The following is a 252,857-nucleotide window of genomic DNA, read 5'->3' as shown; positions in this document are numbered from 1 at the left end:
GACATGGCAGTTGGCTGGTGTCCCGCAGAGTAAGTGCTCCTGCAAGATGGGGAGGATAGGGGAACACGATCTGTGATGTCTTTTATAATCCATCTTGGAAGGGGCATCATCACTTCCCACATTCTGTTGGTCACTTAGACCACCTCTGGTACCATGTGGGCAAGGACTACACCAGGGCATGACTACCAGGAGTTAGGGATTTGGGGGAGCCATCTCAGAGGCTGGCTATCATATTGAGACTTATTTTATTGCCCAGCATATGGTCTATCTTGACTTGAAAAGAAATTTTCATTTTGAATATATTTGTTTACTTAAGACAGAGTCTTACTCCATTGCCCAGGCTGGAGTGCAATGAAGCAATCTCAGCTCACTGCAACCTCTGCCTCCTGGGTTCAAGCAATTCTCATGCCTCAGCCTCCTAAGTAGCTGGGATTATTACAGGCATGCACCACCACGCCCAGCTATTTTTTTTTTTTTTTTTTTGTATTTTTAGTAAAGACAGGATTTTACCATGTTGGCCAAGCTGGTCTTGAACTCCTGACCTCAAGTGATCCACCCACCTCGGACTCCCCAAGTGCTGGGATTACAGGCATGAGCCACTGCACCTGGCCTATATTTTTAAAGATTTATTTATTTATTTTTATTTTATTTTTGAGACAGGGTCTCACTCTGTCACCCAGGCTGGAGTGGAGTGCAGTGGTGCAATCATGGCTCACTGCAGCCTCGACCTCCTGGACTCGAGAGATCCCTGGGCCTCAGCCTCTTGAGTAGCTGGGACTACAGGCGTGCACTACCATGCCCGGCTAAGTTTTTAAATTTTATTTTAGAGATAGAGTCTCATTATGCTGGTCACGCTGGTCTTGAACTCCCAGTCTCAAGCAATCCTTCCACCTCTGCCTTCCAAAGTGCTGGGATTACAGGTGTGAGCCACTGCGCCACCCTCTTGCTTTTCTTTTCTTTTTTTTTTAATTGGGCAACACTTCATTCCATAAAATAGAATAAGTGTTTCCAGAATATGTATTCTTTTGTTGTTGGGTATAATGTTTTGTAAGTGTAAAGGAGATCAAGGTAGTTGATAGTGTTATTCGAATCTCAATGGAGAGTGGCGATTTTGCCATCCAGGGGACATTTGGCAATATCTGGAGACACTTTTGGTTTTCACAACTAGGAGGGATGCCACTGACACCTATTAGGTGGTGTTATGGGTTGTGTCCTCCAAAAGGAAATGCTGAAGCCGGCCAGGCATGGTGGCTCATGCTTGTAATCTCAGCACTTTGGGAAGCCGAGGCAGGAGAATTGCTTGAGGCTAGGATTTCAAGACCAGCCTGGGCAACAAGCAAGACCCCGATCTCTACAAAAGAATTTAAAAAGTTAGCCAGCCACAGTGATTTGTGCCTGTAGTCCCAGCTACTCAGGAGGCTGAGGCAGGAGGATGGCTTGAACCCAGGAGTTGGAGGCTGCAGTGAGCCATGATCGTGCCACTGCACTCAAGCCTGGGTGACAGAGTGAAACTGTGTGTCAAAAAAAAAAAAAAAAAAAGTTTGTAACCCTAACCCCCATCACCTGTGAAAGTGACCTTATTTGGAAACAGGGTCTTTATAGATATAATCAAGGTGAGTTCATAGGATGGGCCCTAATCCAATTTGATTGGTGTTCTTATAAGAAGCGGGAAATTTGGACACAGAGACACCTGAGGAGAAAACAGTCATTTGAGGACAGAGGTAGAGATTGGAGTTAGTCTGCACAAGCCAAGGATACCTGGGGCTCCCAGAAGCTGGAAGACGCATAGAAGGACCCTTCTCTAGAGGATTCGGAGACAGCGTGGCCCTGCCAACACTTTTATCTCAGACTTCTAGCCCAAAAACTGTGAAAGAATAAATTTCTGTTGTTTTGATCCACCCAGTTTGCAGTACTTTGATATGGCAGCCCTAGGTAACTCATACAGATAAAGACCAGGGATACTGCTAAACATTCATATATGCGTTTGTTTGTTTGTTTGTTTGTTTATTTCTTTATTTTTGTAGAGACGAGGTTTCACCATGTTGCCTAGGCTGGTCTCAAACTCCTGGACGCAAGCAATTCCCTCTCCTTGGCCTCGCAAAGTGCTAGGATTACAGGCGTGAGGCACCACACCTGGCCTGCTGCTAAACATTCCACAACGCACAAGACAGCCCCCACAACAAAGACTGAGCTGGGACAAGTACAAATAAAATTAAAAACTTGTCAGGCACGGTGGCCCATGCCTGTAATCCCAGCACTTTGGGAGGCTGAGGTAGGCGGATCCCCTGAGGTCAGGAGTTCAAGAACAGCCTGGTCAACATGGTGAAACCCCGTCTCTACTAAAAATACAAAAATTAGCCGGGCATGGTGGCGCACCTATAGTCTCAGCTACTCAGGAAGCTGAGGCAGAAAAATCACTTGAACCCAGGAGGCAGAGGTTGCAGTGAGCCGAGATCACGCCACTGCACACCAGCCTGGGTGACAGAGTGAGACTCCATCTCAAATAAATAAATAAATAAATAAATAAATAAAACTTAAATTATTTGGCCAAAAATGTCAGTAACACAGAGGCTGAACATCTTGTCTTATAATTTAGTGTTTGCCTACTTATCCTATCAGTAAATGAGTGTTGAAATCTAATCTAATTGTGGGTTTATTTTTTTCACCCATCAGTTGCTTCAATTTTTGCTTCATGTATTTTCAAACTGTTTTTAGGTGTTTACACATTTAGGATCGCTATATTTTGTTCATGAATAGACTCTTTTATCATTGTGAAATGCCGCTTTTTATCTCTGGTAACATTCCTTGTATTAAAGTCAGTTTGGCCAACGTCAGTATAACCTTCCCAACTTTCTTATTATTTTCACAAGGTCTATCTTATTTTTCTCCATCTTTTCACTTTTAGCCTACCTATGCCTTTGTATCTGAAGCTTAATTTTTGTAGTCATCATATCATGGTCTTGATTTTTTTCAGCTTGGTCATTTTTAGCCTTTTACTTGGCCTGTATAGACCATTTACATTTTTATAATCGCTCTATTGAAGAAAATTTACGTACCATACAATGAACTCATTTAGGTTAAAAATTCAGACTGGGCACCGTGGCTCATGGCTGTAATCCCAGCACTTTGAGAGGCCAAGGTGGGAGGATCGCTTGAGCCCAGGAGTTGGAAACCAACAGGGGCAATATAGCGAGACCTCATCTCTACAAATAATAATACAAAAAAATTAGCCAGGCACAGTGGCGGGGCACCTGTAGTCCCAGCTACTCGGAAGGCTGAAGCAGGAGAATTGCTTGAGCCCAGGAGGGTGAGGCTGTAATGAGCCATGATCATTGTATTCATAGAGAGCACCACTGCACTCTAGCCTGGGCAACAAAGTGAAACTTCGTCTCAAAGAAAATAAATAAAGTACGAATTCAATGGCTTTGGTGTATTAATGGAGTTATGCAGCCATCACTGCAATCGACTTCAAAATATTTTCATTAACCCAAAAAGAAATCCACACTTCTTTATCATCACTCTCCAGTCCTCCCCATCTGCTTCCCCTACCCTAAGCAACCACTCGTCTACTTTCTGTCTTTCTAGACTTGGACATTTATATACACAGAATGGTACAACATGTGGTCTTTTGTGACTGGCTTCTTTCGCTAAGCATAATGTCCTCAAGGTTCATCCCTATTAGAGCATGTATCAACACTCCATTGCTTTTCAGTTGTCAAATATTCCACTAAATAGATAATGCCATATTTTGTTGTTCCATTTCGGTTGATGGACACTTGGGTTGGTTCCACTTTTTGACTATTATGAACCATGCTGCCATGAACATTTGTGCACAGGTTTTTGTATGGGTGTGTATTTTCATTTCTCTTGGGGAAGTATTTGCTTTTTAATTGGGAAGGTTCCCTCATTTTTTTTTTTTTTTTGTAATTTACTATGCTGACTATGTTTTGTTTCATTTTGTTTCATCTTCTGTAGTAATTTGTAATCAAGCCACCTTTTAGAATTTTCTAAGTTCTCTCTAGTGCTGTTAGTAAATAATATGTAAAATTACGTAATTTTACATATATATATAAGTTATATATCTAATTTCAGAATGCTTTTTATTTTAATAGAAAACATAAAGTAACTAACCAGCTCACACAACTTGAAAACCCAGAGGAACCACAGCCGGGTGCAGTGACTCACACCTGTAATCCCAGCATTTTGGGAGACTGAAGTGGGCAGATCACTTGAGGTCAGGAGTTTGAGACCAGCCTGACCAACATGGTGGAATCCCATCTCTACTAAACACACAAATTAGCTGGGCATGGTAGCATACACCTGTAGTCTCAGCTACTTGGGAGGTTAAGGCACGAGAATCACTTGAACCCAGGAGGCAGAGGTTGCAGCGAGATGAGATTGTGCCATTCCACTCCAGCCATGGTGACAGAGCAAGACTCCATCTAAGAAAACAAACAAACAAAAAAACCAAGGAGCCAGACTCCAGGCAACACTTGCACCGTGGCCCCACTCAGCCACCGTGCTAACAGCATCATCCTAAGGGAAGACCCAGCAGCTCCTGGGCTCCCTGCTCCCTCACATGCATTCCCCCTGAAGGTTTTTCATGTCATGGGCTCACCCTGAACCGATTACTGTGGAAAGGGCCTTCATGAAGTTACTCAGTGCTTTCCTTTCCCCAGGCCTTTGTTCAGATCCTCCTTGTCCCCCTAGAATGTCCTCTCCAGTCGGATCTGACAGATGGCACATTCCAGACATCACTTCTTCCATGAAGCCCTCCCTGCTCTATCCATTCACCACCTTCCTTCCTGATCTCTCTCAATGACCGAAGTTCTGTTTCTCTAAGTTTATTCCCTCCCTCTTGTGCTTTTCACAGTTCATCTTTATTATTATTATTATTTTTTAGATGAAGTTTTGCTCTTGTCGCCCAGGCTAGAGTGCAATGGCGCGATCTTGGCTCACTGCAACCTCCGCCTCCTGGGGTTCAAGTGATTCTCCTGCCTCAGTCTCCCAAGTAGCTGGGACTAAAGGCGTCTGCCACCATGCCTGGATAATTTTTGTATTTTTAACAGAGACAGGGTTTCACCATGTTGGCCAGGCTGATCTCAGACTCCTGACCTCAGGTGATCTGCCTGCGTTGGTCTACCAAATTGCTGGGATCACAAGCGTGTGCCACTATGCCCGGCCTTCATGGTCAGTCTTGTACCTTGGTTATTTCTGTGCATGTCCTGTATCAACCTGCAAATTCTCTAATATTCCTTTACGGCACTAATCCTTAGTACTTGGAAGCCTTCAGTGATTTTTGTTGAATGAATGAACGGTAGTTATCCATGCAGAGGTCAAAGATGAAGTCATCTGCAAAATGAAGCTGACTACATTATGGCTAAAGTCCCTTTCTGCTCTAAAATTTGATATATAAAATATGTTAAATGAGTCCTCCTAGTGAGAAAGGAAAGAGAGAATAGATAAGGTCTGCATATTAAGCCTCAGGCAACGTACTAGCTGGCCACAGGGCTTCATGTCTATAATCCCAGCACTTTTTTTCCTTTTTGAGACACAGTCTCACTCTGTCACCCAGGCTGGAGTGCAGTGACAGGATCTTGGCTCACTGCAATCTCTGCCTCCGGGGTTCAAGTGATTCTCCTGCCTCAGCCTCCCAAGTAGCTGGGACTACAGGCACATGCCACCACGACTAGCTAATTTTTGTATTTTTAGTAGAGACAAAGTTTCACCATATTGTCCAGGCTGGTCTCAAACTCCTGACCTCGTGATCCACCCACGTTGGCCTCCCAAAGTGCTGGAATTACAGGCGTGAGCCACCGCGCCGGGCCAAATCCCAGCACCCTGGGAGGCTGAGGCAGGCTGATTGCTTGAGCTCATGAGTTTGAGACCAGCCTGGGCAACAAAGTGAGACCCACTCCCCCGGCCTGTGCAAAAAATACAAAAATTAGCTGAGTGTGGTGGTGCGTGTCTGTGGTCCCAGCTACTTCGGAGGCTGAGATGAGAGGATGGTATGCCCCTGGGGGTTTTAGCCTGGGAGGTAGAGGTGGCAGTGAGCCTAGATCACGCCACTGCACTCTAGCCTGGGCAATAGACCCAGACCCTGACTCAAACCCCGTCCCCACCCCCGGCCCTCCCCCCGCCAAAAAAAACAAAACACGGAATCTGGAAGGAGGGAAAAAAAAGCAGAGACACAGGAGGAAAGCCAGAAAATGGTAATATCCAAGGAGGAAAAGTGCCAGAGGAAAGAACCCTCAATATACCTGAATTGAAAAGAAGCCCAGTGAGGGGGGGTGGGGGGGGAACAAACCCAGGAATTAGGTCCAATGGGATTTTAAAAGGGGAAGAATGTTTATGAGGTGCTTGAGAGAAGTTTCCAGAGAGTTCTGTGGAATTAAGCCAGACCTCAGGGGATTAGGACGGCCTGGCCAGTGAGGAAGTGGAGGTACTGTGAGAAATGGCCATTTCCATCTTGGTGCTGCCTTGGCCCTTTGAGAATATTAATGTACTGTAAACTGGGGACACTGGAAACTTTCTGTGGCCGCGTATAGACTTGGCACAAGTGGGTGTGAAATATAACACCCAGAGACAAGTGAACAAATAACCAGTCAGGATTAGCCTAAGCTACCCCACACGATAGAACCTGGGAGTGCGGTGGTAAGTGACGGGTGCCAGGTAGCAGGGGAGGAGCCTTGTCTCTTAAAATTAAATAACGTCCACTACATCAGGCAAAGGTCATGGTCTTAGAGTAAAGATAAGACAAGATAATACCATAAAGCATGTGGTTGCATATTTCCAAACAGCAAACAGCCAATACACAAAAAATAAGAAATAATCACTTTTTACTCCTTATGGTATAATGTGAAAAAAAAAATAATCAGTTTTGCAACCTACGAAAGTGTGTAGTGAGTGAGATTCTGTGGTAAAGGGAAGTTCTTAGAATGAGTGTCACAATCTTTTCAAATCCAGTCATCCTAGAACAGGAAGAGCCAAAGTCCTATTTACCTAAAAACCAAAGTGCTCACGGTGAGAACAACTTTTAAAATGTCCCTTAAACTTCAGGGGAGGACTGAGATAAGAACTTAGCTTGCTATCAGAGACTCTTGATTCATTGTTGTTTGTTTGTTTTTGTTTGTTTGTTCATTTTGTTTTGAGACAGGATCTCGCTCTGCTGCCCAGGCTGGAGTGCAGTGGTGCGATCACAGCTCACTGCAGCCTCCACCTCTCAGACTCAAGTGATCCTCTCACCTCAGCTTCCAGAGTAGCTGGGACTACAGGTGTGCACCACTGCACCTGACTAATTATTTTATTTTTTTGTAGGGACAAGGTGTCACTATGTTGCCCAGACTGGTTTCAAACTCTTAGGCTCAAGATATCTGCCACCTCAGCCTTCCAAAGTGCTGGGATTATAGGTGTAAGTCACAGCGCCTGGCCCCTTTATTGTTGTATTAATATTTATCCCATAACTACTCCACACACGCTGTAAGTTCAGTTCTAGAAGCAGCAGCAGCGATATCACTAAAAAAAAAAAAAAAAAAAAAAAAAAAAAAAAAAAAAAAAATCTGACTTGATTTATTCTGATAAACATACCGTTCCTTTGAAATGTTACTGGAGTTTTCAACCATGACCTTTCTTTCTGGTTTTACTAGATTTTTCTTTCAAGTCTCCTCCTTCAAAGGTATCTATCCTCTCACTAGCTATCTGCAAATCAACCTCACAAGCATTTTTAAATGAGATTTTAAAGGGTTTTAAACACAAATGAGACAGGCACAAACTCCTTTTTGGGTCATAATTTATTCCACTAGAGGGCGACATTTGCTAAACTAAAAGGGATTCATGGCTGCAGGGATCAAGGCTGGACATCAAGATTGAACTGGAGCCCTGGATCTTGACTGTCTTCAGTGCACAGTGGAAACTGTAAAACGCACAGGTATCTGGGCTCTGCCCCTGGACATTGTGAATCAGTCAGGGAAAGGGGTACAAGAAATTATTGGAAATAGGTTTTTTATTTCTTTTTTTTTTTTTTGAGATGCAGTCTCACTCTGTCGCCCAGGCTGCAGTGCAGTGGTGCAGTCTTGGCTCACTGCAACCTCTGCCTCCCGGGTTCAAGCGATTTTTCTGCCTCAGCCTCCCGAGCAGCTGGGACTACAGGCGCACACTGCCACGCCTGGCTAATTTTTGTATTTTTAGTTGAGACGGGGTTTCACCATGTTGCTCAGGCTGGTCTTGATCTCCTGACCTCGTGATCCACCCGCCTTGTCCTCCCAAAGTGCTGAGATTACAGGTGTGAGCCACCACGCCCAGCTTTTTATTTCTATTTTTTGGAGACAGGGTCTTGCTCTGTCGCCCAGGCTGGAGTGCCATGGCACGATCAAAGCTCACTGCAGCCTTGACCTCCCGGGCTCAAGCCATCCTCCCGCCTCAGCTTCCCAAGTCACTGGAACTACAGGTGTGAACCGCCATGCCTGAGTAATTTTTTGTTTTTTTTTTTCTTTACAGAAACAGTGTCTCACTATGTTCCCCAGGCTGGTCTTGCTCTCAAGCAATCCTCCTGCCTCGGCCTTCCAAAGTGCTGGGATTACAGGCATGAGCCACCATGCCTGGCCTGGAAATCTATTATTTTTGTTTGTTTGTGTGTGTGTGTGTGGGGGGGTTTTGTTTGTTTTGTTTTTGTTTTTGTTTTTGTTTGCTCTCCAAGTTTGGGAACCAGTGGTTTAAAGAGAAGTGAGGCCGGGCGCGGTGGCTCAAGCCTGTAATCCCAGCACTTTGGGAGGCCGAGACGGGCGGATCACGAGGTCAGGAGATCGAGACCATCCTGGCTAACACGGTGAAACCCCGTCTCTACTAAAAAATACAAAAAAAACCTAGCCGGGCGAGGTGGCGGGCGCCTGTAGTCCCGGCTACTCGGGAGGCTGAGGCAGGAGAATGGCGGGAACCCGGGAGGCGGAGCTTGCAGTGAGCTGAGATCCGGCCACAGCACTCCAGCCTGGGTGACAGAGCGAGACTCCGTCTCAAAAAAAAAAAAAAAAAAAAAAAAGAGAAGTGAAGTGAAAATAAGATTTTCTCCCACCTCCCCATAGTCAGGTCTTGCTGCAGTTCTTTGTTGAATCTGATGTATATATATTTTTTACACTGATGGAAAAGGGGGCTTATCTTTACACTAAGACCATGACCTTTGCTTTATTCAGTGGATGTTATTTAATGTGACTTGCAAAAAGGTCATTTACTGCCCATTTTCAGGTCTTTTATATGGGCAGGTCCACTTCAAAGGCACCCTACAAAATATTCCATTTCTGTTTGTGTTTATCAGTGCTGCCAGCTTTTACTTTATCATAAGCAAAAAGCTGCCTAAAGAAGTACTTGACTGTGGAGCAAGATTATGGGCAATGCCACCATAAATAAAACCAGTGCTTATCAGTCTGGATTGCCAATCAAGTGGAGAAGTGCATGAAGTATGTGGACGATGCATAAGAAATTCAGAGAACGGGGCTGCGTGCGGTGGCTCACGCCTGTAATCCCAGCACTTTAGGAGGCAGGGGCAGGCAGATCATGAGGTCAGGAGTTCGAGACCAGGCTGGCCAACATGGTGAAACCCTGTCTCTACTAAAAATACAAAAATTAGCCGGGCGTGGTGGTGGGCGCCTGTAATCCAGCTACTTGGGAGTCTCAGGCAGGAGAATCGCTTGAAACCGAAAGGGCAGAGGTTGCAGTGAGCCAAGATCATGCCACTGCACTCCAGCCTGGGCAAAAGAGTGAAATTCCATCTCAAAAAAAAAAGAAAAAAAAGAAAAAAAAAGAAAAAAGAAATTCAGAGAACATGTAACAGTGCAATTAAGCCCTGGGGATTTAGTCCAACTGAGTGTAAGATAAATAATACCTACCTGGCCAGGCTTCTTGGAACAGATTTTTTTTTTCTTTCTAAGATCTTTAAAACTGATTTATGAGTGAAATTGAGGTCAGCATTCCTCTTTGTGTTTCATCTGCTGATGTTACAGGGTCACAGTGACATTTTGAATTGTAAAAGGCCTGCCAGAGTTCCAGTACAGCGAATTTTTCCCTCGTAGACTTACTCTGAGAAAAAGCACCGGCGGGGGGATGTGAAAGTGACATTTTTCAGTCACGCTTCTCTTTTAAGTTAAGTATACAGGGTCTAACAGATGCTGTTGTCAGCTGGTAAACTGGACAGGTAATCATTAAAGAGGTCCTCCCAAGCCAGGTGTCATGGGGCACACCTGTAGTCCCAGCTACTGGGGAGGATCTCCTGGGGAGGAGTTCGAGAGCAGCCTGGGCAACATAGTGAGACCTCATCTCTAAAAATAAAAGATAAAAGGTCAAGAAATAAAGAGCTCCTCCCAGTTTCAGGGCTGTAGGCCTCTCTGGACACCCAGCTACACTGCTCAGGAGTGCTGGGTCTCTCAGTACATCTCTCTGCCAATCCCAAACCTCTGTTTGAACTTAGACATGCAGGTAACACTTTTCAAAATGTTTCTACTGTCTTCACAGTTGCCAAGATTCTTCCCACTCTTACAGAGATGCGTTGGAGTCTCCAGCATGCGGTAGGGATTAGTCCCTTCATTGTAATCCAGGCCTAGGGGGTTAGGAATGGGGAGCTCTATTTGCAGGATTTGGACTTATTATCATTTTGGTCTGTTTTAGTTGGATAAGACTGACCACAATGCACACAGACTGGACATTTGGCCAGTCCCCCACTACTACTGTGTTGTTTTGTCTAGAATTGCTTATTCTTTTCCTTCAAATTAGGAAAATCTTAGGCTCTCATATGAGCAAGTCAGGAAAAATTAGAGAATGTCATAGCCCTGTTTTCTTTTTCCCCTAGGATAAGTTAGATAACTTTCCTTGGGTTTCAAATCTCAGTTTACTCTCTTTCCTTGCAAAAGACGTGTCCTCCCTCCCCATGTCCCTCTCAGTGGAGGCCAGTGCCAGTGACCAAAAAGCTGCCGAGCTCTTTAACTCTAATTAGTAGTCCACACCCTCACACAGACCTTGCAGGAGGCCTCAACCCACCCACTCCCTCCAACGAGTTGTGACGCAGGCCATCTCAAACTTCACATCCACACGTGTCACATCAACGCACGTGACACAAGTGGCCGAATTGGTTTCCTCCTTATAATTTTTGGTGAGTGACTTGGCCGTGGTTCATTCCAAACGGAACTGATGGCTGTTGGATGTGACTTGAGGGGAATTCCTGAGGGCAAGGAAAAGGAAGAAAGAGGCCCTGGAGGAGACGAGGCACAGCTGGAGAACCCTAGGGCTGTGAACACTGCGACTGCCTGCCCCGCGGGGCAGCTGCGCCGTGTTTGCTGGAAGCCTCCGGTAGCTGCTGAAACCTTCGCTCCAGAGGTCGCCTCAGTAAACCTCGCCGATGAGTCCACCACGGCGGAAAGACGAAAAGGGGGCTTCTAGGCACCCTGGACCGCCCGTGTCCCGCCCTTTTCCCCGATGAAGTCTGACGCGGCAGGTCCCTTGGCAGGGTTAATGGGACCACCTGGTGGGGCAATGCCGGTCTTTCCCAGCCACAGACAAGCTTCGCGCCTCGATCACCCAGCGCCCCCAGACGCTGGATGCCGAGGCCTGGTCCTTCATAGCCGCCGCCGCCTCCTCAGGAGCAAAGCCAGCCATATGCCAGCACCGCCTTCGGCCCCGCCCCGAGCCAGCCCCTCCCACACCCCCTGCCGGGACACGCCCTCGGCCCGCCCTCATCCCCGCCCCCATCTCCGCCCCAATCACGCCCCTGGGTTGGCCCCGCCCCGTCCCCGCCCCCAACCCCGCCCCGACCGGAAGAAGCCGAGGCACCCGGCGCTTATAGGGCCGGGAATGGGGGTGCCGCCGTCGCCTAGTCAGCTCTGCGTCCGCTGAGGCTAGGTCGCCGCCTCGCTGTCGTCGCGGCGCCCCCGCCCCGTCCTCTGTCCGTACCGCCCCCGGAGTCAGGGCCGAGTCCTCGCCATGCCGGCCCGGCGGCTGCTGCTGCTGCTGCTGACGCTGCTGCTGCCCGGCCTCGGGGTGAGTGACCCGGGAGCGTGGGGTGGAGGACAGCTCGCGACGGCCGGGTCGGGGCCGGGGCAGCGTCGCGCCGGCCGTCGGGGCTGGAGTCCGAGCTGGGAGCGTGGCGGCGGCCAGAGGCCCCGTGCGCCCCGCGGAGGGAGGCTCGGGCCGGGAGTAGGAGGCGGCGCCGGGCCGGGAGAGCTTCCCTGACTGGAGTCGCGGCCCCACCGAGGTGTCGGCCGCCCGAAGAGCCTCCCAAGCCAGCGCGGCTGTCACGGGCAGCGGCTCCCCGGACCCCGCAGGCTCGGGCGCAACTTCGTGGCGCCCTGGACGGCACCTGGGGGTCCCAGAGGGCCCCGGCCTGGGGAGGCAGCCCACCTGCGGGACCCTCCTTCTCGCGGGTGGGCGCCGGCGCTGCCTGGCGGGGGCCGCGGGAGGAGCCGAAAGGGCGCTGGGATCCAGGGGAAGGGTCTGTCCTGCGCTTCGAATCTGTGTTTGAACTTTTTAAAAATTCGAAAACTTTGGGAAACGAATGCAACAGGGAGTAAGGACTCTCACCCCAGAGCTGGCTTCTGCCACTTGCCCTGCCGGTTTCTTGGTACTGGGAGGCTCCAGGCTTCCTTCTGTGCACCGAGACTTCCTTGAGCAAGTGGAGCTGTGGGAAGTGCACTCTTGGAAGATCCCGCATGGGTTCGAGGTGAGGCTGCTTCAGAAGCTCAAATGAAAGACTGTCTCCTCGTGGGAGAGCACCTGGGGTCATCAGAAATGTCTTTTCATCTTTTTTCTGGAGGAGACGAATGATAGGGCCTGGTTTACATTCATTTAACTATTTATGACCTTCACTCAGCTGTGGATTTGGAGACATTTTGTGGGAGACTTGGCTTTTTTTTTTTTTTCTGGTTGGAAGAACCTAAATTAGCGAGTGTTTTTCACAAAATGTATTGTTCAGGATGTGAGCGTGGCAAATGTGTCCGTGTTCTGTTTAATGACCTCTTTAAACGTACTGTGTACTCTTTAATAGGGATATCATGTACCAAGTGTTCCAGTAGAACACTGACATGTGTGTGCCTGCGTGCCAGCCACCGCGTGAACTCTGGAGGTTTTGCATTTTAGGTAAATAACTGTCTGTACTCTTGGAGTAACAAGAATTTGGAAACAGACGAAGTAAATAAATAAGGTCACCTTTTTCAAATTGGGGTTTTTGTTTTTGTTTTTTTTTAATAAAGGAAAATTTGTAGACACTTTCTTTATAATAGAACTTGTGGAAGTTAAGTTTTTCTTTAAAATAAAAACCCCACTTCTACAACTAAGGTCAGGTTTTGAACCTGAGCATCTCACTTTGGATTGGTAACTACTGCCTGGCATCTGTTCACAAATGAGGGTGTAAGTAGAATGACCAAATGTTAGACATGGAATTCGATCATTTCATATCGTCAAGGGATAAGTGTATATGGTTTCCTTTGCCACATCTTTCCTTTTGCTACCTTTTCACTGGATTCTAGTGTTTGGTTATTGAATAACTTAGGCTAAAGAGCCAAAAATAACGATTTAGCTTTAGTTGGAACTATAGTTTCAGTTCGTGTAAATATTTCCAATTTGTATTTAGAAATCCAAACTTCTCAGAGTTCATGATAAAATATTCTAGACCCTTATGAAAAGGTTATAGTTTAGTGTAACTACTATTTAGGTGAAAGTTCAGGCCAGGCGCGTTGGCTCACGCCTGTAATCCCAGCACTTTGGAAGGCTGAGGTGGGTGATTCACTTGAGGTCAGGAGTTCGAGACCAGCCTGGCCAGCATGGTGAAACCTTGTCTCTACTAAAAATACAAAATAAATAAATAAGTAAAATGAAAATTAGGCTAATGCGTGGGTAGCACAGGCCAGTAATCCCAACTACTGGGGAGGCTAAGGTAGGAGAAGCACCCGCACCCGGGAGATGGAGGTTGCAGAGATCGAGCCACCGTGCTCCAGCCTGGGAGACAGAGCAAGACTGTCTCAAAAAAAAAAAAAAAAAAAGGTCAGAATTTCACTCCTAGAATTTTCTCCCGAGAGTTTTCATCCCCAAACATAGTAAGAATTCTTATTTTAAAATTGTGAATGAAACTCGTAGCAAAGTTTACAGTTAAACCAGGCAACAGTGATGTGCAGAATGCAGTGGGTATAAAATCAGACAAACCTGAGTTCTAACTGGTCACTTGCTAGCTGTGCCCTAGGCATATTCTTTTACTACTACGTCTTCTTTTTCTTTCTTTTTTGATATGGAGTTTCTTCGCTCTTGTTGCCCAGGCTGGAGTGCAATGGTATGGTCTCGGCTCACTGCAACCTCCGCCTCCTGGGTTCAAGTGATTCTCCTGCCTCAGCCTCCCAAGTAGCTGAGATTACAGGTGCCTGCCACCGCACCCAGCTAATTTTTGTATTTTTAGTAGAGACGCGGTTTCACCCTGTTGGCCAGGCTGGTCTCGAACTCCTGACCTCAAGTGATCCACCCACCTTGGCCTTCCAAAGTGCCGGGATTACAGGCGTGAGCCACCGCGCCCGGCCGTGATTTTACTTCTTAGAGACTCCTTCCTGATAGGTGAAATTGGGACAGCTAACATGTAAAGAAGGCACCACCTTCACACGTGCTTAATAGATAATAAATGTAAATTCTCTTTACCCTCCAAAGATGCTTTTTACTGTACGTCATCATTTTTCGAATGTTATACTATGCCTCTGCAAGAAATAGTTTTTGATGTTTCTTTTTGATTGATGGAGTAACTGTTGCATTGGAGGCAATACTGTGATTTTCTTTCAGTGTGTGTCTATTTGAGCCAGACATTGACTCATTATGAGTTGAGACTTTAGGCTACCAGATCCAAAACGCAATAACATTGGCATTATTAAGCACTTGAGGCTGTCTTTTGTTAATCCAGAATGTGCTTATTTAGTCAGTGAGTTTCTCCTTTCTTCCTAGACCTATATCTGCTCCTAGAGTTGGTTAGTGTTACATCATCACTGTCAGCAGTCCTCATTTTATGGTGTTTAGGTGCCACATCTCTCAGTTATCAAAGAGATCAGTACAATGTGAGGCAAAGTACCTTTTTATAAAAAGCTATAATATATCAAATTTCTTTCATTTAGCCAATATTTTGGTTTTAGAGGGAGGTTTTTAAAAAGTCACCGAGAACTGAGGATCATATGTGTACAGAAACACTGTAATCTGATAGATGAGTCTTAACTAGCAATGTCTTTGCTTATCATTTATTCTGACAGTGATCACCTGCATTCATTATCCTAATAGGCGATATCAAGTGTTTATACTGAGGCCACAAGTAGAATGTTTCATTGAGTTTGTTATCAGGGCTGCTGATCATGAAATTAAGCTGTAGTTGTGCACATGTGTATTGTTTCATTAACTTGCCTGCCTACTCAGCCTTCTGCAGTATTGTAGCTTCTCAGAGCATGGGAGAAAAATGTATCTGAGAGAGAGTTCAACAATAGACCATGTTTCCGAGCATAAATCCAGTGAACCACATAAAAATTTCTTCGTGTCTGGATGGAATAGTGTCACTTGCATGGGTCTGAGGGTTTCATTTTTTGCCTGCCCCAGATTTGGACTCCATTTTTCAGGTGAAAGAATCCTTGGATAACTGTTTCATTTTCATAGGAAACCTCTTTGGTTTCGGGATCCAAAGTAATATGTAGGTTTTATAATCAAATGTTCTCCCTAAAGAGATGACATAGGGGAGAAAAGCCTAATGTACCATCTTAATGGATTCAGTTTTTATTATGCACAAACTCTGGGCTTGTAACCTAGGAATATGATTAGAGTGTGATGCTGGCTTAAAAAATAGGACTGGTGAATCACAGTTTGTGAATAATAAACATACTGGTTGGAAATATTTCCCAGAAGCAGGTTTTTTTTTTTTCCGTCTATCTTTACCTATATCCCATGTTTGGTTTCAAACTTCCCTGCCTTAGAGCAACACAGCTGGTTTTAGACAGTCTCTATATCACTATCTTATGATCTTTGCTCATGTACAAACATACAGCAAATACAACAGTATACAAATATGATGTGATCTATTTTTGTTCACTTTTTCCCCACAGAACGTCTTCTCTAACCCGATAGGAAATGTTCTGAGTACACCATCACATTTATCATTTTAGTAGCACCTCAGTAAACCATCATCCATGTGAAAAACATTGAGCTTCTCAGCCGGGCGTGGTGGCTTGCACCTGTAATCCCGGCACTTTAGGAGGCCAAGGCTGGCGAATCATTTGAGGTCAGGCGTTGGAGACCAGCCTGGCCAACATGGCAAAACTCCATCTCTACTAAAAATACAAAAATTAGCTGGGCACGGTGGCATGCACCTGTAATCCCAGCTACTCAGGAGGCCGAGGCAGGAGAATTGCTTGAACCTGGGAGGTAGAGGTTGTAGTGAGCTGAGATCGCACCACTGCACTGCAGCCTGGGCAACAGAGCAAGACTCTGTCTCAAAAAGAAAAAAAAACCTTGAGCTTCTGTGCTCAGCCATGGGTTGGGGACTGGGGTTGTAACTGATCAGGGTTGATGCGGTAATAAGCCGAGCTTTGCCTGCCAGTCATCTTGCTGTGGCCATAGGGATCATAAGGAAAGGGGTATTTTCATTTTTTCATTTTTTCAATTATTTTGAGTTTGGTGCTTTCTGTATGATAACAGGGTTGAGTTGTTTTTTTTTTTTTTTTTTTTTGAGGCATTGTCTCAAAGTAATCATATTCATTGTAGAAAACTTAGAAAGGATAGATAAGCCTAAATTAAAAAATAAAAAACAAGCCTTCTATTATCTTATTTTCCAAATATTATGTCTATGTAGATTTTTAACAATTTTATTGAGATATAATTCACCTATCATCACAATTCACTCATTTAAAGTGTACAATTCAGTGGGTTTTAGTATATTCCCAGAATTCTGCAGTCATCACCACAGTCCATTTTAGAACATTTTCATCATCCCAGAAATAAATTTCATACCTATTAGCTGTTACACACCATTTCCCCCCAAACCTCCTAGTCCTTGGCAACCACAAATCTACTTTCTGTCTATAAATTTGCCTATTCTGGACATCTTTATATAATATATAAATGGAATCATACATTATGTGGTCTTTTGTAACTGGCCTCTTTAACTTACCATCATGTTCTCAAGGTTCATCCATGTTGTATAGTAGCATGTGTCAGTACTTTGTTCCTTTTTATTGCTGAATAATATTCCATTATATGAATATACCACATTTTATTTATCCATTGTATTAGTCCATTTTCATGCTGCTGATAAAGACATACCCAAGACTGGGCAATTGACAAAAGAAATAGGTTTAATGGACTTACAGTCCCACGTGGCTGGGGAGGCCTCACAATCATGAAAGAAGGTAAGGAGGAGCAAGTCACATCTTAACTGACATTGATGGCAGCAGGCAAAGAGAGAGCTTGTGCAGGGAGCCTCCCATTTTTATTTTTTTGAGACGGAGTCTCGCTCTGTCGCCCGGGCTGGAGTACAGTGGCCGGATCTCAGCTCACTGCAAGCTCCGCCTACCGGGTTTACGCCATTCTCCTGCCTCAGCCTCCCAAGTAGCTGGGACTACAGGCGCCCGTCACCTCGCCCAGCTAGTTTTTTGTATTTTTTTAGTAGAGATGGGGTTTCACTGTGTTAGCCAGGATGGTCTCGATCTCCTGACCTCGTGATCCGCCCGTCTCGGCCTCCCAAAGTGCTGGGATTACAGGCTTGAGCCACCGCGCCCGGCCGAGCCTCCCATTTTTAATACCATCAAATCTCGCGAGACTTATTCACTATCACAAGAACAGCACGGGAAAGACCCACCCCCATGATTCAGTTATCTCACACTGGCTGCCTCCAACAGCACATGGGAATAATGGGAGTTACAAAATGAGATTTGGGTGGGGACACAGAGCCAAACCATATCATCCATCCATTGAGGGACATTTAGATTGTTTCTGCTTTGGGACCATTAATAATTCTGCCATGAACATTCATGTACAAATTTTTGAGTGGGCATTTATTTTAACTCTTCTTGGGCATGTATCTAGGAATGAGATTGCTGGGTCATATGGTAACTTTGTGTTTAACCTTTCAAGGAACTGCCTGTTTTCCAAGGCAGCTGCACTGTTTCATATTCCCACCTGCAATGTGGGAGGGTTACAATGTGTCTTATTCCCTAACCGATGCTCGTTATTACCTATCTTTTTAATTTTAGCCATCCTGGTGGATGTGAAGTGGTAACTCATTATAACTTTGATTTGCATTTCTCTAATGACTAATCTACTAATATCTTGACATATGTTCTTTCAGATGCTTTTTCTGTGCACATATTTACAGGTAATACTTTTCTTCCCCACACTGGACATGTAGATCTATGTCAATACACTTAATTCTGCAACATTATTCTTAATTGACTGCATAGTGTTTCTCTGAATGGAATGGATGTACCATAATTTGACCACTCAATCATTTAGATATTGTGGCTGTTTTAATTTTATTTAAAAAAATTTTTTCACTACACAGATGTTTTCATTTTCATTATAAAAACTGTAACAATGTAATGAACTTTCTCGTTGCTAAACGCTTGAATGAGTTTTAACTACTTAGTTATTTCCTTGAATTCAAGGAAATTCCTAGAATTGAAATTTGCTGATTGTATGTAGTATTTTACAGTCCTCTCCCCCAGCCCCTAAGCAATATTGAATGTTTTAAAAACCACATAACTAACCTTAAATTGTTTTATGACAGGCAGTTTAAAATATGCCATTTTCTTTTATCAGTGGCCACTTTGTTTTAGGAGTGTGGACTTTAAGTTGGATAAAAACAGAATGTTTACATTTTGTTTATATTTTAAAGATGTAAATAAACCAGGGCAGTTCTCTGGATGACACCTTTGTACCTAAAAGCTGTTGAGAAAATGTTTTATTTGGATTTGTTAAATAACTCACTTGTGGGGTCCTTTGGTTTGCAGTGGTTTCAGATCAGCTTTCTAGCAGATGTGGCTCCCGTGAGCACGCTGAACTACCTGGGGATAATTCTCTGGTTTTGCCCGCCTCCTGCAGATAAGATTCTTTGTATGGTCAGTTGTGAGGCCATTTAAAATTTTTCCTCAAGACTGTTCGTAAATCAGTTATTGATTTCCTCAAGACTGTTCGTAAAACAGTTATTGATACATTGATTGTCCCTTTTGGAGGCAGCAGTTCTTAAAACATGTGGCTGTTCTTCTAGGAATATTAAAGTGCCACTTGATAATAAAGTAATAACTTTTGCTGAGATTATCTACCTGGAAAAAAAAATAAAAAAATAAAATGTAATATCTGTGGTGGTTTATTTTTTGTTTTGTTTTGCTTTTCCTACAAATGTACCTGAATTTATTCTTCCAAAACAATATGTCCCTTTCAAAATAATCACCCTTTGGCATGAGTTTGCATGTTATGGAAATCAGTCTTTAAAAAAGAATTTCCAGTTAAATTTAATAACTTGTCTAACCCATTTAATAATTCAACTTTAAAACAAAAAGGAACCTTTAAAAACAAATATTTACTCTTAAGCCAGTTATCCTTATACAAGTTAAAACATTCTCCAGTTCCTTCCAGTCTTTGCTTAATAGGACTTTTACATGATTCACACTGCACTTTTGATCAAAATAGTTATTAACCAGTTTGATCACACGATTTATTGAGGACATTTGGATTTGATTTTCAACTATTTATTAAAATGAAATCCATTCTAAAGTGAGCAGGATTTTTACCATTTAGGGGATTCAAAAGTATATTCTTTGAAGGGAATTTCCAAAGAATTCCAGAAATATTTTGAGCCCTAGAAGCATGTATAAATAGATGTGTAGCCTCCCAAGAAAACTGGAATCAGAGTGCATTAGACTGCTTGATGGGCTCTCGGCAATGTAGTCCAATGAGTCTCAATTTTTTCCCCCTCCAGCTGCACATAAGAAATATGATGCACATCCCTCAGTAACAGTATGAGCACATATACTAGGAGGGTGGTGTTTGGGGCACCCTCTCTCAGGCATTACCCTCCTCTCCCAAGCTGAAAAAAATTACTACCCTCCTCTGTGTCTTCCAGAACAGACAGATGGGAAAAGCCAACCAGCAAGGACTGGTGACCTGTCCAAGGTCATGTGGGAGTGGCAGAACCAAACCTTAAACTAGATCCTCCTACCTCCCTTTGAAGAGCGGCCCCTGCAGTGCTTATGTTCTGGTGTGTATGTTGGGACAAACCAGTCTGGCTGCCCTCAGTCATACCCTGAGGAGCTGACCAAGCTACGTGGCCATGAGAGAAGGATCTAGAGAAGGTCTAGGCCAGTAGGCTTTCTTGTAAGCTTCAGGAAAATACCCAGATAATGCTCTTTTTCCTCCGTCAAGAATCATGGCCTTCTGTTGCAGTTGTGCGAAGATGCCGTTTTGAGATGGGCTGCCTTCACCTGAGAGTCTCCGTAAGGAAAATTGACCATTTTCAACTGTAGAGTCAAATCCAGCAATCATGGAAAGAGTAGGGATTAACAGCCTGCTAGATCGGGCATGGTGGCTCACGCCTGTAATCCCAGCACTTTCGGAAGCTGAGGCAGGCAGATCACAAGGTCAGGAGTTCAAGACCAGCCTGGCCAACATGGTGAAACCCCATCTCTACAAAAATACAAAAATTAGCCGGGCATTGTGGCGGGCACCTGTAATCCCAGCTACTTGTGAGGCTGAGGCAGAAGAATTGCTTGAACCTGGGAGGCGGAGGTTGCAGTGAGCCAAGATCCTGCCATTGCACTCCAGCCTGGGCGACAGAGCGAGACTCCATCTCAAAAAAAAAAAAAAAAAAAAAAAAATGCCTGCTAAGCCTAATTCACAGTTTAAGCTCATTTCTTTGCTTGGAGTCTAATAATATCCAAGCAGGTGCATGTTTTCAGTAACATCTCGCCTAGTCATATGTCTGAAAGAACAAAACTGAAAGTTCTTTCCTTAGAGGCTTTTAACCAAAGCCTCTCTTGTCTGGCTCAGTCACAGCCTTCACTAAGAAATCCTGAAACTTTTGCATTACCATGCTGGTTCTGGGTGTTTGCCTTTGCAGAGGCCCCACCTGCCAAGCAGTTCTGGCACCAGGGAGCAGGTCTGTGATGACAGGAGAGAGACAGTGGCCGTGACTGTGGCTCTTAAACCACAATGGAGGGATTCAAGTTAGCTTAGGTAGCTCTCAGAAGAGACTCATGAGGGAAGGAAGGAGCAAGGGGGCCAGGAAGGTGACCCTGTGAGTGTGTCTCACTTCCCTTGCTGGTTCATCCTAGAAGGCAGGGACCCTGGCTTGCTGATGGTTGTATCCTCTGTGGCATTTAACATGGCATGCTGGTTATAACCACTGTAGTGGGCACTCAGCAGATATTTATTGAATTCCTTTTTGAGACTGATTAAGACCAATAAAACAAGGGACTGTATTATCATCAATCAATTGGGTATGGATGGGGGTGGGAGGTGTTGCTTCAGCTGTGTTTTATATTCTTGAATGGGATTGCACCAGTTGTGTGTCTTTCTACAGAATTAGAGGAGCTTTCAGGATATTTGCTTGGGTGGACATGACCCATGGTGTGTAGTGTTCTTTTGGTGGGCTCTTCTTATCAGTAGTGAGATTAATTTTTCCATTGCCAAACCCCATGAGGTAAATGGTTTGTGATTATTCCATGTCAGTTTCATTTTTCACTCAGCATGATGTTTCACTGTTAAAAAAATGAACCTTGGCCCAGAGTTGTCCTCTCATGTATTAAACATGACTTCCTTTGTTAGTAGACTAATTTATAATTATAATTCAAAACCATCCCATTCTCCAGTGGATCATTTCCCCCCTCTATGTCAGATGAGGGAATAATTGTTTGTCTGGACTGCAGGAGTGTCTGTCATGGAAACCGAATTTTTCTGTACATTCTCTGAACAAACAGTGCTGTCACCCCTAGAACCTGACATCATCATTGATCTCCAGTTGAGTCAGAGGAGTTTGTTGACCAAGGTAAATCAGATCTCTCTTCTCTTAAAGCAAATGGCCCATGACTCCTGAGAGGCCACTAGGAGTGAGAATCATCTGTACCGGGAGCCACAGTTGTGGCTAGGAATGTGTTATTTGAGGCAGTGCTTCCCAGCCATGACTCCGTCACCTGGGGAGCTTTTTAAAAACCCTGTGCTGAGGCCCCGTCCTAGGTAAATGAAATTGGAATCTCTGGGAGTTGGGGCCAGCATCTTTTCTTTTTTAAAAAAAAAAAAAACTTTAAGGCCAGGTGCAGTGGCTCACACCTGTAATCCCAGCACTTTGGGAGGCCAAGACAGGAGGATCACTTGAAGTCAGGAGTTTGAGACCAGACTGGGCAACAATGAGAGACCCCATCTCTACCAAACAAACCAACAAAAAATGTTTTAAGGCCCAAGTGATTCAGATGTGCAGCCAGGATGAGGACTTCAAGTAATTTTTGTAGCTTAATCCTGGAAGGAACAAATGCATTCCGAAATTCCCAGTCATGTCACAGAGCACAGGACCAGACTAGAGACAGCATTCGGCTCATTTTACAGCGAGGTTAGGATTGATAGAGTCTGCTAGTTAGTGTTAGAACTAGAAGAAAAGTGCCGGCACGGTGGCTCATGCGTGTAATCCATGCACTTTGGGAGGCTGAGGCAGGCGATCATCTGAGGTCAGGAGTTAGAGATCAGCCTGTCCAACATGGTGAAACCCCGTCTCTACTAAAAAAAAATACAAAAATTAGCCAGGCATGGTGGTGTGTGCCCATAGTCCCAACTACTTGGGAAGCTGAGGCAGGAGAATCACTTGAACCCAGGAGGCAGAGGTTGCAGTGAGCCAAGATCCCATCACTGCACTCTAGCCTGGGCAACAAGAGTGAAACTCTGTTTCAAAAAAAAAAAAAAGCTTAGAAAAAAAGGAACCTAATATTACATTTTCTTTACTGTACTATATCATTCAACTTTTAAAGAGCAGGTAATTTAAGACTAATTGATTTTTTTTCTTTGAGTACAAACGGTTGAAATTGCTTTTATCAGCTTTAACTAATGGGCCTTATATTAAAACATATTTAGTTACTGAATTGTAAGATGTTTAAATGTTTATTTAAAGTTACCCGACTTATGCTTGTTTATTTATATATTTGTTTATTGCCTTTTCCATATATTACAAGGCTTAAGAAATCAAAACAATACTGTTTTCCAGGTTCCTTCACAGTACCCTGATGGGTAAAATCATCTTCATGGTTTTAAAAGAACCTTCTGTAACAAAAGTGAAGTAGCCAGTGGGAGTGAGGAGAAGGGATTTGTAGAAGGAGTGAGTTAGTTAAAGCACAAAAAGAAGCTTATGAACAAACAGGAAGTTTCCTATCAGGGTGGGAACGTATGTTTTGGAAGCAAATGGTGGGAGGGTGCAGGCTGTGACACTCCCTTCCCCTTTTCGTGTGAGAACTGGCTATTAGCCTCATTGCCTGAGTCAGGCAGAGTTCCCTGGAAGGGTTTTTATAGCAGGTGCCGAGTTGACAAGCTCAACTGTAGAACACAGGAGAGGACCAGTCAGTTGTCTCAGCCCATGGACCCATCTCAGTTGTTTCTCAGAGGATCCTTATTAGCTGGTTTAGAAACAGGACGACACTTGCTTCCAAGCATCACATTGAGTGGGCTGGACCAAATCCAAAGCTCTGCTGGAACCAGGTTGACAAATGTCAGTAGAATTGGGAGCCCGCTCTTTGAATACAACCTCGGAATGGGGCTTGGCACCTGGCCTGAAAGCACTATGTGGACTCCAGCACCAGGGCTGTTTCCTAATTTAACTTAATGCTTAAAGGAAATCCCAAGTGGCAGACCAGTTCTGCACTCCTTGAGCAGATAGGCAGAGTTTATCATTTTACTGTTTTTAAATGTAATCACAGGGTCAGTATCTTGTTTCTATATGTGTTTCTGCTCCATGTGATGACATTGTATGTATTCTTTCAATAAGGGAAAGTCCGGAGGTTCTGTACTAGCTAGCTGTGCAACTTTGGGCAAATGAGTTATTTCCCCCTCTGCTTCCTCATCTGTAAAACAAAGCAATGGAACCAGAAAATCTCTTTGGTGGGCCTGTTTCCAAATGTCTTCCCAAATTAGGATCACCATTTAGGTGAAAGCGACTAGTCCCCCAGCTGCCTCTTTTTCTGGTGCAGCCTCATACTCTCACCTGGGGAGGTAGAAGATTGGAGGGCTGCTTTGTTCTGAGCCTCCCAGCTTCCTAGCTCTTGAATGTAGTGAATTTCACCTGTTCATCTGTTCGTTTATTTATCAACTTTTTGAGTACATATTTTATGCCAAGCACTGTTCGAGATGCTTGGGACACATGAACAAAACAAAGACCCTCGCCCTAAAGGAACTTCTACCTAGTTGGTTGGGATAGACAATAGCATGGTAAATGCATTATATAGAATGTGGCAAGGTGATAAAGTTCTGCAGGCGTTGTAGGGGAAAAACAGAGCAGAGCACGGGAAATGGAGGCCTCGTAAGTTGCCACACGCTGTGGTGTGGTTTCATTGGCTATTGCTCACCTGTCTTGTATAGGGCCTAGGGCCTTCCCTGACCACTGTACTCTCCTAGACTAGATCCCTTCCTGCACTCCAAATAGCACCACCTCACTTAGTGTTGGGGTAATGTACAGGTTGGTACTCTCGTTTGTTTCTTGTCTAATCTTCTGGAGGACTGGTGTTGATAGTCCTCAGGTATGTCTGAAAATCCTGAGCAAATATGAGGGACTGAGTGTGAACATTGTTGACTTTACTTTCTTTTTCTTTTTCTTTTTTCTTTTGTTTTCTTTTTTTTTTTTTTTTGAGATAGAGTCTCGCTATGTCGCCCACACTGGAGTGCAGTGGCATGATTTTGGCTCACTGCAACCTCCGCCTCCCGGGTTCAAGCGATTTTCGTGCTTCAGCCTCCCGAGTAGCTGGGATTACAGCCATGTGCCAACACGCCCAGCTAATTTTTGTATTTTTAGTAGAGACAGGGTTCGCCATGTTGCCCAGGCGGGTCTCAAACTCCTGGCGTCGAGTGATCTGTCTGCTTTGGCCTCCCAAAGTGCTGGGATTACAGGCGTGAGCCACTGCGCCTGGCCACATTGTTGTTGTTGTTAATTTTTATTTTTTATTTATTTTTTTTGAGATGGAGTCTCGCTCTGTTGCCCAGGCTGGAGTGTAGTGGTGCGATCTTGGCTCACTGCAAGCTCCGCCTCCCGGGTTCACACCATTCTCCTGCCTCAGCCTCGTGAGTAGCTGGGACTACAGGCACCCGCCACCTCGCCTGGCTAATTTTTTTTTTGTATTTTTAGTAGAGACGGGATTTCACCGTGTTAGCCAGGATGGTCTTGAATTCCTGACCTTGTGATCTACCCTCCTCAGCCTCCCAAAGTGCTGGGATTACAGGTGTGAGCCACCGTGCCTGGCCACATTGTTGATTTTTAAGGATGACATGATAAGACATTAAGTCCTTTCAGAGAAATCTCAGAAAGCCCCGACAACTCAGAGGGGTCAGAACCAGCCATTCTTTGATTTTTGTGATGGCTGTGCTCCCAGATACACAAATGGGTATGTGTGTGTATATTATTTTTTTTTACATTAAATAAGATTACATTGTTTTTGCCATTGTAGAAGTATTTGTAACATCTCCAGGTAAATTCAAATGCTGTAAGAAAGTTGTAAGAACAAATTTGGGGAATCTGTGACCTTTAAAGGTACTGCCTATTATGAGCAATCCAGTGACCTTATTCTAGAATTCTGTTAGGGTTCGTTTTCCACTTGCCATGAGCTGGTTTTGCAAAGAAGAAAACGGTTTCCTTTATATGTGGAGATTAAGAACAAGTTTATCTGTAGTTTTGGTGCTCAGCTAACTGGGAACCAAGCCACAGTTGCTTGTAAAACTGACCCTAAGTTATCTTGATCTTGATGGTTCAGTGCTTGGAAATCTCTGGGGCTTTCGGTGCCTGGTAAAAGTTCAATCACTTATCTGATTTGTGGTTGGGAGAAGAAAAGGCATTGCCCTTTCACTTTAGGAGATGGTTGGTTTTAGAGTCTACAGTAGGTATATGTGCCTAGGAGTCAGCCACCTGGTCCCACGTAATATTAGTTGATTTTCGTGGTATTTCTTCTCCCTATCCTGAACCTTAAAATGACTCAGATTATTACTAATTTCTAATGTTGCAATATTTTGAGATAAGTGGAGACACTTAGATGTTGCAAGACCAGGATTGGAAATGACTATGTTCAAAGGCATCAGGACTTCTAAACTCTCAAATTCTTATGTGGATTTTGGGCATGTTTTGATTGGTTGGGGCTAGAAGAAGCTGCAGCAAAGCCTGAGGAGAGATGAGGGTCTGGTAAGTCATGGATCGTCATGCTTCAGAGCTGCAGCCACCATCCACACCTCAGGCTTCTTACTTTCTAAAATTGGAAACTCACGCCTAGAGAAATCTAATGACTTGCCCAGAGCTCAAACCAGAACATGCATCTGTGTGCCCACCTCATCTTCTGTCAGCTTCATTCACCCCAAAAGCATCTGTATGTTCCAGACTCATGAGGATACCTGAGGAACTTTTTTTTTTTTTTAAACCAAAGAGTTTTGAGAGGATAAAATAACAGGTTTTGGAGCTATATGGACACAGGCTAGGGCAAGGAGTAAGAAGACAGCCGAGCAGGGTAGAGTGGGCCCAGACTCTTGGAACTGCTCTGTGCAGGACCTGGGGATGATACCAAGTGAGCTTTTGGGAAGCTCGGCCATGGAACTTGCCATCTTTTTTTCTGCATTACACGGCTCTCCTGCTAGACGGCAAACCCCTTGAAGGCAGGAGTTTTATAGACCTTGTGGTGGCATTGCCTTGTGTGTAACAGGACCCTTCTTTCTGTATATATGCAGGATAAGAGTCCAGCCTAGGGGCGGGGTTGGAATAAGTGAACTAGCACATAGGAGTTGAAATAGAAGAGTCAGCCAACAGGAAGAAGTATGAGGCAGGGAGTGCCTGGAAGAGATTGGCAAATCCTGAAGTCCTTGCCAGCCTACTTGAGTAATGTGAGACCATGAGCCAATTATTTACCTTGTCCTGTAAGTTTAGCACCCCCGAGATTTCTGCCTCTTATAATGAAAATAGTCCTGGCACTGACTGCAGGTACTGTGGAGATGGGGAGCCTGGAAGATTAAAAAGACAGGAAGGTACATGTTTAACTCAGCCCTTCAGAGGGAGCTTTCTGATTCCATGCGTGATGGCTAGCCAGAGAAATGGCTCTGCCTCAAATAAGGAGTCTCAGGAAGCAAGAAAACCTGCATCGGGGTTTATCCCGATGGCCACATTTCATCACAGAAACAGCCATATTTACTACACTCTCCTACGAAGTTCTGATGTGTTCTGCTAATATTCAGCTGTAAACCAGCTAGGCAACATCAGTCTAATGTTAGTATAAATGAAAACACTGGAGGAGACTCCCTGAGAGTGTGAACAGATTGTGGTTGGTGTATTACACACCTCACCTTAGGGGGAATGGGTTTTTTCCTTCCAGGTTGGCTTTACAACGATGTGAACAGCAACCTTCCTGTTCTTTCCTTCAGCTGCACAGATAACAAGTAAGACATGTGAAAAAAGATTCTGACCCTTGAGGCCCACTCCGTATGAGTGCATGCTGGGACTTCTCCCCTAACCCCACTGTGTCCCATATCCCCTCTGCTTTCTCTGTCCAGCTACACTGGTCCACTGGGTCCTCAAACACAACAAATTCTCTGCAGTCTCAGAATTTTGCATAGGCTATTCCCTTTGCCCAGGAAATTCTTCTTTCCTTCTTCCGTTCCTATAGATCTTAACTCAAACATCACTTCTTCAGGAAAATCTCCTTTAACACTGTGCTTCCCCCACCATCACAAGACCAGATCCTCTTCTTCTGTTATGCTCTTGCAGTTTCCAGTATGTCCCTTTCATGGCACTTACTACAATTCGTCATTTAATGTTTGTGTCATTATCGATTCCTGGGGTCTCCTATTGGACTGTAAGCTCCATGAAGGCAGGAATCAGATCTCTTTTGTTGTGATTAGATCCTAGTGTCTCATACAGTTCTTAATGAATAATAATAACTGACACTTACATGATGCTGACTGTATATTAGGCCCGTTCTAAGAGCTTTACTTACGTTGACTCAACTCTCCTTGCAATCGTTTTTCTTTTTTCTTCTTAAGCATTTACCTTCTTATTAAAAGCTCATGGAATTATTCTAGGGACACAGAGGACTTTGTGGCATAGAGTTAGGTAAAGGTCGCCGGGCGCGGTGGTTCATGGCTGTAATCCCAGCACTTTGGGAGGCCGAGACAGGCGGATCATGAGGTCAGGAGTTCAAGACCAGCTTGGCCAAGATGGTGAAACCCCATCTGTACTAAAAATACAAAAATTAGCCGGGTGGGGTGGTGGGCACCTGTAATCCCAGCTACTCAGGAGGCTGAGGCAGAGAATTGCTTGAACCCAGGAGGCAGAGGTTGCAGTGGGCCAAGATCGCACCACTGCACTCCAGCCTGGGTGACAGAATGAGACTCTGTCTCAAAAAAAAAAACAAAAAACAGTTAGCTCAGCATGGTGGCTCGTGCCTATAATCCCAGCTACTCCAGAGGCTAAGGCAGGAGAATTGCTGGAACCTGGGAGGCAGAGGTTGCAGTGAGCCGGGATCACGCCACTGCACTCCAGCCTGGGCAACAGAGCGAGACTCTGTCGCAATTAAAAAAAAAAAAAAAAAAGCAAAAGATTTACATAAAGGTCAAAATGCTCTGGAAAAATAAAGTGTTAGATACCAGGGAGATTTGGCTGTAGCTGGAAATGTTTAACTCTGCAACTACTTGGAGCCACTAATTATGTATACTTGTTTTATTTCATAATTTGTAATGTTCCAGGATAGCAAAAGTAATTCGAATGACGGTTGAACTTAATAAAATGTTTTTAACCTCATCCTAAAATATCCACTGATCCATCTCATTCAGTGGCAATATGCAGTGGTTAAGGGAACATGAAAACAAACATCCACACAACTGCACAGTTTTCGTGAAAGTCTATCTCATTATTGGCGGGGGTAGCACATTTAACAGCTTAAACATATAGGTCACTGCATGATGCTGCACTGGTAGCTAGATAGCCAGGGAACCAACTAACCAATAACTGTTTAAATATTTAAAATACAGCTTTAGTTTAGATCATCTTTTGGATCACCTTCTTGGGAGAAAAGCCTGCTAGTCACAGTGGAAATATATTAAGGCCAGATCTTCTGATATCCATTCCCAGAGGTTTCTTTCAGCTAGATTAAGCCTCCACCTCCAGAGCACACCCAAGTTTGTGCTCTCCAGCACTCATGATCTCTTGTCTACCAGAGCAGACAGTGTGAGCCTCACACCAGGCCTCAGAGTCTGCGTGTAGCCCAATCCAATTAGACTAGAGTTGGTGACTTTTGCATTTACCGGTTTATTATCAAGGATACAGATGAAGAGACTCATAGGGCAAGGCGTGCAGGAAGGGGCATGGACAACTCATGCCCTTGGGGTATGCCCCACCCATCAGGAACCTCCATGTGTTCAGCTATCCAGAAGCTTTTCCCAACAACTTTTTAAAGTTAGTTAGCATTATCCCTATTTTATGGGTGAGAAACTCAAGGCCCAGAGAGGTAAGTGATTGCCTTAGGTGGTCTGGCTCCAGAATCTACCCTTTTAACAACCACATTATGCTGCTCAGGAACTACACTGAGCTTAACAAGTATCTATTGAATCGTTTAGTAGCAGCATCATAGGTGAGTTTCCAAATGATTGAAATACAATCCCATAACTTAAAATGTAGTAATGTTTACTGACAGTCTTCTCAGCAGTTACACTCTACTTCCTTCTTCTTCTTCTTTTTTTTTTTTTTTTTTGAGACAGTCTCGCTCTGTCACCCAAACTGGAGTCCAGTAGTGCGATCTCAGCCCACGACCCCGTCCATCTCCCGCTTCAAGTAATTCTCCTGCCTCACCCTCTCAAGGAGCTGGGATTACAAGGATATGCCACCGTGCCCAGCTAATTTTTGAGTATTTAGTAGAGATAGGGTTTCACCATGTTGGCCAGGCTGGTCTTGAACTCCTGACCTCAAGTGATCTGCCCACTTTGGCCTCCCAAAGTGCTGGGATTATATATAGGCATGAGCTACTGCCCCTGGGCACTGCTTCCTTCTTGAACACCACAAACCAAACATATTTTAACTCTTCATTAATTATTCCTGATTGTCTCCTACATTAATTATTCCTGATTGTCTCCTAGCACCAGTTGTTACATTATTGCTGTCTGCCCATGAGGGTAAGAGATGAGAAGCAATGGAGGTTTGAGACAGAGTGGATAGTCAGGTGTTTGAGTTTTGTTTACTTCCTGATGATTTCTGTGGCTGCCACAAATTTTTTCTGTATTAAATAATCTCCCTTAATATTTGTATAACTCTTTTGAAATTCTCAATATTTATTTTGCTTTCTTAGTGTTTAGAGGGATGTTGTTATTCCTCAGTTTTTAAAAGAAAAAACAAATGTGGAAACTTCGCCACCTTGTCCCACAGTCCAGATGCCCATGTCCACTTCTGGGACCTAGAGAAGTTGTCAATAAGATTGGATGATGTGGCCCGGCACGGTGGCTCATGCCTGTAATCCCAGCACTTTGGGAGGCTAAGGTGGACAGATCACCTGAGGTCAGCAGTTTGAGACCAGCCTGGCTAACATGGTGAAACCCTGTTTCTACTAAAAATACAAAAAAATTAGCTGGACATGGTGGCGCGTGCCTATAATCCCGGCTGCTTGGGAGGCTGAGGCAGGAGAATTGCTTGAACCCGGAAAGTGGAAGTTGCTGTGAGCCGAGATCGCGCCATTGCACTCCAGCCTGGGCAACAAGAATGTCTCAAAAAAAAAAAAAAAAAAAGATTGGATGACTTCCAGGCTAGGCAGAACGCTGACCAGGGTGATGACTTCAGAAAGAGAGATTCCTGGGAAAACTGAGAATGACAGCAGAGAATGTCCTTTCTAGGACCATTGTACATTCCACAATGTATACATGTATAGGACATTGATAGGACCATTAGCCATTCCACAATGTATACATATATCAGAACATCATGTTGTATACCATAAATATATATAAATTTTATATGTCAATGTAAAAAATAAAAAACTTTTAAAAAATATTTTGTAGTATGATCCCTTGCCCATTCCTGCCTGGGACAGCCATTTTTCCCTTTTCACGAGGGAGTTCTTCCTTTGATGTCTGGAAAGTCCTCCTCTTTGAGCTCATAGGTTTGCTGTCTCCTCGTTGGTAATTTTTTCCTGCTTCTGTTTCCTGCCGACCACTTGATAAGCAGCAGAAAGCAGCGTTGTTCGCTCTTAGCCGGTTCCTCATGCTTTGCGCCTGTTTCTGCGTCCTGTTTTCAAACCTCAACTTGGAAGGTTTGGTTGTGCCAACACAGTCTTCCCAGCAGTTTCTTGTGCTTTCCAATCTCTATTTAAACGTGTGAGGATGCATAAAGATCGTCTGTCAGAGAAGCCTAGAAAATAGAAAACCTATGCTGAAATTACAGAAATCTGATATAATATTGACAAGAAAAAGTCAATTATCAGAATATGCTTTCTTTTGTGTGAGCATCTTATTTCTACCAAGTGAAGCAGTCATAGCTTACTGTGTGAGGCCCATCAGTTTATGGTTGGTCATTAAAATGGGCCTTACAGTTCAAAGGAGTTGTGCTGTGCTGATCAGTAATGCGCGTTTCTTTGGCACTGACATTAAAAGAATGTTGGCTTCATCACAGGAGTTGGCAGTGGCCACATTATCATCGTCTTCATCAAAGGACATTTTTTAAACCCATTAGAACTAGGCTGTTCAGGAGATCTATTATATAACATAGTGACTATAGTTAATAACAACATATTATATACTTGAAAATTGCTAAGAGAGTAGATTTTAAATGTTCTCACCACAAAAACATGATAAGTATGTGAGGTAATGGATATGTTAATTAGCTTGATGTAGCCATTCCACAACGTATACATATATCAGAACATCATGTTGTACACCATAAGTATATATAATTTTTATATGTCAATGTGAAAAATAAAAATTAACAAACTTTTTTTAAAAGACTGGTTTGGGTAAATGTGTATTGTAAGAATTTTTTTTATGGTGATTAAGGCTGTGACCTTTGACTTTTTTGTGTGTTATTCCCACCCACTTAGATGTACAGTGGGATCTCGGGAATTTTCGTGCTGAACATTTTTTAAGGACCCCTCCCTGTATAATTTGCAGTGCCAGCTGGTATATTGGGTTTCTATAGAGACTCTAAAAATTACATTTTGGTCTCATCCAAAAGATCCAACCCTCATATCAAAGTGGAGTGCCGATCTTCATCTACCCTAGCAGGATTCAAAGGGGGAGCTTCAGGCCTGAAGTAATTTAGGCGTTGGCTCTCAGTGAACCATGATTTAAAGTAGTGAAATTACAGTGTGGCATAGTGGGCAAAAGGACTAGACGGGGAGGCGGAGGCCTTGGTTCCAGTCCAGTGTCTATGGTTAACTGTCTGTGGTGCCCTGGGCAAGTCACTTCACCTCTCTGAGCCTTGATTTCCTTTCCTGTGAAATGAGAGGGTTGGGTAAGGTAATCTCTTCGGTCCTTTTCATCTCAAAAATTGCACATCCCAGAAGCAGTAAACAGTCCCTACTGGTTGATCTGCGTTGTATGGAGCTGCATGGACTTAAAGGATTATCCAGCTAATTGGACAGAGGAAGGTGGTATGGTGGCCTGGGCCAGTAGAGAAGTGTGTGATCCTCAAATCAACTTCAAACAGTGGGAATCCTGGCTGGCAGAAGTCAGTCAAGCCAGATATCTCAACTCGGGGCGTATTTCATAGTACTTCTAGCCTAAAGTTTGGCAACATCTGGTCAGTGTGGGTAGCAATTATGTCATAAATACAGTTGTTTGTAGGTAATTTTAATTTAACTATTTTTCCACTTTCTACTTGACTATGCTATCTACTCCTCTACTGTCCCCTGCAAGAAATTCCTAAATGTGAAGAGCAAAATTGATAGTTTCAGATTAGTTGCTATTACCAGGACTGAAAAACTTGGTATGTAATTAAATTCTTTTTTTTTCCCCCTTGGAGTTTCTCCATGAGGACTTCTTTTTTTTTTTATTTTTTTTGTTTTTGAGATGGAGTTTCCCTCTTGTCACCCAGGCTGGAGTGCAATGACGCAATCTCGATTCACTGCAACCTCTGCCTCCCGGGTTCAAGCAATTATTCTGCCTCAGCCTCCCAAGTAATTGAGATTACAGGTGCCTGCTACAACGCCCAGCTAATTTTTTGTATTTTTAGTAGACACGGGGTTTCACCATGTTGACCAGGCTGGTCGCGAACTCCTGATCTCAGGTGATCCACCCGTGTCTGCCTCCCAAAGTGCCGGGATTACAGGCGTGAGCCACTGTGCCCGGCCGGGACTTCTTAATAATAGGTTTAACTACACATGAGTAGACATACTCAAATGGATAAAATTTGACGTTTTGTAAGGCTGATGGTGCACATACAAATTTATAATCTGTTGGGCCTGTATTAGTTTAGTTTGTTTAGGATGTTTCTCCACTAAAGTAAATTAGCCCAATATGTTTCTTGGTTGTTGCTGTTTCCCTTTAGCAAAGACAACGAAATAGAGTAGCGACACCTGCATTCTAAAGCTCAGCCACTAAATGATCATGTAACCTGGGGTTTCAGTTTTCATGTCTGTAAAATGTGGGATTTGGCTTAGCTCCCCAGGGATCCTCAGGGACCTTAGGGATTTGATACCACCCTGAGAAAAAGGGCTTGTTTTCCTGACCATGGCAGGGAAAATGATTTCATGTAGCACCTTTCATGCCCAGATATATTTCTTCTTCCAATGATGGCAATATAAGTGGATGGCAGAGCGACCATGAACATAAACAGAACTGCAAATGGTTGAACTCAGACACTCAGCCCAGGGCCCCAAAACCAGTGTGGGGGGAACTATATTCATCTATTGTGAAATTAGCATACCTTTGCATTCAGGAATACCGTGGATTTATGACGTAATTTTTTTTTTTTTATCAGATCTATTAAAGGAGGATAGTAGCCTAAACTGAAGAAGAGTCCTAACTGTCTTGGGTGGTGGTTAATTACACCATATGCCAGACTTGCCACAAACACTGAAAGTTTAACTCTCTCAGCTGCTTAGTTTGGAAACCACACAGTGCCGTTCAGTTAGGCCTTGGCCTTTAATGCATCCCAGCTAGACACTTGACTCCCATCCAAAGCAAATGTCATGGTTGCCTTTATTGACTTAATATCAGGAAACATAACAGCCGATAGACTGGTTAGAAGGAACTGTATGGTTGATGGATTATTGCTGACCTACACGCAGGTAAACGAAGTATAACAGAATTTGGAATGACTTAGTAGTGGACTGAAATCTTTAAAACAGTAAGACTTTTGTTTGTGTCTATGGCTGATGTTTTAATTCTGTTCTGAATGTCCTTCCATAGACAGGAGACTAAAAGTAGTGAAATTTCTGTTACTCACTGTTCAGGTGGCTGTATAGAAATCTTCATATTTGGGTATAAGTACTTTGCTGCTGTATGTGTAAATGAGATGAGGGTCAGGGAACAGGGTTTGATTTGAATAAAAATCTTTTGTGTAGGCTGGCCGCTCAAGTCTATAATCCCAGCACTTTGGGAGGTGAGGCGGGAAGATTGCTTGAGCCCAGGAGTTCAACACCAGCCTGGGCAACATACAAAAAAATGAAATAAAAAGCCAGGTATGGTGGTGCATGCCTGTAGTCCCAGCTACTTGGGAGGCTGAGGAGGGAGAATCGCTTGAGCCCAGGAGGTCGAGGCTGCAGTGAGCTGTGATTTGTGCTGCTGCACTCCAGTCTGGGTGACAGAGCAAGACCCTGTCTCAAACAAACAAAACAAAACAATTTTTTTTTAATCTGTCGTAATTAGGTCTTTACTTAACATAACTTCAAAGATAGTCAGTCCTTTGTGAGCTGAGAGTTGAGCCCCTCCTGATCATTGTGAGACTTTTACTCTGAGGGCTTGCTTTAATCACTGAGAGAGCTTTATGTTATGGGCCTTTGCACCTACTGGGCACTGATTTCAGCGTTCTACTGCTTTGGTGACTTTTCTTTTTGTCTTTTTGGCCATGATGGGACAGTCTCCTACCATGTGATAAAATAGTATTAGAAAGCGGTACTCTGCTGACTGCCTTTATAAAGCAGAGAATCACAAATGGCCAGGCTTTGAGTTTATAGTCTGAGATAGATAATATTGCTGCAAGTAGAAGAATTGTAGACACAGATGTCCTTGTTTTGAATATCCTTTAGTTCCTTTTCAAGGGTCTGTGTTGTAGAATACCATTTTGAGGTACTTCTTCCTGCTATATTGGTGTTACTGCACAGGTTGAGTGAGAGAGAGAGAGAGCTTGTGTGTGTGTGTAAGAAACCCTGTAGGACTGCTGTCCTGTTATGGCATGCCAGAAAGTGTCTCATTGGTATTTCTTAAAATCAGCTGATCCATCTTGTGGCTTTCAGCCGGTTATAGCCAGCAGAATAATCCAGTCTATTTGTCATTACTCATTATTAGCCCCTACTTTCTTATCCATCTAGACAGCACCCCTCACCACATCCACATGTGTGTACAGGCAACCTTATCTTGCCTTTTTTGATAGGTACTTTGGCATAGGCACATTGCCCTGTGTAGCATGCCCTTCCCACCTCCAAGCATGATTGCCAAGGTTAATAATTATAAGCTCTAATTCCTTAGCACATTCTAATCCACTTGAAATCATTATTCTACATTTAGCGACATGTACTTTTAATTGTTCTCAAGATTTCATATGTCCTAACTGGGCAGTAAAACAAAATTTCTTGGAAATCTTTGTTATATAATCCTTCTCTCACTTGCATACCTGTTTCAAGTCTTACCTTTAATACTGTAGTGTGTATTCATTAGCCAACTAAAAGGAACACTTACGCCAATTTATTGTTTTACCTCTGTGCCAACCATCCAGTAGATTTGAGTCCTGGCAAGGAACCCTGCACTGCAAAAGGCAGCCTGGCTGTTGTTGGCAGGTTGCAGGTTCCAAGAACTGAGGAACACATGGTATTGTATGATATTCTATTGTCCTTGCTCAAATTATGTAAGTATTTTTAGTTTGGAGGAATGGTTTTCTTTCTTTCTTCTTTTTTTTTTTGAGATGGAGTTTTGCTCTTGCCACCCAGGCTGGACTAGAGTGCAGTGGCGCAATCTCAGCTCACTGCAACCTTCACCTCCCGGGTTCAAGCGATTCTCCTGCCTCAGCTTCCCAAGTAGCTGGGATTACAGGCACCTGCCACCATGCCCAACTAATTTTTGTATTTTTAGTAGAGACAGGGTTTCATCACATTGGCCAGACTGGTCTTGAACTCCTGACCTCAGGTGATACGCCCACCTCAGCCTCCCAAAGTACTGGGATTACAAGTGTGAGCCACTGTGCCCGGCAGCTTTCTTAACCTTAAATAAATACAACTAATGTTGGGATTATGCAATATCACAGTAATCCAATGAACAGAGAGGACTATTAGCAAAACAAACAAAAACACCACACAGAAAAAAACCAGCCTCTGAACAAATTCTAGAGATTGGTGTGATATTCCTAAAAAAGTTTTTTTTTGTTATTAGCCAGATTATTGTATAAACTCTGTGGTCTGTTGGAGTGGAGGTGGGATGGGGAGAAGATTTGTAGAAAAGATTTTTATTTTAAGTCTTTTTTTTTTTTTTAAATTATCAGGTAAGTCAGCCAGATAACTATTTATTTTATTTTATTTTATTTTATTTTATTTTATTTTAAGCTTATGCCTATAATCTCAGCAACTCAGAAGGCTGAGGTGGGAAGATTACATGAGGTCAGGAGTTCAGGACTAGCCTGGTCAACGTAGTGAGACTCTCATCTCTACAAAACATTTAAAAATTGGCCAGGCTGGTGTCACACACCTGTAATTTCAGCTACTTGGAAGACTGAGGGGAAAGGATTGCTTGAGTCTAGGAGGTCAAGGCTGCAGTGAGCTCTGATCGCTCAACTGTGCTCCTACCTGGGTGACAAAGCAAGATCTTGTCTCAGAAAAAAGAAGAAAAAAGAGACAGGGATGTACAGTTGGGTTGGACTTGATCCATTTACATGCCATCTGAGAAGTGTGTGATTCTCTAGTTCACAATCGTAAGTTTTCTGTGTCTATGTGTGTGTGTTTGTGCGTACACGCCTTTTTTCTTTTTTTTTTTGCAGGGGTAAGATGCTCCAGTTTTGTAAATGACACAGAGATTTTAAACCTCGTTAAGTGTAGATCACTGGAAAACTGTGGGTATGGAACATGTGTGCATGACACTGTATCCTCCCACTGACTTAGAGGTGAAAAGTCTATGCCATTTTAATGATCTTATTTCTGACTCCTTTTTTTTTTTGAGACAGAGTCTCTCTCTGTCACCCAGGCTGGAGTGCAGTGGCGTTATCTTGGCTCACTGCAACCTCTGCCTCCTGGATTCAAGCGATTCTCCTGACTCGGTCTCCTGAGTGGCTGGGATTACAGATGTGCACCACCACGCCTAGCTAATTTTTGTATTTTTAGTAGAGATAGGGTTTCACTATGTTGGCCAGGCTGGTCTTGAACTCCTGACCTCAGGTGATCCACCTGCCTGGGCCTCCCAAAGTGCTGGGATTACAGGCATGAGCCACCACGCCTAGCCCTGACCCTTGTTATCAGGTTGTCAGTTAACCTGGGAATCAGTTCTTGAAATGTATGTCTGAAATTGACAAGCTGCCTTTCTTTGGCAAAAGCAGCATTTCTGAAACCCCTGATAAGGAACATTCGGCTTTCATATGTTCTGAACCTCAGAGGAGCTTGCAGGGTCTTCCGTGCTGTACTTATCATTGCAGGGGGCGACAGTGCAGTGGTAAGTGGAAACAAGCCAAAACTTCGGTGATAAGGCTGCTGAAATCAAGCCCTGGTGTTTTTTGTTTGTTTGTTTGTTTGTTTTGAGACAGGGTCTGGCTCTGTTGCTCAGGTTAGAGTGCAGTAGCACTGTCTTGGCTCACTGCAACCTTTGCCTCCTAGGCTCAAGCAGTCTTCCCTCCTTGGCCTCCTGAGTAGCTGGAACTGCATACACAAACCACCACACCTAGCAAATTATTTTTTTTTTTTTGGTCAAGATGGGGTCTCCCTATATTGCACAGACTGGCCTGAAACTCCTGGGCTCAAGCAATCCTCCTGCCTGGGCCTCCCAAAGTATTGGAATTACAGATATGAGCCACCATGTCCAGGAAGCTGTGGGTTTTTTGCTGGTTGTTCTCCAGCCACTGATGAGCTTGCCTCCCTGCCTGACCAGTCAGTCCCAAATGCTGGTTTAGAAACTGGCGGGTTTTTTGTTAGAGGCCATTTCATTTGTTTTTGTGCTGTTTGAATACCTATGTGCCCCGTGTCCATAATTCTCTTTACTGAAGACTTTTTCTAAATGAAGTTATTTCAGAAGGCATTTAAGAAAATATTTTTTTCTTACCTGAAATATATGTAAGTAGTTAATTAATGCAAGAGCATTAACAGCTGAATTCACAATATTAGGGAATGATTAAATTGTTGGTGATGTGCCTTTCAATCATCTCTGCATAAGCAGTTGATAGCCACTTCTACATCTTGTAGTAAATGCAGAGTGAGTGGTGGATTTTATGAATGGGGAAGCTGCTGGATTTTGTGTAACATTGCTCTTTTTTTTGGAGATGAGTCTAACTCTGTCACCCAGCCTGGAGTGCAGTGGCGTGATCTTGTCTCACTGCAGCCTCCTGGGTTCAAGCGATTCTCCTGCCTCAGCCTCCCGAGTAGCTGGGATTACAGGCATCCGCCACCACGCCCAGCTAATTTTTGTATTTTTAGTAGAGACAGGGTTTCACCATGTTGGCCAGGCTGGTCTCAAACTCCTGACCTCAAGTGATCCGCCCAGTTCGGCCTCTCCAAGTGCTGGGATTACAGGCGTGAGTCACCACGTCCAGCCATAACATTGCTTTATAATCAGAACATTGAACATCAGGATCTAGTGCTGGTCTTGTGTTGGCTTTCATGAGAGGGAGACTCTTGTTACACTCTTAGCTGAGTACGGCTGCAGTGAGGACCCTTATACCACTGAAGCCTGCTAAGTGACACATGCTTGACAGAGTCTGATGTCTGTGAGGACCAATTAGCTAATGGATGTTTAGTTTTAGGATAGACTAGATGCCTGCATTACCCTTCCCACCCTCCACAGTTACTATTGGTTACTTTCTACAAGTCACCATCAAAGCCAGGAGTATTTTTCCACTTTTTTTTTTAACCTCCCAACTACTAGTTTTAAAACTGAATCAAATTCCAAATCGTTGTTAACTTGACACAGATCTGCAGACTCGACATTTTCTTTCCATTTTCAGGCTCTCTGGAAACCAGTGCGTGTGCCATAGGGTATGTTGCTTGTAGAGAAAAGTGAGCACTGAGGACTGAAATGGCTGGGCAAAAACAAGGCGCAAGTTCATCTTTGTGAAGCAGCGTTTTTCATTGTTCAGGTACAAATAGTTCTCAGCTGTGCTCAGTATCACACAAGGCATCTGGAAACATGTTTAATTCATGTTAGCTATAGCAACTACATTTGAACTCAGGCATGTTTATGCTTTTAAAAATGCCAGAGGGCAAAAAGCCAGAAAATTTGTAATTTTTAGTTGCCTTATGAGAGAATAACACTGTTCCAAGTGGCTCCCAGGAGTTTTGATTTGGTACCATTGAGAGCCTTAAGAAGAGAGCAACCTGCCAGTTGTAATAGTTTGTGACATTTCTGTAGACATTGTGATTGACGGAATTCTCAGTTACCAAATTCAGCTTCTTTCTAAACCTTGTATTTTTGAGATTTTTCCAAGACTAAATTAGTCATGTGATTAGTGTTGTTGTTGTTTTTGTTTTTGAGACAGAGTCTTGCTCTGTCACCCAGACTGGAGTGCAATGGCGTGATCTTAGCTCACTGCAACCTCCGCCTCCCGGGTTCAGGCAATTCTCCTGCCTCAGCCTCCCAAGTAGCTGGGATTACAGGCATCTGCCACCAGGCCTGGCTAATGTTTTAGTATTTTTTTTTAGTACAGACAGGGTTTCACCATGTTGACCAGGCTGGTCTCAAACTCCTGACCTCAGGTGATCTGCCCACCTTGGCCTCCCAAAGTGCTGAGATTACAGGCATGAACTACCACTCCCGGCCGTGATTAGTGTTTTATTTTGATCCGTGAACCAACCGCAGACAGTTGCTCTTCCAGTGGCTTCCAAGATGCTCAGACAAGGCAGGTGGCTTTTGTTTCCACTAGTGCTCCCACTAGTAGCAAAGGAGCACTGATATCTTTTAGTAAATATTAACCCTTTTAAATATTAATACTGTGATAAGTATTAATATACTTGGGGCATTTAGTTCATTATGGTTGTACTGTTGACCTTAATAACAGCAAACTCTTCTTATTCTTGGATGCATACAATCTTATTGGGAGACCCCTGTGTTTCTAAACTCTGATCCCTTGTTTGGTGGAGATTAATGATCAAAGGTGGTTGAGTTGCCTACTGTCCTGAGGTGGAAAGTGCTTCACATGGAACTAAGGCGCTTGCCGAAGCTGCTTTAAATTCAAGCTTCTCTGCTACCTGCTAGCTTGTCCATCTTCTTTCTACTTTGTGAAAAATTCACTACAGATTAGCAAATCATATTATTGGAAGTTTAAAAAATGAGAGAAGAAATATTGCTATAATTTTGCAGTGTTGTTTTCCCTTTCTCTCTCTCTCTCTTTTTTTTTTTTTTTGGAGACAGAGCCTCACTGTATCCCCCAGGCTGGAGTACAGTGGCGTGATCTAGGCTCACTGCAACCTCCACCTCCTGGGTTCAAGTGATTCTTCTGCCTCAGCCTCTCGGGTAACTAGGATTATAGGCGCCTGCCACCACGCCTGGCTAATTTTTGTATTTTTAGTAGAGACGAAGTTTCACCATGTTGGCCAGGCTAGTCTCGAACCTCTGACCTCAAGTGATCTGCCTGCCTTGGCCTCCCACAGTGCTGGGATTACGGGCCTGGCCCTTTTTTTCCCTTTTTCTATCTGCATATTTCGTCATTGGGTGTGTGGTGGGGACTCTTTGGGTTGCAAGTGACAGAAACCTAATTCCAACAGGCTTAAGCAAAGAGGGGAATTTATTGTAATGACTGAAGTGTCTCTGAGCACAAGGGCAAGAACTTAGCAAGGCCTGAGGAGCTGTGGAAACCAGGGTGGACTCTCCCAGTCTTTTCAGCCATGTTTCTTCTCAGGCTGCTTTCTGTTTATGTGTCTTTCTCATTCAGCTTTTTCCATGTGGCAGAAAACACATTCACAGAGCTCTCTCAAGTCTTATTCCCACTTTATTCTTATTTATTTCTTTATTTATTTATTCTTTGAGACAGAGTCTCACTCTGTCACCCAGGTTAGAGTGCAGTGGCGCAGCCTTGGCTCAGTGTAATCTCCCTGCAAACTCCACCTCCCAGGTTCAAGCAATTCTCCTACCTCAGCCTTCTGAATAGCTGGGACTACAGGCACATGCCGCCACGCCTGGCTAATTTTTATGTGTTTAGTAGAGATGGGTTTTCACCATGCTGGCCAGGCTAGTCTCGAACTCCTGGTCTCAGGTGATCTGCCTGCCTTGACTTCCCAAAATGTTGGGATTACAGGGGTGAGACACCATGCCCAGCCTTATTTCCATTTTAGCCACCCAGAGTTTAACTCATTTTTTGTGTGGCCCCAACAAGACCTGTTGTACAGAGTGGTTATTCCTGTGGGAACTTTGAGGGGTGGACGAGGGCTCAGCAGGGATTTCCACTTCTTGGCCCCAGGTATGCATAATTTGCCCTCTCACTTATTCATCCTCCAGACTAGCACACCTAACATAATCCAGCCATCCCACACCAAGCTGCACACCCATTCCCCCTCCTCAGTGGCAGACAGCCCCAATTCACTTAGCCAGTTTACTCATGAACTCCCGGTGACCTTGTCATAGGGCCACAGTTCTCCAGGCCCAGGTACCTTTGGTTCAGGTGGCTTGTCACCATCTGGACCCTCTGGGCTGAAATAATTCTAACCACTCCCAAACAGTGACCTTTGCATCCCCGGCTAGGGCAGATACCACCCTTGAGGCTTCCGTTTTCCTAGCCGATTCATACTCTGAGATTAATTTCCTATTTCCAAAGGTAGAATTAAAAGCACTCTTCTTCCTCAGACTTGAGACTTTGCACAAAGTAGACTCGGTAGTTGGCAACACAGCTTGCTGGCTGTCCTGTCTCCCATTCCAGGGAGTGGGCCCTGGCCCTGGGCAAAGCGAAGAGGTAGCTTGTGCAAAGTTCTGGCAGCCGTTTCACTCCCTCCGCTGGTGGGTCTCCACCATGGAAAAGGAATACGGGAGCCCGGAGTATTTGTCCTGCCACCTCAGGCTGCCCCGGAGAGAGCCTGTGGGGCCGTCCCTTTGAAGGATTAATTAGGCATCCTGGCTCTTACTGAGAGTAGCCGGGCCTTCTGGGAACAGGCTCCCATGCACAAATAACCCCAATCCTTTTACATTTAATGCTCCATACTTCTGTGTTTCAAAAATAGCATTTGTGCCAGAATTCAAACTGTTGCAGTATAGGCAAGTTGCATTGGCCTGTGTTTTTTTCAATTGAAGACCCCGGGGGAAAAGCTAATTTGCAGGATAGTATAGTGACAAAGGGAGAGAAAAGCTCATTACAAGGGTGGGGTTGCTGAAGGGACCCCTACCTCAAAAGGGAAATCTTATCCAGGAAACTTTACCAGCTGTCACCTGCAAATGTGTCCATGTGTGTACATGTGTGCACACACCTGCTCCCATGGAAACCCTGTGGAATGAGGGTATAATTCCTAGCAAAGCCAGAGGACACGCAGGCCAAAAAAAAACTGTCCAGTATAATTGTAACCACAGTGGATATCAAATCTTGGATTCTATATTTACTTGATAATGTATATCAGCATTTTTCTATATTGTAGATTTTTCCAAGTGTTATTTTAGTGATAATTATTTCACTGAGCATATGTCTTCATTTATCTTAGCCGTTTAGATATTATTGGAAATTTGGTTCTTTCCAGTTTTTGTGTTTATAAATGGGATGTCATAAGTATCATTGTGCGCAGAACTTTTTCAGTCTCTGGAGTTATTTCTTTAGAGTATAGAAGTGGAATTACAGAATCAAAAACTATGAGCGCTTTTATATTTTCCAGAAAGATGATCCTAGTAATTTTCAGTGTTACTAGCGATGGATGAGAAATTTCACAGCCTTTGGCTATTTCCTTTCAAATGTTTTTTGTTTTGTTTTAAGTTTGCTGAGAAAAAAGTTACATTTTAATTTAAATTTTATTTTTATTCTAAGTGAGGACCACTTTGGGGTTATGCTTTTTATTCGTTTACTTTTATAACATGTCTTTATTGGAATCTTGGTGTTTTATTTTATAAATTCTTTGTATAATGAAAGCTGTTTTTCCTATTTTGCTTTAAGCATTTTCCCCTAATTCTTTGCTTTTTAAAATTTCATAGTGTGTGTATGCATGGGTGTTGGCATTCTTTTTTATCATAACGTCTTATGAGATGATCAGGTTTTAGAGAATAGAATAGACCCAAGAGAAGGAAGTCAGAAAGCTGAGCATACTTTGCCCCTTTATTTCAGCGGAGGCTGCCCATGGATTATTTCAGAATTCTTGTCCTTGTCATGTGAGGTCATGAGCCTGCCTGTCTGCAGGCAGGATCACTGCTTAGAATGAGGTGACCTGGGTTCTAGTCCTGAGTGAGTGGGAATTTAGGCTCTCCACCTTCCATTTCTTCATCTGTAAAATGGAGGGTTTTAGCAGGATAACCTTGGGGGTGGGGGTTCTGTGATTGTACATGCCCAAGGTGAAGAATCATATCAACATGAAGATTCTTCTACATCTCCTTGCAGATTTTTGGAAGTACCAGCACAGTGACGCTTCCTGAAACCTTGTTGTTTGTGTCAACGCTGGATGGAAGTTTACATGCTGTCAGCAAGAGGACAGGCTCAATCAAATGGACTTTAAAAGAAGGTAATTTGGATTTGGTCCTTGGGCGCCATGGACATTTGCTTAGCTGGTTCCACAGAAACATATTCGGAGAAAGAGAAAACATTACTCATTATCTAATAAAATAAATAAGAAATAAAGAAGAATGGGATCAAGAGAGGAAAAGGTGTTCTGCTCAAAGGATGTTCATAGCTTTGCTGTGGTTATCCACTAAGTGCATCAGTTAAAGAAGCACGTTTTATCTTCTTTTCTTTTTTGCTTCTGTTTAGACTTCATGTTAAAATGGCTCTAGGCTTTTCTATTAATAGCTCTGGCTGGTTGGTCTTTATGAAGACATGCTGCACTAAATTTGTTCTCATGATTAGAATCTTGTAATCATAATTACAAGAAGGTATCTTCTCAACACCTCAAATTACTCATTTGTTTTTATAGAGGCTGAAATAATAGAGGGCTGTAAGATTTGACATTCATCCAAGTTAACCATTTTATTGGGTTTTTATGGTGAAGGGAATAAAGACTGAGCTTGTTTCTTACTTAACATACCATGCGTCCATGTTATGATCTGATCTTACTGATGGTAACTAGCAGAGTCAAGCCCTATAGCTGGGAAATTGTATTTGATTTCCAAAGTAATTTTTCCAGATAAAGCCATGCAAATCCCAGGATTTGGGACTTTCAGAGTCACCTATATTATTTAATCTGTCTAGTAATAAATCTCATTTGGCCTGAGGTTCGGGTTTGAACAGCATCATTCTCTTTCGTCACTACTCTGTGACTCATTACTTTCATGAGCACAGCCAATGTTTTTCCTTCCTTAATAAAGTGTTCCAAAACAGTATGCTAGATGGAAAAATATTGGCATATGTCAGAAGGTCACACATTGTCTTGTGAATTCAGCAACAAACCTCGTTACCGTCCATAGATGATGGCAGCTGGGTTACCACAGGCCATCCTGCCCCACCTACATGGGTCCTGCTTGGATCAGCAGGGACTTAAAGCAGCCCAAAGACGAGCTCTCTCAGGAGCGTGTGACCACGGGAAGACTGTAGAGTGTTTTATGACAGCTTCCAAGAACGTCATCTGTACTGTATCTCCATCACATTTAAGCCTTTTAATGTTTTTTAAATGAAACAGAGTCCTTGAAACTTCAGGATTTCCTATTTTGTCCAAAGATGAAAATCAGCAAATCACACAAGAATTGAGAGAAACACTTTGGCTATGGAATGTTAGGGCATGTTTTTCAGTTTCATTGTTCCCAGGCAGAGCATCTTCACCCTGAGCCACTTCATTCTGCTTTGTTTTGCCCTGCACATAATGCTTGAAGTTGTTTTTTTCCAAGTCTTCGTTTCTGCAAGTAACGTCATCTATATCCAACAAAACTGTGTCCTGTTGCTTAGTCAAACATAAGTTAACCTGTTTTCTCCTCTAACTTAGAGCTGAAAGAATTTGACTCTTTTTTTTTCTCCTCTAACTTAGAGCTGAAAGAATTTGACTCTTTTTTTTTTTTTTTTTTTTTGAGTTGGAGTCTTGTGCTGTTGCCCAGCCTGGAGTGCAGTGGCACGATCTCGGCTCACTGCAAGTTCCGCCTCCCGGGTTCACGCCGTTCTCCTGCCTCAGCCTCTGGAGTAGCGGGGACTACAGGCGCCCGCCACCAGGCCCAGCTAATTTTTTTGTATTTTTAGTAGAGAAGGGGTTTCACCGCGTTAGCCAGGATGGTCTCGATCTCCTGACCTTGTGATCCGCCCGCCTCAGCCTCCCAAAGTGCTGGGATTACAGGCCTGAGCCACCGGGCCCGCCTGAATTTGACTTTTTTTAACTCAATTGAATGTGTATTTAGAGAACCTGGAATGTGAGAGATACTGTATTGCAGCAGTCCCCAACCTTTTTCACACCAAGGACCAGTTTCGTGGAAGAGAGTTTTTCCATGGACTGGGGGAGCGGGGGCAGGGAATGTTTGGGGATGACTCAAGTGCATTACATTTATTGCGCACTTTATTTCTGTTGTTATTACTGCATTGTAATGTAGAACGAAATAATTATACAACTCACCATAATGTAGAATCAGTAGGAGCCCTGAGCTTGTTTTCCTGCAACTAGACGGTCCCATCTGGGCATGATGGGAAACAGTGACAGATCATCAGGCATGAGATTCTCATAAGAAACATGCCACACGGATTGCTTGCATGCGTAGTACACAATAGGGTTCACACTCCTATGAAAATCTAACGCCACCAGTGATCTGACAGGGAGGTGGAGCTTAGGCAGTAATGCCAGTGACGAGGAGCAGCTGTAAATACAGATGAAGCTTTGCTTGCTCACCCACTGCTCACCTCTTGCTGTGTGGCCCGGTTCCTAACAGGTCACGGACCCGTCCACAGACCAGTATGGATCCACGGCCCGGGGGTTGGGGACCCCTGTTTTATAGGACACCAAAATGAAAAAGACAGACCTTGTCCTCAAGAACCCCATGGTCCAAACCCTTGGTGAAAATACAAGAACACAGGACTACAACACAGCCGAGTCCTGTAACCACTCATGAGAGGGACCAGTAATGTGCTGTGAGCCCACATCCATTTGGAGGACAGGAGGCTCTATGAAGTGGGGTGTCGGAGGTAAGCCCTGGTGGATGAATTGAGTTCAGTCGGGAGTGAGGCCTGGAGAAGAGCAAAGGAGGCAGCAGGTCTAGGGTGCAGAAGCTGGCCCCGTTTAGCAGGAGCTTAGCAACGTCTCCAGGTAGAGGGAGGGAGGGTTACAAGGGGACCTTGAGCCTTACGGGAGCACTTAGGCATTTGTATCTGACTGAACAGGAAATCAGGAGCTGTTAATGTGATTGAACAGGTGAGTGACTCAACAGGTGCTCGCTTTGCGATGAATCCAGCAGCTGTGTGTGGGATGACTAGAGACAGGAAGCAGACCTGGAAAGCGGGGAGGGATGGGAAGGGTGAGAGGCAAGCCAGAAATAGAATCAGTAGAATCCAGTGACTGATTAGGGAGGAGGAGTTACAAGACACTTAAAGGAAGAATTAGAGAAATCCAATTAAAGTCTAATAATTTATTTTCTTTTTTTTTTTGAGACAGAGTTTCCCTCTGTTGCCCAGGCTGGAGTGCAGTGGTGTGATCTTGGCTCACTGTAAGCTTTGCCTCTCAGGTTGAGTGATTCTTGTGCCTCCACCTCCTGACTAGCTGGGATTACAGGCATGCGCCACTATGCTTGGCTAATTTTTGTATTTTCAGTAGAGACAGTGTTTCACCATGTTGGTCAGGGTGGACTCAAACTCCTGGCCTCAAGTGATCTGCCTCCCAAAGTGCTGGGATTACAGATGTGAGCCACCGTGCCCAGCCTAATAATTTCCAGTAGTATTCATGATGATCTAAGTCTGTTTTTCTGAGAATAAACTGGCTTGTTTTAGTTCAGCCCTGGATACCAGTGGCCTTAACTTATATTTCTATACAAAGATTAAAGATAGTAATGTATAGATACCCTGAGTTTTCAGTTTAATTTTAATCTTGTGGTTATAACTAAAGATTTCAACATCTTTCTAAATTGTTAAATATAGATAAATGATAAAGGTATCCAGATGCTACTCTAAGTCCTGAGGATACAGCAAGTGAGCAAAACACGCAAAAACCTTTTATCATAGAGCTTTCATTCTAGTGGGAAAACAGGAAATCAGTTACTTAGTAGTGACGAGAGGTTTGGAGAAAAAATGAAGTGGGGACATGGAATGGGCAGTGCCAGGTTGGGGTGGGAGTCTGCAGTTTTAAACAGGGAGGGCACCACTGAGGAGGTATCATTTGAACAAGAGCTCAAGGAGGCAAGGAAGTCTTGTAGACAGCAGGCATAGTGGGTCAAAGGCAGAGTGTCCTTAAAAAAAAGGGTAGGAGTATCCCTGGCATGGTAGAGGAGGAGCACAGAGTCGACGTAGTGGAAGGAGATCAACTCAGAGAGAGATGGGCCAGCCATACAGGGCAGGAGGGACCCAGCACTTCCTTTACTTAATATTTACTATAAAGATGCTTATTGAAACAAAATGTATAGTCAGTAAACTACATATACACAGTTTCAAAAAGAAATAAACATATTACCGAACAGGTCTAAAACAAATAATAGGAAAGTAATTTTTAATCACATAGATGTAACATGTAATTGCTCAGGCACACACTGACACTCCCCCCATGAGCAAATGCTGTGCCTGTTGATGCAGATGGAGACAAGGGCAGGACAGTTTACCACCATAGCCATGGCAACTGGATTTCCAAGATGGTGAACTGTTCTTGGTAGTGTTTCAAACAAAGGAAGTATAGCCTTACCTGCCTTACACAGTAGTTACATTCGGAGAAAATTCAGTATATTATGAAAAAGTACATTTGTGCTTATGTGTAAAACAGACTGTAGGCTCAGATAATTAGTAAAGGGTTTTGACCCGTGAGAATGTCTGGCAGGACATTAGAGTGGCATGCAGATGCAGGGCAATCCTTGGTTGTGCAGGACCACTAGCATCCCTGGTCCCCCACACTTAGTGCCTGTAAAGTCCCCTAGTCTCTGTGACCACCAGAAAATACCTTCGTCGATTTCCCAAGTGTTCCCTAGGGAGCTGTGCCCTCCCTATGGATACCACTGGTGTAGGGCCTAGCGGCTGGTGTGAGGACATTGGCTTTTTCTCAGCCATTGGAGGAACCTGAGGCAAGGAGTGACATGCCCTGTTGTTCTGGACTGAATATTTGTGTCATCCTTCCACTGCCATTCATAAGCTGAAGCCCTAGCCCTCGGTGTGATGGTACTTGGAGATGGGGCCTTTGGGAGATAATCATGAAGGTGGGGCCCTTAGGATGGATGAGTGTCCTTATGAGAAGGGAGAGACCAGAGCTTGTTCATTCTCTCTCCACCATGTGAGGACATGGTGAGAATGTGGCTGTCTGCAAGCCAAGAAGAGAGCCCTCGCCAGAAACCAATCTCAGGCTTCCAGCTTCCAGAACCATAAGAAATAAATGTCTGTTGTTCAAGCCCCCTAGTCTATGATATTTTGTTACAGTAGTCTGAGCCGAGTAAGGCACATGGCCTCCACTTTACAAGATCAACAAGTACTGTGTTGAAACTGAACAGATGGGGCCAGGAAGAAGCTGGGAGACGAGGCAGGGGTGTATTGCACTAGTCCACACAAGAGAGGATACTAGCCTGGGTCTGAGTCTCAAGGAGGGATTCAGAGTTGAATGGAATAAACTTACTGATGCAAACACGTACCTTTAACTTACTACGCTGGGGTTCTTCAGAATAGAGGCCTGCGACTTCATTCGGCTGTTTACTTTTTTCAGGAGCCAACAAACTGGACATTTTTTTTTTTTTCTTTCTGTGTTGGTTTGGCAGGTGCTTTTGTTCCTCAGTCAAATGTGTTGTGGTTCCCAGAAATGGAGATTTCTTACACCATAGTGGCAAATTATACCTAACAGAGAAAATGCGTTTTATTTTCTGGAACTCATTTGGGTTGTGACGTTTTGCTTTAGGGGCCATCCTTCTAAGCAGTGATTTTGTAACTGTAGTCTGTCTTTCTCTAAAACCTCACCAGTGAATATAGTTGAATACATTTCATCTGTGTACTTTTAGACCAAATGCAAACTGAGAATGTTGCCATCACGTTTTGTTTTAGATTAGCTTGCTTTGGCCTGATGGAGTTGAGAGGACTTTCTTTAGTATTTCCAGGGCTGGTGTAGGGCTTCTTGAGCTCACCTTGAAATACTAGTTAATACTGATTTTTAACACTCAAATCCCCATCAAATTACAGGTTATTCTTTAGTAACCATGCTCCCTTATCTTCTGTCTCCTTTCCAATAATAGTAGGCATGAAGGGCTGGGTCAAATTAGAACCATTCTTTAATAATCATAAAAATCTGCTAAATATGCAGTATGACTCCTCTCCTAGCCAGCTGGGCCCAGACTCCTGAGATGTCCCTTGAGTGGACATTTAGATAAATGATAAAGCTATCCAGATACTACTCTAGGTTCTGAGTATACAGCAGGTAACAGAACAGGACATAATACTGGAGATTTCTTTGGAGGGAAGAGTCAGAACAAAGTTATTTGAAATTTGAAGACAATTTGATTCTCACATGAGTGTCTCTTTCTAAACCTGTGCCTCTTGCCACAGTTCCTCCCTGTGCCGACAGAATCACGACCAAGCAGTCTAGAAACTAGAGAAAATAGAATGATGCTGTGCTACTTCCCCCTTGATGCCCAGTGGTCACCAAGCCCTGTCATGTAGACTGGGAAGGACCCTGCAAACCTGACTCCTCCTATCTGGCCCCATTGCTGGTGCCTTAGCCAGGCTCTTGGCATTCATTTCCTAGGTGAATGCAACAGCTTCCTGACCACCATCCATGCCCCTTCCCCACCTTAGCCCTCTCGTTCACTCATCATACTGCCCTCAGATGTACCCTCCAAAAAGACCAATTGGACCTAGCTGTACCCTGCCTGCTGAAATGCTCTTGGTGTTGTCTATAGTGGTGGCATTGCGCCTGTGCCAGTGTGTGTGGTGTGTTACTTGTGAATGATGAGGAAAGGACAAATAGGGAGCGTGAGCATCATCCATGATAGGTTGACCATTTCAACAGCTGGCCCTTCACCCCTGCTAGTTTGAGAAGTGCTGCTCCACAGGGTCAAGTCTAAGCTCCTTAGTGCATGTGCGAGGCCGTTCATGGTCTCTCACCGCCCCCTGCCCCAACTCCCTGGGCTCCCTCCCTTGCCCAGCAAGTGCCCTTCTTGCAGCCATGTAACTCCTTACCAGGCCTTGGAGAGCTCTGGCCTTTGCTCATGCTCCCTTTCCCCCAGCAGCCTGCAATGTTAGACAAGCTCCTGTTCATCTGTGAAGACCCCTTCCCAGATTGCCTCCCTGGCTTCTCAAGCAGGGTGAGCCACTTTTTTGTCTGGGTTCTGGAGGTGCTTTTCTGCACCCTCTGTTGTGGCACTTCTGGCTTGTGTTGTAAATTTTTGTTCTCATTTGCTTCCTAGTGGATTTCTACCTCCTTGCTGGGGCTTTGGGCAGCCAGGATGCTCAGTAAATGTCCGAGGCACTTGATGCTGTCTTGGGTCCCAGAACTCTTCTGCCTGGACGTCTTTTGGGAGTCCTGAGAAACAGATGGGACTTGACTGCCTTCTCAGGATGAATCATTTGTTGCTTGTATCATAGTCATGACAGTTTCCGGTTGTGGTTTCTAATCTTGAGTTTTGCATGGCTTTTGGTGGTTGGTTTTTCTGTCCTGCGCTTTAGGCAGTGTGTGTGTGACTCTGGAAGAGTTGGAGATCCGTCCTCAGAAGTGCAATGGAAACATAAGAAGGGGAAATTGTGGAAAGTGATGATGTTTTGTTAACAGATCTAATCTGTTTTCTCTCAAGGACTTTTCTAGGCTTACAATATGCATCATCTACCTTTCTACCTCACTGCTTAAATATAAGAAAAGTGTTTGTTTCTTCTCCATTCTTGTGAAGGATTGAAAATTAAGTTTTATGAGAGGGACTGTGAGAGAAACCTGTTTTTGCTTTTGAGCATCTTGATAATGTGTTGGTTCTTTCTTTTTTTGTATTTTACTTTTAAACATAGAAAGTTTAAAACATACCCAAATGTAGAAGTATTATATAAAGAACCCCCATGTACTCATCACTCAGCTTCAACAGGGACTGGCTTGTAACTAGCCTTGTTCTCCTGCAGCCCCACTCACTTTCCTCCCTTATTTTTGGGACTTGCTTCAAAGTAATGCATTTCTCATTTCAGATGGCTCCTCTTAGCGGCTGCTACACACGTAGTAGTGTGGATCTCAGCTCTGATGAGTCATCTTTGCAGCATTGGTTGGTGTGTGTTGGAATATAGTTGTGATTGTTGAAGTACATGGATAAAGTGCCTTATTTTGTCTGTAACTTAGTTACCTGTCCCTTTGTTCACTTTTGAGCATCTTGTTCGATGGCACCCCATCACTCAGGAATGAATTCTGTGAAGTTATGGCATCCTGAGAGGCACTTGGACACAGGCTGTACTGTTGAATTGTCTTCAGTGCCTTCATGATTGATTATAACGTTCAGTGTGTTTTTTGGCCTGAGTTACTTCTGCCAAGGTGAAGATGAATGAGAACGCAGTAGAATTCAGCTGCCTTTAGTATGGGCAGTTTTCTGAATTACTTGGTCATTTCTACGTGATCATCTTTGTCAAATGTGACATTTTGTGACATTTAATGACTTATGGAGGTTACCTCCAAAGAAAACTTGTTACATCCTTTTCCGGTTCTGCTGAGATGAGAATTTGGGTAGCTTTTGATTAGATGTCTTAAAAAAAATACTTTCCTCATGACAGCTGGACTGTAAAGAATGTCTGAGACTTTCTATCTTACAATTTGGACCTAACAGCTTTAATGGGAGTTTATGGCTTAGGTTAATGAAGTGCTTTTTCTCTGGAGGGAAGGAATGAGCTGCCATTGGGGAGAAATACTCCCTAATTGGGCCACTTGAATGTATGAAACATATTTGGGAGACTGAAGGTTTGAGTTAAGGAAGGGTGAATGACTTTGTTTCTGCCAGTAATTTTTTTTTTTTTAAATAAGAAAACAGTGTTAGAACCTGAAACACATTCTTGAGAAAATAGCTGTTGTTTACCTCATTCAGACTACGCCTTTCTAGTTTCACTGTTACCTGTCAGCCACGGTTAAAATCTCCATGTCACCTTTAACTCATTCCTTTCTCCCACTGCATTTATCTAGACAGGGCTCCGTTTTGCTGACACTCTTATCCCTCCCGTCTGTTTCTGACTCCGCTCTTCACTCGTCCCTCCTCCCCGACTCGTGTCTGTCTGTTGTAGCACCTTTGTGATTCCTTCTCCCCTTTTTCCTTCATTTTGTGCCTTGATGCCCGCCTATCTAACTAGCCTTCAGAGGCTTGTATAGGTTGAGTATCCCTTACCTGAAATGCTTGGGACCTGAAGTGTTTCTGATTTTGGATTTTTTCAGGTTTGGAATATTTGCATTATAATTACCAGTTGAACATCTCAAATCTGAAAATCTGAAATCCAAAATGTTCCAATGAGCATTTCCTTTGTGCATCACGTTGGCGCTCAGGCTTCAGATTTTGGAACATTTCAGATTTTGGATTTTCGGATTTGGGATGCTCACCCTGTGTCCCTTTTCTCTTTTTTCTTTTTCTTTTTTTTTTTTTTTTGAGACTGAGTCTCACTCTGTCACCCAGGCAGGAGTGCAGTGGTGCAATCTCGGCTCACTGAAAGCTCTGCCTCCCGGGTTCACGCCATTCTCCTGCCTCAGCCTCCTGAGTAGCTGGGATTACAGGCGCCTGCCACCACGCCCAGCTAATTTTTTGTATTTTTAGTAGAGATGAGGTTTCATCGTGTTAGCCAGGATGGTTTCGATCTCCTGACCTCATGATCCGCCTGCCTCAGCCTCCCAAAGTTCTGGGATTACGGGCGTGAGCCACCGCGCCCGGCCCACATTCTTCTTTTTCTTAGAGGCTTCCAGTTGGACTATTCCACATCACAAAGTTTTCAAGGCTTTCTTCCCCATGGTGTCACTACCTACAGTCCAGCCTCATTTGTGTTGTTCCTCAGGAGGAACATGTCACATTTGCTGAGCCTGCATCCTCTGTCCCGTGAACACAGTGACAGTTTTTCACTCATGTTTTCTTGTCATCCCTGTGCTCGGGGCCAGCTGCCTTTATGAGAGTTTTCTGCTCCAAGTATTCTGGTCCCCACCTAGGAAAGCCTGTGGTGCGTGCCCCATGTTCTAGCAGTTCGTTATGTATGGTTCTTGTATATTAGCTTTGTAACTCAAACCATAAGCTCCCTTCTTTATCCTGCATGGCACTTAACAGAGAACCCAGCTGAAGCAGATGTCTGACAATTGTTTCTGAGATGTGTTTGGCCCATCTCAACAGAAAGTTACTAGTAGCAGGATTGTCAGTCCTCTTCCTCCTGGGGTGGGGGGTAATGGGGGTGTGTGCGTGTAGAGGATTACACAGACTACAAAGCAGTTGAGACTTCATCTCTGCTCTTTGGGTCCTTAAATACCTTTCAAAGGGCCAACCCAGAACACTTAAAATCACTGCTAGGGGTACACTTAGAAGGGACTGGTTTGGGGACTTCCTAACTGTGTGGTGATATCTTAGCTGTATAGGAGAGAGAGCGGATTTCCAATGCTGTGTTATGGGGGTCAGAAAGGTGGTCAGATGGGGTCAGAAAGAACAAGGTGGAAGAGGGCGATAAAGCCAGAGGTCATCTAGATTCTACCGGAAAAGCAAAAGCAGTATGTTCCAGAAATATCCGTGCTCATCTGGGAGAGAGAAGAGAAGGATCTTACAAGGCTCCTTGAGCTCCAGTCAAGTGAGCAACCTGTTCTTGTGGCTTCTGTAATCAAAGGGATCTTATTTCTTCCTACATGGAAGGAAGTGTGCCCAGAGCTACCTCCAGAGAGAGGCCATCAATCTTGAAGTCTGGTTTGAAACAATTATTTAAATTTTGGTTGATTTCATCAAAGATATTTTTCTGTTCAGCTGACTTACCACCCCATGTTTTCCCCATTCCCTCATGAATTCTGCCAACCCTGCGTTTAGGGAAGCCTGGGATGGTCCTGATGGGGTCCTTCATGCTCTTAACATGGGTTTCCCTTCAGTCTCTGTGGCCCGTGCAACTGGAAGAGCAGGCTTTCCAGAATTATGCCACAGGTGAGAGCAGGAGGAACAGGCCATTCTCTCCAACCTATTGCAGATGTTTGCCTTAAATAGCTTCTGTTTTTAACTTCTTTTTTTCTTTTAACTTTTCATTTTATAAAAACTTTATACATACCCCAAATTAAGGAGAGTAGTATCATGAAACCATGTACCCAGCGCCCAGCTTCAGTAATGATCAGCACGTGGTAATCCCCGTCCCTCTCCCTTAAATACTTTTCAAAAGGGCCAACCCAGGACATTTGCAATCACTGCTAGAGGTGCACTTAAAAGGGACTGGTTTGGGGACTTTCTAACTGAGTTTCTAAATTGTGCGACTGGGTGGAAGTGGAACCCACCAGCCAATCTGGGGAATGTGAACCGAGGAGCAGGTCCTGGGGATATGGCCTTGGGTTGAGACAGCCATAGCAGTTGCAAGTGGGACTGGGTCAGGAGTCCAAGGGAGAACATCGTCAGATGCCATGTGGAGGATTTGCAAGTGTTGGTTTTGGTCACGGGAACTTGACAGTAGTAGTTCTGATCTTATTCTGAGAGTAGGGGCCAGAGGGCAGTGAGTGGAGGAAGGTAAGAAGGCAGGAAAGTGGAACAGAGGATTCGGAGCAGTGTAGTTTCCCTGCATGGCTCAGTCACCCAGCTTGGGTTATAGAGGCAAATTCCCTGTCTCTATCTACAAAGTCAGCTTCCTGGGGGAGGAGCCTAGGAATCAACATTCTGAAAATTCCATAGGAAACTCTAATACATTGCTGGTGGAAATATAAAACAGTACTACCACTTTTGCAAACTGTTTGTCAGTTTCTTGCCAAATGTAAACAATATGATACAGCCAGTCCTCCTCCTTAAGTGTTTTAAGAAATGAAAATTGGGCGGGGCACAGTGGCTCACACCTGTAATCCCAGCACTCTGGGAGGCCAGGGCGGGTGAATCATGAGGTCACGAATTCAAGACGAGCCTGACCGATAGGTGAAACCCCGTCTCTATTAAAAATACAAAAATTAGCTGGGTGTGGTGGTGCACGCTGTAGTCCCAGCTACTCGGGAGGCTGAAGCAGGAGAATCACTTGAACCCAGGAGGTGGAGGTTGCGGTGAGCTGAGATTGTGCCACTGCACTCCAGCCTAGGTGACAGAGCTAGACTCCATCTCAAAAGAAAAAAAAAAGAAAGAAAGAAAAAGAAAAGAAATGAAAATAGGTCCAAATAAAGACTCATACACAAATGTTCACAGCAGCTTTATTCACACCAGCCAAAAAAATAGAAGCAACTCAAATGTCCCTCAGCAGGTAAATAGGTAAACAGATTGTGGTAAATTCTTACAGTAGAATACTATTCAGCAATAAAAAGAGCGAACTATGATACACACAACAATATGGATGTATATCTAAGATATTATGTGAAATAAAGAGGCCAGGCACAAATGAGTATCTATGACGTGGTCATTTGTGAAATTTTAGAACAAACAAAATGAACTGGTGCTTATCTGGAGGCAGGATTCGGGAGTGTTGAATCCAAAGGGATATGAAAAAATGTTTTAGGGTGATGGAAATGTTCTGTATCTTGATGGTAAAGATAGTTACATTGGTGTGTGTGTTTTTCAAGATTCATTGAACTGTAAACTTAAAATGGATGCATTTTGGAGGAAAAGGAGAGTGTACAGAAGAGTGGGCAGAGCCAAGGGGTTTTTGTATTTACAGGCAAAGGAGGAGTTGAAGATCCTTGGAGACAGGATCTAGTGTGAGTGTGAAATACCTATGAGTGAGAAGACAAAAGCATTGTCCCTTTATAGAGATGTGAAAGGAAGGGTGGAGCTGAGCAAATGTAGAATGCAAAGGGTAGGAAGTTTCAGCGAGCTCACTCAGTTTCCCTTAATTTCCCCTATAACACAGAAGGCAGAGTCATTTGTGGAGAGACAGGGACCTTGAGGCAAGGAGTAGTTTGAAATACCAGCTACAGGGTGAGGGATCTCCTAGTGGCAGGGGCCTAGCTGGCCACACCATGGAGATAACGGTGTATGATGGTATCTCCACAAATGATCGCAGTATTTTCTACAGCCGTGCTCAGAAGCCTGGGTGGAGGAACAGGGACTGCTATGCAGATCCTGGGTTCAGGGTGAGTAGAGCTTATCTGCTGGATTATTAAAAGTGATCACCAATGGATTTCCAGGCTGGGCAAGAGTAGAAGTAGGAAAGAAACTGCTCTAGTTTGAATATTTGACCCTCCAAACCTCATGTTGAAATTTGATTCCCAGTGATGGAGGTGGAGCCTAATGGGAAGTGTTTGGGTCTTGGGGGTGGATCCCTCATGAATGCCTTGGCGCTGTCCTCACTGTAGTGAGTGAGTCCTCACCCTGTTAGTTCCTGTGAGAGCTGCTTGTTAAAAAGAGCCTGGCACCTTCTCCCCTCTCTCTTGCTGCTTCTCTTGCCCTGCGATCTCTGTGCATGCCAGCTCCCCTTTGCCTTCTGCCACTAGTGGAAGCAGCCAGAAGCCTTCATCAGAGGCAGATGCTAGTGCCATGCTTCTTGCACAGCCTGCAGAACCGTGAGCCAAATAAACCTCTTTTCTTTATAAATTACCCAGCCTCAGGTATTCCTTTATAGGAACACAAACAGACTAAGACAGGAAATGACACTTAATTGCTCCATTCAACAAATACATTGGTTACCACCTGTGTGTCAGGTATTGTTTTAGATCCCTGGGAAGATGCAGATAACAAAAAAATAAATCCCAACCCTCAGTGGCCAGAGTCAGGCATTAAGTAAGCAATAAAATATACAGAACTACAGAGGTGGTAAGTGACATGGAGAAAAATTAAGCAGGGAAGAAGGGTAGGAAATCCTGGGCAGTAGGAGGTGATCATGGGAGACCTCTCTGAGATGCCAACAGTTGATCAAAGACCTAAGCAAAGGAACAGCCAGTGCAAAGGTCCCGAGGCAGGGTCAGGCCTGGCAGTGCTTGTTGAATACTTGGAGGCCGGCATGGCTGGAATGGAGTGTGTGGGAAATAGTGGGAGATTATTAGAGGGTGACAGGTTGAAAGGGAGGGACTGCTTGGGATTTACGAGCTGCTGTGTAAACACTGACCTTCACTGAGTGCGATGGGGAACCACTAAAGGATTTTGAGTGACAGAGAAGCTTAATCTGATTTATGCCTTTCAAAGGATCACTCTTCTCAGTGTCAAGGCATTGACTTACAGTCTTGACAAATATTTAATCCACATAGAGATGCCCCATGAGGTTGATGTTATCTCTATTTTTTTTTTCCTTATGATGAGGAAATTGAGGCTCCGCGAGCTTAAGTAACTTTGCCAAGGTCATTCAGCTGGTGATTGGCAGAGCCAGGATTTATACCTTCGTTTGTCTGATTCCAAAGACCACACAGATAAGGAGAGGAGGGAAGACAAAGGGTTCCAATGGTGTTGAAGGGAATGGAAACAGGACACAGAACTATGATTGGCATCGAAATAGACCACAGAGTTTGGCAACCGATAGCATGTGTTAGGGAGAAATAGATGTCAACAGTGTCGTCTGAGTCATGGCTATCTTCTAGGAGAATGGTGGTACTGTCAATAAAATACGGTAGTCAGGAGTAGAAGCCAGCCTGGGGCAAAAGACAGAGGGTGTGACTTGGGCAAGCAGAGGCTGAGGTGTTGGTGGGAAGTAGTGGATGTGTCCAGTTGATCCAGAGAGAGGACCCGGGAGGGAGGACCCAGGAGAGGGGAGCCTAGAACCCCACTGTGGTTAGGGTGGAAGTTTAAAGAGAGGCATGTGCTCTCTGAGTGAGAAGAAAGGCTGAAGGGAGAAGCTGGCAGTGTTCCTTCCTGTGTGGAGGAGGGAGTGGGGACAAAAATTCACTGCTTTTGGGGACAGAAATGTTTAAAACTTTACCCTTATGAACTTGGACAAAGGAAAGATGTGGACGTCTGTTTTGTCATTTGAGCTTAAAGAGGTGATTTAGATTAGCACAATAGCCTAGCAATGAGCATCTCCTGACCTCACCCAGGATGTCAGTTCCTGCAGGTATAAAGCTTGTGCCATTCCAGGCCTCAGCTGGACACACGATGGGGGCCGGGGAATGGAGTTGAGGCCAGTGACTGCTCCCAGGGCATCAGTGAGCAGGTCTGTTTCTTTCCCGTGTTAATCCTGGGAGACCAAACCTTTATTTCAGCTACATTTTCCCATATCTGTACCTTTACCAGATAACCTTACCTTTACCTTTACCTTACATAACAGCCACTTTTTATACTTGTGAAGTGACTCCCCCCAACTTTTTTTTTTCTGAAAGTAAAACAACTTGGTGACATTGGCTTTTATTCTTATCAGGCCCCATATAGATAGTGGCTTATTTTACAGCAGTATTTGTTTACATCCCTACAGGCAGGACAGTGTTTCTTTTCACATGGCTGAAAACTTTTTTTTTTAAAGCAAGAATCTTGCCTGATACCAGTTCTCATTATTAAATCAAAACCACTTTTTCATGTTGTTCTTTCATTGCACATTTTCAGATAATGCTCTTTGTTTTTATTTTTGCTGACTTTCCAAAGATTTTTCTCTTTAACCTTTTTTAATATGAAAAACTTTAAGCATATGTACAGAGAGTAGTAAAATAACACTCCAGGGTTCCCATTTATCATCTTTAACTGTTATCAACAGCCTGCCACTTTTTGTTTTATCTGTCCTCCCCACCCCCATGTAATTATTTTCTGTAGTATTTTAAAGCAAATCTTGAATTCAGATGATTCTTAAAGAAAAACATTTACAGAATTAGGTCATTGTTACATTTCAGAAGCCAAGCAGCAGTGTGTCTGTCTCTGTCAGAACTGTCGTAATAATTGCGTCTTTACCTGGCCTGCAGCTTTGAAGAGGCTTATTCCAGGTACTTATTTTACTGAGTGGATGGGAAATGCTAAGACAACCATGAGGTCCTCCTACTGGAGTTTATCTTCTCCTAAGCCTAGAAAAAAAAGATCACAGTTCTTAAACACCAATGTAGTTGTCCCAGGAATCTTCCCCTGTCTCCTGCCAACGTCCTGAATCTTAACTGGAACCTTCCTGGTACAGAGCACATCTTGGGACCTGAGGCCTCAGTGTCAGGTGACCAGTGGCTAAGCTATAGAAAACCTGGAAAATCTGCATCTGAAGACAAGTCTGTGAGACTGAGCAAACACTGTACAGCAAAGATCAGGTTATGAACAGGAATTTAAATCATAGTGGTCTCCATGTCTTGTTTCTGGTGAATTGCTGGAATTTGGCTGCGTCCTCTTAATCTGCGTTTATCTGTGATACCTTTAAGTGGCTGAAACAAACAAAAAAGATGCCATTTACTGCCATGTTTTCTTCGGAATATGATATTCTTGCTCTTCTTGACTTGCGTGGCTTCAGGCCCGTGTTAAGGTAACTGGGTTATTGCACCTTGACTAGCTCGTTTGAGTAGGATGAGTGTGGTGTGCCTTTATTTCCTGTCTCTTGCATCAGTCTGTTTGTGAGAGTGTACCGAGAGGTGATTAATGGGGAAGATAAACATATGCTTACTGACTGAAAGTTCTTCCTGTTTCCTAAAGTGTTTTTGGTTTAGTGAATTGTTTGTTTGCTGCCCACAGACCACATATGGTGTGTGTACCTGTTATTGTGAACACCATATGCCTTTGTATAGGAGCTGGGCTTTTAAGCAAAGTCAACATGTGATAAGGCTTAAAAGATTTTCCTTCATCCAATAATTGGATGGCTTGGACAGCTGTCTGTCACCATTAGCAGAGCCTCCAGAGTCTGGAATTCTGCATACAAAATCATATAAGAATACTTGCTGTTCTTGCCCCCAGAGCTTAAGTTGTGTATAGCAAGGCTGTGGGGTTTTGGTTGCTGGAAATACCTCATCGCTGTGAATCTCCTGCCTGCAGACGTATAGATCTCTCACTACACAGTGCTGCTGTGCCAGTGTTCATGCTCTCTCACTGCCACCACCATCTGCCCCTGGAATCAGGAGCTTCCTCATGCTTTGTGCCAAGGAAAATCTAGGGAGGGGAGAATTCTGCCATTAATTGCTGCAAATGTAAAATTGACTTAGAGAAAAAAACACATTCTCAATTTAAAAAGTAATGCCTGCTCTTGCAGAAATTTTAAGATATAGAAAAGGTTGGGGGGAGTTGCATTCCCAACAAGGATAATTTACAATTAGCATTTTTGATCTTTCCATCTAGTTAGGTACATTGAAGCCTTTCCCCATAGTTGCATTAATACTGTATGTACAATGTTATCTCTTCTCCTGAACATACTAGCGTAGGTTTGTTTATGTCTTAAAACTTTATTAGCCCTCTTAGAAGCCTTAATTTTTTGCCCAGGGGACATTCTGTAATTTAACCATATTATTGGGTAGGTCATTTGTAATGCTGCTACATACACATCTTTGAACAAAAAACCATTTTCTATACTTTATATTATCTTTAAATTAGATTTTATAGAAATGCAATGGGTGGGCCAAAGGGAATGAACACTTGGAGGCTCTAGGATTGCCGCTCCAAAGAGGTGTATCCATTTGCTATCCAATTGATGTCAGTTCTTAAACCAGTTTTACTTTTCCTAATGGGAATATATAGAGCTACTCCAGGCATCGGACAAGGTAATGATTTAGGTTTTAGAAGTCCTTGAGGTGTCAGATAGTGATGCTCTGACCCCTTGTCCACTGTGGGTGGTGGCTGGTTCTTCCTTCTGCATCCATCCCCCAAGTTATATGCAGGTTTCTTGAAAGCAGTTATGTTCTGGTCTCAGTTCTCTATCCAGCCTCGGTGACTATCCAGAGCTTACATTTGCATCACTGTGGATATGTTTTCTAAAAGATATGCATGATGATGCAAATGTGCATATAACCTTCATGTACACTAGACCATGTAGGTTAACATGGGGGAGAAAGTTATTACCGGTACAACTTGACCTGGTCCTGGGAAGCCTCTGGGAATCTTGACATTTTGGGATGTTTCTGATGATGCCTTTGTTGTTCTTTTGCACAGATCCAGTCCTGCAGGTCCCAACGCATGTGGAAGAGTAAGTTTTCTGATTTGCTCAGTACTTCCCTTAAATTCAGTCTTCATTCAATCAGTGTTTATGAGGCCAATTGCTGGGAGTGCATATATGTGTAAGTTTGAGGAATAACAGTGAGTGACATATAAAGTCTTACAGGTGCTATGATGAAAGCCTGTATTGAGGAGGAGGTCGTCAGTTTCCTGGGGGAGAAGGGTAGTGGTTTTAAAAAGGCTTATTTGAGATGAAACTCAAGTTGAGCTTTGAGCTTAAACTTCCAAAGTCCTCAGGGGGACTGGACCTCTTCCTCTTTGCTGTGTCATATCATGGAGAAAAAAGGTGAATGTGACCTGCTACTGCAGAGCGTGTGTTGGAGTAAAAGATGGATAGCGCCTGTAAGAGCCTTAAATGATGGCGCAACCTAAGTAAAGGAACAATTCAGCCAAGAGTTTCTGAGGGACTGTAGTTATAGTTCAGTCTTTAGCAGATTAACTTGACAAAAGACCACTTCACATCTGCTTCGAGGGAAGCTACTGACGGAGAGACCTTGATCTGTCCCCTTGGCGGGTTCTCTCTGATGTCAAGCCATTAGAGTCTGCTTTTATTGCCTCCAGTTAAACAAAAAATATCTCTTGAAAACTAAAAGCAGATTTGTTCTACCTGTTTATGTACCATGCTATGCTATTAAATATTAATGGCTGAAGTTCTATATACAATTGATGTAGAAATTGAAAAGTGGACTTGCTGGGTCCTTTTCACATATTTTACCTTCATCCAGAGCGCTTTGACCAAATGATGATTTGTCTTCTGTGGTTTTGTATGATTTCTCCTTTCAGGCCGCTTTTCTCCAGTCGAGGATAGTGTTTACCACCATAGGGGTATTTTATTTATCTGTGGTTGAATTGAGAGAGAATAGTGGATGGAATTGTCTTATATACTCACTTATACACCCACACACAACTACCCCCCACTCTCTATTCCTCCATCATGGGTTCGCGTGGCTTTGATATGTTGTTCTGTGCCCTGGACTGTAATTTATCTTTGATATTTATTATTTAATCTCCAGGCCTGCCTTTCTCCCAGATCCTAATGATGGCAGCCTGTATACGCTTGGAAGCAAGAATAATGAAGGCCTGACGGTGAGTATATTTAGCTTCTTTTTGTACTCCAGGGGTTCTAGACCAGCAGTCCTTAAGTGTGTCTGCACAGTGTCTTACTGTGTCTCCCGCCCGGAGCTTTTAAAAACAACCCCTGGGGATTCTGATTCAAGTGATCTAGAGGGGAGCTTGGGCATCAGTCTTTTCAGAGAGCTTCCTAAATGAGCTTTTAAATGTGGTGCCAGAGTTCAGAAACACGGATGCAGACCAGCAGGTTTTCATGGCCCAGCCCATACACTGGAGGATATAGTGTTAGGAACAGGGTTTGCTCTAACTGGTGACCCTCACCTTAGGAGGGAGGGATATAGGGAAATGCTGTCTCCACCTGCCCCACCTTCCAATGACTCCTTAGGGGAGTCATGTATTATTCCATCCTCATCTCCATTTGAGAATCTAAACCAGTGGTTTTCAGCCTTAGTTATACATTGTAATAACCTGGAATTCGAAAAAACAGCATTGGGACCTAGAACATAGAGCCCAATCCTAGAAGGTCCTGATTTAATTGATCTAAGTCATCAGGACTTTTTTTTTTTTTTTTTTTTTTTTTTGAGACGTTTCTCACTCTGTCGCCCAGGGTGGAGTGCAGTGGCACGATCTCAGCTCACTGGAAGCTCCGCCTCCCGGGTTCACACCATTCTCCTGCCTCAGCCTCCCGAGTAGCTGGGACTACAGGCACCCGCCACCTCGCCCGGCTAATTTTTGTATTTTTAGTAGAGACAGGGTTTCACTGTGTTAGCCAGGATGGTCTCGACCTCCTGACCTCGTGATCCGCCCGCCTCGGCCTCCCAAAGTGCTGGGATTACAGGCGTGAGCCACCACCACCCAGCTTACAGTGTTTTTGCAATAAATGGTGTAGGTCAATTGGGATATCCATATAGGAATGAAAGTCTTGACTCCTACCCCCCACAACGCATATAAAATCAGTTCCAGATAGATCACACATCTAAATGTGAAATGCAAAATAATAAAGCTTTAAGAAAAAAAGTAATGGAACCATCTTCATGATCTCAGAGTGAGTAGAGATTTCTTAAATAGGATATTAAAGAACACTATAAATTTAGCAAAAAATCAATATATTGACTGTATTAAAATTAAGAACTTTTCCTTCTTAAGAGGTCACAAAGTATTTGTAGTATACACATCCAACAAAAGTTCATATTCAGAATACATGAAGAAATCCTATGGTACATTAAAAAAGACAGCCCAGTGGAAGAATGACAGAAGAGAATATCCAAATGGTCATAAACATATGAAAAGATGTTCCATTTTATTAGTCATTAGTAAATGCAAATTAAAGTCGCAGTGCCATACTGATACTCACCAGAATGGCCAAAACAAGGGAAGTAGAAAAAGAAAATGTGGTGGTGATATGGAGCAACCAGGATTCTCACCTACTGCTGGTGGAAGTGCAGTGTGGCACAAGTGGTTTGGCAAACTGTTTGGCAGTAAGTCCTAAAGTCCTTAGGACCCAGAAATGCCTTCCTAGGTTACAGACCCAATAGAAATGCACGTTTGTGGTTGGGCGAGGTGGCTCACACCTGTAATCCCAGCACTTTGGGAGGCCAAGGCGGGCGGATCACGTGGCCAGGGATTGAGACCACGGTGAAACCCCATCTCTACTAAAAATACAAAAAATTAGCCGGGCGAGGTGGCAGATGCCTGTAGTCCCAGCTACTTGGAAGGCTGAGGCAGGAGAATGGCGTGAACCCAGGAGGTGGAGCTTGCAGTGAGTTGAGATCGTGCCACTGCCCTCCAGCCTGGGCAACAGAGCGAGACTCCGTCTCAAAAAACAAAAGAGAAATGCACGTTTGTTCACCAATGGACACGTGCCCAAATGTACAGCAGCACCATTTATAATAAGCAGAGTGGCCAAATAACATCCACAGTGGAGTGGAAAAATCAACTCTAGAAGAGGCATGCCCAGTGATGAGGACCAACAACAGTCTGACGACACACACCACAGATGACTCGCAAGCGCCATGTTGAACAAAACAAGACAGACCAAAAAGGCCACACACTGCCGTTCACTTATATAAAGCCAAAAACAGGCAAAACGAGTCTCTGCTGTTTTGAAGTTAGGATAATAGTTACCCTGGAGAGTTATGGCTAGAAAGGGGGGCAAGAGAGAGTGGGGGGCTTCTGTTTCTTCACCTGGATACTGGTTCCGTGGGTATGTTCACTTTGTGAACATTGACTGAGCTGTGTGATGATGAGTGCTTTTCTGTTTGCATATTATGCATCAGTAGGAAGTTTTGAAAGCTTCCAAGTAATTCTCATGTGCAACCGAGGATGAGAACCACTTGTCTAGGCTGTAAGTGGATTGTGGGCTTTAACTTGGTTATTTTAAAATTATTTTGTGAATGCCTGTAACCAAAACAGAGGGGAGGAGGGCAAGCTTGTGCAGAGCTGTGTGTATTTCACCTTCAACACTGCTCTCCGTCGGTTTCTCTCCACAGCTCTGTAGTCCTCATTTCTTAAGCAATTTGTTTGCCAGAAACTGGGCTGAGTGAGTTGTATAAGTTATCTCATTTGAATCTCTCAGCAGCCCTGTGGGTGATATCCCCATTTTAGAGGTGTGGAAACTGAGCCTGGAGAAGTGAAGGAATATGTCCAGGGCCGAGTCTTCTCGTGTTGGAGTTGGTTCTTAAAGAGGATGCCCTTCATCGCTCCCTTGTGCTCCTTCCTGGGTTGTGGTTTAGCAGCTCCACAAACAGTGTTTCCCAAGCTTGGGCCTTGAAGCAGAGACCACAGGACTCCAGGAGACTGGACAATCTGCAGTGCCTTTCTGATTCTCAGAAACATGTGGCAAAACCCAGTCATTGCAGCCTCTCTGAAGCATTTTTCCTCCTCTGAGGCTTGGTTTGAATGTTGGGATGATGGGAAAATCCAAGTTATTTAGTATGCAAAGCTCTGCTTATTAAAGCTAGAGAGAAATCTTTTCTTTCTTGGAGAAAAAGGTGACCATGCAGTAGAGGCATTTCTATAAAAGCAGGTATCTATAGAACAATTTCAGGAACACAGAATGTTCTAAAAATAAAGTATACTGAAACGAGCACTAACCAAAAGAGCTCGTCAGATGACAGCTGTAGACTCAGAAGAATCAGTTTTATGATGAAATGCAGTTGAAACATTTGGATTCCTTTGAGTTTCTTTTCCTGGCACCTATCTTAACTTCCTCTTTAAAACCAAAAGCCTCCGTTTTTCTTGTTTTTCAATAGTGAATTTTTTACTGAAGAAAACATCAGAACTCTTTTCCACCTCAGACTCTTGTGTTGCCCCTGTAATGGCGACTTCTCCTTTCCCTCGAAGCTTGAGCTTGGCACCAAGGTTGTATCCCTTCAGTATCAATGTCGTGGCTCCCTCCCATGGGGCTCTACAAAGGACTGTCATTCTACTCAGTCTAGCCAGCTGTAGCTCTGTATTCCAAGCCAGGACAATTCTTTCTCCCACTCTTAGAATTTCAAAGAATATATAACTTTCCATATTTGTGTAAATATTTTCAGAAAAGGTTTGTGTCACCCCTGGGAAGCACCCTGGACAGGAGACCTTGAGGGGCATCGGCACATGGTGTCAAGTAAAGGAGTGGATGTTTATGGAGCTCAGGGACCTAGGAGCTTGTCAAAATAGACGTGGAAAATTAGCTGGGTGTAGTGGCAACATGCCTGTAATCCCAGCTACTTGGGAGGCTGAGGTGGGAGAATCACTTGAACTCAGGAGGCAGAGGTTGCTGTGAGCCAAGATGGCGCCACTGCACTCCAGCCTGGTCAACAGAGTGAGACCCTGTCTCAAAAAAATAAAAATGAAAACAAAGTAGATGTGGAAGCATAGGGTGCCCCCTTCTCCTTGGTATTCAGTTAGGAAAACTCCCATCTGCAAAGTGCTTCTCTCTTTTTAGCAGAATTAGGTAATAGAAACAGACTGCCTGGTAAAATTATAATAATTGCACAAGACTTGGTTAACTTTTTTCCCTTTTTTTTTTTTTTTTTTTTTGAAGAAACTTCCTTTTACCATCCCAGAATTGGTGCAGGCATCCCCGTGCCGAAGTTCAGATGGAATCCTCTACATGGGTAAGAGTTCCTGTCTCCAACCCTGAAACTTGTGTCTCTTTGATGTAAGTCCCGGAATCTGGGAAAGTGGCATGTGGAGAGAGAGGGCGCAGGCACCGCCTTGCCAACCCTTTCTTTCCTGGGTTGTGCTTCAGGTGCTGTTCTCCCCAGGATCAGCTGACCAATTAAGAAAAGGTTCCCCCAACTTGGGAGAAGAATTGACATCATTAATGTGGTTACTCATTTAACAAGCTTTTAGTTGCTGTGTTGACTTAGTCCTGAGATTCCAAGATTGCAACATACCCAGTGGCAAATGGATGAAATTTAAAGTGAATACAATCATCTAAGCCAAGAAAGGAAAGCCAGGCTCTGCCTGTTAATTATAGGGCTTTCTTAGTATTTCCTGCTATCGGAATATTTGATAAAACAGCACTTAATAGCTTGCCTAGATAAACTGCCTTCATACCTATGGGGTCACAGCTTTCAAAGCATCAGATCACCTGCTTTTCTTTTACCGTGTTGCTGCCAAAATGTCAATAAAAAAGCATTTGCAACACAAAGGAGAGCTGTATTTATCTTGAAATCATAGTAGTAATAATAGCCCGTATTTATACAGCAGCTTTCTTTTTGAGGAACTGAAAGTGCTTATTGCCTATTCATGCCTCCAGAAGCTTTATGTGTATTTCTGGGTCTCAAGTGCAGGCCGGACTTTTAAGGTTTTGCTCAGGACACTGGGACGCTTGCTTCCTTCCACACCTTCAGAATGAGGAACTCCCAGCCTAGGAATTTGGAGGAAACAATCAGCACGGATTTTTCTCTCTGTGGGCCATGGCCTGGGAACATCTGACAATCTTCTGACCATCCATGTCACTGTGTCCTATCTGGTCTTTCAGCTTTTGCCAGCGATTCACTTATAGTCTGCTTAGGGTATTGTCTTCTCATCATCTTTGTGCTGTGCCCTCTTAAGCGAGTTCATTAAACATATTTAAGAGCATGGTAGTTGCCCAGTCTATCCATTAAAGTAATAGCTGAGTTATGTAAACTCTAGTGGTCCTTGAAGTAACCAGTTATGTCATGCCAGATGGAAAAGGTTCGTGGTCTTAGCTCTGTTCCCCTCTACTTTTAGATCACATTCATATTATGATTTTATCATTGAGAACAGAGTTGTGATCCACGGGTAAGTTGCACACATGTAGAGCAGGCATGTATGCAACATCTGTTAGAACTTTAGAAGTATAGCTTTAGCAAATTCTAGGCCAGGCACAGTGGCTTACAACTGTAATCCCAGTACTTTGAGAGGCTGAGGCAGGAGGTTTGCTTGAGGCCAGGAGTTTGAAACCAGCCTGGTCAACATAGTGAGACCCTGTCTTTACAGAAGAAACATTTTTTTAAAATTAGCCAGGTATAGCCCAGGAGCCTGGTGGCTCACACCTGTCATCCCAGCACTTTGGGAGGCTGAAGTGGGCAGATCACAAGGTCAGGAGATCAAGACCATCCTGGCCAACATGGTGAGACCCAGTCTCTACTAAAAATACAAAAACTAAGCTTCATGTGGTGGCGGGCGCATGTAGTCCCAGCTACTTGGGAGACTGAGGCAGAAGAATCGCTTGAACCCTGGAGGCAGAGTTACAGTGAGCCAAGATCGTGCCACTGCACTCCAACCTGGGTGACAGAGCAAGACTCCATCTCAAAAAATAAATAAATAAATAAAAATTAGCCAGGTGGCCGGGCGTGGTGGCTCACACCTGTAATCCCAGCCTGAGTCAGGCGAATCATGAAGTCAGGAGATCGAAACCATCCTGGCTAACACGTTGAAACCCTGTCTCTACTAAAAATACAGAAAATTAGCTGGGTGTGGTAGCACGTGCCTGTAGTCCCAGCTACTTGAGAGGTTGAGGCAGGAGAATCATTTGAACCTGGGAGACAGAGGTTGCAGTGAGCTGAGATCGCGCCACTGCACTCCAGCCTGGGCGACAGAGTGAGACTCCATCTCAGAAAAAAAAAAAAAAAAAAAGAGCCAGGCATAGTGGCACATGCCTGTAGTCTCAACTATGAGGAGGCTGAGGCAAAAGGATCACTTGAGTCCAGGAGTTCGAGGCTGCAGTGAGCCATGACCACACCTCTGTACTCTGTACTTGGGTGACAGAGCAAGATCCTGGTCTCAAAAAAAAAAAAAAAAATTTCAAAGGCTCTGTGACCTTCCTCAGCATCTCAATATTCTGCTTCTAAGAGTCTCCAAAATAGGAGACTTTTCCAATAAGTTAGGAAGATATGAATGACCACCAGAGATCATGCTTTACAAAACAGAAATATACACATCACAGTGACTGTGTTGACCTTCACACTGGAGGCCGGTGCTACTGACTCTCCATTGCTAGGATGCTGTTGGGTGTATACCATTGATACATATGCTTTGGATTTTCTTAATAGTGTTGTTTACCATGCTGTCTGCCTGTCATAATCAGCTGACCAAGATTAGGGGTATGGTCTGAGGCCAGGGAATAACTTACTGGCTGGGACCTGGGGCCGAGACAACTTTGACCTCCTTAGCATCAGATTGCAACCAACTCCACTGACCAGTCCCAGGTACTAGTTAATTATAGTTATAAACAGTAACTGTAGATCCTTCTCAGTGGGGGCTAGTTAGTAGGGATGTTGAGAAATGTGAATGATGGTTATTAGGGAGATAAACCCCTGGGCACATTTCTGTATTTCTATAGATCCCAGTCCATGGGAAAAGGGTTACCCTTCACAGGCAAGACTTTTCATATTTAAAGCCACTCATCAAAGCAATAAAATCTAACTTGAAAGTTTGGGGAACTTTTTGAAACTATAATTATGTTATTAGGTTTGGAGGAATTTGTATACCATGATTAGGTTATTAAATTATTATAAGACCTATGGGCCTAAGAAGTTTTATTGTCTCTGCATTACCATTTACATCATCACCTTAGAAATGACATCCTAAGAATTTCAGGTCTATCTCTCTCAATACAGAGCATCTTGGCTGCTAGTTTGGCAGTGATACTTTTTTCCATATGGTGTAAACGATGTGTTTTTGTGTCCTTTCAGGTAAAAAGCAGGACATCTGGTATGTTATTGACCTCCTGACTGGGGAGAAGCAGCAGACCTTGTCATCAGCCTTTGCAGATAGTCTCTGCCCATCAACCTCTCTTCTGTATCTTGGGCGAACAGGTAAGAAATGAACCTTTGTCGTCTACAACCTGCCTGTTTCCAGAAGGGATCGGAAGAAGCTCCCCAGCCTCTTTTCCTAGAAGGTGGCCAGAGCTTCCTTTTTCCAAACACAGGTCTGATCATGTCATTTTCCTTTATAAGACCCTTCAGTGTCCCCCACTGCTCAAGGGATACAGTCCAAACTGCACCACTGCCCAGAAAAACCCCTGTGATGCGACTGCCACCTCTCTCGCCTCATTTCGCTCATTTCAAAGTTTCCTAGCCGGGCGCGGTGGCTCACGCCTGTGATCCCAGTATTTTGGGAGGCTGAGGCAGGTGGATCAGCTGAGGTCAGGAGTTCGAGACCAGCCTGGCCAACATGGCAAAATGCTGTCTCTACTAAAAAAAATACAAAATTAGCCGGGTGTGGTGGCGGGTGCCTGTAATCCCAGCTACTCAGGAGGCTGAGGCAGGAGAATCACCTGAACCTGGGAGGCAGAGGTTGCAGTGAGCCAAGATCAAGCCACTGCACTCCAGTCTGGGCAACAAGAGTAAGACTCCGTCCCCCCACCCCCCCCAAAAAAGTTTCCCAATTAGGATGAACTGCCTGCAGCTCCCAGAATGGCAGTGCCATTTTTAAAGGCTTGTAGTGGTGTGGCCCTCTCCACCAGGTATGCCTGTTTTTGCCTATCTGGCAAATATCCTCTTTTCTTGCACAACTCTGCTCAAAAGTCACCTTCTCTGTGAAGCCTCTTCTCCAGCCTCTCGGCCTCCACCCTGCTCAGGAACACCTGGCTGTCCCGTTCTAGGGGCACACGTAGCAGTTAACAAGCCTGTTGTGACAGCCATCTCACCCCTTGTCATTGTCCCTTTACAGGCATGGCTTGCACCCTCTTTACCGCACCATTTTCTGTTTCCTCCTTTTTCAGCCTCTTTCTTCTTAACTCTTGGCACTGCATATTTATAAATTCTATGTGCCTACTTCCTGCCTCCCTCACTAGAATATCAGTTCCCTGAGGGTACGACTTTGTTTTGCTCACCTGCTGTCTCTCTACACCAGGCATATTGCCTGATGTGTAACAGGGGCTCAATGTTTGAGTGTATGAATGGGAGAGCCCCATTACTGCAGAGACCTGCCTTACTCATTATCATATGTGCAGCACCTCACACATGTCGGGGATGCCATGAAACTTGTTGAACGATATTAAAGCTAAAAGAAGAAACAAAAAACATTTAGAAGGAAAAAATTATACCAAAAACCTAGGATGAATTCATTACAATTGAGCACTACATTTAGGTCTAAACTTTCAGACAGCCAAGGATTTGAAAAAAAGAGAACCTTCCTGAAAGTGTTGGGGAAAGCACTGCATTTCTAAAACTCAGTGAGACTAATCTTGGACCCTGCAGAAGCTGGCTGGGCTCTCCTGGGAATGGGTGGAAGGTCTTAGACTGTAAAAATCAGGTATTCCAGCTTCTAACTGTAGTGACTGCTTAGGATTTATGTGTTTACCTTTTCCATCAAGTAAATTCTTACAGTGGCCCCAGCTTCATCCAGATATAAAACTTGTGTCATTCTCAGGTGAAACTGTGGTGTTCAAAGGAGCTGGGATATGCATGAGGTGGAATGTGTGTGCATAGGTGTGTAAATCCATTGCCTCCATTGTCTATTGCTGCATGGCAAACCACCCCAACTTAGTGCCTTAAAACAAGCATTTTATTGTTAATGATTCTGTAGGGAATTCAGGAAGGACTCAGCAAGGACCCATCATCTTTACTCCACATGCTTGGTTGGCCTCACTCATGTATCTGAGATTTCGGTTCACTTCCATGTGACCTTTCTCCATATAGATAGCCTGGACTCTTGACATGGCAGCCGGGCTCCCTCTTGAGTAAAAATGGGTATTACAGTGCCTCCTAAGGTCTGGGCTCAAAAGTTCTAGAACCTTCCTTCCACTGCAGTCTGTTCGTTAAAGCAAGTCTCAAGGCCAACTGAGAATCAAGGGTAGAGATACAGACTCGGCCTCTTGATGGGAGGAGTAACGTGCATATTACAGGAATGGGAAGAATTGGTGGTAGTGACCTTTAGAGATGTTCTACCGCAGTCCTCCCTCAGGCTGTAGTAGTTTACAACCCTCCCATTCCCTCCAAAGACCCCCAAAATCCAATCCCAGCATCAGTCCCAAAATCTCATGTCCTGTGATCTGCATCAGGTCTGGAGGAGGATGATGTTCTTCAGGTGTAGCTCCTCTTGATTGGAGACCTGTGAATTAAAGAGACAGGGTCTTTCTCCCCTTCCCATCCCCCACCCAACATACAGTGGTGAGATGGAGACAGGATAGCTGCAATAAACATGTTCACTCAAAAAAGGGCAGGAAAGAGAAACACATATCACACATTGGACCTTAGTAATTCTGAAATCTAGCCAGGCACATGTTTTCAGGTTCCCCTCCTCCAGGGGTAGGGAATATTCCTTCATTAGGGCCCAGTTTTGCCCTCTGGGATTAGTTCCCTAATATAGTGCTCTCAGTGGCTCTTGGTTCTGCCCTCTGAGAAGTCCTTTCTTTTCCATAACAAATGGCCAGTTTTGTATCTTTCTCAGTCTGTTCCTTGTCCATTGAAATTTAGGGATCTAGAAACCCTTTTTTTCAATTTGACTGTCTCTGATCCTTTTAGTTTATGCTAATACCACTCCTTTAAAAACTATGTGAGCTTCCCATGTGTCAAATTATAGTCTATTCCATTAGATAAAAACCATACCCACAAGTCTCTAGACTTTGGAATGTGAGTTTAGAACTCCTTTGATGCAGAGGGTGTATGAGGAGCCGCCTTAAACTCTTTTGGAGGTCTCAAAGAAGGATCTTACAGCTTAACCTTTGATTTTATTGATCTTTACCCTGAACCCATTTTTTGTTGCTGGCAGTACCCTGGATTTGATCTTTTCCCTAAAGTTATTTTTTATAATGAGAATCTTTTCCAGCAGTATTCAGTCCTGGACCCTTTATATTTCCTCTGTATTCTGATGAATAATTTCTTCCTCAGCTCATTTGTCTCACAGTATATCATAGACAGCTAAGAGAAACCAACATTCTCTGCTTTCTGTCTGGAAATCTCCTTAGTTGGATCCCTGAGTTGATTAGATATTTTTTCTGTCTTCCAAGTTACTGCAAGTAATAGTCATACTCATCATGGCACCCTCCACAAGCTGGGTCACCCCTTTTCCACTTTGAATAGCAGTGCCCCCTCTGCACTAGCAAGTCTCCACCAACCTTTTTGTCAGCCTCCCAGCCTCCACCTACCAGCTGGTCCCAAAGTCAATGCCACATGCTTTAGGTGTTTGTTATGGCGCCATCCTGCTTCAAGGTGCCAGTTTTTAACTATCAGCAATCCATTGCTATGTAATAAGGCACCCCAAACCTTAATGGCTAACAATAACAACCATTCTATTGCTCACGATTCTGTGAGCCATGAGTCCAAGGGCATAGCAGGGGTGGCTCGTCTCTGCTTCCACATGCTGTCAGCCAGGCTCACTCATGTGTCCGGGACTTCAGTTCTCCTCACATTGCCTTTCTGTATCAAAATGGATAGTCTGGACTTTTTGGCCTACAGTTTAGGGAGGAATTGTTTGTAATTAGATAAGGACCATACCTCAGTATGTACTGTGGCCCCTCTGTGGTAATGGGCTGGCTGGTCTGTGTTCTTTAGAATACACCATCACCATGTACGACACCAAAACGCGAGAGCTCCGGTGGAATGCCACCTACTTTGACTACGCAGCCTCGCTGCCTGAGGACGACATGGACTACAGTAAGTGCTCTCTGCTGGATTTCACAAGCTTGAGCCAGTACTTTTGACCTATGTGGAAACAGTTGCTCCAGAAAGTAGGATTTTCTTTTAAGATACTGTTTGTCACCAGATTCTTTCTTTCCATGGACTTTTCATGGGCTTATCGTAAATACTTCCCACAGTCAATGTGCAGGGACCTTGGTGAAGTCTGAAGGGAAACCGAAGTAAAATGGTGACAAGCTTAGCCAGAGAGGAAGGAGGACACCCCTTGTTGCGTCTTTCTATGTCACAGAAGGAATTTACTGCAAGCCCATGGAAAGTAGAAGTAAAATCAGCATAGGACATTAGCAACCCTGTCAAGAAGGCCTCTCTGCAAATGTGACTCATCCCTAGTTATTTCTGCAGTTAACATTCACCTCGCTCAAATGAAAACTAAAAACCAATTCTGTCACCTTAACATTGGTGTCAAAGTTGGACTCTGCCTTTTCTGGTCAAGGACCTAGAATATTTTCGTTTTTCTCTGAGGACTCCTTTGTGAATCTCATGGGACAGTGTCAGTGGTTCAGGTCTGACTTTCAGGGTGTTTTTTTGTTTTTAGCGGGGGGTTTTTGAGGCAAGGTCTCCCTCTGTTGCCCAGGATGTGTGCAGGGGTGCAGTCATGGCTCACTGTAGCCTCAAACTCCTAGGCTCAAGCGATCTTCCCACCTCAGCCTCCTAAGTAGCTGGGACCACAGGCACGCACCACCACTCCCCTACCTCCCCTGGCTAATTTTTTTTTTTTTTGTAGAGATGAGGGTCTAACTATGTTGCCCAGGCTTGTCTTGAACTCCTGGGCTCAAGTGATCTTCCCACCTCAGCCTCCCAAAGTCTTGGGCTTACAGACATGAGCCACCACAGCTGTCCCTGACTTTCAGTTTGATCGATGGGTTTCAAGTGACTGCTATGAAATGCCAGATTAATAGGCATCTCCATTGGCTCCTTTCTTCTCAATATTTACTCTCACTTATTGAATAGAATGGTAAAGCACATCACCAAATAAATTGCCTTTGGGAGAGTGATCCTATCCTGTGTTTGTAAGCCAGCCAGCTCCCAGTGTCTTGATATTATAGAGACTAAGTGAGTTCATTGGAAACAAGTGAAATTGCTCAGGGGAGATCTGAGAATATTCCAGAAGTCTTGTTTCCTCTGAGTGACTACAGCCTGCCACAAGAGTAGAGGATGTGGTTTCAAGATGGGGTGAGACTCAGCATGCTTTGTTTATTTGATCTGTACAGAGATGTCCCACTTTGTGTCCAATGGTGATGGGCTGGTGGTGACCGTGGACAGTGAATCTGGGGATGTCCTGTGGATCCAAAACTACGCCTCCCCTGTGGTGGCCTTTTATGTCTGGCAGCGGGAGGGTCTGAGGAAGGTGATGCACATCAATGTCGCCGTGGAGACCCTGCGCTATCTGACCTTCATGTCTGGGGAGGTGGGGCGCATCACCAAGTGGAAGTACCCGTTCCCCAAGGAGACAGAGGCCAAGAGCAAGCTGACGTGAGTTGGGAGCTCGGGGAAGGAGAGGGCGGCCATGGCCTTTGTGTTCTGGTGCTGTTGCAATGTAGCAGGCCCTGCATGGGAGGCCAAAGACAGGACGGTCTCTGAAGCCATGAGGAATATCCAGAGCCACGTCTGCTTCGTTCGGAAACCTCAGAATAGAAGAACTGAGGGGCACCCATTAAAGCTTCAGAATTCTTAAATATTACATAAAAATCATGAGTGGGAGGTGCCGGGCACCATGGCATACACCTGTAATTCCAGCTACTTGGGAGGCTGAGGTGGGAGGATTGTTTGAGCACAGGAGTTTGAGGCCTACCTGGGCAACGTGGCAAGACCCTCCCCCTGCCGCCACACACACACAAATACAGGTGGGGATAGGAAAGAGACTGCCAGTGGAAGTATAGTTTGCATCTATCTTACGTGGTAGGGATGCAAGAGATTTATTTTTTTAACTTTCTATATTTTCTAAATTTTTAGGTTATATTCATTTTAAAAATCAGAAAAAAATAGTTAACAGTGTGTGTCCAAGACTCAGCAGGCTTCTGTTCTCCATCCCTCTGTTATTAGCCTATCACTGAGTCACTTAAACTCACCAAGCCTCAGTTTCTTCATAGAGTTGTGTGGAAGATCAAATACGATAATGTGCCAGAGAGTATTTAGATTGTAAAACACCATTCAAATGTAAGATATTCGTTGAGAGAGGTTTAGATAATGTAATGGATGACCGATCAGATGGGCTCTTGACAGTAAGCAGAAGGGCCAGGGGGTGTAGCTCTCCTCATTTTCCATCTCCCTGATGTCCCACATGGGGACAGACTATACAGCTGAGGAACCAGAAGTCTCACCGAGTCTGGAATTTCTTATGCATCCCTTTTGCTCTCAGCATCCAGAGTAGAGCACCATTTCTCAGGAGTTCTGTAGGACCTCCAGGATCCTTAGAAAGCAGGGGGCAGAATGGGGGTAGTTTTGGTGGTCACTGGAGTGAAAGTGTGTTGTACAGGGTCGTCTGAGGGGCCTCAGCAGTGGTGGTAAGCACTCAGTCTCCTGGATGGCCATTGGACGTAGTCCTTTCTGCAGGCATCATGGGCATCGTCTAGTCCAGCCCTGCAATTTTGCTGAGGCTTGCCATTAAGTGGCTTGTCCATGTTTCTGCAGTGAGTGACAGCTGGGACTAAAGTCCTGTGGCCCTGTTCCCAGGGCAGTGCCCCACCTTCACACCCCTACTGCTTTCCTCCACGTCTGGGGGGTTAATGTGGTCATCCCTGTGGGTGGTATTTGGGGTTATGATTCCTCCTTTCTGTGGGATCTGGAAATTAAATGACTCTGGAATGCATGTATCTGTTTTTCTCCTAGGCCCACTCTGTATGTTGGGAAATACTCTACCAGCCTCTATGCCTCTCCCTCAATGGTACACGAGGGAGTTGCTGTCGTGGTAAGTCCACTATGGAGGGCTCACAGCTGCCTAACTGCTTCTGTTCCATTTTAGCAAAGAATGACTTTGCTATGCACAAGCATACTGCGGGTTAAGAATGCAAAATACAAATCTTAAATTCTCAAAAACAGTTTCCGCACATGCCACATTCTACTTGGAAAGAAAGATACATGACAGAAACAGCTTCTTAAAGCTGAGGAATCCCTGATTATTTCCTTTTGCTTTTGTGGTCAAATCTAAACTCCCCAGGCTGGTGTTCATGGCTCTCCTTAATCCAGTCCCACGATGCCGTTCCACCAACCTGTTAGTTTCTCTGTGTGAGTTACATGACCCAAGCAAGTGCACTTTCTCCCTGACTTCTACAAGCTTCCTGTTCATCTTTCCCCAGGGCATTTGTTCAGGCTGCTCCTCACCTCACGCTTCAAGTGCCCTTTCTTCATCCTTTTCCATACTCAAACCCTTTGCCTGCTTTTGCAATCTCTCCAAGCCTCCTTGGGCCTCACCAGCCTGCCTCGAACATTCTGTCTCTGAAAGTCCAAGGCATCATAATCCTAGCTGTTTGTCTTGATCCCTACAATGCTTGGACTGTGTGGTTGGCTCTCTTGTCTTCCCAGTGAGTTGGGCGACTGCTCCTGTGAGCAGACAGTGCCTGCCTCTGTTGTAGTTCCAGCAGCACCTGAGCCAGCACCGGGTGTGTGGGTGGACTTTATTCCACCCCGTTGGTTGCATCAGTTGTGACTAACAGATATCCATTCGTTCTCCTTCACTTATGTCTGCTTCTTGTAACAGCGTCTTGGAGTTCTACACACACACTTCTTGTTCCCTAGTACCCAGACATAAGAATCTGAAAAGTCGTCCATAAAGACATCAGTGCAGCTTGTCACGTCCTGAGAGAGGAGCTTCTTTGCCCAGAGTTGGGCCTTTGTGTCCTTGTCCTTTGGGCTCTGTCCTGGACTGGCCCTGCACTAGAAATCGCTCACCTTTCAGGACAGTGGCTGGGATGGTGTGCCACGGGACGTGCTCTCCCTTCAGGGCTCCTGACCCTCACTGCACCCTCTCCACAGCCCCGCGGCAGCACACTTCCTTTGCTGGAAGGGCCCCAGACTGATGGCGTCACCATTGGGGACAAGGGGGAGTGTGTGATCACGCCCAGCACAGAGCTCAAGTTTGACTCCGGACTCAAAAGCAAGAACAAGCTCAACTACTTGAGGAATTACTGGCTTCTGATAGGTAAGAGCGGGTCTCCCACAGTAGCCAGAGGTGACAGCATGCTGCCCCCTGGTGGTCAACCACCGGCCCTGGTAGTTACACTGTACTCAGCTCGGAAGGCCTTGTGCTCAGAGCCTTTCCCGGCTGGCCCCTGAGACCTTGGGACATTTTTACCCCCAAGGAAAATCAACAAGTTAACTGTGTTTCTGAGTCAGTTTTTGAAAACTGTTTAATGTTCCAAAACTCAGGTACTAAATCATGTAAACCTTGTGTGATTATCCGACATTAAGCCCTTCAGAATGCATTTCCTCATTCCTCACAGCCACCCTGTGTGAGGTAGGTACCCTTGTCATTTCCATTTTATAGTTAAGAAAACTGAGACTGTTTCTATGGAAGAATTAACTTGGGGTCCATGTGGGCATGAGGGTGAGGGGTTTGAGAGGCAAGGGCTGAAGACCCAGGAGGGATGAATTCCCAGGATGGGTTGAGAGCAGCAGAGTCGGGCTGGTCATGGTTCTAGGGCAGTATCGTCCCAGGTGTGTGGGAAGGTCCCTTTTTTCCTCTCTCTCTTGTTTTTGCTGCCATCAGTAATGGCCAGGGGTTGAACTAGAGGCCCTGTCCCAAGAGAGATAAGAAGTTGACATGACACCCAAAGACAGCAAGTGTGACAAACGAAGGCAGAGATGAGAAGAGCTGTGTTCCTGGCGAGTGTGCCAAGTCATTAGAGCAGGAGGGAGTTTTCTTGAAATGCACCTGCCCTTCCTGTGCCCCACCCCCCACTGTTCTGCCACCTTCTAGCGCCAGTAGGGGCAGAGCAGGGCAGGAGGTCAGTCGGGTGCTGGAGCACCGAGAGGCCGATGCAGTTTCTTCTCTCTGTTCTCTTCCTCTCATGCTTGCTGCTGACAGGTACTAGGGGAGAAAGAGGTCAGGGCTGGGGCTCTGGAAAAGAGATGTGGGGCAGCCGGGAGCATGTGGGGACCAGGAAACAGTAGAATCTGCCAGGCAGTGAGGTGTAGGTGGGGATGTGTGTAACCAGGTGTTACGGGGGGAACCAGATATCCTTGAGCCTTGATCCCTTTCTTTATAGATTGTCAAGGTCCATTTCTTTTTTTATCCTGATTCCTTGTAGCCATTTTTATTTTATTTTTACCAAATAACAGGTAAAGGAGATGACAAAATAATAATATGTTTTTACTAACAGAAGTAATTGGAGGAGCATGTATGAATAGGCCCATGGTGAGAAAAAAATAGCTAATGAGCAGAGGCCATTGCAATTACAAGGCTGCTCAGCATTACGGGCCAGTTAAGGGGCTCACAGACTGCCCACCAGTGATTAAGAAGATGTGTATATATGAGAATAAGGAAATGTGTATATATGAGAATACAGAAAATATGGGGGCAGAGAGTCTTCATGGTTAACTTGTAAAATGAGATCCCTTTAAAATGGAAAGGTTGTCCAAGTAAGAAAACTGCGAAAACAGCAAAGTATAAGGAATCTATTAAGTATAAGGATCCCACAATTCAAAAGCCTCTTTGGAGGAGCTCCAAAGCTCATCATCTTAAAATATGGCACTGAGACTATGGCAGTGTCTCCTGTTGACGAGGACCCTTCTGTGTCCAAATGTGTCCTTTCATTTTCTCTTTGTGGAAAACGTTAAAGATATTCCAGGTTGTCATTAATCTTGAAAATACAAGGATCCAATTAGCCTGAGAGGCATGGTCTGTGGGTTGCCCCAGAGCCATGGCCCTGACCTTGGGTGCTTTCGGCATCAGAGCTTAGTTAACTAGGCATATATAAGCCCGAGAGAGCCTGATTCAGTAGGTCTGGGGCAGGGCCTAGCCATCTGCTTTTTGCTCTAGAGTCTGGACCTAAGAGATAATGATAGATGAATACATCAAGAAGACGAGGTAGTATTTGTACAAAATGTTTAGCGGTCTCATGAGTAAAGTTGTACAGTGGTTGATCCAGCATGTGCAGTGTGATATTAGTGAAGGTCCAGCTCCGGGAGAAGCCTGTTTACAAGAAGGTTGACAGGAGGACTAGGGGGATTCAGGCTAATGCCTTCCATAGCAGTCTCTTGGCAGGTGTCCTACCAGACAGGTAGGACTCTGAGCACTGAGTGGGTATTGTGGGAAGGGCAGAACACTGCTGCACAGCGTGGCATGTGGAAGAACACCTCACTTTTCTTAGACCATAGGTCTCTTGTTAGTGAGCCTCAGAGTTACCCGCACACACTCACATTCAGATTCCTGGGCCCTACCAGCAAGTCTGATTCAGAGGTCTGAGGTGGGCAGACCACACATGGAGAAATCCTGCTCCCAAGCAAAGCATGTCTCAGAGCTCCTTGGTACACAAGAGAAAGTAGTGGTGGCTCAAAACAAAAGTAGGTTTCCCTTAAAGAACGATATTATGTTGTAGATAGAGAACTGACCTAAAGATGGGGAATCAAAGAGGAATTTTCCAGATCAAGAAATGTACATTGCTTAGACTAGTTCCTGTTTGTTGTCATCCTGGCATATATGTCATGAAATCTTTGATAGGTTTAGGGGAACAATGGAAAGATCATAAGGTGAAAGAGATGTGAGAGTGAGATCTGCTCACAGCGAGAGAACAGAGAGGAAAGTCAGCCAGGCTGCCGGCAGCCTAATCTGAAAAAGTGACCTGGCTCTTTGGGGCAGTATGTAGACTCATTTTTAGAGATGAATGGATTATCAAGCCCTATCAAATCCCAGTTCCTTATTCTAGTCAGCTTTGTATCTCTTACAGTAATTGCACACAATAGATGCTCAATAAATGCGTAATGAATGCTCACTCAGTAGCCATGCAATAGTTGTGTAGTGAACAACGAATGAATGTGGAGCGAGCTATGGCCCCATCCATCTAGCAGGTGTGTCCTACTGCTCTCTTGCAAGTAATGTACCACTTTCCCGGATGGAAGCTCACATTTACATAATAGTAGGACTAGAACTCCACCTGAGCAATTTAAATACCAAGATGGGAATTCGGCAGCCATAGAAGAGTGACGTTATCGGGGAAAGCATTGAAAGGAGAACTCCTTGAACTTTTAATGAAGCCTCATAATACTTCACCTGTGGATTGGACCCATGCAGCCCCATGAGCCTTGTGTCTGGTGCATCCCAAATGTCCTGATCCCTGTCATGACAAGGACACTTCTTTGCTCCTCACTAGGAGACACGGAATACTGTATTCTGCCATCAAGTAGTAAAGGTCCTGCTTTGATGGAATTTTCTGGTAACTGCCATTCATTTTCTCTAACTCGCAGTCTTGCTGAGAGTTTGCACTGTGGGCCCCTCAGTGGGTAGCACCTGTTGCCTAAGTTTAGCGTTGAGTGCCACCGCAGCTCGGGAAACTGTTCTCACTCAAGGTTTTGTTTCCTCTCATAGGCCACCATGAAACCCCACTGTCTGCATCTACCAAGATGCTGGAGAGATTTCCCAACAATCTGCCCAAACATCGGGAAAATGTGATTCCTGCTGATTCAGAGAAAAAGAGCTTTGAGGAAGTGAGTCGGGGTTGTTGGTGTTAGGTGTTGGGAGGGTGAGGCATTAGACTTTGACTTTGCCTTCTGATCATGCAGCCTTTTCTGGAAGGGAAGAGGAATGCACCAGAATCCAAAGCAAACAACATAAATAGTTAAGGGCTAGTGGAGAGGAATAGGAAGCAACTCGTGAAGGAAGGTGCAGGAAAGGTAGCAGGACCAAGCTGGGCCTGGACCTGGATGAATGGGTAGGATTTGGCCAAGTGGAGGGAACAAGGGGGCACAGGAGGGATGGTACAGCAAGGGCAAAGGCCTGGAGTGGGAAGAATGCTGGTGTGTCCAGCTCCCAGGCCAGACCCGAGGCTACTAAGCTGGGAGTAGTAGGAAATGGGCTCACACGGGTAAAAAGGAACCATGTTACAGGTCCTGGAACAAGCCCTGTGGAGGAGGAGCAAGCCCTATTGAAGGCTGGGTTGGGTGGCTCACATCTGTAATCCCAGTGCTTTGGGAGGCCAAGGCAGGAGGATTGCTTGAGCACAGGAGTTTGAGAGCAGCCTGGGCAACATAGCAAGACCCTACTGCTTAAAAAAAAAAAAATGTTGAAGAAGTGATGAGACCTGAAGTTTTATGAAGCAGACAGAGAGTGGCCTGAGACTATTTGCGCAGTGTTCCAGGGGCTCTCTTAGCACACCTTGGCCTAAAGCCAGAGGAGAGGGAGTAGAAAGGACTGCAGACCCGGAGCTGAAAGCATCAGTTGAGGAATTCAGCAGCCGCATAGAAGTCAACCTCATTCTCCTTCCTCTCTCTCATCTGCTGGCGCCCCCTGTTAGCTTTACCCAGTCAGAAACGACAGGGGGTTGGGGAGGCCATTGCTTTGGTCCATACAGGTCAGTGTTCTGGGGCACAGAGCCGGTGGAGGAGGTGGAAGGGTGGCTGTGCAGGAGAGAACTCAACATGGCCAGGGAAGGGGAAGAGGGGACGTCTGAGGCTTAGCGAGCTATTCAGGCTTGGCGGCTTCGGCAGCCCTGCCATGGAGGGCCCAGGAACAGAGACACACCTGGGCTACATGAGCAGGGTCAGAAGAAAAGAGAATGGCTGACTAATGCAGAGACCAAAAGCACAACAAATTCGGTTGAGATATCCAGAGACAAAGGAAATTGTGGACTTTCAAGATTCCAGGGCCCAGTATCTGTTTACCATCATCTATGGAGGTAGCCCAGTTGGAGAAATATGTTGATTCCTAAAACAGCAATCTCAAACAGCATTGTCCTATAATCTTATTAAAGTCCTGCATATTCATTATTGAACACTTAGAAAATAAACACATACAGAAGAAAATAAGACAGTGTCCTTAATTTTACACCCAGAGGTAGCCACAGGTCAGATCTTTACATTTAACCATCTAGTCTTGGATAACAGTCTTTGAAAAAGTAAGTATTAAAATACTCTGAGGTGCATCTGTATGGTGATGAGACATACAGATGTCCCTGGCCACATGCCCAGATGCCTCCTATACACTCTGCAGGCCACAAACCCCCCAAAATGTGGGAGGCACTGTGGGAGAGACGCGAACAAGAGGGGTACACCTGGAAGGGGAGAGAAGAACATTCTAGGCAGCCATCTGGGGGGAGGGGTGAAATGGTGTGAGTGTGCGGGAAATTTAGCATGTGGGAAATTCAGCACGTGCCATGGAGGCTGTGTTAGTTTTGTTGGGCAGATGATAACTGCATACCTGGAATACTAGATATTTGAGAATGAATCAATGCATTTTTCTAAATGCATGTTCCATGAAGTCTTGGAGATTCTGAGGAACTCTAGGGAAGCTCCATTTTTATCTGATTTAATTTTGGGCTTCTAAATTTTCTTTAACAAACACTTCTGATGCTTCTTAAAAACTTTGAAGAAATAGTGGACTACTGGAATAAATTATATTTTTGGGATTACACTGACGGTTTACAGGCAACACAAAACTGCTTTATTACTTTCTAGCCATGCGTCTCCATATACGTGTGAATTTCCTTTTAATGAGAAATGGTATTATTAAATCAAATACCAATTTTTCACCAGACTTCGCTACAGATGACTTCAGAATTTTCCCGGATACTGAACCTACCATCAAAGGAGGAAGTGTTTGCCTTTTTGAGGATTTTCAAAAAAAAAATATGTAGGGTCTGAAGACACCTGCCAAAAGTATTGCTCCAAAAACTATTTTTGAATAATGATAACCTCACTGCAAAGATGCATGGTCTCTCAAAGCAATTGCTTTGAAGGAGGCAACAATTATCTGCCTACATGATCTTTGGTGAGCTTAAAACAAATACAACACCCTGCAGTACAGTCATATCCTTGTAAACAGTGATTGCCTCTCTTGATTGCTGGCCTCATCTGTATCTGGCTACAAATTTTGCAGTGATGTCGCAACTCTCTCCCATGCAAGGTTATCAACCTGGTTGACCAGACTTCAGAAAACGCACCTACCACCGTGTCTCGGGATGTGGAGGAGAAGCCCGCCCATGCCCCCGCCCGGCCCGAGGCCCCCGTGGACTCCATGCTCAAGGACGTGGCCACCATCATCCTGAGCACCTTCCTGCTGATTGGCTGGGTGGCCTTCATCATCACCTACCCCCTGGTAAAGCTCAGCACTTCTCCTTTGCCCTCCACCTGTTTCTGGGGCTTCTCTGCCTGTCACCTCACGTCAGTGAGATCGAGACAAAAACAACCAGCACATTTCGTTCCCCATTTAAAAGTCAGTGTTTATCTTCAAAAACATAATTAAAGAGACTAGCCTCCCAGAAAAGGACAATTTGGTACCTAAATCTTAGTGTTTTTCAAGAGCGAGCTGATGTATAAGCCTTGCTCAAAGATGATTTTGAGTAGTTATCTGTATTTTTAAAGAATAAGGATAATAGATGAAGACCTTTCCTCTCTTAAAAACTGCCATTAGAACGTCTGCTGGGGAGAAGAACCAATCAAAGAAAAAAGAAGCTGCCCGTGAGATCAGCTTGTGTGAAAAAGGCAGCATGGCCATTCCGTTACTTCCTAGTTGGAAACGAGCAGGCTCCGTAGCGGAGCAGGCTGTGGCTGGGATGAAATATGTGAGGGGAGTGGTCCTTCAGCAGGTTGCTCAGAGCATGGAGATGCTGTTACCTGAGAGCTCAGGAAGCTAATGACCCGCCCAGGAATGGGAATGACAGACCCTTTACGGCACTCCCCATTGGCACGTCTGCACCTGATGGTTTCACTTTTCACCTCACTCAGTCCTATGAGGTCATTATTATTGACCTCATAGGTCAATAATGATTTTCTTTTGTCCACAAAGGAAGCAAGTAGATCCTGAGGAGCTAAGTAACTTTCCTTACGGGTACCCAGCTAGTAGGCAGCATTTCCAGGACTCCATCCCGTGGCGGAGGGAAGGAGAGATGACTCCCTGGTGGGTTGGTGGCTCACAGAAGTCCCTTCAGTCCACCTCCTGGACATGGGTAGGGATAATCACAGATGGCTACTACTTCAGGTAATTACAGAATGAATCCTCAGGTATTTGAGAGGCATGTGGCCACGGGGAAGGCAATGGGATGAAAGGGGGAAGCAGGACCTTAGCCAGGCTCACCATGTGTCAGCCCCACTGCCACCTCCTGGCAGTGTGTGTGCAGGGGAGCACAGCTTCCTCACCTGCCCCTCTGGACTACTGAGCATCTGTGCGCTAGCCTCTAGCCAACACACAGACATGGTAGATGGCAAACCTGGGGCTTGCCCCCACCCACCACTGGCTCAGCCATGCTACCTGTGCTTCCTGTTTGGTTTCACCTTTGCAACAACTCTCAGACTTTCATAAAAATCACAGAATTTTAGAACCGAATGAAACTGGCACAGCCCTCAGCCTAGGACACAGTCCTTCCCCTGGTGGCCATCCAGCCCCTCCTAGGGTTGGGGAGTGGGCTGTACGAGCAAGGATCTAACTAGTCGGCAGAAAGACCTCCAGTCGTCAAAGCGATTCTGCCTCCAGGTGCCTTCTCACTGGTCTCTTTGTGCCCTGTGGGGTCACATAAAGTACACATGCTCCCTCCACCACTGGGACCTGTCCCTTCCCAGCTGTTTGTTTCCCTGTGGGAACAGCTGCCCTTGTCTGGATATGGGTTTCTCTTCCCAGAGCATGCATCAGCAGCAGCAGCTCCAGCACCAGCAGTTCCAGAAGGAACTGGAGAAGATTCAGCTCCTGCAGCAGCAGCAGCAGCAGCTGCCCTTCCACCCACCTGGAGACACGGCTCAGGACGGCGAGCTTCTGGACACATCTGGCCCATACTCAGAGAGCTCGGGCACCAGCAGCCCCAACACGTCCCCCAGGGCCTCCAACCACTCGCTCTGCTCCGGCAGCTCTGCCTCCAAGGCTGGCAGCAGCCCCTCCCTGGAGCAAGACGACGGAGGTAAAGCCAATTGCCATCTTGATGCTATTTCGTGTTTTGTTCGAGCACCTCCTGAGAAGTCCAAGGAGTCTCCATAAGATTGTAAAGTGCCATTCTCAGGGATGCATTGTGTTCTCCTCTAACTGGTACTCTGAGGGTCTCTGCAGGAAGGCTTCTGCCCCATCCCTTGGCATCTCCCCCTCAGAGGGCCTTCTGGGGACCACCCTGGCCATCCCCCTGTCTCTCCACAAGGGCTGGGTGTCGCGGCTGACCAGAGGTGAGCTGCCCATTGGGCTGGAGAGAGTTCCCAGGGCCAGCTGGTGGCCAAGTGTGAAAGTGTCACAGTTTATCTGCTTTCCTCTGTGGAAGTTGGCTCAAGCCAGTTGTCAGAGCCCCAATTCTGAGGGAATTGGCACAGAGCTGGTGCAGGGACCTCAGAGCCCTCTGTCCCGGGCAGTCTCCTCATTTTTACGTGTCCACCACCGCCTCCTGAGTGTTTCAGTGCGGATCTTTACAGTGGACTTTCGTGGTTGTTGTTAACCATTAAACCATTCTAACTATATCACAATAAATATGTATAAGTATATGAAACGCTATGGAGAATGCCTGCCTTCCAGAAGGTTTTAAGATATGCAATCACACAGTAAGGTAAAGGCAGAAACAGAATGCAGGGGCAGGGGGAAGAGGCAGCCCTGGGTGTACATGGGGAGTGGGCCCGGCAGGCTCTTCCTGAGCAGCAGTCTGGGGTGCAGTGCCTCTTAAATCCCATCTCTTAATCTGAGGTCAGGAAGCTTGCCACCACGTTAACCTCAAGGTTCTTTAGGTGATAATCAGTTTGAAACAATCTCTCTTTTTCCTGTTTTGTCCCAGATGAGGAAACCAGCATGGTGATAGTTGGGAAAATTTCCTTCTGTCCCAAGGACGTCCTGGGCCATGGAGCTGAGGGCACAATTGTGTACCGGTGAGTGGATTAGCCAGCCCCCTGCCCTCACCGCCTGGTGTCTAAGTTGTTGCCTGTCAGGTTGCGAGCCTGGTGCCAGGCTCAGAGCACAACAGGGTCAAAGCAGTGACCTAGGCACTTGGAGTCCCGCCTCCAGGGAGCTTGCACACTGAGGGAAGCAATGATTCCGGGGCCACCAGGCAGTCAGTCGGGGCCCTCTAGGCTGGGAAGCAGTAGTTGAATGCTGTGGACCCAGGTTCTCACCTCGTTTACACAGCCTGACTCGTGCTTACCAGACACGACTCCTGCTCCTCATCCCGCAGGGGCATGTTTGACAACCGTGATGTGGCCGTGAAGAGGATCCTCCCCGAGTGTTTTAGCTTCGCAGACCGTGAGGTCCAGCTGTTGCGAGAATCAGATGAGCACCCGAACGTGATCCGCTACTTCTGCACGGAGAAGGACCGGCAATTCCAGTACATTGCCATCGAGCTGTGTGCAGCCACCCTGCAAGAGGTGGATTGATTTTTTTTTATTATTTTGTTAACTTTATTAAAGTCATAGCACTTTGGGAGGCCAAGGTGAGCAGATCACTTGAGTTCAGGAGTTTGAGACCAGCCTGGACAACATGGTGAAACCCCATCTCTACAAAGAAACCAAAAATTAGCCAGGCCTAGTGCTGTGCTCCTATAGCCCCAGCTACTTGGGAGGCTGAGGTGGGAAGATTGCTTGAGCCTAGGAGATCGAGGCTGCAGTAAGCAGTGATTGTGCCACTGTACTCCAGCCTGGACAACAGAGTGAGAACCCATCAGAAAAAAAAAAAAAAAAAGTTACAGTGAATTGTATTCATTTTAAATGTACAGCTTGATGAATTTTGACAAATGTCTATACCCATTTAACCACATACACAGTCAAAATGTGGAGCATTTTCATCCCTCTAGTTGTAACAGGGTGGTCCCCCTGCATGCCTGGGCAGTCTGCTTGCAGTTGGCATGTCTCTCCCTCTTTGCCTCCAGGAAACCTGGACAGTTGTTCTTCCCATCTTCAGTCATGGCTGGTGTGGGCTTGAAGGATGCCGGCTGGTAACTCTAGGCTTTAAGATCATCCAGCAAACTCCTTTTGTTCAGTTTCCAGGCTCACCTTGAAACTCTATCAGTATCATTTGGATTCCTTTGTAGGTTTACCTATATGAGGCAATGAACTTGAGTTTCTTGCCTTCTTATCTTTCTTATTGTAAATTAGTAGATTGGAGCTTTGCTCCTTGTTGGAAAATATAGATTTAGACAGAATGTTGTCAGTAAAACTTCCCGTTTCTTTCTTAAAATGGTATCAAAGAAAACAAGCTGAGGGGCCAAGTCCTGAGGACTGTGTGCCGTGACCTTGTTGTCATGTCTTTTGCAGTATGTGGAGCAGAAGGACTTTGCGCATCTCGGCCTGGAGCCCATCACCTTGCTGCAGCAGACCACCTCGGGCCTGGCCCACCTTCACTCCCTCAACATCGGTGAGAGGCCGCGCTTTACCAGGCCAACAGCCTGGGTAGGGGTAATCAGTGACCCAGGTGGGGCTAACCAGTAGCTTGGGTGGGCCTTGCTTCTGTTCAATCTCTTGGCTACATCGCCAGTAGCAAAGATGAGTGGTGTAAGAATTTGAGGAGGAATCTACATAGTTGAATACCAGAGCCAGGTGGTGGCAGGCATCCTGGGAGTCTGACGAGGACATACTCCCCATTGGAGGAGGAGGCCTGGGGTTGCTCCTGGTAAGCATTGGACTAATCTGGAGTTCTCTATTAGTTCACAGAGACCTAAAGCCCCACAACATTCTCATATCCATGCCCAATGCACATGGCAAGATCAAGGCCATGATCTCTGACTTTGGCCTGTGCAAGAAGCTGGCAGCGGGCAGGCACAGCTTCAGCCGCCGATCTGGGGTGCCTGGCACAGAAGGCTGGATCGCTCCAGAGATGCTGAGCGAAGACTGTAAGGAGAACCCTGTGAGTAATAGGCTATGGCCCTTTGAAAACTACAGAACCAGCCCATTGTATCTTCAGGAGTAGAACCTTTAAATTCCAGGTTCGGGGGCTGATGCCCGTGTAGCTGGAGAATGGCATTCCTTTCACCAAGAGCTTCTGTATGAACTTTCTATGTCATCTCATGTTCAGATGATTAAAGGGGCAAATGTGGGCAATTATCTATTTTTTTCCCCTATTCTTCCAATTACTTGTTTTTTTGTTTGTTTGTTTTGTTGGTTGGTTGGTTTTTTGTTTGTTTTTTTGTTTGTTTTTGTTTTGAGACAGAGTCTTACTCTGTCACCCAGGCTGGAGTGTAGTGGCGTGATCTCAGCTCACTGCAACCTCCACCTCCCAGGTTTGAGCGATTCTCCTGCCTCAGCCTCCTGAGTAGCTGGGATTACTGGTACCTGCCACCACACCCAGCTAAATCAATCACTTTTTAACCCCTTTTTAATTTTGGTAAACTGGGAAGTCAGGACTTGCACAGCGTGAGCAAACTTCAAGTTTTCATTATTTTTAAATTTTTTTGTTTTCTCAACTTATTAGGATAATTTTTAGACATAGAGAAAATTGAAAGAAAAAAAATTTTTAGAGGTGGAATCTCGCTATTTTGCCCAGGCTGGTCTTTTTTTTTTTTTTTTTTTTTTTTTTTTTGAGAGGGAGTCTCGCTCTGTCGCCCAGGCTGGGATGCAGTGGCCGGATCTCAGCTCACTGCAAGCTCCGCCTCCCGGGTTTACGCCATTCTCCTGCCTCAGCCTCCCGAGTAGCTGGGACTACAGGCGCCCGCCACCTCGCCCGGCTAGTTATTTTTTGTATTTTTTAGTTGAGATGGGGTTTCACCTTGTTAGCCAGGATGGTCTCGATCTCCTGACCTCGTGATCCGCCCGTCTCGGCCTCCCAAAGTGCTGGGATTACAGGCTTGAGCCACCGTGCCCGGCCCAGGCTGGTCTTAAACTCCTGGGCTCAGGTTTAGCCTCCCAAAGTGCTGGGATTACAGACATGAGCCACAGCGTCTGGCTGAAAGAATGTTAACATGAATACCTGTGTACCTCCACCTAGATTCAACGTTTGTTAAAACTTTTGCCACGTTTGCTTTATCTTTGCCTATTACTGAACCATTTGAATATAAGTAGCAGGCATCCTGACCCTTCACCCCTGAAGACCTCAGCACGTGTCTCCTAAGGAATACATTGTGTTTCCAACCACAATACCATTATCCCACCTCAACAATTAATACTGTTTCTATCCATCATCTCATATTCAATCCATATTCAAATTTCCCCAATTAGTCCCCAAATGTCTTTTATAGAGCTGCGTATTTAGCTACCTACTGGGTTCGACACCTACTGGGTTTTGTATACCAGGATGGAATCAAGTGTCTTGCATTACATTTGATTCTGTCTCTTGGAATTTACACATCTTTCCACCTATATTTTGTTCCATGTTGAAGTTCCATTTTGAAGAGTCCAGGCAGTGGGTTATAAAATGCCCCATTCTGATTTATTTACTTGTTTCCTCATGACAACGTTGAACATTTCTCTGTATTCCTCGTATTTCCTGGAAACCAGAAGTCAGGTGTAGAGGCTTGATTAGGTTCAAGTTAAATGTTTTTGGCATGAGTAGATCACAGGTCTCTGCATCAGGAAGCATGTGATGGCAGATTGTATCTGTAAGATCGTATCTGTAAGATTGTTATCGCCTCCTCTTAGTGATGCTACAGCTGATCTCTCTATCATAAGGGTTCATTTCCTCCTCTGTTGTTAGTATTTGGGGTGATCCTTCAGCACAATGTGATATCCTGTTTACTGACAGTCACTCACGCAGTGGTTTAGCATGTGTTGATCACCCTTGCCTGAAGTACTCAGTTCAGTAGAAATTCTTCTGCGTTATTAGCTGACATTTTTCTGTAAAGCAGAGCTTTCTTTTCACTTTCTTCTCTCTCTCTCTCGTTTTTTTTTTTTTTTTCTTGATCACTATGGGCTCAAGGATTTTGAAACTAATGTTATAATCCATTTTCATCCTTTTTTTGTTATTTACTTCTTTTGATACACAAATTGTTCCAAATTTGGTCAACCTGGAACCCCTTCAAGCTGGCTTCTGCATCCATTTGCTAGGAGTGCACTCACATTTGAGCACCTTATTCTAGCACAGGTCGCTGAGGCTCACCTTGGACACTGCCCGATGGAGACCTGGATGGGTCAGCCATCTTGAGTGGATTAGATATGGTCCTCTCTTACCCAGCTCACTGGGGACCAGCAGCTGGTCAGTTCATCAAAGAAGTCAGTTACAGCGAAGAATCATAAAAACACGTACACACGCCGTAACACTTAATTTTAACTTAAAGCAAGTAATATAAGCCCTTAAGTCACAGAAATCTTGTACTGTAGGCTAAGGTCTTTTCAGATTTGGGTCTGACTGACTGGAGTCCTCATTTTCCAGCTTGCATTAAGCACACTCCTGTGCCACTTCTGCATGGAGGCTTGGACACTTCAAACACTTCCTAAGCGATTTGAGAGCAGAAGCCTGGTTTTTAACGCTTCGTGACCCAGTCCCTTACGGTTGAGTCCACCACACCGAATGCCGCAACAGCTCTTGTAACCATTCCCTTTCCTTTGTGGAGTCTTTCTAAAGATTCAGCTTACCTCAAAATTCGTGGCACTCATGTTTGACAGCTTATGGAATATTCAAATTACAAGGACAAGTGGCAATAATAAGTTTGGGAAAGAACATAACTGGGGCCACGGAGGTTGGAAAGATGCCTCTTCACCTCAGTGTTGACTATGCTGGGACAGCAGGTGGCACAGAGTGTAGGGGGCGTGGGAGACCCGGAGAGCTCTGGGAATCAGGGGCGAGCTCCAGCCGTGGTGGCCATGTTCCTCCTGTCCTGAATCCAGCGCCTTCCTAAGGGAAAATCTGGTGAGGTGGAATAAAGCATGGTAGGTTTGGAGATTGGAAGACCTGAATGCCATCCTGGTTTGTCACATCCAGCAGTGACCCTGAGCTTGTCATGCAACCTTTCTATCCACATTCTTATCTGGGGATGAAAGTATTTGCTCTGCTCACCTCACAATGTTGTTGTGAGGCTGAGAGTGCTGTGTTGTTCAAGGTGTGTCTCCTCCAGCATGGAAGGCGATGAACCCCTGGTTCCTCTCACTAGACCCTCACTTCACCTGGTGGAGAATCTCAGAGGCGGGGCCTAGTAACAGGGACCTGAGCTGTGCTCAGGAACCACCCTGGTGTTACACCCCAGGTAGCATGAGCTAAAAAACACAAACGTACATTTCCCTCAAAGGAAGCTCGTCTGTAGACACAGAATGGTTTCATGGCGTAAGTGAGAGGCTTTCTCGGATTAACATCAAAAATGACCTCCTTGGTAACTTGTCAGATAGTTTGTTTCTGGGGCTGTTTTTGAATCATAAGCTGTTTTATTCACTTATTAGCAATTTTGCTACCTACTGTGTGCAGGCACCATTCTGGGCCCTGGGGGTACAGCAGGAAAGCAATGACGCAGAGACCCTGCCTGTGAGCACTTTCATGTTGGGGGTAAGGAATATATAACAGCCAGGAGAGCTTTTGATGGGCCAAGCACTGTCACAAGCAACCATTTTTGCATACTAACGCATCTCTCTTGACAACAACCCCATGAGGAGCATGCTGTCAGTGTCCGCATCTCACATGAGAGGGAACCAGGGGCTTCTAGGTGGCTCCAAGCCCAGCTTCTCCACTGTGACCTCTGACACCCGTGCAGTGCTGCAGGTTACCCCTCACTGCTCTGCGCAGTTCACGTATGTCAGCTGATTCTCCCAGAACACCTTCCAGGTGGCGGAAGCAGCAGCAGTGCTCCTCCCTCCCTGGCTGTGAGTGAGGATGGAAACTCTGCTCCCACACCTCTCATGCCTCATGTCTCTTTTCAGACCTACACGGTGGACATCTTTTCTGCAGGCTGCGTCTTTTACTACGTGATCTCTGAGGGCAGCCACCCTTTTGGCAAGTCCCTGCAGCGGCAGGCCAACATCCTCCTGGGTGCCTGCAGCCTCGAATGCTTGCACCCAGAGAAGCACGGTGAGCAGTCCAGGGGTCGGGGTTGGGAGCAGCTCCTCAGCTGCCTCAGGTGGCCCTGCGGAGCTGGGCTGTGCCACCTCTGTACTCACAGAGGCCCTGGCGCCCCAGCTGCTCACCCCACAGGCCTCAGGAACCTACAGACTTGTGCCGAATCTGGTAGAGGGTTGGTAGGGTTATCCCTGGGGCACCACCTTCTAAAGCTGAGACGCTCCAAGATTCCTCCAGGTCACCAACTACTTGTGTGACCTAGACAAAGCCCCCTTTGGAGACCTTCTTTTTCTACCTGGTGACATGAGGGTTAAATAATCTGTGGTCCCTTCCTGCACTGGCATTTGGGAAGACAAATTGTCTTCTCTCTTGTGAGGGCCAGTGGTCAGCAGGTGCGGTCCATGCTGGGCTGGGGACAGACAAGCTTTATCCTCACCCTGCTGGTCTCCTGGTGTGGGTGCAATAAGTCTTTCTTTCAGACTTCAGGTTTTCCTGGCTGGTAATTGGCCCATGACACTCCAATGCTGCCTTTTGAAAAAATTCAAACTAAATTATTGTTTTGTTTATGGTTGATTTTCGTTATTGTAGAAAACACAGATTAGCATAAAGGCCCATGTAGTCCCATTATACAGGGATAAATGATGGCTGTTAATATCTTTGCATATATGTTATTCTAGTCATTTATCTAGACGTGTATGCATATTTTATAAAGATAAGGTTAAATCCTGCATCCTGTTTTGCAACATGGACGTTTTTCAACGTCACCTTGAATGTCTGTCCACAACAATCTGTATTTAGCCACAGCTGCATTTTAACAGCTCATGGCCCAGCGTAGAGAGGCACAGTAATATATCCACTCGGGCCTCTGATGTTGGATGTTCACAGTCACTTCCTTCACAAACCATGCAGTGAGGACTCACCTCATTGGCTAAGGTTTTGTGTCTGTTCCTAATTATTTGATTGGAATAAATTCCTCTAAATAGAATCATAAATGAGAGGGTATGCACCTTTTTTAAGTTTTGGTATTTCCCTGTGACTTTGGACTGGTAATCGTGAGTTGCTTATTTTCCTCCTTTATAGAAGACGTCATTGCACGTGAATTGATAGAGAAGATGATTGCGATGGATCCTCAGAAACGCCCCTCAGCGAAGCACGTGCTGAAACACCCGTTCTTCTGGAGCCTAGAGAAGCAGCTCCAGTTCTTCCAGGTAGAGACGTTTGTTCTCTTTATCCAGAGTCTTCATTTAATGTTTTTCAGATTTTGAAAATATAGAAAAGGACAAAGAATAAAACAAATTGCCTATTACCCTAAAACTGAGAGATAATCATGGCTGATGTTTTAATGTTTTCTTCATATATAAAAGTATACTTGGGATCTAACCATATATACAGTTTCAGAACCTGCTTTTTTTTTTCAATTGTATCTTTCATGTTAAAGTTCTAAAATTCCAATGACCATAGTATTCTTTCATATGGATGTGCCATAATTGTTAAGTTTTAGATTATGGAATTTCCAAACATATAATACATAAATGTTTAAACGCTATAACGAGCACTCCTTTATTCATCCCTCAGGTTCAACAAGTATTAACCTTCACCCTCTCCCCTCCCCAGGTTATTTCAAAGCAAATCTCAGGCATCATGTAATTTCATTCAAGTGTCTTAAGTTTATTTATTTATTTATTTATTTTTTGAGACAGCGTCTCACTCCGTTACCCAGGCTGGAGTACAGTGGTGCAATCTTGGCTCACTGCAACCTCTGCCTCCCAGGTTCAAGTGATTTTCCTGCCTCAGCTACCTGAGTAGCTGGGATTACAGATATGCACCACCAGGCCTGGCTAACTTTTTTTGTATTTTTAGTAGATATGGGATTTCACCATCTTGGCCAGTCTGGTCTCGAACTCCGGACCTCAGGTGATCTGCCCGCTTCAGCCTCCCAAAGTGCTGGGATTACAGGCATGAACCACCACACCCAGCCCAAGTGTCATAAATTTAAATGCTTTCTTATATTGTATTTGGTTCTATCATCTTTTACACAGTCTTTGCCCAGATCTCATTTTGCTTAAAATAGGTTCTGCAAAGTTAGAACTCCTTTGGCAGTTTGACTATTTAAAAGCTTTGTGACAATGTCAGGTGACTTTTGAAGAGGTAATGTGTTTTTCAAAGTCTTCCATGTATGAATTGAACATAACTCACCTGATCGCCTCCTGCCCAGTGCGTGGCTCCGAAGAACAGGCTTGTGGGGCAGTACTTTTCCCCTTGGGTCCAGGCAGAGTACATTTTAGTGAGCACCATACTCAGAAGTGACCGTCATGCTCTCCGGGGGTTGGACTGGGGCCTTGGCCAGAGGGAAGCCCCCAGAATGTAAGCTCCTCGAGGGCAGGAGTGCTTGACTACTGCCTTCACTACTGTGTCCCTGCCTCCTGGCCCAAGGTGGGGGCTCAGAAACCATTCAGATGGATCGGGCTGGGGAGAGTTCAATGCTGTCTTCCATGTTATAGCCTAAGGATTGGTCACTGTGTCCATGGACATGATGTGAAAATTCTCAAGTCCATATGTCTTCCAGGGACTTGTGAAAACCAGCCAGGTCATTTCGATCACAAAATACAGAACACGAATAAAACCCATGCAAAGGGACCTTCACCCACCATGGGACAGGATTTAAATGCTTAGTATCTCCAGGTATATGTCTGTCAAACACACCTGGCTTCCACCCAGGTCATTTAGCTGTAACAGCTTTGCAGCTCAGACACGTGTGTTCCCAGTGCACCCAAGCTGACAATCTGACCTCTCCACAGCTTTTCTCTGACAATTGTAAAGTAGGAATTCAGCCAGTCTGGCTTCGTCTTCATCATAGAAAAGGCTGCTCTGAGAAAACGGTCTCCTAAGGCTACTTAACATTGATGTAGGCAGGGCTCACCACTCCCTGTGTCCTCAGCTGTCGACCTGTCTTACTGATGGGACTTCAAGAGGCCTGTACTTGGGTGCTTCCTGACCCTCTCCTTATTTCCAAAGTCAAATGCAGAGCAAGGTTTGAATCCCAACAGAAGACCCTGGAGCCCATACTCTTGCCACCAAGTTTCCTCTTTGAGAAGAAGGCCCGGCTTCACTGGTCTTTTCTACTGTTGGAGGGAGGAGTGGCGACCCTCCACCAGTTATGGGCTTGAGCATACCATGTTTCAGTGAGTAGACAAAGCACAGGATGCACATCAAATCTGAGCTTTCCTTTTCTTTTTGGTTTTGGTTCGTTGGATATAGATTGCACTTGTGGCTTCATACACATGGCACGTGTGTGCACATGTGAAATTCAGGGTATGCGTTCATGGTCTATGTGCAGGTGTACTCTGTGAAGCTTCTCTGTCATGGAGAAGCTCTCTGTGGACCTGTCCTTCATGAGGAGCAGACAGGGCACCTCACAGGGAAAGACACGGATGAGGGAGGCAGAGGGCAGGGTGCCTGCTGCCCAGCTCGGGGGCAGGCTGCAGTCTGGGCCTAGGGGCCGTCATCCCTTCATGGCTCATGTGCCAGTGACCGTCTGTTACTCAGAATCCCAATCGCACAGCTCTCAGTATCTCCGGCACTGTCCATCATCTGCTGCCCTTGTTTCTCTCACAGGACGTGAGTGACAGAATAGAAAAGGAATCCCTGGATGGCCCGATTGTGAAGCAGTTAGAGAGAGGCGGGAGAGCCGTGGTGAAGATGGACTGGCGGGAGAACATCACCGTCCCCCTCCAGACAGGTGAGCACACTGCGGCGTGTGAGAGGGCATGTTGCAAAAGCCGCTGCCGCCTTTCCAAGAAGTAAACGTGGAAATGGACGCTCCAGGCTGTTCAGGCCCCAGATCCCACTTGTCGGGTTTGAGACTTTCTTGGGTGTGTCCCCTGTGGTTTGGTTACACTGATGTGTGTTTCGTTTTTGTTCCCTAGAGTGACAGGTGAGTGATGGTGTCATGCTCTAGGTGGTCATTTCCGATCTGGGTGCGATCACCAGGTGGGGTTCAGGGGGACACCGCCCTTGGCTTGGATGGGAGGATCTGCTCCTGTGACTGGGTGTGGAGTGACCTCACCTTTCAGTCCAACTCCGTAATCCCCAGAACCCGGGAATTGTTTTCTTTTAGAATGTATTAGTTTTAAATTTGATTACCCATTGCGTCCCTCAATGTTTTTCTAGACCTGCGTAAATTCAGGACCTATAAAGGTGGTTCTGTCAGAGATCTCCTCCGAGCCATGAGAAATAAGGTAAGCGGTGTGTAAATACTGGGGAGGAAGTTTATCCAGTAGACGGTTGGGGATGCTGCTCACGCTGACACGGACACCTTCCTCCTTTCATCCATTCTTGATAAATCTTCTATCCGTGCTGGCATTCTCATCTCTCAGGAGCTAGGCAGCTTCAGCTGGACTTGACAAACTGCAGGCTATTGCTTCTTTTATGCTGGTTTTCCCTTCAGGGACGCAGGTGCAGATGAAGCTCTGGGAAGCAGTGCTCTGCGGCCCGTGTCCCTCTTGGTCTCTGGTTACTGACTTTTGTGGGGCCTTCTCCCTGTCTGATGCAGCCACTGTGTGGGAACATGTATAAACATGCCTCGAATGCGGGGACCCCGCTGGGACAGACACTCCAGTCTCAGGCGACTTTACTCCTCCTGAGGTGACCAGGAGTGTCTCCAGGTCCTGACTGTCACAGAAGGCTTGAGCCCCCGCTGGACCGGCTGGGCCTTGCTCGCTTCGAGGCCTCCTCCTGAGTGAGGGAAGCAAGGGAGATGATGGGGCTGGATTATTGGATACATAAGCCTTTTTTCCTTTTCTTTACCAAAAACCAACCAACACTCATATTCTTTCTCTTCCTTGCATGATGAAAGGGTGTTTTGCCAACACTTCCCAAGCTTTCTAACCCCTTTCTAACCTCCCAAGCTTTCCAACTCTCTTTGCAGAAGCACCACTACCGGGAACTGCCTGCGGAGGTGCGGGAGACGCTGGGGTCCCTCCCTGACGACTTCGTGTGCTACTTCACGTCTCGCTTCCCCCACCTCCTCGCACACACCTACCGGGCCATGGAGCTGTGCAGCCACGAGAGACTCTTCCAGCCCTACTACTTCCACAGGCCCCCAGAGCCCCAGCCCCCAGTGACTCCAGACGCCCTCTGAGCAAGGGCGGCCCCTGTGTTCTGGTGGCCCCAGCTGTGACTGAGGGCCTGGTCACCACAATTAGAGCCTGACACCTCCCGGCTTTGCAGGGAGACCAGGCTTCCCAAACCAAGTGCCTTGAGCCGCCTGCTCTGCAGCCCACAGAGGACAGTGCTGACCCCAGGAAGTGGGAGAAGTGGCCCCTCGTGACCTACAGGGAGCTGGGAAGATGCTGGCCCTAAAAGCCTTACAGTCAGGATGTCTGCAAAGGAGAGCCTCAAAGACCGCGCGAGTAGCACCCCCAACCGTCTACTGGATAAACTTGCTTCAGACTTTTTTTTTTTTAATTCCTGCTTAATGTCAAGTCTGTGGGCCTTTCAGGAAGGGGGAGGAGGGAATCCTGCATTTTGCTTTCGTGCTGGGGCAGCTAGGCTGAGACGCACCAAGTGCAGCCTTCGCTGGAGACCGGACTTGAGTGGTGGGGGATGCTGACAAGGAGGATGGAGTTCAGAGGGTGTCGTCCTGCGGTATGAGATGCCTCATTGATCACAGATGTGCCCAGAGTAGCCCAGGTCACTGTTAACTAGTGTTTCTACAGAGGCAGGAGCCGTGAGCATGAGGCATGGCATTAGGGACCGGTCAGCTATGCATGCCAGCAGGTGGGGTCGTGTCTGCAGGTCTCAGAAATGAAGAGGCTGCTGTGTTCTGGAGGCAGTCGTGGCTCAGTGCCAGTGGCCAGAACGGTGGCCTTTGGTGGATGTGCCCTGGGCCATCTGGAGGTGGTGCTCAGGAGTGCTTGGGGCAAGAGGTAAAGATTCCCTGGCCTTCAAGGAGAGCAGCTAAGACCCAGACAGGGGCTAGCCTTCAGGACCGGAGGGAGGCTGCCGAATGGGACCCTCCTGGTCATCAGGAGAAAGCCCTGGGCCAGCGAGTAGTCAGTCAGCCTCCTTCGTCCCCAAGGCTGGTGGAACAAGAGGCTCATGGTGAGTCAGGGCCAGGGTGGGGCCAAGGCCAGGGTCACTGTGTGCTTCATGGGCCAGCTGTTTTGTTTTTCTTGGCAAATTTTAATAACTATATTTTAATTATACTGTAGAATGCTATGTCAGCATGAGTAAGCTAAACTTGAAGCTTACTTGTGAAGAATAAATAGATAGAATACATCTTCTATTTTTTTGTGGTACCAAAAATCACCATCCCCTCAAGAAAGAGTGTTCATGTATAGAACATTCTCTAATGCTGAAGAGTAAAACATTATAGCAACACTATGTAAATGTATTGAACAGTCTCTAGATTATGTTTGTGCCATACTGTTTTTTTCTAAACTTAACATAATTTTTAGCTTTAGTTTCCATCAAAACTTTTGTCTTTTCTCTCCCAAGAGCCTTAGAGGCTAAAATGCAATCAGCCTACCGTGTAAGGAGATGTTGTCCGTGTACTTTCTCCAGCCATTTGGGGGATCATTGCGGCTCAGGCCTGGTGAACTCAGAGACTCCATTCAGTATTAAGAATGGGATTGTTGAATTTTACTCACTCACAGAGAAATCACTGTTTCTTCATGTTGTAAGATGTTTTCTGTTTGTGTATTTGTATCATGATTACTCATCTAAAGCTCTTACTCTGCCTTTATAGAATTCAGTTCTCCTCCTTTCATCATAGCTAAAGGGACTTTTGTGCCTACTATTAACATGATCCTACATCCTTAAATCTCATTGATTACCTCACTTAGGCCTTGGAACCTTGGCCCTTGGTCGGTGTCCTTGGCGTCTTCTAAGCAAGGCTGTGCACTTTTCAGAAACGTGGCCAGACTGCGTTTCCTGCTGCTCGTTGCCGTGTGCCAAGTGGTCTGAGACTGCTCCCCACACGGCGGCAAGGCGCTTTACCTGTGGGCTTTGGCAGTAACCCAAGAGAGGATCAGAAGGTGGAGAAGCTGCCACGAGTGGTTTAGCAGGACTGCCACAGGGACTGCCCCCCACCTTGTTCTCAGCACAGATTTTCTCTTTGGGAGTACCCAGGTGATTTCTAGTGGCACAATTTTGTGTCATCTCCCTGCTTTAGCCCTACTTGCCTAGAGACAACTGTTTCAAATGCCTTTTCTGCTTATACTAGTTTCTAACCACCCAGATTTCTCAAAATCATTTATTCAGTGTATTTTATTTGAGCACTTACTGTATTGAGCTAGGCAGGATATAGGGTGCTGGAGATACAGCAATGAACAAGACAGGCAAAACTGCTTTCCTGAAACTTGTGATGAGAGACAACAATAAAAAAGTGTTGCTGCCACAAAGAAACCGAAGTGTGTGGGGAAGGGCACGTGTTTGCAGTTTCATCTCTTCTGTCCCAGAATCACAGGGATCTGGTCCAATCACCTCTGGTCTCTCCTCTTAGTCACCTTTAGGAGCCCAGGTTCCCGTCCATCCTCTGGGGGATTTGTTTGAAGAGATCCCGTGTGGGTACTTGTCATGAAAACACCTTGGGCATCATCTGGTGTATCCAGTTCTAGTCTTGAGAATTCTGGTTTCCCACTGTGCTCAGCGAGTGGAAAGTTCTTTTCAGGCCAGAACGGCTCTGCACCATCACGTGTCGTGTTGCATCCTAGCTGTTTGATCTGTAGTTCAGGTTATGGGACTTCTCCAATCCCGGAAGGCTGTTGAACTTTTTAGAAATACTGTACGCTATCTTCATCTTTAAGATGGAACTTGGTCACATCTGTTAGGAATCCAAAGGACACTATGACTTATTTAAATCTTGTCTTGAACCTTGTATTGAACCTCTGTTGGGCACATGTGCCAGAATTTCTCTTGTTGTTTCTCGAGTCTTTTTAATTTCAGTTTTTTTGTTTGTTTGAGACAGATTCTTGCTCTGTCGCCCAGGCTGGAGTTCAGTGGCACGATCTCTGCTCACTGCAACCTCCGCCTCCTGGGTTCAAGTGATTCTCCTGCCTCAGCCTCCCGAGTAGCTGTGATTACCAGTGCGTGCCACCATGCCCAGCTAATTTTTTGTATTTGTTTTAGTAGAGACAGGGTTTCACCGTGTTACCCAGGATAGTCTCGATCTCCTAACCTTGTGATCCGCCTGCCTCGGCCTCCCAAAGTGCTGGGATTACAGGCACGAGCCACCGTGCCCGGCCTAATTTCAGTTTTTGAAGTGTCCACAAGTCATGAGGCACCAAAGCATTTTCACTTGGGGAGCATTGGTATTCCCTGATTAGCCGCGAAGCAATCTAGCAGCTGAAGTGTGAACTCCTGGGTGCGCAGGTGTTCTGCCTCCCGCTGTGTTCTCGGTGCAGTGGTGGTCAGAGGCCCTTCCAAGGAGACATCACTCTGATCAGTTACAGATAGATGTTCTGGAAGATCTGCAGGTGAGAGATCCAGCAGTTTCTTCCCACCAACTCTAGAAGAAAGGGCCTTATCAGAGTTGGCCCTGAGCCTTTGGTAAGGTTTTGTGTGCATGTGATTCAGTTATCTTTGGCAATTCTTTCTCGCTGCAGTGAGAGAGATTAATTGGTTGCTGATCAAACCGCTCATGCAGATGGGGGGACCTTTGGATTGTACAACTTTCTCATCTTGGCTGCTTTCTTTTCAGGCAGTTGGACTATGGCCAGGTTTAGCTTTCCCAGAGCCGTTTCTTTCTCTATCCTTTCCTTGGATCCTTGTAGTGTGCCCATTGGATCCTCGGCCTTGTGATCCTCTGGGAAGGGGGGTCAGTTCCACTTTTGCAGTCTTCTGTGCTGGAAGAGAAGTCCAGCGTCCTGGAAGGAGCCTCTTTAAGTTCCCCGTTTCGCTTTCTCTCTCTGCTCTTTTAGTGTCTGAGATTGCCTTTCTTTGAATTTCCCAGCGTTTCTTTTCCTTGTTCCTTCCCTCACCATCCTGAAGTCATTTTGGTTGACTGTGTCCTGGCTTTGGCTTCTCCTGGCAGGAAGTCATCAGGCATCCTCTCCAGGTGAGCCGAAATTCCACCCTCCCAGGTTGGACACCATCTTTTAAACCCAATGGTCTACTCCCCTCCTCTACTTTGTTATCTTTATGAAACAGTGATTTCCCATGAGTAACCCTGGTTCTTTTTGTACCAGCGCTTAAATCCTTTCTGTAGACATTGGAAAACCACAAAGAACGTGACTGCAATGAGCCTCCCACTGGAGCAGCCTTAACCAACACTTTGGCCAAAGCCCCCACCTCCCCTGTGTGCTGTGTATGTGTTTGGTGGATACAGTATTCCTTTTCAGTGTCCCTAAAGCTGTGACGGGGAGTCCCCACTTACCTAGAAAGCATTACCAGTCACCTACTCTGCATTCTCAGATGCAAACCTTGTGTAGTGTTCTTTTTGCAATGACCTATTTATTTAACCTATTTATATTTATTTAATTTTTACTCTGAAATGTATCCAGTTACAATTGTACTTGCTTAAAGCACATCAGATTTGTTTACCCCTGACCATTTTAAAACTGGAAAAGTGATACTGTATCCTTCCATGGGACAGATGCTTTACAGTAGTGTCATTAAAGGGTGATTAATTTGGTCGGGGTAAAATGTTAATTTTTAGGTGATTTTTAAGAATTCTGTGCCATTGTGTCTTCTGTGTGGATGGTTAATTGTTTAATTGGTATGTGTTAATTGTGTGATACAGTCTTCTTTGTGGAACCCAAAATCCTCTTTTTAGCTTTATATTTTATAAACTGCCAGATTGTACAAGTTTTATGTGTATTTTTAAAGCTTGAAGACACATGAGGGTCATTATCTAAGTTAAACAGCCTATTTTTGTACCTCCTGTACAGTTTTATAATTCTGCTGATTGATGGCGGCATCTTATGTCGAGCCAACCACAATAAAGATAGTTTTAGATTTTGGAGTCAGTCTCATTTTCTTAAAGATTCAAATACCATTCTCAGACAGGCTGTGCTCACTGTCCTCTTGGGTGGCCGGGGCTGGACTATGAGTCCTTTGCAGCTGGCTCGGCTGGTGGGGCATGGGTGTCCTCATATCCACAGCAGGGTCCAGGGACTGGGACACCCTCCATGGTGGCTGTGTATCAGAAAAGCTTCTTTGAAACCTTGCAGGAAGTTCCCCAAAGTATTAATTTGGGCTGAATTCCAGGAAGGTGGCCAGCTGGGACAGACACGCCACGTGGTAAGAATTGGGCTTCAGAGCAGAGTTTGGGGTATGGGTACAGTAGGTAGGATACTGGACCAGGAAACCTAGGAGGGGAGAAATGCCATTGAGGCCAACAAGGGTGGGGAGTGCCCCAAAGAGCAGGTTAGCAGCATGTGGAATGAGCTCAGCTGACGTCTGCTTGGACTTTGCGATCCTCCCAACACACCTGCTCCTTCCCCTGCGCCCTCTCTATGGACAGGTGAGGCTCTACTTGCTCTTGCAGTGCCAGGCCGGGGGCAGCTTACAAGGGAGGACCCCAAGGGCCCACCCACCCCAGGACAGCTTAGCGGGGGCTGCACCCAGCTTGGCTCCTGCCCTCCACAAGCTCCACCTGCCACGACCCCATCCTGCTCCCCTCATGCCTCACAGGGCACCAGGAGCAACCCTGAGACCTCTGGACACACACCTCCTCTGAGATGCAGTCTCGGACACAGCCAACTCCAAGGGCGAATGAAGGGCGGCGAGGTGTCATTGTGTCACCGGTAGAGGGTTGTGACTGCAAGTTGCCCAGGTTCTTGGCGTTTTGAACAAATAATTGGACAAAATGCCCAGAAAAGCACAGAAAGAATGAAGCAACAAAAAAACGAAAGGGATTTATTGAAAGCAAAAGTACACTCCACAGTGTGGGCGCGGACCTGAGCAGCGGCTCCAGGGCCCGGATACAGAATCTTCTTGGGTCCAAATACCCCCTTAGAAGTTTCCCATTGGCCACTTCATGCTCACCTCAGGTAAATGAAGTGGTAACCTGCAATCAGTGGGTTGCAGACAGCAGCCAACCAGAGGCTTAAGTGAAGTTACTAAGGTCACACCCCTGTGCAAATATCTGATTGGTTGCCAAAATCAACCAATTAGGGATGAATTTACAAAGTTATACTTCTGTGCAAATGAAGACTCAGTGTGCAATCAGTTGATTGGTTGTGGACAGAAAAGATCAAAGGGAGTAGCCTCTGGTCCTTTTGTTACTTAGGTGTGGAAAGTTAGGGTTTTCCTTTAGATTTAGTTCTAGGAAGTCAGTATGAAATACCCTTAGGTTCCCTGCCTCCAGACCCTATTCTGCCTCAGTTGGCTGCCTTGTCTCACTTCATGCGGCAGCAGAGACAGCTCTTGGATTCTCACCAGGGCTGGGACTGAGTCTTGAAATGGTCCAGGCCTAGGAGGAGGGCAGGCCCGACCTGGGTGTACTTCTGGGGCCTGGGGACAATTGTCAAAGGTGGGGCATGGAGGTGGGGTCTGCAGCTTTGCATGCCAAGTCTGTACTGGACTGCAAAAATGTTCTTTTCCAGATGTTTGATCCATTTCATAAAATGTAGCTGGATAGGTGTGTACACATCTGTATTCCGTCAGTGTCCGTATTCATACTACCTGGGTATCTGTTCCAGTAGTCACTTCCATGCGTCACTCCCAGATCCTCGTGACAGCTACCTCACCTGTCTGCCTTTCCACAGCGGGCCAGGAATCCGTGCTGGAGCGTCCTGTGCTTTGGGGAAATCCCCGATGACCTTATTCCTCTCTCCGCAGACCAGTGTTTCCTTCGCGATTGAAAACATTTAAGACCTTTCACTTTAGCAAGAGACTGACCAGACCCTGTGCCAAGGTCAAAAATCAAATCATGAGCCCACCGATCTCCAGGCCAGTTGCTGTGGGCCGAGGGTCAGGGCTGATGAGAACATGGCAGCCCTGGAAGACCTACCCTTGAAGGCTGAGGGAGCTGAAAGGCTGAAGAAAGAGGTAGACAAATCCAGTTTTCTCAGAAACATTTAATAGGGACATAGAGATAGAAGCCATGTCTCAGGCAGCCATCAGATGAGAGGGTGGATCCCTGCACTGCTACCCTCCAGACTCAGGGCTTACATACCACTGGGGATTTGCCTAAGGACCAGGATTTAGGGTAAGTGTGCGTTTGCAATAACATCAACCTTTTTTGACCTAAGGGTAAGTACGTGAAAGTAGAAATCTTAGAAGTACTCCCAGAACTAGGGTTAATCGAGGTCAACATGTGGGATCAGCATCCAAGCTAGAGTAGCTTTAGCCCCCACAGTGGGGGTTGAGGGGCAGGACTGGCCAGACAGTAATTGAGTAGACTTGGCCTCTGAGAGGTTTGGCTGGTCAGTCCCGTAAGTGGCGACTGTTGTGTTCTTCCCTTTCCTCTCATCCCTATGCCTCTTGAAACTGCTCTTTCTCTTCCCAGCCCAGCTCCCCTACTGGTTAAAGTCACAGAGGTGGTCTTGGAGTTGCTTCCAGGTGACACAGAGCTGGAAAGAGTAATCACCACCAGGACTATGGCCCAGTGAAGTTTCTAGAGGATAAGCAGAAGCTGGAATGCTGAGCCAAGACGCGGAGGATGACAGGGAGGCCTGCTTCCATGTTAAAGAGAAAGTGATTGGGTGAGGGCGGGCTGGGGGAGCCTGTCACTGACCAACAGTGGCCAGGAGAGGCCTGGTGCTCCAGTCCCATGTCCCTACTGGACCTGATGTTTCCTAACGATGGGGCTGGAGACCGAGACGGGGCCATGAGAGGTGATGTGACAGTGGAGGAGAAGATGGTGACAGGGTCAGGGGTTGGAGGGATGTATGTTGATGGAAGAAAAGGCCATGGAACTGGAAAGGGCCAGGAAGCGGACTCTTTCCAAGACTCTGGGCTAAAGCAATCCTCCTGCTTCAGCCTCCTGAGCAGCTGGGACTATAGGTGAATGCCACCATGCCCGGCTAATTAAAAAAATTTTTTTGTAGAGACGGGGGTCTCACTTACGTTGCCCAGGCTGGTCCTAAGCTCTGGAGCACAAGCGATCCTCCCATCTTGGCCTCCCAAAGTGCTGGAATTAGAGGCCTAAGCCACCTTGCCTGGCCAACATTTTCAAATACAGTATAAAAGAATTTAAAAAGATTACCACCCACAAACCCACAACAAAGGAATTACTGGCAGATAAATAGTAACAAAAAGGAATTCAGGAGAAGGTAGTGAGATACTAAGACCCATGATGGAAGTATAGAAGTTTGTTTATTTTAGAGATGATCTCACTGTGTCATCCAGGCTGGAGTACAGTGACCCAATCATAGCTCACTGCAGCCTCGAACTCCTGGGCTCAAGTGATCCTCCTGCCTCAGCCTCCCAAGTAGTTGGGATTACAGACGTATGCAACCCACCTGGCTAATTTTTTCACTTTTATTGTTTGTAGAGATAGGGTCTAAAACTCCTGGGCTCAAGTGATCCTCCCACCTTGTCTCCTGAAGGTCTGAGATTGGAGGCATGAGCCCCCGCGCCTAGTAAAATTATTTAAAATTAAGTATTTTCATTAATTTCTCTTTGAAACCTTCCCTCTCCCAAATTTGAGTCTAAAATTCCCAAATATGTAGGGGGAGGGGTGCTGAGGTTTGGCAGATGTCTGCAAAGGCTCTTGACCTGCTTGGTGGGAGGTTATAGATAATGGTCAACTCTAGACATGGTGAAACAATGAGCTTAAGTAGGCGGGTTCAGTGGGGGGTGACTGACTGCAGGACAGACAGAACCTTTCAAATTACTGGGGCCAGGTGAGGAATGGAACAACAAAATTCAACCCACTATGTGAAAGAGGAAAAACCTGGTAAACAAGAAAAGTACAAATGTAGGCTAAAGGAGAACTTCAAATGACAGAAGTCAATGGCATAAACTCACCTGTCGAAGTGCAGCAATTCTCAGGCTGGACTCCTTTTAAATTTAAACTTCTAAAAGCGTTTGAATGAGTAATTTATGCTTAGGATTCAAAAGTCCAAAACGGGGCCGGGCGCGGTGGCTCACGCCTGTAATCCCAGCACTTTGGGAGACTGAGGCTGGGGGATCATGAGGTCAGGAGATCGAGACCATCCTGGCCAACACGGTGAAACCACGTCTCTACTAAAAATACAAAAAATTAGCTGGGCGTGATGACGGGCGCCTGCAGTCCCAGCTACTCGGGAGGCTGAGGTAGGAGAATGGTGTGAACCCATGAGGCGGAGCTTGCAGCGAGGTGAGATCGCGACACTGCACTCCAGCCTGAGCGACAGAGCAAGACTCCATCTCAAAAAAAAAAAAAAGGTCCAAAACGATAAAAAGGTGAAATGCCTCCCTCTCCCCTCCCTGGCCGCTTCTGGTAAATCCACCACTGAAGTAGACTGTCTCCTTTGGATTCTAGAGTATCCTTACAGTCGTTGTTTAAGCAAATATGACTTCATATTCTTTCCTCTCATTTTTTATGCACATACTATGCACACCAGTCTGAATCTTGCTTTTTTTTTTCTCTCTTTAGCAATATGCCATTTTAAAAGTTAAGGTATAAAGCTGGGTACGGTGGCACACACCTGTAGTCCCAGGTACTTGAGAGGATGAGGCAGGAGTGTCACTTGAGCCCAGAAGTTCAAGGCCAGCATGGGCAACATAGTGAAACCCTGTCTCTTAAAAATAAATGAAAGGTTAGGAGGCTGAGCTGGGAGGATTACTTGAGCCCAGGAGTTCAAGACCAGTCTGGACAACATGAAAAAACCCCGCCTCTACCGATAATAATAATAATAATAATACAGAAATTAGCCAGGCATGGTACGCACACCTGCAGTCCCAGCTCCTCAGGAAGCTGCAGTGGGAGGGTCACTTGAGCCTAGGTGAGCTGAGATTGCACCACTGCACTCCAGCCTGGGCAACAAAGACAGACCCTGTCTCCAAAAAAAAGGAAAGAAAAATTAAGATATAATTTACATATAGTAATCTTAAATGTGCAACTTGGTGATTTTTACATACATTATAAGAACCAGTATAACCACCTCCCAGATCTAGACATTGAGCATTTCCACCTCCCCAGAAGGTCCTCTTTTGCCCCGTTCAGTCCAAACACACTCTCCATTCCCCAGGGGGTAACCACCCCTCTGGCTTCCATCACCATAGATTAGATCCATCTCTTACTCTTCATAGAAATGGAAGCAGGCAATATGCTCTCTTTGTGTCTGACTTCTTTGACTCAATATTGTTTGAGATCATCCATGTCGTTGGGTATATTAGTTATTTGTTCTTTGTTGTGTAGCATTTCATTGTATGAATACGTCATACTTTACCTGTTGGTGGACATTTGAATTATCAGTTTTAGCTATTATGAATAAGGTTTTAGCTATTATGAATAAGGTAACTATGAACATTCTTGTACATACTTCTTTTTTTTTTGAGACAGAGTCTTGCTCTGTCACCCAGACTGGAGTACGGTGGCTCCATCTCAGCTCACTGCAACCTCCGCCTCCTAGGATTCAAGCGATTCTCCTGCCTAAACCTCCTAAGTACCTTGGATTACAGGTGCATGCCACCACACCTGGCTAATTTTTTCTATTTTTAGTAGAGACGGGATTTCACCATGTTGGTCAGTCTGGTCTCAAACGCCCGGCCTGGTGATCTTCCTGCCTTGCCTCCCAAAGTGCTGGTATTACAGGTGTGAGCCACCATGCCCGGCCGTATATATCTTTTTATTGTATACCTTAACAATATTCTTGAAGATCCTTCCATATCAGCACATAGGTGCTAAAGTTTTTTCATTGTCTAGTATTCCTTTGTATGAATATATAATTATTTACTCATCCATCCTTTAGTGATAGAGGTTTAGGTTGTTTTCAGTCTTTGGATATTACAAATGATGGGCCAATAGGCTGGGTCCAGTGGATCATGCCTGTAATCCTAGCACTTTGGGAGGCTGAGGCAGGTGGATCGTTTGAGCCCAGGAGTTTGAGACCAGCCAGGGCAACATGGCAAAACCTTGTCTCTACAAAAAATAAAAAAATTAGCCAGGTTTGGTGGCAGGTGCCTATAGTCCCAACTACTCTGGAGGCTGAGGTGGGAGGATCACCTGAGTTCGGGAGGTCAAGGCTGTGGTGAGCCATGATCATGCCACTGCACTCCAGCCTGGGTGACAGAGTGAGACCCTGTCTCAAAAAAAAAAAAGAAAGAAAGAAAGAAACAACGAAAACACACACACACAAAACACAGAAAGAGAGATGGGAAAACTCAACGCTGTAAAGATGTCATACATGACTTCAATAAAAATCTAAATAGGTTTCTTGTAGAACTGCATAAAGAACAATAACCAATGACTAGGAGAGCTCTGGAAAAGAATAATATTAGGGCATTATCCTTCCAAATGCTATAATATTATAATTAAGGCAGCGTGGACCGGACACAATGGTTCACACCTGTAATCCCAGCACTTTGGGAGGCCAAGGCGGATGGATTGCTTGAGCCCAGGAGTTCAAGACCAGCCTGGGCAACATAGGGAGACCTCGTCTCTACAAAAAAAATACAAAAATTAACCGGTGTGGTGGTTAAGGTGAAAGGATTACATGAGGTTGGGGAGGCCCAGGCTGCTGTGAACCATGATGGTACTACTGCATTCCAGCCTGGGCAACAGAGTGAGACCCTGTCTCAAAAAATATTTTAAAAAATAAATACATAGAAAAAGATATGTCAAGCAAATGTTAACAAAATGCTGGTTTAGCAATACCAATCAGATTCGATAGAACTCAGACAAGATCAGGCATGTTCAGAGTGCTATGGCTGTAGACAGAATTCAAAAAGAAAAGGATTGAATGGGACAGAAAAAGATATTTCAGTTTTATTTAAAAAAAAACTGAATAGAACATACCAGGCATGAACCCTTACACATCTAACAACATAGCTTCAAAATATATAAGGCGGAAACTGAACTACAAGGAAAAATTTTCAACGATGGATATTTTAACCATCTTTGTCCCTTATCAAATAGACCCCCAAAAATGTAAGATGTGGAAGATTTGTACAGCACAATTAGCAAGACTGATGAAATAAATGGTAAAATCTTTTCATAATCAGTAAGTGGGGTCCAGAAAAACAACTGTATGACTTGCGGAGCTGCCTTATTTTGAGGTTAACGAGAGGCCTTGGAGAGCCTGCACAGCTGGGGTTCCCCATCAGCCCAGGCCCGCTAGGTTTGGTGCCACCTGGTGGCAGTTGTCTCCTCCAGACTAAATCACTTACCTTTACAAGGTGGAACACGTTTTTATTTATATTTATTTGTATTTATATATTTTTTGAGACAAGGTCTTGCTCTGTTGCCCCCCTAGGCTGGAGTGCAGTGATGGGATCACAGCTTCCTACAGCCTCAACCTCCTGGGTTCAAGGTGATCCTCCCACCTCCGCCTCCTGAGCAGCTGGGACTACAGGCATGTGCCACCATGCCCAGCTAATTTTTAAATTCTTTTTCAGAGATGAGGTCTCATTCTGTTGACCAGGCTGGTCTCAAACTTCTGCGCTCAAGCAGTCTACCTGTGTCGGCCTCCCAAAGTGCTGGAATTAGAGGCAGGAACCATTGCACCTGACCAGAATCTGGTGGTTTTTTTTTTTTTTTTTTTTTTTAAATCTTCTTTGTGCCTAGTTCAGATTGTCTTTCATGAATATGAATTGCTTTAAGAATAAAAAACTACATTTTTCTAAGCCCCTACCCTTCTTGTCTACAACATGAAGAAAGCAGTTTGAATGATCCCTAAGATTCCTCTAGCTACACAGGCCTACGGGTTGGCACCAAAAGAGCCTCCCAGCTCTTGACATTGGCTGCACCGACTCTCCTGGTTTAGAGCTGCATCTGCTCCAGGGCCCTCAAGCTTGTGGCCTGGGCTGAATCACCCTCTGCTCTGGGCCTGTCATCGCTTCCCAGGCCTTTCTCATCTCAGGAAAATTTCCTCCTGTGTTATCCTCTCCCTCTCTCAGCCCCAGGTCTCTAATTCATTCCTTACTTTTTTTTTTTTTTTTTTTTTTTTTTGAGACAGAGTCTCGCTCTGTCGCCCAGACTGGAGTGCAGTGGCATGATCTCTGCTCACTTCAACCTCCACCTCCTGGGTTCAAGTGATTCCCCTGCCTCAGCCTCCCTCGTAGCTGGGATTCCAGGCACCCGCCACAACCCCTGGCTAATTATTGTATTTTTAGTAGAGACAGGGTTTCACTACGTTGGCCAGGCTGGTCTTGAACTCCTAACAGGTGATCTGCCTACCTCGGCCTCCCAAAGTGCTGGGATTACAGGCCTGAGCCACTGCACCTGAGCATCCCCTACTATTGTAGAACAAATTACTCATCTCTTTGCTCATCATTTTCCTCCAGAAGATTTGGACTCACCAGTTGACTCATTTAGGGCAATTTCCCAAAGTTTATGCCTCCAAATATTAGTTCCAAGAGCTATTCAATTATTTAAAAGGGCTCAATCACCAAATCTAGGAGATGCTGGATTTTTAAAAGTTTCATATTTACTGCAAGACTTTTCAGAGGCCTTTAACATGACAACAACATATTCTCCAAGAGGAGATACAACACTTCTATCTCCAATTATTGCCTTTGATTTTAAAAAAATCGACAAAGGAAAGATGTTTGTTATGTCAAAGATAATGCTATATTCTCACCAAATCTTTTTGCATTTTCCTTTTTCTGGGTACTCAGGAAGACAACACTCCCAGCCACCACTGCAGTTAGGTTGGGGCCATGTGACTAATTCTGGCCAATGGGAGTGGAAGCGACGTGCGTTGCTTCTGAGCCACAGTCTTGAGGAGCAGAACACGCTCCCCGAGCACCTTCTCCCTTGGACGCAGTGATGGGCGATTGTGGAGGCCTCCCAGCTACTCGGGAGGATGAGGCGCGAGAATCGCTTAAACCCGGGCAGCAGAGGTTACAGTGAGCCAAGATCGCGCCACTGCGCACCAGTCTGGGCTACCGAACCAGACTCCGTCTCAAAAAAAAAAAAAAAAAAAAAAAAAAAAAAAAAGAAAAGAAAAAGAAAAAAAAAGTGTGTGGCACCTCCTGCTCCTCTTGCACCTGCTTTCGCGGTGTGATGCATCTGCTCCCCCTTTGCCTTCTGCCATGATCGGGAGCTTCCTGAGGCCTTCCCAGAAGCAGATGCTGCTACGCTTCCTGTACAGCCTGCAGAACTGTGAGCCAAAGAAACGTCTTTCTTTATAAATTACCCAGTCTGAGGTATTCCTTTACAGCAATGCAAGAATGGCCCACCTCCTTCCTCCGGGGCTGCAGAGGGAAGAAACTGAGGGATAAAGAAGGATGATGGTGAAAAGAAAAACATTTTAAAACCACAGTTACTGCTTAGAACACTTGCTCCTCCCCTCCCACGGGTGAACCATGCCGGACTCTCGACGTGGCAGAGTAGGAAAATATTTATTTATTTATTAGATGGAGTTCTGCTCTGTGGCCCAGGCTGGAGTGCAACGGGGCGATCTCGGCTCACTGCATCCTCTGCCTCCTGAGTTCAAGTGAGTCTTCTGCCTCAGCCTCCCGAGTAACTGGGACTACAGGCCTGTGCCACCATGCCCGGCTAATTTTTGCATTTTTAGTAGAGACGGGGTTTCACCATATTGGCCAGGCTGATCTCGAACTCCGGACCTTGTGATCTGCCTGCCTCGGCCTCTCAAAGTGCTGGGATTACAGGCGTGAGCCACCGCGCCCGGCCCAAATTGATTAAAAACAACAACAACAACAAAAAACAAAAACAAAAAAAACCTCATCTCTCTCTTGGATTTTGCCTCTGCTCGCTGCTCTGGCATCTTTCCTAAGGAAACCGTTTATTTTCCCACCTGAGTTCCTAGTAAAGCATCTCAGTTTTATTCTCGCGTTTGGAGAAAAGCTTAGAGCAAGAAAAATGGCAGCTGGCAGGTGCCTTCACGTCCAGGGTTTCCAGAGAGAAGACATCTCTCCTCCCCAGAGACCCTCCCACGCTCTCCCTCCCTCAAATTAGTGCATCTACATAGACCGCCCTCCTTATAAACAGTCTCTCGGGGGATCCTAGCCCATTGCAAATCTACATGTGATTGATTGCAGAATCCCAAGGAAAGCGCAGATTGCGGGGCGTCGTGTCTTTTAGGGGAGCTGCTCACTTTGGCCACTAGGTGGCGCGCGGTGCAGCCCCCTGCTCCTCCAGAGCCTGAGCGTTCAGCGTGTCTGCCGCCTCGTCCCCACTCCGCAGGGGGCGCTGATGAGATGAGGCTGAGGTCCAGGAAGACCGCAAGGGCTTGGTTTTGTAAACAACTCCATTCCTCACTCGCTGATGAGTTTTCTAAGTGATGCATATTCACAACTTTCTCCCATCCAAGGACCCAAGAATTAACACATTACATAATATGGACAGCCCCTCCTGTCCAACGGGCATGATTTTGGGGTCTGATATTCTGTGGATCTGTGCAATAGTCAACACACGTGCTGGGGTGTCCTTGGACACAGCCTACAAGGACACAGATAGGTGCACATCCAGGCACCAACTCACAATAACCACAAACTTTGTTGAGTGCTTCCGTGTACCAGGCCATCAGCCAGTGTTTTACAAATCATCACACTTTCCTCCCAGAAGCCCTCGGAGAGGGGATCTGAAGGGGGCGAGAGGGTCTCTCCAGTATGAAAGCTCAGATGTTGAGTCCCAGCTGCCCGGATTTGAATCTCGGCTCAGCCTCTAGCTGAGTGTGTGCCAGCTACTGCCCGCCAGCTACTCTACCATGTCTCAGTTTCTTCATCTGCAAGAGGGATAAAAACAGTATCGACTCATAGGCTTGTTATGAGGATGAAACGTGATGAACAGCGTGTGGCATATGTAGTAAGCACGTCACAAACGTTGGCTATTATTATTACCCCATTTTGCAGATAAGCAAACTGAAGATCAGAGAGGTTACACAACTTGCTCAAGGTCACACAGCCTTATCATTCCACTCTGCCAGACTGAGCTCATAGTCTCTGTTAGTCAGTCTATAGTCTGGTGATACCTCTAGTTTGTACTTGTGGTTTTGATGAGCTGGTTGCTATGTCAATTGAAAACACTTTCTTATTCTGCTAAAACAGTGTGGTCCTCATTTCTAAGAAGTTCCCAGGTGATGCTGGTGCCAGCAGCAGCAGCATCACCTGGGAACTTCTTAGAAATGCAAAAAAAAATCTCAGGCCTCCCTCCAGACCTACTACTCAGGTACTCTAGGGATGGGGCCCAGTGGGCTGTTGCAGCAAGCCCCCCAGTGATCCTGACACACGTTCAAGTTTGAAAACCCTTGCTATAAAATATGTGTCTCATAAAACTAAGCTGCTAGCTTACATTCAATAAACATTTACCTAGCATGATCTTGGCAGTTCAAAGAGGAATGTGCCAGAAACCAAGCAAAGAAGAAAAAGAAATAAATGGAAATGGAAAGCGATCTACTCAGAAGCCACAAAGTTGAGGGAGGAGGTTTACAGAGTGGAGTTTGGCCCAAATGATGCCTGAGTAAGTATGTAAAGGGGTCTCAACTCTGGCTACACAGCAGAACAGCAGGACTGTGTGTGCAGCTCTCAAAGTGGGTACACAGGGTAATCTGCAAGTTCTGGATGGATCTAGCACCTGGATTGTTAAAAGTTGCATAGACCACCAGCGTTCATACTTTCTGCTTGTTTGTACAAAGTCACTCTTCTAGAGTAATTGTTGTAATATGGCTAGGCAAGGTGGCAGGTCTGATAAGATTTGAGGAAGTGATGGCTCTTAGTCGCTAATAAGAGGCTTTTGTGGAGTGGCATGTCACAGCCAGGGAAGGCTCAGCTCTGTGGTCTTCGCCTGCCTCACTTGGGGGACCAGAAGGCAGCTTGTCCTGGAACTGCCTCATTCACAGAAGGCCCCAGTGAGTACGGAAACTGCACATTAAAGGGAGGAGTAAGGAAGATAAGATGGCGAATCCTCAAAAATTAAACAAGATTACCTTTTTATTTATTTCTTTATTTTTGTAGAAATGGGGTCTCACTTTGTCACCCAGGCTGGTCTTGAAGTCCTAGGCTCAAGCAGTTCTCCCATCTCAGCCTCCCAAAGTGCTAGATTTACAGGTGTGAGCCACCCACCCCAGCCAGAATTACCACTAAAAAAAAGAAAAAAGGTTAAGATGGTCAATTTTGTTGTGTATATTTTACCATTGTGATCCAGCATTTCCACTTCTGGGTACACACCCTAGAGAATTGAAAGCAGAGTGTTGAGCAGGTATTTGTACAACCCTGTTGATAGCAGCACTATTCACAATAGCCAAAGGTGGAAGCAACACAGGTGTCCATCAGTATACGAATTGGATGAACAGAATGCAGCACACATGCCCAATAGGATATTACTCAGCCTTCAAAAGGAAGGCAGTTCCGGCCAAGCATGGTGGTTCATGCCTGTAATCCTAGCACTTTGGGAGGCCTAGGCGGGTGGATCCTTTGAGGTCAGGAGTTCGAGACCAGCCTGGCCAACATAATAAAATATGATAAAACCTCGTCTCCACTAAAAATACAAAAAGTAGCCAGGCAGCGTGTGCCTGTAATCCCAGCTACTCAAGAGGCTGAGGCAAGGCCGGGCACAGTGACTCATGACTGTAATTCCAGCACTCTGGGAGGCCGAGGTGGGCGAATTGCCTGAGCTCAAGAGTTTGAGACCAGCCTAGGCAACATGGTGAAACCCCGTCCCTGCTAAAATACAAAAGAAATTAGCTGGGCGTGGTGGTGTGCACCTGTAGTCCCAGCTACTCGGGAGGCTGAGGCAGGAGAATTGCTTGAACTCAGGAGGCAGAGGTTGCAGTGAGCCGAGATCATAACACTGCACTCCAGCACTCCAACACTCCAGCCTGGGTGACAGAGCGAGGCTCCGTCTCTACAGAAACAAACAAACAAACAAAAAATGCTCAGGCAGGAGAATAGCTTGAACCTGGGAGGCAGAGGTTACAGTGAGCCAAGATCACACCACTGCACTCCAGCCTGGGCAACAGAGCGAAACTCTATCTCGAAAACAAAAGAAAGAAAAGAAAAAGAGAGCGCTCCAGAGATGGATGGTGGTGATGGTTGCAGAACAATGTGAATGTACTTAGCACCCCTAACTGTACACTTAAAAATAATTAAAATGGGCCTAGCATGCTGGCTCATTCCCATCATTTGGGAGGCTGAGGTGGGAGGATCGCTTGAGCTCAAGAGTTTGAGACCAGGCTGGGCAACATAAGAAAGACTCTGTCTCTACAAAAACTACAGAAATTAGCCAAGCCTGGTGGCTGCACACGTAGTCCCAGTCACTTGGGAGGTTGAGGAGGGAGGGTCACTTGAGCTCAGGGGTCGGAGGCTGCCATGAACTGTGATTGTGCCACTGCACTCCAGCCTGGGGAACAAAAGCAAGACACTGTCTTAAAAACAACAACAACAAAATATTGGCTGGGCGTGGTGGCTCTTGCCTGTAATCCCAGAACTTTGGGAGGCCGAGGCAGGCAGATCACTTGAGGTCAGGAGTTCAACACCAGCCTGGCCAACATGGTGAAACCCCGTTTCTACTAAAAATACAAAAATTAGCCGGTCGTGGTGGCGGGTGCCTGTGGTCCCAGCTACTCCGCGGGCTGAGGCACAAGAACCACGTGAACTCAGGAGGCGGAGGTTGCAGTGAGTCGAGATCACACCACTGTACTCCAGCCTGGGTGACTGAGACTCAGTCAAAAAAAAAAAATTAAAACGGTAAATTCTGTTGTGTACGTTTTACCACAATTAAAAACAAAAAGGCAGTGTGGAAGTGGAGCTAAATGAGGCTAGTTTAGGGTGGGAACCTGGGCACAGGAAGCACGTCACTTCTGGTCAGGGGGAGGGAGAAAACTGAATAACAAGTTGTGAACTGGGCAGCTGTGACACGTACATCTTGTCACCTTGTCACCAATTTCCTGCCCGGGATCCCAGAGCCACCCTTGTTGGAGCCCACAGGGGTAAGGTCGAGCTTCTCACTTTCCCTCCAGTGAAGCTTGGCGGCATGGGAAGAATTTTGGCAGTGTCGAGGTCTGAGTTTTAGTGCGTTCCCCTCTCTGGGCATCAGTTTCTCCCTGGTAAGTACAGGGGCTGGAGAATCCCCAGCGCCCCTGTGGCTCGACATGCCGTCCTCCGTGAAGCTCCTGCCCTGCCGGGTCTCCGAGCTCACGCACTTGCCCTGGCGCTCCTTTCCTGATTTGTCTCCGCTCTCTCCTTCCTGTGCTCTGCCATATTGTTGGCCGATGTAGAAATGTGGGGCTGCCTCCTTATTTAGGGGCCCTCGTGGGCTATGATCTGAACCATCTGAGCTGAAGCAGAGGGGAAGGGACAGTCCCTGTTCTCCACGGCAGGCGCAGTGGGTTCATAATGAATCTCAGTCGCTCACATCCTACCTGCCTCGGTTTGAGGGGGTCTTTCCTAACCCATGGCTCACATTCCCATGAAGTCTCTTCTTTCTAGGCATGTAGAAAGGTCCTTTTTCCCTTTTATTATTTTTTGTAAAATTTACTAGGTAACACATAAAAAGCATATGTAACATACATATCATCATACTGCTCAGTAATATACCAAACACCCCCGAAGCTGCCACTCACTCAGCACAAGGATAGAATATCACCAGACTGCAAACACCACTTATCTGCCTTTTTTTTTTTTAATATTTTATTTTTTGAGACAGAGTTTTCATTCTTGTTGCCCAGGCTGCAGTGCAATGGCGCAATCTTAGCTCACCGCAACCTTCACCTGCTGGGTTCAAGCGATTCTCCTGTCTCGGCCTCCCAAGTAGCTGGGACTATAGGGGCGCGTGCCACCATGCCCAGCTAATTTTTGTATTTTTAGTATCGACAAGGTATCACCATGTTGGCCAGGATAGTCTCAATCTCTTGACCTTGTGATCCACCCGCCTCGGCCTCCCAAAATGCTGGGATTACAGGTGTCGGACACTGCGCCAGGCCACCACTTGTCCACTTTTATGCTACTTGCCTCCCACCCACAGCTATCCACCCTCTGGAATTTTGTGTTTATTGTTCTCTTGATTATTTTTAGGTGCTTTATTACATATGCATATCTATGTATTTCTTTACTGAGATGGGGTCACACTATATTGTCCAGGCTGGAGTGCAGTGGCTATTCACAGGCATGATCATAGCACACTACCGCATTGAACTCCTGGGATCCAGTGATCTTCCCACCTCGGCCTCCTGATTAATTGGGACTATAGTCTTGAACTGCTGTGCCCGGCTACCCTATTTATTTTAATTTGATGAAATAGTTATATAGCATTACTGTGTGCTAGGCACTGTTCTAAATGCTTTAAAATATTTACTTATTTTATTTGTTTAATCTGCACAAAAACCCTATGAGGAAGGTACTATTATTGATTCCATTTTGCAGATGAGGAAATTGAGGCACAGAAAGATTAAGTGATCTGCTCAAGGTCACACAGATAGTAAGAAGTAAGGCCAGGCACATGTGGCTCACGCCTGTAATCCCAGCACTTTGGGAGGCCAAGGCGGGAGGATCACGAAATCAAGAGATAGAGATAGAGACCATCCTAGCCAACACGGTGAAACCCCATCTCTACTAAAAATACAAAAATTAGCTGGATGTGGTGGCATGCGCCTCTAGTTTCAGCCATTCGGGAGGCTGAGGCAGGAGAATAACTTGAATCCGGGAGGTGGAAGTTGCAGTAAGCCAAGATCACGCCACTGCACTTTAGCCTGGGCGATAGGATGAAACCCCGTCTCAAAAAAATAAAAATAAAAATAAAGAAGTAAACACAAGGACATGTCTGGTTCTTAGTGTGACAGTGTTTCTAGGGCATACATCTAAGAATGGAATTGTGAGTTACAGGGTATAAAGAATGTTGAGTTTATAAGATAATGCCTAATTATCTCCGAGAGCACCAGTATATGCTCTCGTCAGCAATTAGAAGGGTGCCTATTAACCTGTGGCCTCTCCAACAATTGGTCTTGTCAGATTTTTTAACTTTTGCCAATCTAATGCATATAAAATAATATCTGTCCCATTGTAATTTTAATTTTAATTTCCCTGGCTACTCTTGAGCTGAAGAATCTTTTCACTTCTTTAGACATGCCTCCTTTTCTTTGAAATGTTTCTTTGTGTCTTTTTTTTTTTTTTTTTTTGAGACAGAGTCTTGCTCTGTCACCCAGGCTGGAGTCCAGTGGCGCCATCTCAGCTCACTGCAAGCTCCATCTCCTGGGTTCACACCATTCTCCTGCCTCAGACTCCCGAGTAGCAGGGACTACAGGCGCCCGTCACCACGCCAGGCTAATTTTTTTGTATTTTTAGTAGTGACGGGGTTTCACAGTGTTAGCCAGGATAGTCTCAATCTCCTGACCTCATGCTTCACCCACCTCGGCCTCCCAAAGTGCTGGGGTCACAGGCGTGAGCTACCATGCCCGGCCTATTTATTTGTGTCCTAGTCAAAGTTACCAATTGTTGATTTTATTATTGACAATTTTGAGGTCTTGCCCCAAGGATATGGATATACTCTCCTATATTTTCGTATGAAGATTTTCTTTCACATATAAATCCTTAATCTAAATGGAATTGATTTCTATATTTGGTGTGAGATAGGGTTACATTTCGCCCCTTTTTTCTCCATATGGTTAATCAATTGATCCAGCATCATTTAATAGACCCTTCTTTTACCCAGTGATATTCTATGTTATCTTTGCATCAAAGTTTCAAACAAGCATAGGTGTATTTCTGGGCTCTTTATTCTGTTTCATCAGTTAATTTGCCTATACCTACACTAACACAATATTTTACAGAAAGTCCTAATATCTAGCAGAGCAAATCCCTCTCCTTATTCATTTCTTTTAGGAGTGTCTTGGTTCTTTTGTTCTTCCATATAAACCTTAAAATCAGCATTCAGTTTCCATGAGCAACCTTGTTGGGGTTAATTGGAATTGCACTGACCCTGTAGATCAGTTACAGAATAATTCACATCTTTATAATATTGAATTCCTATCCATGAACATGTGTTATCTCTCTGTCTATTTAGATTGTCTTTCATATTTTTCAATAAAGTATTGTAATTTTCTTACTATAGGTCTTGTAGTTCTAGGTTTTGTTAGTTTTGTTGCTCTACTTTTTTGACTGTTGTAAATGATGTATTTTTTAAATTATGTTTTTGTATGTTACTGATATACACAAGAACAACCAATTTTTGAATATTGATCTTTTAGCTAGTTGCCTTGCTAAAATCTCTAATTACTTTGAATCATTTGCCTGATGATTCTTTTGGATTTTCTACCTAGGTAGTCATACCGTATACAAATATTGATGGTTTTGGTTGCCTTTCCTTCCTTCCTTTCTTCCTTTTCTCCTTCCTTTCCTTTTACTGCAATGTATAAGACCTTTGGTACAATATTAAATAGAGGCAGAAATCATAGGCATCTTTGTCTCTTCCTGATTTTAAAGGAAATTCTCCTAAGATTTACTCATTAAAAACAATATGTAAGTTTGTGTAAGTTTTCTTTATCAGGTTAAGAACATTTCCTTCTAATTTGCTAAGAGCTTGTATCATAAAAGGGTGTTGAATGTTGTCAATTTTTTAAATCTGTTGATATTATCATATTTTTTCTTTTTAAATCTGTTAATGTAAGTTTTAGTTTGGGCTCCTTTTGCTCTAAAGCAAAATCCTTTGTTCCAAAGCACAGACTGGAGCAAGGACTTAGATTCAGATAGGTTATTTGAGAGGTGATTCCAGGAAGCAGGAAGTGAAGGAGCAGGGAAAACAGATAGGAAGGAAGGAAAAGCCCATTTAAAGGAGGGTGACTGATGTTGCAGCTGTAGGCGACGGAAGCTTGTTCTGCTGAGACCTCTGATAAAACTACAGGATGTCTCCAAGAGTTGCCCACTGGCAAGAAGGAGGCTGGAAAGTATATCCACTGGCTCCTGTTCCCCCATGGGGTGAGGATCACATTCTAGGGACCTTAACTCTCCCACACTCCTGGGAATCACTAGCTGGCAAGTAAATTGTTCCTAAAGCATCGAAGAAGACCCTGAGGCAAAAAGCAAAAAGAAGCTTGGTATAAATTTGGGAGTAGGTGGAGGGGCACTGGCAACTTAAAGGGAATCTAGGCTTGCACAAAATTATCCACTGTAGGGACAGCTGAAATCAGCAGAGGGCAGAAGTGGTATGACACAGAGCACCAAAGTCTACTATTACCAACATAATAAATAATGTTTATAGACATTTCGTCTGTTGTTAAACCATCCTTGCATACCTGAGACAAACCCAACTAGAACATGATGTCTTTTTTTTTTTTTTTTTACACTGCCAGATTTGATTTACCAGTATTTTTCTTGTAACTGTTGCATTTATAGTCATGAGTGAAACGGGCCTCTAATGTTGCTTTCTCTTCTTGCACTTGTCTTGTTTAGATATTAAGGTTACACTGGCCTCATGGAAAGGGTTAATGTTTTCATTTTTTCCATTCTCAGAAAGAGTTTTTATAAAATTAGAATTACTAATCAGGCACAGTGCTGTGTGCCTATAGTCACAGTTACTGGAGAGACTAAGGCAGGAAGATCTCTTGAGCCCAAGAGTTTGAGACTAGCCTGGGCAATATAGCAAAACTCCATTTCTAAAAAACTAAATAAATAATAATAAATTTTTTAAAAGAGTTACCCTTACTTGAACTTCTGCAAAAACCATCTAGACCTGGTATTTTCTTCATGGGAAGATCTTTAAATTGCTGATTCAAGTTTTTTTGTTTTATTTTATTTTTTTCTTGGAGACACGATCTCACTTTGTTACCTAGGCTAGAATACAGTGGCATAATCTCAGTTTACTGCAGCCTCAACCTCCCAGGCTCAAGCTATCGTCCTAACTCCACCTCCCAAGTAGTTGTGACTACAGATGTGTGCCACCACGCCAGGCTAATTTTTGTATTTTTTGTAGAGATGGGTTTTGTCATGTTGCCCAGGATGGTCTCAAACTCTTGGGCTCAAGGCATCTTCCCACCTCAGCCTTCCAAAATGCTGGGATTACCCGTGAGCCACCACACCCTGCCCTGATTCAATTTCTTTAATAGTTGTTAGAAGCATTTAGGCTTTTTATTTCTTCTTAAATAAGTTTGGTAAGTTATATTTTTCTGAGACTTGATCTACTTTGATTCCTATGTTGTAGCCTAACGTCTTTATAGTCTTCTTTATTTTTCATTGTGGTAAAATACACATAACATAAAATGTACCAAATAACCATTTTTAAGTGTACACATCAGCAATTAATGTTAAGTATGTTCTCATTGTTTTGCAGTCCATCTTCAGAACTTTTTCCATCTGGCAAAACCAAAACTAAACCCATTTAAAGGATTCTCATTTCCTCTCTTTCATAGCCCCTGGCGACTACTGTTTCACTTTCTGTTTCCATAAATCTGTATAGTTTTTTTTCTTCTCATGTTTATGTTTCCATTTACATTCCTAATTATGTTTACATGTGCCTTCTTTTTCTTTATATATCGATTTCACTGGAGACTTGCCTATCCTATTGAGTTTTGTAGGGAAAGGTTTTTTAAAAAAATTTTTTTATTTTAATAGAGAGATAATATCTCACTATGTTGCCCAGGCTGGTCTCAAGCCCCTGAGCTCAGGTGATCCACCCGCCTTGGCCTCCCAGAGTGCTGGGATTATAGGCATGAGTCACCACGCCTGGCCATCAGACTTTTCTTTCTTTCCTACCTTTCTTCCTCTCTCTCTCTCTCTCTCTCTCTCTCTCGCTTTCTCTCTTGCTCTCTTTCTTTCTTTCTTGATGTGATCTTACCATGTTGCCCAGGCCTGTCTCAAATTCCTGGGCGGGGGCAATCCTCCTGCCTTGGCCTCCCAAAGTGCTGGGATTACAGGCATGAGTCACTGCATCTGGCCCAGAGTTATTTTGTAATACAAGCATTCAAGGCTATAGATTTCCCTCCAAGCACAACTTTTGCAGCCTCGCAGAAATTTTAACATGGTATTTTCATTATCATTCAATTTTAGGAATTTATAAATGTGTCATTATGATTTCTTCTTTGACTAATGCATTATTTAGAGTATGTTTTTAAACTGTCAAATATATAAGGGTTTTAAAACTCATCTTCTTGAAGAATTTGTATTCTCTACTTTATAGATGCAGTTCAAGCATTTACAACACTGATTTTTTTTTTTTCTGTCTGCATCTTGTAATTAAGAGACATATGTTAAAATTTCCTGTTGTGATTGTGGTTTTACCTCTTTATAGTTCTTTCAAGCTAGGTGCTTAGAAATTTAGAACTATTGTAGCTTCCTGGTGAATTGACCCTTTATTCTAGGTACTCACTCTATCCCTAATATATGTTTTTGTCTTTAAATTCATCTTTGTCTGATATAAACATAGCTTCCCAAGCTTCCTTTTGATGTTTGCCTAGTATATCCTTTTCATCCTTTGACTTTCAACCAATTCCATATCCTTATGCATGAGGTATGTCTCTTGTAAACAACAAACAACATAGAGCTGAGCTTTGTGTTTTAGCGTTATTTTTTTCTTTTTTGAGATAGGAACTCACCTTATCACCCAGGCTGGAGTGCAGTGGCACGATCTTGGCTCACTGCAACCTCCACCTCCTGGGTTCAAGCAATCCTCCCACCTCAGCCTCCCAAGTAGCAGAGACTACAGACACACATCACCACACCTGGCTAATTTTTGTATTTGTATTTGTATTTTTTTATTTCTTGAGACAGAGTGAGACTCTGTTGCCCAGGCTGGAGTATAGTGGTGCGATCTCAACTCACTGCAATCTCCGCCTCCCATGTTCAGGCAATTCTTATGCCTCAGCCTCCTGAGTAGCTGAGACCACAGGCACATACCACCATGTCCAACTAATTTTTGTATTTTTAGTAGAGAGTGGTTTCACCATGTTGGCCACACTGGCCTCGAACACTTGACCTCAGGTAATCCACTCGCCCCAGCCTCCCAAAGTACTGGGATTATCAGCACAAGCCGCCACACTCAGCTTTCTTCTTAATTTTTTTTAAGGGTTGTTTGGATTGTTTTTATACATTTTTAAGCCTCTCCAGTGGTTTAGAATTTATATACTTTATCTGTACTGGTTTTCCTTGAAATTTTACATGCTCTTTTAATATTTGACAAAAATTATAGAGTCACTATTCAGTATACATGAGGGGATCGATTTCAGAACCCTCCCAACAGATGCCAAAATTTGAGGATGCTCAAGTCCCTAATATAAAACTGCATAGAGTTTGCATATAACCTACACACATCCTCCTGTATACTTTAAACTATCTCTAGATTATTTAGAACACCTAAGACAGTGTTACACATCACTTCATTCACGTGGATTCAACAGTACTTGGTGTGCAGCAAACCCAAGTTTTGCTTTTTGTAAAATGTTGTGTAAACTTTTTAATACTTTTTTTTTTGGCAGAGCCTTGCTCTGTCACCCGGGCTGGAGTGCAATGGTGTGATCTCGGCTCACCGCAACCTCTGCCTCCCTGGTTCAAGTGATTCACCTGCCTCAAGTAGCTGGAACTACAGGCATGTGCCACCACACCTGGCTAATTTTTATATTTTTAGTAGAGATGGGGTTTCACCATGCTGGCCAGGCTGGTCTTGAACTCCTGACCTCAGGTGATCTGCCCGCCTCAGCCTCCCAAAGTGCTGGAATTACAGCCGTGAGCCACTGCGCCCGGCCAATATTTTTTATTCTGGGCTGGTTAAATTCATAGATGTGAAACCCATGGATACGGAGGGTGATGGTATATATCTATATATACATGGTGTTGTGACATATGCATACATTGTGAAATGGCTAAGTCGAGCTAATCAACATATGAATTCTTTCACATAGTTACCACTGTGTGGTGAGAACACTTAAAAATCTACTCTCTTAACAATTTTTGGCCAGGCGCGGTGGCTCACGCCCGTAATCCCAGCACTTTGGGAGGCCGAGGTGGGTGGATCACCTGAGGTCAGGAGTTCGAGACCAGCCTGGCCAAAATGGTGAAGCCCCATCTCTACTAAAAATACAAAAAATATATATATATATATATATATTAGCCGTATGCAGTGGTGCACGCCTGTAATCCCAGCTACTTGGGAGGCAGAGGCTGGAGAATCGCTTGAACCTGGGAGGCAGAGGTTGCAGTGAGCCGAGATTATGCCATTGCACTCCAGCCTGGGCAATAGAGCAAGAGTCCGTCTCAAAAAAAATAAATAAGCAAAGAGTAAAAGAAAAAAAGAAAAGGAAAGGAAACAATTTTCAACTTCACAATACAATGTTATTATAGTCACCATGTTGTATAATGGATCTCTTAAACTTTTTCCTCCAGTCTAACTGAAATTTTTAACTATTTGACCAATATCTCTCACAATCCCTCCCCTTCTCTCACTCCCTAGTAGCTGTCATTCTACTTTCTGATTCTATGAGTTTGATTTTTTAATTCAACCTGTAAGTAAGATCATAAAGTATTTGTCTTTCTTTTTTTTCTTTTTTAATTTTTATACTTCTTTTTCTTTTGAGACAGAATTTTGCTCTGTCGCTCAAGCTGGAGTGCAGTGGCACAATCTCAGCTCACAGCAACCTCCGCCTCTTGGGTTCAAGCGATTCTCCTGCCTCTGCTTCCTGATCAGCTGGGATTACAGACATGCACCACTAGGCCCTGCTAATTTTTACATATTTAGTAGAGATGGGGTTTCACCATGTTGTCCAGCCTGATTTCGAACTCCTAACCTCAAGTGATCCACCCACCTTGGCCTCCCAAAGTGCTAGGATTACAGGCATGAGCCACCTTGCCCAGTCAAAAATTTTTAAAATAATAGACACAGGGTCTCACTATGTTGCCCAGGCTGGTTTTGAACTCCTGGGCTCAATCAATCCTCCTGCCTCAACCTCCCAAAGTGCTGGGATTACAAGTGTGAGCCACTATACCCGGCCAGTATTTGTCTTTCTATGCCTGTCTTATTTCACTTACCATACTGTCCTCCAGGTTTGTTCATGTTGTCAAAAATGACAGGATTTCCTTCTTTTTAAGGCTGAATAGTATTCCACTGTGTATATGTATCAGATTTTCTTTATCCCTTCATCCACTGTTGGGCACTTAGTTTGATTCTGTATCTTGTCTATTGTGAATAATGCTGCAGTGAACATGGGAGTGCAGATACCTCTTTGACATGCTGGTTTCATTTCATTTGGATATATGGCCAGTAGCGGGATTGCTAGATCCTCTGTAGTTGTACTTTTAATTTTTTGAGGAGCCTCCATTCTATTTTCCATAATAGCTACACTAATTCACACTCTTCCTAACTGCATGTAAGCATTCCTTTTTCTCTACATTCTCATGAACACGTTTCTCTTTTTAAAAAGTATATATTTTTTCAAGACAGGGTCTCCCTATGTTGCCCAGGCTGGTCTCAAACTCCTGAGTTCAAGGGATCCTCCTGCCTCAGCCTCCCAAAGTATTAGGATTACAAACAGGAGCCATCATGCCCAGCTGTCATCAACACTTATCTCTTGTCTTTTTGAAAATAGCCATTCTAACAGGTGTGAAGTGGTATCTCATTGTGGGTTTAATTTGCATTTCCTTGATAATTAGTGATGGTGGGCACTTCTTAATATACCTCTTGGCCATTTGTATGTCTTCTTTTTTTGAGACGGAGTCTCGCTCTGTCACCCAGGCTGAAGTGCAGTGGCGCGATCGGTTCACCGCAACCTCCGCCTCCCAGGTTCAAGCAATTCTCCTGCCTCCATCTCCCGAGTAGCTGGGACTACAGGTGCCCGAAACTACGCCCGTCTAACTTTTTGTATTTTTAGTAGAGACGAGGTTTCACCGTGTTAGCCAGGATGATCTCCATCTCCTGACTTCGTGATCCGCCTGCCTTGGACTCTCAAAGTGCTGGGATTATGGGTGCAAGCCACTGTGCCCGGCCCATTTGTATGTCTTCTTTTGAGAAATGTCTACTCAGGTCCTTTGCCCATTTTTGTTTATTTTTTTCACTTTTCTCTTTATTCTGACAACATTATATGGCATTATATAAAGTCCAAGCGACATTGGGCTGGTCTGTGCCCATTTTAAAATTGTGGGGTTTTTTTTCTTGCTATTGAGTTGAGTTTCTTATATATTTTGGATATTAGCCCCTTATTGCATGTATGATTTGCATATATTTTCTCCCATTCCTTATATAACTTAAAATGTGTCCTCCTCCTAAACATTCCAAGTTAGAATCTTAGAATGCTTTAACTCCAATCCTTCCTTATATATTCTTACCCAGTAGTTTTGAACTTCTAAAAACTTCTCAAAATAAACATTATAATTATTAATATTACCATTATTGTAAACAATATTTGTTTGGAGTTGTGTACTCATTTGCCATTTTATTTTCTTGCCCTTCTTTGCCTAGCAAACTGTTCTGTAATCATTTTTTCTTCTTGTTGAAGCACATTTTTAAATGTTCATTTAGGTATTTGGGGGGATAAATAAACCTTTTGTTTATCTGTTTTTGTTAACTTTGGTTCTTGAAAGATGGTTTTGCTGGGTACACAATTCTACATTAATAGTTTTTTTTTTTTTTTTTTTTCAAACAAGAGAGGCAAGTCATTGGATTAGGACCCAGTCACAGTTTAATCCTTCCAAAGCTCTGTGGGAGAGCTTTGTGGCTCTCCGGGCATCATGGCGGGCACCTGTAGTCCCAGCTACTCGGGAGACTGAGTCAGGAGAATCGCTTGAACCTGGGAGGTGGAGGTTGTGGTGAGCCAAGATCGTGCCACTGCACTTTCTAAACTGAGACTGTAATCTCCCCTCCCCTCAAAAATTCTCTCATGTTTTCCAGAACTATCTTAACTCCTCCCGTTTTATAGCCCCCTTCCTTGAGAAACTTAGGGATCCAGAGAGCAAAACAGGAGACATTTCATGGTGAAAACAATTTTCCAGGAAGGACCCCCAGTTTCTTCTCTCTTCTACATCATGGTTAGTTTCCTCTTATTCCTGTGTTACAGGACCAACAGGTGTGTATGGCCACTGCTGTGCAGCAACAGGCCAATTACACTGACACAGCAGGGTTTGCTGCAGAGAAAAAGGTTAATGATCCCAGGGTACCAGGTGAGGAGATTGGGAAGACCATCAAATCCATCTCTCCAAAGAGTTCTGGGCTGGGATTTTAGAGGAGATCGTGGAGGGCAAGAGGCCGGTAAACTGGGGTCAATGACTGGTCAAGGTAAGGGGATAAAATCATCGGAATATGGAAACTGCATTCTTTTGTGAGTCAGCTCCTCGTGGGGTCCTTCAGGCCAGCTGGCATCAATTGGGTCCCTCAGACTGGCTGGCACCAGTGGGGTCCTTCGGACCAGCTGGCATGAGTGCTTTCACTGGTATGCAGGCACTGAAAGAATATCTCAAAGAGAAAAGTTAACATTTTATAATGTTCAAGCTGTTACCTTTAGAGCAGTTAAGGGAACTCTAATCCTGTGACAGAGTCTGCATAATTCTGGGGCAATAGGCACTGAGCAACTATGAGGAAGCAGGTCAGAGAGCATGCTGACCTAATGATTAATGTTGAGTGTGCTGCAAGCTCTTTTCCTGTTCTGTCCCGGACATTTTGTAGGGCAAGCCTCACAGTAACTCTCTGTACACAAGGACCCATGTCCAGTCCTGACTCCCATGGTCAGATTTGAAGGGTCAGAACTTTCCACTGTGTTCAGCCTGGAAAGCTCTTTCACTTCTGCAACACGAGTCCTGAGTGAACACAGAGTCATCGCCTGGCACCTAACCCAGCCCACCACCCATCAGAGTCCACCCCTTACCCCCACAACCAGCACTTTCCCTGTTAACAACTCTAGATCACCTTCCATCTTGGGTTAAGGGCCCCTCCTACACTGAGTTGACTTTCCTTCCTTTCAACTTCTTCAGTTGTGGGGCATGAGCACGCACAGTTGCTGGCTCATGTGCGTCTAGTGTTAGGACTAGAAAGGGAAGGGTGTGTTCCTACCGGCTCTGGTTCAGAAAGTCCCAGGAAAATCTCTGCTCAGAGGCGGGCAGATCACGAGGTCAGGAGTTCAAGACCAGCCTGGCCAGCACAGTGAGACCCTGTCTCTACTAAAAATACAAAAATTAGCTGGGCGTGGTGGTGGGCACCTGTAATACCAGTTATTCAGGAGGCTGAGGCAGGAGAATCCCTTGAACTCAGGAGGCGGAGCTTGCAGTGAGCCAAGATCACGCCACTGCACTCCAGCCTGGGCGACAGAGCGAGACTCCGTCTCATAAAAAGAAAACCTCTGCTCAGGCCTAACTCAAAGTGCCCATCCTTGAGGAGTAAGGTACCATGATTGGCCTTATTTACATTATAAGGTCAGCCTTGTGGCCTTGGGGAGCAGAGACTTTAGCAGTAGCAGGAGGAAGAAGCTGGGCAAACAAAAACAATAAATGCTTAGGACCTAAAAATAGAAACAGCCGTTGCCCAAGCTTGTTTAGGACAAACTCTCTCATTCATTCACTAATCCATGCATGCAAGCATCCATCTACCAATTCAACAGTGATGAAGCACCTACTGTGTGCCAGGCAGTGTCCTACACTGGGTGGATATAGCAGTACATGAGATTCAGCTTCTGCCCTCATGGCTGATGGGCCAGTGAGGAGGCAGGGAGGTTGATGTGTTAATGGTTAGAAAGCAGTAAATATTTCTAACAAATAGATGGTCACATGCCCCGTGTGTCCCAGCCAAGCAAGGCCTGCCCAGGAAGGATGGGAGACATCACAGGAGGAGATGGGGGCTGGAAACTGGGACCTGTGCTTTCGGGGAGGATGTTGGACTGCAGAGGCCTTGCTTGAAGAGGGAATCAGGCTTGCCCTGCTGTGTGTGCCAGCGGGATTCCCAAGCACTGTCCCTTCCAGAAGCTGTTTGGAGCACTCCAGGTGTGGATCACCCCACCTTCCCCCAGTCCCTCACAGCGAGGAAGGCCCCAGAACCTTCCTCTGGCCTTCTGCTGTGTTGCTTTTCCCTCTTGAGGGTCTCCTGGGAACCTGGCTCCTAACAATCCTCTTCTTGCGCCTGCTAGGGCGGGTTTCAACAGTCACCATGGCAGGCTATCATTCATAGTGACTTCATTTTTTCTAGGTATGTGACCTTGAACAAGTCACTTAACCTTGCCGTGCCTCAGTTTTCCCATCTGTAAGATGGGGACAGTAACAGTACCTGCCTCACAGAGTTAGGGGATTAATTGGTTCATATTTATAGAATACTTGTGACAGTGCACGACTGAATGTTTACTATTATTATTATTATTGCTGGTAAGTAGTAAGTAAATGTTTACTAGTATTATTATTGCTGTTGTTATTGTTATTATTATTATTTTGACTCAGTGGAGGACACAGAGTCTCCACTACAGCAATGTCCCCATCCCCACCCTTTTGTCCCAGTCCCTGGAACCACCTCCTCAGCCCTTGGCTTGGGTTTCAGGAGTGTTTCCTGCTCTCAGGACTTTGCTGGCCTCACATGAAATCAGATTCCTCCAGGCTGGGGGTGAAGCTCCACCCTGTTCTCCTTTTCTTTGCTGGCCCCAGGCCCCGCCCCTTCCTCCCTGCATCATTCCCAAGTCCAGCGACCACGTCTGCGTCCAGGGACGTCCCTGGGTCCAGGCTAACAATGGCAGTGCTTGATGGTTGTGCACAGTAGTAACCGCCTTTGACCTCAGCGGTGAGGGAAGGCCAGGACTTCACCCTGCCCTCCCATCCCGGAATGGAGCTTGGCTGAAGCCCTGATGATTCTGGGGCACCCCTTTGGAAAGGCCCCATCGGGGGTTCCCCTGAGAAAGCAAGGAGACTTGTTCTTTCCCTGCCTGGTTGCAAAAGAGATCTTAGGCAGAACTGGGGGATGAGACTGTGTGGCGATCCCCCAGGAAGGTCCTCTCTTCCATTGAAATCCCTCCCTTATACCTGCTCACTGCTTCTGGGGATTCCTCCCTAGGAATAAACTGAAACACCTCAGGCCCCAATCCTCCCAGCCCAAGGCTCCCTCCTGGAGAGAGGGAAAGGGGAGGACATCAGGTAGGCCAGGAAATGGAGGCCATGGTTTGGGGGTGTGGCTGCCCCCAGACTGGACCTCATTCTCCGTCTGTGCCTGGGTTGCTGCAGACTACTATGGGATGCATTTCCTGAGGCTCTGGGCCTCAGGTTGGCCCTGAATCACCTGAGTCAAGATCAAGTCTAGGTTGAAAACTGAGTGGGGGCCAGGCATGGTGGCTCATGCCTGGAATCCTAGCACTTTGGGAGGTCGAGGCAGGCGGATCACCTGAGGTCAGGAGTTCAAGACCAACCTGGCCAACATGGTGAAACCCGATCTCTACTAAAAATACAAAATTAGCTGGGCGTGGTGATGCGCTCCTGTAATGTCAGCTACTCTAGAGGCTGAGGCAGGAGAATTGCTTGAATCTGGGAGGCGCAGTTTGCAGTAAACCAAAAATCGTGCCACGGCACTACAGCCTGGGGGACAAGAGTGAGACTCCATCTCAAAAAAAAAAAAAGAAAGAAAGAAAAAGAAGAGAGAAAACTGAGTGGGATATTAAGGTTTATGCAGACTTGCGCCAGGCATTTAGCAGGAGAAGCTCAAATTCCCGTCCAGGCTTCCTTAGAAAAGCCCAAGTCACTGTCCCCTTTTGCTATGGTGACTGCATTTCCTGGACAGGTCCTGCCTTTGGATGGTTGCCTCACAGGCGTGACTCCAACAATGCATCCCATGGGATTTGGGGTTCCCCAGATCTGGGGCTTGTAGGCCTGACTCCACTGTGCACACATCTCACACACACACACATGCGTGCACCCATTGCCTGCCCTGCCCCTTGCACAAGGAGCCAGCAGGGAGGACTGGGTTATGCCCTGCTTATCAGCGGCTTCCCAGCTTCCTCTGCCTGGATTCTTGGAGGCCTGGGGTCCTAGAACCAGCTGGTGCACGTGGCTTCCCAAAGATCTCTCAGATAATGAGAGGAAATGCAGTCATCAGTTTGCAGGAGGCTGGGGATTCTGGGCCGTGGTCAGACCTGCGCTCTGACCTGCGCCCTCCGTCTCCCTCCAGGCAGCCCTTCGCTGGTCCCTGCAAGCCCGTGGACACTGCCGGAGATGTCCTCTTTTGGTTTCGGGACCCTGACCGTGGCCCTCTTTGCCCTGGTCTGCTGTTCAGGTAAGCCGGGTTTCTAGGGTTCCTGATTTGGCACATGCCAGCCGAGAGGGTGGGGGTGCCCCGTTCCCTGTGGCTTCAGGTGGAAGAGAAGGCCCAAAAGTTACTAAGGTTGTTCGGTTTTTTTGTTTTGTTTTAAGACAGGGTCTCACTCTATCACCCAGGCTGGAGTACAGTGGCATGATCATGGCCCACTGCACCTCCCTGGGCTCATGTGATCCTTCCACCTCAGCCTCCTGAGTAGCAGGGATCACAGGTGATAGCCACCATGCCCAGCTAATTTTTGTATTTTTTGTAGAGACGGTGGGGGCTGGTCTCGAACTCCTGGACTCAAGTGATCCACCCGCCTTGGTCTCCCAAAGTGCTGGGATTACAGGCATGAGCCACCATGCCCAGCCTGCTGAGACTTTTTAAATTTTTTAATTTTTATTATAGACAGGTTCCTGCTCTGTTGCCCAGGCTGGAGTGCAGGGAGTGATCATAGCTCACTGCAGCCTCCAACTCCTGGGCTCAACAATCCTCCTGCCCTAGCCTTTGTACGTCTGGCCCCCTTCCCCTTGATCACTGCCCCTGAGTATCTGCAGGGCGTGGCATGCCCCTGCATGCCTTTGCCCAGGAGTCACCGTCTGGGTGAGGCCTTCATGGAGCACAATATTTAAAGTGGCCTCACCCTTAAAATGGCCTCACCCCCACTTTCTCGCGTTTTCCTTTCTCGGCGCTTTCCTGCCATGTGACCGGCTGGGTGCTCTGCCTGTCACTGTTTAGTGGAGCTCTGCCAGGGCAGTGTTTGGTCTACTTTCATCACTGCTGTATCCCCAGAGCCTGCTGCTTTGGACATAGCAGGTGTTCAAAAAGTGTTCGTGGAAGAAAGGAAAGGAGGGAGGGCCACAGAGGGCCCTTTGTGGGAGGGCTTCGTGGGGGAGGGGACATTCGAGCTGACCTTAAAGAGTGAGTGGGATCCCGCTGCATGGAGATGGAGCACAGCCTGAGGAAGACTCCTCTGGAACTGATGGGCAGATGGGCTGGAGGAAGGAGAGCCAGAGGCGGGGAGTCAGCTGGGGGGCTGGAGGAAGGAGAGCCAGAGGCGGGGTGTCAGCTGGGGGGCTGGAGGAAGGAGAGCCAGAGGCGGGGAGTCAGCTGGGGGGCTGGAGGAAGGAGAGCCAGAGGCAGGGTGTCAGCTGGGGGGCTGGAGGAAGGACAGCCAGAGGCGGGGAGTCAGCTGGGGGGCTGGAGGAAGGACAGCCAGAGGTGGGGAGTCAGCTGGGGGGTGGCCTGCTGGTCTAGCCGGGACCATGACACCTGACAAGGGGAAAGTAGCAGCAGGGCCCCAGTGACCTTTCCTCTTCAGCCCCTGACCCAGGAGCCAGACTGCCTCAATGGACAGCTCCACTGGAGGGCGGGAGGCGGGGGGTGACACCACTGCCCAGTGTTTCTGGTCTTGCAGGATCTGATGAGAAGGCATTCGAGGTACATATGAGGCTAGAGAAGCTGATAGTAAAGCCCAAGGAGTCCTTCGAGGTCAACTGCAGCACCACCTGTAACCAGCCTGAAGTGGGTGGTCTGGAGACTTCTCTAAATAAGATTCTGCTGCTCGAACAGACTCAGTGGAAGCATTACTTGATCTCAAACATCTCCCATGACACGGTCCTCTGGTGCCACTTCACCTGCTCTGGGAAGCAGAAGTCAATGAGTTCCAACGTCAGCGTGTACCGTGAGTGGCTGTGCGGCGGGGCCCTGCTCTCCCCTGGGGCAGAGCCTGTGTCTACTGAATGCACACAGAGCCCCTCTGTGCCTGCTCCTGGACACTGTCATCGTGGGCCCTGCCTCCCTAAGCTCCTGGGGTAACAAGGGGTAGGACCAGGCCTGCTGGCATCTCAGACACAGACAACCCACGTTTTGAGTCTTGCTTAGGGGAGGACAATCTAACCAAGGGTTAGGCATGTCCAGAAGTCATTCCCAACATAGCCGAGTCACCAGCGCACCCCAAGTCCTATACCAAGTAGTGGGGTCACCACCCGGGGAGCTGGGCCCGTCCACCTCATGACAAGAAGGTTGAGGTGTTGCCCAGGGCTTTTATCTTCCCCTCAGGGCCCATGGCAAATGTGTGGCCATCACACTCCACCTGCACATGAGAAACCTTCCAGATGGGCCAGGATAGGACATCTTGGTGCTAAGGGTATCACCTGGGTCCATTCCATCACCAGCTTCAGTGGATCAATGAACAGAAAAACGTCTTAAATCCAACATATTTTCCCGGGGTGGGAGGTGGGGTGAGTGGAGGTGAAGTATTCTAGTTCAAAAGAGAATCCAGGGCACCCCCTCAGGTGGTTGCACACGTGAGGAATCGTGCTGGCCATGGCCCTGACCCTGGAGAACCTGGGCAGGTCTGGCTCTGGCCCCCACCTCCTAAGTGAGGAACTTCACAGCTCAGTTCCCCGAGTGACCAGTTCCAGTGAGCACGCCCACCTAAGTCTCTCTCAATGTGATCACCCGACTGTTTAATTTTTGAAATTTGTATTTCATTTCTGAAGGAGAGGAGACAGACCCAAACTTTTATATCTTTCCAGTTGGCCGTACAATTTCTGAACCTTGTCCTTGTAGATGCCTGGTCACCGGAAATCAACATGTCTGTAAAACTACCATGCAGTCCAGCCTCCATCCTCAACCGCCGCCCTCTTCCTCTCTGCACTGGAGCTGGCCAGGCCACCTCCTCCCCGACCATGGTGACAGGAGATGGCCCTGGCCAGGGGGAGGCTGCTGGGGCTGCACTCCCATCCTGACCAGATCTCCCTCCTTTGTCCCCTGCAGAGCCTCCAAGGCAGGTCTTCCTCACACTGCAGCCCACTTGGGTGGCCGTGGGCAAGTCCTTCACCATCGAGTGCAGGGTGCCCGCCGTGGAGCCCCTGGACAGCCTCACCCTCAGCCTGCTCCGTGGCAGTGAGACTCTGCACAGTCAGACCTTCGGGAAGGCAGCCCCTGCCCTGCAGGAGGCCACAGCCACATTCAGCAGCATGGCTCACAGAGAGGACGGCCACCACAACTTCTCCTGCCTGGCTGTGCTGGACTTGATGTCTCGCGGTGGCGAAGTCTTCTGCACACACTCAGCCCCGAAGATGCTGGAGATCTATGGTGAGGGGGGCTCCATGGATGGAGTTGGGAGTGAGAAGCCACTTTCAGCCCCTTGGGGGAAGAAAAATCTCAAGCCCCACTTGGGAAGCAAACACCCAGGAGCCCACCCTTCACGCTGAGGCTTCCCTCTTACTCTCCCTCTTCCCTGAAGTTCTTTCCGCGTCCCCAGCTTGAACCTCAACTGGTCCAGAGGTTGGGAGAGGTCAACTAGTTCCTCAGCCACCATCAAGTCCCATGACCTTGACTGCTCTCCCTGGCCTTGGCTCCCCTCCACAATGAGAAGCTTGGCCTGATTGCCTCCCCTGAGGTACCCGGAGCTCTGCTGCTCAGTGACTCTGGACGGCCGGCACATTCCTTGTCCTCAGGGAGCTTGGCATGAAGTTCATTCAGCTCTGCCCAAGAAGGGGTTTGGCTGGGACCATGCCACCCTCCAGGCCATGGTGTCCAGCAGCTACACACTGGTCCCAGGGCTGCTGACAAGGGACATCTGCCCTCACAGCCTCACAGAAATTCAGCTGGTAGCCTGAGCCTGGGCCACCTTTTTTCCAGATAATTTTAATTTAGACACCATTCACCACACATGTCTACAGCCTGGGGTGACTGCAGGATGGATGAGTGGGCGGCGGGGGCTGGGGGGGCTGGGTCGGGGGTAGACTTCCACTTCCTTTTGGTCCCTGGTAACTGGGATCACAGGATGTCTAAGACCCTTGCCCCCTCCCTGCCCAGAGCCCGTGCCGGACAGCCAGATGGTCATCATCGTCACAGTGGTGTCAGTGTTGCTGTTCCTGTTCGTGACATCTGTCCTGCTCTGCTTCATCTTCAGCCAGCACTGGCGCCAGCGGCGGATGGGCACCTACGGGGTGCGAGCGGCTTGGAGGAGGCTACCCCAGGCCTTCCGGCCATAGCACGCATAAGTGGCATGGCTGCCGCCATGGTGGTCACTGGAACTCAGTGTGACTCCTCAGGGTTGAGGTCCAGCGCTGGCCGAAGGACTGTGACAGGCAGCAGGGACTCGGGACATTGCCTTTTCTAGCCCGAATACAAACACCTGGACTTAGCGCTGTGCCCACAGTGTCTCCTCCTGGGATAAGAACGGCCACGGAGGGGAGCCACCATGGGGGACCCCTCTCCCCAGATGCCTCCCTTCCCACCCTCTCCTTCACAGGGGCCTCCCAGCCCAGGCGCCAGGCCCCCATCTGGCCTGAGTAGCTCACTCCTACTGAGGGAGGGTGGGGGAACACACCCTGGCCCAGGGGGCAGAGGACACAGTGTTCCCACCTGGCCCCAGGAGACCTCAGGCCACTCCTGATCACAGCAGGACAAAGCTCTGACCTCTCCTTTCTGCCAACAGAGCTGCTTCCTGGGACGACGAGTGGGGGTCCCAGGGAACTGACTCTGCTCGGGGGCGCTGCCCAGCAAGGCCTCTCCCCCACCACTCTGGGCCCCTGCAGCCACCTCAAAGCGGCCTTCAAAGCTGTGGAAAGCAGAAGGAAGCCCCCACTCCCCTCTTGCTCCATTATTAGGCTGGAAGGAAACCTCATCATCCCAGAGAGAGGGGTGAGGGAGAGAGGGTGGGGGCTCTGTTCCCAGGCCTCCCCCTGCTCCAGGCAGGAAGCAGTGGGGCAGAGGCAGGCTGACGTGGCTTCAAGGGCCTGGGTGGTGCTCTAAGGAGCACTTACACCACAGCACAGATCCGACCCGTCCAGGGACTCATTGGGGTGGGGCAGGGACTGATTTCCCCAGGAGAAGAGGGCCTGGCTGAGGTTGAGGGAGTGAGAAGGACCGCCAGCCATGGGCACAGAGGAGCCGACAAGAGAGGTGCGGGAGGGGGCTCCGGGGCTGTATCCAGAGCACAAAGCTGGTGCAGGTCCCAGGGCCAGCGTCTGTCCTCATAGGAGGCTCTCGGCATCACAGTAGTCTGGGGAAGCAAGAACCTCATCTTGACTCCCTCCTGCCTCAGTGGACTCCAAAGAGGAAAAGGGAGGGGGCAGGCCAGTTGCCTGCAGCAGTGATGATAGGAAACCCCAAATCCCACCAGAGTGCACAGGGCGCTCCTGGCCTCCTGATTCACTCCCAGGCCTGGGCCCCACTGCCCACCACTCCAGCCCTACCTGAAGCCGGGGATACATTGGCGCCCACAGTCCCTGTGGCACTGGGGGGTGGGGGTGGAGGCACAGCTCTCCTGAGATGGGGGAGAGAAAAAGACCCCTATCAGAGGCCCAGAGGTGGCCTCTGGGGTTTCACCCACAAGTTATCTCCACCAACCACCCATCCCTGCACAGCTCTTCCAGCCCAGCCCCAGAGCAGAACCCTGGCAGCACCCAGCCTCACTTACGCCTCCCTTTCCCTAGAGGCAGGAGGACAGTGCTGAATCCTGGGTACATCCCGCAAGTGGGGCTGACAGGCGGGAGCGGGGAAGAAGGGGGCCGGCCAGGGCAGCAGGGTACCCGGGGAGGGCATCAAATAGGGCAAGTAGTGATGGTGAAGCACCAAAGGCCCTATCTCCTGCACGTCCATCTCCTCCTCTTCCTCCTCAGGCTCTTCCTGTGGAACCTCCAGGGAGACCTGGGGATTGTGCAAAACAGGGAGGGGAAATGAGAATCCACGATCAGGCTCTCCCCATCCTTACTCCTCCATTCCCCTACGTTATTTCCTCCAGATAGGCTTTGTAAGAATGGCTTGTGTAGGCCAGGCGCGGTGGCTTGCACCTGTAATCCCAGCACTTTGGGAGGCCAAGGTGGGCAGATAACAAGGTCAGGAGATTAAGACCATACTGGCTAACACGATGAAACCCCGTCTCTACTAAAAACACGAAAAAGTAGCCAGGTGTGGTGGCGGGCGCCTGTGGTCCCAGCTACTCGGGAGGCTGAAGAAGGAGAATCACTTGAACCCAGGAGGTGGAAGTTGCAGTGAGCCAAGTTCGTGCCACTGCACTCCAGCCTAGGTGACAGAGTGAGACTCCATCTCAAAAAAATAAAAAAAGAAAAGGATGGCTTGTGTTTATTGAGCATTTACTACATGCGGACAAGGCATTGTGGAAACATTTACTCCTGTAGCTCAAGGAGGTTGAGCAACTTGGCCACCCAGCTGATTCCAGGTGTGAACCCAGAGCTGGGTCCAAGAGTCCACTGAGCTGTCCCCAGCCTCACCCCCAGCCCCTGGACCCACCTATGTGCCATCACTGGGGACCCAGGGGTGAAGGGTAGCAGTAGCTCCTTAGGGTCTCACTCTATCTGGATTCCTTGAACCCCTCTCTGACTCCTCCAGGTTGACCAGCATTCTCTCTCCACCCAGTCCCTGCTTCTCCTGACCTCAGGATGCCCACTATTGGCTAAGGCTCAGCCTTAGAGCTATACGCACATGCATGCACATACACGCTTGCACACACACCCACTTGCACATGCACACACGATTGCACACACACGGACACACTCGCACACACATATGCATGCACACAGACACCCACTTGCACACACATGCGCCCATACACACATTTGCACACACACACTGCCGCACACGGTTTCCCCCATTCTGTCTCCTGACTCTGCCCCTGCCAGCCTGGATGAGGGACACAACCTTTGCCTCCTCCAAGGGTCAAAATCCTACCTGGCTTTCAAGGGCTGGTTCTAAGGTCCCCTGCACCTCCAAGGAGCCTGTCCCCATCCCCCAACCCTGTGTGCACTTGTGCTTTGTACCTCTCCACGTGCCATCACAGCCAACCTGGCCTTGTATCCCTAACCATTCATTTATTCATTCACTTGTTCAACAAATATCAGCTGAGCCCCTACACAGTGTCAGGCACCAGGCCAGACGCTCATGATGCATGGGGCAGGGTTACCAGGGTGCCTGCCTTCCTGGAGCCTGAAGTCCAGTGAGGAAGGCACTGCAGGGAAACATCCTTGAAAACAAGACCTGGGTGGTCTGGACTTTGGGGGCATCTCTTCCCCCCACCACCCACCTTTCATGGAGGCTGAAACAGGGCCTGATACATAACAGATGCCAAATAGCCCCAGCCAGAGAGACAGGCTGGCTTCCTGCTCCTCTGTCTCCCAGTTATTCCCGCACCACCCCCCCTCCCGCCAACAGGAACCCCAGGTGGATCCACATCCCTGGACCCACAGGTGAGCGACCCCACCCACACGCACCTGAGGGCACAGCGAGGCCGGCTTGGGCTGCAGCGCTCCAGCCACCAGGCGACTTAGCAGCAGCTGGTGCATCTGCGCGTTCTGCAGCATCATTAGTTCCAGCAGGTCTAGGAAGCAGGGTTCAGCAAGCCCACGCCGGGACTCCGGGTCCCCCTCCCCCTGACACCCCTGTGCTCAGGGGAGGGGGAAGAATGGGTGGGCGGATTGTGCTGGGGGGACTCCCAGAGGATGTGTGAGGCAGAAGGGGGTGAGTGGTGGTGATGGTGGTAATGGGGTGGGGGGACCCGGGAGTCTCACCTTCCTTCACGCGGCCTGGCTGCGGGGGCGCAGGTGGTACGGCCCACAAGAGGGGCTGCAGGACAGTGACCCAGGGCTGGGGGGTGTGCGCGGAGTCAGTCACGTGGGGTGGGGGGAATGAATGGGGACACGTCGCGAGCCCCAACCCCTCCTGGCCAGTGGACTCCCTAACGCCGCAGGGGCCGGGTTCTCCCCTCCCTGCCCCGCGGCCTCCCTGCTCCCTGCCACGCCTCTTCCTCTCGGTTTGGGGTTGTCTCTCCTCACCTCCCCACACCCGCTCCCCCGCTCCAGGGTCTAGCCCCTCCAAGGACCCCACCCACTCTGCCGTCCCCCAAGTTAAGGCAGGATCTGCTCCCGGGCTCAGCCCTCACCGTCGGAACTGCGCTCTGCGGTGGGGAGCGACCCCAGCTCCCGCCCGCCCCAGAGGCCATGGCTGGCGCGGGTTGCCTTGGCGACGCCGAGGACGCCAAGGTCTCCTCCCACGCATGCGCGGAGCCCGCCCGTGCTCCTGGGTCCTCCCCCTCCCTGCTCCCTCCTCTCTCCTCCTCCGCGGACTTGGGGTCCCCAGGAGCCCTCCCCTGCCACCAGGAGGCCGGTCTCCTCCCCGGCGTGTCCACCTCCCGCCGCGCTGCTCCGGGCTCCCCTCCCCGCCCCTTGCTCGTCCCTAGAACTGCGCCTGGGTTAGTGCGGGCAAGGGGGCTGTGTTTGTTGAGTGAATAAGCGAGTGGTTAGGGAGGCTTGGTTTCGGGGTCCCAGAGCCCGATTGACTCATCTGAAAAGTTCAGGAGAAACAGAGACTTTTGTAGGAGCAGGCTGGGGGCCAGGGCAGGCGAGTGAGGAAGGCAGAGGGTCTGTTCCCTGTCACTCTGACAGAGAGAGGGGCTTCGTGATGACTCAGCACCGGCGTCCCAGTACTGCCTCCCATACTGGAAAAGTTACCAAAGCACGCATTCTTCTGACAGGAAGTTAGCAAGGTCTTCCTTGCTTAAGAACAGGTGAAAGGGGAGATCTATTTCTGCAGCTGTGACCATCCTAAGATAGGCCCCCGGCAGCAGTCAAGGAAAATCCAGACAGGAAGCTGGGCTTAGCACCCTGAGTAGCCCTTCCCCCACTCTCCATGTCAGCTCCCCTTCCTGCCAGTCCTGGAGTAAGAACCAGAAAGACCATTCCCACCTCTTCCTTTGCTCCATAGTCACTGTCTCTAGGGGAGCGGGCCTGTGAGCATTGCTTTACTGTCCCCATGGGTCTTATGGCTTCAGTAGCCATCAACAAGCTGAAATCCAGGCACTGGGGTCACAGCCCCCCAGTGAGTAGAACACAGAGGTGCCTCTCTCCATCTCCACTCTCATTCCAGGTAGAAAGAGAACCAACCATTTTGCTCATCGTCAGCAAACCTTGACCAAGGAAGTGTCTGCATGTGCAATGTGCCATCTGAACCCTGGAGGCATAAGCAGTATGGTCATTGGTCCCAGCACTGTTGGGAAGTGAAAATGTATCCATGAAAAGAGAGCAGAAAGGCAAGACTACGCCCCAGGGATAATGAAAAAGAGAGGACCTGACCAGTGAGGGATGGAGTTCCAAGGAAGGCAGTCCTTGATGGGGCCAAGCAGAATGGAAAGACGGGTGCTATCAGGCTGGGGACAGAACCCAAGCCAAGACCCAGGTGTGTGAATGGACAGGACCTGAGATGACGCCGTGGGTCAAACTGTCTGACTGTGGAAGAGGAGCTGGGCAGAGAGCAGAGGTCCAGGGACAGGTCAGACTTGAATGCCAAGGTTTGGAATTTAGGCTTGGCCCTGTGGGTAATGGAGAGATATTGGTGGGTTTCAAGCAAGAGGGAGATACTGAGTGATGTGGCCAGTCCTGTTTCAGGAAGATTCTTCTTGTCTACCTTTGTTTATGTCAACCACATTTAGAAATAACAAATGTCTGATAGGGGGTCAGGTGCAGTGGCTTGTGCCTATAGTCCCAGCTACTCAGGAGGCTGAGGCAGGAGGATCGCTCGAGCCCAGGGATTCAAGGATGCTGTGAGCTATGATCACGTCTCTGCACTCCAGCCTGGGCAACAGGGTGAGACCCAGTTTCTAAAACAAAAAAACAAACAAATGTGTCATGGGGATGCATCCTCCCAATAGAATATTGTTCAACCATGGATAATGTGGGAATAGAATATTTCTGTTGATGTGGAAAGTTGTCCAAGAGAGTTGAGTCAAAAATATCAGTAAGCATAGTAAGATCTTATTTTTGTTTTAAAAATCATATGCATAAGGCCGTGCACGGTGGCTCACGCCTGTAATCCCAGCAGTTTGGGAGGCCAAGGCAGGCAGATCACTTGAGGTCAGGAGTTTGAGACCAGCCTGGCCAACATGTTGAAACCCTGTCTCTACTAAAAGTACAAATATTAGCCAGGCGTGGTGGCAGGTGCCTGCAATCCCAGATACCCAGGAGGCTGAGGTGAACCTGATCGCTTGAACCTGGGAGGTGGAGGTTGCGGTGAGCTGAGATCATGCCACTGCACTTTGGCCTGGGCTACAGAGACTCCATCTAAAAAAAAAAAAAAATTCATATGCATATACGTGTGTATGTATATATAGATCCAACTATGGAGCAGCTGTCAGAGCTGGCCTGTACCCCCAGCCGCCCCCAGAGTCTTCTGCAGAGGGTTCCTGCACTCACCTACAGCCCCTCCACCTGAGGACATGTGGCCACAGGTGAGACAGGCCAGACAGTGGCCCAGGAGCAGCCCACAAGCAATAATGGATGCGAGTTGATAGCTAAACTCGCAGCCTCCTGGCCTCAGTGCGGCAACTCTGAGGTGGTGTCTCCCACACAGCCTCTCAGTGATGCCCGTGGGCTTGTGCCCGGATGGCCCACAGTGACCCGCTCAGAAACGCACACTTTACTGCCTTTTCTCCTCTCCCTGTCCCTTCTCCACTCTCTCGTAGTGCTCACTGGGATCTCCTTCCAAGGAAACTACTGCTCCCCAAGCCTTGTGTCAGGGTCTGCTTTTGGGGGATCCCAGCAAAGACATCAGCCTCCTACTCACTCCACATCTGCCCCCAGGCTACTGAAAACTCTTGGAAAAGGGACTTAAGTAGCTCTATGATACATTTGCTTTCAGAGATGTGAAATACTAAAATAGACATTGAAGAAAATTAGTTTGGGTGTACAATGGTCAATAGGTTCAACTGAGGCAAGGCTGGAGGCAGGGGGCCTAGCAAAGAAGCTGCCACCCTTGTCCCTCTAAGGAAGCCTGCAGCAGGCTAGAGGTGGCCGTAGAAAACAGTCAGGAGGAGGTGATCATTCCAGTGCCTCAGAAGTAAAAGTGCATGTTGACCACTTGTATTTTGAAAAACAAGGCTGAGATCAAAACTCTCTGGCTTGTGGTATTGAGTTCGATTTCTTTGTCAAAAGAAACGGAAGCATTTGCCATGAAGAAAGGAAAGCCACACACTTATCTGCCTGAGCTATTTTGCTCATAGAAGGTCTCCCATCAGCGCAGCAGAATAGGAGGTGACTTACTTTCCTGCTATTTGCCTTGCCTACTATTATTTTCTTTGAGACGCTGAACACTCCACCTATTTCCTTTTTATTTTCTTCTCAATAGGAACTCTTGTTGGCCTCTTTGGATTTTTTTTTTCAGTGGCCCAAGACAATATGTACTATAAGTCCTCCCCATTGCCTTGGTAAATCTATTTCTGGGAATAAGCTAAACATAGGAAAAGATTTATACTCAAACACGTTCATCATAGTGTTATTTTTAAAGGTTAAAAATTGAACATTTGGCAGGACATGGTGGCTCACGCCTGTAATTCCAGCACTTTGGGAGGCCAAGGCAGGTGGGTCATTTGAGGTCAGGAGTTCAAGACCAGCCTAGCCAACATTATGAAACCCCGTCTCTACTAGAAATACAAAAATTAGCCAGGCATGGTGGCAGGCACTTATAATCACAGCTACTAGGGAGGTTAAGGCAGGAGAATTGCTTGAACCCGGGAGGTGGAGGTTGCACTGAGCTGAGATGACACCATTGCACCAGGTGACATAGTGAGACTCTGTCTCAAAAAAAAAAGAAAAAGAAAAAGAAAAAGAAAAAATTGAACATTACCCAATGTCTAATAATAGGGGGATGGTTGAGTGAATTAAGACAGTTCACTCAAAATAAAATTGTGCCATTATTAGAAACCACGGAATTGTGAAAATAAGCTACCTCCACTTTCCCTCAGATGGAAATGGAGAGAAAAGAACCCTTTCTAAGAATTCAAGTGGAAATTTCAAAGCTATTTTTGGTACAGTTGAGGAAGCATTGTTCAGAGAGTGACCCCAGCAAATCATCCCTTTCCTCGGGTGCAGTTCCTAAAGAGACACAAATTGGAAGGAACTGCAATATGAAAATTGAAGGAAAGGAGCTAAGTATTGCTCTGCAGAATTATATTATTGAGTAGATATGCGGGAGAGAGGGAATCTCGAAAATTCAACAGTGGAGAAACCTCAATTTTCTGCCTAGCAGCTCTGGCTGCACTGTTTCTGCAAATTATGCTTATTCTGGTGAGATATGCAAGTGTGCTTTTGTCCAGCAGACACCTGCAGGTACTCTGAGGACTTATAAGCGAGCACATTGCACAGGTGGGATGCCCTGTGTTGGGGACCTGGCTTCGAGGTCCCACTCCATTGGAAATGCACTGAGGGGTGGAGTTCCAGAGCCTCCCCTCCCGGCCCCCTGGAGTCAGGGTGCCACCACCCATGGGGGAGCAACCTGATGCAGCTCCCGGGAAATCACCCCAACCCAACCACTCAGGGAGGAAGCTGAGTGAGCAGGCCGGGGGTGGGGGTAGGGGTGGAGTGGGGTGTGACCAGGCCAATTCCTGTGGGTCAGGTTCTGAGATGTGGTTCTGTTTCGCATAATTATTTTGTTTGTGGGTAACTGAAAATTTAAACTAGGTTAAGGGAAAAGGGTGGGCTTTTTTGGCTCATGTGACAGGACAGTAATGGAGTTGGTCTATAGTTTAACTGTTTCAGAGACTCAGTGTCTTCAGGGCCCTGTCTCCTCCTTCCTTCCCTCCTTCCCTCCCTCCCTCATTCCTTCTTTCCTTTCTTCCCTCCCTCCCTCCTTCCCTCCTCCCACCTTCCTTCCCTCCTCCCTTCTTTCCTTCCCTCCCTTCCTCTCCCTCCCTCCCCTTTTCTTTCCCTCCCTCCTTCCTTCCCTCTTTCCCTTCCCTCCTTCCTTCCTTCCCTCCTTCCCTCCCTCCCTCCTTCCCTCCTTCCTTCCTCCCTCATTCTCTCTCTCTTTCCTTCCTTTCCTCCCTCCTTCCTTCCTTCCTTCTTTCCCTCCTTCCTTCTTTCCTTCCTTCCCTACCTCCCTTCCCCTTCCTTCCTTCCTTCTTTCCTCCTTCCTTCCCCTCCTACATCTCTGCTTCTCTGTTTGATGTTCCTGTTCCCTCCTCCTACAGACAAGCTTCCTTCACAGGTGGGAGACACACTACGGCTCCTTCAGACACATTTAGAAACTCCCAAGACCAGAGAGATTGTCTTTCCTTTAATCTCAGTACACATAACTCCCAGGGAAGGACTGTGATTGGTTCAGCTTGAGTCGTGTCCTCAGGTTTTGGATGAGCCACTATGGCCCAAAGGATTGGCCAGAGGTGGGTAACATGCCCCTCCCTGTGTTAGGGGAGGGGGTCATCCTTTAAGCAGCAACTCCGCAGAATCACATATTTGGATGGAGTAGGGGAGGAAGCCGCTCCCCAAAGGAAGGAGCCAAGAGAGGGAAACATTCGTTCCCCTTAGGTTGTGAAGAAAAAGCCATATTTAACATACAGCTTTTCTTGTTCAATCATTCCCATCCCTAGTCCAAAGACACTTTGTGCAAATTAGAAAAATTAGCCCCTTCCCCTAGGCGTTTTGCTGCCATCTTTCAGAACCTTATCATCTTAAGTTATGCTAATCTACAATGCCTTCAAATGCGCTTGGTGTCCAGAATTGTGTAGTACGCAACCCATGCAACGGAATGTAGCAGCCCTGCCTGCTCATATGTGGTAATCCCCTTCAATTACTCTAATTGCTCTTTAAAAAAGGTCTTGCCCTGTAGTTTTGGGCAGTGGCGAGGCAGAAACCAAGGAGTAGAGCCATAAATGGGAATGACAGCAGCTCCCACCCCCTCTTCTCCCACGCCCACAGACAGGGAGCAGTGGCCCAGTGATCATCGGGGTGGTGACCAGCAGTCCCAGATGGTGACCAGCAGCAAAGTGACCCAAAGCCACAGCAGGGCTGGGGGTAATGAGAGGACCCCCGAGGAGCAGCTTCAGGGAGACAGCATGGGAAAGAAATGGGAAAAAATGTTTGCTTTTCCTCCGAACGCTAGAAGAAGCAGACCCTGGCGAAGAAGGGGGGGGCTGGGCAGGCACTTGGCTTACATCAGCAATGAAACTCCAGTGAGTGGGGGTGAGTGTGGGTGTGGCTGCAGTTGTGAGTATATGGGCTCGTGCTGTGGTGTGTGTACACACAGATGGGCACTCAGGAAGAGTCTTGTGTCTGTGCGATGCGGCGTTTGTGTTGCTGGTGGCACAAGTGTGCCTCTGGGCGCATATAGAAGCTACGTGTGTGCACAAGCCCGCTGTGCAGGTGCAAATGTGTTTGTGAATGTCTCTCCAGTGAGCAGAGCTGGAGAAAGAACCGAGTGCAGGTGCCCCTCCACTTACCATGGGCTCTGTCCCAATAAACCCATCGTGAAGCCGAAAAAATCCTAAATGGGCCGGGCGCAGAGGCTCATGCCTGTAATCCCAGCACTTTGGGAGGCCAAGGTGGGCAGATCACCTGAGGTCAGAAGTTTGAGACCACCCTGGCCAACATGGAGGAACTCCATCTCTACTAAAAATACAAAATTAGACGGGTGTGGTGGTGGGCACCTGTAACCCCAGCTACTTGGGAGGCTGAGGCAGGAGAATCACTTGAACCTGGGAGGCGGTAGTTGCAGTGAGCCAAGATCACACCATGGCACTCCAGCCTGGGCAAAAAGAGTGAAACTCCATTAAAAAAAAAAAAAAAAGGAAGAAAGAAAGAAGGAAAGAAGGAAAGAAAGAAAGAGAGAGAGAAAGAAATAAAAAATCCTAAATGGAACCATCACAAGTCAGAATTCTCTGCATAGAGAACACCAGTGCCACACCTAGGTTTAGAAAACAGCCCTGGGGGTGTGAGGCGACTCCGTGGGGACCACAGGCCACAGCCAGAGCAGGGCTGGGCAGAGATGCGCATCGGGCCTGGAAGGAACTTCCTGAACCACGGGCAGGCCTGGCCCCCAGGAGGGGCTCAGCAAGGACTGAGGCTGTGTCCACAGGGTCTGGGCAGAGCTGCTGTGGGGACAGGGGAGAGCAGCCCCTCCCCAGGCCTCCCTATGCTTCCATCAAAGGCTGCTCTGACCTGGGCTCAGCTCACTCGGGGCCCAGGGAAGCCGCTGGACCTCTGAGCTGCTGGGAAAGATGGTGGCACAGGATTGCCAAGGCTGACGGATTTGGTAGAATGAGGGTTGGGCGACAGGATTCCCCAGGGGTTTCTCCAGCTGGCAGCCAGGGGGCACTTCACAGCGGCTCCACCAGGGGTCACCAGAGCCCCAGAGTGGAGGGATGAGGTGGGGTCCATCAACCTGGCCCCCAGCACAGCCCTCCCTCAGCCAGGGACAGATGTCCAGCCAGGAGGGTGGGCGTGGGGGTGGAGAAAGGACCTGGAGACGTCTGTGTGGTCCAGCTAAACAGCTAGGGGCGGGGGTGTTCATGCACTTGTGTGTGTCCAGTGTGTGATGTGAGGGTACGGCTGTGGGTGTACAGATGGGCATATGCTTGTCGCACATCTGGTGACCATGCTAGTGGTACTTCTCCACGTGAATGGGAGCATGTCACATGCGTGAAATACATAAACACGGGCATGACTGTGGGTGTGTGTGGAGGGGAGTGGGTGTGGGTGTGTGTGGCTGTAGGAGTGGGTGTGGGAGTGGGTGTGGCTGTGGCTGTAGTTGTGGGTGCGTGTATGTGTGCTTGTGCTGTGGTGTGTGTACACCCAGGCAGGCACTCAGTAAGAGTCTTGTGTCTGTGCGATGTGGCATTTGAGTTGCTCGGGACACAAGTGTGCCAGTGGGCGCAACTAGAAGCCATGTGTATATGCACAAGACTGCTGCGTGGGTGCAAGTGTGTTTGTGCATGTGAGCTGGAAGCGTGTGTGTGAACGGGTATAACAGCAGAGGAAGCATCTGCGTGAACGTATGAAGGGTGATTTGCACATGACTGAGCCTGTGGGAGCACAGCTTTTGTGTGGGTGTGTCTGTGAGTGTGCACTCGAGTGACTGAGTGTGAGCCAGTGTGTACCTCAGGAGTGCTTCTGGGAATAAGTGTGGAGATTCGAGTGTGAGGTAAGCCTGTGTAAACTGTCCAGGTTGGGAGAGGAACCACTTATGTAGGCTCATACATGTGTCCCAGTGAGTGAGTGTGTGTGTGTCCGTGTGAATAGGTGCGTGTGCCCGGGAGTCTGTCACTCCTAGAGCAGTGAGGCTGGAGCCCAAGCGGTGAGGCCGGAGCCAAGCAGGCTGAGTCCAGAGCACACCCGGCGAGGGAAGTGTGACCGAGGCTCCCACCTGAAGATTGGCCCAGTCCTCAGGTTTCACTCATGACCCTGTGACATCAGCGGCAGCAGCTGTCCTCGCCGGCCCGGCCCCCCAGCCAAGTCCCCCAGAGTTCCAGCCCCAGCCTGAGGTGGGCACGGCGCTCTGGGCTTGTCAGCAACCGCTCTGCTCCCGTCCAATAGTGAGTACTGCGCCCCCACACCCGCTCCGGGCTGGGTACCCCAAGGGGCAGGCCACCCCCAGGGGGAGACCTCTCTGGCCCGAACCCCAGCGTGGCTCTGAGGAAGTCACCACTTTGTTCTGGGTACTGCTGACCGCCTGCCCACACGGGGCTCTGCGGCCTGAGCCCCGCTCTGTCCCACAGCCCCTGCCGAAACTTCTGGTTCCTGGGCCCTCTCTCTGGCCCCAGACTTGCCTCTCTCTGTCCCGTCATCTGTTCCTTCTGCCCCTGCCTGGCAAACTGTCACTGCCCTCAGCAAGGTTCCTTGTTCTGGTCACAAACAGCCCACGGGCTAAGGCTTGGCTCTGGAGGGGCATGGGTGACCCAAGGGACACAGAACGGGGCTGCAGTTTCTTCAGGAGAGGAGAGCAAGGAGCTGAAACGGTGACTTTGCTTGGCCTGTTTGCATGGCTCAGAGGCAGGGCTGTGGGGGGAGGAGTGCGGCAGGAGGCCGGGGTGGGGGGTGCCGGCGGCTCCTTTGCTCTGCTGAGAACAGGAATCTGCGAGATGCCAGCAGAGGACACATCCCAGGCTCTGCCCACGTCCCTGCCCCTCCCCCAGCCCACCCGGTGCGGCTGGGCTCTTTTCCTAGAGAAGTCGAGAGCACTGAGACCTGCCGGGAAGGCGAGGGGGACATGGGGACCGGATCCATAAAGCCCAGCTTGAGGGGAAGAATATGTGACCACAGCAAAAAGGGGACTCTGGGGGGCCAGAAGGGGTCTGGGGGGCTCTTAGGAGGAGACACAGGGCTGGAGAGTGGGGTCCGGGGATCGGGGCTGGCACGGAACACAGCCCCGTCCCTTCCTCCCTGCTGGGGTGGGCTGTGGCTGGTGGAGAAGGCAGAGTGGCCTGAGTGGAGTTGGGGGGACGTAGTTTGGAGGCAGGGAGGGCTTATTCTACCAGGACCCTCCAGATTCTTCTGGGCCATCCCCAAGTCCCCTCCCTGTGGCCAGTGGCCTCACTCTGTGTGGTGGTGGTATGGACAGCTATGGTCACTGTGCTAGCATTTGGAGCCACATCACCTGTGCGGGACCATGTAAATAGACCCAAGGACCTTGGAACTTGTGTCAGGCAGGGTGACCAAGAAAAGGTGAGCAGGGTAAGGGCCTGCCCAGCCCCCTGGCCACACGTGCCCTGCCCGCAGGCTCCTCAGCAGCCCTCCCCCTCTCCATTCCTGGTATCTCTCAAGGAATTGTGCTGGGATTTTAGGGGGCTTGGGGAAGGCAACGGAGGGTCCTTCGTAGGTGGCTCCCATCCCCGCCTGGCCCTGCTCGTCATTTCTGGTTGGAAACCTGCATGGGGTGCGAGCTCAGCCTCAGGGAGCTTCTCCTCAGCTCAAGACTGGCCTGAGTGTTGGTCAAGACCTGCTCTGCTGGCTTTTGTCACCAGGGTCTCTGCTATGACCCCAGGCCAGGTCCAGGGAAGCCCCGAGTTTGGTGCTGAAGGCACGGGACTCTTTGTCAGGTGTTGGGGTGGGTGTGACAAGGCGTCTGCCTTTTGGGGACAACTCTGGCCATCAGAAAGGAGGACAGATCTGATGATGGTGGGGGTGGGGACAGTGCATCTTCAGGGCGGGGCGGGGTTCTGAGAAGGCTCCTGGAGGAGGCATAACCAGAGAGGCAGGAAGGATTGGAACCTGCAGGGAAGGGTAGAAAGGCTCTCGCCAAACGGAAAATCTGGCCCTGAGGCCCCAGAGAGCAGCTTGGGAGAAGGGAGGGGACGCTGGAAGAGGGTGTCAAGGACCATGGAACAGGTTATACAAACGGTCAGGCCCTTGACTCCTGTCACTTCCCTGGGGCGCACAGCTCGCGAGTGGCCAGGGCTGTGCCCACAGAGGCCAAGGCCCCCACTCCCTGGGGAGGAAGCTGACTGGTGCAAGGCAGGGTGGGGGCAGAGGGCAGTGGGTCTCATGGGCAGCCCTACGGCTGGGGCAGGTGTGGGACTTCCAGCAGTTCTGGTGACTTCGGCAGGGGTCCCTAGCCCTGCTGTGGCAGGAACAGGCTAGGTCCCCCGTGGCTCCATTGGAAGGTGCTCGTTGGGGCTGGGGGATCCCAGGTTCCCTGCAGCACCCCTGCCCCCGTCTTTCATGCGTGCTGGCCCCCATTCTGCCTCATCAGCAACAGCTATTTTTATTCCCTGCAGTTTTCAGTCAACAGCCCTTGTTGGGGGGATGGGCTGCTGGAGAAGAGAGGGGGGCTCAAGGAGCCTAGGGACAGTAGGAGTGGTGGGGAAGACACAGTGCCCTGGCAGGGCCCTCTGCCAAGAGCCCTTGCATAAAAGGAAAGAGTGAAACTCTAATAGTTGCTGGCCCCCATCCTGTTTTTGAACTGGACTGTGAAACCAGGCACCCCCACCTAGCCCATAGGTGCTTGAAGGTCACAGTCCACCTCCTGATTAAGAGCCCGAGTTCCTTTCAATCCCAGTTTACTGTATAAATACCATCTGGTGAGTTACTTATCTCCCCTGTCCCTCAGTGTCCTCATCTGTCAAATGGGGGTGATAACAGGGTCAGGGTGAGAATTTAATATGCTCGTGGACATGTGAGGTGCCTGGAACAGTGCTTGGCATGTAACCGGCTCTACATATGTGTTCACCAGTATTATTGTGGCTATTGCCAGTCTATGACCCTGACATAAAATGTCTCGTCCCAGGGAAAAGAGAAGGAGGGAAGGAGTTACAAGAAGGATGGCTTTGTTCAGTTCTGGGCACCCTTCAGAGCTGGGGGTCAGGGGTGGACATTTTTTTCCCTATCTGGTCTCCCTTGGGTGACGGGCCTTTTTTTTTTTTTTTTTAATGGAGTCTCACTCTGTCGCCCAGGCTGGAGTGCAGTGGTGCAACCTCGGTTCACTGGAACCTCCACCTCCCAGACTCAAGTGACTGTCCTGTCTCAGCCTCCCAAGTAGCTGGGATTACAGGCGTCTGCCACCACGCCCAGCTACTTTTTTTTTTTTTTTTTTGGTATTTTTAGTAGAGATGAGGTTTCACCATGTTGACCAGGCTGGTCTCTAACTCCTGACCTCCAGTGATCCACCTGCCTTGGCCTCCCAAAGTGCTGGGATTACAGGCTTGAGCCACTGTGCCCAGCTGGGTGAGGGTCCTTCTATAAAGTGGACTGCAGAGCCCCTTCCATGAGGGCCTGTGGTTTGCAGATGTGGCCATGATGGCCATGATGCCAGAGCAACAGAGCAGGGTCCTTCCAGCCCACCTTTCAGTAAGCTCTGCCGTCAATGCTTAGCTTTTTTTGAGGTTGGCAAGTTCGCAATCAGTCTAGCTTTGGAGAAGGCTCTCCAAAGAGTAGCTGGGGAGGAAACATCCTGGGAGTACTTTCTGGGGTGGAGGACTTTCCCAGAGTGAGCGGCAGGGCGTAGCTCCTGAAGGGGTCGTGCTTGCAGTCGTGGGAGCAGGGGAGCCGGGTGTCAGCCTTTCCTTCCTCCAGGTTTCAGGGTGTTGCTGAAAAGCCTCTTCTCTAGTGCTGGTGACTGTGCCCCCAGCTCCCCTGTCTCAAGTCGGGAGGACTCAAAGGCCACCCTCCCCGGATGGCTGGGGACGGATGGAGGGAATGGGGAGCCAGGTTGCCTGGAGTTCTCCAGGCCCAGGATTCGGTGTGAGCAGGCCTCTTGGTGGCCTCTCCGTGGACCCACTGCTTTGAGGTAGCTCTATGCTCAGGGACGATGTGTCCAAGGGCAGGGGAAGTGGGCTTAGATGTGTGTGTACAGGATGTGCACATACCAGTTTGGGAGGCCATCATGCTCAGGGGCTCCTTAAAAAGATCTGATGCCAGGCATGGTGGTACACACCTGTAGTCCCAGCTACCTGAGAGGCTGAGGCAGGAGGATCAACTGACCTCAGGAGTTTGAGCCCATCCTGGGCAATATAGTGAGACCCTATCTCTAGAAAATATTTTAAAAGAAAGATCCAAGCCAACAGAGGGCAGGAAGCCCTGAGCCTGAGTGGAACAAATTAGCCTCCCCACCCTTTTGAGCAGCTGGGAAATGACTCACAGAGGCAATGAGTGTGAGAGTGTGTGTGTGTGTGTGTGTGTGTGTGTGTGTGTGTGTGTACACTGGCAAGGGCATGTGCCTGCATCCAAGTAGGCCATATGGGGGTCAGGGGATGTATGAGGGTCAATTGGTGCAAATTGACCTGTGTTTCTCTTCCCCCACTGACCCCTCCCACACACAGCTCCCAGCACAAAGCCTCAGGAATCCTGAGCATGACCCTACCAGGACCTACCAGATGCCAACCCCAGCCCACGCCTCTCAGGGGCTTGGCCCAAGGATCTGGCCTGCCCTTTGAAGGGGATAGATGGTTGAGGGTCAGGCTGGCCCAGGGAGCAAACTGAGTGGGACCTCAACCTGGGTGGGCCCCGTGCTGAGGGAGGGCAGCTATGCCTAGCCCAGTTCCCCAAAGGGCTGGAAGGAGGCCGAGTCTGTAGTAGCAGGCGCAGGGGCTTGGCATGAGAGAGAGCTGCATTTGAGTCCTGACTCCACTGCTGGTTAGCTAGGATGATGAAAGCGAAGTCCCTAGGACAGTGCCTGGCACGTGATAAGCTCCAAATGAACATGTCCGTGATAACTTTTCATCTAGAAATATTTCTTAAGCCTCCACCTCGTGGACTTGTGCACGTCAGCACAACAGGTGACTGCATGGAGATTTGGGGGCCAGAGAAACCAGCCCCTCCCACACTAAGGAAAATCTTTCCCAAGCTGACTGAAACTCAGAATTCCACATCTTACAAATTCTTTTAACTTAAGGCTCAGACTTGGGAGGAGAAACCCACTCTGGAACCTTGTGTTTAGGGAGAAAAGCTTCTGGGGCCGACAGATGAGCCGGGAGAAGTTAGTGGGAAGCGGTCACAGTGCCTGAAACCCAAACAGCATGTTTGTGGGCTTTTATTTCATCAGACCTGAACCTGTTAGAAGCACTCTGGGTAGAGGAAAAGGGTCAGGTTTGGGAGAGGAGGAAGAAAGTTGGGGAAAAACAAACCAGTTGGCCGGGTGCGGTAGCGCATGCCTGTAATCTCAGCACTTTGAGAGGCTGAGGTAGGTGAATCACTTGAGTCTAGGAGTTCAAGACCAGCCTGGCCAACAAAAATTAGCCAGGCATGGTGGTGGGCACCTGTAATCCCAGCTACTTGGGAGGCTGAGACAGACAGAATTGCTTGAACCCGGGGGGCAGAGGTTGCAATGAGCTGAGATCGTGCCACTGCACTCCAGCCTGGGTGACAAAGTGAGACTTTGTCTCAAAAAAAAAAAAAAAAAAAAAAGCAGAAACAAAACTAACCAGTGTTCTTGGAGAGCCTTTGGAAATTGTCAGGGAATGGGGCTGATCATGAAAGGAGGGCCTGCCCATACATCCTGAACAGGAAACCAACTGTGGCATACAGTAGGTGCGAAATAAACATGGCCACCACTGTTACTCTTACCCTTTGGGTAGAACAAGTTATCAGGCTGGTTGAATCAGGAGCTTAAAACAGAAAGGCTTGTTCTGACCTAGTGAGCCCCCATGGAAAATGCAATCAGCTTTGCCCATCTCTCACCCAGGAGCCCACCCCAACATCACCCCAGTTGGTTTCCGGAACTCTCTGGGTCCCTGAGTGTCTGGAGGTTTCTGCCCGAGGCTACTGGCTCCAGGCCTCCCTCCAAAGTCTCTCAGAGCAGATTTCCTCTGCAGAGTGTCAGGCCAGGAGGGGAGGGCCACCTGGGGTGACTTCCTCTAGGCCCCTGCCTGCCAAGGCACAGGCCACTCTTCCTCCTCTCCAGGACCTAAGTGCTGGCAGAGAAACAATACAGCTACCCCCTTCCCATCCCCACCCCCAACCTGCCCCAGCTGAGAAAAAGTTGTGACTTGAGACTTACAACCCGGGGGACACAGGGATGGATTTTTCACTCCTGGAGCTGGGCCATAGCAGGAACATAGGAATTTGGGAAGTGGGCCACCCGGATGCCCGGTGCTGTCTTTGGCCAGGACAAAGAAGTCTGGTCTGTTTTAGACTCCCAGGAAGTTCTAAGTCTGAGCCCCCACTGCAGGTGAAGCTTGGGGGTGAGGGGTCTCCACTGGCCGCAGATGGTACTTGATCATTTTGCTCCCAATCCATAGAGAAACAAAACAGTAGATCCTTGTGGGTAGCTAGCAGCTTTGCCAGAGATGAAGAGCATGCTTGGTTGGCAAGAGGGGAGATGGCTGGTGCCTGAGCAAGGCCAGCAAGCAACCTGCCACCTCTGCATCTGGAAGGATGTACTCTGGAGTTAACAGGGAAGGCAGTGAGGGGCAGATCACATTCATTCTCAATCTTCCAAGAGAGTACCTGTATTAGTCTGTTTTCACGCTGCTGATAAAGACAGTGCCCAGACTGGGCACTTTACAAAAGAAAGAGGTTTATTGGGCTTACAGCTCCTCATGCCTGGGGAAGCCTCATAATCATGGCAGAAGGCAGGGAGGAGCAAGTCGCATCTTACATGGATGGCAGCAGGTGAAGGGAGAGAGAGAGACCTTGTGCAGGGAAACTTTCCATTTTTAAAACCATCAAATTTTCATGAGACTTAATTCAGTATCATGAGAACAGCACAGGAAAGATCCACCCCCGTGATTCAATTATCTCTCACTGCGTCCCTCCTAACATGTGGGAATTATGGGAGCTACAACATGAGATTTGGGTAGGGATACAGAGTCCAACCATATTAGTACCTTACAGTGGCTTTTATATTCCAGGCTGGCAGGGGCATGGCTGAGACCACTTTGGGGATTTCAGGCTGATGCACTTCAGCTGGGTGGATTTCTGGATGTTTGAAGAACCCTCACCAAAAGCGTAGTTGTCCCATGAGGGAAGGTTCTAGAAGGATATAATGGGGATAGGGAGGGAGATCTGTCCTGAGCTTTGCCTGGCCAATAATTTGGGACAGGATCAGAGACACTCAGCTGTGAGGGATGGCCTTGAACTGAAGAAAAATCAAGATCCAGCTGACCTTCAGAGGACTGGAGGTGAAGAGGTACAATGAGCAAAGGGAACTTAAGTAGAGGAAGATGTAAAATCCTGCATCTGGATTTATATTAACCTTGTATCCTGCAACCCTGCTGTTATCATGATTAGTTCTACAAATTTTCGTGTTGATTCTGATTTTGTACTTAGACAATCACATCATTTGTGAACAAAGATAGTTTTATTTCTTCCTTCCCAGTCAGAATACCTTTTATTTCATTTTCTTGTCCTATTGCATTAGCTGGGACTTCCAGTCCGATGCTGGAAAGTTGTGGTGAGAGGGGACAGCCTTACCTTGATCGTGATCTAAGTGGGAAAGCTGTGAGTTTCTCACCATTGAGAGCAATGTTAGGCCAGGCATGGTGGCTCATGCCTGTAATCCCAGCGCTTTGGGAGGTGGGTGGATCACCTGAGGTCAGGAGGTCGAGACCAGCCTGACCAACATGGTGAAACGCAGTCTCTACTAAAAAAAATACAAAATTACCCAGGCATGGTGGTGCACACCTGTAATCCCAGATACTTAAGAGGCTGAGGCAGGAGAATTGCTTGAACCCAGGAGGCGGAGGTTGCAGCCGAGATTACTCCATTGCACTCCACCCTGGGCAACAAGAATGAAGCTCTGTCAAAAAACAAACAAACAAACAAAAAACAAAGCAATTTTAGTTGTAGGTTTCCTGGTAAACACTCTGTTAACTTCAGGAAGTTTCCCTCTACTTCTAGTTTGCTGAGACTTCATCATGAATGGGAGCTGCATTTTGTCAAATGCTTTTGCTGCATCTATTGATATGATTATGTGATCTTTCTTCTTTAGCCTGTTGATGTGATGGATTACATTAATTGATTTTTTTTTTTTTTTTTTTTTTGCAACAAGGTCTCACTCTGTCACTCAGGCTGGAGTGCAGTGGTGTGATCACGGCTCACTGTAGCCTTGACCTCCAGAGCTCAGGTGATCCTCCCACCTCAGCTTCCTGGTTAGCTGCAACTGTAGGTGGCCACCACTGCACACACCCAGCTAACTTTTTGTACTTTTTGTAGAGATGAGGTTTCACCATGTTGTCCAGGTTGTTCTCGAACTGTGCTCAAGCAATCTGCCCACCTTGGTCTCCCAAAGTGCTGGATTACAGGCATAAACCACCGCGTCCCGTCTGATTTTCAAATGTTGAACCTGCCTCGCATACCTGAGATAAATTCCACTTGATCGTGGTGTATAATTCTTTTCATACGTTGTTGGATTCAAGATACTACTATTTTGTGAGGTGCACATGGGTTTAAAAGAGAAAAATCCGTTGCACAGTGCATAAGAAGGGGAAGACCTAATTAGACCCCAGCTCATGAGGAAAAGACCTAGGAGTGACTGCAAACCCCAGCTTTGTTTGGGCTGTGGAAGAAGTGATGCCATCGCAGAATGAATAAAGGGTCTCCAGGCCAGGGAGAAAAGGCCTCTGTGATCAGACTATATCTGGAATTGGGTGTTCCGATCTGGCTGCACCACAGAGAGAGACAATGCAGGGCTGGACCCACTCCAGAGAAGAGCTGCCTCGCCCTCCAGCGTCCTCAGCCTCGGCTCCCTGCCCGAAGACAGCTGGCCCCAGCCTGGCTCTCAGACTCCCAACCCCTCCCCCCGCATCCCTGTCAGCTCACCACTTCCAGGCCCCCAGGATGGCCTGAATTTGCCCACCACTTCCGCCCAAACTTCCATTTCAACGGAGGTTCCATGGGACTTTTCACTTGTGAAACAGACTCCAGCCCTGGCTCCTGAGGAGCTGGGTTTGAGTCTTGGCTCAGCTTCTCATTTATCACTCGCTAAAATTATCTTATTTGCTTCCCTATTTACCGCCTGCCCCCTCCCTCTGGAATGCAAGCTCAGTGAGGACAGGGACTTTGCCACTGCCGCGGTCTGCCCTGGCACCCAGACCACAGCCCAGCACGCTGTAGCAGGTGTTCAGAAAATGTTTGTTGAATGAATAAATATGTGAGCTCTGGGTGGGTTCTGGTCCTCTCTGGGCCTTAGTTTCTCCATCTGCAAAATGAGGGAGTCGGACTTGTTGCTCTCAAGTCCTTGTGACTCCAACATTCTTTTTTTTCTTTTTTTGAAACAGGGTCTCACTCTGTTATCCAGGCTGGCATGCAGTGACACAGTCATAGCTCACTGCGGCTCAAGTGATCCTCCCGCTCCATCTCCCAAGTAGCTGAGACCACAGGCGCACACTACCAACCCCGGCTGATTTGTTTCATTTTTTAGTAGAGACAGGGTCTCACTTTGTTGCCGAGGCTGGTCTTGAACTCCTGAACTCAAGCAGTCCTCCTCCCTCGCCTTCCCAAAGAGCTGGGATTACAGACGTGAGCCACCATGGCCCACAGACTCCAACATTCTTAAATTCACTGGGAGGAGGTTGCCTGGAGCTCCCCCAGACCCTCAGCTGCCACATCTCAGGGGATAACTCGGGGGTGGAGGTGAGTGGAAGGACAGCAGGAGCTGTCATCTTGGCCCCATTACTTCTGCCTGTGGCCTAGGGAGACACATGGAGATGGCCAGCCCATCGCCTGACTTATCTCCTGGGGCTTTGTTGGTGCTTTGTCCCTGCCAGGAAGTCACCGTTCGTACATCCCAGACATCCTTCCATTCCTCCACTGCTGCCCGTTGAAACAACACAACTCATGCTCTCTATTCTAGACACACGGAAAGTGTGGACCAGAGGACCACACATGCTGCCAATGATGGCACCACCCCAGCCCACCTGCCCTGTGAGGGGCTCCCCGAGGCTACAGGTTGAAGTCCAGACCCTCAGGCCTGCAGCAAGCCCTGGCCCAGCTGCCATCTTCCCTGCCCCCAAGCCCCTAAACAGCTTCTGTGCTACACATGAGGGAGTTCCCTGCGTCCTGCCTGTCTTTGCTCTGGTTATTCTCGCCCCTTGGGATGTCCTTCCCCTCCACTTCCCTGTGTTCCTGACTCACTCATCCTTCGAGGCCCAACTGAAAAGCCGCATCTTTCCTCCCCCTACTTGGAAGTAATCCACTCAAACTCGCAAAACACAGTCAACTCCCCTCTTGAGGGCAGGCCTCACCATCTCCTTGTGTCTCAGCCGCCATGTGCCACGTCTACCTCCCCCAGGACTGTCAGCTGTGGCAGCTTTCTGTCCTACTCATGCCCAGCTCAGCTTCCAGCCCACAAACAGAATGAATAAATGGGTAGATGAATGACTGAATCAAAGAAACATATCAGAATCCATTGTATCCCTGGAAAGGTCTGTATCCAAGGCCCCATTCGCTCATTCATTCAACAGACACTTATTAAGTGCCTACTGTGTGCACAGTGTTGGGACTGGGCAGACACAGTCGCTGTTCTCTTGGTGTTTCAGCCTAGTGAGGGTGACAGACAAATACATAAGGCAAATAAGCAAGTGATTACAAATTATGATATATGATGTCAAGAAAAATACAGGGGTCTGTCACGGGGAGCGAAGGAGAAGGAAGGCCCCTTGGAAGAGGGGACGTTTGAGCTTAGCACAGAGGGATGAGAAGGAAAATCCACGTGAAAGGGGAGAGGGAAGAGGGATCTAGGGGGAGCAGGAGCTGGGTGGAGGCCAAGAGCAGGAGCCAGCGCAGTGGTCAAGGAGCTGGAAGGAGGCCAGTGAGACTGGAGGGGCAGATCAGGAGACAAAGGTGAGAGGTTCGATCACCAGGCCAAGGAGGCCACTATGGTAAGGTTAGGTTTACTCTAAGTGTAACAAGAAATTACTGGAGAATTTTATTTTATTATGTATATTTTATTTTATTTTAGTTTTTTGAGACAGAGTCTCACTCTGTCGCCCAGGCTGAAATGCAGTGGCATGATCTCAGCTCATTGCAACCTCCCTCTCCCAGGCTCAAACGATTCTCCTGCCTTAGCCTCCTGAGTACCTGGGATTACAGTTGCCCACCACCACGTCTGGCTAATTTTTGCATTTTAAGTAGACATGCGGTTTCACCATGTTGGTCAGGCTCGTCTTGAACTCCTGACCTCAGGTGATCCACCTGCCTCGGCCTCCCAAAGTGCTGGGATTACAGGCGTGAACCACTGCGCCCAGCCTGGAGAATTTTTTTTTTTTTTTTTTTTTTTTTTGAGACGGAGTCTCGCTCTGCCGCCCAGGCTGGAGTGCAGTGGCCGGATCTCAGCTCACTGCAAGCTCCGCCTCCCGGGTTCACGCCGTTCTCCTGCCTCAGCCTCCCGAGTAGTTGGGACTACAGGCGCCTGCCACCGCGCCCGGCTAGTTTTTTGTATTTTTTAGTAGAGACGGGGTTTCACCGTGTTAGCCAGGATGGTCTCGATCTCCTGACCTCGTGATCCGCCCGTCTCGGCCTCCCAAAGTGCTGGGATTACAGGCTTGAGCCACCGCGCCCGGCCAGCCTGGAGAATTTTAAAAGGAGAAACAGCATGACTAGTTTTTGTTTTTAAAAGATTCATGGCTATTTTAGGGGCCTGATTCGGAGGGCGTGTGTGCAAAAGCAGATAGCAGGAAACAGGCTATTGTAAGAGACTATTGTGGTATGGACCCAGGGAGATGGAAAAATGTCAAGTATAGGTGTATGTTGGAGATGATATTAATAGAACTTTGGACAGGCTGGGTGTGGAAGGTGAAGGAAAAGGAGAATTCAGGGAGACACCCTAATTTTTGATTTGAGCAGCCAATAGCAGTGATGCCATTTCCTGGGTGGAACAGTGGAAAATGCAAACGTCTGATTGCAGTTGGGAGGGTGTGAGCCATCCCAGTGGAGCCGTCCAGGGGCAGTTGAATATACCAGCCTGGACTTCAAGAGAGACGTCTATCACATTCCCATAACATGACTATTATTTTATTCATGAACTTATTATTTTATAATTGATTTATTATTTTATTGTATTTATTGATTTTTAGAGACAGGGTCTTGCTCTGTCGCCCAGGCTGGAGTGCAGTAGCGCAATCACAGCTCACTGCAGACTCCACTTCCTTGGGTTCAAGTGATCCTCCTGCCTCAGCCTCCTGAATAGCTGGGACTGTAGGCACACACCATCACACCCAGTTAATTATTTTATTTTTCGTGGAGACAGGGTCTCACTTTGTGGCCCAGACTGGTCTCCAATTCCTAGGCTCAAACGATCCTCCCACCTTGGCCTCCCAAAGCACTGGGATCATAGGCGTGAGACACTGTGCCTGGCCCCACGACATTATTTATAGTCATAGGAATGATGCCACCCCGAACCAGCTTGAACCCTGAAAAACCTTAGAGACTGGGGAGAGAAATCAGGACAAGCAGAGGAAAGTGATACAGAGCAGCCAGGGATGTGGAAGGTAAACAGTGAGCAGCTTCCATGGAGGCTGCGAGAATCAAGTGCTTCCAGAAAGGGGCTGTGGCCAACTGGGCTGTATGGAGCTGAGGACAGAAGCCTGTTCACTGGACTTGGCAGCAGGGAGGGTGCTAGTGACTTGACAAAAGTAGTTTCAGTTGAGGGAAAGGGAAGCCAGGTTGGAATGGATTGGAGAGAGAATGAAAGGTAAGGAAGTCAAGACAGCTGGTGTAGACACTTTCTAAGAAGTTTTACTCTGAAGAGGAACAGGAAAATAGGGCAATAGATGCAGGGAGGTGTGGGGCCAGAAGGGGAGTTTTGTCACTACTGCCATTGTTTTTAAAGTGGGGAAACTAGAGTCTGTTCACAGATGGGGAGAAGTGGATGGGCCGTAGAGAGAGGACACCTGGAAAGATCTCTGAGAAGCAAGAGGGGCTGGGGTCCTGAGCCCCAGGAAAGCCTGATTCTTGCTTATTATTATTATTCTAACAAGATGGAGGAAGACGGGGTGGGATGGGGAGACGGTTCTGTGGATTTGACAGTGTGTGGTGGTTCTTCCTTCCCCAGGGAAGACCATCAGCTGGGAGGCACATGGGGAGGAATGTGGAGGTCTGAGGAAAGAGGAGAAGGCATGAAATAGTTCTTTTCAAAAAGTGGAAAAGTGAGCCTACCAGAAAAATCCACACTACAGGGCTGGCAGGATTGAGGACAAACCCAGAGTATGTGACCATGAATTTAAGATGAGCTCAACCTGGTCATACCATTTCCCCAGCCACATGTCTCCAGCTCAGGGATGACTTTGGAAAAACAGAGCTGGGGACATGCAGTTTAGGGGTTCCCCAGGACAGTGTGATAGAAGGAGAGAGATCACACCCTGGGAGTTGTGGAGGAGGGACCAGAATGGTGATCTTCTAAGTGAGGCTACATGAGGAGGGACGTGAAGTCAGAAGCAGTCTGATGGAGAGGGAGAAAGTGCAGGGTCAAAGAATTGAAGATGCCCAAAGATTATAGCAACCGGGCCCCTGAGCCAGGAGCTGAGGTGGCAGGGACAAGGGGAGAGCTTGAAGTGGTGATTTCAGAGGAGATATGGTTTCTGGTTATGATTTAGGTTCAGGGTATGTTTAAAGGAGAAAAGAGCTAAGGTGGAGTGCCTCTGTAATTCATTCACTTATTCATTTGATAAACTTTTATTGAGCTGGTGACACAAACAAGGGGAGAGTTCCCCCCGGCCAGGGTACCCAGGGAGGCCTTCCTGGAGGAGATGGTTTTTGTGTGGGTTGAGTCTAGAAAGATGAATGGAAGCTCTCCAGGGAGACAAAGAAGATGGGTGCTCTGGGAGGAGAGCAAACCACAAGCAAAGACATGGGGGTTAGGGCAGGAGGGTGGGAAATAGCTTGGCCCATTTGTGAAAATGGAGGTAGCATGGCCAGAGGATGGGGGAAGGGTAGGCGATGAGGTAGGGATCTGATCATGGAGGGCCTTGGGAGCCCTGGGTAGGGCTTAGGACTTACTCTTAAGCAGTGGAAAGCCATTAAATATTTAAGCAGGGGTGAAATTTGTGATTTTACAAATATTTATGGTAGCCTAGGGGAGAACCCAGTGGGAGGGGTTTTTTCAGTTGGTTTTTGAGACAGGGTCTCACTCTGTCACCCAGGCTAGAGGACCAGTGGCACCATCGTGGCTCACTGCAGCCTTGAACTCCTGAGCTTAAGGGATCCTCCTGCCTCTGTAGCTGGGACTACAGGAGCATGTCACTACTCAGGGAGGTTATTTGAACAGAGCAGGTGAGGGGTGGAGGGTGGAAAGGGCAGTGACACTGGAGAGGGAGCCTCAGTAGGGTGTGGAACTGGCCAGATCTACCACCAAGATGCTTTGGGCAACCACCAACCAAAGCCAGCTTTAACAAGTGGAACCAGTGAGGACATTCTTTCCCTCACATTACAAAACAGCCAGACCTCAGGGGTAATGGAGGCATAGGAGAAGAGGAAATTAGGAGGAAGTGAACATTTTGAAGGGCGCTGTGCAAAAAAAAAAAAAAAAACACAGGCTGCAGAACAGGCCCCAGAGAAGAAGCATCTTCCAGGGGCAGGGAAGGGGCAGGTCCCAGAGCAGAGCTGGGGAGAGTGGCCAGATGCGCAGGTGATGTCCTGCTCCCAAGAAGAAAGGTGGTGAGCAGTGTGGGAAGCTCAGGAGGGCCGGTGGGGAAGAAAACACTGGATCTGTCCCCTGGGGAGCTCTGGTGACTCAGGTGAGAGTCATTTCCTCGAGTGCTGGGGTTGGGAGCCAGACTATGTGTCTGTGGGCTTTTGTGGCCCTACTTGGGCTCCTGTAATGAAGAGAGTGAGCAGTATCAGGACAGGAGGATCGTCGCAGCAGGGACTGTGGACTGGGTGGGTGCACAGCAGCCCAGGGGTCTCTTCAAAGCCATCTGGCTGGTTGGCACCTTCTGCGTAGTGACAAGCAGCATGTAGGGGTGTATGTGGGGTGGGTGATGGGGAGGAAGGTGGCAAGGTATATGACAGAGCTGTGAGATGCAACTGGGAAGGTCTGCATGAGGGGTGGCTCCAGGCCGGGTGTGCGTGCGTGTGCCTGTGTGTGCAAGTGTGTATGCACGTACACGCCCATGCTCACAATGGGGGCCAATGAGCAGCTGAGGGCAGGGTTGGCAGGAATAAGCAGAGTCATCCCCGTGGAAACACGACTCCCTGGGTGCTGTAGGGAGCAGCTGGGAAGCCAGGCATGGGGGCGTGGCCAGCTCTGCCCAATGACTCTGGCCTCTCCCTGGCCGCCCTCCCCACCTGTTGATCAAGCCTGAGAAGTGCCTGTGCTGACCAGGACGGGAGCGCTGCTGCAGGGGTCAAGGTCCACTGGGAGAGGGCCACCCTCAGGTGTGGCTTTGGGAGTCTCTAGGGGTCTGTCCAGGTCTCTGTGGTGCAGGGGTGGCTCCAGGTCTGTCCATGTGGGTCTCGCGGTGGCTGTGTGCAGCTGGGCTGCAGGGGTCTCTCTGCAACTGCCTGCTGATGTGATCATTCCCCCAGGGCCATTTGCAATAAGTGATCCTCCTTCCCTTCTACAGGGAATAGGCTCTGGAGGGCTGGGCAGAAGGGGAGAGGGGCCAGGTGGGGCCCAGTCCACACAATGCTCACAGGCATCAAAGGCTCCTGGTGGGTGCCCCTTCCCCCCATCCAGTATGTGCATCCACCAGCCAAAAGCAGTCCCCAGGAGCTCTAGCCCTGCCCCCACCGTTGGAGTTGTCTATCTCCTTGTCCCTGTGACCTTCCCTGTATGTCCTTCTCTTCCATGTTAGCATCCGCAGCTCTCCAGACTCAGTGTTCCTCTCCCAGTTCCCCCTGCCTGCCCAGTGGGCTAGGTCCCCCAGGGCGGTGGGAGGGAACTGCTGGGAGACCTCTACCGGGCCCAAGGCCCTTCCTTCTTCCCTCTCCCAGCCCAACACCAAGTACTCCAAAGGTCAGAAAAGAGGAATCCACACCCACCCCCATCTTCCTTTACCCTTCCCTCCAGGCCAGGGATGGCAAATACAGGCAGAGGCACCACATTCTTCCTCCTTGCGCCCCGGCAGACATCACTAATCAATCACAGCAACCTTTTTGCACAGAGCCTGGCTGCCACCTTCATGGTCTCCACCTACATCTCCAGGTGGCCAATATCAGGATCCACATTGGCCCTCAGGATGAAGTTCCTGTGCCAGTCCCACTCTGGGCTAATCCCCCAACCAGGCCCCTCATCTTGGCCCATCCAGAGGTCAACTGAGCACAGTCAACTGTGATTCTCTCTCTGTCCCATTAGGCTGAAGCCACACAGTTCCTGGAGCTTGAGCCCAGGAGGCAGTCGAAGGCACGAGGGTGTTGGTCCCAAGTCCCAAGGCCACAAAGAATCTGGTTGGTTTGCCGTCGGTCCTGGGGGCGGCCCCTGCCACTGCTGGGGAAAGCGTGGTGTGGGGCCAGGGGTGATGCTCTGTGCCCAGCACCCGTGTAGCAGCAGCACCTGGGCCTTGCAGGTACATCTCCCAGTCCCGACAGAGCCTGCACGCCCACCTCCCCGGCTCAGCCACTGGGCAAGCAGGAGGTGAGGAGTGGACGGCCGGCCCAGGGAGGGGCGGCCGCCCAGCACTCCAGGGCTGCGCACTGCAGCTCCCCTGGCCACTCACCACCCTCCTGGTCTCTGAGCCCAGGATGCGAGGATGGCCAGACCATCTCTGTGCACCCTGGTGCCTCTGGGCCCTGATTGCTTGCGCCCCTTCACCCGGGAGTCCCTGGCAGCCATAGAACAGCGGGCGGTGGAGGAGGAAGCCCGGCTGCAGCGGAACAAGCAGATGGAGATCGAGGAGCCCGAACGGAAGCCACGAAGTGACTTGGAGGCTGGCAAGAACCTACCTATGATCTATGGGGACCCCCCACCGGAGGTCATCGGCATCCCCCTGGAGGACCTGGATCCCTACTACAGTGACAAGAAGGTCTGGGCTGGGAGGGCCCCCCCTCTGTCTGTCTGCTGTCCATCTGTCTGTCCCCGGGCCTCACAGCCTCTCTCCCCACCTTAGACCTTCATCGTACTCAACAAGGGCAAGGCCATCTTCCGCTTCTCCGCCACACCCGCTCTCTACCTGCTGAGCCCCTTCAGCCTGGTCAGGCGTGGGGCCATCAAGGTGCTCATCCACGCATATCCTGCCTGAGACGGGAGAGGCGGAAGGGGTTTGGGATGGGCAAGATGGGGTGCTCTGGCCCAGGAGACCCTCTGTCACCTCCCATCCTAGCTGCTTCCTCACTTTCCTTGACCCTGCCCCACGCTGTTCAGCATGTTCATCATGATCACCATCTTGACCAACTGCGTCTTCATGACCATGAGTGACCCGCCTCCCTGGTCCAAGAATGTGGAGTAAGTCTCCCTGCTCCCTGAGCTCCCCAGCCCTGGGACATAGCCCGTTTCAGGTGTCTACACCTCTGTGTGACGCTGCTCTTGTCTTTCAGGGAGACACACTGTCACTGTGACCCTCATCCACACCTTGAGCCCCCGGGGTGGCCACACTATCACTCGCTAGTGTCCTTAGCCACCTGAGTGGCATATTTTATTTCTGTGTCTCTCCCTTCTAGGGGTCTGTCGTTGCCACACTCACCCCTGCCCGGGTGACATGTCTGCCCTGGCCGGCCCTCTCCCCCGCAGGTACACCTTCACGGGGATCTACACCTTTGAGTCTCTCATCAAGATACTGGCCCGAGGCTTCTGTGTCGACGACTTCACATTCCTCCGGGACCCCTGGAACTGGCTGGACTTCAGCGTCATCATGATGGCGTGAGCAGGGGCCCCAGGACATCCTGAGGCTGGAGTGGGTGAGGGGACAGGGCCAGGCCTCAAAGAGGGCAGCTGCCTTGGGCTGAGGGCTGCAGGGGACATTGATCAGTTGTGCAGATAGGGAGCTGCACAATTCTAGAAACTGCCATTCTCAGGGTCTGGCTCAGAGCTTTCCTGATGGACTCCTGATAATCACATGAGGCAGCCCTGACCCACAGGCCCATGGGCCCTCAACCTGCTGGGCGAGCCAGGCTGTCTTTGCCATCCCCACTCCCCCAGAGCTCCTGCACTGTCTTTCCCAACTCTTGGGCTCCCAGAGGAGATTTGGGGTGTCTTCCCTGCCCCCCAGACCCTGTGGTACACCCAATTTCTTGGGAATCCTCATTCCAGGCCTGGAGAAGCCCTGATTTTTGTCCTACCACCCACCCCAGCCTCTGACAGTCCCCACACCCTTCCACCCCCTACCCAGGTACCTGACAGAGTTTGTGGACTTGGGCAACATCTCAGCCTTGAGGACCTTCCGGGTGCTGCGGGCCCTCAAAACCATCACGGTCATCCCAGGTACTGGGAAGGTGCAGGGACCCTCTGCCTGAGCCGAGAGACCCCCGTACCATGCGCAGGCCTGGAACCTGACTCAGTGTCACAACACTCCCAGGCTGGTGTTTTTGTAGAACTCACAGCAAAGCCAGGATACAGAGGGGCCCATGTGACCAGAGGGCAGAAGGAGTTCTACTTGGAAGGATAGGCATTTGAGAGGCAGCATGGCAAGGTTGTTAAGAGCACAGACTCAGCTGGGTACGGTGGCTCATGCCTGTAATCCCAGCACTTTGGGAGGCTGAGGCGGGTGGATCAACTAAGGTCAGGAGTTTGAGACCAGCCTGGCCAACAAAGCAAAACCCTGTCTCTACTAAAAATACAAAAATTAGCCTGGCATGGTGGTGTGCACCTGTAGTCCCATCTACTCAGGAGGCTGAGGCAGGAGGATCACTTGAACCTAGGGGACAGAGGTGGCAGTGAGCCAAAATCATGCCACTGCACTACAGCCTGGGCAACAGAGTGAGATTCCATCTCAAAAAAAAAAAAAAAAAGAAAGAAATTAGCTGGGCCTGGTTATGCTGTCCTATAGTCCCAGCTACTTGGGAGGCTGAGGCGGGAGGATAGTTTGAGCCCAGGAGATTGAGGCTGCCATGAGCTGTAGTCTTGCCACTGCACTCCAGCCTGGGAAAAAGAATAAGACTCTGTCTCAAAAAAAAAAAAAAAGCACAGATTCTGGAGCCTGACTGCCTGGTTTCAATTCTCACCTCTACTACTTCCTAACTTTAACTTTGGGCAAGTGCCTCACCCTGTCCATGTCTCAGTTTCCTTATCTGTAGAATATGGAGACTAATAGTACCACTCTTTAGATTGTTGTAAGGATTAAATGCCTTAATATCCGTAAGGCCCTCACAGCCCCTGACCCGTGGTTTGTGATATATATGCGTGTGCTCAATAAAATAAGCAGACCAAGCAGAGCAGAGAGAGACACAAAAGGACTCCATGAGGAAAGGTCAGAGCCCTGAGGGCTCAATTAGGAACACAGCAGGCACCTGCTGAGCAATAAGGCCAGGGCAATTCCAAAGTAATGCATCAAGAAGCATGTAATCAATAGAATCCGATCATTCAGACCCGCACAAAAGCATGTGGAGAAACTGGAGATTCTCTCCCAGTAAAGGAGAAAAAGAAAAAGGATAGAGATCAGGCTCTCAGAAGAGGGGAAACTGTTAAATCCTAATGTGAGAACGTACCTGAGGCCAGGTGTGGTGGCCCACGCCTGTAATCCCAGCACTTTGGGAGGCCAAGACGGGTGAATCACTTGAGGTCAGGACTTTGAGACCAGCCTGGCCAACATGGTGAAACCCCGTCTCTACTAAAAATACAAAAATAAGCTGGGCATCGTGGCACGTGCCTGTAATCCCAGTTACCTGGGAGGTTGAGGCAGGAGAATTGCTTGAATCAAAGAGGCGGAGGTTGCAGTGACCCGAGATCACACCACTGCACTCCAGCCTGGGCAACAGAGCAAGACTCTATGTCAAAAAAAGAAAGAAAGAAAGAGAGAAAGAGAGAAAGAGAGAAAGAGAGAAAGGGAAGGAAGGGAAGGAAGGGAAGGAAGGGAAGGAAGGGAAGGAAGGGAAAAAGAAAAAGAAAAGAAAGAAAGCATCTGAGCTCTCTTCTAGTCTAAGGCCCTCTGACTGCAGCCGAGGAAGGTGTCAGACCCACGAGAGGAAGCATTTCCAAAATTCCACACTGTACATTGGCCACTGAGCAAGACGGCGTTGCCTTTCCTCTGTGCCAGCTGCTGGCATCCTCGGGGCGCAGGAGAGCTTTTATAAGGAGGCTGCCAAGCATTTGTTTTCCATATCAGGATAAGAAAAGGAAATGAAGTCATATTAACGCAAGAGGCACTATGATTAGGCCCAAGGAAGAAGTTATGGCTCTTCCATAGGTGATGGGAATCTGCGCTGGGATTCTTTCAGCATCGTTTATGCCTTTGTCTGTCTAAAGAATATAATGATGTTTCAAGGTCAGTCTAGAGGTTCTGCTGTTCCTCGGATGTTACTAGGCATTTTAAGGAAAAGGGTTCTATGGTCAAATATGTTAAGGATACGTGAGATTAAAGTTTTTGTTTAATAGGCCGGGCGAGGTGGCTCATGCCTGTAATCCCAGCACTTTGGGAGGCTGAGGCAGGCTGATTACTGGAGGCCAGGACTTCGAGACCAGCCTGTCCAACATAGTGAAACCTCATCCCTACTAAAAATACAAAAAATCCAAAAAACGAACTGGGTGTGGTGGCACACACCTGTAATCCCAGCTACTTGGGAGGCTGAGGCAGGAGAATCACTTGAACCCAGGAGGCAGAGATTGCAGTGAGCCAAGATCGTGCCACTGCATTCCAGCCTGGGTAACAGAACGAGACTCTGTCTCTAACTAAATAAATAAACACAAATAAAGGTTTTGTTTATTTCTGCAGGACTTTTCAGAACCTTTGATAGGATCATCTACATAATGACTCTCCAAGAGCAGAATCTAGAGCGCAGCTTTTCCCAAACATTATCAACCCCCTGCTTTTTAAGGGTGCAGCATGGGAGATTAGTGTTCTGTTGAACACACTTTGAGAGCGTTAACCTAGTGACATGTATTAAGCTCCACTCTATGCCTTTGTTTGCTCTATAGGTCAGGCAACAGCCCATTAGGTCTTTATAGTTCCTTCTCCTAGTGGCTGAGCATCTGTGGCCATTTGAAGGCTCCAGATTGAGGATGTGATCAGAGAAGGGTGGGGTTAATTTCAGAAGGCTTCAGGGAAGTAGTGGTGCTCAGTAAGTCAAGCCTTGAAGATGGAGTAGGAAAAAGCTTGGTGGTGGAGGCTGGGGGGCTCTGTTATCACCCTGCACTGCCCCCTGCCATTATCCTTGCCCTCTCTGCGGTCAGGGCTAAAGACGATTGTGGGGGCCCTGATCCAGTCGGTGAAAAAGCTGTCAGATGTGATGATCCTCACTGTCTTCTGCCTGAGCGTCTTTGCGCTGGTGGGACTGCAGCTCTTCATGGGAAACCTGAGGCAGAAGTGTGTGCGCTGGCCCCCGCCGTTCAACGACACCAACACCACGTGGTACAGTAATGACACGTGGTACGGCAATGACACATGGTATGGCAATGAGATGTGGTATGGCAATGACTCATGGTATGCCAACGACACGTGGAACAGCCATGCAAGCTGGGCCACCAACGATACCTTTGACTGGGACGCCTACATCAATGATGAAGGTAAGAATGGAAGGTGGACAGGCAAAGGGGATCCTGTCCCAGTCCCTAGGGTACCCTCTGTTCCCACATTTTCTTTCTTTTTTTTTTTTTTGAGACAGAGTCTCACTCCGTCACCCAGGCTGGAGTGCAATGGCGCCATCTCAGCTCGCTGCAACCTCCACCTCCTGGCTTCAAGCGATTCTCCTGCCTCGGCCTCCCAAGTAGCTAGGATTACAGGCATGTGCCACCAGGCCCAGCTAATTTTTTAATTTTTAGTAAAGATAGGGTTATATCATGTTGGCTAGGCTGGTCTCGAACTCCTGACCTCGTGTGATCCTCCCACCTCAGCCTCCCAAAGTGCTGGGATTACAGACGTGAGCCACCGCACCCCACCCTGCCTTCACTTCTTAACGAGACAAATAGGCTGGCGAGGACCTGAGCTTAAATCCAGCACTTCGCAGCCTGTGTCACCTCTGACTAGTCACTTGATCTCCCTAGCCCTCTGAATCCTCACCTATAAAATCAAGATAACAATCCCTTCCTCAAAGGGTTAGTGCAACAACAAATGGCAAACTGTTTTAAAAACCCTAAAGTGCCAGGCATGGTGGTTCATGCCTGTAATCCCAGCACTTTGGGAGGGCGAGGCAGGCAGATCACCTGAGGTCAGGAGTTCCAGATCAGCCTGACCAACGTGGTGAAACTCCGTCTCTACCAAAAATACAAAAATTAGCTGGGCATAGTGCCTGTAATCCCAGCTACTCGGGAGGCTGAGGCAGGAGAATAGCTTGGAACCTGGCAGACGGAGGTTGCAGTGAACCGAGATCACGCCATTGCACTCCAGCCTGGGCAACAAGAGTGAAACTCGGTCTCAAAAAAAAAAAAGAAGAAAGAAAAGAAAAAGAAAAATCCTGAAACTCTCACTATACAAAGCAAGTCTATAGTTCCTACTCCCTAACCTGTGCACCCCCTGTCCTCCTTCATCACACCACATGCTCACACCCTGGCAGGGTCACCGTCACATACCCACACACCCACATCCTATTCACATATGCATCTTCACAGGCACACATGCCAGAAACACACACTTTCTCACACAGCCACTGTTAGTCTACATAGTGCCTTCTTGCAGATTAGGAAAAGATACCCCTTCTCACCCTGGCACCTGGATTCCAGCCCCCACACACCCTTCACTCAGGTGCCCTGCAAAGGTACACAGTAGCCCCATGCACACATGTACACGTTCCCTGTCTGTGCTGCTGCTGCGTTCTGACTTTTCGCCCACACTGGGCACTGGGCTGACAGTGCTTGCAGCTGAGCTCCCTGCCAAGTCCCTACCCAGAGACCTTGGAACTTGGAGCTGTCCTTAAAGGATGGGGAAGAGGCAGCCAGGGAACATCCATTTGGTTTATGTGGTACACGCAGACCTGTCCACAGGTGTGCAATGGGCTCAGGTGCTCACACTGTGTCCATGTGGGTGACTTGCCTCCTCTGTGGCCTCTGACTCCCAAAGGGAACTTCTACTTCCTGGAGGGCTCCAGCGATGCCCTACTCTGTGGGAACAGCAGTGATGCTGGGTGAGTGATGCTAAGGGATGCAGAAAATGCGCCCCAGGGGTCTTGGAAGGTGGGAGCTGATTGAGACAAGGACCTGGGGTGGATGGGAGTGCAGGGAAACCTATGGGTATGGATGGAATACTTTTCTGTTTGGGGGACACAGGCAGAACTGACAGATTTTCTTTCCCTTGGGGCCCCCATCTGTCCCCAGCTGGAGTGCTCCTCCCACCCTAAACCTAGCCCCCTGTCCTATCCCTAGGCACTGCCCCGAGGGTTATGAGTGCATCAAGACCGGGCGGAACCCCAACTATGGCTACACCAGCTACGACACCTTCAGCTGGGCCTTCCTGGCTCTCTTCCGCCTCATGACACAGGACTATTGGGAGAACCTCTTCCAGCTGGTACAACTGCCCCAACCCTGCCTCCCAACCCTACAGCCACTCCCCCCCCATCCCTGCAGCCTCTTCAGTGCCTGATGGGGCCTACCGCAGGATGGCCAACCCCTCAACTGGGCCATCTCCTCATGGACTCCCACAGTGCCTTTATAGGAGCTTGCGCTCTCTGAAACTGGACACCTGCTCCGAGCCAAGCCATGGCTTTAATTTTTTCCACACCTTGGTTTTCAGAGACGAGGTCTGGGCCTAGCACAGGCACAAGCCCAGGAACCCTTAGGCCTCACAAGAATCAGTAGGGCAGCTTAGAAATTCAGTGCTGCCTGCCAGGCGCGGGGGCTCACGCCTGAATCCCAGCATTTGGGGAGGCGGAGGTGGATCACGAGGTCAGGAGTTCGAGACCAGCCTGGCCAACATAGTGAAACCCCCGTCTCTACTAAAAATACAAAAATGAGCTGAGTATGGTGGCACGCACCTATGGTCCCAGCTCCTCAGGAGGCTGAGCAGGGAGAATTGCTTGAACCCGGGAGGTGGAGGTGGCAGTGAGCTGAGACCATGCCACTGCACTCCAGCCTGGGTGACAGAGTGAGACTCCATCTCAAAAAAAAGAAAGAAAGAAATTCAGTGCTCCCCATATTTTATTTGGCTTCTGCTGTTTGCGGGGAAGGTAGGCTAAGTCTGGAAGGACAGTGCCTTCTGATGCCTGATAATGTTTCTAACATTGATGGTGTTGATAACAATAACAAAAATAATAACAGCTACTGGCCAGGTGCAGTGGCTCATGCCTGTAATCCTAGCACACTGGGAGGCTGAGGCAGGCAGATCACTTGAGGTCAGAAGTTTGAGACCAGCCTGGCCAACATGGCAAAACTCATCTCTACAAAAAATGCAAAATTAGCCGGGTTTGGTGGCAAACACTTGTAATTCCAGCTATGCAGGAGACTGAGGAAGGAGAATCACTTCAACCTGGGAGGTGGAGGTTGCAGTGAGCCGAGATCGCACCACTGCACTCCAGCCTGGGCAACAGAGCGAGACTATGTCTAAAAAAAAAAAATTGATTAAACAATAATAATAATAGCTATTATTTGTTGAGTTCTTACTAGGTGCCAGGCACTGTGGCAAAGCTAGAATTTAAGCTGACCCCAAACCCATGTTCACCAATTTTCTGTCCTGGCTGTCTGATATCAGGATGCCTGGCTTTTGTCCTCCTCCAAGCCAGAAGACCAAAAACCCCTGAGTCCCAAGTAGATATTTCGAAGTTCCCCAGAACATGGCTCAGCATGCCAGTGACAGCCATCAATTCTCCAGGCTCTGTGAGGGAGGGGCTCTGCTTACCCATCTGGGCAATGGATGTATGGAAAGGGGCAGTGGGTCAAAGGAGGTGGATGTCATAGGACCCCTCCACTCCCTCTCCCTCTGCTCCCAGACCCTTCGAGCAGCTGGCAAGACCTACATGATCTTCTTCGTGGTCATCATCTTCCTGGGCTCCTTCTACCTCATCAATCTGATCCTGGCCGTGGTAGCCATGGCGTATGCCGAGCAGAACGAGGCCACCCTGGCCGAGGATAAGGAGAAAGAGGAGGAGTTTCAGCAGATGCTCGAGAAGTTCAAAAAGCACCAGGAGGAGCTGGAGAAGGTCTGGACTCAGGGAAGGGAGATCGAGGACCCAGGGCTCTACCTTCCCTCAGCCGGGGCTGCCACTGGCTTCTCCCTGGGGGGCTGAGGGTGAGGGAGGGCACCGGGGTAGGGGTTTTGAGGCAGAAGAAGCAGAAGGCCCTGGGCTGGGAGTTTTGCTGGTGGCAGGGAGGTGGGGGGATCCAAGCAGTAGAAAAAGCATTTCTCTGCTCTGTGCCTCAGTTTCCCTGTCTATAACAAGGAATCTGGAGTAGCTAAACTTGAAATATTCTTCCAGCTCAAATATTTCTGGTTTTGTGTTGCTTTCTGGGTATTGGAAGAGTCCATACTGAGGGAGGGGTAGGTCCCGAGGAAGCCCCAGGGAGTGGCTGACCATTTTCTCATTCTGTCAACAAGTGGAGGGTTAGTAGGAGCATCAGAGTCAAGGGTCTTCAGGGCAGAGGGTCCTCAGTCACTTTGGTTCCTACCCTGTCACCCCCACCACCACGGAGGTTGGTCCCTCCCCCACCTGCACTAAGTTTGACATAGGCCAGGAAGAGGGGCTGCCACCCTGAAGGACTCTGGAAGAAGCTCTGAGGGTCGATTAGTCCCTCCCTCTGGCTCAGAGCTGGACTTCCTGCCCGTCACTCTTGCTGGTCTACAGGCCAAGGCCGCCCAAGCTCTGGAAGGTGGGGAGGCAGATGGGGACCCAGCCCATGGCAAAGACTGCAATGGCAGCCTGGACGCATCGCCAGGGCAGAAGGGAGCCCCAAGGCAGAGCGGCAGCGGAGACAGCAGCATCTCTGATGCCATGGAAGGTGAGTGCCTTGTGCCCCCTGCCCACTTAGGTAGGGTGGAGCCTGGCTGGACTGGATTCAGGAGGACAGGGATGCCATGGAAAGTGAGTGCCCTGTGCCCCCTCTACCCATTCAGGCCCCTGAGGTCAGGGTGGGGCCTGCCTGGACCAGCTTCAGGACAGTAACTTAATATTGGCGTAGAAGAAACGGCTGTGATAAATATAGTCCTGTCTTAACCTGGCCCAGTTCTAGCTGCAAGGCCAGGCTGCTGTGGGAACTGGGGACTTCCGGGAGGGCCTTGGGGGCTGCCCAATGGGAAGCACAGGCTAATAATACTAACCAGAAGGCCCAATGTTCCGGAAATTGGACATCCTGCTCCTCAAGTGTTCTCTGGGTAAAAGTTAAAGGCCGAAAGTCAAATTCTGCCCAAGAAGAGTGATAGACTCCCCAGTCCCTGTGTCACTTGCCGAATCTCGGAAGAATAAGGATGTTGTGATGAGAGAGGGTGAATAGACACAACACAACAGATAGATGGATAGATGGACGGACAGACAGACGGATGGATGGATGGATGGATGGATGGATGGATGGATGGATGGATGGATAGATGGATGGATGGTTGGATGGATGGATGGATGGATGGATGGATGGATGGATGGATGGATGGATGGACGGATGGATGGGTGGGCGGATGGATGGATGGATGGATGAGAGGGAGGGAAGTGAGGAGGCAGGAGGGAAGGAGGAAGCACAGGAAAGAGGGACAATAGAATAAAGGAATTCTGACGCAGAGAGATCTGGTTCCCTCCTCAGGTCAGCTTGCCTTGCGCCAGGGAGTTGGGGGCCTGCAAGATTTTGCAGATCTCTAGAGGTCACCATGTCACCTGACCTTGTATGACAGGTATCCAGGTGCCCATATGCCCTGCCAGAGGGTGCCCAGGGAATGCTGGGGGAGGAGGCCTCTCCACCCTGCCGTTCGCGGGACCACTGTGAGAAGTTTTGGGCCTTAGACACTGTTTGGGCACCTGCAGAAGCACAGGGTAGGGGTGGAGGTGCAGACTGAGGAGGCTTTGAGTGAGACTCAGTGTGCTAATTGCTGGGTGTGGGGGGAGATTCAGCCACCCTCCCCGGTATGAACCCAGGGTCTCCATGGGGCTGCCACCCACTCCAGTCCCTTTTCTTCTGTCTTTGAAATGGGAGGCACGGATTATATTTACCTGGAGGCACTGATTATATTTACCTGCCGTGATGAGTAAGTGAGATCATGCCTGGGCCAAGGACACTCCGCATGTGTCCCCACCGTGCCCCAGATTTCCACACAGCCAGACAGCCTGCCAACGCCAGGAGGAGGAGGAGCAGCTTCGTCCCACGGTCCTTACAAAGCACTCATGGCTTTGGGGTGGCAAGAACAGGGGATGTTTCTTGAAGGACACTCTGGTGGGAAAGGATGGACCAGCTGGGGACACTTTGGAGGGGCCGGTATTACTGACAGTGCATCCCCAAGGGATCTGTCTGCACAGAGTGGCACCAGCCAGCAGCTCGTGGGGCTGGAACCCAAGCCCCTGCAGTGGCCTCCCACCTGCCCCTGGGAACTCAGATCCAGACAGATTAGGGCATCTCACAGGCCAGGCTCAGAGCCCTGGGCCTCTGGCAGCGGGTGGGCGTCCTGTCCCCCTCCCTGAGGGGTGGGGCTTTGTGGGGTGAGCCAAGAGGGCGGGGCTTGAGGCAGGGCATTGAAAGGCGGGGCTTGGGGAAAGGTTTGCTGAGCAGGTGGGCTTGTGAGTTACTGCACTATGGGGCGGGGCTTCGGGAGGAGGTGGGGCTTCCTCAGGAGTGGCGAATGTGGGCGGGGTTTAGAGGGGCCAGACAAGAGGATGCGCTGTGTGAGGCGGAGAAACTTGGAGTCGGGGGTGGGGCTTTGAGGAGGCGGGGCTTTGTGGGCGGAGCCGTGGGCGGAGTTTAGAGAGGTGTGTCCGGAGGGTGATGCAGTGAGTGATGGTGGAGCTTGAAGTAGGGGGCTGGGCTCTGAGGACGCGGGGGTTCCAGGGGTGGGGCTGTAGGCGGGGGTTAGAGGGCGGGGTCTGGAGGGTGCTCACTGAGGAGCTTGGAGCTCAGAGGGCGGGGCTTTGGGGTGAAGCCATGTGGGGCGGAGGTTACAGGGAGGTGACAGTAGGGGTGACACAAGAGGCGGTGGAACTTGGAATAGGCCTTGCTAGAGGGTTGAGATGTGGAGCGCTAAGGGGCGGGGCTTGGTAGGTGGAACCGGGGCACGCGAGGGGAGAATCCTCACTAGGTACCTGCTACCACCCCTCTCCCAGAACTGGAAGAGGCCCACCAGAAGTGCCCACCATGGTGGTACAAGTGCGCCCACAAAGTGCTCATATGGGACTGCTGCGCCCCGTGGATGAAGTTCAAGAACATCATCCACCTGATCGTCATGGACCCGTTCGTGGACCTGGGCATCACCATCTGCATCGTGCTCAACACCTTCTTCATGGCCATGGAACATTACCCCATGACGGAGCACTTTGACCACGTGCTCACTGTGGGCAACCTGGTAGGGAGGGGCGGGGGAGAGGAATCATTCATAGGCAGGATGGGAGGGGGTGGGGCCCAGTGGAGCTTTCTGGCTGTGTGGAAATATGGGGCATGGTGGAGGACACATACGAACAGCTGGGATGATTTTCCCAGCATATGGGGGGCATTAGTTAATGTGGGGGGGTACTTGGGGTGATCTGTGGCACACAGAACTGGGGTTTCAGGACATTTGGGGGCAGGGAGATGGGGGCGAGGCGCTGGGCTTCTTAAGGTTGGATTATGGGGGATCTGGGATCCAGACCATGCCCTGGAAGCAGGGGTAAGGAAATGGGAGTGTGGAGATAGGGTTGAAGGGGCTAGCTGACAAGTCTGTCCACTTCCAGAAGTTGTCATGGGCCTGAAAGGAGGCAAGGGATCTGGCAATGGGACCAGTGGGCTCCAGGGCCTACTCCCCCAGCCCTCACCTATTTCTCCAGCGTGGGGCCAGGCTTCTCCTCTCTCCAGCCCTTTCCTGCTCCACTATTGTTGACACCGCTGATCCACCCGCTTATCCAGGCCCATTAGGAGCATTATCACCTCATTGCCAGCCCCAGAGGAGCCTGACAAAGGGAAAAGCCGCCTCCTCCTCTAGCCCTGCCCCACCCTTCCCAATTCTCTTTGCAATTTTTCCGGGACGGCAAATGGGCGAGATGCTCCCCAACCCTGAAGGTTAAGGGAAGCCAGGGAGAGTTAAGATTTGGGGTCTGGGACAGAACTGGGGCTGGGTGGGTGGCACAAGCATCAAACCCTGGGCTCCCCAGCCTTCAAGGCAGGCACCTCTGTCCCATAGAGGTGCCGAGGCAGCCGTGGCCAGGCCAGGCTGGAGGGGCAAGGGCATGCTCTGGACTCATGGCACAGCTGCTGGGATGTGCGTGATGGATCGGGTCCGCCTGCGTGCCCAGCCCCTGCCCACACTATGCTGCTGTCTTGGCACCTGCTGTGGCCAGGAACAGCCTCTGGGAGGGGCTCAGCATGTGCCTGGGCAGGCTGTGGACCCAGGGCAGCTGGTGCCCGGCAGGAGGGGAGCCGTGCCCAGGGAGCTTTCAGGGACTGTGCAATCCTCAGACCCCATGTCCAGGGTTGGCAGGGGCAGCTCTGGTCGTCTTCTCATTGATTTTGCTCCTTTTAGTCCCTGCCCTAGACCTTTGAGTCTGCCAAGATTTTCAGGATCCTGGGACTGGTCCCTGTGGACAGGCTGTAGGCATAGAGGCAGGATGCTGAACTGAGCACCTGAGGCTTGAGATGTGGCTCGTTCCCATGTGGGTGCTGTGATGCCAGCTAGCTGCCCAGCTAGCTGAGCCTCAACTGCTCATGCATGGAATGTGTGTGAGAATCCCTCCCAATGTTGTAGAGATCAGGATGCCAATGAGGTCACAAAGTGAACCACAGAGCGCCCTGCAAATGTTGAATATTATGACAAGGTTGGGACTCCAAATAGTGAATTGCCTTGCCCACTGTCACGAGGCCAGAAATGGATGGGAACGGGTTTCAGAGTTGTACCCACCTCAGCCCTATGGCTTGACCTTTGCCTCCATCACTCACTTATACACACATGGGCCATGCGTGCCACTCCTGCTCCTCTCAGGGCTCTGGACCCCTTCCCCTCAGCCCCCGCAGCCTCTGCCAGAAGGTGGGAGTTGGGTGGGAGACTCCCAGGGCCCTGGGCTCCCCGAGGCTCTGTGACAGGGCCTCATCCCACTCCCTAGGTCTTCACAGGCATCTTCACAGCAGAGATGGTTCTGAAGCTGATCGCAATGGACCCCTATGAGTATTTCCAGCAGGGCTGGAATATCTTCGACAGCATCATCGTCACCCTCAGCCTGGTAGAGCTAGGCCTGGCCAACGTACAGGGACTGTCTGTGCTCCGCTCCTTCCGTCTGGTACTCGAAAGCCCTGGGGCCAGGGGCTGGGATGGGGCTGGGCTGAGGAGACTAAGGAGGGTGGGCACAGGGATGGGAGGAGAAACCCCAGGAAGCCAGAGGGCTGAAAACGAGGTCCCCTCTGCCTTGTGCACACCTGTTACCTATCAGAAGCTTTCTTACCTGTAAAACAGGGAAAAGAAGAGCCCTGTCTTCTTTCGTAGGGCTGCTGGGGGGACCAAAGTGACCTCTGTCACATTGCCAGCCCCAGAGGAGCCTGACAAAGGGAAAAGCCACCTCCTCCTCCAGCCCTGCCCCACCCTTCCCAATTCCCTTTGCAATTTTTCCGGGACGACAAATGGGCAAGATGCTCCCCAACACTGTGTTTGATTCCTTAATGACCTTAAGCAGCAGTGGAGCAGGAACTCCAGCCCTATACTACAGACCTGAAAGTGGAGGTTCTGGAAGTTCATTAGGTGTAGGATTGGAACCTCTGAATTTGTCTTTCCACCACCCCATAAGGAGCACTATTATTCTTTTTAAAACTGTATCGGTTGGACATGGTGGCTCACGCCTAATCCCAACACTTTGGGAAGCCAAGGCGGGTGGATCACCTGAGGTCAGGAGTTCAAGACCAGCCTGGCCAACATGGTGAAACTCCATCTCTACTAAAAACACAAAAATTAGCTGGGCATGGTGGCGAGTGCCTGTAATTCCAGCCACTTAGGAGGCTGAGGCAGGAGAATTGCTTGAACCCGGGAGGCAGAGGTTGCAGCAAGCCGAGATCATGCCACAGCACTCCAGCCTAGGTGACAGATTGAGACTCTGTCTCAAAAAAAAAAAAAAAAAACCTTTATCAAGTGACCTTTTCATGCATGCACAAAAGTGTAGAGAAAGTATAATGAACCTCCATGTACCTATGTACCCAGCTTCAACAACTGTCAGCATTCTATAATTCCTGTTGCATCTGTTCCCCAATTTTTATTGTGAAAGCAAATCCCAACATATAATTTCACTTGTAAATACTTTGGTCTGTGTTTTTTTTTAGACAGGGCCTCTCTGTCACCCAGGCTGGAGTGCAGTGGCACAATCACTGCTCACTGCAGCCTTGACCTCCCCAGGCTCAGGTGATTCTCCCACCTCAGCCTCCTGCATAGCTGGGACCACCACATGGTGGCTCAGACCACCACGCCTAGCTAATTTTTTGTATTTTTTGTAGGACAGAGTTTCGCCATGTTGCCCAGGCTGGTCTCCAACTCCTAGGCTCAAGTGATGCACCTTCTTCGGCCTCCCAAAGTGCTGGGATTACAGGTGTGAGCCACTGCTCCCGGCCATAGTCTGTATCTTTAACAGATAAGGACTTGTTTTTTTCTTTTCTTTTCTTTTCTTTTCTTTTTTTGAAATGGATTCTCGCTCTGTAGCCCAGGCTGGAGTGCAGTGGCACAATCTTCGCTCACTGCAACCTCTGCCTCCCAGGTTGAAGCGATTCTCCTGCCTCAGCCTCCTGAGTAACTGGGATTACAGGCACCCGCCACCACACCCAGCTAATTTTTTGTATTTTTAGTAGAAACAGGATTTCACCCTATTGGTCAAGCTGGTTTCCAACTCCTGAGCTCAAGTGATCCGCCCGCCTCGGCTTCCCAAAGTGCTGGGATTACAGGCGTGAGCCACTGAGCCCTGCCCGAACTTGTTTTCTTTTTAACGCATGAAGGGCCTGAGGTGGTAAAATGAGTGTTCCCATTTAACAGAAGGGCAAACTGAGAACTCAGATCGTGCAGGGGGCTGGAGATTCAAGCTACTCGACACTGTTCTTTCTCCTAAGGCTGGGGCTGCCTTGGGTGGTGGTCCCTGGGCTTCATTCACCCTTGCCCTCCCCTGCCCGGCAGCTGCGGGTCTTCAAGCTGGCCAAGTCATGGCCGACGCTGAACATGCTCATCAAGATCATTGGCAACTCTGTGGGGGCGCTAGGCAACCTGACGCTGGTGCTGGCCATCATCGTGTTCATCTTCGCCGTGGTGGGCATGCAGCTGTTTGGCAAGAGCTACAAGGATTGCGTGTGCAAGATCGCCTTGGACTGCAGCCTGCCTCGCTGGCACATGTATGATTTCTTCCACTCCTTCCTCATCGTCTTCCGCATCCTGTGCGGGGAGTGGATCGAGACCATGTGGGACTGCATGGAGGTGGCTGGCCAAGCCATGTGCCTCACCGTCTTCCTCATGGTCATGGTCATCGGCAACCTCGTGGTGAGTGAGGCTGGCTGGGTGGCCCCTGCCCTCGCCCGGGAAGCATACAAGACGTGCCTGATGTTTCACTGTTTTCTATCTCCCCAACACATCCTCTCCAAAATGGCAATTTTATGTGGTTTAACCCAGTAGTTCTCAAATTTTAACCTGTGTAAGAATCACCTAGGAGTTACTTAAAACATAGATCCCTGGCCCCACCCCCAGAGTGTCTGATTCAGCGGCTCTGGGCCTAGGCCTGGGGATCTGTATTTCTGACAAGCTCTGAGGTGATGCTGATCAGTGGATGCTGATGCTGGTTCTGGGACCATGCTGTGAGTAGCACTGTTGGAACCTAGTGTTTTAAGTAAAGCAACATGATAATGAGTCAGACAGATCCACATTCCAGTCCCAGCTCCTTTGCCATCATCTGTGTGACCTTGAGCTAATTGCTGCTTTCTAGTCGGGCTGGGTTCTCTAACTGTCAGATAGAAGAAAAACAACAGGGACTTCATAGGGTCACTGAAAAGATGATGCCATAGTGTGTACAAAGGCACAGTGTTGTGGGGGAACCTGGGCCTCCTGGCCTCCTCCCACCCTCTTGACCTCCTCTGCTCCAGGGCCTACGGTCCAGGCTCCAAAAAAGAGAATCAGGCTGGATGTGGTGGCTCATGCCCATAGCCCCAGCACTTTAGAAGGCCGAGGCCAGGAGTTCAAGACCAGCCTGGGCAACATAGCAAGACACCTCATCTCTGCAAAAAATGGAAAAATGAAAAAAATTAGCTAGGCATGGTGGCACACACCAAACTCAGCTACTTGGGAGGCTGAGGCAGGAAGATGGTTTGAGCCCTGGACTTCAAAACTGTAGTGAGCTATGATCCCACCACTGTACTCCAGCCTGGGAGGCAGAGCAAGACCCCATCTCTAGAAAACATAAAAGAAACAGGTGAAGATATTGGGAAAATGCAGATGGCATAAACTGCATCTCTTCTGCCGCTTGCTGTGGCTCAGGACTTGGCATGCGGGGCTGGTGCAGAGGAAGGGGCCAGGAGGTGACAGCCAGGGTGTAGGGCCATGGTCCAGCTGGCCAGCATTTCTGTGGCTAGGGACCCTGCAGGTGACCCTGACTCCTCCCATTCTTGGGGTGGCAGTGGAGGTCACTCCTGCCAGAGCCCTACAATACTGTGCCCAGCTGCCCCCTGCAGTGGCTGGTGCTTCCCTGGGCAACAGGGACTGGGAAGACGCCTGTCCCCATGTTCCCCAAAGACCTATGGAATCCCTGAGCTGCAGGGACAGCGCTTCTCGGATATCGCTGATCTCCGGCTAGGGGCAGCACTCAGAGGGGGAAGGGGGTGTCACCTTGGCTGCAGAATAAGACCATGCTGCAGCTACAGAAGAGAACCCAGGCCTCCTGTCCCTGAAAGGAGGGTCTTAGGGAGTGGGGAGAGAGAGGGAAGGTGCCTGGGCCCAACTTCGGGGCAAGATTGGGGATGGGGACAGCAGATCCTGAGTAGGAGTTTGTGGATGTAAGTCTAAGGACTTGGGGGTGACTGAGTCTTCAGGGGGTTGCTGTTTCTATGTGCGGAAACTCAAAAACGTTTTAAGCCCCCACTTTGCCACTCACTGACTGGGAAACCTTGAGCCCGTTATTTAACCCTTTGGGCCTTAGTTTTCCTATCTGGAAAATGGGGATGATAATGGGGATGACTCTTTCACTGGGTGGTTGCAAGGATTACGTGATGCATGCGCTTACAAGTGCTTACCAAAGTGCCTGGCCACGTGGTTGGGGGTGCAGGTGTTACATGCATGGAGCAGGGCAGTGCTGGTTTATGTTCCTGCCACCAGGATGATGCTCCCGTATTGGCAGTGGGGGCCTACTGTGTGTCAGTCCCTGCCAAAGGGATTTACCGGCATTGTGCCTAATTCTCTCAGCCGCCCCATGAGACAGGAAATGTTATTTCCACGCCCTCGAGGAGGCACTGCCCAGAACCTCACAACTAGTGAGAAACAGAGCTGGTACTGGAACTGGGTCCGTATAACTCCAGTAACAATAACGTCAACAATAACAGTATCGTAATAATGATAACGTCAGCACCAGCTGAAGCATGGTGACAGCTGACATTTATTTAGCATTTACCTAGCATTCTGGGTGCTTCACGTGTATTCATTTCACCTCATCCTCACACCCACCTGTGAGGGCTGCGCTGGTTCATCTGTTTTATAGATGAGGAAACAGGCTCAGGGAGGTGAATCTGTTCCGTGTGTGGGACAGGAGCCCGCAGTCTGGCTGCAGAGTCTGGAACCAGTGCAGACCCTGCCTCTGTGTACCTGTCACCCCCATCACACAGACATGCGCACACACACACACACACACACACACACACACACACACCACTGACATCCTTTCCCAACCCAGCTTTGTAGCCCTCTCAGTTTGCTCAGAGGGAGTGGAGCGGCCCAGGGAGGTGGCACTGTCAGCTCCTTGGGCACTGTCCCCTCCCACCACCTCCCTAGGCTTCAGAGAAGCAGGTGTCTGCCAGAGGCCACCAGGGCACCCTGCCAGAGAGTGTGAGGACCCGCACCCCCTGTGCCCATGGCACTTGGTCACTTCCTGTGGGTAACTGTGAAGAAGAAGAAGAAGTGACTAGGTCACCAGTAACTCAAAGCACAGAACCCCCAGGGAAATTGATGTCGGCCCCCTCCCCTCCTCCCTTCCCCCCTGCCTGAGGCGGCTATTTCTGTCTTGGGCAGGAGCCGTGTGCAAACCCTGCTGATCCAGAGAGCAGCTAATTCCCATCTCAGATGTGTTTCTGGCAACTGGATCCCTCCCCCCGAGAGAGGGAGAAGAAAGACTGCATTTTGGTGGGGGGAAAAGGCAGAAAAGCCTCTAGGGGACATGGCAGGGAGGAACGGAGCCGTGGAAGTTCCCCCAGCACGTTCTTTCAAAGAGGGTTTTCAGATATTTTTTAAAGAGAGTATATTAATATGATTAACAGACTATAATCAACGGAATGTAGTGAAGACAATGACGAGAAGACCTTGGAGGAAGCTGGTGAGAGCCTGGAGTGAGACCCGCCGAGGAGTCGGCCAAGGGTGGCGGATCCGCAAGTGCAGGCTCCCCAACTCCCCGCGCCCTCTCACTCCCCCAGGCCTCCCAAGGAAGAACCTGGCTATGCTTCTGGCTGACAGGAGCCAGGACCCTCACCCCAGACAGGATTCCCCTTCCTCCCACTGCCCAGGGCCAGGCAGACTGGTAGAAGGAAGGGTGACCACATTAAAGACCTTCATGGCTGCCATTCACCTTGTAGTCTAAGTGAATAATGCCTTCTAAAGTTATACAATGACTAGAAGCTTGGTTCTAGTCCTGGCTATGCTCTGTGTCCTAGGGCAAGCCATGCCACCTCTCTGGGACTCAGTTTACTCATCTATAAAATGCTGAGCTGGCCTCAGAGTTCACCACACTCTTCCCTACACCTTGTATAGCTTGCTTGCTTGTTTTTCTTTTCTTTTTTTTTTTTTCCCCCCGAGGCAGGGTCTCGCTTTGTCACCCAGGCTGGAGTGCAGTGGTGCAATCTGGGCTTACTGCAACCTCTGCCTCCCAGGTTCAAGTGATTCTCCTGTCTCAGCCTCCCAAGTAGCTGGGATTATAGGTGTGTGCCACCACACCCAGCTAATTTTTGTATTTTTAGTACATGGTTTCACCATGTTGGCCAGGCTGGGGCACCTTGTATAGCTTTCTATTATTTCAAACATAATAACAGCCAACATGTGTTGAGTGCCTACTGTGTGCTCTACCTGTATTTATGGGTTTTCTTGCTTGTTTTTTGTTTGTTTGTTTTTTGTTTTGTTTTGTTTTGAGACGGAGTCTCACTCTGTCCCCGAGGCTGGAGTGCAATGGCGTGATCTCGGCTCACTGCAACCTCCGCCTCCTGGGTTCAAGCGATTCTCCTACCTCACTCAGCCTCCCAAGTAGCTAGGACTACAGGCGCATGCCACCACACCCAGCTAATTGTTTATATTTTTAGTAGAGACGGGGTTTCACCATGTTAGCCAGGATGGTCTCGATCCCCTGACCTCATGATCTGCCCGCCCCAGCCTCCCAAAGTGCTGGGATTATAGGCGTGAGCTGCCGTGCCGGGGCTTGTATTGATCTTTTAATCCTCACAACAATGGAAGGAACACTGGCATAATCTCCTTTTTACAGATGAGGAAACTGAGGCACAGCACAGTGAAGCAATTTGCCTCAGAGCACACACCTAATAAACTGGGGTTCAGAGCCCTGCAATATGGTTCCAAAAGCTGTGCACTCCAGTCTCTGCTGCCACCCAAACCCACAGTATTGCATGTGTCTGATCCGCTCTCTGTCTCTGCTGGGCTGTGAGCTCCCTGAGGCCATTCATGCAGTGACAGGGGCTCAGGAAATGTCCATCCACTGGAAAATAAAGTGGGTGGGGGTGCTGGGGGGGAAGAGCAGTAGTCTCCTAAGTCTCTTTCCTTAGGGATATGGGACAAGAACCACAATAGATGGAGTCGGAAACCCCTAGAGGAGAAAAGAGGGTAAATGGTAGGTCACATGTCCCTTCCAGAGTAGCAGGGGCCAGGTTTCTGCACACCAGGAGCGCGGGGTCTATAGTCCCACTTAACAGAGGAGGAGAAGAAGGCACAAAAGATAAAGGTTCCCAGTAAGTCCTGGAAGCTCGGTGACTTGAGCCCAGTTCTTTGTTCTGCATCCTCCAGAAGTGGAGGTAAAGGACAGTCATGGGCCAGGCATGGTGGTGACGCCTCTAATCCCAGCACATTGGGAGGCTGAGGCAGGCGGATCCCCTGAGGTCAGGAATTTGAGACCAGCCTGGGTAACATGTTGAAACCCCATCTCTACAAAAAATACAAAGATTAGCCAGGCATGGTGGCACTTGAACTTGGGAGGCGGAGGTTGCAGTGAGCCGAGGTAACGCCACAGCACTCCAGCCTGGAGTCTGGAGGCAACAGAGGGAGACTCCTCCATCTCAAAAAAAAAAAAAAAAAAAAGAACAGTCATGGAGAGAGTCCCTGTGCCCCTGCAGGCCTCCCTAAACCCTGCCTCTGCCCTGGGCAGCAGACTCCTCTCAGAAGCCCAAGACTCAGTTTCCCCAACTGCAGAAGGGATGATAATAAGCATCACCTCCACGGGCAGTTGTGAGCACCTCTTAGGTGGCATTTTAAATGCCCAACATGTGGTCGTTTGGATCTGTAGACCGAGGACCCCTGTGCTGGCTGAAGGTGGCACCCTCTGGGTCCCGGGGACTGATGTGAGGCTCCCCTTGACTCCATGCCCCAGGTCCTGAACCTGTTCCTGGCTCTGCTGCTGAGCTCCTTCAGCGCCGACAGTCTGGCAGCCTCGGATGAGGACGGTGAGATGAACAACCTGCAGATTGCCATCGGGCGCATCAAGTTGGGCATCAGCTTTGCCAAGGCCTTCCTCCTGGGGCTGCTGCATGGCAAGATCCTGAGCCCCAAGGACATCATGCTCAGCCTCGGGGAGCCTGTCGGGGCCGGGGAGGCTGGAGAGGCCGGGGAGACTGCCCCCGTGGATGAGAAGAAGGAGCCGCCCGAGGAGGACCTGAAGAAGGACAGTCACATCCTGAACCACATGAGCCTGGCTGATGACCCACCATCCAGCATCGAGCTGGACCACCTTAACTTCATCAACAACCCCTACCTGACCATACAGGTGCCCATCGCCTCTGAGGAGTCCGACCTGGAGATGCCCACCGAGGAGGAAACAGACACTTTCTCGGAGCCTGAGGATAGCAAGGTGAGCCAGGGCCGGGGCTCAGACAGACCCAGCTTCAAATTCTCCTGTGACCTGGAGCAAGTCCTAAGTCCTCTCTGAGCCTCCGTTTCTCCAGCTGTAAAATGGGGGTGGTGCCCTATGGCATTGTTGTGAACATTACGTGAGACGCTGTATGTAAAGCATGCAGTCAGTGCCCTGTGAGTGGCGGCTGTCACTATGGTTATTGGTGTGGTTTGATGATCAGCCCTGTCTGTCCGGAAACCCTGATTCTCTCGGTTCATGCCTGGACCAGAACAACACCTGGGTCCCTCTCACCAGCAGGTGGTGCCCTTGGACATGCTGCTCTTACCTGGGCACTGCAGCTCCAGGACCAGGACCAGGACCTGAGAGGCCTGTCTTACATGTTATCCTCTGGGCTTGAGGCCCCTTGCCCAGTCCTCACACTTACCCTCTATTTCTGTTTAGACCCCACCTGGGTCTGCTCCCAACTTCCCAGTGTGGGCCAAAGTGCCAGATCCAGGCAGGGGACTCAGGAGAGGAGCCGGGGCCAACGAGAGTTGGGGACAAGGAGGGCAGAAGCCTCGGGCAGGAACCCTGACCCCTCAACCATGCCGGGGGCATGCTGCTGTTCTCAGATGCCCCTCCCCACCCCCCACACTGCGAGGGCGAGGAAGGGAAAGGAACGTAGTGGTGGTCACCCCCAGCAGCTGGGGCTGAGGATGGGACCCTACCTGGGTCTTGAGCCCCCTCCCCCACTGTCCAGCTCTGGCAGGGAAAGGACTTGTATAGGCGCTAGGACGGGCACCCCTGCCCACCCCTACACCATCAGCCTGAGCCTAATGAACTTTGCCCGGAAAGTTTTTGACTCCTTATTCCCCCCAAATATGTGGCACGCTGGCTTACCAGGGGCCGAGTGCCTATGAGCTATAAATACCCAGGCAACTGTGGCACAGACCTCGGTATGAGGCACTCAGGTGGCAGGGGAGCTGGAAAGCACCAAAGTCCCAGGCTCCCCAGGGCCAGGGCCTGGGGACTTGTTCAAGGAGGGCGAGCACAGCTCCAAGGGGGATTTAGGGAGTTGGGTGCACATTCGGGGCAAGCAACTCAGTGGATGCCCTGGCTGACCTAACACTCTGTGCCTCAGTCTCCCTTTTTGTCAACTGAAAACAAGGACCCCCCCGCCACCACCATGGCGGTTTTCTGGTCACCACTCTGGATACAGAGCTGCCCCCCAAGTTGCCCTCTTCTTCCTTCTCTTCAGAAGCCCCACCCTCAGCCTTGAAGGGGTCCCCTGCAGGGTGGAGGCTGGGGCAGGGAAGCGGGCCTGGCCCAGCAGGAGGAGGTGGGAGGAGGCCTGGCCCGGCTGAAGCACCCGCCTCCCCCACTCCCGCTCCCAACACTGATCAGGTTCCCTTGGCATGGGATGGAGGCTTTGGCTGGGGAACATTTTCCACCCTTTCTGGATTCCTCAGCCAAACAGACCCTGGGGGTGGGAAAGCTCAGACGCTAGGGGCACCACACGCCCATGCTCTGAGGGCTGTGGCAGCCTGGCTCCATCCTGACCCCTTTTCATACCCCTGCCCCCTCAGAGCTACCTTCAGGCCCCCCACGCCTCCCAGACCCCCCACTCGGGCCAGGGTCCCCGCCTCCTCCCTCATCTGAGTCCTTCACATGCGTCCTCATGCCCTCACCATTCCTTTCCAGGCATCAGCCCCGCCCCACTCCTTATGTAAGTGCCATGCGGGCATGACCAGGGCCACCTATGTCCCCATGGGTCCTCGACCATCCAGGGCTGGATGAATGAATGAATGAATAAGTTTGCTCCTCCCTCTCTTCTTCCCTTCCCTTCTTGTCTTCCATCCTGCCCCATCTGGTGGGAGAATGAGGGGGTCTCTCAGGGACCCAGATGTCACGTGACCCTGTGACCTCTGCAGAAGCCGCCGCAGCCCCTCTATGATGGGAACTCCTCCGTCTGCAGCACAGCTGACTACAAGCCCCCCGAGGAGGACCCTGAGGAGCAGGCAGAGGAGAACCCCGAGGGGGAGCAGCCTGAGGAGTGCTTCACTGAGGGTGAGGGCACCCCCCACCTCGTCTGGGTGTCTCCCCCAGGCCTGTAGCCCTTGCAAGGGGCAGGCTACACCAGGGCCAAAAGCACACGAACCTGGGGCTGCCTGGTCATCCCCGTGCCTCACGCGTCTAGGGGTGGTGGCAGTACATGCCCAGAGCTGTGGCGCAAGATCCATGCAGAGCCCTTGGTGCAGACCTAGCTTGGAGCGAACGTGCAAGAGTGCGGGTGTCAGCTCCTGAGATCCTCCCCTCCATCTTCAGGGAGCAAGGCCTTCAGGACATGGCACTGGAGAAATGTCGTTGTCCATAGAGCTTGCTGGGCTGTGCAGGGTGGAGACTGCCTGGGCGAGGTGGGGAGTGGGGCAGCTGAGAGCACCAGCACCAGGGCTGGGGGCCAGGAGGCCTTTCCTCTGCAAGCCGTTGTCACATGCTGGATCCGGCTGTGGAGGGAGGCCCTGAGCCCCCCATGTCAGCCAGATGGAGCTGGGTGAGGGAGGAGGTGGGGGCCCCGCGTCTGGGAGCTGGAGAGAGGCATCCTGGGACGCCGTGGGAGGGTGCTGACTGTGCACCCCAAAGCAACCTCAGGCCCATGATGTGGTGCCTGTCCCCGTCCCCCATCAGCCTGTGTGCAGCGCTGGCCCTGCCTCTACGTGGACATCTCTCAGGGCCGCGGGAAGAAGTGGTGGACTCTGCGCAGGGCCTGCTTCAAGATCGTGGAGCACAATTGGTTCGAGACCTTCATTGTCTTCATGATCCTGCTCAGCAGCGGGGCTCTGGTAGGCACCACCTGGGAGCACGGGGCAGGGGCAGGGGCCAGGCCCACAGCAGGTCCTCCAGGAGCTCCCCATCTCCACACACAGAAAGGACCATACCCTGGTCAGTCCCAAACCCTGAGAATCCTAAAGGAACTCGCTGTGCTTCCAGGATAGGTTACAGGATGTGCTGACTTTCTTAACACGGCAGAGGTCCTCCGTTGTTACTTGGGCGCTGACTTTTGTGCAATCTCTGCTGACGAGGAGGCGGGAGAACCCTGGGAATGAGGGGCGCAGGACCGAAGATGTGTCACTGTGGACCTGCCCAGCAGATGATTGCAATTTGCTGTTGTTGGGCTTGGGGAAGGAGGGCTGAGGGATTCTCCCCACTAGGAAATGCGCTTATCCCCACGATGGGTGGTGGGAGTCCAGGAGATGCGGACAGTCTGTCCCCTGGGCTGGGCCCCCACGGCAGACCCCTGGGAACCAGCAGCATCGAGCAGGGCAGGGGACCTGGCTGCCGCCCCAGCCTGCTGGACCCCAGCCACCCTCGTGGTGCTGGTGCCCCCAGGCCTTCGAGGACATCTACATCGAGCAGCGGCGAGTCATCCGCACCATCCTCGAATATGCTGACAAGGTCTTCACCTACATCTTCATCATGGAGATGCTGCTCAAATGGGTGGCCTACGGCTTTAAGGTGTACTTCACCAACGCCTGGTGCTGGCTCGACTTCCTCATCGTGGATGTGAGTCCCCCCACGCCGGCCCCGTAGCTACATCCAGAGGCTGTCAATGTGGCGGGGACCTCAGGAAACCCAGGCCCTGAAGGGCAGGACCTGCCTGAGGCCACCCCCAGAGTCAGACCCTCCATCAGCACTGCCCTTCTCAGACACAGCTGCCCAGGGAGGGGTTAGGGACTGGGAGGCCTTCCCTTCTCCTAGGGGAAGGAGGCCTTGTGGGAGGACAGCAGGCATGAGGGCTACTTACTATCCCTGCCAATAGGAGTGGAGGAGTTTCTTACTTCATACATTTTATGTATTTATTTTTAAGATGAGTTCTTGCTATGTTGCCCAGGCCAGTCTGAACTCCTGGGCTCAAGCAGTCCTCCCACCTTGGCCTCCCAAAGTGCTGGGATTACAGGCGTGAGCTGCCACACCCGACCAGGAATGGAGGATTTTCTTAGCCTCTTAGATGCGCTCACAGGCCTCTCGAAGGAGTCAGGTACCATCCCTCCTATTCAGTCATCCCCAGTTAGTTGATGACATCACTGAGGTGTCGCCAGGCTCCTACAGGTAGTGGGACAGGTGCCAGAGCTGCTCTTCCCACCAGACAGAACCACCCACTAGGGAGGGGATCTGAGGGAGACAGCCAGGAGCTGAGTCCAGGAAGACCCCTGTGGCCTGGGCTTGAGGGGAGGCTGGGGCCTTGCACAGAGTGACCCCCCACCCCTCCCCTGCAGGTCTCCATCATCAGCTTGGTGGCCAACTGGCTGGGCTACTCGGAGCTGGGACCCATCAAATCCCTGCGGACACTGCGGGCCCTGCGTCCCCTGAGGGCACTGTCCCGATTCGAGGGCATGAGGGTGGGTGCTGAAGGGGCCTCTGGGGTGGGCTGGGGATGGGGGACCGGCTACCTTCAGTGCAGGGTGGAGAGTGCGTGTCTATACTCCAACCACCGCCAGAGGGAGGTAGAGAGCTTGGACCAACGGTCCTGCCTGAGGCCAGGTCTGGCCCCCACTTCGCCTAGCTGTCCTCCCCGCAGCCCATCTTCTGCCTGCCCCATTCCCACCCTCAGCCCCTGATCCAACCCGCCCTTAGCTTACCTCTGCCACTAGCTGGGGGGAGCAGAGACTGCAGAAGCACCCAGGACGGCCCCACGGCCAGGGAAGAGGAGGAAGGAAGGCAGGTTTATGTGGTGTTTATGGGTGGTTTATGAATGGGTTTATGGGTGGCCCTCCCCAGCCTCAGACTGAGCCATCCAGGGCTTTGAAACAAGGTGCCTGAACCCTGGCTCTGAGCCTCCCCCTCACCCCCCACTGATGAGCTTGGCGTCACGGTTGGGGCCATGCCCTTGAGCTTGGGGTCAGTTTGGGGAAGATCCACTCAGGCCCTGGAGAGCGGAAGTGACAGGTAAACACAGGGCTGGGGCAAGAAAAATGGGACTTCCCCAGGAAGAGAGGTCTGCCGGGAGCAAGACCTGCTCCAGCGGGACAAATTTCTGCAAATCCGGAAGCCATGGCGAGCCCACCCAAGCGTCCCCTTCCTGTCCCTGCAAGAGGCCAGCCGAATGCTGGGCCCTCTGACCTCCAGAGCCAGAGAGCCCTCCCGTTGAGGGGAAACAAGCTGCCTGTGGCCACGCAGCTTGTCGGTGCCCCAACCAGGAATAGAGCTCCCCTGGGCACACCGGGCTTGTGCCACCCACTCTGGAGGTCATGAAATAGCTCCTCCGTAAAAAGAGAGGGGTCTCAGATCCAGCCCAGTCTGCAGTGGTCGGGTGGGCTGCGTGACTAGGCTGGTGGGGACGGGGCTTCTGTCCCAGAGTTCCTGCTGCTTCAAAGGCCCTGGTGCCCTCTTTTCTGTGCCTGTGTCTGGGGCTCTGGAGCTGAAAACCCATGAGCAGGGGCTGGGTCACGTGAGCTGAGTTTCCTATGGGGGCTGAGCAAAGAGTGTTTGTCTCCTGCCTGGTGACCCGTGACCAGGCTGCTTCCAGAGAAACCCGGCACCCCTACTCCGGGCTGATGGCTCCAGCCAAGCAGAGAACCCTCTTGACCACCAGGCCTGCAGCTCCCTCCCCCTCCCCCTCACCACCCCCAACCTGCACACACACACAGCCCAGCAGGTCAGCCCTCCTCTAGGAAGCCCTCCCTAATTGACAATGCCCAGCTCTGCCTGGTCCCCTGGGTGGCATGGAGATTGGGAGCCCTCTCTCAGAGGCTGGGAGAGGCACTGGCAATGGCCCCCCTGGCCCCCAGGTGGTGGTGAACGCCCTCCTGGGCGCCATCCCCTCCATCATGAACGTGCTGCTCGTCTGCCTCATCTTCTGGCTGATCTTCAGCATCATGGGTGTCAACCTGTTTGCTGGCAAGTTCTACTACTGCATCAACACCACCACCTCTGAGAGGTTCGACATCTCCGAAGTCAACAACAAGTCTGAGTGCGAGAGCCTCATGCACACGGGCCAGGTCCGCTGGCTCAACGTCAAGGTCAACTACGACAACGTGGGCCTGGGCTACCTCTCCCTCCTGCAGGTGGTGAGTGTGACCCACCACCCCTGCCGGGAACCTGGATGGAGGTGCCCCCCACCCTGGTCCCTCTCATTGTACCCAACTCCAATGTCATTCCTTGTTAGGGGACTGCCCACCCTGCTTCCAATGCTGGGGGGCCCCCAGGCAGTGTCTAGACCCCTCTGGTCTTTATTTGATGCTTGCCCAGCGGGGCTCTGGCAGGTGGCCTCTGGCAGGGGAGGACCAGGTTGGGCGGGGGAGGGAAACTCATGGATGATGAAAGCAGGGCGCAGCCCCCCGGCTCACTCCCCAACCACACTCTCTCAGGCCACCTTCAAGGGTTGGATGGACATCATGTATGCAGCCGTGGACTCCCGGGAGGTGAGTCGGGGTCGCTGAGATGTGGCTGGTGAGTGAGCCAGGGAAGAGGACTCAGACAGGAGGGAGACACGGCAGCACATTCTGTCCCCGAGACCCGGCAGTCTGGGGGTGGATGGGTCCTGCCCTCAGGGCTGTAGGGGGCAGGGAGAAGCCAGCGTGCACACCCACGCCGTCCCACCCTGTGGCTTCCACAGAAGGAGGAGCAGCCGCAGTACGAGGTGAACCTCTACATGTACCTCTACTTTGTCATCTTCATCATCTTCGGCTCCTTCTTCACCCTCAACCTCTTCATTGGTGTCATCATTGACAACTTCAACCAGCAGAAGAAGAAGATGAGTATCAGCCCAGCCCCCCGGGCCCTCCCCATGCAGGACCTTCCTCCTCCCTCCCTTGTCCACTTTCTACTGTGCAAACCCACAAATGCTGCCTGAGCACCTACCAGGTTGCTGGTTCAGGAAGGTAGCTTGAGTCCCAGTCCCACCAGGCCGTCTTGAACAAGTGACTTGGCCTCCGTGAACCTTGGCTTCCTTATCTGTAAAATAAGGCTGCTGGGCCTTAATAAAATAAGACTGCTGGGCCAGGTGCAGTGGCTCACGCTTGTAATCCCAGCCCTTTGGGAGGCCGAGGTGGGCAGATCACAAGGTTAGGAGTTCAAGACCAGCCTGGCTAACGTGGTGAAACCGCATCTCTACTAAAAATACAAAAAAAAAAAAAAAAGAAGAAGAAATTAGCTGGGCATGGTGGCAGGCACCTGTAATCCTATCTACTCAGGAGGTTGAGGCAGGAGAATCGCTTAAACCCAGGAGGTGGAGTTGCAGTGAGCCGAGATTGCACCACTGGCACTCCAGTCTGGACGATAGAGCTAGACTCCATCTCAAAAAAAAAAAGAAAGAAAAAAAGAGGCTGCTACAACCTGCCCTGTAGGTTACTGTAGGGCTCAGCAAGATACTGATGAAAAGTAGCCAGAAACAGACTGCAAGACAGCATTGATCCCCACTCCCCTTCCCTCCCTTCTCCTCGGTCCCCCATTCTCCCCTTGTCCCTCCATCTCTGACCCTCTGCCTTCCTCCAGGCCGATCTACAGGGGCGGGGGCTGCCTTATAGGTGGTGCCTGAGGTGGGGGGTCCTGGAGGCAGGAAGGGGGACCCCACCCCAATCTGACAAGCCATATCCCACTATACTTTGGAGGGAAAGACATCTTTATGACGGAGGAACAGAAGAAATACTATAACGCCATGAAGAAGCTTGGCTCCAAGAAGCCTCAGAAACCAATTCCCCGGCCCCAGGTACCTCCCCTCTGGGCCCCCTGTCCTGTGTGTGGTGCCAGGCTCCTGCCTAGGGGACTGATGGGGATAAAAGATTTCCTGCCCTCCACCCACCAGGCTGTGTCCCTGGGCGAGGTTAGGCCCACCCCGGGGGCAGGGCACGTGGTCTCCCTGCAGGGAGAGATGCCTCTTTGCAGTGCCACAGACACACCATTTGCACAGAGGCTGTCCATGGAACTCCAGTGGCTGCTTTACCCTCACCTGACCCTGTGAAGCTCCTCAGTGCCCATCTACCTCCCACCTGGGACCCCAGTGGCCCCTGGGGCAAGGGCTCCCACAAGGGGAAGGAGGAGGATGTCCAGACACCCTCCCCAGGAGCAATGACTTTGGGAGAAAGGGGAGGAGCATCTGGAGGACCTTCAAGGGGGTCCCCAGGGGAGGAGGAGGGACCATTAACCCCGTAAAATGACCTGGTCCCAGACCTATCATGATCGGATAGGTCACCCTTCCTCCCCTGGCTGACTCTACCACAACTCCCAATACCTCCTCTCTCTCTCTCTCTCTGTCTCTGTCTCTGTCATCTCTGTCATGCTGTGGTGCCATCCTGTGTCTCTTGCCTGTCCATGTCCTGTCTGGGCCTGGCCACCCCGACTCCCCCACGTCCACTCCCACCCATGCTGCAGAACAAGATCCAGGGCATGGTGTATGACCTCGTGACGAAGCAGGCCTTCGACATCACCATCATGATCCTCATCTGCCTCAACATGGTCACCATGATGGTGGAGACAGACGACCAGAGCCAGCTCAAGGTGGACATCCTGTACAACATCAACATGATCTTCATCATCATCTTCACAGGGGAGTGCGTGCTCAAGATGCTCGCCCTGCGCCAGTACTACTTCACCGTCGGCTGGAACATCTTCGACTTCGTGGTCGTCATCCTGTCCATTGTGGGTGAGTGGGGCAGGCTGGGCCGGCAGGGCAGCACTGAGCTGAGGCACTCGGGAAGATCCATCCTCATGCGCACACACCTGCCCCTGCACCCTCACACGCTCACCCAGACACACGCCTGTGCGTGCCTGCCATTCACTCTCAGTGCTCAAAGGTACACGGGTGTGTGCACAGGCAGATCATCACCCATGCATACATGGATGCACCTCCGGACACAGGACTGACCAGAAGACGTACATTCCGGTGCCTACGTACTGAGCGAAAGTGTAAAAGATGGTTCCATGTCTGTGTGCACTGAGAAGTGCACGGTCATGCGAGTATTTATGATAGAAACTAGCTGCCATTTATTATCAACTGTGCTGTGCGCTTGATAGGCATTATCTCACCTGTGGTTCATAACAATGTCTTGATCAGGAACTGTTGTTCCCATTTTACAGGTAAGGAAATTGAGGCACAAACAAGTGAAGTGGCATACCCAGAGTCACACAGCTGTTCTCTCTCCCTCTCTCTCTCTGTCTCTCTGTCTCTGTCTCTTTCACACACACACACAGACACACACACACACACACCAGTGGCATTTGCAAACAGACTTGGGAATGGACCTTACCCTCCCCCACTTCAGGGTATCCCACCTCCAGTTCCATCAAGACAAAGCTGCAGCTCCTGGCCCCAAGACCCGTGGGAGAGCCCAGCCTCACCTGTCAGTCATCTGGGCTGTGTTCTGAGACTTGAGCAGAGTACACCAGGACGAGCCCCCTGAGCCCCGCATGCTCCCCACACTCTGTGCTGGTTCCCCTCCCCATTGGCAGCATCCTCACTAGCTCCTCCCCGCAGGCCTTGCACTCTCCGACCTGATCCAGAAGTACTTCGTGTCACCCACACTGTTCCGTGTGATCCGCCTGGCGCGGATCGGGCGTGTCCTGCGACTGATCCGTGGGGCCAAGGGCATCCGGACGCTGCTGTTCGCCCTCATGATGTCACTGCCTGCCCTCTTCAACATCGGCCTCCTCCTCTTCCTGGTCATGTTCATCTACTCCATCTTTGGCATGTCCAACTTTGCCTATGTCAAGAAGGAGTCGGGCATCGATGATATGTTCAACTTCGAGACCTTCGGCAACAGCATCATCTGCCTGTTTGAGATCACCACGTCGGCTGGCTGGGATGGGCTCCTCAACCCCATCCTCAACAGCGGGCCCCCAGACTGTGACCCCAACCTGGAGAACCCGGGCACCAGTGTCAAGGGTGACTGCGGCAACCCCTCCATTGGCATCTGCTTCTTCTGCAGCTACATCATCATCTCCTTCCTCATCGTGGTCAACATGTACATCGCCATCATCCTGGAGAACTTCAACGTGGCCACAGAGGAGAGCAGCGAGCCCCTTGGTGAGGATGACTTTGAGATGTTCTACGAGACATGGGAGAAGTTCGACCCGGATGCCACCCAGTTCATTGCCTACAGCCGCCTCTCGGACTTTGTGGACACCCTGCAGGAACCGCTGAGGATCGCCAAGCCCAACAAGATCAAGCTCATCACGCTGGACCTGCCCATGGTGCCGGGGGACAAGATCCACTGCCTGGACATCCTCTTTGCCCTGACCAAAGAGGTCCTGGGTGACTCTGGGGAAATGGACGCCCTCAAGCAGACCATGGAGGAGAAGTTCATGGCAGCCAACCCCTCCAAGGTGTCCTACGAGCCCATCACCACCACCCTCAAGAGGAAGCACGAGGAGGTGTGCGCCATCAAGATCCAGAGGGCCTACCGCCGGCACCTGCTACAGCGCTCCGTGAAGCAGGCATCCTACATGTACCGCCACAGCCACGACGGCAGCGGGGACAACGCCCCTGAGAAGGAGGGGCTGCTTGCCAACACCATGAGCAAGATGTATGGCCACGAGAACGGGAACAGCAGCTCACAGAGCCCAGAGGAGAAGGGCGAGGCAGGGGATGCCATACCAACTATGGGGCTGATGCCCATCAGCCCCTCAGACACTGCCCAGCCTCCCACCTCTCCCCCGGGGCATATAGTGCGCCCAGGCGTCAAGGAGTCTCTTGTCTAGCAGGCAGCATCGAGGTGGCCCTCTGAGTCTCAGCACAGTCCCCAGAGCTCCCCCGTGGTGCCTGCATACAGAGTGAGGGAGGAGGGCTTTGGTTCTGGGACTGTGTCTGGCTCCCTGATGGGGGACAGGATTTGGCCACAATGGGGCTGACATCCAGGCCCAAGCGCCTGCATCTCCAGACCCGAGCGTCTGTGTCTCTAGACCATGGGAAATGGGCATTGCACTCAGGGGCTCCATGCTGGGCCTGAGGCCCCTGCCTCCATGATTTAACCTTCAAGTTGCTCTGACCTCCTCCTGGGCCCTGTCGCCCCTCCTTTTGGCCTGGGGGAGATCAGAACGTTGGAATTGCTCGCTGCCCCTCACTTGGGGAGGAGCTGGCCTGCGGTGGAGCCCTCAGTTGCTGCCCCATCACCAGAGTCTTAAGGGTCACTGGCCTCTCCCCAGGAAGTGGCTCAGACCCCTCAGCCCCAGCCCAGACAAAGATGTCTTAACCTCAGGGAGTGCAGACACCTAACCCCAGGGCACTGCCAGCCCGCCCGCTCTGACTCTGGGGTGCAACTTCGCCCACCAGGCCAGCTCAGGAATTCCCTGGACAAGGGAAATGTGACTGGTTCAGAAATAGCTCCTCAAGCCTCAAAACCTGATTGGCCACTGGATCCTGCTGCTTTGGGCTGGGATGGTGACTCCTGAAACCTTTTCCCAGGCCATATCCAGGTCCATAGCTCCCCTGGCTGGCCCCTAGGGGAAGAACAGAAGGAAGGATGCCACTTGGGAATTGTCCTTTTCTAGGAAGCACGGGTGAGACAGGCTGGGTCCTGCCAGCTGGATCGCTGCACATGGCCTGAGCATCCAGACCTGAGCGGGGGTCGGGGACCTGCTGCTCAGTAAGAAGATTCTTGCCCCTTCCCTCTCTCCCTGCCTCACTCCTCCGTGAGCACCACCAGGGCTCCAGGAGCCTCATCCAGCCTCAGAGATCCCCCTTCTCATCTCGCCAGGCCTGTCTCATTCTCTCTCCTCATTTTTCCCACCTCTCTCCTCAAAGTGATCCTAAGAATGTACAGTTTAGCTCAGGTTAGATATTTTGACCCTGGGGCGTGCAGCAGGAAAGGCCCGACTGGCTCAGGCTCAACCTTCCAACCTCCCGTGGCCTGAAAAAGCACTTCTTCTGCACTGCGGTTCTGGGCATGGCAGGGCCAGGCCTCTGCTGGCTCCTGGAGAACAGAGGCTGTGTCCAGAGGAGGAGGGGTGAGAGACCTGCTCAGGCGTCACTGGATTTATTCACTGTGTATGTACCTGTGGCTGTGTGTCTGCTTGTATGCTTGTAGGCCTGTGTGTATAGCCGTGTGTATGTTCGAGTGCGTGACTGTACATGTGTGTGTGAACCACTGTGTACTGGTGCCTGCATTATGCACGTGTGTCTGGGTATCTTTGTATATATGTGTGTCAGTGTGCCCTGGAGTGTTTCAAGGTCCATGGAGTATGGCTGGTGTGTCGTACTGTGCAGGCCTGTCCCTGGGAGTGTTCCCGTGTCTGGGAGAGTGGACCTGTGGATGAGTGTGAATGCGTATGGTAAGGTGTGTACTCAGGGCATTCTGTTGGCCTAAGTGCCTCTTCTTTTTCTTCTTGTTTCTCATGAAAAGTTTGATTAAAATTCAGGAAGCAGCAAAACCTTCAAAACAAGACATGTATGTGTGCTTGTGTGTGTGCACACGTGTGTGTGTGTGCACACGTGTGTGTGTGTGCGCACGCACAGGTGTGTGTGTGTGTGTGCTCACAGGTGTGTGTGTGTGTGTGTGCGCGCTCACAAGTGTGTGTGTGTGTGTGTGTGCACAGGTGTGTGTGTGTGTGCGCACTCACAGGTGTGTGTGTGTGCGCACTCACAGGTGTGTGTGTGTGTGTGTGCACAGGTGTGTGTGTGTGTGTGTGCACAGGTGTGTGTGTGTGCGCACTCACAGGTGTGTGTGTGTGTGTGCACAGGTGTGTGTGTGTGTGTGTGCGCACTCACAGGTGTGTGTGTGTGCGCGCACAGGTGTGTGTGTGTGTGTGCGCACTCACAGGTGTGTGTGTGTGTGTGCACAGGTGTGTGTGTGTGTGCGTGCGCGCACAGGTGTGTGTGTGTGTGTGTGTGTGTGCACATCTACATGCCATGCCTACGGGCCAGAGTTGTCTTTATTGTCCACCATGCTCTCTCACCTGCTCCCGGTCCTGCCTGAACAGCCCTCTCTCTCACTCCCGGTGAGCTCCTCTCCTTCCCTTCCTGTTTCTCATCGTCACACCCATGGCCTCAGCCCTGCTCCATGCCTCCTGCCTATGTCTCTCCTATGGAAGGAGGCCTCCACTCCTTCCATCTCTTCCTTCAGAAGTTTCGTCTAATGGGGACGGCCTCCCCTGCCCAGCACCCTGCCCCTCTGCCTTGCCCTCCTGGACCCTGGGCTGGCACAGCCCCTGGAGCCTCAGAAGTCTCTTTGATTGGATATTCTCCTCGGACTGTGTGCAGGTTGCAGAGGGAGAGTAGATGAGCCGGGTCTGGCCTCTCCCTGCCTGTGGCCCCTCCCCTACACACAGACGCCCATTCCTGCCCGGTCCAGTGGGGAACAGGTCCCACACCAGGCCAGCAGGTGGGCTCCTTTGTACAGTTCTTACAATAAACCCTCCCTGGTGCCTCTGGTGTGTGGTTTCTCCCTTCTGCGTGTCAGTGTGTGGATGTGGGTGGGGGCTGAGAGTAGTGAGAAGCAGAAAGGGTCCGCGGGGATTGGAGCCAAACGTGGAAGACAAGAGCTTCTCAGGGGGCCAGGCAGGATAAGGAGGCCCCAGCTCCCTGCTCTGGCCCAGTCCAGCTCTCTCCTGCCTCCTTACAAAAGCCACTTAGCTGGAATCCAAAAGACCAGATAGGATCAGGGGTCAAGACCCAGCTCCCACAACAGGCAGCACCACACTCCCTCTCTCCCACATTGGGACTCTGTGTCCCCAGCTCCTCCTCTCTGGAGGCCCCGTCACTTCTTTGTCCCTCTGAGAGGCCTCAAGGTGCCTGTGGGGCACACAGCACAGCCTCTCCCTCTCCCCAGAGGCACTGACCCCAGGACTGACTTCTGACCCCAGATAGCCCAGGGTCACATGGACCTGTGACTAAGAATATTCTTATGCAGCACGTTTAGCCCACAGCCCCCAGAGAGTGAAATATAATCTGGTATGTAATTTTCTTTTTCTTTCTTTCTTTTTTTTTGAGATAGGGTCTCACTCTGTCACCCAAACTGGAGTGCAGTGGTGCAATCATGGCTCACTGCAGCTTTGAACTCCAGGGCTCAAGCAATCCTCCCACCTCAGCCTCCTGACTGAGCCTGGGACTACAGGCACATGCCACCACATCTGGATGTTTTTTTACAGACATGGGGTCTTGCTATGTTGCCCAGGCTTGTCTCAACCTCCTAGCCTCAAGTGATCCTCCTGCCTCGGTCTCCCAAGGTGCTGGGATTACAGGCATGAGCCACTGCACCTAGCCTGTAATTTTATTTTCTGTAACAACTTCTGACTCCCAGGGCTGTATTCTTCCAGATAAGTAAGCACTTAATTCTTTTCAGGATTTCTGTACCCTCTCTTCCTGGGTCCTGAGGTAATATAGCACTGGTGTCGGGGATGAGGAGGGGCCCTCAGGCTGCCCGACTGTGTCCTTCCATTGTCTCTACGGCACTTTCCACCTTGCAGCTCTCTGTGCATGCAGTGGGGAGAGTCTCTACGGGGTTGTCTAAGTGCCCTCAGGGTGCTGCCTTCCCTCCCTGGAGTGGGAGCTTCTTCTCACTTGTTTTTTTAAATTTTTTTATGTCAATAGTTTTGGGGGAACAGGTAGTTTTTTTGGTTATCTGGATAATTAGTGGTGATTTCTGAGATTTTAGTGCACCTGTCACCTGAGCAGTGTACACTATACCCAATATGTAGTCTTTTATCTCACACCCCTCCCTCAGTGTTCCCCACTGAGTTCCCAAAGTCCATTATATCATTCTTGTGCCTTTGCATCCTCATAGCTTAGCTCCCACTTACAAGTGAGAACATACAATATCTGGTTTTCCATTCCTGAGTTACTTTACTTAGAATAATGGCCTACGGCTCCATCCAGGTTGTTGCAAAAAGATGTTATTTCGCTCCTTTTTATGGCTAAGTCATATTCCATAAAGAGGTGTATATATACCACATTTTCTTTACCCACTCACAAGCTGATGGGCACTCAGGTTGGTTCCGCATCTTCGCAACTGTGAATTGTGCACTAAAAGCATGCGTGTGCGTGTATCTTTTAGAAAATCAAAATCGTGTCAAGTATCTTCTCCAACCACAGTGGAATAAAACTAGAAATCCACTCAAAATTATACAAATATATGGAAATTCATCTGTTCTTGAATGATTTGGGGGTTACAATGAAATCAAGACGGAAATTTAAAAATTCTTCGAAATGACTGATAATAATGACACAACTTCTCAAAACCTCTGTGATACGGCAAAAGCGGTGGTAAGAGGAAAGTTCATAGCATTAAATGCCTACATCAAAAACTCTGAAAGGGCACAAATAGACAACATAAGGTCATGCCTCAAGGTACCAGAGAAACAAGAACAAATTAAACCCAAACCCAGCAGAAGAGAAGAAATGACAAAAATCAGAGCAGAACCAAATGAAATTGAAACAAACAACACAAAAGATCAATTAAAACAAAAAGTTGGGTCGGGCGCAGTGGCTCATGCCTGTAATCCCAGCACTTTTGAGAGGCCAAGGCGGGCAGATCATGAGGTCAGGAGTTCAAGACCATCCTGGCCAACATGGTGAAATCCTGTCTCTACTAAAAATACAAAAATTAGCTGGGTGCAGTGGCGCACGCCTGTAGTCCCAGCTACTTGGGAGGCTGAGGCAGAAGAATTACTTGAACCCGGGAAGCGGAGGTTGCAGTGAGCTGAGATCATGCCACTGCACTCCAGTCTGGGCAACAGAGCAAGACTCCGTCTCAGAAAAAAAAAAAGCTGGTTCTTTGGAAAGATAAAATTGATAGACCATTAGCAAGATTAACCAAGAAAAGAGAGAAGATCCAAATAAGCTCTATTAGAAATGAAACTGGAGATATTCTTTTCACTTTAAGTTCTTCCAGACCTCACCTGGAGCCCTCTCTGGCATCAGAGACAGGAAGATTTGCAGAGCGCAGGGTGCTCAAGCCCACACATCCCTTGAGCCTTGAATGGTGGAAGAAAAAAGGCCTCATGTTGGGTGAGAAACAGAGACAACATGGGACAACAGTGCACAGCTACCCGCCTTGCCAGGCATCCATGCCACTCCTCGCCCTCCTCAGGGCATGCTGTCAGCCACATTCACCGAGTACCTCAGATGCAGGATGGCCTTCAATGTGCACAGTTGCCCTTCGAAGAATGCACTGTTGGGGCCGGGTGCAGTGGCTCACGCTTATAATCCCAGCACTTTGAGAGGCTGAGGCAGGTGGATTGCTTGAGCTCAGGAGTTCGAGACCAGCCTGGGCAACATGATAAAACCTGTCTGTACAAAAAATACAAAGATTAGCCAGGTGTGGTGGCATGATCTGTAGTCCCAGCTACTCGGGAGGCTGAGGTGGGTGGATCACTTGAGCCCAGGAGGCGGAGGATGCCATGAATGGAGATTGCACCACTGCACTCCGGCCTGGGCGACAGAGCAAGATCTTGTCTCAGAAAAACCCCAGAAAACAACAGCAAAAAAAAAGCACTATTGGGCTTATTTCTATTTTACGAAAATGAGGAACCTTGGCTACTGAGAGGTTAAGAATGGGTGTTGCCTCATGGGTGCTGTTGGCATGTGGGGCAGGGACCTCTGCTTTGCCAGCCAATGCCCCTCCCACCCCTGGGCACCCACCGGTCATTGAGACCAGCACGATTGTCCTGAGGCATGTGCAGATGCTCCCTCCGTGGGGGCAGGCAGAGCCACTCCTAGTTGAGAACCACTGGTAACCTGAGGAGGTTTCCTGACTGCCACACTGCTGGATCAGGACTCAAACCCACGTCCTTCTTAGCAGGTGTCTTCCCAGTCACAGCAGCCCAGCAGACCCAGGACACCTGGGTTGGAGAAGGAGGCAGGGGTCTGAGCTCTTCTTTCTCTGAGGTTCTTCCCCCTCCCAGCATCCTAGGGTGGCTGGGGATCGCTGCCTTCTTGCTTCCCCACCCCCTGAGCCCCTTGTCCCTTCCCCTGACCCCAGCCCCCATTCCTTATTTTGATGTTGCCTTCCTGGAAAGGGAGGTGTCGTCAGATGTCAGAATGTGAAGCCCGGGGCAGCTGAGGGCAGAGGCGGGGGTAGGCTTGCGAGGCCTCCTGTTCTGGGAAGAAAAGGGTATCATGAGCCCAAGATGGGGCTCAGGACTGTTGTCACCAGTGAGGGAACAGCACGGCTCAAAATGTGACAAATAACCCTGCAGGCGGTGGGGCCCCCGCTGCCTCCGCCCCTCCTGAAAACAGATCCCTGCCCGGCATGAATGGGAATGAAGCCCAAAGGCCACATCTGCATCCCTGTCCATGGGATGCGTGTGCGTCTTCCCTCCCTGGAGCCGGAGCTGCTTCTCACTTGTTTTTTAAAATTTTTTATTTCAATCGTTTTTGGGGTACAGGTAGTTTTTTTGGTTACCTGGATAAGTTATTTAGTGGTGATTTCTGAGATTTTAGTGCACCTGTCACCTGAGGATGGATGCCAACTGCCCCCCACCAACCTCTGTGCCCCCTACAGTCCCCTGGGCCCTAGGACCAGTTCCTGAGTAGGCCCCACACCACAGGACCCAGGCAACACACTTGTGTGAGCATACACATACACACCCCACAAACACATGTGCCCCAAGCCTTTCCCAGTTATACCCCTGACTTTGGGGAGACACTAGCTCCAAAGTTAACGAAGGACTCTGTCATCTGTCATCAGGGGCTCGGAAGTGTATTTCCTAAACCAAGAGACTCCCAGATTTTGCCTCACTCCCCCCGGTCAGTCTCTCTCCAACCACCCTCACTGGCATGGGGACCCATGGTCCCCAAGCTGACCTCAGGTGATGTTTATATTTCTGAGCTGTTTGTTCCATGAAGTGAACATCTGACACCTTTTCAGAGAAATGTTTTTTCATTTGGAACATCTGGAAACAAGCAAGAACATCTGGGACTGCCCGGAACGGGCTGTTCCTCGGATGAAACCTTAACCCTCCTGCCCCTGATTTCCGTGGCTCAGGTCCTGGCCTGCACCCCTCGAGAGTGGCCCCCACCTTGTCAGGTCCGAGGCCTAGGCCAAGATCTAAAGAGGGACCACCCAGACCCTCTGCCTTCCAACCACGGCATGGGAGGTGGGTCTGCTTCTCCCTAAATCCAGACTTGCCCCAGCACAAACTGCAAAATGGAGGGTCATGAGGAGAGTGAGATGTGGACAGAGGGCACCAACAATTTAGCATCTCTTCCTCTCCTGGGGGTCGAGGATGAGAGACAAAAAAGAAGCTGCCAGGAAACATGAAAATCAAAGAGGGCTCAGCTGCAGGGCTGAGGTCTGCAAGCATGCTGTGTCCAGTTGTGCAGGTTGTGCCCTGCACAAGGGCATCTCTGAAGGGGCTGCATTGGACCCAGGGGCAGGGACCCAAAGGTGAGCTTCTATCAGTTCCTGAGCACTGTGGCTCCATCCACACCCTGCAGACAGGCAGGATACAGCTGGAGGACCTGAGGGCTCCCCAACACCAGTTCCCGTTCCCTGCCCAAGACCCCCTGGACCTGTGACAATAATTCAATGAACTCAGAGTCCCACAGTTAAGAACTCCCTGAAGAAGCCCCCAATGGCTGCTTGGTGGATTTTCGCAAAGCTGTCTCCACCTACATCCATCCTCTTTGGCAGCCCCTACAGACTCTTTTGCAGCATGAGGAAGGGAGGCCTCTTGCCAAGGCCTGGACTGAATCTTCTCCCAGTGGCTGCCACAGTTGGCCTGCTCTTGCTCCAGAACCTCTGTGGCTCCCATCCTCCACAGGGTCAACTTCCAACATGGCTGCCTGCACTCCAGCCAAGAGGCTCTGCTCTGGGCCCCTCCAGGTGCCTGACCTGGGTCTGTGGCTGCCCTGTCCTTCCTCAGTGCTCCTCTTTCCGCTGGGTGAGGGATAGATCAGGGCAGAGGAGCTAAGCTCAGGTTCATTCATAGGACAGGTGCCTATTTCGCTCAGGGCCCGGGAATAAAGACTTGCCGGGCTCAGCCCTTCGGGGAGCTGGCAGACAGCAGAGGGGAGGCTGGCTGGCCCAGAGAATGACCACCGGTGGGGCAAGCACAGACAGAGGGGAGCACAGGCTGCCCCCAGAAGACTGAGAGGCCCCCAGAGGCATCCGCAGAGAACCCCAGCTGTGCTGTCCAAGCTGGGCGACCGCCAAACCTTAGCGGCCCAGCTGACAAGAGCCCGCCCTCCCCCAGGGTCCCCGGAGAGTTGGTGCCTCCCCCGGGTCCCAATTTGCATGGCAGGAAGGGGCCTGGTGAGGAAGAGGTGGGGAGGGGACAGGCTACAGCCGGTGCAGTTACACGTTTTCCTCCAAGGAGCCTCGGACGTTGTCACGGGTTCGAGGTCGGGGACGGAGCGGTGACCATGGCCAGGCTGGCGTTGTCTCCTGTGTCCAGCCACTGGCTGGTGGCGTTGCTGCTGCTGCTCTCAGGTACAACACCCAGGATGAGGCCTGTGGGGTTTGGTCTCGTCCCCAGCTGTCTGGGCCCTGCGGTTCAGCCTCCTGCTTGCTCCACCCTCCTCCTCTGTCTCTCTCCTTTCACCGCCTATCTCCCTCTCATGGCCCTGGAGCCTGGGTCTGTGGGTGTCAGCCGCACGTGGTGATGGGCTCAGGAGTCTGTGGCCCCAGTCCCTCTCCTGCCTGGAGGGCATCAGGCTGAGCTGGGCATGAGGAGCAAACCAGAGTTAGCAGCCAGGACGGTGGAAGCACTAGGCTCAGGAGGAAGAGAGGGTGAGGGCACTGCCTGGGGATCTGGAGGGGAGAGGCTGTCCCAACCCAACCCTGGAAGATGCGAGATCCAAATGTGGTCCCCTTCTCTGGGAGATGAAAGTGCCTCCGGGCTGTGACTTTCTTCCTGTCTCTCTTTAAAAAAAAAAAAAAATAGAGACAGGGTGTCCCTATGTTGCCCAGGCTGGTCTCAAACTCCTAGCCTCAAGTGATCCTCCTGTCTTGGCCTCTCAAAATGCTGAGATTTCCCTGTCCTTCCTGTCTCATTCAGATGCCTGCTCAAAGCCACCCTGAGGGTCAAAGGCAGAAAGGGGGCTGGGGGTGGGGCTTCCAGTACCCCCACCCCATGCCTGTCTCCCAAGTCCACGGGGCAGGAAGGACCGAGGGGTCTTGAACCTGCTGTCATGGAAGGAGGAAGTAGCTCCGGGAACATAGAGGGCGCGCAGGGGTGGGGCAGCCCAGGCCAGAGGAGGCCCTGACCTGGCCCCGCCCACTTCCTCCCACCCAGCAGCTGAGCCAGTGCCAGCAGCCAAATCAGAGGACCTGTACCCGAATCCCAAAGGTCAGTAGCCTCACCTGCCGCTTCTGAGGGCAAGTTGTGTCTGACTATGTCCTGTGTCCAACTATGGTCCCTGTCCTGGAGGCGGCCCCGCTTCCCACCCTTGCTTGATCTCCCCATCCAGGATTCCCATCCCCAGGCCTCCTTAGGATCTCCTCTGAGCCCCACCCCCAGCCCACTGTCATCTTCATCAGACACATGCTCTCCAGCCTTGGCCACTGAAGGGCTGGGCTAAACTCTGGGTCACAACAGAGGAGCCTGCAGATTCCTCTAGGACTCAGGCCCGGGGCCTGTCTAGCTGGGGATCTGGCTGAGCCTCGGGTGAGCCCTCCAGGGCAGGGTCACTATGTGAGGGGCTCAGGGATTCCCAGGGAGTGCTCGCTAAGAGCAAGGCAGTCGAAGCTGGAAAGAGGGTTCTGGAACAAGAAGTGGTCCCAGTCCCTGCAGGAGGGAAGAGGAGGAGGATGGAGGGAAGTCAGCCAGGGAGGGGGTTGACTGAGGAAGGTCTCAGTTGACAGGCTAGGAATTTGGCCTTTATCCCCAGAGGAACGGGGGAGACTGAGGATTTCAGGCCAGTGCAGGGCAGCACAGTGAAGGGAGGGGCCAGGCCTGTGGGCCTCCAGGTCCTGGGGGTGTGGCCTGGGTCAGGCTGTTGTAATGGGCATGGGAAGGAATGGCAAGGTCCCAGAGCTCTTCTAAAGGAAAATCGAAGGGAAGGTGGGGCAGTCGGGAAGGGCCGGAGTCTGAGAGCTTGGCCGCGGCTTCTCACGTGGCCCTGCTTCCTAACTCCAACCTCGGCCTCCTGCCTGTCCCACACCCTGAGAAGCAAAGACTAAGCCCAGGGAGTCTGTGCCAGCCAGGGCGGGGGCCTGCTGCTGGAGCTGGCAGTCAGGAAGATGCCAAGCGGAATGCTGAGCCTGGCCTTGGCACCCACAGGTAGTGCTTGTTCTCGGATCTGGCAGAGCCCACGTTTCATAGCCAGGAAACGGGGCTTCACGGTGAAAATGCACTGCTACGTGACCAACAGCACCTTCAGCATCGTGAGCTGGCTCCGGAAGCGGGAGACGGACAAGGAGCCCCAACAGGTGAACCTGGAGCAGGGCCACATGCATCAGACCCAAAACAGCTCTGTCACCACCCTCATCATCCAAGACATCCGGTTTGAGGACAACGGCATCTACTTCTGTCAGCAGGAGTGCAGCAAGACCTCGGAGGTCTACCGGGGCTGCGGCACGGAGCTGCGAGTCATGGGTGTGTGCCAGGTGGCTGGGACGCTCCTGTAGCTGTCCACCCCCACCCCAGCCTGGCCTGCCTCTTGTGGAGATGGCCATAGCCCTAGAGCACTCAGGAGAGCCGCTGGGACCTGAAGGAGCTGCCCTTGCAGGCCTAAAAGGTGGACTGTGGTCCAGGCTCACAACCCCACCCCTGGTCCCCGCAGGGTTCAGCACCTTGGCACAGCTGAAGCAGAGGAACACGCTGAAGGATGGCATCATCATGATCCAGACGCTGCTGATCATCCTCTTCATCATCGTGCCCATCTTCCTGCTGCTGGACAAGGTGATCGGGGGCGGGGGAAGCCTTGGGGGACCGCAGAGGAGGCCACTGCATAGGCCAGGCATAGGCAGGGTCTCCATCTCCCCAGCTCTCGTTGTGGCCATCTTGGCCCAGTCTGTCCCCAGAGCCGGCCCACTGGCTCACCTATTCAATCATTCCTTCCTTCCTTCATTCATTCAGCTGTTCTTGCAGAATGCACCTCACTCCTGACCCCTTACCCTTCTCCCTGGCCCTCCCCAGCCTGGCCCAGCAGGGGATAGGGCTGGGGGAAGCTAACACTCTGATCACCATCCCTCTCTGCCCCCAGGATGACAGCAAGGCCGGCATGGAGGAAGATCACACCTACGAGGTAAGGAGCAGGGCAGGCCTAGCAGCTCTGAGTCCTCGGGGTCAGTGGCCACTATCTGCTGGTGTGGTTGGGGTGTGGCCCTGGCCTGAGCTCCACTTAATGTCTCCAGGGCCTGGACATTGACCAGACGGCCACCTACGAGGACATAGTGACGCTGCGGACAGGGGAAGTGAAGTGGTCTGTGGGTGAGCACCCAGGTCAGGAGTGAGAGCCAGGACCTCCCCACGGCCTGGGTGCAGGCTCCCCAGCCTCAGTGACTGCTTCGGAGCTGCCTGGCTCATGGCCCAACCCCTTTCCTGGACCCCCAGCCGGCCTCTGAAGCTGGCCCACCAGAGCTGCCGCTCATCTCCAGCCCCTGGTCCCCAGCTCTTGCCAAAGGGCCTGGAGTAGAAGGACAACAGGGCAGCAACTTGGAGGGAGTTCTTTGGGGATGGATGGGACCCAGCCTTCTGGGGGTGCTGTGAGGGGATCCATCCCCACGCACGGGATTGGGGAGGCAGAGACTGGTCCAGAACCCGCAAATGGACTCGGAGGCAAGGGCCTCCCAGCAGAGCCTGGGAAGGGCCGTGGACCCAGCGGGGCCCCAGAAGAGCCACGGGAACATCATTCCTCTCCCGCAACCGCTCCCACCCCAGGGAGGCCCTGGCCTCCAGTGCCTTCCCCCGTGGAATAAACAGTGTGTCCTGAGAAACCACACACAGGCTCGCGGCGTCTTATGGGTCTGGGGTGGATAGGAACATTTATGTGGGTACTTCTGTTGTTTGAATGTGGCACCTGTGAGCCCTTGAGGGTGTGGGAAAGGTGACTGCCACCCCTTCTCTCTGAAGACCCAGTTGGAGCCTGTGGTCACATCCCCCCTTTCTTCCCCCTGGAACAGGGCTGCATGCCAGGCCCTAGCTGGACCCAGAGCAGCTGGCCAGTGACTGGGCCTGTCCTTCCCCTCAGCAGGGACGCCCTCATCCCACACTCCATTCAGCCAAAAAGCAACAATTGAGTCCCGCTCTGCCTCCACCTACAGGAAGCCCTCCCAAAGCACCCGGGTCTCCATCCAAGCCCTGTTCAGACCAGCCTAGCAGCAGCGACTTAGCTACTGCCTTGTACTACTCACACTGGCCTTGGTTCTCCAGTCAAACTGGAAGCTCCCTGAGGGTAGAGGTTTCCCTGCCTCTACAATAACCCCACCCCCACCTCCCAGGAAGCCTAGGAAAGCTTGATGCAAAGCCATCAAGAGTGAGATCCTGAAGAGTAGAGCTTTGTATAGTGGAGCTTTGGGGTTCTTTGCCAGGAGACCCCTTCAGACTTTCACAGCATCGGAGGTCTGCTATGGCCCCAGGGTCCTCAACAATGGTCCCTAGGGCCCTCCAGCCCACCAGCTGTGGGAGGTACTGGGAACAGCTCCCAGCTGGGAGGCCAAGTGCAATCAAAGTGTGAGTGTGCAAAGCCTCCCTCCCAAGTCAGGCTGTGCTCCACTTCCTGTTGACCCTGGAGGGAATCCTTCGAGGCCTCTCTGCTATTCCTGCTCTGAATTCCGGCAAGGGAGCCCCTATGCTGTGGCAGCTGCCAGTTTAACTGGGGAATCAAGACCAGCACATGGGAACTAGTGAGAAAAGTGCCTATTTTCACCAAATTCCCTCTGGAATTCCAGGTGGGGCAGGTGGGTAAGGCCCCCACACCTGCGGTTTCAGGTAAATCTCTCCACCACCCTGCACCAGGCTGGGCCAAGCCAGGCGGCCCCTGCGTTTTCCTAGTCTCTGGGCTGCTGGAGGGAACCGGGTTGTTTTGGCATCAGCCTCTACTGAGCCGGAGCCCTTCCTTTCCTGCTGCTTTGCATAGTGGCACTAATTCCGTCCTCCTACCTCCACCAGGGACCTAGGCAGCCGGGTAGATGGTGGGAGGAGGCTTCACTTCTCCCCCAAGCAGGGTCTCCACCTGCTTGAGGCTGCCCTGGGTGGAGGAGGCTTTGGCTTTACCTAAAGACTTTTTAACACCTTTGAACAACTCAGTTTCCCTTAGACTTTGAAGTTCTTGTTTTATGTATGTATGTATTTATTTATTTATTGCTGACTTACTTATTTATTTATTTGTAGACGGAGTCTCACTCTGTTGCCTAGGCTGGAGTGCAGTGGTGCCATCTCGGCTCACTGCAACCTCCGTCTCCTGAGTTCAAGCAATTCTCTTGTCTCAGCCTCCCAAGTAGCTGGGATTACAGGTGTACACCACCATGCTCGGCTAATTTTTATATTTTTAGTAGAGACGGGATTTCACCATGTTGGCCAGGCTGGTCTAAAACTCCTGACCTCAAGTGATCCATCCGCCTCGGCCGCCCAAAGTGCTGGGATTACAGGCGTGAGCCACCGCACCCGGTCCGAAGTTCTTGTTAACAGAGAATCATTTGAGCATAGATTGGCCCCTCTACCAGACACCCCCAAAGGGCTTGACTTCATGGGTTATAATGTAGGAGCCCTCCCTGGTCTGTTTTTCTGTTTTAAGGGCTTACACTCTGGGGGATATCATGTCTGTCTTGTGGACCCCCAGAACTGACATAGGCAATGGAAACATAGCTGGGTACTGATGGTGGAGACAAGAAACATTTCAGGTTGCTTTATCTGCTAAATGGGAATCCTAAAGCCCATCCGAGGGCAAGAATTTGGACCAGACGTTTTGTAAAAAATTATCACAATAAAATTGAGGGCTTACAGGCACAGTGGCTCATGCTTGTAATCCCAGCACTTGGGGGGCCGAGGCGGGTGGATCACCTGAAGTCAGGAGTTCGAGACCAGCCTGGCCAACATGGTGAAACCCCGTCTCTACTAAAAGTACAAAAATTAGGCGGGCGTGGTGGTGGGCTTCTGTAATCCCAGCTATTTGGGAGGCTGAGGCAGGAGAATCACTCGAACTTGGGAGGCAGAGGTTGCAGTGAGCCGAGATTGTGCCATTGCACTCCAGCCTGGGTGACAAAAGCAAAACTCCATCTCAAGAAAAAAAAAAAAAAAATTGAGTTTGTTTCCTTTGGGTGTACAGAATTTTAGCAAATGTACAGATTTGTATCACAACCACCACAATCAGAACACAGAATATGAACCAAAAGCTTTTATTGGGCCCAACACATACGTATGGAGCCCCTCTTAAATGCAAGAAAACTGGATTGAACACCTCCATCTTTGTTTACACTCTGCCTGATGTACCTGCAAGAGGATCGCACTATCTGATTTTTACAAACAAGGAAATCAAGGCCCAGGGAAATTACCATAACTGGCCAAAATCACACATAGACCTTCTGGCTCCAAGTCCAGCCGTCTCCCCGCTACATCACGGCCGCCTCTCTTGAAGGGCGTTGCAGCAATAAGACCCTGAACCAAAGGAGGAGGAAAAGGAGGGAATCCGGGGACAACTTTGGCTATCTTCAAATGTTTGTGTATTGAAGGGAGATTTGATTTTCCTGCGATTCACAAGGTTCGAGGCCCCAAAGGCCCCACTCCTTCTTGCCAGAGCCTAGTAGGAGACCTCTGAGCACCCTCAAGAAGAAGCCACTGTGCCATCCCTCCAGGACCCCAGCTCTGCAGCTGCCCCCTCTGCCTGCCCCCTCCCCAGAACACAGCTCCGAGGCCCCTGGTGGGCACATGCCCCACTGCCTACTGGGGGAATCCAGCCAGCTCCCCGGGGACCCTGGTTGAAGCACAGGCTGGTTCCTCCTCCATTCTAGCTTGACTTCCTGCCCTCTTGCTGCAGGTGCTGCTAGGGTTGGCGTGATCTGACCCGAGGTTTTGGGTGTTTTTCCAGCAGAATCAGAGGCAAGAGAAAAACAAAACAAAACGCAAAAAACTGTGGCTATTTGGGTGCTGTTTGGGTGACAAGAACAGTGAGTGTTCATCCCTTAGTAGGTGTCTGGCCTGGCTGAGGCTTCTCTGAGGGGCCTCTAAAGCCATCTCAGGGCGGGGTGCAGTGGCTCACGCCTGTAATCCTAGCACCGTGGGAGGCCGAGGCAGGTGGATCACATGGTGTCAGGAGTTCAAGACCAGCCTAGCCAACATGTTGAAACCCTGTCTCTACTAAAAACACAAAAATTAGGCCCAGTGTGGTGGCTCACGCCTGTAATCCCAGCATTTTGGGAGGCCGAGGCAGGCAGATCACCAGAAGTTGGGAGTTCAAGACCAGCCTGACCAACATAAAGAAACCCCATCTGTACTAAAAACACAAAATTAGCCAGGCATGGTGGCGAATGCCTGTAATCCTAGCTACTTGGGAGGCTGAGGCAGGAGAATCTCTTGAACCTGCCAGATATTGTGGTGAGCCGAGATCACGCCATTGCACTCCAGCCTGGGCAACAAGAGAGAAACGCCATCTCAAAAAAAAAAAAGCAAACAAACAAAAAACAAAAATCAACCAGGCGTGGTAGTGCATGCCTGTAATCCCAGCTACTGGGGAGGCTGAAGCAGGAGAATCACTTGAACCTAGGAAGGGGAGGTTACAGTGAGCCGAGATCCGAGATCATGCCACTGCATTCCAGACTAGGCAACAGAGTGAGACTCTGTCTTAACAACAACAACAACAACAAAAAGCCATCTCAGAACATGGTATTTGGGATCCCTGTCTGCTCTCTTTGGTTCACCTCAAGAAGTGGGTTCAGAGCCCACATCTGCAACATTCCTGGGTGTGTCTCAGGTCTACAAGCTGCTCCTGGTATGTCATCTTCCGGTCCTGCCATTGACTCAGCTGCAAACAACCACAAACCCTCCACTTGGGATACCCGCCTCTCCCACCCAAAAACCTTTACTTGGAAACAGGTGACTACGGAAGACAAAAATAATGAGCATTATCTCCTGACTTAAATCAGGGTGTAGTTTGTTAAAACACACTTAGACTGATCCTAATATAATTTTCAATTTTTTAAAAAAGGCATTCCACCTCCAGACCTAATACCACTTTCCCCACGTGGCAGGAGGGGAAGACAGAAGTTCATGTAAGTTGTGAGTCCGTATAGAACATTCCTGGGAACTTGGATGCTCTGCTTTTCACCTTTTGCATTTGATTTTGTTCATGTATGTATTGTCATACAATAAAGTTCCTGTCCGTGTTATTTTCTTTATTATTATTATTATTATTATGTTCTTTTTTTTTTTTTTTTGAGACAGAGTTTCATTCTTGTTGCACAGGCTGGAGTGCAATGGCACGATCCTGGCTCACTGCAACCTCCACCTCCTGGGTTCAAGCAATTTTCCTGCCTCAGCCTCTCAAGTAGCTGGGATTACAGGCATGCTCCACCATGCCTGACTAGTTTTGTATTTTTAGTAGAGACGGGGTTTTGCCATGTTGGTCAGGCTGGCCTCGAACTCCTGACCTCAGGTGATCCACACGCCTTGGCCTCCGAAAGTGCTGGGATTACAGGCATGAACCACTGCGCCTGGCCAGGTATATATGTATGTTGGTAATATAATGGTAAAATAGAAATTTCAAATTGGAAACATTCCCATGAGGTAAATAGAAATGGCGAAACCCCGTCTCTACTAAAAACACAAAACTAGTCAGGCATGGTGGAGCATACCTGTAATCCCAGCTACTTGGGAGGCTGAGGCAGGAGAATCACTTGAACCCAGGAAGTGGAGGTTGCAATGAACCAAGATGGTGCCATTGCACTCCAGCCTGGGCAATAAGAGTAAAATTCCTTAAAAAAAAATATATATATATATATAACAATTTTATATATACATTACATAATGTATATTTTTACCTTTATATATATACATTACATAATGGTAAAATATTATCTCTGCCCCAAGTAGATTGTTAGCACCGGAAGAGAAAGAATCATGTCTTTTATTTATCTAGATATGCCCATCTGCCTGGTACAATCTCTGGCACATGTTATAGGCAACAGCTACTTGTGGAATCGGTAAATGCACGAATAGAATGAGTGAATGAATGAATGGACGAAAGGCAGAAATCCAGCCTCAGGCCGGGCGCGGTGACTCACACCTATAATCCCAGCACTTTGGGAGGCCGAGGCGGGTGGATCACGAGATCAAGAGATCGAGACCATCCTGGCTAACACAGTGAAACCCCATCTCTACTAAAAATACAAAAAATTAGCTGGACATGGTGGCAGGCACCTGTACTACTACTTGGGAGGCTGAGGCAGGAGAATGACATGAACCCATGGGGGCAGAGCTTGCAGTGAGCCGAGATCGTGCCATTGCACTCCAGCCTGGGTGACAGAGCAAGACTCGTCTCAAAAAAAAAAAAAAAAAAAAAAAAAAAAAACAAAGAAAGAAAGAAATCAAAATCCAGCCTCAAAGAGCTTACAGTCTGGTAAGAGGAATAAAATGTCTGCAAATAGCCACAGGGCAGGTCAAAGGAAGGAGAGAGGCTATTTCCAGCTGAGGACACCCCATCAGGAAAGCACCCCAGACTTCCTACAACTACTAGACACATCTTGATGCTTTTCACTTCTCTATCAATGGATTGTCTCCCTGGAGAATCATCCCCAAAGTGAAATTACTTAGCACGTCCGGTTAGGTAGATCGTTATATACTTCTTGGTTGTTCAGAGATCATCAACCAGTGCAAACAGTACCCCATCAACACACAACAGTGCCTGCCCCTCTCCTCCCCGAGCCTTCTGAGGCCCTTTCTCTGTGCCTGAACCCCCCCCCCCCGAGTGCCTGAACCCCCCGGCCATATCATGTGGCAAGCTTAAGGGTCCAACGAGATACAGGAAGTGAAACACGATGTACACTGAAACGTGCAATACAAATAGGCAGCATGATGTGCCTCGGTTCACTAAACCGAGCTACACTGGGTGGTTGTTTTCTACCACTTTCCTTAATGCCTATGGACACCTTATTCCGCAGCTGAAGTTCCTCGTGTTCAATTCCCCCCATCTTCATGGAACATCCTCTGTGCAGGGACTTGACCCCTGTCCTGCTAGCTTTGCACTGAGGCAAGCTCTGTCCATGCCTAGTAGTGCCACCATCTTTACTAGATGAGGTTTCTAAAGATCTTGGCATGGAAGGAAAGCCTGGGGGCCTTGGATAGGCATCACTTAGGAACTGGGAGAGCTCCAGGTAAACCATCTGATCTCTTTGAGCCTCAGTATCCTCACTCACATCCCTATGGCTCAGTAGAGTCCCAAGCACATGGTGGACACGCAGAAGTATTGATCATCTTCCTCACCTCCCCTAGGAGAGCCCTTGGGAATCCCCACATAATATTCCCTGAAGACCTTAATCCAATGAGCTGAGTAATTGACTCGGTACCGAACTCAGAGAAAGGACATTAGAAGCCAAAAGGAGGTAGAGTATGTCCCAGTACGATAAACAGCCTCTGATCTCAAAGAAGAAAGAACAGAGCTGCAGGTGGGAAGTGTGCGCCACAAATCACCAAAGTGGGAGTGGAAGGAGCACCCACTAGTCCCTCGGAGGCGATCCCTAAGACCCGGTGAGTATGGCTTCGAAAAATGTGATTGTCATCAACCCCACAGTCTTGAACCTAACAGGAGATCTCAAAGCCTGAAAGACACCACTTTAGGATCAACAGCAGATCTGCAACTTTCCACAGCAGGTACACAGAACCCTAGAGTTAGTCAAGGTTGGACACAGGAAGGGCTTCCAAACACACAGAGAAATTCATTAATCCTAAATTATAAAGGGACTTTCTTTAAAAGAACCAAGATGATTCTGAGATCTATCCTGAGATTCTTTTTTTTCGATATGGAGTCTCACTCTGTCGCCCAGGCTGGAGTGCAGTGGCGCAATCTCGGCTCACGGCAACCTCTGCCTCCTGGGTTCAAGCAATTCTTGTGCCTAAGCCTCCCCAGAAGCTAGAATTACAGGGGCATGCCACCAGGCGTGGCTAATTTTTCTATTTTCAGTACAGACAGGGTTTCACCATGTTGACCACGCTGGTCTCAAACTCCTGACCTCAGGTGATCCACCTGTCTCGGCCTCCCAAACTGTTGGGATTACAGGCGTGAGCCACCAGGCCCAGCCTATCCTGAGCCTTTAGAGGCTGAAACCAGAGATGCGAAGCCCAGTGTCTCCCCACTGGCCATGCGGAGGCTGTTGTTGGGTAGTCTCTCAGCCTGCAGGAGCCAGGGATCTGGCCCCAAGTGATGCCCCAACAGTGGGCCATTTCCCAGTACTGTCAGGAAAATCCCAAGTCTAATTCAAAGTTGATTTTTTACTAGCAATGAATGATGGACAAGGTTTCCATTGCTCAAGGCCCTCGGAAGATCTAGACTAGAAATAAGGATCACTGACTTCTACCCACACCTGTGGGCCTCAGTTCTTCCCTCTGGTCCATGGTTACCATGGTAACCCTTTGTAAAGGTGTTTCCCCAGGGGTCCCTAGAGTCCTCTGAGTCACCGTAACTCTGAGGTCAACAGAAGTGGAGAGGTGAGAGGAGACACTCCCGTGCCCTGGCTGGTCCTACGTGTTCCTGGCTGTAACCTGTCTGGGGAGCCTCGCCACCCCCGTGTCCATCTACAGAGTTCTGGATTAGTCCCCAGTTCAGGCTCCTGCTATCCTCATTCCTAAGGGAGGCTGGAGACTTCTTCCATGGCTTAAAGTCCACATCTAAGTCCCCAGCACTAGCAAAAGGGCCCTGTCATGGGGTGCTCCCTGCCTCAATTGACATTGGAGGAACATGGGAGAAGCTAAAATAACTAAATAACTGAGTAGCATCATACTACCTGCTCTAGAGAAAAAAAATTTTTTTCTTTTTTTCTGAGATGGAGTTCTGCTCTGTTGCCCAGGCTGGAGTGCAGTGGCCGATCTCAGCTCACTGCAAGCTCCACCTACTGGGTTCAGGCCATTCTCCTGCCTCAGCCTCCTGAGTAACTGGGACTACAGGTGCCCGCCACCACACCCAGCTAATTTTTTTGTATTTTTAGTAGAGACGGGGTTTCACCATATTAGTCAGGATGGTCTTGAACTCCTGACTTCGTGATACACCGGCCTCGGCCTCCCAAAGTGCTGGGATTACAGGCCTGAGCCACCGCCTCCAGCCTGATAGGGCATCTTTTGGTGTGATGTGTTCGGCGTTCCAAAGCTAGGGAAGACACTCAAACCTTCAAGAGCTCTTCTAACTTTGAGATTCTCTGATGGTTTCAGGGCTAGGGGAGGAAGCGCTTGTGGTCCGTGTCTGTCCCCGAAATTTCTGCTTCTTGGCTTGTATCTCTGCTGCAGGTCCAAGGAGCTGGGGCAATACCCTGAGTCTGGGTTCTTTGTCCCCAGAGACCTGGGGGAGCGCCCCCCACCCCCACCCCATCCCCCAAGGCTCAGGGAAAGGGGAGAGCAAAGTGGGGAGTTGGTTCCCTCTAGTGGTCAGTGTTAGCACTGCATCCAGCTGCCTCAGGCGGGCCCAGGAGGAGTCAACAAAAGTGGAATTCAGGACTGAATCGTTCCCAGAACCCCCACAATCTATTGCCTGTGCTTGGCCCCTTTTCACAGCACACACATTCTCTCTGCTGGGTGGAGGGGAAACATGTGGGGAGGAGGAAAGGGATAGGATAGAGAGTGGGATGGGGTCGGTAGGGGTCTCAAGGACTGGCTATCCTGACATCCTTCCCCGCGTTCAGGTTGGCCACCATGGCGTGCTGCCAGAGGACACCCACCTGCTCCTTAAGGAGAGGACAAGTTGGGTGGTATCTCTGGCCGACACTCTGTGCACAGCCCTCACAATGCTGGTGACGGTGAGAAGGGAAAGATGACAAGCCAGGGGGCATGATCCCAGCATGTGTGGGAGGAGCTTCTCAATTATCCATTAGCACAGGCACGTCAGTAGCCCCATGCATAAATGTACAGAGAAACAGGTGGGGTCACGCAGCGAGAGATAAGGGGCCAGGGTATAAAAAGGGCCCACAAGAGACCAGCTCCAGGATTCCAAGGCCCAACTCCCCGAACCACTCAGGGTCCTGTGGACAGCCCACCTAGCTGCAATGGCTGCAGGTAAGTGCCCCTAAAATCCCTTTCCGCATGATGTGTCCCGAGGGGAGAGGTGGCACCCTGTAGATGGGACGGCAGCACTAACCCTCAGGTTTGGGGCTTCTGAATGAGTATCGCCATCTAAGCCCAGATATTTGGTCAATCTCACAATGTTCCTGGTCCCTGGAGGGATAGAGAGAGAAAAACAAACAGCTCCTGGGGCAGGGAGAGCACTGGCCTCTTGCTCTCCAGCTCTGTCTGTTGCCCTTCGGTTTCTCCCCAGGCTCCCGGACATCCCTGCTCCTGGCTTTTGCCCTGCTCTGCCTGCCCTGGCTTCAAGAGGGCAGTGCCTTCCCAACCATTCCCTTATCCAGGCTTTTTGACAACGCTATGCTCCGCGCCCATCGCCTGCACCAGCTGGCCTTTGACACCTACCAGGAGTTTGTAAGCTCTTGGGGAATGGGAGCACATCACAGGTGGCAGGAAGGGGTGACTTCCCTCGCTGGAAAGTAAGGGGAGGAGACTAAGGAGCTCAGGTTGTTTTCTGAAGCGAAAAGGCAGGCAGATGAGCGTACGCTGAGTGAGGTTCCCAGAAAAGTAACAATGGGAGCTGGTCTCCAGCGTAGATCTTGGTGGGTGGTCCTTCTCCTAGGAAGAAGCCTATATCCCAAAGGAACAGAAGTATTCATTCCTGCAGAACCCCCAGACCTCCCTCTGCTTCTCAGAGTCTATTCCGACACCCTCCAACAGGGAGGAAACACAGCAGAAATCCGTGAGTGGATGCCTTCTCCCCCAGGCGGGGATGGGGGAGGCCTGTGGTCAGAGCCCCCGGGCAGCACAGCCACTGCGTGTCCTTCCCCTGCAGAACCTAGAGCTGCTCCGCATCTCCCTGCTTCTCATCCAGTCGTGGCTGGAGCCCGTGCAGTTCCTCAGGAGTGTGTTTGCCAACAGCCTGGTGTATGGCACCTCGTACAGTGACGTCTATGACCTCTTAAAGGACCTAGAGGAAGGCATCCAAACACTGATGGGGGTGAGGGTGCTGCCAGGGGTCCCCAATCCTGGAACCCCACTGGCTTTGAGGGCTGGGGGAGAGAAACACTGCTGCCCTCTTTTTAGCAGTCAGGCCCTGACCCAAGAGAACTCACCTTAGTCTTCATTTCCCTGGTGAATCCTCCAGGTCTTTCTCTACACCCTGAAGGGGAGGGAGGAAAATGAATGAATGAGAGAGGGAGGGAACAGTGACCAAGCGCTCTCGGCCTCTCCTTCTCTTTCTTCACTTTGCAGAGGCTGGAAGATGGCAGCTCCCGGACTGGACAGATCTTCAAGCAGACCTACAGCAAGTTTGACACAAACTCACACAACAATGATGCACTGCTCAAGAACTACGGGCTGCTCTATTGCTTCAGGAAGGACATGGACAAGATCGAGACATTCCTGCGCATTGTGCAGTGCCGCTCTGTGGAGGGCAGCTGTGGCTTCTAGATGCCTGGGTGGCATCCTGTGACCCCTCCCAATTGCCAATCCTGGCCATGGAAGGTGCCACTCCAGTGCCCACCAGATGTGTCCTAATAAAATTAAGTTGCATCATTTTGTCTGACTAGGTGTCCTTCTATAATGTCATGGGGATGAGGGTGGTGATATGGAGCAAGCAGTAGGTTGGGAAGATGACCTGTAGGGCCTGCAGGGTCTATTGGGAACCAGGCTGGAGTGCAGTGACACCTCTTGGCTCACTGCAACCTCCGCCTGCTGGGTTCAGGCAATTCTCCTGCCTCAGTCTCCCGAGTTGTTGGAATTCCAGACATGCATGACCAGGCTCAGCTAATTTTTGTATTTTTGGAAGAGACAGAGTTTCACCATGTTGGCCAGGCTGGTCTCCAACTCCTGACCTCTGGTGATCCACCCACCTCGGCCTCCCAAATTGCTGGGATCACAGGCATGAGCCACGGCACCCTTCCTTGTCCTGTTATTTTAAAATAATTATACCAGCAGGAGGACGTCCAACACAACATGGGCGACCTGGCCATGCCCAGCCTAGTAGACATTTGACTTCTTTGCTTGGCACTGTCCTCTCATGTGCTGGGTCCACCTACTAGATGCTTGTTGAATTCCTGGGCCTGGGGTTGTGCCAGCTGCCTCGTCCCATCACCTTCTGGCTTATTCTCTCCCTCCATATCTTACCTATTTTCCTCATGGGACTGTTCTCTATTCGAAATTTCTATTTTTACTATTTTATATTTACTTTTTTGCTATTATCTCTGCGGCCAGTAGATTGTTAGCTCCAGAAGAGAAAGGATCATGTGTTTTGTTTATCTAGATATGCCCATCTGCCTGGTACAATCTCTGGTACATGTTATAGGCAACAACAACTTGTGGAATCAGTGAATGCATGAATAGAAGAATGAGTGAATGAATGAATGGACGAAAGGCAGAAATCCAGCCTCAAAGAGCTTACAGTCTGGTAAGAGGAACAAAATATCTGCAAATAGCCACAGGACAGGTCAAAGGAAGGAGAGGCTATTTCCAGCTGACGGCACCCCATCAGGAAAGCACCCCAGACTTCCTACAACTACTAGACACATCTTGATGCTTTTCACTTCTCTATCAATGGATTGTCTCCCTGGAGAATCATCCCCAAAGTGAAATTACTTAGCACGTCCGGTTAGGTAGATCGTTATGTACTTCTTGGTTGTTCAGAGATCATCAACCAGTGCAAACAATACCCCATCAACACACAACAGTACCTGCCCCTCTCCTCCCCAAGCCTTCTGAGGCCCTTTCTCCGTGCCTGAACCCCCCTCTGTGCCTGAACCCCCCGGCCATATCATGTGGCAAGCTTAAGGGTCCAACGAGATACAGGAAGTGAAACACGATGTACACTGAAACGTGCAATACAAATAGGCAGCATGATGTGCCTCGGTTCACTAAACCGAGCTACACTGGGTGGTTGTTTTCTACCACTTTCCTTAATGCCTATGGACACCATTCTGCTGCTGAATTCCTCGTGTTCAATTCCCCCCATCTTCATGGAACATCCTCTGTGCAGGGACTTGACCCCTGTCCTGCTAGCTTTGCACTGAGGCAAGCTCTGTCCATGCCTAGTAGTGCCACCATCATTACTAGATGAGGTTTCTAAAGATCTTGGCATGGAAAGAAAGCCTGGGGGCCTTGGATAGGCCTTGGATAGTGGGAGAACTCCAGGCAAGTCACCTGATCTCTTTGAGCCTCAGTATCCTCACTCACATCCCTATGGCTCAGTAGAGTCCCAAGCACATGGTGGACACGCAGAAGTATTGATCATCTTCCTCACCTCCCCTAGGAGAGCCCTTGGGAATCCCCACGTAATATTCCCTGAAGACCTTAATCCAATGAGCTGAGTAATTGACTCGGTACCAAACTCAGAGAAAGGATATTAGAAGCCAAAAGGAGGTAGAGTATGTCCCAGTACGATAAACAGCCTCTGATCTCAAAGAAGAAAGAACAGAGCTGCAGGTGGGAAGTGTGCGCCACAAATCACCAAAGTGGGAGTGGAAGGAGCACCCACCAGTCCCTTGGAGGCGATTCCTAAGACCCGGTGAGTATGGCTTCGAAAAATGTGATTGTCCTCAACCCCACAGTCTTGAACCTAACAGGAGGTCTCAAAGCCTGAAAGACACCACTTTAGGATCAACAGCAGATCTGCGACTTTCCACAGCAGGCACACAGAACCCTAAAGTTAGTCAAGGTTGGACATAGGAAGGGCTTCCAAACACACAGAGAAATTCATTAATCCTAAATTATAAAGGGAGGTTCTTTAAAAGAACCAAGATGCCTGTGAGATTATCCTGAGCTTTTGTTTTTGTTTTTGTTTTTGATACAGAGTCTCACTCTGTCTCCAAGGCTGGAGTGCAGTAGCGTGATCTCGGCTCCCTGCAACCTCCACCTCGCGGGTTCAAGCAATTCCCTGCCTCAGCCTCCTGAGTAGCTGGGATTGCAGGCACCTGCCACCATGCCCGGCTAATTTTTGTATTTTTAATACAGACGTGATTTCGCCATCTTGGCCCGGTTGGTCTTGAACTCCTGACCTCATGATCCACCCACCTTGGCCTCCCAAAGTGGAGGGATTACAGGTGTAAGCCACCATGCCCGGCCTATCCTGAGCCTTTTGAAGCTGAAACCAGTGGTGGGAAACCCAGCCTCTCCTGACTGACCATGAGGAGGCCCTTGTTCGGTAGTCTCTCAGCCTGCAGGAGCCAGGGATCTGGCCCCAAGTGATGCCCCAACAGTGGGCCACTTCCCGGGACTGTCAGGAAAATCCAAGTCTAATTCAATGTTGATTTTTTACTAGCAATGAATGATGGACAAGGTCTCCATTGCTCAAGGCCCTGGGAAAATGTAGACTAGAGAAAAGGATCACCGACTTCTACCCACACCTGGGGGGCTCAGCTCTTCCCTCTGGTCCATGGTTGCTGTGGTAATCCTTTGTAAAGTTGTTTCCCCAGGAGTCCCTGGAGTCCTCTGAGTCACCATAACTCTGTGGTAAAACAAACGGATAGATGAGAGGAGACACTCACCTGCCCTGGCTGCTCCCACGTGTTCCTGGCAGTAACCCGTCTAGGGAGCCTCACCAGCCCTGTGCCTATCTGCGGAGTTGTGCAGTGATCCCCAGTTAGGGCCCCTGCTAGGGCTCATTCCTAAGGGAGGCTGGAGACTTCTTCCATGGCCGAAAATCCACATCTAAGTCCCCAACACTGGCTAAAAGACCCTGTCATGGGGTGCTGTCTGTCCCAATTCACATTGGAGGAAGGATGGTGGGGGAGGCAGAAGCTACATGGAGATCAGGGACCCTCCTCCATTCCCACCTGGCTCCTCCTCTTTGCTGGTGCTGGAAGGAGAATGGGGAAAGTGGTGTCTCCACCCTCCCTGGGCCCCAGCTTTCTCAGAACTGGTATCATTGATGACACCCCTCTTGGACCCTCTTGCAGCCCTGCCTGGAGAACAGCCCACAGCCCAGGGCCCTCCCAGCAGATGATGAGTCTGGGCTGCTGGTCGGGTAATGCTTCGGGAATGACGGCAGAAAAAGGAGGTCTGTCTTCTGCTCTGAAAGAGGGGAGACGGCAGGGCCCCAGTATTCACATCCTGGGCCACAGGGCTGTGGGTTTTCAATGTTGGTTGCCAACACCACAGCCAACCACTTCTAGAAGCGTTTCCTTGCTTCCTTCCTTGTGTTTCTACAGCGTCAAGTGCTAGATGCTCTTAAACTCAGCGGGGGATGATTTCAGTGCCCGTGAGGATGTTCTTTCCTGCTCTCACCTCTGGGGGCATCTGATGCTTGTGACCTCCAGATGGTATTGAAATAGCCCCAACTCTGGGCACCAGGAGACAGGAGGCTCAGTCCTGGCCTTCTCTTCCTTCGCCTTGTCCTGCTGTGAGGTTTCTACAAGGCACCCCATGCCACTGGGCCATTCTCACCTGAGAATAGAGAAAGAACAATCTGCCCCTCATGGAAAGACAAAATGAGGCAAAAGGCCCCTTGTGTTGCGGGCAGAATCCCTGCACTCAGAGGGATTTAGAAGCTGAAATTACTGGGTTGGGAGCTGTGGCTTGCGCCAGTGATCTCAGTATTTTGGGAGGCCAGGGAGGGTGGATCACCTAAACTCAAGAGTTTGAGACCAGCCTGGCCAACATACTGAAACCCCGTCTTTACTAAAAGTACAAAGTGCCCGGCATAGTGGTGGGCGCCTGTAATCCCAGCTACTAGGGAGGCTGAGGAGGGAGAATCACTTGAACCCAGGAGGTGAAGGTTGCAATGAGGCAAGATCATGCCACTGCACTCCAGCCTGGGCAACAGAATGAGACTCCATCTCAAAGAAAATAAAATAAATAAAACTGAAATAAAAAAACTAAAATAACTAAATAACTGAGTAGCACCACACTACCTGCTCTGGAGAGAGGACTTTTTTTTTTTTTTTTTATCCAGGGCATCTTTCCGCGTGACCTGTTCTGAGTTCCAAAGCTGGGGAAGAGTATCAAACCTTCAAGAGCTCTTAAAACTTTCAGATACTCTGATGATTTCTGGGCATAGACGAAGCGCTTGTGGTCCGTGTCTGTCCCCGGGATTTCTGTTTCTTGGTTTGTATCTCTGCTGCAGGTCCAAGGAGCTGGGGCAATACCTCGAGTCTGGGTTCTTCCTCCCCAGGGACCTGGGGGAGCCCCCAAGACTCAGGGAAAGGGGAGAGCAAAGTGTGGGGTTGGTTCCCTCTAGTGGTCAGTGTTAGCACTGCATCCAGCTGCCTCAGGCGGGCCCGGAAGGAATCAGCAAAAGTGCCATTGAAGACTGAATGGTGCCCAGAACCCCCACAATCTATTGCCTGCGCTTGGGCCCTTTTCCCAACACACACATTCTCTCTGCTGTGTGGAGGGGAAACATGGGGGACGGAGGAAAGGGATAGGATAGAGAGTGGGATGGGGTCTGTAGGGGTCTCAAGGACTGGCTATCCTGACATCCTTCCCCACGTTCAGGTTGGCCACCATGGCGTGCTGCCAGAGGACACCCACATGACCCTTAAAGAGAGGACAAGTTGGGTGGTATCGCTGGCTGACCCTCTGCACAACTCTCACAATATTGGTGACCGTGGGAAGGGAAAGATGACAACCCAGGGGGCATGATCCCAGCATGTGTGGGAGGAGTTTCTAAATTAGCCACTAGCACAGGCACGTCAGTGGCCCCATGCGTAAACGTACAGAGAAATAGGCGGGGTCAAGCAGCAAGAGATAAGGGGCCAGGGTATAAAAAGGGCCCACAAGAGACCAGCTCCAGGATCCCAAGGCCCAACTCCCCGAACCACTCAGGGTCCTGTGGACAGCCCACCTAGCTGCAATGGCTGCAGGTAAGCGCCCCTAAAATCCATTTCTGCACGATGTGTCCTGAAGGAAGAGGCTGAGCCCTGTAGATGGGACGGGGAAACTAACCCTCAGGTTTGGGGCTTCTGAATGTGAGTATCGCCATCTAAGCCCAGATATTTGGCCGATCTCACAATGTTCCTGGTCCCTGGAGGGATAGAGAGAGAAAAACAAACAGCTCCTGGGGCAGGGAGAGCACTGGCCTCTTGCTCTCTGGCTCCCTCCGTTGCCCTCCGGTTTCTCCCCAGGCTCCCGGACATCCCTGCTCCTGGTTTTTGCCCTCCTCTGCCTGCCTTGGCTTCAAGAGGCTGGTAGGGTCCCAAGCGTACCCTTATCCAGACTTTTTGACCATGCTATGATCCAAGCCCATCGCCTGCACCAACTGGCCTTTGACACCTACCAGGAGTTTGTAAGCTCTTGGGGAATGGGTGCATGTCAGGGGTGGCAAGAAGGGGTGACTTTCCCCCCCTGGGAAGTCATGGGAGGAGACTAAGGAGCTCAGGGTTGTTTTCTGAAGCGAAAATGCCGGCAGATGAGCATACACTGAGCGAGGTTCTCAGAGAAGTAACAATGGGAGCTGGTCTCCAGCATAGAGACCAGCAGTCCCTCTTGGTGGGGGGGGTCCTTCTAGGAAGAAGCCTATATCCCAAAGGAAAAGAAGCATTCGCTCATGGAGAACCCCCAGGCCTCCTTCTGCTTCGCAGACTCTATTCCCACACCCTCCAACTTGGAGGAAACGCAGCAGAAATCCGTGAGTGGATACCTTCTCCCCAAGGCAGGGATGGGGGAGGCCTGTGGTCAGAGCCCCCGGGCAGCACAGCCACTGCGTGTCCTTCCCCTGCAGAACCTAGAGCTGCTCCGCATCTCCCTGCTGCTCATCCAGTCGTGGCTGGAGCCCGTGCAGTTCCTCAGTAGTGTGTTTGCCAACAACCTGTTGCATCACACCTCGGACAGCGACGTCCATGACCTCCTAAAGGACCTAGAGGAAGGCATCGAAACGTTGATGTGGGTGAGGATGGCACCAGGGGTCCCAAATCCTGGAACCCCACTGGCTTCAAGGGCTGGGGGAGAGAAACACTGCTGCCCTCTTTTTAGCAGTCAGGCCCTGACCCAAGAGAACTCACCTTAGTCTTCATTTCCTCTCGTGAATCCTCCAGGTCTTTCTCTACACCCTGAAGGGGAGGGAGGAAAATGAATGAATGAGAGAGGGAGGGAGGGAACAGTGACCAAGCGCTCAGCCTCTCCTTCTCTTTCTTCACTTTGCAGAGGCTGGAAGATGGCATCCCCCGGACTGGGCACATCTTCAAGCAGACCTACAGCAAGTTTGACGCACACTCACAGAACGATGACTCACTGCTCAAGAACTACGGGCTGCTCCACTGCTTCAGGAAGGACATGGATATGGTCGAGACATTCCTGCGCATGGTGCAGTGCCGCACTGTGGAGGGCAGCTGTGGCTTCTAGGTGCCCATGTGGCATCCTGTGACCCCTCCCCAGTGCCTCTCCTGGCCCCGGAAGGTGCCACTCCAGTGCCCACCAGCCTTGTCCTAATAAAATTAAGTTGTATTATTTTGTCTGACTAGGTGTCCTTCTATAATATTATGGGGTGGAAGGTAGTGGTGTGAAGCAAGGGGCAGCTGGGGAAGACGACCTGTAGGGCCTACAGGGTCTATTGGGAACCAGGCCACTGAAATATAAGAGATTTGGTTGTTCCTGTGCCATAAGAAAGCTGACACATCACTGCAGTCTGTTACTCACTAAGGCCATTCCACCAGGTCAGTTGTCCCAGCTCACTGGTCATAGCTCAATGGTCATCCCAGAGATGACTTGAAGGCATTTCTTCCTCCCCCACCATCACGAGCAAAACCAAACCTGGCCCCCCAGGAGTGGGAAGAAATGAAAACAACATGGGTTATTAAGTGCAGAGGCAAAAACTTCCCAACAGGTGAGGAAACAATATAATAGAATTACTTGTGTGCAGAACAACTTTAAGATCAATATTCCTTAAGCCCAACTACTTTTATGAGAACAATGCAAAAATGAGTTGGAGACATACAGAACCAGAGCATTTGGGATCTCAATTAGGACAAGGAAAGTGGAAGAGAGATTTTATTTGGGGTTGCAAATGCAGTGACAACAGGTACCAGGAAGATAACAACGTAAGCAATGAGGGTTGGATGGAATAGGATAAATCCCAGATGACACTCGCTTTCCTTTGGTGGATGCAACACAGAGGGGTGAGAACTAGCACAATCTGCAGCACTTAAGCCCCTGCTGAGGTAGGACCCAGCCAGCCTGTCACCATCAGGACTGCAGGGACAGGGCTTCCAGACCTTCTGATTCTTTAAGACAGCTAGGACATCCAGACTTATACAAAAAATCTAACATTTAAACATTGGAAACACATATCGAAAATATAATAAGGGCAAAAATTAACCCAAACACACATGGTCTCCAAGCTGTCTGTGAGCAAGTTTGTTCTGAGAGATGCTGATTGGGGAATTTGGTGTAAGGGAAAGAATCAGAAAAATTTGGTTTTTATGTAATTTAGTGCTCTTGAGTAAATTACTTGACCAAGCTGAGATAATAATATATTGCTTTACTAGGATTATGAGAGGATTAAACACCATGACATTTTGACATATTATAGTACTCAAGAAATTGTAGTTATTTCTGCATTGAATTTTTGGATGTTTTGTGTTTTCTAATGGAGGGTCTAAATACCTGCTGTGAAATTATATTGTTTTCCTTGGCAATTAGGAAATAATAAACTTCTCAGATGTTTGTTATTTCCAAATAAGCACTAAAGAGCGTGGTTAGTTCTTTAAAGTTAAGAGTTTACTCTCCCAAGCACTTTGGCTAAGTGACTGGTGACCTATAAATCCATACTAAGAGGCTCACAGGAACTCTAATATCCAAAAATGATTTCACGAAGTCAGGAATTATTCTGCAATGCAAAAAATCAACCCCCTAATTAATCTTCTTTAGAAGTTCTGATTCTTATTGCTATAATAAATTTTCTTGATAACAAGATCCACTTGTGTTCATTTTTGGCTATTTTACAGTTAATAATTCAGTCTTTGGGAAGTGGTTGAAAGCTGAAATAATCAGAACTCTGGAGCTGCTGCATTTCTCAGTTCAGAAGTCATTCTTGCATCTTACGTCGTTCTTCTACTATCTGGCTTTAAACTCATGGCATTTTGGAGTTAGAAGGGCCTCATAAGTCAGTCTAGTTTCTTCTACTTTGGGAATCTTATCCTCCGGCATCCATTAAAGTCAATATTCCAAATACAAGTGTGTAGCACTAGAACCAAAGGAATCACTTTCACAAGGCTCCTCATTCTATTAAACCACTCTCACTGTAGAAAACTATTTCTTGTACGGAGCTGGAATCAATATTCTTGCAATGTCCTTCATTCGGCCTTAAAATTATTTAGAAATCTCACGGTCTTTAGAAGTCAATGGAATGAACACAATTATCATTATCTCTTGGCTTGCGTGTTTTTAAAGGAAAGGTGACCCATCTTTGTAAGTATTTGTTGACTGCACGTGACAGGGGAATGACAATGTCCAGCGCCTACCTGGGTGACTAAGAGGGTTCTAAAGTGGGGTGGTCGTAACATATAACTGAACTGCAGGGGGAGCAACACTCCAGAGAGTGTCCACCCAGATCCCCTCGGGTGTAGGTGAATCCACTCAACCACTGCTGGTTGAGAATTAGAAAGATACTACATGACTTTGCACATTTTCGAATATAAAAAGACCTTAAAGACCATCTACTTTAAACTCTTTTGATTTACCCACTGTTATTCTACTTTTCAGCTCATCAACTTGGTATGGACAGCAATTTCCGGTGCAAATTTGAGATGTCTAGGGTGTTTTCTAAACGATGCACACGTAAGACCTCACTCACTGAGATTCTGATGTAATTAGCCTGGAATCTGGTTCAGGCAAGAGTCGTTTGAAAACTTTCCCAGGTGATTCTAATGTGTAAACAAGGTTGATAACCACTGCGTTAGGGACCGCAGAGATGAGATCCTTGTGTCCACAGCTGTTGTATTGGTGGAACAGGGAAAAAGGAGAAAAAGGAGATGAGAGGCCTGGGCCAGTTGTGGTGCCACCTGCTCCGAATTCCAACCAGTCATCTCAAAAGTGTTTCTCAGGAGCCAGTCACAAAAAGACAAATACTGTCTGATACCAGTCATATGAGGTACTCAGAGCAGTCAAATTCATAGAGACAAAAAGTAGGATGGTGGCTGCCAGAGGCTGTGGGGAGGGAGGGAATAGGGAGGTATTTAATGAGCAAAGGGTTTAGACTGTGCAAGATGAAAAGGGTTCTGAAGATGGATGGTGGTGATGGTTGCATGACAATGTGAATGTACTTCGACGTGACTGAACTATATACGTAAAATGGTTAAGATGGAAATTTTTATATCTTCTCACAACTAAAGAATGTTAATAGTCTATTTTTGTTTTGGTTTTGGTTTTTATTTTTGAGACACAGGCTGGAGTGTGGTGATGTGAACTCGGTTCACTGCAACCTCCACCTCCTGGATTCAAATGATTCTCCTGCCTCAGCCTCCTGAGTAGCTGGTATTGTAAGTGTGCACCACCACACAGGAGTAAGTTTTATAGTTTTAGTAAAGACAGGGTTTCACCATGTTGGCCAGGCTGGTCTCAAACTCCTGGCCTCAGGGGATTCACCTGCCTTGGCCTCCCAAAGAGCTAGGACTACATGTGTGAGCCACCACGTTTTACCCTTAATGGTATTTTCTAACGAAAACTCTCCCTGAAGATAGCATTAGCAAGACTGGCACAAGGAGGAGTTCAGTAGGCAGAGCTCGAGTCATCCTTGACCCCTGGGATAATGTTTTCCTGACTCTGTCATTTTTTTGAATTTACCCTAACCTAAAATGACCACTTCTGAATTTCTTCCAAGAGCATTGTTGAAATACACATGGTGAGTTTTGTCCCTTTATACACAGTTGAGAGCAGAACTGACCCCTTCCCTTTTCTTCTGAATTATCAGGTCTGGGCTTCTAGGCCAAGACAAGCTGACACTTTGCCTGGCTGCTTCTTTAATTCAGAAGGCCCTGGAGTGCTGAGGCATGTGATGAGCACCGCTGGGATTAGGGTTACCAACTTGTCCTCATTTTCAGGAGACTTTCTCAATGTCAACACTGAAAGTCCCACGTTCCTTCCAAGAATCCCTCAGCTCAATGCAAACTCAGCTAATAGGACTGGTCACCCTACTAGTAGTCCTAAATCATAGAGGACCAAACTCGGGGGAAAGTAGGGGAAGGAGCAAGAAAAAGACTAGAAAAATCGGAAAGCTGTGCACGGTGTCTATGACTTTTGATGGCCCTCAAGGTCACCATGGATTTCTGATTCTTGCTTTGAGTTTATGTGATTATAATGATGTGCTTAATTCCCACCAGAATTATCAGTGTAATAATTAAAACCAACAAATGTGAACACCATGCTAATTTATTACAAGTATTATGTCATTTCTTTCTAATTATAATCTTCTAAGGTAAATACTATTATTAATCCTATGGTAAGAAGTCCCACTAAAGATATAACTTATGCTTTCTCAGGACTAGAGAGAAAGACACCAAAATGCCACCCTGACCATCCTTGAGAGGATAAACGGCCAGGCACGGTGGTTCATGCCTGTAATCTCAGCACTTTGGGAAGCCAAGGTGGGAGGAGGTCAGAAGTTCAAGACCAGCCTGGCCAACATGGTGTCACTCCATCTTTACTAAAAATGCAAAAATTAGCCAGGTGTGGTGGTGCACACCTGTATTCCCAGCTACTGAGGCATGAGAATCGCTCCAGCCCGGGAGGCAGAGTTGCACTCAGCCGATCATGCCACTGCACTGCAGCTGGGTGGCTGAGCAAGATTCTGTCTCAAAAATAATAATAAAGACGACAAACGTTTGGAGTATTAAAGGCCACTCTTCCTCTGGAGATAATCAAGGTAGCTGCAATTTAAGCGTGAGCCAATTGCTTTAATGTTCAGAAAGAATATGATCAAAACCATTTAGGGGGTGGGGCCTCCTCCTATAGACAATGAAGGCAGCTACCCTCAGAAGCTCTATTATACTGGAAGAGAGATGTGAGACCCTTCCTGCTTTAAGAATCAATGAAGCCGGGCATGGTGGCTCAGCCTGAAATCCCAGCACTTTGAGAGGTGGGCAGATCACCTGAGGTCAGGAGTTTGAGATCAGCCTGGCCAACATAATGACACCCTGTCTCTACTAATAACACAAAAATTAGCGGGACATGGTGGCACACACCTGTAATCCCAGCTACTCCAGAGGTGAGACAAGAAAATTGCTTGAAGCCAGGAGGCAGAAGTTGCAGTGAGCCGAGATCACGCCACTGAACTCCAGCCTGGGAGGCAGAGCGAGACTCCATCTCCAAAAAAAAAAAAGAAAGAAAGAAAGAATCAGTGAGAAGGGGCTGCCTGACCCCTGGTGGTGTGGATCCTTCGGGAAGGAAAGCAAACAGAGTTTCCAAGTCTACAAGGGTTCCAAGTAACCCAGCCTACTCTGAAGACCGTTGCGGGACAGCTCTTCCAAACTACTGAGCTCTAAGAACTGGAACCCTGGAAACCCAAGCAAGAGGACAAGCGCAGCTGGACTAGGCCCCGAAGAAGGAGATCATCCTCCCTCAGAGATCCACAGCAGCTGGGAACCCGGATTTGCAGACCCACTTGGTTTGATGGTATTGTGTGGGACCATCTGTCAACACTGACACCCTGTGGCAGTGACAAGCAAAGGCAACAGCCGGCTAAGTCTCCAGGCTCTCCCTGCTGGAACTAGAAAGTCCAAGTGGCCCCCTTCTTCCCTCCCTTTTTGGTTTTGTTTGTTTTGTTTTGTGTTTGTTTGTTTGTTTTTGTTTTCATTTTCTTCAAGACGGGAGTGTTGCTCGGTTGGCCAGGCTGAAGTGCAATGGCGCGATCTCGGCTCACTGCAACCTCCACGCCCCAGATTCAAGCGATTCTCCTGCCTCAGCCTCCCCAGTAGCTGGGATTACAGGTGCACACCACCACACCTGGCTCATTTTTCCCTTCCTTTTTAGATTTGCTGTGCTTCAAGACACTGAGGCCATGAGGCAGGGTTTGCAGATAAAGGATAACTACAGCCCTGATGCGGCTGATCCTGACACCGAAATGGCTGTGGATCCCCGGATGGGGCGGCTCTATACTCCTGTCTCTGAAACCTGCTTCTTAACTTATTTCCCCAAATGCTCGATTCAGGGAAGGTGGATGATTTATATCAGACTCACAGGATGAGAGAGCAGTAGCTCCACCTAGTGGAAACATCCAGGTTGAAAAGGTCATGTTGGGGGATGATGCTATTTTGCAAAGTCAAGATAATTCATGTCCCTCCAGGAAGCCTTCTTTGATCTGAGTTATGCTTTCTCTTAACAATCTGCTTTCCCAGTCATAGGAATTCATGCACAAATGTAATCTCCTACTTGTTTGTCTAAATAGCTTTCCTAATAAATTTGTGGAAGCCAGGGACAATGTTTTGTTCACCGCTGCATCCCCACTGCTTTGTATGTGGTGAAACCAAAGGGTTATTTTTATACTTAATCTATAACACCAGACTCAGAGGAGGTCTGAGAAGAATGGGAAAATGTTTTCTTTCTGGTGTCTGATGCCACGATTTTTTCTAGCTAGTATCTGCAATTTGGAAGGCTACGCACCTCTCTCTATCTGGAAGTCTGAACTTCAGTTTTTGTTTTTGTTTCATTTGTTTTGTTTTTGAGACAGGGTCTGGCTCTGTCACCCAGGCTGGAGTGCAGTGCATGATCTCAACTAGCTGCAACCCTGCACCTCCCGCGCTCAAGTGATCCTCCCACCTCAGACTCTCTGAGTCCGCAGATTCAAGTAGCTGGGACTACAGGCACGTGCCAGTATAGTACACTAAGTTTTGTATTTTTTGTAGAAATGGGGTTTCACCATGTTGTCCAGGATATTTGCCAACTCTGGGGCTCAAGTGATTCGCCTGCCTCAGCCTCTCAAAGACCTGGGATTACAGGTGTGAGCCACCTCCCCGGCCTGAATTTTAGTTTTGAAAGCAGGTCAAATAGGCTGCTGCCCTGAGCTAATGCACCCCCTGCCCTGGGCTGGTTGTTTATGCTATCAACACGGTGTTTTTTCCTTAGAAATTGTCCTTAAAGTTATAAAATGCAGCTGGGAGCGGTGGCTCACACCTGTAATCCCAGCACTTTAGAAGGCCGAGGTGCGTGGATCACGAGGTCAGGACTTCAAGACCAGCCTGGCCAAGATAGTGAAACGCTGTTTCTACTAAAAACACAAAAAATTAGCTGGGCATGATGGTGGGCACCTGTAATCCCAGCTACTCTGGAGGCTGAGGCAGAGAATTCCTTGAACCTGGGAGGTGGAGTTTTAAGTGAGCCGAAATTGCGCGACTGCACTCCAGCCTGGGCAACAGGGCGAGACTCCATCTAAAAAAAAAAGTTATAAAATGCAACTGTTTGACATAATAAGAGCTTTCAGCAATGACACAGAAGGGTAGAGAAATGCATTTGGATATCATAAAATCACTTTTATTTTTACCATAGCAACTTTCCAGTGAACATTTCTTGACTGATTTGGAAGAAAAGATCTGGTTTTATGATTCCTCATGCCTTCTCCGAGGGTGAATATACTCTTTTCCAAGGACAAGAAAGGAAGCTGAATCATAAAATCATATGAACGTTTGCACAAGAGGATTCCTCTTGAAGTTTCAGGGAAATTGTTTTCAGACACATGAAAATATCCACTTGTTGATGAAAAGGGAGAGTAAACATTGGAACTGTAACCTAGACGCCCATATGGGTAAAAAAAAGAAAACTGGCAAATGTGAACTCACAGTTCATCTCTCTGTCAAAAGGAATTCAGAGATGTTTGGAGTGCTTAACCTATGACGCCAATTCCGTGGAAGAACTCTACCTTCTACTTCACAGACAGCACACTGGGCTAGATAGGATGCTTGTCCGGCCCAAAGTGGAATTTCTTACCATCTGTATACTCCCCCAAGACCCACAACAGATGGTTACTGAGTTGAAGCTTGCCACTGATCCTTAATGATGTCAACAAGCTCAGCTCTGGGAGCTGGCACTCCAGAAGCCCAGGTCAGGGGAGCAATGGAAAGTGGAGATGGGAACAGAGCTCTGACTCCTAGCCCCGTATTTGATACTTACTCCCTTCAAAGTCCTGTCCCTGGACTACAAATTGAGTTCCCAGTTAGAAATCAGAAAACCATGACATATGAGTTGCATTTCTAAGATGTGCCTGTCTTTAGCATGACGTTTAAGAGAAAGGGCAGTGCGAACCATAAAGAAATGGCAGCCAGGCGTGGTGGTGTGCACCTGTAATCCCAGCTACTGGGGAGGCTGAGGCAGGAGAATCACCTGAACCTGGGAGGCTGAAGCTGCAGTGAGCCGAGACTGCATCATTGCACTCCAGCCTAGGTGACAACAGTGAGACTCCATCTCAAAAAGAGAAAAAAAAGGAGGGGAGAGAGATAGAGGGAAAGGTGAGCTTGTGGACATACTGGACACACAGGACCTGGGACATGGGGGCCTGAAACACTGTTTTACCGACAGAAGAATACAAAGGGAAATGCAGCCTGCCATTCTGTTTCTTCCTTTCTCCTCTATCCCTTCTTCCCTCCCTGGGAAACCACAGTAGCAGAAGTCTCATTCAATCAAATAGCTGTCAATTATATGAGTTGTACTTTTCTCTTCCTCAACAGTAAACTGGCTTTTCTCCTCTTTGTCCTCCTCTTTCTGTCTAGAGAGCAATTTCCTCCCGTCCACTTTGCAGGGCCGATAGCTCAAATACAGTGCTATGGTGATGACACCCACTCCAAGGGCAACGGTAATAACGACAAAGAGGGCAGAGCTGATTCCTTCATCCAATCCTGTCCAAGCACAGAAGACAGAGTTAGGAAGGTCACAAAGTACGAGGATCACCCACCCCAGCCCACCAGGCCCACTTCTGAGTCTCATTCTTCCCAACCTAGTAGAATCTTTCTTATTTTCATCCTTGGATAAGAATCCCAAACCCCTGAGGGATTTCCATCCTCCGCCCGGCAGCAGAGCAGCAAAGTTTACCTTGAACAATGACAGCAATGTCTTTGCTGACAGAGCCCAGCTGGTTAGTGGCTGTGCAGCAGTAGGCTCTGGTGTGGTTCTGGGTTGCCTTCTGTGGCACTTCAAGGTCAAAGACCACCCCATTCCAGGTACACACCAAGGCTGGAGCTGGGTTTCCCTTTGGGACACAAGCAAGCCTGTGTTCCATCCCTTCCAGCCAGGTCTGTTTGCCAGAGCATCGGGATTCCTCTAACCATGGCTTGTCTGCAAAAACGGTTTCCCAAAGAGCTGAGTTCGGTGCACCACACTCCCTCACTACCTTCACACCCTGCTCCCTCTCCTCACCCAAATGTGGTCCCCTCCACCCAACAGCTTTCCTTACTAACGGAGCACTAGCAGATCTCTGCTTTGAGTCAACTCTTCTTTCCCATCTTCCCCATGGGCAGGGAGTCCCAGATGAAACCTAGGGTGTTCTTATGGATTCCGACTAAATGATAATGCTGCTCCAGCCATGGTGGCCCTGGGGCTCCTGCTTCCCATCTGTGCTTCTCAGTGGGTAAGGAGCTAGATAATGGTGACCTCAGAGATTAGGATTTTTCTACCTTTTTTTTCTTTTTTCTTTTTTTTTTGGAGACAAAGTCAGTCTCACTCTGTTGCCCCAGCTGGAGTGCAGAGGCATGATCTTGGCTCATGGCAACCTCTGCCTCTCGGGTTCAAGCAATTCTCATGCCGCAGCCTCTCCAATAGCTAGAATTACAGACGCACGTCACCATGAGCAGCTAATTTTTCTATTTTCAGTAGAGATGGGTTTCACCATGATGGCGATGCTGGTCTCAAACTCCTTACCTCAGGTGATCCACCTGTGTCGGCCTCCCAAACTGTTGGGATTACAGGCGTGAGCCACCACGCCCAGCCTATCCTGAGCCTTTTGAAGCAGACGCCAGAGATGCGAAGCCCAGTCTCTCCCGCCTGGCCATGTGGAGGCTCTTATTGGGTAGTCTCTCAGCCTGCAGGAGCCAGGGATCTGGCCCCAGGTGATGCCCCAACAGTGGGCCACTCCCCACGACTGTCAGGAAAATCCCAAGTCTAATTCAAAGTTGATTTTCTACTAGCAATGAATGATGGACATGGTCTCCATTGCTTAAGGCCCTGGGAAGATCTAGACTAGAGAAAAGGATCATCGACTTCTGCCCACACCTGTGGGCCTCAGTTCTTCCCTCTGGTCCATGGTTGCCATGGTAACGCTTTGTAAAGTTGTTTCCCCAGGGGTCTCTAGAGTACTCTGAGTCACCATAACTCTGAGGTCAACAGAAGTGGAGAGAGGAGACACTCCCTGCCCTAGCTGGTCCCACGTGTTTCTGGCAGTAACCTGTCTCAGGAAACTCACCAGCCCTGTGCCCATCTACGGAGTTCTGGAGTGATCCCCAGTTAGGGCCCCTGCTGCCCTCATTCCTAAGGGAGGCTGGAGACTTCTTCCATGGCCAAAAACCCACATCTAAGTCCCCAGCACTAGCTAAAAGGCCCTGTCACGGGGTGCTATCTGTCCGTCCCAGTTCACATTGGAGGAAGGATGGTGGGGGAGGCAGAAGCTACGTGGAGCTCAGGGACTCTCCTCCATTCCCACCTGGCTCCTCCTCTTTGCTGGTGCTGGAAGGAGCATGGGGAAAGTGGTGTCTCCACCCTCCCTTGTCCCCATCTTTCTCAGAGTTGGTATCATTGATGACACCCCTCTTGGATCCTCCCGCAGCCCTGCCTGGAGAACAGCCCACAGCCCAGGGCCCTCCCAGCAGATGATGAGTCTGGGCTGCTGGTCGGGTAATGCTTCAGGAATGAAGGCAGAAAAAGGAGGTCTGTCTTCCTCTCTGAAAGACGGGAGACGGCAGGGCCCCAGTATTCACATCCTGGGCCACAGGGCTGTGGGTTTTCATTGCTGGTTGCCAACACCACAGCCAACCACTTCTAGAAGTGTTTCCTTGTTTCCTTCCTCGTGTTTCTACAGCGTCAAGTGCTAGATGCTCTTAAACTCAGCGGGGGATGATTTCAGTGCCCGTGAGGATGTTCTTTCCTGCTCTCACCTCTGGAGGCATCTGATGCTTGTGACCTCCAGATGGTATTGAAATAGCACCAACCCTGGGCACCAGGAGACAGGAGGCTCAGTCCTGGCCTTCTCTGCCTTCGCCTTGTCCTGCTGTGAGGTTTCTACAAGGCACCCCATGCCACTGGGCCATTCTCACCTGGGAATAGAGAAAGAACAATTTGCCCCTTATGGAAAGACGAAATGAGGCAAAAGGCCCCTTATGTTGTGGGCAGAATCCCTGCACTCAGAGGGATTTAGAAGCTGAAATAACTGGGTTGGGAGCAGTGGCTCGCGCCATCTCACTATTTTGGGAGGCCAGGGAGGGTGGATCATCTAAACTCAAGAGTTCGAGACCAGCCTGGCCAACATACTGAAATCTCATCTCTACTAAAAAAGTACAAAACTTAGCCTGGCATAGTGGCGGGTGCCTGTAATCCCAGCTACTAGGGAGGCTGAGGAGGGAGAATCACTTGAACCCAGGAGGTGGAGGTTGCAGTGAGGCAAAATTGTGCTACTGCACTCCAGCCTGGGCAACAGAATGATACTCCATCTCAAAAATAAAAATAAAAATAAAATGAAGAAACTAAAATAACTAAATAACTGAGTAGCACCACACTACCTGCTCTGGAGAAAGGACTTTTTTTTTTAATCTGTTTTGAGATGGAGACTCGCTCTGTCACGCAGGCTGGAGTGCAGTGGCACCATCTTGGCTCACGGCAACCTCTGCCTCCTGGGTTCCAGTGAGTCTCCTGCCTCAGCCTCCCACTTTTACAGGCTTGTGCCACCACGCCCAGCTAATTTTTGTATTCTTAGGAGAGATGGAGTTTTGCCATGGTGGCCAGTCTGGTCTTGCACTCCTGACCTTAAGTGATCCACCCACCTCAGCCTCCCAAAGTGCTGGGATTACAGGCATGAGCCACCGTGCCCGGCCCGGAGAAAGGACTTTGAGTAACACAATGTGGGAAGAGCAAGGTTGTGGAGATCTGCTGCCCTGGCTGAGGTAGCTCATGCAATCAGTCTCTCTCAGCCTCAGTGTCTTGACCTGTGAAACGGGATGATAATAACACCTCCTTCACAAGACAAGTGGCAGGTCTGACGTGAGAATGCACAGGCAGGCCCTTGGCAACTGGTTAAGCTCTATACAGCTCTGGAAAGGAGGGGGAGAAAAAAGAGGAGGGGCTTCCATGGCTGGAGAGGGCATCTTTCGGCCTGATGTGTTCTGAGTTCCAAAGCTGGGAAAGACACTCAAACCTTCCAGAGCTCTTCCAACTTTTCGATTCTCTGATGGTTTCAGGTCTAGAGGAGGAAGCGCTTGTGGTCCGTGTCTGTCCCCGGGATTTCTGTTTCTTGGTTTGCATCTCTGCTGCAGGTCCAAGGAGCTGGGGCAATACCATGAGTCTGGCTTCTTCATCCCCAGGGACCTGGGGGAGCTCCCCCCCACCACCACCGCCCGCCCGAGGCTCAGGGAAAGGGGAGAGCAAAGTGTGGGGTTGGTTCCCTCTAGTGGTCAGTGTTAGCACTGCATCCAGTTGCCTCAGGCGGGCCCAGGAGGAGTCAGCAAAAGTGGAATTCAGGACTGAATCCTGCCCAGAACCCCCACAATCTATTGGCTGTGTTTGGTGCCTTTTCGCAACACACACATTCTCTCTGCTGGGTGGAGGGGAGACATGTGAGGAGGAGGAAAGGGATAGGATAGAGAGTGGGATGGGGTCTGTAGGGGTCTCGAGGACTGGCTATCCTGACATCCTTCCCCGTGTTCAGGTTGGCCACCATGATGTGCTGCCAGAGGGCACCCACCTGCTCCTTAAAGAGAGGACAAGTTGGGTGGTATCTCTGGCCGACACTCTGTGCACAACTCTTACGATGCTGGTAACGGTGAGAAGGGAAAGATGACAAGCCAGGGGGCATGATCCCAGCATGTGTGGGAGGAGCTTCTAAATTAGCCATTAGCACAGGTACATCAGTGGCCCCATGCGTAAACGTACAGAGAAATAGGTGGGGTCAAGCAGCAAGAGATAAGGGGCCAGGGTATAAAAAGGGCCCACAAGAGACCAGCTCCAGGATCCCAAGGCCCGACTCCCCGAACCACTCAGGGTCCTGTGGACAGCCCACCTAGCTGCAATGGCTGCAGGTAAGCGCCCCTAAAATCCATTTCTGCACGATGTGTCCTGAGGGGAGAGGCGGAGCCCTGTAGATGGGACGGGGGCATCTCAGCCCAGATATTTGAACAATCTCAGAATGTTCCTGGTCCCTGGAGGGAGGGAGAAAAAAAAAACAGCTCCTGGAGCAGGGAGAGCACTGGCATCTTGCTCTCCATTCCCTCTGTTGCCCTCCGGTTTCTCCCCAGGCTCCTGGACATGCCTAATTCTGGCTATTGCCCTGCTCTGCCTACCTTGGCTTCAAGAGGGCAGTGCCTTCCCAACCATTCCCTTATCCTGGCTTTTTAACACCGCTGTGTTCCGCGCCCATCACCTGCACAAGCTGGCATTTGACACGTACCCGAAGTTTGTAAGCTCTTGGGGAATGGGTGCACATCAGGGGTGGCAAGAAGGGGTGACTTTCCCTCGCTGGGAAGTCCTGGGAGAGAATAAGGAGCTCAGGTTTGTTTCCTGAAGCAGAAATGCAGGCAGATGAGCGTACGCTGAGTGAGGTTCCCAGAAAAGTAACAACGGGAGCTGGTCTGCAGGGTAGACCTTGGTGGGTGGTCCTTCTCCTAGGAAGAAGCCTATATCCCAAAGGAACAGAAGTATTCATTCCTGCGCAACCCCCAGACCTCCCTCTGCTTCTCAGAGTCTATTCCGACACCCTCCAACAAGGAGGAAACACAGCAGAAATCCGTGAGTGGATGCCTTCTCCCCCAGGCGGGGATGGGGGAGGCCGGTGGTCAGAGCCCCCAGGCAGCACAGCAACCGCTGGTCCTTCCTCTGCAGAACCTAGAGCTGCTCCACATCTCCCTGCTGCTCATCCAGTCGTGGCTGGAGCCCGTGCAGTTCCTCAGGAGTGTGTTTGCCAACCACCTGGTGCATACCAACTCGAACTTCGACATCTATCTCTACCTAAAGAAACTAGAGGAAGGCATCCAAACGCTGATGGGGGTGAGGGTGACCCCAGGGGTTCCCAATCCTGGAACCCCACTGGCTTCGAGGGGTGAGGCAGAGAAACTGCTGCCCTCTTTTTAGCAGTCAGGCTCTGACCTAAGAGAACTCACCTTAGTCTTCATTTCCTCTCGTGAATCCTCCAGGCCTCTCTCTACACCCTGAAGGGGAGGGAGGAAAACGAATGAATGAGAGCGGGAGGGAGGCAACAGTGACCAAGCGCTCAGCCTCTCCTTCTCTTCCTTCACTTTGCAGAGGCTGGAAGACGGCAGCCCCCGGACTGGGCAGATCTTCAAGCAGACCTACAGCAAGTATGACACAAACTCGCACAACGATGACACACTGCTCAAGAACTACAGGCTGCTCTACTGCTTCAGGAAGGACATGAACAAGGTCGAGACATTCCTGCGCACCGTGCGGTGCCGCGCTGTGGAGGGCAGCTGTGGCTTCTAGATGCCTGGGTGGCATCCCTTGTGACCCCTCCCAATTGCCACTCCTGGCCATGGAAGGTGCCACTCCAGTGTCCAACAGCCTTGTCCTAATAAAATTAAGTTGCATCATTTTGTCTGACTAGGTGTCCTTCTATAATGTTATGGGGAGGAGGGTGGTGATATGGAGCAAGGGGCAGGTTGGGAAGACGACCTGTAGGGCCCACGGGGTCTATTGGGAACCAGGCTGAAGTGCACTGGCACGATCTTAGCTCACTGCAACCTCTGCCTCCTGGGTTCAAGCGATTCTCCTGCCTCAGTCTCCCGAATAGTTGGGATCCAGGCATGCACGACCAGGCTCAGCTAATTTTTGTATTTTTGGTAGTGACGGGGTTTCACCATATTGGCCAAACTGGTCTCCAACTCCTGACCTCAGGTGATCTGCCCAACTTGGCCTCCCAAATTGCTGGGATTACAGGCATGAGCCATGGCACCCTTCCCTGTCCTGTCATTTTAAAATAATTATACCAGCAGGAGGATGTCAGGCACAGCATGGGCGACCTGGCCATGCCCAGCCCAGTGGACATTTGACTTCTCTGCTTAGCACTGTCCTCTCATGTGCTGGGTCCACTCAGTAGACGCTTGTTGAATTCCTGGGCCTAGAGCTGTGCCAGCTGCCTCGTCTTGTCACCTTCTGGCTTATTCCCTCCCTCCATATCTTACCTATTTACCTCATAGGAATGTTTCGAATTCCAAATTTCTATTTTACTGTTACATATTTACTTGTTTGCTATTATCTCTGCTGCCAGTAGATTGTTAGCTCCAGAAGAGAAAGGATCATGTGTTTTGTTTATCTAGATATGCCCATCTGCCTGGTACAATCTCTGGCAAATGTTATAGACAACAACTACTTGTGGAATCGGTGAATGAACGAATAGAAGAATGAGTGAAAGAATGAATAGACGAAAGGCAGAAATTCAGCCTCAGGCCGGGCACAGTGACTCACGCCTGTAATCCCAGTACTTTAGAAGGCCGAGGCGGGTGGATCACAAGGTCAGGAGTTCAAGACCATCCAGGCTAACACGGTGAAAACCCATCTCTAAAAATACAACATATTAACCGGGTGTGCTGGCGGACAGCCTATAGTCCCACCTACTCAGGAGGCTGAGGCAGGAGAATGGCGTGAACCTGGGGTGGGTAGAGCTTGCAGTGAGCTGAGATCGTGCCACTGCACCCCAGCCTGGGCAACAGAGCAAGACTCCATCTCAAAAAACAAAAAGAAAAGAAAAGAAAAGAAATCCAGCCTCAAAGAGCTTACAGTCTGGTAAGAGGAATAAAATGTCTGCAAATAGCCACAGGACAGGTCAAAGGAAGGAGAGGCTATTTCCAGCTGAGGACACCCCATCAGGAAAGCACCCCAGACTTCCTACAACTACTAGACACATCTCGATGTTTTTCACTTCTCTATCAATGGATTGTCTCCCTGGAGAATCATCCCCAAAGTGAAATTACTTAGCACGTCCGGTTAGGTAGATCGTTATGTACTTCTTGGTTGTTCAGAGATCATCAACCAGTGCAAACAATACCCCATCAACACACAACAGTGCCTGCCCCTCTCCTCCCCAAGCCTTCCAAGGCCCTTTCTCCGTGCCTGAACCCCCCGGCCATATCATGTGGCAAGCTTAAGGGTCCAACGAGATACAGGAAGTGAAACACGATGTACACTGAAACGTGCAATACAAATAGGCAGCATGATGTGCCTCGGTTCACTAAACCGAGCTACACTGGGTGGTTGTTTTCTACCACTTTCCTTAATGCCTATAGACACCTCATTCTGCTGCTGAATTCCTCATGTTCAATTCCCCCCATCTTCATGGAACATCCTCTGTGCAGGGACTTGACCCCTGTCCTGCTAGCTTTGCACTGAGGCAAGCTCTGTCCATGCCTAGTAGTGCCACCATCTTTACTAGATGAGGTTTCTAAAGATCTTGGCATGGAAGGAAAGCCTAGGGGCCTTGGATAGGCCTTGGATAGTGGGAGAGCTCCAGGCAAGCCACCTGATCTCTTTGAGCCTCAGTATCCTCACTCACATCCCTAGGGCTCAGTACAGTCCCAAGCACATGGTGGACACGCAGAAGTATTGATCATCTTCCTCACCTCCCCTAGGAGAGCCCTTGGGAATCCCCACATAATATTCCCTGAAGACCTTAATCCAATGAGCTGAGTAATTGACTCGGTACCAAACTCAGAAAAAGGACATTAGAAGCCAAAAGGAGGTAGAGTATGTCCCAGTACGATAAACAGCCTCTGATCTCAAGGAAGAAAGAACAGAGCTGCAGGTGGGAAGTGTGCGCCGCAAATCACCAAAGTGGGAGTGGAAGGAGCGCCCACCAGTCCCTCGGAGGCGATCCCTAAGACCCGGTGAGTATGGCTTCGAAAAATGTGATTGTCCTCAACCCCACAGTCTTGAACCTAACAGGAGATCTCAAAGCCTGAAAGACACCACTTTAGGATCAACAGCAGATCTGCGACTTTCCACAGCAGGCACACAGAACCCTAAAGTTAGTCAAGGTTGGACATAGGAAGGGCTTCCAAACACACAGAGAAATTCATTAATCCTAAATTATAAAGGGAGGTTCTTTAAAGGAACCAAGATGATTGTGAGATTATCCTGAGCTTTTTGTCTTGTTTTGTTTTGTTTTTGATACAGAGTCTCACTCTGTCACCAAGGCTGGAGTGCAGTGGCGTGATCTCAGCTCACTGCAACCTCCATGTTGCGGGTTCAAGCAATTCCCTGCCTCAGCCTCCTGAGTAGCTGGGATTGCAGGTGCCTGCCACCATGCCCGGCTAATTTTTGTTTGTTTAGTAGAGTCGGGATATCACCATCTTGGCCAGGATGGTCTTGAACTCCTGACCTCATGATCCACCCACCTCGGCCTCCCAAAGTGGAGGGATTACAGGTGTGAGCCACAGTGTCTGGCCTATCCTGAGCCTTTTGAGGCTGAAACCAGAGACGCGAAGCCCAGCCTCTCCCCACTGGCCATGCGGAGGCTCTTGTTGGGTAGTCTCTCAGCCTGCAGGAGCCAGGGATCTGGCCCCAAGTGATGCCCCAACAGTGGGCCACTTCCCGGGACTGTCAGGAAAATCTCAAGTCTAATTCAAAGTTGATTTTTTACTAGCAATGAATGATGGACGTGGTCTCCATTGCTCAAGGCCCTGGGAAGATCTAGACTACAGAAAAGGATCACCGACTTCTGCCCACACCTGTGGGCCTCAGTTCTTCCCTCTGGTCCATGGTTGCCATGGTAACCCTTTGTAAAGTTGTTTCCCCAGGGTTCCCTGGAGTCCTCTGAGTCACCATAACTCTGGGGTCAACAGAAGTGGAGAGGTGACAGGAGACACTCCCGTACCCTGGCTGCTCCCACGTGTTCCTGGCAGTAACCCGTCTAGGGAGCCTCACCAGCCCTGTGCCTATCTGCGGAGTTGTGCAGTGATCCCCAGTTAGGGCCCCTGCTAGGGCTCATTCCTAAGGGAGGCTGGAGACTTCTTCCATGGCCGAAAATCCACATCTAAGTCCCCAACACTGGCTAAAAGACCCTGTCATGGGGCTCCGTCTGTCCCAATTCACATTGGAGGAAGGATGGTGGGGGAGGCAGAAGCTAAGTGGAGCTCAGGGACCCTCCTCCATTTCCACCTGGCTCCTCCTCTTTGCTGGTGCTGGAAGGAGAATGGAGAAAGAGGTGTCTCCACCCTCCCTGAGCCCCAGCTTTCTCAGAACTGGTATCATTGATGACACCCCTCTTGGACCCTCCTGCAGCCCTGCCTGGAGAACAGCCCACAGCCCAGGGCCCTCCCAGCAGATGATGAGTCTGGGCTGCTGGTCGGGTAATGCTTCGGGAATGACGGCAGAAAAAGGAGGTCTGTCTTCTGCTCCGAAAGGGGGGAGATGGCAGGGCCCCAGCATTCACATCCTGGGCTACAGGGCTGTGGGTTTTCAATGTTGGTTGCCAACACCACAGCCAACCACTTCTAGAAGCGTTTCCTTGCTTCCTTGCTTCTGTTTCTATAGCGTCAAGTGCTAGATGCTCTTAAACTCAGCGGGGGATGATTTCAGTGCCCGTGAGGATGTTCTTTCCTGCTCTCACCTCTGGGGGCATCTGATGCTTGTGACCTCCAGATGGTATTGAAATAGCCCCAACTCTGGGCACCAGGAGACAGGAGGCTCAGTCCTGGCCTTCTCTTCCTTCGCCTTGTCCTGCTGTGAGGTTTCTACAAGGCACCCCATGCCACTGGGCCATTCTCACCTGGGAATAGAGAAAGAACAAGCTGCCCCTTATGGAAAGACAAAATGAGGCAAAGAGCCCCTTGTGTTGGGGGCAGGATCCCTGCACTCAGAGGGATTTAGAAGCTGAAATTACTGGGTTGGGAGCGGTGGCTCATGCCAGTGATCTCAGTATTTTGGGAGGCCAGGGAGGGTGGATCACCTAAAATCAAGAGTTCGAGACCAGCTTGGCCAACATACTGAAACCCCCTCTCTATTAAAAAAGTACAAAACAGCCCGGCATAGTGGTGGGAGCCTGTAATCCCAGCTACTAGGGAGGCTGAGGAGGGAGAATCATTTCAACCCAGGGGTGGAGGTTGCAGTGAGGCAAGATCATGCCACTGCACTCCAGCCTGGGTGACAGAATGAGACTCCATCACAAAAAAGAAATAAAATAAAATAAAGAAACTAAAATAACTAAATAACTGAGTAGCACCACACTACCTGCTCTGGAGAAAGGACTTTTTTTTTTAATCTGTTTTGAGATGGAGACTCGCTCTGTCACGCAGGCTGGAGTGCAGTGGCACCATCTTGGCTCACGGCAACCTCTGCCTCCTGGGTTCAAGTGAGTCTCCTGCCTCAGCCTCCCACTTTTACAGGCTTGTGCCACCACGCCCAGCTAATTTTTGTATTCTTAGGAGAGATGGAGTTTTGCCATGGTGGCCAGTCTGGTCTTGCACTCCTGACCTTAAGTGATCCACCCACCTCAGCCTCCCAAAATGCTGGGATTACAGGCATGAGCCACCGTGCCCGGCCCGGAGAAAGGACTTTGAGTAACACAATGTGGGAAGAGCAAGGTTGTGGAGATCTGCTGCCCTGGCTGAGGTAGCTCATGCAATCAGTCTCTCTCAGCCTCAGTGTCTTGACCTGTGAAACGGGATGATAATAACACCTCCTTCACAAGACAAGTGGCAGGTCTGACGTGAGAATGCACAGGCAGGCCCTTGGCAACTGGATAAGCTCTATACAGCTCTGGAAAGGAGGGGGAGAAAAAAGAGGAGGGGCTTCCATGGCTGGAGAGGGCATCTTTCGGCCTGATGTGTTCTGAGTTCCAAAGCTGGGAAAGACACTCAAACCTTCCAGAGCTCTTCCAACTTTTCGATTCTCTGATGGTTTCAGGTCTAGGGGAGGAAGCGCTTGTGGTCCGTGTCTGTCCCCGGGATATCTGTTTCTTGGTTTGCATCTCTGCTGCAGGTCCAAGGAGCTGGGGCAATACCATGAGTCTGGGTTCTTCATCCCCAGGGACCTGTGGGAGCTCTCCCCCACCACCACCGCCCACCCGACTCAGGGAAAGGGGAGAGCAAAGTGTGGGGTTGGTTCCCTCTAGTGGTCAGTGTTAGCACTGCATCCAGTTGCCTCAGGCGGGCCCAGGAGGAGTCAGCAAAAGTGGAATTCAGGACTGAATCCTGCCCAGAACCCCCACAATCTATTGGCTGTGTTTGGTGCCTTTTCGCAACACACACATTCTCTCTGCTGGGTGGAGGGGAGACATGTGAGGAGGAGGAAAGGGATAGGATAGAGAGTGGGATGGGGTCTGTAGGGGTCTCGAGGACTGGCTATCCTGACATCCTTCCCCGTGTTCAGGTTGGCCACCATGATGTGCTGCCAGAGGGCACCCACCTGCTCCTTAAAGAGAGGACAAGTTGGGTGGTATCTCTGGCCGACACTCTGTGCACAACTCTTACGATGCTGGTAACGGTGAGAAGGGAAAGATGACAAGCCAGGGGGCATGATCCCAGCATGTGTGGGAGGAGCTTCTAAATTAGCCATTAGCACAGGTACATCAGTGGCCCCATGCGTAAACGTACAGAGAAATAGGTGGGGTCAAGCAGCAAGAGATAAGGGGCCAGGGTATAAAAAGGGCCCACAAGAGACCAGCTCCAGGATCCCAAGGCCCGACTCCCTGAAACACTTAGAGTCCTGCGGACAGCTCACCTAGCTGCAATGGCTGCAGGTAAGCGCCCCTAAAATCCATTTCTGCACGATGTGTCCTGAGGGGAGAGGCGGAACCCTGTAGATGGGACGGGGGCATCTCAGCCCAGATATTTGGCCAATCTCAGAATGTTCCTGGTCCCTGGAGGAGGGAGAAAAAAAAACAGCTCCTGGAGCAGGGACAGCACTGGCATCTTGCTCTCCATTCCCTCTGTTGCCCTCCGGTTTCTCCCCAGGCTCCTGGACATGCCTAATTCTGGCTATTGCCCTGCTCTGCCTACCTTGGCTTCAAGAGGGCAGTGCCTTCCCAACCATTCCCTTATCCTGGCTTTTTAACACCGCTGTGCTCCGCGCCCATCACCTGCATAAGCTGGCATCTGACACGTACCCGAAGTTTGTAAGCTCTTGGGGAATGGGTGCACATCAGGGGTGGCAAGAAGGGGTGACTTTCCCTCGCTGGGAAGTCCTGGGAGAGAATAAGGAGCTCAGGGTTGTTTTCTGAAGCAGAAATGCAGGCAGATGAGCGTACGCTGAGTGAGGTTCCCAGAAAAGTAACAACGGGAGCTGGTCTGCAGGGTAGACCTTGGTGGGTGGTCCTTCTCCTAGGAAGAAGCCTATATCCCAAAGGAACAGAAGTATTCATTCCTGCGCAACCCCCAGACCTCTCTCTGCTTCTCAGAGTCTATTCCGACACCCTCCAACAAGGAGGAAACACAGCAGAAATCCGTGAGTGGATGCCTTCTCCCCCAGGCGGGGATGGGGTAGGCCTGTGGTCAGAGCCCCCGGGCAGCACAGCAACCGCTGGTCCTTCCTCTGCAGAACCTAGAGCTGCTCCACATCTCCCTGCTGCTCATCCAGTCGTGGCTGGAGCCCGTGCAGTGCCTCAGGAGTGTGTTTACCAACAACCTGGTGTATGGCACCTCGAACTTCAACGTCTATCTCTACCTAAAGAACCTAGAGGAAGGCATCCAAACGCTGATGTGGGTGAGGGTGACCCCAGGGGTTCCCAATCCTGGAACCCCACTGGCTTCGAGGGGTGAGGGAGAGAAACTGCTGCCCTCTTTTTAGCAGTCAGGCTCTGACCTAAGAGAACTCACCTTAGTCTTCATTTCCTCTCGTGAATCCTCCAGGCCTCTCTCTACACCCTGAAGGGGAGGGAGGAAAACGAATGAATGAGAGCGGGAGGGAGGCAACAGTGACCAAGCGCTCAGCCTCTCCTTCTCTTCCTTCACTTTGCAGAGGCTGGAAGACGGCAGCCCCCGGACTGGGCAGATCTTCAAGCAGACCTACAGCAAGTTTGACACAAACTCGCACAACGATGACACACTGCTCAAGAACTACAGGCTGCTCTACTGCTTCAGGAAGGACATGAACAAGGTCGAGACATTCCTGCGCACCGTGCAGTGCCGCGCTGTGGAGGGCAGCTGTGGCTTCTAGATGCCTGGGTGGCATCCCTTGTGACCCCTCCCAATTGCCACTCCTGGCCATGGAAGGTGCCACTCCAGTGTCCAACAGCCTTGTCCTAATAAAATTAAGTTGCATCATTTTGTCTGACTAGGTGTCCTTCTATAATGTTATGGGGAGGAGGGTGGTGATATGGAGCAAGGGGCAGGTTGGGAAGACGACCTGTAGGGCCCACGGGGTCTATTGGGAACCAGGCTGAAGTGCACTGGCACGATCTTAGCTCACTGCAACCTCTGCCTCCTGGGTTCAAGCGATTCTCCTGCCTCAGTCTCCCGAATAGTTGGGATCCAGGCATGCGCGACCAGGCTCAGCTAATTTTTGTATTTTTGGTAGTGACGGGGTATCACCATATTGGCCAAACTGGTCTCCAACTCCTGACCTCAGGTGATCTGCCCAACTTGGCCTCCCAAATTGCTGGGATTACAGGCATGAGCCATGGCGCCCTTCCCTGTCCTGTCATTTTAAAATAATTATACCAGCAGGAGGACGTCCAGACACAGCATGGGCGACCTGGCCATGCCCAGCCCAGTGGACATTTGACTTCTCTGCTTAGCACTGTCCTCTCATGTGCTGGGTCCACTCAGTAGACGCTTGTTGAATTCCGGGGCCTAGAGCTGTGCCAGCTGCCTCGTCTTGTCACCTTCTGGCTTATTCCCTCCCTCCATATCTTACCTATTTACCTCATGGGAATGTTTCGAATTCCAAATTTCTATTTTACTGTTACATACTTACTTGTTTGCTATTATCTCTGCTGCCAGTAGATTGTTAGCTCCAGAAGAGAAAGGATCATGTGTTTTGTTTATCTAGATATGCCCATCTGCCTGGTACAATCTCTGGCAAATGTTATAGACAACAACTACTTGTGGAATCGGTGAATGAACGAATAGAAGAATGAGTGAAAGAATGAATAGACGAAAGGCAGAAATTCAGCCTCAGGCCGGGCACAGTGACTCACGCCTGTAATCCCAGTACTTTAGAAGGCCGAGGCGGGTGGATCACAAGGTCAGGAGTTCAAGACCATCCAGGCTAACACGGTGAAAACCCATCTCTAAAAATACAACATATTAACCGGGTGTGCTGGCGGACAGCCTATAGTCCCACCTACTCAGGAGGCTGAGGCAGGAGAATGGCGTGAACCTGGGGTGGGTAGAGCTTGCAGTGAGCTGAGATCGTGCCACTGCACCCCAGCCTGGGCAACAGAGCAAGACTCCATCTCAAAAAACAAAAAGAAAAGAAAAGAAAAGAAATCCAGCCTCAAAGAGCTTACAGTCTGGTAAGAGGAATAAAATGTCTGCAAATAGCCACAGGACAGGTCAAAGGAAGGAGAGGCTATTTCCAGCTGAGGACACCCCATCAGGAAAGCACCCCAGACTTCCTACAACTACTAGACACATCTCGATGTTTTTCACTTCTCTATCAATGGATTGTCTCCCTGGAGAATCATCCCCAAAGTGAAATTACTTAGCACGTCCGGTTAGGTAGATCGTTATGTACTTCTTGGTTGTTCAGAGATCATCAACCAGTGCAAACAATACCCCATCAACACACAACAGTGCCTGCCCCTCTCCTCCCCAAGCCTTCCAAGGCCCTTTCTCCGTGCCTGAACCCCCCGGCCATATCATGTGGCAAGCTTAAGGGTCCAACGAGATACAGGAAGTGAAACACGATGTACACTGAAACGTGCAATACAAATAGGCAGCATGATGTGCCTCGGTTCACTAAACCGAGCTACACTGGGTGGTTGTTTTCTACCACTTTCCTTAATGCCTATAGACACCTCATTCTGCTGCTGAATTCCTCATGTTCAATTCCCCCCATCTTCATGGAACATCCTCTGTGCAGGGACTTGACCCCTGTCCTGTTAGCTTTGCACTGAGGCAAGCTCTGTCCATGCCTAGTAGTGCCACCATCTTTACTAGATGAGGTTTCTAAAGATCTTGGCATGGAAGGAAAGCCTGGGGGCCTTGGATAGGCCTTGGATAGTGGGAGAGCTCCAGGCAAGCCACCTGATCTCTTTGAGCCTCAGTATCCTCACTCACATCCCTAGGGCTCAGTAGAGTCCCAAGCACATGGTGGACACGCAGAAGTATTGATCATCTTCCTCACCTCCCCTAGGAAAGCCCTTGGGAATCCCCACATAATATTCCCTGAAGACCTTAATCCAATGAGCTGAGTAATTGACTCGGTACCAAACTCAGAAAAAGGATATTAGAAGCCAAAAGGAGGTAGAGTATGTCCCAGTACGATAAACAGCCTCTGATCTCAAGGAAGAAAGAACAGAGCTGCAGGTGGGAAGTGTGCGCCGCAAATCACCAAAGTGGGAGTGGAAGGAGCGCCCACCCGTCCCTCGGAGGCGATCCCTAAGACCCGGTGAGTATGGCTTCGAAAAATGTGATTGTCCTCAACCCCACAGTCTTGAACCTAACAGGAGATCTCAAAGCCTGAAAGACACCACTTTAGGATCAACAGCAGATCTGCGACTTTCCACAGCAGGCACACAGAACCCTAAAGTTAGTCAAGGTTGGACATAGGAAGGGCTTCCAAACACACAGAGAAATTCATTAATCCTAAATTATAAAGGGAGGTTCTTTAAAGGAACCAAGATGATTGTGAGATTATCCTGAGCTTTTTGTCTTGTTTTGTTTTGTTTTTGATACAGAGTCTCACTCTGTCACCAAGGCTGGAGTGCAGTGGCGTGATCTCAGCTCACTGCAACCTCCATGTTGCGGGTTCAAGCAATTCCCTGCCTCAGCCTCCTGAGTAGCTGGGATTGCAGGCACCTGCCACCATGCCCGGCTAATTTTTGTTTGTTTAGTAGAGTCGGGATATCACCATCTTGGCCAGGATGGTCTTGAACTCCTGACCTCATGATCCACCCACCTCGGCCTCCCAAAGTGGAGGGATTACAGGTGTGAGCCACAGTGTCTGGCCTATCCTGAGCCTTTTGAGGCTGAAACCAGAGATGCGAAGCCCAGCCTCTCCCCACTGGCCATGCGGAGGCTCTTGTTGGGTAGTCTCTCAGCCTGCAGGAGCCAGGGGTCTGGCCCCAAGTGATGCCCCAACAGTGGGCCACTTCCCGGGACTGTCAGGAAAATCTCAAGTCTAATTCAAAGTTGATTTTTTACTAGCAATGAATGATGGACGTGGTCTCCATTGCTCAAGGCCCTGGGAAGATCTAGACTACAGAAAAGGATCACCGACTTCTGCTCACACCTGTGGGCCTCAGTTCTTCCCTCTGGTCCATGGTTGCCATGGTAACCCTTGTAAAGTTGTTTCCCTAGGGGTCCCTGGAGTCCTCTGAGTCACCATAACTCTTGGGTCAACAGAAGTGGAGAGGTGACAGGAGACACTCCCGTACCCTGGCTGCTCCCACGTGTTTCTGGCAGTAACCTGTCTGGGGAGCCTCACCAGCCCTGTGCCTATCTGCGGAGTTGTGCAGTGATCCCCAGTTAGGGCCCCTGCTAGGGCTCATTCCTAAGGGCGGCTGGAGACTTCTTCCATGGCCGAAAATCCACATCTAAGTCCCCAACACTGGCTAAAAGACCCTGTCATGGGGTGCTGTCTGTCCCAGTTGACATTGGAGGAAGGATGGTGGGGGAGGCAGAAGCTACGTGGAGCTCAGGGACTCTCCTCCATTCCCACCTGGCTCCTCC

At 49.1% G+C, this 252,857-nt stretch overlaps 8 protein-coding genes and 1 pseudogene across 24 annotated transcripts; 8 read left to right on the top strand and 1 right to left on the bottom strand.

The window, feature by feature from the left end:
* The first annotated feature begins 11,846 nt into the window (after positions 1 to 11,846).
* ERN1 (endoplasmic reticulum to nucleus signaling 1) lies at positions 11,847 to 103,074 on the top strand. 6 transcript variants are annotated; one of them, XM_074020104.1, is made up of 23 exons: positions 11,847 to 12,018; positions 39,521 to 39,652; positions 44,075 to 44,195; positions 61,873 to 61,906; positions 62,949 to 63,021; positions 67,034 to 67,106; positions 70,158 to 70,280; positions 73,962 to 74,063; positions 75,317 to 75,578; positions 76,935 to 77,013; positions 78,078 to 78,243; positions 81,628 to 81,746; positions 84,160 to 84,351; positions 85,870 to 86,143; positions 86,993 to 87,083; positions 87,386 to 87,575; positions 88,461 to 88,560; positions 88,850 to 89,049; positions 92,982 to 93,129; positions 94,198 to 94,325; positions 96,733 to 96,856; positions 97,288 to 97,355; positions 98,045 to 103,074. In XM_074020104.1, exons 6-23 carry the CDS (start codon positions 67,103 to 67,105, stop codon positions 98,255 to 98,257), a joined length of 2,583 nt encoding a protein of 860 aa, XP_073876205.1. In that variant the 5' UTR covers positions 11,847 to 12,018; positions 39,521 to 39,652; positions 44,075 to 44,195; positions 61,873 to 61,906; positions 62,949 to 63,021; positions 67,034 to 67,102; the 3' UTR covers positions 98,258 to 103,074. The 6 variants fall into 6 exon arrangements, with proteins under 6 accessions (XP_073876205.1, XP_005584754.3, XP_073876206.1 ...); XM_005584697.4 differs by lacking the exon at positions 39,521 to 39,652; XM_074020105.1 differs by lacking the exon at positions 73,962 to 74,063.
* Positions 103,075 to 116,996: 13,922 nt separating this feature from the next.
* On the top strand, positions 116,997 to 138,423 carry ICAM2 (intercellular adhesion molecule 2). 4 transcript variants are annotated; one of them, XM_005584690.5, is made up of 5 exons: positions 116,997 to 117,101; positions 132,206 to 132,310; positions 133,752 to 134,018; positions 135,116 to 135,436; positions 136,163 to 138,423. In XM_005584690.5, the coding sequence occupies exons 2-5, from the start codon at positions 132,250 to 132,252 to the stop codon at positions 136,339 to 136,341; spliced, it is 828 nt and encodes a 275-aa protein (XP_005584747.1). In that variant the 5' UTR covers positions 116,997 to 117,101; positions 132,206 to 132,249; the 3' UTR covers positions 136,342 to 138,423. The 4 variants fall into 4 exon arrangements, with proteins under 4 accessions (XP_005584747.1, XP_005584746.1, XP_073876202.1 ...); XM_005584689.4 differs by having other exon boundaries at positions 116,997 to 117,218; XM_074020101.1 differs by having other exon boundaries at positions 116,997 to 117,218; positions 133,752 to 135,030.
* On the bottom strand, positions 134,805 to 140,323 carry PRR29 (proline rich 29). 4 transcript variants are annotated; one of them, XM_005584693.5, is made up of 6 exons: positions 140,250 to 140,323; positions 139,879 to 139,954; positions 139,582 to 139,688; positions 137,772 to 138,001; positions 137,548 to 137,618; positions 134,805 to 137,354 (listed from the first exon to the last, which is right to left on the bottom strand). In XM_005584693.5, the coding sequence occupies exons 1-6, from the start codon at positions 140,307 to 140,309 to the stop codon at positions 137,326 to 137,328; spliced, it is 573 nt and encodes a 190-aa protein (XP_005584750.2). In that variant the 5' UTR covers positions 140,310 to 140,323; the 3' UTR covers positions 134,805 to 137,325. The 4 variants fall into 4 exon arrangements, with proteins under 4 accessions (XP_005584750.2, XP_045230530.2, XP_073876203.1 ...); XM_045374595.3 differs by lacking the exon at positions 137,548 to 137,618 and having other exon boundaries at positions 137,774 to 138,001; XM_074020102.1 differs by lacking the exon at positions 140,250 to 140,323 and having other exon boundaries at positions 139,582 to 139,662; positions 139,879 to 140,178.
* An 8,287-nt stretch (positions 140,324 to 148,610) lies between these two features.
* Positions 148,611 to 200,214, top strand: SCN4A (sodium voltage-gated channel alpha subunit 4). Of its 2 annotated transcripts, XR_010581937.2 has the most exons (26): positions 148,611 to 148,664; positions 164,795 to 165,461; positions 165,546 to 165,664; positions 165,791 to 165,880; positions 166,166 to 166,294; positions 166,764 to 166,855; positions 169,760 to 170,092; positions 171,582 to 171,645; positions 171,884 to 172,025; positions 173,443 to 173,652; positions 174,295 to 174,448; positions 176,746 to 176,984; positions 178,711 to 178,884; positions 180,750 to 181,106; positions 186,400 to 186,876; positions 188,790 to 188,925; positions 189,544 to 189,698; positions 190,246 to 190,419; positions 191,133 to 191,255; positions 192,645 to 192,923; positions 193,224 to 193,277; positions 193,472 to 193,609; positions 194,459 to 194,563; positions 195,226 to 195,496; positions 196,328 to 199,267; positions 199,558 to 200,214. XR_010581937.2 is itself a non-coding variant. In XM_045375789.3 (25 exons), exons 2-25 carry the CDS (start codon positions 165,189 to 165,191, stop codon positions 197,548 to 197,550), a joined length of 5,511 nt encoding a protein of 1,836 aa, XP_045231724.2. In that variant the 5' UTR covers positions 148,611 to 148,664; positions 164,795 to 165,188; the 3' UTR covers positions 197,551 to 199,481. The 2 variants fall into 2 exon arrangements, 1 of the variants encoding a protein (XP_045231724.2); XM_045375789.3 differs by lacking the exon at positions 199,558 to 200,214 and having other exon boundaries at positions 196,328 to 199,481.
* A 5,863-nt stretch (positions 200,215 to 206,077) lies between these two features.
* CD79B (CD79b molecule) lies at positions 206,078 to 209,671 on the top strand. Of its 4 annotated transcripts, none has more exons than XM_005584686.4 (6): positions 206,078 to 206,216; positions 207,025 to 207,075; positions 208,009 to 208,323; positions 208,511 to 208,629; positions 208,934 to 208,975; positions 209,085 to 209,671. In XM_005584686.4, the coding sequence occupies exons 1-6, from the start codon at positions 206,150 to 206,152 to the stop codon at positions 209,181 to 209,183; spliced, it is 693 nt and encodes a 230-aa protein (XP_005584743.3). In that variant the 5' UTR covers positions 206,078 to 206,149; the 3' UTR covers positions 209,184 to 209,671. The 4 variants fall into 4 exon arrangements, with proteins under 4 accessions (XP_005584743.3, XP_005584742.3, XP_005584744.3 ...); XM_005584685.4 differs by having other exon boundaries at positions 207,022 to 207,075; XM_005584687.4 differs by lacking the exon at positions 208,009 to 208,323.
* A 9,176-nt stretch (positions 209,672 to 218,847) lies between these two features.
* GH1 (growth hormone 1) lies at positions 218,848 to 220,556 on the top strand. Its single transcript, XM_045375791.2, has 5 exons — positions 218,848 to 218,919; positions 219,179 to 219,339; positions 219,548 to 219,667; positions 219,761 to 219,925; positions 220,180 to 220,556. The coding sequence occupies exons 1-5, from the start codon at positions 218,910 to 218,912 to the stop codon at positions 220,375 to 220,377; spliced, it is 654 nt and encodes a 217-aa protein (XP_045231726.1). The 5' UTR covers positions 218,848 to 218,909; the 3' UTR covers positions 220,378 to 220,556.
* Positions 220,557 to 225,690: 5,134 nt separating this feature from the next.
* LOC135967742 (somatotropin-like) lies at positions 225,691 to 227,343 on the top strand. 2 transcript variants are annotated; one of them, XM_065531851.1, is made up of 5 exons: positions 225,691 to 225,761; positions 226,023 to 226,183; positions 226,406 to 226,525; positions 226,619 to 226,783; positions 227,041 to 227,343. In XM_065531851.1, the coding sequence occupies exons 1-5, from the start codon at positions 225,752 to 225,754 to the stop codon at positions 227,236 to 227,238; spliced, it is 654 nt and encodes a 217-aa protein (XP_065387923.1). In that variant the 5' UTR covers positions 225,691 to 225,751; the 3' UTR covers positions 227,239 to 227,343. The 2 variants fall into 2 exon arrangements, with proteins under 2 accessions (XP_065387923.1, XP_065387922.1); XM_065531850.1 differs by having other exon boundaries at positions 226,406 to 226,783.
* A 12,859-nt stretch (positions 227,344 to 240,202) lies between these two features.
* Positions 240,203 to 241,622, top strand: LOC135967819 (growth hormone variant). Its single transcript, XM_065532206.2, has 4 exons — positions 240,203 to 240,472; positions 240,682 to 240,801; positions 240,895 to 241,059; positions 241,315 to 241,622. Exons 1-4 carry the CDS (start codon positions 240,203 to 240,205, stop codon positions 241,510 to 241,512), a joined length of 753 nt encoding a protein of 250 aa, XP_065388278.1. The 3' UTR covers positions 241,513 to 241,622.
* Positions 241,623 to 247,638: 6,016 nt separating this feature from the next.
* On the top strand, positions 247,639 to 249,041 carry LOC135967888 (growth hormone variant-like; annotated as a pseudogene).
* The last annotated feature ends 3,816 nt before the right edge of the window (positions 249,042 to 252,857 follow it).

Source organism: Macaca fascicularis, chromosome 16, assembly GCF_037993035.2.
Source record: "Macaca fascicularis isolate 582-1 chromosome 16, T2T-MFA8v1.1".
Taxonomy (NCBI): Eukaryota; Metazoa; Chordata; class Mammalia; order Primates; family Cercopithecidae; genus Macaca; species Macaca fascicularis.
This window is presented reverse-complemented; position numbering and strand designations above follow the sequence as displayed.

What these genes read in the sequence shown, in the direction of transcription:
- ERN1 (XM_065531853.2), top strand. Translation starts at nt 12,533, where the DNA reads ATGCAACAGGGAGTAAGGACTCTCACCCCAGAGCTGGCTTCTGCCACT. An exon ending in CAAATGGACTTTAAAAGAAG is followed by an intron (nt 44,196 to 61,872) that starts GTAATTTGGATT and finishes TCTTTTGCACAG; the next exon opens with ATCCAGTCCTGCAGGTCCCA. An exon ending in TGAGGACGACATGGACTACA is followed by an intron (nt 74,064 to 75,316) that starts GTAAGTGCTCTC and finishes TGATCTGTACAG; the next exon opens with AGATGTCCCACTTTGTGTCC.
- ICAM2 (XM_005584690.5), top strand. Translation starts at nt 132,250, where the DNA reads ATGTCCTCTTTTGGTTTCGGGACCCTGACCGTGGCCCTCTTTGCCCTG. An exon ending in TGCCCTGGTCTGCTGTTCAG is followed by an intron (nt 132,311 to 133,751) that starts GTAAGCCGGGTT and finishes CTGGTCTTGCAG; the next exon opens with GATCTGATGAGAAGGCATTC. An exon ending in GAAGATGCTGGAGATCTATG is followed by an intron (nt 135,437 to 136,162) that starts GTGAGGGGGGCT and finishes CTCCCTGCCCAG; the next exon opens with AGCCCGTGCCGGACAGCCAG.
- PRR29 (XM_045374595.3), bottom strand. Translation starts at nt 140,309, where the DNA reads ATGGCCTCTGGGGCGGGCGGGAGCTGGGGTCGCTCCCCACCGCAGAGC. An exon ending in GCCAGGCCGCGTGAAGGAAG is followed by an intron (nt 139,689 to 139,878) that starts GTGAGACTCCCG and finishes CCTGCTTCCTAG; the next exon opens with ACCTGCTGGAACTAATGATG. An exon ending in CTGCCTCTAGGGAAAGGGAG is followed by an intron (nt 137,355 to 137,773) that starts GCGTAAGTGAGG and finishes TTGCTTCCCCAG; the next exon opens with ACTACTGTGATGCCGAGAGC.
- SCN4A (XM_045375789.3), top strand. Translation starts at nt 165,189, where the DNA reads ATGGCCAGACCATCTCTGTGCACCCTGGTGCCTCTGGGCCCTGATTGC. An exon ending in TGCTCCGCTCCTTCCGTCTG is followed by an intron (nt 178,885 to 180,749) that starts GTACTCGAAAGC and finishes CCTGCCCGGCAG; the next exon opens with CTGCGGGTCTTCAAGCTGGC. An exon ending in TCGACTTCCTCATCGTGGAT is followed by an intron (nt 190,420 to 191,132) that starts GTGAGTCCCCCC and finishes CCTCCCCTGCAG; the next exon opens with GTCTCCATCATCAGCTTGGT.
- CD79B (XM_005584685.4), top strand. Translation starts at nt 206,150, where the DNA reads ATGGCCAGGCTGGCGTTGTCTCCTGTGTCCAGCCACTGGCTGGTGGCG. An exon ending in CACGGAGCTGCGAGTCATGG is followed by an intron (nt 208,324 to 208,510) that starts GTGTGTGCCAGG and finishes TGGTCCCCGCAG; the next exon opens with GGTTCAGCACCTTGGCACAG. An exon ending in AGGAAGATCACACCTACGAG is followed by an intron (nt 208,976 to 209,084) that starts GTAAGGAGCAGG and finishes TAATGTCTCCAG; the next exon opens with GGCCTGGACATTGACCAGAC.
- GH1 (XM_045375791.2), top strand. An exon ending in TTGACACCTACCAGGAGTTT is followed by an intron (nt 219,340 to 219,547) that starts GTAAGCTCTTGG and finishes TCCTTCTCCTAG; the next exon opens with GAAGAAGCCTATATCCCAAA. An exon ending in GCATCCAAACACTGATGGGG is followed by an intron (nt 219,926 to 220,179) that starts GTGAGGGTGCTG and finishes TTCACTTTGCAG; the next exon opens with AGGCTGGAAGATGGCAGCTC.
- LOC135967742 (XM_065531850.1), top strand. An exon ending in TTGACACCTACCAGGAGTTT is followed by an intron (nt 226,184 to 226,405) that starts GTAAGCTCTTGG and finishes GGGTCCTTCTAG; the next exon opens with GAAGAAGCCTATATCCCAAA. An exon ending in GCATCGAAACGTTGATGTGG is followed by an intron (nt 226,784 to 227,040) that starts GTGAGGATGGCA and finishes TTCACTTTGCAG; the next exon opens with AGGCTGGAAGATGGCATCCC.
- LOC135967819 (XM_065532206.2), top strand. Translation starts at nt 240,203, where the DNA reads ATGTTCCTGGTCCCTGGAGGGAGGGAGAAAAAAAAAACAGCTCCTGGA. An exon ending in TTGACACGTACCCGAAGTTT is followed by an intron (nt 240,473 to 240,681) that starts GTAAGCTCTTGG and finishes TCCTTCTCCTAG; the next exon opens with GAAGAAGCCTATATCCCAAA. An exon ending in GCATCCAAACGCTGATGGGG is followed by an intron (nt 241,060 to 241,314) that starts GTGAGGGTGACC and finishes TTCACTTTGCAG; the next exon opens with AGGCTGGAAGACGGCAGCCC.